This window comes from Desmodus rotundus, chromosome 5 (assembly GCF_022682495.2).
Source record: "Desmodus rotundus isolate HL8 chromosome 5, HLdesRot8A.1, whole genome shotgun sequence".
NCBI classification, from domain to species: Eukaryota; Metazoa; Chordata; class Mammalia; order Chiroptera; family Phyllostomidae; genus Desmodus; species Desmodus rotundus.
The window spans coordinates 117,867,272-118,155,629 of record NC_071391.1 but is presented as its reverse complement, the minus strand read 5'-3'; the positions used below and the strand labels follow the sequence as shown (position 1 = coordinate 118,155,629).

General features: G+C 41.9%; 5 protein-coding genes, 1 long non-coding RNA gene, 1 other non-coding gene and 2 pseudogenes across 8 annotated transcripts; 2 read left to right on the top strand and 7 right to left on the bottom strand.

Moving 5' to 3' along the window:
- Nucleotides 1-41,695: 41,695 nt before the first annotated feature.
- On the bottom strand, nt 41,696-52,683 carry LOC112303016 (GTPase ERas-like; annotated as a pseudogene).
- A 43,880-nt stretch (nt 52,684-96,563) lies between these two features.
- Nucleotides 96,564-98,182, top strand: ASPRV1 (aspartic peptidase retroviral like 1). Its single transcript, XM_024558477.3, has one exon. The coding sequence runs from the start codon at nt 96,803-96,805 to the stop codon at nt 97,577-97,579; it is 777 nt and encodes a 258-aa protein (XP_024414245.2). The 5' UTR covers nt 96,564-96,802; the 3' UTR covers nt 97,580-98,182.
- A 17,710-nt stretch (nt 98,183-115,892) lies between these two features.
- On the bottom strand, nt 115,893-138,808 carry MXD1 (MAX dimerization protein 1). The gene is made up of 6 exons (XM_024558564.4): nt 138,475-138,808; nt 137,640-137,739; nt 133,155-133,184; nt 120,504-120,618; nt 118,653-118,812; nt 115,893-118,421 (listed from the first exon to the last, which is right to left on the bottom strand). The coding sequence occupies exons 1-6, from the start codon at nt 138,545-138,547 to the stop codon at nt 118,234-118,236; spliced, it is 666 nt and encodes a 221-aa protein (XP_024414332.1). The 5' UTR covers nt 138,548-138,808; the 3' UTR covers nt 115,893-118,233.
- An 11,424-nt stretch (nt 138,809-150,232) lies between these two features.
- SNRNP27 (small nuclear ribonucleoprotein U4/U6.U5 subunit 27) lies at nt 150,233-159,487 on the bottom strand. Its single transcript, XM_053924293.2, has 6 exons — nt 159,352-159,487; nt 158,107-158,225; nt 157,343-157,457; nt 156,711-156,790; nt 152,933-152,997; nt 150,233-150,638 (listed from the first exon to the last, which is right to left on the bottom strand). Exons 1-6 carry the CDS (start codon nt 159,383-159,385, stop codon nt 150,584-150,586), a joined length of 468 nt encoding a protein of 155 aa, XP_053780268.1. The 5' UTR covers nt 159,386-159,487; the 3' UTR covers nt 150,233-150,583.
- Nucleotides 150,651-152,922, bottom strand: LOC112303086 (cytochrome c-like; annotated as a pseudogene).
- Nucleotides 155,064-155,224, bottom strand: LOC112303156 (U1 spliceosomal RNA). Its single transcript, XR_002974635.1, has one exon. It is a non-coding gene; the product is annotated as a U1 spliceosomal RNA (small nuclear RNA).
- Nucleotides 159,488-159,493: 6 nt separating the features above from the next.
- On the top strand, nt 159,494-170,592 carry LOC123479540 (uncharacterized). The gene is made up of 2 exons (XR_006655180.1): nt 159,494-159,554; nt 170,212-170,592. It is a non-coding gene; the product is annotated as an uncharacterized lncRNA (long non-coding RNA).
- On the bottom strand, nt 166,434-220,276 carry GMCL1 (germ cell-less 1, spermatogenesis associated). Of its 2 annotated transcripts, XM_045193813.2 has the most exons (15): nt 219,773-220,267; nt 218,974-219,057; nt 206,829-206,952; nt 204,891-204,987; nt 203,720-203,817; nt 201,527-201,639; nt 200,839-200,904; nt 196,590-196,674; nt 194,550-194,640; nt 186,567-186,704; nt 182,300-182,369; nt 179,898-179,973; nt 175,698-175,843; nt 173,714-173,801; nt 166,434-167,762 (listed from the first exon to the last, which is right to left on the bottom strand). In XM_045193813.2, the coding sequence occupies exons 1-15, from the start codon at nt 220,030-220,032 to the stop codon at nt 167,634-167,636; spliced, it is 1,665 nt and encodes a 554-aa protein (XP_045049748.1). In that variant the 5' UTR covers nt 220,033-220,267; the 3' UTR covers nt 166,434-167,633. The 2 variants fall into 2 exon arrangements, with proteins under 2 accessions (XP_045049748.1, XP_024414271.1); XM_024558503.3 differs by lacking the exon at nt 218,974-219,057 and having other exon boundaries at nt 219,773-220,276.
- A 5,928-nt stretch (nt 220,277-226,204) lies between these two features.
- ANXA4 (annexin A4) lies at nt 226,205-286,836 on the bottom strand. Its single transcript, XM_053924803.2, has 13 exons — nt 286,699-286,836; nt 259,512-259,566; nt 256,766-256,853; nt 252,632-252,726; nt 250,001-250,114; nt 249,135-249,225; nt 247,561-247,640; nt 245,738-245,794; nt 237,617-237,710; nt 234,805-234,900; nt 231,402-231,460; nt 230,304-230,426; nt 226,205-227,225 (listed from the first exon to the last, which is right to left on the bottom strand). Exons 2-13 carry the CDS (start codon nt 259,518-259,520, stop codon nt 227,166-227,168), a joined length of 966 nt encoding a protein of 321 aa, XP_053780778.1. The 5' UTR covers nt 259,521-259,566; nt 286,699-286,836; the 3' UTR covers nt 226,205-227,165.
- Nucleotides 286,837-288,358: the final 1,522 nt, after the last annotated feature.

Sequence of the window (288,358 nt, the reverse complement as noted above, 5' to 3'; positions counted from 1 at the left end):
ATCATTTCTTTGAATAGCAAAGAAAACATGTAAACCAAATATATTGTCTTTTATCCTCAAAGTTGAAAGTTAAGAGCACACTCTCTAGAGATCTGCCATGATCTTTTCCCATCTTTGGTTTACTGAAGAAGGAAAGGCTTTTTTCAGTGTCTTTTCTCACTTGTAGAGCCTCTTTTCTTCTCTGGAAGGAGCCAAGATCCTGGCTGCTTTCTGCTGCTTCAGCTTCTCAACTTTTAAATTGTTCCTCCTGAAATTGCTGTTTTGATATGAGGAGACTCTTCTGCATGCCCCTAGACAAATACCCATACATACCCTGTTGCTGACCCCTTCACATAATACAGCTCTTCTTCCCCTTGCTGTAAACCTGGTTTCTATCATGTTACAGCACTTCACTTGGAATTTTTATAAGAGCATTTGGCTCTTCCTTCAACTTACCCCATACCACTTCCACCTAATTTTGTCTGACTGTCCCTTGGCCCCATTTCCCAGCATTGCAGAGCTGCTTCCAAACCTTCAATACCTTTTTTCCTTTGAAGCTTGTGATAGACAGCAAGGCTGCCTAATCTCTGTCCTTGATGAGCATCTGTACTCATTCTCTCATGTTTGTTTAGGATTTTGGTGTCTGACCTCCCTTCCTGGGGCTCTGGCTAGGCCTGGGAATTGGTGGCCAGGCTTAGCTTGAGGCCAAGGATTCAGGCTAGAACATAGAATTAATGGGACTTAGTGTTAATTTTATAGATATGGGCAAATGGAAAACCAGAAGATTAGAACATCAAGGTCAGTATCAGGATGGGGATGGAAGGAACAGAGAAAACTTAGTATCTGAAGGAAAGGATATCCTTTGCAGGCTCCTTGTTCTCATTTTTAAAAGAAATTTACAGTTATTATTATTATTTTTTAGAATAGTTTGGTTCACATCAAGGTTGAAATCAACACATTGTGGATGTTTTGAATACTCCTGCTCCCACATTTTAATTATTTTTGCATTCCCGAAAGATAACCTGTTAGTGGTTTGCAATGTACCTTCCAGACTTTTTTCTGTATGTTTGCATACATATATATAAGCCCAGAAAAATTTAAAGTATTCTATTTGTTTTTTATTTATTATACAAATGAGGTTACATTTTATGTATTGTTCTGGTATTTCTTTCATTGATTCGGTAATATGCTTTTGACAGTATTCCATGTTGGTATATAAAGGTAATTATTCTTATTGGCTACTGTATAATATTTCATAGAATATGTATACTGTATTTCATTTAGCTTTTTTTCTATCAAAGAACATTAAGTTATCTCTAATTTTTTGTTGTTACGAATGATGCTTATGTTTTAAATGTCAGCATTCTGTTCCTGGGACTTTTCTCCCTTTTCCTCATATTCTCCCTAGGGGATCTCAAACTCTCTGATGGCTTCAGTTAACATCTCTACATGGATGGTGCCCAAAATCTCTTTACAGACCAGCATATCTAACTGCTCATATGGACAACTTCACTAGATTGTTTTGCAGACATGGCAAAATGCAGCCTCTTGCTCTTCCCCACTTGCTCCTCCTCATCCAGTGTCCTGTCATGTGGTAAATAGCACCGTTGACCCACATAGTTGTTAGACCCCAAAGCCTAGTAGTAATTGTAAGTCCTTCCTTCCCTTCCCACAGCCAGCAATCAGCTTATCACTAGGACTTGTCCACGCGCCACCCCCCCCCCCCCCCCCCCCCCGCCCCAGTATTTCTCAAATCCTCCTTTCTGGAATGCTTTCTTTCCTCCTTCATTGCCACTATGTACCTTAGTTTTCTAATTTGTCAAATGAGTATTTGTGAGGTTTACATGAATTAATATATATAAAATGCTTAAGGATGGATTGGCTCCTGCTTTTCCTTCCTTCCCTCCCTCTCCCCTTTTTCTTCCTCCACTCCTCCCCCTCCTTGTTGCCTTAGTTGTTTGTTGTCTTCGTAGTCGTTGTTGTGTTGTTGTTATTCTCCTCCTCCCCTCTATAGTCTGTGTCTTCAGTCTTGATTTTTATCCTCTCCCTCTTTCATTCTCCATATTGCAGCTAGAGTGATCTTTATAAAATGTAAGAATGTGATCTAATCTCCCTGCTTAAAAATCCTTCAGTGATCTTTTTGCTTGTACTATTACCCGCACCTAGAATGCTTTTCCCCTTGATCTTTGAATGGCTGGTTCCTTTTTATTGAGATGCTGCTTTTAAGTGTCATCTCCTCAGAGAAGCCTTGCCCTTACCACCTAATGATTCTAAAGCAGCCATCCACATACTTTCTATAACATCACCTATTTTAATTCTTTGCATAGTACTTAGCAATATGTGACAGCTTCATATGTCTTATGAGGCTCTTCTTGGTCTGTCCAGCATCATCTGCTTCATAGTACACTCTCTACCTTGGCCTCTCCACCACCTCGGCACATCCCGCCTCTTCATATATGGGTTCTTGCTGCATGACCTTTGCATATACTGTTCTTTCTCCCTAGAACACTCTTTCTCAAACGCCCTGCCACTGTCTGGGTATCTCCTATTTATACTTCAAGTTTCAGCTTAGGTATAACTTCACCTTACTTAGCCTTCTTGACCTTACGGTTTTGCAAGTATTGCCTTTAATTATCATATATATTATAATTATTTGTTTGTCTCCTTAACTAGACTGTAAGTTCTGTTGGATAAAGGCCCATGTCTTACCCACCATGTATTCTTAGTCCTAGCTGCTGTGGGTTGGAAGGATCCCTTGAGTTGTGGGTGGTGGGTAGGAGGGATGGAATACTGGAGGTATCATTTGAGGGGAAACAAAGTATGTCTTAAAATGTCAGGGTGAGGTCTAGCCATTTGCCCCTGGCTTATTGGAATTTTCATTATTCCATCATCTTTAGTGATGCCAGTGTTTGCCTGGCTGAACCATCTGACATTCTTGTCTCTCACTGAGACAGTCATAAAATCAAAGTAAGCCTGCCAGGGACCTTGTCCATGAAGGGGGCGTGAATGCTGAGACAAAGGCTGAGGCTCTGGGTAGGCTGATTATTTACTCCTAGTGGCTTATGGCAGAATAACTGAGAGCACAGTGGAATCCTAAGCAAGGAAGGAAGCAAGAGGCTTTAGGGATAGGGTGAGGCAAAGATGAAACAGGAAGCTGAATCATTAGGTCAGAAACGTAGAGAATCAGGATAGTGGGTGGAGTGTAAGAAAAGACAGAGCAGGTAGTTCAGGATCAGGACCATAAATAATCTTGAGGATTACTTAAATTATCTTTTAGCATTCTTAGGTCTTTAGTGTGGAATCAGCTTTTGGATTATAAGAAGCATTAGGTAGTTGACATACAAGGGTTTCATGTAGATTGCATATTACTTTATTTGTATTTTATGTGCTATTTACAGTCAAATCCTGCCTTAATTTCCTCCAGAATTTCTACCTTACCTTTTGCCCCTACTTCAGTTTCTGCTCCCAACAGCGCTCCTTCACTCCTTTCAAATACACTGGGTTCAACTAACTTATCTTTGAAAAAAGATTACAGAAGCCTACAGCAATCCTGCTGCTCCTTTCAGGTAGAGTGAACACTCCTTCAGGTGACTTCCTCTCAGCAAACTAGGCATAGAAGCTGGCCTCTGCAGGCTCAGGAGTTCAGAACTCTCTGCTCAGCCTAAATCTGTGGACTTTCTCTGAATTTTGGGGAAGGACACAGGAGTGTAGAATATAGAATGGTACTCTTATTGGTGAAGCATAGTAAGGAGAAGTGGAAAACTGGCTGGATGTGCATAGATGGTAGGATCTGAAGGTGTATAGGCAGTAGACTTCAAAGTTTCTGACCTGGAATGGTCCTTGAGTTTATGGCAGCATTAGGGGGTCTCTGATGTGCCAAGTAGAGTAGTGCTAGTCATTAGCCCTTAGAGGTGTCCTTATGTTTTTCTGTGTAGCCTGGAGTTCTTCTGCAGACTAACTAGTAGCTGGCATAATGGTGGGTGCTGAGGGAGAATCATAGGGATAGAAGCAGTACTTACTGAGGAGGGGTGTGGTCATTTTTGAAGGTTAGATGGACTGATTATATGTACATACTGGGTGGTCTCAGGCCCAGTCGCCTGGTGTATGTGAGGCAAGGCATCTGTATCCCCATCTTAGGGCTTTGCTAGGAAAACCAACCTAAGAGGGCTAGAAATCATGGCCTTTGTTAGATATTTCTCCAAGAGTGTGAGTGCTCCTGAATTTGACTCCTCTGTTCCCTAAGCCCCATGCTCTGATGTCCTGCTTTCTATTTTCTGCTTTGTGGACTTCAAATTTCATTAATCCATTCTGACTCCTCTGTCTATATTACTCCATGCCCAGCTTGACTCTTGGCTCTACGTAGTCCCTAATTTTGACATTGCCAGCCAGCTTTAAGTGAGGTCCTCCATTAGCCTTCCTCCTAGAGCTATGATTATGAAGCTTTAATGCGTCAGAATTACCCATGGGGCAAGGGTTGGGGAGGGGAGAACTGGGATACTTACTTAAAATGCAGATTCTTGGTTTCTTCTCGTAGCTATTCTGATTTAGTAGGTTGGGTTGGTAATCAGGAATCTGCATTTTGACTGGCTTCCCTGGTGACTCTGACACCGGTCATCATCTGCAGACCATATTCAGAGAAACTCTGTCTTAATGCACTCTGCTGACCACCCCCCCACCCCTAAAGGGGAAGGAAAGGGATTTGAACCCTTTACTTGGATGCTAAGGTCCTAGGAACCTTAGTCATTCAGTGGAAACAATGGATAACTCTCTGAGTACCAGCACCTCCTCTTTTCATTGACATAGTAGGTACAGAGCCCTACTATGAGGAAGAGGGTGTTAATGACTCCTCCATGGCAGGTCAGTATCTCTGGGATTTGCAGGGGACTTTGATTTTGGATTCAGCAGGCAGGCTAGAACACAGATCTTGAAGGCTACCAGTTGCACTTTAGATTTGTGTCTGGAATGCCTCTCTTTCCTGGGCACATAGAACCTGCCCTAGTGTAGGCTGGTCTCCCAGCTATCCTCACTTCCCACTGCGGCCATCCTTTATGTAGCTTCCACTGTTCTATTAAATAACCCAACCTGTCTTTCTCTTTTTCAAATCCTCTATTGCATTTCTATTATCTATACAGTCAAGTCCAAATGTAGCAGTGTGGAATAAACAGTCTTGCACAATTTTGTCCAAATTGTGGACTACAAGGCTCAGAAAAACTGTTTCTCAGGGCTTATTCCAAGTCCTTCTCTTCCTTGTCTCCATCTCCTGCAGGCATCCTCAAAGTTCCCTGACCTCTTCTTCAGTTCTCTGGCTTCAGCGTCTTTGCAGGGTTGTGGCCCCCACCCCTCACCCCAGAGCACTCTTTACCGTGCCCTTCACCTCATTAACTATCCCTTGCCTTTAAGTTTCAATTAAGCATTATCTCATTTTAGAGGTCTTTTATGGCCACTCCATACAAAGCAACATCATGTTACTCACACACATATTATTTAGCACCCGGTTTGCTTCCATTAGCTTACTTATCACTTTTCTTCTTATTAGATTATAAGCTCTGCAAGGGCAGGGACCTTCTTGTTCATGGTTGCATCTTAGTGCCTAGTGCATAGAGATACACAAGTACTTGTTGACTAAATTACCTTTCAGCTTCTTGTTGGTATCTGTGTTGGTGCTTTGTGGCTCTGCCCAGCTCTCACCCTTTGCATGTGTTGTTGCCTCTGACAGAAGCCCTTTCTCTCATCAATTGGTCAGGTTCCTTGTTCTTCTTTACCACTTCTCTAAGCAGTTCCTACACTTGCCAGGCAGTGCTCATTCAACAGGACAAGACTTTGGTCCTCCCGAATGGACTTTTGCCCTGCATGGCAATTTCACATATGTAGGAGATAGGTAGTACTGCCCTTGGTTTACAGATGACAAGTCAGAGGCTCTGAGAGGGGATAATTTTGAAATAGCAGAACTGAGATTTGAACCTTGATATGTCTATAGAGCCCTCACTCATTTTACCTTACTATGCTCTCTCTAAAAGAAACCAGATAGCAAGCTCAGAGACACTGAAGTGAAAGAGGTACTTTTAAAAAAATTGCTTAAGTAATTTATATATATATATATATATATATATATATATATAAATATATATATTTTAAACATTTCCTCAGAGTTAAACACAGTAAAAGGTATACTATTGACAAGCCATTTATAAGGATGATGGAGTAAAGGGTGACCGTAATATTCAGAGGATGATGTGCATTTTCTGTGTTTCTTTGTTCCTGTCTTGCCTTTGGGACTTCTTGTGATAATGACAAAGTCAATATACAAGGGGGGACTCTGCATGAAAACAGAACTTATTTATAAAAAATAGTGTATTTTTACATGTTTAAACTTCAGTCACCTTCAAAGTACTCTCCATTTAATGCAGTACACCTATTAAAACATTTTTTCCACTGCTCAAAACAGTTTTTAAACTTACTGATTTTGATGCCTTTTAGTGCTTCTGCTGTTTTTTTGTTTCACCTCCTCCGTGTCGGCAGAACGTTTCCCTTTGAAGACGTTTTTCATCCAGGGAAACCAAAAAAAAGTCGCTTGGGAAGAAATTGGGTGAATACGGAGGGTGGGGTGTGGGGGTCATGCTGTTTTTGGTCAAAAACTGCTGAATATTCAGCACGGTGTGGGCGGGTACACTTGTAAATCATCCATCATGAAATGGGCAAATGCATTGGAAGAGTCTTAAAAAAAAATTCACTGAAGCTGAATGCAGTCTCTTACAATAACACCAGTTAGTTCACTGATACAAATGGGTTCCTAGAACACTCATGTATCAGGGGAAGCCTGTTTGACAAGGGGCTGCTTCCAGAAGATAATTCCAGTTTTTTTTTGCCCTACCCCCTTGTATAGCCTAGTGGAAATGAGCCAAGGTGAAACTCTATTAAATTTAAATCAAAGCAAGAACCAGTCATCATTCATAGTTGCTTGGAGCATAAAGAGTGAAATCTGAACATTTTTACTGAGAGGAAAAATATGCAGAATTCGTGTACAAAGCCTTTACATTTTGCTTAAAAATACATCACTTGTTGATAAGATACTAATTGAGTAAATTATGTTAGATATTACCATGTCGTGCAGCTATGAAAAAGAATTAGATACATACACAGAACAATCTCCAAGACTTATCATTAAGGGAAAACTAGGGAGAATAAATGGTAATGAAAAAATATATAATAAAAAATGAATTATTTAAAAATAAAGAGAAAACTAAAGGTGCAGAAGTGTGTTTGTGGCATGCTAGCTTTAGTATTTGTGTGCATGAAGGGGAGGACTCTGTACTTTATACCCGGACTACTTCTGGAAGGTTTTTTTTTTTAATGTGTATCTTTTTGTGTTGCAGAAGTTTTTTGTTTTTTTTTTTTAAACCTATGTGTGCATTGCCTTTTAAAAAACCTGTAGTAAAAAACACATAACAAAATTTACCATCTTAACCACTTGTGTACCATTAAGTAGTATAGTGTACAGTATATGCACATTGTTTGTGCAACAGATTGCCAGAACTTTTTTATCTTGCAAAACTGAACCTGTTATACTATACTCATTTAACAATTCCTCATTTCCCCTCCCTCTAGCACCTGGTAACTACCATTCTACTTTCCCTTTCTATGACTTTGACTACTTTAAATACCTTATAAAAGTGGAATCATACAGTATTTGTCTTCTTGTGACTAGCTTATTTCACTTAGCAGAATGTCCTTGAGCTTCATCCATATACCATGACAGGATTTCCTTCAGGGCTGAACAATACTCCATGTTAGGTATATACCACATTTTGTTTATCTATTCACCTGTCAACATAATGTTTTTAGAGAGGGGGAGAAAGGGGTAAAGAGAGGGAGAGAAACACCGATGTGGGAGAGATATTCACACGCTCCCTGACTGGGGATTGAACCCACAACTTAGGCATGTGCCCTGACTGGGAATCGAACTGGTGATGTTTTGCTTTGTGGCATGCCACCCAACCAACTGAGCCACATTTACATTGGTCAGGGTATCTATTATAAACTTATAAAAAGCAATTTGCTTCACCCTATAAACATGATCCTACAAAGTTGAATATAAACATTGTGTGTGTGGCAACAGGGACAGGGGTTGTGAGGTTATCAGATTGTATCTATCTAAACTTTACAGCAAAGAGAAACATCCCTTTTGTCTAGTGAATGATCCCCAACTTTATGTCTTGGACTTTTGTATTTGATTTTTTTTTAAGTGAATACATCTTTTACTAAGAATGAAACAAAAAAGAGAGATTGTGTTTGAAATTGAAGATATCTGTATACATCAGGATACCCCACCATTTGTCTTACTTTGTCCTACTTTGCCCTTTGTCCTACTGGCATCTCTGTGCTTCCTCTTCCATGCACTAGAAATCTTGTCGCCCTCTTTTCATAACATGTTTCCTGTGTGTTGATTTTGTCTTTCCAGATGGAATAAATTCTTGAAGGCAGAAGACATGTCTTATGTTATATCCTCTAGGGATGAGCATAATAGAAGTTGCTCAAAAACTACATGTTTAGGGAAGACTAGAGAGAGGTGGAGAGGGCTAGAAAAGAGGTTCCTCTTCTGAAGAGATGATTGCTTTTGGTTTTTCTCTGATTCATCTTGTACTCTCACTAGTGAATAATTTCTTTTACTTGCAGACTTAAGTGTGTTGGAGTGTGTGTGTGTGTGTGTGTGTGTGTGTGAGAGAGAGAGAGAGAGAGAGAGAGAGAGAGAGAGAGAGAGAGATGTTCCCTGCTGAAAGCTCAGGAAAGAGCAGAAGCTGGTATGGGGTCTTTAAGGCTGTGGACTGATAGTATGTAGTGGGAATTCTATGTTGCGACCCTCAGAAGGATCTCAGATTTTTATCCTCTTCCTAATTTCAAGCCTGGGTATGCACTTGTCAGCAGGACATCTGGATCTGTTTGTGCCTTAGGCTTTTTATTTTTTTATTTTTAAAGATTTTATTTATTTACTTTTTAGAGAAAGGGGAAGGGAATGAGAAAGAGAGGGAGAGAAACATCAATGTGTGGTTGCCTCTCCAGGTCTCCCTACTGGGGACGTGGCCTGCAACCCAGGCATGTACCCTGACTGAGAATTGAACTGGTGACCCTTTGGTTCTCAGGTGCACACTCAATCCACTGAGCTATACCAGCCAAGGCCTGTGCCTTAGGCTTTTAAAATTTTGTAGCACTTTGTAGGGATGTTTGATAAAAGTGAGTTTTCATTTTGGTGGTAGTATATGACAGCACTTAACACCGGACCTGGCATATTGTAGGTAGCCAAGAGGTGAGAGAGAGTGTGTGAGAAATATTTTCAAACACTTAAATCTTTCTCTAGGTCTCCTGCCTCTCAAGTGCCTCCACTCCTACTCTCAGGCTAAAGAGATAGGGAATAGCCCTGGCTGGTGTAGCTCAGTTGGAGCGTCATCCTGTATATCAAAAGTTCAGGGGTTTAATTCCCATCAGGGCACATCCTAGGTTGCAGGTTTGATCTCCGGTCAGGGTACGTATGGGAGGCAACCAATTGATGTTTCTTTCTCACATAGATGTTTCTCTCTTTCTCCCTTCCTCTTGCTCTAAAATGAATAAACATTTTAAAATGAGAGAGAGAGATAGGGGATAGCAACATGGATTCCATCTTTGGGAAGCTTCCAGTTCCTTGTTTGTGGCTTTATGTTCAGGCAAGAAGTATAATACGTTCCTACATATCTGAGAGCAGATATATCTGGATCCTGTCTACTAGGTTACTTAGAACCTTACCCCAGACAGATGTTCCAAACAAACTAGCACGTCTTGCCACCTTGGGCAGCTTAGTAGGAACCTAGTGTTGAGAATCTTAATGGAGAAGTGTGTGAAACTCTAGGGTAGTTGTGGCAAGGTGGTGGTGGGTATGTGGGGTTGGACATGAGTTTACCTTAGCCAGGAGAGTTTGTTAGGTGCAGGCATGGACGAAGGGATAAAGTGGGGGGAAAAGGGCTTAGCTCTGTGTCATTTTCTGCTCATAGGGAGATACAGGTACTCGTTCCAGGTGCAGAGCCCTGGTCTACTGTGCCTGTTACCTCCCTGTGAATGTTACCTGCTGGTTGCTCTGCAAGGCTTTTGGGGATACATAGGAGATGCAATAAGGACTCAATCAGATAGCCTTTTTTTAAGTTTTACAGATATGCAGGGTAGAAGTGTGCCTCTCAGTATCTGTTTCCCATGTGCCGAAATTAGAGGAATCCCACCCAGATCTAGGAGGGTTTCCCTCCATCCTTCTTATGCCCCCTCAGCTTGCCTTAAACTTTCATCCTTTTCATTCTGTCACTGGCCTGGCTTCTGGGAAGAGGTGGGAAAAGGATGAGGAAGATGGGGAGAGTTAAAGAACTGGTGGGGGTATGTGGATTTGCTGTCCTTAGATCCTTTCTGGAACAAAGTGTAGGCGAAGGGAGGAGGATGAGTGAGTGGCTGGGAGAACAACAAATGCCGCCCGTATCACTTGTCTGGCACTCGTTCCAGACCCTTTGTTGGCATTATCAATCTTCTGTTTTTCTTTTCTCCCATTTAAGGTATTAGCATATACGTACATGTAATTTTATATTAATGGAATCATACATTAATACTGTTTTTTAAAAAAGTTTTTTATTGTTGTTCAATTATTGTTGTCCCCGTTTTTCCCGTTGCTCTCCTGTGCCCTGCCAAACCTCCTCCCTGTTTTTTACTTTAATATTGTTTTGTAATCCTTTTTTTTATCTTTTCCTCCAGTTTTATTGAGATATAATTGATATACAACAATGTGTAAGTTCAAGGTGTACAGTGTGATGATTTTATATATATATATAGTGTTAAATGATTACTACATTCATCACCACACATAGTTACCAATTTTTTGTGTTTGTATGGTGAAAATCTTTTGATTGTGTGTTATAGACATCTTTTCATGTTAACCAATACAGAGTAAGTTGTTGAGTTATATTTCAATGTGTGGCTATACCATAATGCATTTTATTCTCTAATATTTAATGTTTATCTCATTTGTTATCTATTAGGCTTTTCCTGACTCCCCTACTTAAAATTGTAACAAACCTTTCTTTCCTATCTCCCTTCTCTCTTTTATTTTTCTCTATAGCATTTACCACCACTTGATACACATTTTTTAAAAAGATTTTATTTATTTATTTTTAGAGAGAGGGGAAGGGAGGGAGAAAGAGAGGGAGAGAAATATCAATGTGTAGTTAGTTGCCTCTCATATGTCCCCCACTGGGGACCTGGCCCACAACCCAGGCATGTACCCTGACTGGGAATCGAACCAGTGACCCTTTGGTCCACAGCCCGCGCTCAATCCATTGAGCTATACCAGCCAGGGCTTGATACGCATATAAAAAATTTATTTGTTCATTGTCTAACATGCTCCATTAGAATTTAAGCTCAATAAAGACAGGGATTTTTTTTTCTTTTTTACCCACTTATACTTGGTACTTACAACAGTTCCTGGTCACAATTGGTGCTCAATAAATACTTGTTGAATGAATGAATTTGTTGGACTTTTTGTGTACCTGTTGGGCTTTTTATTTGCAATATTTTTGTTATTATATACATTTTGTGATAAATACTCTGATAAATGTTATGATCTTTGCATACTCATCTACTTATTCCTTAGGATAAATTTCAAGAAATGCAATGGCTGAGTTAACGATATGCACATTTAAAATGTTGACTCATTTTAACAACCTTTAAGAATGTTAACTTCTACCAACAGTTATAAGATTGCCAATTGGTCCATATTATGAGTAACACTGGGTTGTGTGTTTTTTGTATTCCCCATCTGACAGGTGAGACATGGTCTTGTCACTGTAATAGTAGTTGAGAATGTAACTCTGGAGCCAGCCTGCTGGGTCCTGAATTCTGACTCAGCCACTTACCATGTGACCTTGGGTAAGTCATTTAACCTCTCTTCCCTCAGTTTCATCTTTGATAATAAGTGGGGATAATGACAATAGTACCTATTTTGTGGGGGAATAAATCAATTAATTCAAGTAAAATGAATTCAAATAGTAACTGGGATGTAGCATGCAATAAGTATGATTTAATTTACATTTCTTTGAATATTAAAATAAAGATTGAGCATCTTTTCAAATATTTTTTGGACATTTATATTTTTTTCTTTGGATCACTTAATGTCCTTTGCACATTTTTCCAATAATTTGTAAGAGTTAAAGTGTTGATTCTTATATATGGTACAGAATTGTTCCCAGTTTGTCATTTTGCTTTTGTCTTTGTTTATGCAGGGTTTTTTTCTGCCTAGAAGTTTTATGTTTTTAGGTAGTCAAAATAATTTTTTCCTTTGTAGTTTTCTCTCCTACTAGGCCTGTGCTTAGAGAAGGTATGCTTTAACAGAGACCACTTTCAGAGGGGAAGGGGACTTGGAGGGCTGGGTGAACTAGGTGAAGGGATTAAGCAAAAAAACATATAAAACAAAAACAAAAAACCCCTCATAGACACAGACAACAGGGTGGTGACTACTAGAGGGAAAGGGGGTGGGGGCAGGTAGGAGAGGGTAAAGGGGGGATAAATGGTGACCAAAGATGACCAGACTTCGGAGGAAGAAACACAATACAATTACAGATAATTTATTACAGAATTGTACACTTGAAACCTATATAATTTTATTAACCAATGCCATCCCAATAATTTAATTAAAGTATATAAATTAAAAAAAGAAAAGGCATGTTTTATTACCTCAAAATTATAAAAATAGTTACCCATTCTCTTTGAGAACTTTGTGTGTATATGTAATTTAAAATCTTTAAATTTAAGTCTTTATTTGGAACTCATTTTGATATGAAGACAGCAGTTGTGATCTATCTGTATTTTTTTTTAAGATTTTATTTATTTATTTTTAGAGAGAGGGAAGGGAAAGAAAAAGAGAGAGAGAAACATTGATATGTCAGAGAAACATCGATTGGTTGCCTCCCTCATGCCCCCAACCAGGGACCTGGCCCACAACCCAGGCATGTGCCCTGACTGGGAATCAAACTGGAAATCTTTTGGTTTGCATGATGACACCCAACCCACTGGGCCACACCACTCAGGGCTGGCTCTGTTTCTTTTTAGTTGGGTAGTTTCCCAAACCCATATATTGAACAAGAAGGAGCAAGAGCAGGAGCAAGAATCAGGAAGAATTCTCCTTCTAGAGACTTGGTTCTCCCCTCCTCTAATTTGAAAGTACGATATCCTAGAGATAGCAGATCTCCACCTCAAACTCAGTCGGTAGTCAATAATCTTTCTGTTCCTAAGCTGTGGGATGAATATGCTGTATAAAGCAGTTTGGGATCAGAACTCACAATTTGACTCTAAGTGATGAGATTGGTACGCTCATTGGTACAATTCTCTACTGGCTCTGGAGGCTCCTTCTAAGTGGATCCTAATTTGGGGGCTCTTTTGAAGAGGCCATTGTGAGTTTGGAATGTTAAGTTCTTTGTTCAAGAAACAAATGAAGTGACAATAGCAGATATTTCCTCACTCCAGCTTGAGGGTATGGTTAGGGTATTGATAGGAGGTACTGAATAGTAATAAACTCATCAGCTCATTTTGAAACTCTAGTCCCATCTTGCCTCTGATGACTGAAGATAGAGGGTGGATGATTTTGGTAAAGTAGAGCATCCACATATCCTATGGCAGCTACTGTCTGCCAGAGATGAAAGGAAGGGCAGCTCACTCTTACAAGGTATATATTATGTACCAGGAACTGTTCTAAGCACCTTACATATGTATATATACCCTTCCTGAAGCAGATCCTCTACACTGGGTTGAACAGTGCCCCCACCCCTAATTTATGTCCACCCAGAACCCATGTATGTGATTTTGTTTGGAAATAGGGTCTTTATAGATATAATCAAGTTAAGATGAAGTCATACTAGTTTAGGATTGGTCCTAATCCAATGACTGGTGTTCTTATGAGAAGAGGGGGACATACACAGAGGGGAGATGGCCAGGTGAAGATGGAAGCAGAGATTTAAGTTACGCTGCTACAAACCATGAATGGCAAAGATAACTGACAGCCATCAGAAGCTGAAAGAGGCAGGTAAGGATTCTTCCCTAGAGCCTTCAGAAGGAGCATGGCCCTGTTAACAAATTAATTTTGTATTTCTAGCCTCCAGAACTGTGAAAGAATAAATTTCTGTTGTTTAAAGCCACCCAGTTTTTAATATTTGTTACAGCAACCCTAGGAAACCAGTGCACACTCTTATTATCTTCATTTTTCAGGTAAGGAAATGGAAGCCCAAAATGGGCAAATATTTGGAGATATCTCTAGGCCACTGCTCTGCTGGCTGGGCAATTACTCTGAAGCTCCTGCCATTGCTAGCTCTCCAGCTTCACCACGGCTATCAATTTCTGGTAGTGCTGGGGCTGAGCTGTTGGAATGGCTCCTTTCTCTAACAAGGCAGGCGCAGTCTTTCCCCATCCTTGCCCACTTCATATCCTAAAGTAGAAACCCTTCTCATGAGGTTTCTGGCTGTAGACTAATCATTTCACTAGGTCTCTTCCTGGCCCCAACCCTTCAGGTGGAATCAGGCTTTTATATTTCATTTCCATGCATTGTCAGAGAAAAGTGGGTGGCATTTGGGGGAATGGGCACACAACTTTTTCTAGCAATTGAATTATGCTTCTCATTTCTGGCCTGCTATGCTTCTTGAATTTGTCAGTAGACAACTCAAGTCTTATTTTTCTTTGTCACTTTGGGGATCTCACACACAGCTCACAAAGCACATATTACAGTTCATGGCTGTGAGCAGAGAAGGAGTTGTTTCATGGTAGCACTGGCTGTGACTGCCCTGGTTACCTGTTCTTGATGAACACAAGCCACCACAGTGGATCTCTCCCCCGTGGGTGTAGGGGATAAAGACATCTGACCCAGCTCATCTCTCTGAATAGCTCCTTGTCTGCCCATGGTCTCTTCTGCTGGAATGCCTGAAGAGGTTTCCTCCCTCCACATCCTGTTGCTGGCTGTGTAATCTTGTCTTTTTTCCACTACAGACCTTTTCCTTTGGATCTTGCTATTATTGTCAGCTCCTCTCACTAGACTGAGTTTTGGGGACTCAGGAGCCATATATTTTGTTTGCCGCTGTATCCAGGACTGAGCAAATACCTGGCACTTACTTGCTAGCCCCTCAGGAAATGTTTATTCAATGAAGAAATGAGTATCGACTTTGAAGCTTTGGAATCCCAGTTTTCCTTGCTTCTTGTTAAAACCAAACATCAGATTGAGAACTTTAGAGGGCCTATGCAATAGAATGATTATTATGTCCCTCATACTTCAGCCCCCATATATATTTCAAGAACAGTATTAAAACAAGTATAAGGAAACCTAGCAAAGTGTAAGGAAAATCCAGCAAAATTCTGGTTTTTACCATGGTGACTACTTGGATAAATAGTAAATAATTTAAAACACTTGTTATTGTGTCTTCTTTGCTAGTTCCCTAAGCACATGCTGTTGGATAATCCTGCCTGGACCAGCTCCTCCCTCACCTTGGACTTCACTTTCCTCTTTACTCCATCTACTGAAGCTACCATATATCCTATTTCACCCCCAAGGGATGTCTGGCTCCTGAGACCCCAGCCTGGGCTAGTGCCTTGGGCTCCCTGGGGACTTGCCAAGAAAATCAAGTAGAACATGAACATTGCTAAGGAGAACTCCCATGCTGAATTGTGATTTATAGTCAGCATAGCATATTATGCTACTTAGGCCATTTTAATTGTAATAATCTGCTTTCTGATCCTGTGTGTGGAAAGCCCAGAAATTTCCCTGTAGTCTTCCTTCCTGGATTACTGAGAGAGAACTCAAGACACAGGTTTATTCTGCCTTCTGTATTAATCTGGGCCTTGCTGGGACCATTCAGAGAAGTATTGTGCAATTCCGGAAGTGGAGCCCAGGCTTCCTACAGGCTGTTCGAAGGCCATGACCATATTCAAATCCTGTTGGTGCTTGATTCCAAAGAGTTTAAAATAGTGTTGGAAATCTCCTAGGAAAAAAAGCACCACCGTAACTTCTTGGCTAAGGAAGTGGTGCTTGCTGGCCAGAGCAGGAGGAGTAGCCAAGGCTCCCAAGTTCTATTCTGGACCTGTTGACTCAAAGTGTGATATTCAGCAATCCGAGATGATGTCCTGTAGCTCTGATGGTTTCTCATCTCAGCATAGTGATAGGGGCTGTCTTGCAGGGAAAGAGACCAATATACTGGTCCCGTCCTCTAGGAGAGCCTTGCCATTGGTTGACCTTCCTTTCATTTGAATTTCTAGGCTCCATTTTTAAGTGCAGAACCTTCCCCTGTCCCCCATACACATGGTTAATTTAGGAATCCAGCAACATTATCCACATTTTACTTGAATTAAATGTCATCAGAATTGCTTTCCTTTTATCAGCATGATTAGATCAGGTCTTCCAAAGAACTTTGATAGGGTGTAGGAAAGAAAGGAAGGGTTTGTGTGAGGCACGTATCTTGGCCTTGTATAGCCAGAGAGAAACATGAAGGCACCAGGTGTATGATGTGTTAGATGAGGAAGAACAAACTCACATCCCTGAAGAGCCAGGCATGTAACTAGATGCTTTTCATGTATTTTCTTATCATAAGGCAAACCAATATTTACCTCAATTTTTGCACATGGGCAAGCTGAAAGAGAAGTTACGTAACTTGCCCAGGGTCAAACACTGAATAAAAGGCTGAACTAGGATTGATTTCTACTCAGGTCTGCAATTCCAAGGCCCATGCTGTTTTCATAGAACTCTTCTATCTCTGACAAGATTTAGCAAAGGGGTGTGGGCAGAAAGGGATGGGAAGACGCCATCTTTCTCTACTTCAGTTTTGCTTGTTGAGACCTGTTTAGCCAGAGCATCCTGTTTATAGGATACTAGGTTCTATATATAGAGCTGCTACAACAACATATGTGGGAAAAATACCAAATGGCTGTAGGGGAAGGTTTAAAAAAGTCTTTGTTCTTTAACTCTAGGTCGTCATTGCAGTGTAACCCACAAGTGTCAAAACACCACTGGTAACTCTGGTTTAATGCTTAAGAGGCCCTGTCCTATCATTCAAATAAAATCTGTTGCTGTATCCCAAGGAGTAAGCCGTGATGGGGGCAGAGGCGAGGGTGTGGTGTGCCCTGACTGCATCTGCTGGAGCTGGTGGCACCTGTTATATGACTATTGCAGTGAATTATTACTGAGTAAACAAGGTGTCTCTCTTTTGCCTTTCTAAGGGAGACCAGATGGCAGTGGGTTTGGCCCAGATCCAGGGGAGCCTGGCCTCTGGGCTGGCAGAGTAGACAGCTTGAGAGTGTCATGTGATGGAATAAGAAGAGACAGGGCTGGTCTGTCAACTGGTGTAATCTTAGGGGCACCAAGAATGTGTCCTCCCCCTCAAAGACTTGCCTCAGCTATTTGCCATTTGTTGGAGTTATACAGTGAGATTTCTTTCCCTAGATTTAAGTCTTTGAGACCCTACTAAAAATGAAGAGACTCCAGGAGGGGGTTTGAGTATGAAGGATGTCGATCATGTAAGTGGAAGTGTGATTCAGTTTATGAGATTAATGTCTGAGAACTAGACTAAGGCAAGGGACAGAGAGGAGAGGACACTGTGCCCCCAGTCATAGGGGCAGGAGGGAGACACCACTGAGTTGGAGATAAAGGCTCTGAAAAGAGAATTTTGGTCTCTAAAGAGACATTTTGTTTCCTTCACAGTTTTGTCTGGAAAAAAAACCAACTAGCAGCTGAGGGTGGGTGGGGATAGATGTTCCTGACCCCAAGAGGGTTTTGGAGCAGAGATTTCCCACCAGCGTGCTGGGTGTGCAGGCACAGTATTATCTGGAGAGCAGCAGACAGGCAGAATGTGACAAGGACTTTTGGGTCTGTGGTTTGCTGTGACTGTCCTTAGACAAGACCATCAGAACTTAGGAAGTGTGAGGGAGCTTCCCAGAAATGATGTCAAATGGTGGCGCAAAAGAGGCTGCTGATGACAACATGGGCAGGGCACTTCCTTAGTGGCCACTGGTCACATACAACTTCTGGTCTTGATTTCCCAATGAGCTGTGCAGAGACAGGGCTTTACCGGAAAGCAAAATAAGCCACGTCAAAAACAGTGACAAAGCACTTGGGGGTGTCCATGCAAAGATGCAGTTTCCCCTTGTTCACTAACTTTGTAGAGCCAAAATAGCCACTCCAGAGGCTGCCAGCATAGCACCTGTGATTCAGATCTACAACTTTTTGGCCTCGATTCCTCCAAACTGAGAGGGAGCCTGCCTTAGTTGACTTCATCTCATTTGCCAGGCTTCTCAAACTGCCTGTGTGATCTAAATTTTCACATCTTTTCTTCCTCCAGGGGGTCTTTGACAGAGGCAACTCAAATCTCTGCCTTTCCCAGCTCCTCACAGTTGGGTTCATGGAGGTCTTTCATTCTCAAGTTTCAACTTCTACTCTGTCCACATTTATACCCTAAGTCTAGTGCATTTTCCTTTGATCAGACTTTTGGCTTCATTCAGGCCTCTGTGGTTCTTACTCATTTCTTCTGGCATATTTTCCTAGAGGGCTGTCTTAGGAATGGTCTCTACCTCTCACCTCCTAAAGTTTTATAGGGTTTGGATCTCCTTACTGGAATCAGCACAGCTCTCGTGAGGTTTCTGGAGGTACCACACTCCATCCTTTTTCCCTAACCACTGTAGCCCCATACACAAGATCTAGTGATGTAGCTGGATCTGCTGGTCACTAAGATTTTGGAGCCAGTACCCCCAGCAGGGAGGGACTTCTGGGCATGTGTACTGTGCCCTGCGTGACAGTCTGTGTCTCCCTTCCATAACACCTGTAATTTGACTTTTTCCTAAGAGAATCAAGCTTTGTCCAATTGCCCTGTCTGAACCTTCCAGCCCTGTTCAAGACTACAGCCCTGTTGTCAGTCCCTTACCAGGGGCTGTGGCCTTTGCTTTCCAGCCTCTCTTAGGCCAGGTCCCTTCTCTGATCCTAGAGCCTTTTCTTGAATTTAGGCTTTGGTAGGTAGAGTCCTGCTCATGCACAGATCTCCCAGTGTTGACCACCCTGCATTCTGCCTGCTACTTTTTGTCTAATTGAATGTCATGCTGGTCTGTCCAGCTACCCTTGTGGAGCAAGATTCTTAGCTTAGGCCCCTATCCTGAATTTTGTGCTAGCTCTACAACTGCCTCTGCCTCAATAAGAGCTTTAAATATGCATTTATAAAGCTCCAAAAGGGAGGTAGAGAATATAATATTTTCCCAACTTATTTAATTAGAAAACCATTTTATTTTCTAAAGGAATATGTATTAAAATCTAACAGAACATGGAGTTTGGTAGAGCACAGTTTTAGAAAGTATGAGTCTATCCCAAACGAACAGACAGCAAATGGAGTAATTGTAGGTGAAGGTAATGTGACTGTCCATGAAAAAAATTATTTGGGGTAGGAAATTTTTCCATGTGCTCTTCATTGAACAAAAACCCACTGAACCACCTACTGTTTACCAGTCTCTGCTGGAGTCATACCACATGTTTGACTGCTTACTGTGTGTCTGCATAAGGCCTGATGTGACCTGGTATGGAGCCCTAAGGTAAGGAGGAAATATATAGATATTCTACATTTTTTCTCCCACATTTGGATCCTTTTCCCCTTTCCTCCAATTTCTGGATCCAAGGAAGGAGGGCTTCTCTGAGGCTTCTTTCCCCGCGTTTGACCTCTTCCAGGATTTCTCTAGCACTTCTGAGCATGCCTTTCCTCCTATCCTGGAACTGTTTACCTCAGTGTCAGGCCTCACTGCTAGTTCAGGATTTTGACTTTACAATGGGGATCAGTGTCAAGTAGAATGGAGCACATTCACATGGGATAGGTATGACATTGTGTATTTTCTGCTTTCCCTATGAAATCCCTCTTCTCTTGCTCATGGGAAGTCCAGACTATAATAATTTTTTTCAACCTTTGAGTGGAGGTAAACCCATGCTTTGTGGGTAGGGTGATCTTGCAGGTGGAGAGCCATTTAAATCTGGTAGGGTGGGTGACCAAGTGCCAAAGAGCTCTGGCTGGCATAGGTGATAACCAAAGAGGAAACCAGTCACTTTTCTCTGTGTGCCATTCCCAACCAAGACAGACAGGAAAAGACTACTTGAAGCAGATAGAAATCTCTAAGACTCTCACCCTGACTGGTGTGGCTCAGTGGATTGACTGCCAGCCTGCAAACCAAAGGGTCACTGGTTCAATTCCCAGTCAGGGCACATGCCTGGGTTGTGGGTCAGGTCCCTAGCAGGGGGCACATGAGAGGCAACCACACATTGATGTTCCTCTCCCTCTCTTTCTCCTTCCCTTTCCCACTCTCTAAAAATAAATTTAAAAAATTTAAAAAGAAATCTCTAAGACACTTGATTAAGAAATTACTAGTATTCTTTGAGACCCTTATGTATATATCTTTACTGTCATGAGTGATAAGTTTGGTTGGCCAATCTTAATTCAGTTGGCTGAGATAATCATGAAACAAACTGGATGGAAAGGCTCAGCTTTTAGGTACACTATTAAGTATGATGTTCTTTGAACATTCAACAAGTAGCATCCTCTACCCACAAACCCCACCCTAGGGATCTTGTCCTATGGCAACTTGTCCATTTCTGCCACTTCCTCTGAAAGACCATGGTTTTAACTCTGAAGATCAGGGAGTGAGGTAACTTACGGAAGGTGGAAAGAGGGCTTGAAATGAGCATTTAGAGATCTTAAATAGAGCCAGTCAGTTATTTATCTGTCTGCATTATAAGTATTATTTGGCCTATAACTGCAGAAGGCTTGTTTTCTTCAATTAGTTTTTCTGTAACAGGCTTCCTCAATAAAGATATTTCCTAAGATTCTGTTCTTAGCTCTCTTCTCTCCTCCCCTTACTATCTCTGGGTGATGCCATTTATGCTTACGGTTTTAGCTCTACTACTGATATGTAAGAAACTCTCAAATCTCTGTCTCCAACCTAAATTTCTCTTCTGAGTTCCTGACTCACAGGGGCCAAACACTATTGATGTTACAACCTGGATGGCTCTTCAGCATTTTAAACTCAAGATATTCCAAGCCAAATTATATTCTTTTTCAACCCATCATCTTCTCCATATTCCTCTATTCCTTCCTATTCCTATTCCTCCTCCTCTGTTCCTTAGGAGCATCACCATCCAGGGTCATTAGTAAAGTTGTTTCTGTATCACTGTTTTATACTATTCCCCCACCAGAAATTTGGTAGGCTCTTGAGTGTGATGTAAGTAGTTTAGGGTGTGGGTGGGTGGTTTCCTTCTTGTCTCCCTCCCTCCTTCCCTTTTTTCCTTCTTTCTTTTTAGGTTGTGGTTCCTGTCTGTAAGGCACCTGTACTTTAATTCAGCAGTGAAGTTAACAGAAAAAACATAAAGAACAATAAAAGGTTAAATTGAGATTCAGCTACTAAGTAAAACAGAAGTTCTGAAAGGGAAGCATCTGAGGGCTAAAACCTTGGGAGAAAGCATCATGTAAGAGGTAAGAGTTTATAAGAACACCCTAGGTAGGGTAGAGATCAGAAGACCCCTTGGAAGCATGCAGCGTGGAGAAGGGATGGGGCATATAATCCTCAGTTTGTTTCTTAGGCAAGCAGAGTAATTTTCACCTTCTCTACTGGCTGCTTTTGTAAGACACTACTGAACCTCATGCAGGTTGGTTCCTTTTAGAAAGTCCCAAAGATTGAGTATCCTAGTGTAACTCATAAGTAGTTAGCCAGAACTATAGTTTTCCTTAAAAGTTTGTCCCAATGTGTCATTCTACAACTTGTAGAAAGTCTTATTCCTTCACCTAGATTTCTCCAAATTCCTGGAATCTTATGTGTTTATTTATGGTCACTCTAATTTTGAGCTCTAAATTACTTCACATTATAAATGGTCTTGCTGTCGCAAGCATGCTGTACCTGTTTCCATCCACACTGACCCAGATGTAGAACTCACATATCTATCTCCAAGCTAGCCTTTATGTGTGTAGCAGACTTTATTAAAAGTTTGGGGTGATGGAGAGTATTTTACATTGTAGCAAAGCAAGCAACTTGAATTCAAATACTGGCTATTCCTGTCCCTTAAAATACTTTTGCCTACCTAGCCATTAGGGATTTACCACTATTCATATCACCCAGGTATATGGCCTTAATTTCTTATAATCTTACCTTTCCTCTGCAAACCTCCATTACTGTATTGTCACTAAGCACTCCAAATACTTTTACTCTATTATGCAAAGTTCAGTGAACTCTTAACTTTTCTTCCCTAACTCACTTCTGTGTGTCCAAAGCCCACCAAAGGGCTCTGCTGAATAAAACGCTCATCCACTTCTTTAGCTACACAAAGAATTTGGGGAAACTCTGATGTGTTCTTTTACGTTATCTTCCCTCTTTTGAAAGCATTTCTTGTTTTAGGTATCATTTACTTCTTATCTCAGGAATGGTTTTGCTTTGAAGGATCTGTGGTGGGGAGGTAAGAGGATGTTTCAGGCAAAGGCAACAATGTGAATATGGGCAGCAACTTACATAGAACCTATTGTGGACAATGGAAAAACTAGTCCAATAGGAAAGAATAATTCTTGTTGGGGAGCTGGGCTCAGAATAGATAAGAAAGCCCAGAAACAGACCCAGATTTCAGTGGGAAAGGATAGTGTTTAGGACAAATGTCTAACCATTTAAAAAAATATTCATCTTCTAGCAAAATAAATTCTAGATGGATTAAATATTTTTACATGAAATATAAAGTAATATGTATAGTAGAAAATAATTTCTTAGTAGGGCACCAAGGGCAGAAACTATAAAGGAAAAAGTGTGATAGATTATCTTAAAAAATTACAACAAACACCATAAACAAAATAAAAAAGCAGGTGCCATCTGGTTACAAAGAGTTTTCAACATGTCTGTAAGGCGCATAAGCCTCTTACAAATCAATTGGAAAAAAGCAAAAACACACACACAAAAATGGGCCAAAGTCATAGAATAATGAAAAAGGCTGTTTCACTTATAATCCAGAAAACACAAACAGAAATGAGATATCATAGTTCAGCTGTTAGATTAACACATATTAAACAGGAAATATTTATTGCTATGGAGGGCTTGAGGAAACAGGAACTCATACTATGTTGCTGGGGATGTAAATTAACATAGTCTCTCTGAAGTGCAGTTTGGCAATATGTATCAGGTATGTATCATGTGCACATACTCTTGGCCCTAATCAGATCACTCAGTTGATTAGTTTTATTCCTATATGCAAGGTTGGGGGTTCAGTCCCTAGTCAGGGCACATAAAAGAAGCAACCAATGAATACATAAATAAGTGGAACAACAAATCAGTGTTTCTTCTTTTCCCCCCTCTTTTTCTCCCTTCCTCTCTCTTTCTCTAAAATCAGAGAAAGTTAAGAAATAATAAAGTACGTACCCTTTTAAACCAGTGATTTAACTTCTAGGTATTTATCCCAAGGGCTAGTGTACAGAGAGAGAGATGTGTATGCAGATATTTGTTACTACAGAGTTTCTAAAGCAATCAAAATGGCTGTTGATAGGGTCAAATAAAAAAAATTGTGGTATGTCTATACAGTGATAAATGAAATAGATCTATAATTACTGACACAGATGGCTATAATATATACATGAAAAATATATATGAATCTTTCAGTTGAAATATTTATTTATTTAAAAATTTATGCAACACATTGTTAAGAGAAATTATCTTTTCTGATTTGGAAAAAAGAAGGCCACTTAAAAAAATAGGAAATAGGTGACCTGACCAGCATGGCTCAGTGGGTTGGGTGTTGTCCCACAAACCAAAGGGTCATTGGTTCGATTCCTGGTCAGGGCACATGCCTGGGTTGCAGGCCAGGGCCCTGGCTGAGGGTGTTCAAGAGGCAAACCGATTGATGTTTCTCTCATACATCGATGTTTCTCTCCCACTCTTACCTGCTCTCTAAAAATAAATAAATGAAATCTTTAAAAAATAGGGAATAGATTCTGACTTGCGGGTGATTGATGGGTTAAAATCAGGTAGTTATGTTACCTTGGTGGACTAGGTAATGAATAGTGGTGATAAAAGCAGTGTTCAGTGTTCAGGGAAGGTTTTATGGTATGAATGAATGAAATGAAGTGAAAAAAGCAGGTAGAGAAATCAGTAAGTGATAGCGGTAGTCCAGGCCTGTAATAATGAGGCATAAACTAGGGTAGACAGTGGGATTCTAAGGACAAGGGCTAATCTGAAGGACATTCCATGGAAGGAAACACTGATTTGATAGCCTGTTTGTCAGGAAGAGCATAAAGAAGAAAGAGTAGCAAGTCACTGATAATGCCAAAGTTTCTGCCTACCCTGTGAAGTTGGAAAATTACTTTTCATGACAGAAATGGGGTAAGTAGAAAGGAGAACCACTCTTCTAGGAAAGGTAGGAGTGGGCAGTAATCACAAAAAAAATAACAGCCACTCTATCATTTATAAAGTCCAGCATATACAGCGACTTAACTAACACAATCCTGTATGCTTTGTGTTACTATTTTTCTTCTTTTATATAGACACTGAGACTCAGAGAGTGGAATGTAATCTCTTAAGTCAGGTATTCAGGCCTCAGATTCCATTTCCAGTTCCTCACTCTCCATCTCTTAGAGATGAATTTTCCAAGGAGGGAAAGACTAGAGCAAAAACTGCAGCCTGGAGTTAGGAGTACCCACAGTTTCCATATTTTGCCATGTATAACGCGCACCATGGTTTTGTGCATATTGTATATGACAGAGTATGGTAAGTGATGGGAGGAAGAAGAGGGCCAGGGAAGAAAACATGTCACTCATAGTCACTTCCTTGTGCCCTGGCCCTTGTAGGCCCTGACATTCCTCTAAAGTAGAAAATGTATTTCTGTTGAATTCAGGGGGGAAAAAAGTCCTCCTCTGTCCATAAATAGTTTGAGGTGTTTTGGAAGTAAGGTTGGCCAATTTGGTTACAGCAGAGTTAATGTGGTGGCTTAATGGTTTATCAAACTCTGGCTTCATTCTTTTGAAAGTAATACAGTAAAAGCATATTGACTTTGATCCAGGAGGGAAGAGCTTGTTTGAATTAGTTACATGAGAAAAATTTTTTATGAAGTCATTAGGTTTGTTTACTTTTGGGATCACATGGTAACTCACTTGTATATGTGCCATCTGGTAGAGATCCTAAGAGGACCCAGTTTAATGAGTAAAGTATCAGAAGTCTTTTAAGTTCCTTCAGTTTTCCAAATGACAGACATATTTATGGGTTTAAATTATTTGCTAACCCTTTCTGATAGCATAAACGCACACACACACACACACACACAGTTATTTCCTGTCAGAAGTTCTGAATTAACGGTCTATTTTAAAGAGGTTCTCAGGCAATTGCTAGCCCAATGTCCGCTCAGAGCCCTGCAAGCCATCCTTGCAGCCCAGTGCTTGGAGCAGAGTGTGCAGTTAGGAAGCTGTGGTTGAGTGAGTGAGTGAGTGAGTGAGTGAGTGAGTGAGTGAAGGAGTCTTTCTCCCTGAGGCATATTGAGCTGTGTGGAACAGTCTTCCCACAGCCTCACACCACACCTCCTTTGGAAGGGAGGAAATAGAGGTACCATGGGAAGTTTCTGCTCTGTGAGCTAGTGACTCCACAGAGAAGGGACATTTCCAAAACCAGTAAGCTGGTGTCAGTTGAATCCCTGTCTTATGATCTTTCCTTCTAATAAGATGAGGCTGCTGAGAAAGTCTCTGGAGCAAGTAAGGAGGCCTCTAGAGGTATAAGATTTCCTATTGGCAACCTGTATCTTACCCAGAGATACTTTCTAAGTCCTCTGGAAGAGGCTCTCCATGACTGTTCCTCCTCACTGCTTAGATTCTAAATTAGGAGCCTCTCTGGCTCATGGCTAGCTCTTCCTTACCCAGCCTGGTCCTGCCCTTTGGCTCTGTGCCATTGGCGATTTTTAGCCTGATGGAAATTACACCCTCTGCGAGGGTAAAGCAAACGGGAAGGTTCTGGATCTGGCCTCAGAGGGACTGGGGCCATTACCCAGCCCTGCTCTGTGTTTCCTGGCATACATTTCCTGCTACCTTTTTACTCAGCACAGTCCTCCAAGCCCATAATTCTGCCTGGGTAAGGATTGAAGACTGACTTCTTCAGGGGGACTACTGGAGCAGGAATGTCAGTGCTTTGGAAGAAGCTCCTGACACCAGTCTCCATGTCCTGCTTGAGGAGAATTATTGGTCTTATATAGATGCTCAGCAGTAATATTGGGGATTATAGGGGGACATGGACCTTCTTCATATCACACCATTGGAGTTGCCATTGGGTTTATTTAAGCATTGAACCTGCTTCTCAAGATAAAATGTTACTTTTTGTGCTGCAAGTAATGTTCAATTAGTCACATCAGAAAAAACAACTTTTGAGACTTTCTAGGCAAACTTCCTTGTTTTAGAAAAGAGTAAACTTCTAGAGAGTCCAGCAAGGACAAAGACATGCTTATATTGAGTAGCTGACACTCAGATTATGTGAAAGGAATTGAAGCAGAGGGGAGCAGACACTGCACGAGAGGAAGTCTCAGTGCCTCCTGGAGGAGTATTTCTTGGGGTATTTTTCAGGTGAGGGAGGGGAGAAATGCATTACTTTCCCCCAATGCCCTGTTCATATCCCTTAAATTACCCAATCCCTTAGACTGGGTAATTCTGCCTCGCTGACTGTTACAATAACTTAGTCTGTTCAGATTGAATCCCAAATGACATGGTAATATCTCAGTATTTCAGACTTTGCAAGGCACATTTAAATGGGTGAAACCCTAAGTTACAGAATGTTAATGACTTAATGCAACTTTATTCAATGTGTACAAAAAGACTAATATTAAGTTAGCAAAATGTCAGTGGAGGGTTTTCAGGAGGCCTGATTTAACTAGTCCATTAGACTGATTAGTAATTAGAATTATCTGACTTATAATTCTAATAATAGGTGCTTGTAAAGTTCATACATTTATCTATCAAATATTTACTAACTGCAGAGAGTTCTATAATAATTTGAGATAAAGTGATCAAGTATGACAGGTATAGACTAACTGTGGGAACTCAGAGAGAGGAGAGAGTGTATTATGCTTTTGGATCTAGAGAATCAGGGAATCTGTCTAAAATAGCTTTCTTTGTTTTAAAGAACACGTTAAACAATATTGCTTATACTGTAGTCAGAGGTGGTGTTGATACAAAGGAAATCTATTCTCATTCCTGTTATTAAAAACTATTCTTATTAAAACCCTGAATTAATAGCAACACAATGTATTTCCTTTCACTATGCTTCTTTGTTAATTTCTAAAGCAATTTTTCAAAGAGCAGACCTTTGGTAAATAAGACCAGTCCAAGACTTCCGGCCAAGATGGAGGCGTAGGTAGATGCAGTGTGCCTCCTCGCACAACCAAAAGGAGGACAACAACAATTTAAAAACAAAAAACAACCAGAACTGACAGAAAATCGAACTGTATGGAAGTCTGATAACCAAGGAGTTAAAGAAGACACATTCATCCAGACCGGTAGGAGGGGTGGAGACGCACAGCTGGGTGGAGAGGACTCGTGGCAAAACGGTGGTCCCACATTCTCATGCAGATAAACAGGGAGGAACAAAGGAGGAGTGAAACAGACCGCATAATCCCAGGGCTCCAGTGTGGGAAAATAAAGCCTCAAACCACTGGTTGAAAACCCCTTGGGGGTTGAGGTGGCAGTGGAAGAAACTCCCAGCCTCATGGGAGAGTTTGTTGGAGAGACCCACAGGGTCCCAGAACATACACAAACCCACCCACCTGGGAATCAGCACCAGAAGGGCCCACTTTGCTTGTGGGTAGCAGGGGAAGTGACTGAAAGCCGGTAGAGAGCAGAGCAAGTGCCATTGTTTACTCTCGGACACCTTCCCCACATACAAGGTCAAAGCGCAGTGCCATGGGTTGCCCTGCCCAGGTGAATACCTAAGGCTCCGCCCCTTTACTATGTGACAAGTGCGCTGGGACAAAAAAAAATGGCTGAAATGAAAGAACAGATCAAAGCTCCAGAAAAAATACAACTAAGTGATGAAGAGATAGCCAACCTATCAGATGCACAGTTCAAAACACTGGTAATCAGGAAACTCACAGAATTGGTTGAATTTGGTCACAAATTAGATGAAAAAATGAAGGCTATGCTAAAAGAAACAAAGGAAAATGTACAAAGAACCAATAGTGATGGGAAGGAAACTGGAACTTAAATCAACAGTGTGGACCAGAAGGAAGAAAGAAACATGAAACCAGAACTGAATGAAGAAACAAGAATTCAAAAAAATGAGGAGGGGCTTAGGAACCTCCAGGACATCTTTAAACACTCCAACATCCGAATTATAGGGGTACCAGAAGGAGAAGAGGAAGAACAAGAAATTGAAATTTTATTTCAAAAAATAAGGAGAACGTCCCCAGTCTGGCAAAGGAAATAGACTTCCAGGAAGTCCAGGAAGCCCAGAGCGTCCAAAAGAAGTTGGACCCAAGGAGGAACACACCAAGGCACATCATAATTACATTACCCAAGATTAAAGATAAGGAGAGAATCTTAGAAGCAGCAAGAGAAAAGGACACAGTTACCTACAAAGGACTTCCCATGAGGCTGTCAGCTGATTTCTCAAAAGAGACCTAACAGGCAAGAAGGGGCTGGAAAGAAGTATTCCAAGTCATGAAAGGCAAGGACCTACATCCAAGATTGCTCTGTCCAGCAAAGCTTTCATTCAGAATGGAAGGGCAGATAAAGTGCTTCTCAGATAAGGTCAAGTTAAAGGAGTTCATCATCACCAAGCCCGTATTATATGAAATGTTAAAGGGACTTACCTAAGAAAAAAGATAAAAAAATATGAACAGTAAAATGACAGCAAACTCACAACTATCAACAAATGAACCTAAAAGAAAAGAAAAGCAATGAAAACAAAAACTAAGCAAACGACCAGAACAGAATCAGAGAAATGGACATCACACAGAGGGAGTTCAGTGGGGAGGGGGAAGGGAAGAAAAGGGGGGGAAAGGTACAGAGAAGAAGAAGCATAATTAGTAGGCATAAAATAGTCGGGGAAGAGATACAAATGGTACAGGAAACAGAGGACTCAAAGAACTTACATGTACAACCCATGGACATGAACTAAGAGGGGTGGATGCTGGAGGGTTGCGGGGGCAGGCAGAGGGGGGATAAAGGGGGAAAAATTGGGAAAATTTTAATAGCATAATCAGTAAAAAATACTTAAAAAATAAAAAATAACACCAGTTCACTCTCTTCTAAGAGACAGTATGTTTGCAGCTAGCAAATTTAGGGAGAGTGTGGACCCAGTCAGGAAGATTAGTCACTCTTTCAGGAAACTTTTCTGTGAAATGAGGAGAGTTAGTGAAGGGAGGGGTGCACGTCACAGGATCTGTGGAGGGTTATTTACTTTTTTGAGGCCTGATCATATCTCTGTGCTGTGGAGAAAGAGGTAGTAGAGAGGGAGAAGTTGGAGAATGAAAGAGAAATAAAAATTTTTGAGCAAGGCACCTGGGGAGAAGGGGCTACTGTATCCTGAGCACCGGTGCAGAGATTAAACTTGAACTGAACAAAGAACTAGGGTACCACTGAGGTAAATTCCATCACTACCACCACTACCATTGGTAATTGCTTTTTTACCTTTTGCTACCATTTGATAGGGGCAAAGGATATGATGGGAAAGAGGAGTTTGCTAAGATTTGGGGGTGACAGAAAGTTGGAGTTTCCTTCTGTTGGATTTTGTTTTCTCTAGACAGAAGAAATTGAGGTCATTTGCTAGGAGCAGGTGAGATATTGGGGACAGTGGCATGGTTTTTAAAAACTTGTGCCAATGGCAGTAATCTGGACATGTAGGAGGATGGCTGAACAGTGCTGAAGACCTAACTAATGTGGAAGATGATAAATTTCTAGAGGAAGCAGCCCTCACAATAGTGCTTGCTTTAGTATCACTCAGCAACTGAGGGGTTAAAAGCAGAGGACATTCTGTTCAAATAGGAGCTGTGTTTTGTGGGGGCAAATGGTAGACTTGGAATAAAGGGAGTCTAAGATATTGGTAGCAGAATTGTTGTCATGTAGTTAACTAGAGAGAGAAGTGAGTCCAGGAGAGGACTGATAGGCAGCAATACAATGGGGGGCTGGTATAAAGGGACTGGAAATCTCATTGCTATTGAATAACAGAAGCTGTAGAAATAAAGACAAGGAGGGGGCAGAAATATAGGAAGTCACAACCAGACAAAGGGTCTGACTTAGAGTGGAAAGGCAGACTCTGATCAAGAGGCCAAAGTCGTTGATGGACCAGGAGGTCAGTAGTTGACCGTAGTGAGAAGTGTAGTTATTTGGTACAAGCCTCAGCAAAAGAAGGATTTTATTTTGGGTAAGATTGTAGGAATAATGTTTTTGCAGCAGCACTGAGACAGATTGTTTTTCCTCTTGGTACCACTGGGTGCTGATGAATGATTCTATGGCAGCATCTTCATTGCCTGGAAACCAAGTTCCTCAAGGAGTGTCAGGATTTAGCTAGGTGGATGGAGGCCAGAACCATCTTTTAGGTCTGCATTCTGCACTGCCTACCTAAATACCATGGAGTTTTACTGGTTGGGGAAGGAAAAGAAGGGAGTTCTGGCCAAGTACTTTGAGGACCTCCATAAACTACTGGGCCTTTAGGCAGAGTTTGTAGAAAGAGGGACTAAGTTTACTCTTGTAGGCAAAATTTCATTTGGCCACTAGGGTTTTTTGAATTGTTCAGGATCAGGTTGGGCCAGTGCTAATCTTCTGTGAGAGGCTGGAAAGAAACTTTGTAAAGGTTTCTTGTTTAAAACTAGGAGTCAGTGGATACTTGAGCCTTTCTATTCCTGTGGAGTCTGAAATTTATGTCTTCCTCCACCCATGCTAGCAGCAAATAAAGCCCTAAAGCCCACATAGTTTGAAAGAGTCTGGAAGTGCTCAGATTATTGTTTATGAAGATGTTTTTGGATTTTCAGTGGTTCAGGATTCCTTTGACATTGTTAGTACATGACTCTAAACATTTAAGAAAGGAGATTCCAAATAGCTGAAAACAAACAAAGTCTTCAGAACTCTTTTTGCTCATTCATGATCCATTTATATCATTACCCTGGCTATAAAACCAGATGTGAACAGCTCAGAAATGATTGCCTAATGAGCCATTCCCCACAGGAATCTAAGCAAGGTTGTGTGGCCCCCAGCAGAAGAAGCTGTGTGGTTCAGACTTTGGGGTACACTGTTCCCATGGCAGTGTTTTCTAAACTGTGACTGGTCTTGCCTCATGAAAATGACTTTAAATGACAAAAACTTCTATCTGGCTAAAGTCATCATAAACAAAGTTGGAAGGCAACCAACAGGCTAGGAGAAAATTTTTGCAATTATGTAAATGACAATGGATTAACATCTATAATTTATAAAGGGTTCCTATAAATCAGTAAGGAAATGACAACAAGCCCAATCGAAAATGAGCAAAGAATACAAACAGGCAGCGCAAATTAGAATTTCATCTAAAATGCTTATCCTTGAGCAGAGTTCTCTGAATAAGAACATTCATTGCATTGGTAAATATCCATGAGTAGGGGGACTGAAACGCTATGTGGCCATGAAAACATTAAAGTAGATTTCTATATCAGAAAAAAAATCAAGTGCAGAGCAATTATGAATAGAATGTTCTCATTTTTAAAAACGCATTCCTATTTACTTGATTGGCAATGTATTCATCCTGTTATAAATTTTATTAGAGGGTTCATTTAGGTCAAAAATATTTAAGACTGTGTTCTAATTATGATATTAATGAATGAAAAGTCAACTTATGCTTTTGTTTATGTAAGATAAAATATTTATTTCTCATCCTTACCTTCTTACTCTCTTTATTTGTTTAATCAGGTATTAAAAATCTTAACCTGTGAGAAGACTTTAGGGACCTCTCACTAAATGCCCTCCCTAGGAACTAAAGGACTTGTGAGGCAGGCTACTGGGCCATGGTGCCTGTTGTTGCACTTGTTGGTGTGATGAACAAAGGAATTCAGAGCTCAGAATTCTTCTTTCCTAGGATTTGCTCCTTTTTATTTTTATTTACAACCTTGCGGAGCCTGTCTGCCTCCTGCCTTTGATGCAGTGGGAGGAGCTGGGCCCTCCTCTGCTTGGGAGGTGTTGCTTGCTCTTTCCCCTTAGAAAATTTTTACTTGAAGTGAATTTTTACTTGAGTAGCCCAGGAAGGGAAGGCCCAGGCCTTGGGAGGAAGCGAGCTCCCCGCATTTGTCTTTCCCTTTCCTTTGGAGAAGCCTCTCAATCGCTTTAAACTTAGTTTCAGGCCCCTACCAACCTAGATGAAAGAAGTCCTTAGAGCTAACACCTTAGTTTTGCCTATTTCACTGGGATTTGAGTCTCTAGAGTTTCAGCCTGGAAGCAACAGGAATTTCATCACAGGGTAGTACATATGCCCCTTTGTTTTTGACAGACAGGTAATAACTTTGGAACCAAAACACTGCTTTCCTTAATCACATTCTCAATGTCAGTGGACCCCAGTATGGGAGTACATGAATTGTTTTGGACTTGTAATACAGGCTTTTCCCTGAGCCAGAGAGTTTACATTTAGTGGTCGTGTTGTCTTGTGCTTCACTTTGTTGCGCTTTGCAGATAATTTCGTTTTCATCAACATGGAGATAAGACTTCTTACCAACAAAAATATTATAACTCATTGAAGGTTCAGGTGATGGTTAGCATTTTTAGCAATAAAGTCTTTTTTAATTAAGGTATGTGCATTGTTTATTTTTTATTGAGGCATAACTGACATAACATTTCAGGTGGACAAAATAATGATTCAATATTTGTATATATTGCAAAATTATCACCACGATAAGCATAGTTAACATTTTTCACTGTACATAGTTATAAATTTTTTTTATAATAAGAACTTTTAAGACCTACAATCTTGCCGACTTTCAAACATGTGATACCGTATTATCAACTATAGTCACTATGTTGTACATCACATCCTCATGACTGATTTATTTTATAATAATTGGAAGTTTGTATCTCTTGATCATCTTTACCCATTTTGCCTACTCCCTACCCCTGCTTCTGGCAACCAATCTATTTTTTGCATCTCTGAGATTGTTTTTTGTTTTGTTTTTAGATTCCACATATAAGTGAAGTCATGCATACAGCATTTGTCTTTCTCTGTCCTACTTATATCACTTAGCATAATGCTTTCAAGACCTATCCGGACTTCCAGTCAAGATGGCATCATAGGTAAACACAGCTTGCCTCCTTGCACAACCACATCAAAATTACAACAAAACTATAGAACAGCCTTTACTTAGAACTGTCAGAAATCAAGTTGAATAGAAGTCTGACAACTATGGAATTAAAGAAACCACATCCATCCATACTGGTAGGAGTGGTGGAGAAGCAGAACAGCCTGATCCCATATCCATGTGTGGTACATAAAAACTCAGGAGGGATATCTTGGGAATGAGGAGTTCAAGCCCTGCACCAGGCCACACAGGCCAGGGTTCCAGTGCCATGAGGATAAGTCCCTGTAACTTCTGGCTACAAAAACCAGCAGGGATTGAATCAGTGGAAGAAACTTTGTGGAGTCCCAAGCAGTCCTCTTAAAGAAAACCCACACATGAACTTACTCAGACTCACTCCCTCTGAGCCCCAGCACCAGGGTAGCATCTTGAAAGGTACCAGCAGCATACAGGAAGGAATTGAAGTGTCTGGCATCAAGGCAAGAGCTGGGGGACAGATTTCTCCTAGACAGAAAGTCAGGCAGAGGCTATTGTCCCTTTTTTGAACCTTCCCCCACAGAGCCATAGAGCTGGCAGGCAGGTGCCATAACTGAGACTCCATCAACCTGGCTAACACTGCTTGCCCTGCTGTGGAGATTCCCTGAGACACTGTCCTACCCAGCTGACAGGCCCACCCAAGCTATTCACAGTGACTTTTGCATATGAGTGGCTGGTCTTGGCTCATGCTTTACAGCTTCCTCTCAAACAAGCAGCAGCCAGGTTCAGAGACCTCCAAACCCCCATAACTCTTGTTAAATGGCCCCAGGCACTGCACTACCAGCAGCCAGCCTAGATTCACAACTTGACTTCACCTGAGAATCTCCAAGCCCAGCGTGACTAGCAGCCATCTCAGATTGCTTTATAGCTCATGAAAGGTGGCCCTGAGCAGAACACAGGGTAGAATGACCTTGGCCTGCACCACCCAGGAAACCCCATGGCCAATTCACCCAGTGGTCAACTACAGACTACATAGTGGAGCACCACCACACTGCCCCTGCACAGCTGATCCTCCGTGGAGGGTAGAGGTTGGTGGTCAGTGGTCACAGCCAGTCCTGGCCTGGGTAAATCCCTCCCACTGACTCTCAGTAGCAGTCAAGGATCAACTACAAGAGGAGGGTATGCTCAGCCCACAGGGAGGGCACACCTTGAGTGCCCAGCTTGGGTAATAATAGAGGCTGTGCCACTGGACCCTACAGGACACCTACTACATTAGGCCATGCTACCAAGACAGGGAGTCATAGCAGCTCTCCCTAATACACAGAAATAAACACAAGGAGACTGCCAAAATGATGAGACAAAGAAATATGGCCCAAATGAAAGAACAGATCAAATCTCCAGAAAAAGAGCTAAACAATGTGGAGATAAGCAATCTATCAGATGCAGAGTTCAAAACAGTGTTTATAAGGATGCTCAAGGAACTTAGTGAGGACTTGGCAGCATAAAAAAGGTCTAGTAGAAACAAAGGATACACTAATTGAACTAAAGAACAATTTACAGGGAAACAACAGTAAAGTGGAATGAAGCTGAGAATCAAATTAATGATTTGGAATGTAAGGAAGCAAAAAACCATGCAGAACAATAAGAAGAAAAAGAATCCAAAAAAAAATTAGGATAGTATAAATAGTCTCTGGGACAACTTCAAGCATTCCAACATTTACATCATAGGGGCGCCAGAAGGAAAAGAGAAAGAGCAAGAAATTGAAAATGTACCTGAAAAAATAGTGAAAGAAAACTTCCCTAATTTAGTGAAGGAAATAGACATGGAAGGCAGGAAACACAGAGATTCCCAAACAAGCTAGATGCAAAGAGGCCCACTCCAAGACACATCGTAATTAAAATGCTAAAGGTTAAAAATAGAGAATCTTAAAAGCAGCAAGAGAAAAGCAGTCAGTTACCTATAGGGGAGTTCCCATACAAATGTCAGCTGATTTCTCAAAAGAAACTTTGCAACCTACGCAGGATTGGCAAGAAATATTGAGTCATGAAAAGCAGGGCCCTACCACCAAGATTCCTCTACCTAGCTAACAAAGATATCATTTAGAATCGAAGGGAGCCTGGCTGGTGTGACTCAATGGATTGAGCACTGGACTGCGCACTGAAGGGTCGCCAGTTCAATTCCCAGTCAGGGCATATGACTGGGTTGCAGGCCAGGTCCCCAGTAGGGTGTGTGCAAGAGGCAACCATATATTGATGTTTCTCTTCCTCTCTTTCTCCCTTCCTTCCCCTCTCTAAAAATAAGTAAATAAAATCTTAAAAATGAAAAAAGAATTGAAGGGGAGATTAATAGCTTCCCAGACAAGAAAAAACTAAGGTAGTTCATCATCACCAAACCATTATTGTATGAAATGTTAAAGGGACTTATTTAAGAAGAGATTGAAATTATGAACAATAAAATGGCAATAAATACATATCTATCATCAGTTGAATCTAAAAAACTAAGCTAACAAGAACAGAGATGAAATCATGGATACAGAGAACGTTTTGATGGTTGCTAGATGGGAGAGGATTGTGGGGGAATGGGTGAAGAGGTGAGGGGATTAAAAAGTTCAAATAGGTAGTTACAGAAAAGCCATGGGGATGTAAACTACAGTATAGGAAGTGGAGTAGCCAAAGAACTTACAAGCATGACTCATGGACATCAACAATAGTGTGGGGATGGCCTGAAGGAGTTGAGGGTGCTGGGGAGGTGGCAAAGGGGGAAAATTGGGACAACTGTAATAGCATAATAAAATATCTAAAAAATCCATGTGTTGTCACAATGGCAAGATTTCCTTTTTTTATGGCTCAATAATAAATCATCATATATATCATGTTTTGTTTATCTACTTATCTATTGATGGACACTTAGGATGCTTCTGTATCATGGCTGTTGTAAATAATGCTTCAGTAAACAAGGGGGTGCAGATCTCTTTTCACGTTAGTATTTGTGCTTCTTTGGGATAAATACCCAGAAGTGGAATTGCTGGATTCATTTATTCATTTTTTTCTTTTATTTTTAAATTTTTCAATTACAGTTTGCATTCAGCATTATTTTTTATTAGTTTCAGGTGTACAGCATAGTGGTTAGGCAATCATATACTTTACAAAGTGGTCCTTAGATATTTCAAATACACACCTGGCACTATACATAGTTATTACAATATTGTTGACTACATACATTGTTTTTTAGACATAATTCTATTGCACACTTAGTAGACTACAGTATAGTGTAAATATAACTTTTATATGTATTACAAAACCCAAAAATTTGTGTCTTACTTTATTGTGATACTTGTTTATTGTGGTGGTCTAGAACTGAACCTGTGATATCTCTGAGGTATGCCTGTAGAAACTTACTTAAAATAAAAACTAGCCCTGGCTGGTGTGGCTCAGTAGATTGAGTGCCAGCCTGTGAACCAAAGAGTTGCCAGTTCAATTCCCAGTCAGGGCACATGCCTGGGTTGCAGGCCAGGTCCCCAGTAGGGGGCGCTCAAGAGGCAACCACAAATTGATGTTTCTCTCCCTCTGTTTCTCCTTCCTTTGTTCTCTCTAAAAATTATTTAAAAAAAAAATCACAAAACTGGCTGCAGCTAAGTCTGTTATAAAGAGAGATGGTATTCATATTTGTATGGGAAAGAATCATTCCATTTGCTTCATCACTACAGAATGGTGGTAGTGAGAGAGTGGAAGTTCACATTTCTTTTGTGCTAGTCAGGGGTGGAATCTGGAGTGGATGGCTCAAAATGGGGCTGACTGCAGCTATGATGGGTCATTGGATGTCAGAGGAAGCAGGTGGAGAGTTAAGTTATTCTGAATAATATAAGGAGAGCTTAGTTTCCTGAGGGAAGAAGAGACCCCTCCCAAACGTGAGAAGCACCTGGAAGGGTGAAGGTACCCAGCAGCAAGGAATATAAAAGCTGCCTGTGTAACTTCAGGGATGTCTGATGAACACACAATGGTTTTAGTGAGTTTGTATATATGTTTTGTTTTTTGTTTTTTGTTTTTGGTAAAGCATGGGAAAAGGGAGCTAAGTCCCACATCTGGGACAGGTCAGAGCAGAAGGAAGAGACCAGCCTTAGAAGGTGAAGTGTGAGTGAGATCACAAGTCCAGAAGGATCTGGAGTCAGTGCCAAAAGGGATTGTTAAGAGCGTTAGCTGCTGGGAATTTGTAGAAATTTTGGGAGGGTCTTTGGACTTCTCATAGAATTTGGGACGGCAGATCCAGGCAGCTTCTAGCACATGCCCATGGACAGGGTGGTTGCAATTGACATCTGATTGCTATAGTGCTATTGTGTACCTCACAGAATGTTTAAGTAACTCCCCTAACCCCTCTCTTTAAAATCCTCCTTGTGGAGGTCTGTTTGCTCGGTGCTTCAGGAACTATCCTGATACTCCTCTCTCTGCCCGACAGCCATTTTCAGTTCAGACTCCAAAAGAGAAGCAAAACTTTCCAACAAAGGGCTTGTCATTCCCTTCCCTACCTATAATTTACATAGACCCTGAGGATGCTTGTCACAGGGCCAGAGAACTGCAGCCTCTCTAGCCAGCGCTGAGTAGGGCACATCATTTGGAGTGAAGGAAGGTGGGAAAAAGTCTTCCACAGAGTCTTAGGACATGAAGAGTGGTCAGAGCAAGCACATAAGCAAATATTAAGACTCCAATGTGTTCTCTGAAGCAAGAAGCCAAGGTGCCTGAGCAGCTGGAATGGGACTGCGGCAAATACAGCCTGTGCCACACTGTACAAGCACTCTCCTTCATTCCTCAGGGAGGAAGAAACTATAGAATAGTCTTAACATCCACTGTAATTCCGAAGTTTGAGGACAGCAGAGATCAAGTGGGCTTCAGCTGCACAGCATGCATTCTTCCTTCGTAGGTCTGAATACCTTGGTTTTCCTTTAGGGGACCACTTCCTTCCCCATTCTCAGACTGGATTCAAGTGTATCCTGTGGCTCTAGATGGAGGAGACATGATGATGCTAATCAGAGAACAGCAATTGGCATGGGTATGGTCTCAAATCCAGGCCAGTCAGGACTCTGGACTTTTGTTAGAACTATTAGGAAGTAGATTCTCATTTCTTTTAAAACTGGGTTGCCAGGCCTATAGTTTGTACATAACTCTGAGGCTCCTGGTGACCATCTTGCCACCCCAACAAGAGTGCTGAAGCCAACATACGAAAGCTGGGCTGTGAGATGGAGACTGGATGACATCTTTTGAGCGCTTGGGTGTAAACTTTAGTCTAACTCAGGGCATTTCATTTTACATGGGTCCGAGCTTTCCTTTTCTCTCTCTCTCCCTCTCGAAATGTGATTTCAATTTTTGTGATCTGCAGCCAGTAGAGTCTTAATTTATGCTATGAATTGTATATAGTTCTCTTTATAAATTGTGGTTTGGCCTTTTTCAACAGATCCTTTTGTCTTAAAGTGCTGAATTGTCAGTTTGCTATACGAGTCAAATGAGACCATACATATAAAGAACCTAGCATTATCTCCTGTACATAGAAGAAAACCCCAGTAAATTTTAACTACGGGCAGCAAGGAAAGAGGGAGGGTAGGGAAGTGAAAGAAGACAGTGCTGAATTAAAAGAATCCTGAAGCCTCTAGGGTAATCTAGGAACCCTCAGACCCTATCAGGGCCCCTGTTCTACATGTCCCTAGTGCCCTATGTTTTTTCCCTTCTTAACCCTTCATCATGGTTTATAATGATATGTTTATGTAATATTTTGATCATCTCCCTCACTGACCTGGCACTTCCACTAGGGCAGTGATTTTGCTCACTGTTATATTCCCGGCAACTCATCCAGTGTGTGGCATTTAGCAAACATTTATTGAATGAATCATCACATACAGTTACCTAAATTGGACTCAACCTCCTTGGTTATTGGGGTTAGGATTGCAGCAGAATTGGCAAAATCAGGGAAAGCCCTTTCTGTCTCCTGTACTACCCACACCTCCAATACACATAGAATTTTGTCTTAATGACGTAATTTTGATTTGGTTCTGAAATGCTTTATCAAACCTATAGTCCTTATATTTTTATTGGAACATTTTATTGAAGAATTAAATAGTGTGGTGCGTGGCCTAATATGTGGAATGCCTTGTAGAGGAGTGAGTCGGGTCTCTGTGATAAACAAGCAGTCTTCCTTGCTCCACTGTCTTTAGAAATTATCTTTTTAACCGTGATAGTTCCCTTTTGCTCAGACTTGTTCAGAAATGTGTTGGAGCTGTAGGAATGCCTGGGAAATTGATGAGGGAAAGGCCCTGGATGCTGGAGACTACTGTTAAACAAGAAATAAAAGCAGTAAAAGGTGGCCTCTGGGAGGGGGTGGTCACCTGAAGCTCACTCCATTAGTCTTTGAGTCTGGGTGCAGAGAAGACTCCCAGTGCACCATTCCACCCCCTGCCTTGCCATACAAAGCCTATACCCAACTGGCTGCAGGCTGCAGTTTATCCCTTCCCCCAGCCGGCTTTCCCTGAGGTGGGGAGAGAGTTTCCCAGGGTCCATGTGACTTCCACTGGCAAGTGACGATCACAGACGGTTTACCCATCAGTAGAACTGCCAAAGGCTTTGTGCTGTAATAATCCTTTTCCTGTTTAAAACTCTGGGGATTTTCTACTGTTGCCAATAGTTTTTCAAGTCAGCAATTACGGTATAGATTATGTAATAGCTGGGTATTAAAAATAGAAAAGACCAGAGTTTGCATCTATTTTAACCAAATCAAAACAGAGCAAAAGGAGGGGAAAGAAGGAGAGGGAGAGACCAGAGGAGGAGGGAAAAAGATTACATGACTAGAAGCAGTGAGATTGCATCATGTGACTGGACAGTTCAGCCCATAATTTACCCTGCCCTTTTCTTGCCATTCTTGGCCCCAGGGGCTGCACTCCGTTCTTCCAGGAAGGGGACCCAGAGGAGAATTCTGAGGACTCAAGATCCCTTGGATATTCCTCAGCTCAGCCTGGAGGTGTTTGCCTGCCTCTCACAAGCAAAATGACTAAGAGTGGAGGGGATTGGATTTGAACCACTCCCCAACCCCTTTCAGTTCAGGACTCCTGTGTCTTCATTTCCATGGGCTTGGCGCTCAGCTTGTTTTTTTCTCTTTGTGGCAGTGGTAGAGTCAAGGCCCGGTTTATGGGGGAGTCTGTAGCATCCCAGATCGCTATCAGTCCCTTGTCAAAGCCATCTCAAGTAAATATTCAGTGTAATTAAAAACTATGTGTTCACTAAGAAAATAGAACTTTAATATAGATCCTTCCGACCCTTCTACTTTTTCACCCCAGCCCTCTTCCCACTGGATTGTCACCTCTAAGCTCCTCATGTAGGAATTCCAGGGCTACCACTGGTTTGTTCTTGTGTGACTTCCCACTAATCCCCGGCCCCTACCCTGAGTTGAAAATTATCTTTGTTTTATTAATTATTTGTGTATTTTTATCCTCACCCAAAGACATGCTTATTGATTTTAGAGATTTTAAAGGGAGGGAGAGATAAAAGGAGAGAAACATTGATGTGAGAGAGGAACACCGAATTGTATGTGTCCCAGCCAGGATTGAATGGGACTGAACCTGAAACCTAGGCATGTGCCCTGACTGGGAATCAAACCCTGCCACCTTTCAGTTTACGGACAGCACTCCAACCAAAGGAGCCACAATGGCCAGGGCAGTCTTTATGTTATTTTAGAGACCAAATGAGTAATTTTAAGGACTCTCTAATGATAAAATTTTGGGTGTCAGGTAGGTCTGGAATAGGGGTGATGTTTTCGGAAGGAGGATTTCTAAGGGCTTGACAGATCACATCAAAATAAACCAGGTTTCCTACTATGTTACCCCACTCTCCCCCTTTCCTGGATACAGAGGCACCCACAGAAGGAGGTTTTGAATTAATCACATAGCCCTAAGTCTACATAGAACCCATGCTGAAAGCACCCTACTTCACAGCTCTCCGGTGGCAGGGAGTGGTGAGTACTGCAAAGAAACTCACTGTTTTCAAAGATTGAACCCAAATAAGTTCAGTGGCGTCAGGAAGAGAGACCTGAAAGGCCTAGATTGTCAATACAATCAGTTCCTGGCAGTATTACAAACTTGTCTCCTCATTATTACTTCCATCCAGTCCTGCACCTACTCCATCACACTTCATCCTCAGAGGCTTCATCTGTACTAGGGTAAAAAAGAGTGAGAACAGCTCAGAATAATATTGGTCCTAGCTCTATCTAGCTTCACCCTGCACTACCCAAACTAGTGGAAGTTCAGTTAAAGGAGGAAGAGAGCCCTAATTCTGGAATTTTAGGCATCATTTCACTAGGTAGGGGGAATCTGGGGACCTTCCTTAGGGCCTTTCAAATTATACTATCAGCCTGGACTGAGAAGTGACTATGACGTGGCACATATTTCTTACTCTTGGAGGTTTTTAGTTCTCTAATGCTGGATTCTTATCCACATTCTCACTAGAGGTTGACTTTGGTAAGGACTACCAAACATCTGTTATGGGTCAGATTTTTAATTCTTCCAACCCACTGTGTCCATTAATGCACTTGACAAGCGTCCTGGCCTCAGGTGTGGTCATTGTCATTGCAGCATCAGTTTTTTGTTATCTGGACAGGCTGGCCACTTCAGACCAGGTAGTCATCAAAAGTTGGAGGTCATGGTAAGTATCTGCCCTGCACATCTCATTCCTTCCCTGGGACTTTGGGCAAGTTAAGGAGTCCCCTGAAGTATCTGTCTAGGGGCTGCCAGGGCCTATAGTCAATCTGGGACTAAAATCATTAGCAAGGTCCACAAAGGATTCATTTCTCTCTGTGGCCACCTTCCCACTCTTACCTTCCACCTCTGTGGATAAAACCGTAAGGAGACATCACAACTTGACCACAGTAATGTTGGGTATACTAGTTATCCCCATCCTTCTGAAGGTCACTCTATCATTAAAACAAATTTATGGCTAAAAAAAAAAGATTTTGTTTATTTATTTATTTTTAGAGAGAGGGAAAGGGAGGAAGAAAGAGAGGGAGATAAACATCAATGTGTGGTTGCCTCTCACGCTCCCCCTACTAGGGATGTGGCCCACAACCCAGGCATGTGCCCTGACTGGGAATTGAACCAGTGAGTGACCTTTTGGTTTGCAGGCCAGCATTCAGTCCACTGAGCCACACGAGCCAGGGCAAAAAAAATGTATGGATTTTAACTTTCAACACACGCACATGCGTGCATGCACACACATCTTTTAGTGGTGTTGCTTCTAGTGTCTTTTGCTTGAGATAATACTAGTAGTCACAGGCTGGATTGGACACATTTAGATAGATTTTTTTTTTTTGAAACCTGAGAACATTTGTTTTGCACAAAATCTCTCAACCTGACAACATAACCAACAGTATGTTCCACATTAACAAAAAGCCCATCACCGAATGAAAACCTCCCCAGAAGAGGGGTCCATCTATCCCAAGTACACCCAGTGTCTCACAGCTAGTTGCTTAGTGTTCTTATATCAAGGAAGCATCATCCTGGCCCGGGGGATGGTCCACTTTTCTTGACCAAGACCTTCAGGCCACAGAGCAGCCACAGTGGCACATGGTCTTATGGTCCCGGGACTTGGCGCCACCTGACGCTGCCTCAGCCTCCTGGACCCTTTGGATCTCATGGATGAGCAGGGTAAAGGCCTCCTCCACACCTTGCCATGTTTTAGCTGAGGTCTCCACAAAAGGGGCCCCCCAGGTCTTTGCGAGGGCTATAGCAGCAGCATGAGCATCTCCTTTGGTGGTCACAAGGTCGCGCTTGTTGCCTACAAGGATGAGGGGCCGGGTATAGTGAGGGCCCCAGGTCGTCCGCATCCGCTGCAGCTGGGTTAGAGATGAGGGGTCATCGAGGGCAAAGACACCCAGCACACCATCCCCAGCAGCCAAACACTGGTCACGAAGGGCCTTATGAATGGTCTGCCCAGCTGTATCCAGCACATTCAGAATGCAGCCCCCTTGGCCCAGGGTCACTTCCTTATAGTAGGAATCCTAGATCGTGGGATCATGGTCTTCCACAAAGCACTCATGGTTCAGCTGGATGGTCAGTGCACTCTTGCCCACACCACTTGCACCCACAACCACCACCTTGTACTCTGGCAGGTGCTTGCCAACAGCCCTGGAAGGTGCCTGAGCACTGTGGCTCTCCTGTTGGGCACTTGCATTTCATGAACCCAGGCCCAGATCAAACACATTAGACTTTTTTTGGTGGTGCCATGCTCAGGGAAGAGATGTGGACAGCAGGCCCTCGGTCCGGGAGAGGAGGTTGCGCTGAGACCCGAACTCACTGCAGCTCTAGATAGATTTATTTTTTATTCATTCAACTGCATTGACAAGTTTGAGACACATTGTTTATATATATATGGGACATTCATTTGGACCACAGACAGTGCAAGGTATAAATGATAGATCTCATATGTTAACCCCAGTACCAGAGCACAGAGCTAGACAACTATCTCCCTTTACTGCACATACTACTACACCCCTCTGACCTCTTTCCTGTCACATTCTGACAGGAGACTCAGAAACGAGTTTGGGGCATGGGCCAAGATAGGCTGAATGGTCAGACCTCAGGACTCCATCTATTTGCTGCAACCCCTCTGGCTAAAGTGCCAGGCGGTGGGAGTGGGGAGAGGGTGGAATGTGGGGAGAGAGTGTGTGGCACCTGGTATGGCTCCAGTGACACCTGGACCTACTCTTTGTTTTCTAATAGAATATGATGGAGAGGAGGCAGGGAGAGGGAAGAAGGAGGAAAGGAGGTAAGGGAGGAGGGGGTTGTAGGCGGAGCCTTGGTGCTGGGCAGAGGTGGTTGACAGGGGTGTCTGTCTGCATCTGGGACTGATAGACCAGGCCGAATCTTATGTTTGAGTCCAAGTCTCAGGGAAGCAAGTAGGGGTTGTTTTGACACCCCATACATCCTTGGGGTAATCTGATTTCAGGTCGCCAGCATTGCTGTAAGGAGTTGCAGTGCTACCTCCTCCCCTGTGCTTATAGCATGCTCTTTTTTCCCAACCAGACAGACAGCCCTAGGCCCGGAAGACCCATCTCTTTTGTCACAAAAGGCAACTGAGAAATGAATTCACTAGCACTTTGTATGCAAATGAACTCACTGAGCAGTTTGTACTTTAAGAGGAGACCCCAAAATATTACTTCTACTACAACTATAAGTATTATTAAAACTATTACTTCTGTAGTCAATTTTGGTAATTTTAAATTTTTCTCAGAAATGTTAAAAAGTAAAAAAAGGTTTAAAAATTATTGGCATCAAATTTTATAATCTTTTATCTTTATAGTATTTTATTTATTTATAGTATATCTTTACAGTATTTTATTTATATCCCCTCTTTCATTCCCAGTATTGCTTATTTAATGCTTCACCCCTTTTTTCATGATTACTTTTGTTAGATAGAGGTCCATTTTCTTTTCTAAGAATCAGCTTTTGTGTATTTATCTCTAGTGTTTTTTCGTATTCTATTTTATTAACTTTTAATCATTTTTAAACTAGTTTTGTAACTGAAAAGTAATGCAAAAGGTCACTTTCTCTTACAAACTATTATAAAAGAATCAGTTACCCAAAAGGATGGACAAAGGATTAAAAAATGAAATCTGTGTGGCTTATAAACATAAGCAAATACTTTACTTGCAAGCAAGGACCTCTAGGCTTGAGTGGGGAAGAGAGGCATTTTAACACAAGTACCCAGTGGAGGGACCCCTGGATTACAACCCCAGGCTGCTGATCCAAAACTGTTTGTTTTTTATTGTTGTTCAAGTACATTTGTCTTCATTTTCACTCCCCCACCCTCCCCCACCCCCCATCCCCGCCTCCCACCTTCGAAACACCCCCTTTGGCTTTGTCCATGTGTCCCTCATACATGTTCCTCGATGCCCCCCCCCTTTATCCCCTATTATCTCTCTCCCTCCTCCTTTCTGATTACTGTCAGATTGTTCTTTATTTCATTGTCTCTGGTTGTATTTTGCTTGCTTGTTTGTTTTGTTGATTAGGTTCCACTTATAGATGAGATCATATGGTGTTTCTCTTTCACTACTTGTCTTGTTTCACTTAGCATAATGCTCTCCAGATCCATCCATGCTGTTGCAAAGGGTAGGCTCCGCCTTTCTTTCTGCTACATGGTATTCCATTGTGTAAATGTACCACAGTGTTTTGATCCACTCATTTACTGATGAGCACTTAGATTGCTTCCAACACTTGGCTATTGTGAATTGTGCTGCTATGAACACTGGGGTGCATAGGTTCTTTTGAATTGGTGTTTCAGGATCTTTAGGGTACAATCCCAACAGTGGTATTACTGGGTCAAAAGGCAGTTCCATTTTTAGTTTTCTGAGGAAATTCCATACTGTTTTCCACAGTGGCTGCACCAGTCTGCATTCCCACCAACAGTGCGCTAGGGTTCCCATTTCTCCACAACCTCTCCAACACTTGTTTGTTGTTTATGATGGCCATTCTCACCGTTGTGAAGTGGTATCTCATTGTGGTTTTAATTTGCATCTGTCTGATGGCTAGTGATGCTGACCATCTTTTCATATGTCTCTGGGTCCTCTGTATGTCCTCCTTGGAGAAGTGTCTGTTCAAGTCCTTTAACCATTTTTTAGTAGGGTTGGTTGTCTTCCTGGAGTGTAGTCATGTGAGTTCTTTATATATTTTGGAGATCAGACCTTTGTCCAAGGTATCATCTGCAAATATGTTTTCCTATACAGTTGGTTCTCTTTTGATTTTAATGCTGTTTTCTTTAGCTGTGCAGAAGCTTATTATTTTGATGAGATCCCATTTGTTTATTCTTCCCTTTATGTCCTTGCTCTAGGGGACATATTGGTGAAAATATTGCTGCGTGGAATATCTGAGATTTTCCTGCCTATGTTCTCCTCTAGGATGTTTATGGTGTCATGACTTATATTTAAGTCTTTTATCCACCTTAAATTTATTTTCGTGTATGGTGTAAGTTGGTACCCCAATCTGTTTTTTAATAGTTTATTTTTTATTGTATTTTTGAATTTTTGCCATTACCACTTATGTCCCTTACGTCCTCTCTCACCTCCACCCACCCGCAATCTGATTTTTACTGGTATTAGGCAAGACACACACCTGTTTCCTGCTCTGTAAATTGTGGCTAATAGAAAATGGCTCCACCTGCCTTACTTTATTGGCTGTTGTTTCAAATTAGATATGGAACGTGAAGAAGACAAGACACCCGAACCCCCAATCTACCCCCAATCTTTCTTCTCCCACAGATGGCAGTAGAGGGGATTGTGGATGAAACCAGCCTTGCCTGGCAGGGCTGCTTACTGGGCCTTAGTCTTTAAATTAGGAACATTATTTTGAAGGGAAGAAAAGGTCTTATTCTCTCTTTAGTTCTCTGTGTCTGCTCTCTTATCTCTTTTTTTAGCTAAGTTTTAAAAAATTTTGTTTTTAGGTTATATAATTTTGTATCTGAAAATGCTAGTGTGAGGGGTAGGTGTGCTGGAAACAAGCCCCAAGACCTGGGAGACAGGAATAGGTAGTTTGTATCAACAGTTGTCTAATGTTTCAGTTGGGGCCCTTTTATACTCTTAAAAATTATTGAGGACTTCAGAAAACTTCTTTTTAAAGATTTTTTAAAAAAGATTTTATTGATTTATTAGAGAAAGGGAAGGAGAAAGGGAAGGGGAAAGGGAAAGAAACATCAGTGTGTGGTTGCCTCTTGTGTGCCCTCAACCGGGGACTTGGACCATATCCCAGGCATGTGCCCTGACTGGGAATCGAACTGGCAACTTTCTGGTTCGCAGGCTGGCACTCAGTCCACTGAGCCACACCAGCCAGGACAGAAAACTTTTATGTATGTGGCCTGAAGCTATAGGTATTTACCGTATTATACATAGGGAAATAAATATTAAAAAGAGACTTTAAAAGGTATTATTTTAAAATTACAGTAATATATTCTTTACATGTTAACATAATTTTTATAAAAATGTGTTCTATAAAATAAAAAACTTACAGTTGTATTGTTTTACAGTTTTGAAAATCTCTTTAATGACTAACTTAAGAGAAGACTGCTGGAGTCTCATACCTGCTTCTGCATTTAGTCTGTTATAATACGTTGCTTTGGTTGGAGTAGATCAACAAAACCAGCTTCATACAGATTTGTGGTTGGGAAAGTAGGAGTATTTTAATAGCCTTTCAGGTAATTGTGGCTGTCTTTGAAGGTCACCAAAATTGGACAAAGTCAGTTTCTGAAAGATTAATTGCAGTGTGGGATCTGAAACCACATCAATGAACTTCTCATTCTCAGCCATTTTAAACTCCATCGGTCTGTCTTACACCTTCAGTAAGGTGTATTTTATTCATGCCTGATTTTGTAACATCATGCATTGGTTATTTGGAAAGTAATGGCTCAGTGAGTTATGTAGATCTTCCAAATGTGGTCACATTTCAGTCCACAATATCAGGTGTGTTAATATTACTGATTTAATCAGCAAACATCTTTAGGTATTGGGAAGTTGTCAAGGTCATGATGTAGATACAAGTTTTTTAATTCTAATTTTGACAACTCAAAGTTTATCATTGGCTCAATTCATTCATTTTCAAGAAAATATCTGCCAAATACCCAACTTTGAATAATCAGTTTGTCGATTGTTCTTTCCAATAAAAATGATATTCTACAATAAAAAAAGGTAGTTCAGTTCTCAAAGCATCCATTACTTCAGTATGCAGCAGAAGTGCTTTATGCACAGATTATTAATAAGATGTATGCTGAAGGGTCATGTTTTAATAAAATTAATAATTATTACTCCATATGGATATTCTTATGTGAAGCGAGACTTTTTGTTAAACCATGAGTGCATGGGGGGTGAAGATATGACTGCTGATTTGTGTTAAGGTCCCAGTAGTTTTACCCACTGTTGCTTTTGTATTATCAGTGCAAATGTCAACACAGTGCATACTGTAAAAAAATCTTGGTAATATTATAAAAATGTTCTTCACTTCTTGAATACCTTGGAAAAGGTTTTGGGGACCCCCAGGAGTCCAGTGATCATAATTTGAGAGCCACTGATCACTGTGACTATAAGCAATATCAGCTTGTGGTCTTGAACACCTCAGTTAGCATCCCTGGGCCTTGGTTTTCTCAATTTTAAGGAGTCTGGGTGGGCTTTTAGTTTCTCTACACTATTGAAGCCACTTCTCCTCTAGCAGCTATGATACTGGTCTCCTTTCTCCCTCCCTCTCTTATTTCTCTTTGTCCCTCCATAGCTTCCTCTCAGCCCACCTCTTACAACAAGGGTGTCCTCCTTGTTGTTTTACCTCTTCCTTCACTTCCTTGGGGATCTTATCCCCTGGTCTTTAACCATGACCTATAGGATGACAGCTCCCCAATCTCTACCTTTAGACCGGATGTCTCTCCTGGCTCCAATTCTATGAATTGAGCAGCTCCTCGGACTTCCACACATATGTGCCCTACAGGCATGTCAAAGTCAACATGTCTAAACTGATTTAGTCATCTTCCCCCACATCTTGCCTCCTCTTCCAGAGTAGCCAGTTGTGGTTAATCCATCATCCGCCCAACTGCTTAAGCCAAAAGCCCAGAAGCCCTCTTCTTATCTAGGCCCACTACTTCACTTAGCTAATCACACAGGCCTATCAATTTAGCCTCCTAAACATTTTCCCAATCTCTCCCCGCTTTCCAGCTCTACCACCACTGCCTCAGATCAGGCCCTCATCACTTCTTATCCAAGTGATTACAAGAGGTTCTATCTTGGTCTCCTTTCCCTTTTCCAACCTATATTCTATAGCTCAGGCTGGAAACTACAAGAATTATCTTCTTACAGGTTTTTAAAAAATTAAATAAATAGACATAGAATGTTTATCATATCAGGCACTGTGCAGGGTGCTGGGGATACAACATAGAACACAATAGACAGCCCCCCTAGTCTCTAGCACTCACTATCTACAAAGGGAGAGAAAAAGTACAGGGCACAGGTAATCAAGACAGTGTAATAGGGGTGCTTGAGAACCCCTAGCAGCCTTAGCTAAAAGTAGCTGAATCTGAGGGGTGGTCAGGGAACACTTCCTGGAGGAAGCAACACTGAAACTGCTCACTGGGTGGGAGTTAGGTAGGAGTGGCAGGAGTACAGTGGTGAAAAGCTTTCCTGGTAATTTGATTATCTCATTTCCCGGCTTAAAGTCCTCTTCTGAGCTTCACTACTGCCTGTAGGATGAAGTCCAATTCCACACCACTGAAACACCACCTTTGTGGCCTCATCTACCACTCCCCTGTATTCAGCCTGAACTTCTTTCATTTCCCCCAAACCCTGCTCACTCCCTCATAGCTCCAGGCCTTTGTATACATGGTTCCTCATGCCCTCCATCCTTCCCACCCACGAAATTACCAGGCAGCTGACTCAGTAGACCTTTCCTGACCCTCCCATGTAGACTTTGTGGCTCCCTGGTCTTGTGCTCCCCACCTGTGCATACACCTGGACTCCTGTGTACTTTTCACATCATTAGAACTCATTCACATGTGTCTCTGACTTTGGCTCCTACTTGCCAGTGCAAGTCCTGCCTAGTTCCCACACCCTCACTCCATGAGCATTTTGGGCGTCCTCAGGGTGTGTGTCTCCCATGTGCTAGTGGATAAGGTTAGACAGTTACCACCCCCCTAACCCCCAGCTATCTTTTTCCCTTCTCCACTCTGCAACCTCCCTTTGCCCCTGCCACACCCTATGGAACTATCAGTTTTGCTGGACATTGCTACACCCATCAAGCATCCCACACCTACCAGAACCACTGACAGTCCTGTTGGCATGAGATCAGCCAGCTCCACTGTAGGAGCAGGGCTGTAGGGCTGCTGGTACCCTCATTGTCCTAGAGAGCCATGGGGTCTGGCCCCACATATATGTCTAAATCACAAATACCACTCTAGCTCAGAATTAATTACCTTTCCATGGAGCAAAGCTTTGTCTCTGGGTTAGCTCATGGTACCTATCTCTTTCCCTTAGAAAGAGTTCTTTCCCAACAGGCCTCTTATCCCCTTATGCAAATACCCTTCCCAAGATTCTGCCTACCAGAGGGGTGACCTGCATCAGTTTCCATCTTTATCCTGGAGGCAAAAAATGTATGGGTATTTATTTAAAATAGTAAATCTATATAAAAATATTGAATATAGCTTCATCATTAGAAAGTTCAAGCAGTTTAAAAATACATAGAATATAAAGGTAAAGCTCCCCTCTCACCCCTACCCCTATACTAAAACTTATCCTGCTGGTAGACACTGTTACTTATTTGGTGTAAATGTTCAGACTTTTTGCTCTGCATTTACATATATATGTATGGCTGGCATAATATTTGAGAAATTAATCTCTTTCGCCCCTAGATTTCTCCCCTTTTCCACTCTCACCATCATGGACCTCATTTCCTCCTGAGCTAGCTCCCAGATTAGAAAATGGAATCCTTCAGGTGTCTCTGGCCTAGTGTGCCAAAAGCTTATGCACTAAGGGGAACTTCTGGATTTGCAGAATAGCTCATCAGAGAAAAATATTCTCTTGCATAGACTGAATGTCTTGACTAGAAACAAGATGAAGAAGGATTTCACCTGGAGTGGAAAGACCCTCCAACTCTTTGAAGCCCTTCCTTCTCAGACTGGAAGAAAGGGCCAGGAGAGAAATACCTGTGATCTCCACACTGCCTTCTATCAGCACACCTGGACAGGCAGGAGTAAGATCCCAGAGAGTGGTGGCCACATGGGTGGGGGGCAGCAAGCTGTGGGGAGTCAGGTAGCCTGGTCCAAGATTTCTGGCTGCCCACAAGTGGCACAGAGAAGCAGAGGCTACTAGACTTGGCCTCAGTCAACTTCACAGCCATTTCCTCTATCCCATGCCTGGCACTTCACAGTGTTCTGGAGAACTCAGACACACCTAGAATTAAGTGTCCCGTTGGCAGGATGGAAGCTTACCATAAACATTGAGATGAGTTATAGAAACTAATGTTAGTTTCTTGCATACCTGAATTTGTGAACTGAGATTCTTTCCTGTGGCTTGTACTATTCAAGTTCTGCCACTTTTGAAAAAACAATTAATAGTATATTTAAAAATGTTTCTACAGCTGTAGATACAGATTTATGTTATTCTTTAAAATTTTTTAAAAAATACATCCTCATAGTAGAAAATTCTAATAGTACTAAAGGAGAAAGCAAAAGTTCTCCAGTCTTCCATTCCCACTTGTTATTGCTAACAGCTTCTTGAGAGCTCTAGAAATATTTTATGCAGATAAAGACATGTGTCTATTCTGTATAGCTTTTTATATACAAATGATCTCAAACTGTATATACTTACCTGCAACTCATTTGCTTCTTTCTTTAACAATTTGACCTTAGTGTTAAATAAATTGTATTATTTAAGTAGATAAAGTTCTACTGTGTTTCTTTCAGTGATGCCCAGTATTCTATAGAATGAGTATGCCACATGTTTAACAAGTGATTGGCATAACTTTCCAGATTTTTGGCTATTATTAATTAAGGACACAATGAACATAATAATAGCTAGCATTTATTGGCAGCAGTCACCTTCCTTTGCATATAGTAAGTCACATAACCCTTGTAACAGCACAGCGAGTTAGGCCTTATTATTTCCCCTGTCTCACAAGTGAAGGAACTAAGTCACAAAGAGGTGAATAACTTTCCCATGATCATGCATCTGGTAGATGGTAGATCTGGGGTTTGAACCAGGCAGTCAGGTCCCAAAGCCTGCTTTCTGGGTTACTATACCCCAGCTGTGCACCTGTGCTAATGTAACTGTAGGATATATTTGTAGCAGTATATTTGCTGGGTCAAAATAAGTATGTGTTAAATTTTAATAATGTTAAATGGTCAGAAGATTATTTTTAATGAAAAGAGCAGTATATTTCTTTTTACAATAAAAAATTTACAATTACAAACAAATGCAGAGCCCACTTGTTTCCTGAGAAGAGAGGGGCTGCTGCTCCTGTGCCCAGAGGCCTCATTAGTAGTGGCCTTCTCTCTCTGCCTTGGCCAGGGCTTCATCTCTGAATCCTGTCTGGCCTTCTCCCTTCTTGGCTGGAATGGGATCCCAGGAGTCTTAGTAAGCCCTACTCATGCTCTAGATCCAAGGCCACAGCCTCAGGCTCCTAGAGAATTCAGCCTTAGCTTCCTTTTCTCTCTGTACTCTCTTGATCTCTCAAGGGTAAGGGCTACCTCCCAACTAGAAGTCTGCCTAGGCCCCAGCTTCCTATTCCATCTGCAAGAAGAGAAAATGGGAGCCACTTTGAGAAACAGAATTGGCTGCTCTTCATTTCCCTACCTGCAGCTCCTACATCTAACCACAGGGGGCCCCAGTGTGGGACTTCCAGGCCTAGATCCACACCAGACCTGCAGAGGTAGGAGGTCAGAGTGTGTGGCATGGCTTCTCCATAGGCCTATATCAGTGATCCTCAAATGGGGACAATTTTGTACCCCTCCCTTGTGCCCCAAGCTAGGAACATTTAGCAATATTTGGAGATGTCTTTGGTTGTTACATGACTTCATGGGAGTTATGGAGGGTTTGCTGCTGGCATCTAATGGGTAGAGAGAGGCCAGGGATACTGCTAAACATCCTGTATTGCACAGAACAGCTGCTCATAACAGAGTTATCCAGCCCCAAATGCCAGCAGTGTTGAGGTTGAGAAAACCTGGGCTACAGCAGGGCAGACTTCCCAGCAAGTGGCTGTCACTGTGACTCCCTCTGTTTTTGTTAACACTGGCAAACATCTTGCTCACCTATAGTTTGCCACTGTTCTAAGTGCTTTACATCCATTAATTCATTTAATCCTCACAGGTCTATAAGACAAGTTCCACTGCTATTCCATTTTACAGATGGGGAAGCTGAGGCACAGAGCTGTCAAGTACCAGTCCAAGGTTCCTGTGGTGGTACTCTAGGCTTGGCCTCCATACAGCCTCTCACATGTGCTCACAGCAAGCACTTCAGGACTTCTCTCTCTGCTTCCTCTAGGAAGCACCAAGGATTCTTTATGTGTGTACAAGGAGAGAAAACAAAAAGTAGTTGATTGGTCTTCTCTCCCTGATTGACGACTTCATTTCTTATAGCTTATGTATTTTCCCCCCTAAGGGTTTAACTGAACTAAGTACTGATTGCAGAGATTATTGACAACCACGAAAATTTACTTGTTAAATTTGCATGAAAAAATTTTCTGTCACGCTTACAGTGGTCTCTTAGGGCCCTTTCAATCTCTGGGCCTACAGGCTGAAATGATTTTGAATAGTTAGATTTGCTTAGACATGAAAGCAAACTATCATCCAGGAGGAGAAGGAGGAGTTGGTGAGTCAGGCTTGGGACCAAACACACAGGGCTCTCTGCCCACAGTTGGGATGAAGGGAGGTGCGTATCCAAAGGAGGCTTTCAACAGCCAAGATGGAAAGTCGTAAATGGGGTGAGTGTGGTGGAAGAATTGGGAAGGGATCTGTTGGATCAAAGCCAACTTTGCACCAGAGGAAATACTTACTGGCTTATTAATTATAGGATGCCATGAGATTGGCTTTGCCTCTGGGTGTGGGGACAGTAACCTATGCTTTAAACAAACAGTCCCATCACTCAATAATAATTAGTAGCAATAATGGGCATTTTAACAGGACCAGATTGACAGGTGGCCCACAACATATAGCATCAAGCCTGACCTGAAACTGGGCTTGGATGCCATACCTGTGTAGCCAACCAGCCCATGCTTGGGCAGCTCACAGGGGCACAGGCACAGAAGTGACACATTCTTTCTTGGACCATTTGCTGAGAACTCGCTATGTACTAGACACTGAGAGGAACACAAAAGAGATGTAAGATACAGACCATAGCCACAGTCTAGAGAAATTAAGAGACAAGGTTAAATTTGAAGGGTTAAAGAGCAACAAATAAATACCATATACATCACATATAGGGGAAGTAGATGCCCATAGCAAATAGGAGACAGGGACTCCCTGCCAGGTGGATAGTGGTGGTGGAGTTCTGCATCACACCTCCATGTTTCTTGTAAAAGAAGTAGGAAATCCAAAGAAACAAAGAATAAAATTAATACCCTACTAACACTTTGGAGAGATACCTATTGTTACCATTTTGGTTACATCCTTTAAGATCTTTTTTCCTGTGCATACATATAGATATATACACAGATAAACATTTCATTACGTAAATGGATTCATATTGTACCAGTTGTTCTGTGACTTGTGTTTTTATACTTAGTATTAAGTTGTGAACAGTTTTCCTTCTCAATAAATAAACTTCCTGTGGACCTCGTATATCATTGTGTACCTACCATGATTTAACTAATTCCTTATTATTAACCCTTTAGGTTACTAAGAGTTATTGCCTATACAGTAGTTTATAATACTGACTCTGCACATCTTTTTTCTCTACATTCTTATCCCCAGGGCATACTCTTTAAGTAGAATTGCTAGATCAAAAAATATGCATGCTTTGAATTACTTTGATACATATTGCCCCATTGCCTTCCAGAAAGGATATATCAACTGAAGCTCTCAACGCCTGTCCTAGAAGAGTATCTTTTTCACCTCATCCTTCCCAACTCTAGGTATTAATTATTCTTTTTAAAAATTGCAAATTTGATAAGCAAAAATAGTATTTCATTGTTGCTATTTCATTTTGCTTTTCTTTTTATTGTTATTACTTAGACTTTTTTATTAGTCATTGTTGATCCCTTTTTAAAAAATAAACATTTATTTATTTTTTAAATTACATTTTATTGTTTATGCTATTACAGTTGTCCTGATTTTGCTCCTCCCCTTAGCCCCCTCCACCCAGTGCCTCCTACTCCCTCAGGCAATCTCGCCACCATTGTTCACATCCATGGGTTGTGTGTATAAGTTCTTTGGCTACTCCATTTCCTATGCTGTACTTTACATCCCCATGGCTATTCTGTAACTACCTATTTGTACTTCTTAATCCCCTCACCTCTTCATGCATTCTCCCCTTCCCCCCTCTCATCTGGCAACCTTCTGGTAACTAACTTCTTATCTCTTGCTTTTAAGAGTGTCTCTTTATATTTAACCTTTGGCCTTTAATAATGATTTGTCTTGGAAGGGACCTCTTTGCATCCATCATAATTGGGACTCTCTGCACTTCCTGGAGTTGCATGTCTATTTCCTTCACCGAATTAGGGAAGTTTTCTTTCACTGTTTTTTCAGGTAGATTTCCAGTTTCTTACTCTTTCTCTTCTCTTTCTGGTACCCCTATGAGGTGAATATTGGACCTCTTAAAATTGTCCCAAAGGCTGCTTATATAATCCTCATTTTTTTGGATTCTTTTTTCTTGTTGTTCTGCATGGGGTTTTTTTTTTTTTTGCTTTCTTATGTTCCAAATCATTGATTTGATTCTTAGCTTCATCCATTCTACTGTTGTTTCCGTGTAAATTGTACTTTATTTCAATTAGTGTATCCTTCATTTCTGACTGGGTCTTTTTTATGCTGCTGAGGTCCTCACTAAGTTCTTTGAGCATCCTTATAACCAATATTTTGAATTCTGCATCTGATAGATTTCTTATCTCCATTTTGTTTAGCTCTTTTTCTGGAGTTTTAATCTGTTTTTTCATTTGGGCCATGTTTCTTTGTCTCCTCGTTTTGGTAGCCTTCCTATGTTTGTTTCTATGTATTAGGTAGAGTGTCTTTGACTCTGTGTCTTGGTAGCATGGCCTAATGTAGTAGGTTTCCTGTAGGGGTCCAGTGGCCCAGCCTCCCCTATCATCCAAGTTGGGTACTCAAGTTGCACCCTTCGTGTGGGCTGAGTACACCCTTCTGATATAGTTGAGCGTTGGTTGCTGTTGGCAGTCAGTGGGAGGGATTTATCTAGGCCAGTCAGTTGCAAGGACTGGCTGTGACCACTGACTATCATCCTCTGCCCTCCATGGAGAATCAGCTGTGCAGGGGCAGGGTGGTGGTGCTCAGACCTGGCCTGCAGCTATCCACTGGGTTCAGTGGCCCTAGGGTTTCCTGGGTGGTGCAGGCCAAGGTCAGCCCCCACATGTGTTTCGCCCCAGACACTCTACCTGAGCTGTAAAGCAATCTGAGATGGCTGCTAGTCATGCTGGGCTTGGAGATTCCCAGGTGCAGCCAAGCTGTGACTCTAACCTGGCATCTACTAGGGCTCACTGAAGCCAACTGTCGCTTGTTCGATAGGATTTAGGAGCCAAGACAAACCATTCTTTTGGAAAAGCAGGTTGGGTGGGCCTGTAAGTTGGGTGGGGTAGAGCCTCCAAGGTGGGTCACACAGTGTTAGCTTAGTGGATGGAGTCTCAGTTATGGCACCAGCCTACCTGCTGTGTTGGGGGACAGCTCAGCAAAGGGTCAATGGCCTCTGCTCACCCTGATGCCAGACACTTCAGTCTCTTCCTGTATACGACTGGTGCCCTTCAAGCTGCCACCCTGGTGCTGGGGCTCAGAGTGAGAGAATCAGAGTAGGTAAGTCCATGTGTGGGTTCCCCAAGAGGAAGTAGTTAGGGCTGCAGCATCCTCCTCCACTGACTCAATCTCCGCTGGTTTTTGCAGCCAGAAGTTGTGGAGACTTATCTTCTTGGCACTAGAACCCTGGGTTGGGGGGCCTGGTATGGATCTGGGACTCCTCGTTCTCAAGATATCCCTCCCAAATTTTATCCATGTGGGTGTGGGGCCAGCCTGGTCTGCATCTGCTCCCCTCCTACCAGTCAGGATGGATGTGGTTTCTTCAATTCCGTAGACTTCTATTCAGTTGAATTTCTGACATTCCTGAGTGATGGTTGTTCTATATTTTAGTTATAAGTTAGATGTGGTTGTGCGAAGAGGTGAGCCATGTCTGCCTACGTCACCGTCCTGGCCAGAAACACCGGTGTCCTCTTTAGACAAATTGTTTGCCTATGTGCTTTATCTAGTTTTCTATTAGAAAGGAAGTATATTACTTTTTTCATTTCATTTGTACAGTATTTTATTATTTAGTGTGGTTTATTCTTTTTGTCTTGATTTATAAGAGTACTTGATATAAATTCAGGTTATTAAACTCTTTTTCTTATATTACAAATGTTTTAGCCTACATTGTCATTTGCCATTTAGTTTTGTTTACTATTTAAGCATTCATAAATCTAAAATGTCCACGTAGTCAAGGTAGTCTGTATAGGCTTTTCTTTTTTTTTTTTGTTTTTGTTTTATTTACTAATTCTGAAGAGAGAGGAAAGGAGAGAGAGAGAGAGAACTACAGCAATTTGTTGTTCCACACACTGATGCATTCCCTGGTTGATTCTTTTTTTTTTTTTTTTTTTTTAATATATTTATTGATTATGCTATTACAGTTGTCCCATTTCCCCCCCCACTCCACTCCATCCTGCCCACCCCCCTCCCTCCCACATTCCCCCCCATAGTTCATGTCCATGGGTCATACTTATAAGTTCTTTGGCTTCTACATTTCCTACACTATTTTTACCCTCCCCCTGTCTATTTTCCACCTATCATCTATGCTACTTATTCTCTGTACCTTTACCCCCCTCTCCCCCTCCCACTCCCTTATTGACAACCCTCATGTTCTAGTTGTTTGCCTAGTTTGCTCTCGTTTTTGTTTTATGTGTGGTCGTTAATAACTGTGAGTTTGGTGTCATTTTTACTGTTCCTATTTTTGATCTTTTTCTTAGGTAACTCCCTTTAACATTTCATATAATAAGGGCTTGGTGATGATGAGCCTCTTCAACTTGACCTTATCTGAGAAGCACTTTATCCTCCTTTCCATTCTAAATGATAGCTTTGCTGGATATAGTAATCTTGGACGTAGGTCCTTGCGTTTAATCTTGGGTAATGTAATTATGATGTGTCTTGTTGTGTTCCTCCTTGGGTCCAGCTTCTTTGGGACTCTCTGAGCTTCCTGGACTTCCCGGAAGTCTATTTCCTTTGCCAGATCGGGGAAGTTCTCCATTATTTGTTCAAATAAGTTTTCAATTTTTTGTTCTTCCTCTTCTCCTTCTGGCACCCCTATAATTCGGATGTTGGAACGTTTCAAGGTGTCCTGGAGGTTCCTAAGCCTCTCCTCATTTTTCCAAGTTCTTGTTTCTTCATTCTTTTCTGGGTGAATGTTTGTTTCTTCCTTCTGGTCCATACCATTGATTTGAGTCCCAGTTTCCTTCTCATCACTATTGGTTCCCTGTACATTTTCCTTTGTTTCTCTTAGCATAGGCTTCATTTTTTCATCTGTTTTCCGAATAGATTCAACCAAGTCTGTGAGCATATTGATAACCAGTGCTTTGAACTGTGCATCCGATAGGTTGGCTATCTCTTCGTCACTTAGTTGTATTTTTTCTGGAGCTTTGAAGTGTTCTGTCATTTGGGCCATTTTTTTTGTTTGTTTGTCTTGGCGCGTCTGTTACTTTAAGGGGCGGAGCCTTAGGTGTTCACCGGGGCGGGGTAATGCTGGTCGCTGCGCTGTGATGCTGTACGTGGGGGCGGGGCCGAGAGGGAGCAATGGCGCCCGCTTCACTCTCCTCCGGATTTCAGTCTTTCACTCCGCTACCCACAATCAAACTGGGCCCCTCTGGTGCTGGTTCCCGAGTAAGTGGGCCTGTGCACACTCTAGGCCCCTGTGGGTCTCTCCAACAACCTCTCCTGTGAGGCTGGGAGTCTCTCCTGCCGCCCCAACCCCCAGGGGCGCTTTCAATCAGAGGTTTGAGGCTTTATTTCCCCGAGCTGGAGCCCTGGGTTGCGCAGCGGTCTGCTTCTCTGCCCGCCGTTCGTCCGGTTTATCTGTGGGCGAATGTGGTGCCGCAATGTGCTATCCGCCACTCTGCCTGCCCCACTCTCCGCCACTCTGAGTCCGGCCCTCTGGGTTTATCTGTGCAAATGTGGGACCGCAGGGTCTGCTAGTGCTCGGACTGCCTGCGCCATTTGTCCCACACTCCGCCAGTCTCAGTCCCGCCACAGCCTCGCGAGTCCTCTCCACCCCAGTGCCGTCTCCGCCCCTCCTACCAGTCTGGATGAATGATTATTTTCTGTTTCCTTGGTGTTGGTCCCCCTTGCTGTTCGATTCTCTGTCAGTTCTGGTTGTGCGAGGAGGCGCAGTGTGTCTACCTACGCCGCCATCTTGGTTCTCCCTGTATAGGCTTTTCAAACCACTGGGCTGGAAGTGGCTGTGACTGGAATCAGGAAGACCCATGGGCGGCCCCTGCACTGCCACAGTAGTGGCAGGACGAGGCCTGCAGTCGTGGTCAGTCTGGAGAGGGTCCAGCTGGGCAGACTTGAGCCGAGTGGGGAGGTGACCAAGATGTGGTGACTTGGGTAGGCGTGTGAGGAAGGAGGGGGAGTCTGGGATGACTCACAGGTTGCTGACCTGGACCACAGAGTGAGCAGGTGGATGATAAGGCAGAATCAGGAATATAGGCAGTGGGGCAGGGGAGCAGGGCAGAGATTGTTATGTCCACTTTGGGACTGTTGATGGAGGCTCCTGGTGGAGAGGACTTGGTATTTGGGTCTCTAGGCCTGGCCTGGTTTCTGTCTTTGTGTCAGACTCAGAAAGGTTTTTTCTGCGACAGAATTATGTATTCACACAAATTCTCTCACAATTCTTTAAAGCTTTTGGTTTTTGTTGTTTTACATTTAACTTCTAATCTAGATGGAATTTATGGTATTTTGGTGAATTGTGACAGTTAAGGATTTAACTTCTTTTTTCTGAAGTCACCAATAACTAAAATATCTATCTTTGCCCGCCTGATCTGTAAAAGTATCTGCATCTTACAATATGTTTCCATGTATATCTGGGTCTGTTCTGGGTCTCTCTGGTCTGTTCCAGTTAATTGTCTTTTCCATCAGGTTTTGATCACATTTACTTTTAATACATCTTAGTAGGTTCTTGGATAAGGTAGATACTTCATCACACTTTTTTTTCTCATAATTTTCTTTGTTCTTTTAGAATGGACTACAATATCATTATGCCAAGCCCTGCTCTGCACAGTGGGAGCTGGAAACAGATGATTCTAGTTGAACTTTTTATATTCTTAAGTACCAAACATAGCAGCAGCTGGATTTGGTGGGGCTCCACTTTCTTCTTGGTATAGACATCACATGGCCTGTTAGAAAGAAGCCCCTCCCTGCCATTGACCTGCATTGCGGCATGCCCCAGACTCTGGCCCAGACAGTCCTGTGGGCCCCCAGAGCCCCTGTGTCCATACTGCTATGGCTGCTATAGCATCAGACAGATGCTCCCCACTGTAGCCAAATCAGGCTATACTGAGATATTCCTGTCCATTTTGCAGGAGACCCTGCCTCCAGCCAGTGTTTTCTCTAAGCCTGTTCTCCTCTAAGGATTTCCTTGGTTAGTTCTGGAGATTTTTTCTTACTCTGTTCTTAAATGTGTTATTCCAGGAAGAATTCTTCATAATTACCAGCCTTGTGAGGGCTTTTTCCTAGTTGCTTTTGTGCATGCATGTTTTCCCTATGTCACATTTGTTAGGTTCTTTCTTATTTAAGTGACTTTTTCTGGATCTTTTTTATTGAGGATTAGCCAAACATACAGTGAAGTCACAAACCCTAAGTATCCATCTCAGTGAATTTTTACCTATGTGTACACTATATAACTACCACCTAAGATATTTCTTTTAGAGTTAAGAAGCTGTTGGTGGGAGATTGCGTGGAGAAAGAAATCGTGAGTATGTCCCCAAGCTGCCGTCTTTTTCTAGAACTGTCTCTAAAGGGCATTAAGGAGGGAGCCAAATGTCAAGTCTATACAGTGGTGTGGGGAACAGAATGGTTAAGGGAGGCAGGTCATGTTCCAATCCTCCCTCTTACTGGCCATGGGACTTCTGTGCCTCGGTTTTAACAACTGTAAAATGGGAGTAGAAAGATGATAGTTCCTACTTCACAGGGTTGTCATGAAGATTACTTAAGGAGTACGTGTAAGTGCACAACAAATGTTAATTGTTGTTTTTGTTGTTGTTAATAATGAGGAGGAGGAGGCCGTGACTCTTAATGAAGGGTGTGCATCAGAATCACCTGAGGCACTTTTGCAAAATATACATGCTCAACCTGGCCAGATGTACTAAGTCAGAATCTAGATTTCAAACTCCTCTGTGGGTCATTCTGTTGCTTATTCGTGGTTAAGAATCACTAGGCTGTAGATGGCTGTGACTGGCCCCTATAGTGGTTAGGGCTAGAGAGGATGGAGCAGCGTAGATTCAAGGCAGAGTGGAGAGGTGGCCAAGATGTGGTAACTTTGAGTGGGGGAGCAAGGAAGTGAGGGGAAGAGTTTGGGTGACTCACAGGGTGCTGACCCGGACAATAGAGCAAGCAGGTGGAGGATGAGCCAGAATGGGAGGAGCAGCAGGCCAGAGATTCTCTTTGGGATTGTTGAGTGGAGGCTGCTGGTAGAAATAAGTTTAGTATTTCAATAAGTATTATTTAGTAAATACTAATAAATTAGTATTTAAATAAGTTAGTTAGGATCTCTAGGCCTAGGCCTGTGGTGTTGTTCAGGGAGTTACTGGTATGAAGGAGATGGATCATTCATTGGGCCTGGTTATTGAGTGAATGTAGAGGACAGAAGAGGGCCAAGTTCACAAGCGTCCATCTTACGAACCTTCCTTCATTTTGTATTCCCTCTGTAGAAATAGAAAAATGCTTGTTTCTCCTGTAATAACCCCCTTACTGAGGACCATTGGGGAATGAACTCGGTCTTCTTACTTGGAGATGAATGCTACAGTGGGTCATTTCCTTTCCTCATAGGACTCACAGTTTTCTGCATCTTCTGATGGAGGAGCTTAACCCTTATCCATCAGTATCCTCTGATGGGACATTCTTAGGGGCAGTTTCTTATTTTCTGACGCCCCTTCACCCCCCCGCACTCCACATGCTGTTATACATACTCAGCCTCTGGTGGATGGCTTCTTAGACTCTGACTCTCTTCAGTAAGAATTTAAGCCATTTCAGTATCTCTTCTAGAAACATTTGCGCTTAGAACAACAGATGTAATGGGAATGATGGAAGATGTTGGCTCCCTGAGGGAAGGTGAACCTGGAATGAATTATTCATTTGCTCATTCTAGGACATCCCTGTCCAGTAAACCTTTCTGCACTGATAGAAATGTTTTTCTGTGCTATCCAATACAACAGCCACTAGCCACAATGTAGCTATTGAGTATTTGAAATGTGGCTAGTATAATTGAGGAACTAGATTTTTTATTTTAATTAAAAGTTAAACTTAAATTGACAAAAGAAAAGCAGACCCTATTAGGTTGCATTCACTGAATCAATGAGAGATAGGGACCTTAGGCCTGATACCCCATTCAACTGCCCTGCTACTAAGTACCCGCAAAGGTAACTTTGAAAATGGGTCTTTTAAATCAAATGGGCTTTCCTTCTCTCACCTGTCTAGCTGTGGCCCCTCCTTGTTTGCTTTCCCAGAGAAGGGTGTCAACAGGGGTCCCTCACAGGTTTCTCCTGGCCTTATTTGTCCCACTCCTTCTTCCACAGGAAAAGAGAGTGCTCGTGCCTTTCCTTCTGCCTTGCCACCCCGCTCCTTATTTCTGCTCACGTCACAGCAAACCCCACTTCCTCCAAGAAGGCTTCCCTGACTCCTGTACCTTCCAGGTGAGGCAGTTTTAGGGCCCTGAACAGACTGCTTTTGGCTTCCCAGTCAGTGATGGAAGTGGCAAGGATAGATTTCAGGAAAATATTGCTGCAGGAGGGATGGGTCACTACATTTCACTACAGCTCACTACATTTCAGACTTCCCTGCCAACCACTCCCAGGGAGAAATACATCTTATGTCCCAACCACCACATACACCTGCACACCAATGCATAAAACCGAAGCAAATGTTTGTATAAACAGTACTTACCCTCACTATGAGTGATGCACATGGATATTTTCTGTTCTTTTTTTTTTTTTTTTTTTTTTAAGAAAAATGCTGGTTGTGACCCACTAAACTGATTTCATTACTCGGTAATGGATCACAGCGCACAGGGTGAAAAATGCAGAGCGAGATCATTGCTGTTCAGAACAACTTCAAACATAGGCCAATGGCCCTGTCCAGACATTGCCCTCTGAGTCCCTTGAAAAGCTGGCGGATGGTGGTTCTGCCAGCCGTGTGCTCCTGGTGGCAGTCTACCTGGTGATGCTCTATTCTCTCCATGGAGTCTCCTTTCAGGGACCTGGTTGGTTGTGCCATAAAGTGGCCATGGTCACAGATGCTGTCTTGTGCTGTGAAAGGAGATTAAAAGTTTCTAAAGTATTCCAGACACCTGAGAGAAATATGTCAGGTCCATTTCAGGTGCCACAGGGCAGAGTATCTCAGCCCTCTCTATGAAGCTCCCAGGCCTAGCAGGGCTCACCAGCTGGGCTCCCCTGTGGGGCTATGAATAACAGAGAAAGGAAGAATAAGACATGGAGCTCCTGCATGTAGCATCACAAGAGAGGCATCTTATCAGCCAGAGGATGGATGATAAATATTGTGCATGCACGGAGCATTCCAGGAGGGAGTAAGTCTCGGATCCCTGTTTTCCCTTTGGACTTTAGTCCTGAACTGGGACTTACTGAAAACAGAATCTGCAGAAATAGGTACAGTCAAATCCCTGCATCTAAACCCGGTATTTTACTCCTCCGAGGGCCTCCAACTCTCTTGTCATTTATTAGCATACTATTCTAATGAGAGTGGCACTCTGATTTCCCAACACACTGCAGAAGAAAAGAAATGGCCTGGGAAGGTGGTGGTGGTGGTAGTTAGTTTTTAGAGATGGATGCACAGATAACAGGAACCTGAAGGCCATGGGGAAGCACAGAAACAATAAGAAGGAAACACTGTCAGGTTATTTTCTAGTCCCTTAGGGAATGTCAACTAAAAAAACAAAACAAAACAAAACAATGACCACTTCAGTGGAAAAGGATTTTTTTTTTTAAGTATTAGGGAACCGTGGGACACATTGTAGCAAGATTTCCCTTTAAAGTGGTTCAAACACCTAGATGGTATAGCTCAGTGGATTGAGCGCAGGCCTGCAAACGGAAAGGTTGCAGGTTCAATTCCCAGTCAGGGCATGTGCCTGGGTTGTGGATCAGGTCCCTGGTGGGGGAATCATGAGAGGCAACCCCACATTGATGTTTCTCTCCCTTTCTTTCCCTCTCCCTTCCCCTCTCTCTAAAAAGAAATAAAATCTAAAAAAAAAAAAAAATGGTTGAAACAGTGTTTCGGCAATTGAAGTTTCACTTTTCACTAGTTCTTGGGAACCTCAGTGATTCTAGATAAATTTGATGCTGTTGAACTGCCCCTGATTAGGACTAGTCATACCCTCATGGACTTGAGGCATGCTGTGATCACAGATAATGGGCAAGGTCTCCCACTCCCACCCCACATGTCCTAGTCTGCCTCACAGCCTAAAACCCCTCTGTTATAGATGGAGTCCTGGTTCACCACTGTGAATTTGTGAATCAATCCTTTCCAATCTGAAAGCTTGCTGATAGTGGCTCCCTAATGCACTGAAGATAGGTGTAGAGAGGGGAATCTGAGCTGGACACACCCTGGGGTCGCATGCCTGGGTGGGGTGGTCTAAATGACCAGAGGGCAGGACAAAGCCACTGAGTGTTTGGACTGGGGTGGGTTTTTAGGGAGCAGTGGGGGGGCGGGGCTGGGCTGAGAGGACGAACTCCACCCTCCTCACTGCTTTGCCTGAGGTGGCCCACTCACTGAGGCAGGGACAGGTGTCCCTTTCTTCAGTAGTCTGTCCTGTCCTGGCTTACTGGACACTGGATCTACACATTTGCTTCTGTGAGTCACCTCAGGTGACAGCAGGGGTGTTCCATTCAGTGAGGGGAGCTTAAAGAAAAGCCAGGTGTTTCTGAGACAAGAATTTATTCCACACCATCTGAGAAAGGGAGTGTTAAGTTGGAGGCAGTGGGGCCAGAGATGTGTCACAGCAGGAGGTTTCTGTCTTATCAAGAGGTTATTATATAGTAGTCATGAATAATACCTTACATATCCTATTGTTGGTATTTGCAAGTGCTGTTTTGATTACAAAATGATGAAACCATTTCTCCTAATGGGCCAAAATAAGAATCTTAAACTAAGGTGCATTATCAGAGATCTGTGAAAAGATTTCAGAGGTTTGCAAAGCCATTCCCCCAAGGCCAGAAATGGAGCAGGGCTTGGTCAAGTGGTGGTTCTAAGAAGCTGCCTAACAGAATTATTTTCTTCAGTAGGAATGTAATAATGTGAGGGGTAGAGAAAAACCATCCAACCTTAAGCATTCTAACTTAGTGGAAGTTAGATTCTGTTGAAGAAGCCACAAATGATTTTAATGGGGGGGGGGTTGTCAAAAGAAGAAGACAGACGGGCTTAGATTTTCAATAATCCTACTGTTTTTTCACATGCATGTGACACCTAGTGTGCAAAACACACATGTCAGAACGTCCAGAAGGATGGGAGTCTAGAATTAGCAGTGATTGTAAAGGAAGCCTGGCCAGTATAGAGGCTGTTTGTCTGCTTCTTTATTGAAGTCTCTTTAAAGCAAAAGGGTGAACAGGGCAAAGATGCCCTGTGCTAGGGGGAGGAGGCGTGGTATGTTAATGTCAGAGAGAAAGAAAAGCTCCCAATTCCCAATTTTTTCCAACTTCACCTCCTTTGAGTATAGTCCTCAAACTGGGGGAGAAAGTAACAAAGATCATATGGGGTAAAATTAAGCTCCCAATAATAGAGGAGATGTTAGTGGAACCCTCTTAACTTCTTCCCAAGGTACAGTCACCTTTCACGTTCCCCACCTGTCACATTCATCACCCTGTCACCCTGAATCAGCACTTCTGGGGAGAGGGTGGTATAACCAGAGACAGATCCATTTATTAGTCCTAGATTTAAACACTCATGAGGAAACTGAAACCTGTCCTGTTCAGGAATTAAAAAAAAAAGATAATAAATACCCTACAGGGAGGCTTCTCTAGTCTGCAGATGGCACGGCCCTGGGAGGGACTAGTGAAATGGCTTTGGGGTGACAAAGTTAGGGTTCAAACTAGTCTTGTTAGGGTGGGAAAAAAGGAAGGAATTTTACAAGGGAAAATGTAACATTTCATTTTTAGATTCAAGATAACTAATCCAGGTACATAGAGATGGGTTTGTGGAGGGACCATAGCGGACCAGTTTTCCACAGACCAGACTGTGGACCAGGAATGTTGGCTTAGAGGAGCCCAGAAACACACAGGAGGCATGGGCCTGGGATGAGGAGGGGATGCAGCCCGTGTGCACTCCCTGCCCCCAGGCCACAGGCATGTCCAGTATGGGGCACAGGGTCATGAAGACTAACCAAGTAGGATACTTTCAGGGTGGGCCACCAGGAGAGAGAGGGTCTGGGGACAGAGGACTGGGTGATGAGGCAGAGATTGTCAGCCAGGGGCAAAGAGGTGAGTCAGATACCTAAAGAGCCACCTGAGGGTAAAGGAGGGAACAATTCTGTATTTCCAGAGGGTGGGCCATGTGAGAGGGAAGCAGGCCCAGATTCCCTCTCAGAAAGGTGCCCTGGGTCTTCCCCATCAATGGAAGATTTGCCCAGTCTTGGTGTGGTCTCCCTGCCAGGACATCTCAGAGCACATGGCAGAGCCTGCCTAAGAAAGTGCCTGCGGATTCTAAAGTCCCTTGTCTAGAGGTCCCTTCACCACGAGTAGTCAGCACTTTGGAGTAGAAGTAAAAGAAAGGGCTGACTGAGGCACCAGGGTTCAAGTCCTGCTTCTGTCACTCTCAGTGTGACCTTTGGCAGGCTACTCTCTGCACCTCAGTCCCTTCATTAAAAATAAGGATCATGCCAGTAGTCCACCTGCTAGGACCCATGCCTGTGCTAAGGGCTCTGTGCCAGGTAGCTTCTGTATTTTCACCATCCCCATCATTGTCTTTATCACCACCACCTCTGATTTACCTCAGAGTTACTGATCTTTGTGTGCTGGGAAAGTAGAGATGAGTAGGTTGAATCCCTGCCTTCAAGAAGTCACAGCCCAGTATGGAAGGTGGAGAACAGTCACATGTGGAGTTGGGGTTTGGGGAAGGCTCCTGGGGGGTGGTGGGCCAGAGCCTCCTTCCTCAGAGACCAGCTCCTGAAACCATGATGTGGCTCCAAAGTATTTTCAGGCATCTCAGGGCTGCTATCTTGTCAGTCTAGGGCTATCCTGGCTATTTGCTATGGGGACGGGTGTGCATGAGGTGTCCCTACCCCAAGAAAATGCTGGGACTGGCTCGTGCAGCTGGGCAGGTCTGAGGGTACAGGGGCCCACAGCCCCCATTCCTTAGCTTTAGGGTCCGAACACTAAAGCTTCCTGTGCACACACCCCTGTGCCTGGCACTGTGCTGGGCATCCTCAGGTGGTGTCATGCCCATTGTATCTTGGGAGGTGTCAGGTCATCCCCACTTTACAGCTAGGTAAACAGGCTTCGACATTAAGTGTCATATAAAGGGCAGGGCCAGGACTTGAAGCCAAGGTTTCCAAGGCCAAAATTGAGTGCTGTTTCCATACCCCACCCTGGGCAAGACCAGAGGTGACTCAGCCGAGAACTCTGCCCTCGGGAGGAGTTGGAGCCAGAGATCTGATACCTGACCACCCTAGCCTAGGGGAAGGGCCGACGGCCTCTGAAGGCCCTACCCTTCCAGGCTGGTCTCCTGCTCCTCCGACCCCTGCCCACGGACCCTCACAAAGCTAATGCCTGCCTGAGAGTACTCAAGGGATCCCTCCTGCAGAGTGGTTCCCTGCCTGCTCGCTCTTTACGGAAACATCTCTGAACCAGTGGTCATTTTGGAGAAGGAAGGCAGTGGTTTAGGAAAAAAAACATTTTTAAGAAGCTGTGGCCCACTTTTTTTCTCCTAAAGAGTATTTTTGTTAGAACAGTTTTAGGCTCAAAGAAAAATTAAGAGGAAGGTACAGAGATTTCCCATATACCCCTGCCCCAACACATGCACGGCCTTACCATCATCAACATCTTCTACCAGATCGACCCCTTTGTTATAATTGCTAAAGATATGTGGTGGCCTTTTTTTCCCAAACAAAATTGTATCTGAACATGCTTAAAATTGAAGATAGTAACAAGAGAAAGTATTCTGTGAGGACCGTGTAGGAGAACCTGTGTGTGACCTTTCCCTGACTGCCTCCTACCATCCCACCCAGATTCTGCACAACCCAACAGATGTGGGTTATGACCCCTGCTCTGAGGTGGGGAGGGCGAACCCTACTCTTTGTTAATGAGCTCTCTTCTCCTGGTCTGTGCCTCTAGAGCATAAGGTCCAAGTAGCAGGGTTTTAATTTTTTAAAAAAGGTAAAATATACATAACATAAAATTTATGATTGTAACCATTTTTAAGTGTATAATTCAGTGGCATTAAATACATTCACATTGTTCTGCACTCATCACCACCATCTATTTCCAGAACTTTTTTGTCATCCCAAACAGAATCTCTATACCCATTAAACAATAACTCCCTAGCCTCCCTCCCCCCCGGGTCCTGGCAACCACCATTCTACTCTGTTTCTGAATTTGCCTGTATCAGGAACCTCCTGTAAGTGGAATGATACAATATTTAGCTTTTTATGTCCAGCTTATTTCTCTTAGCATGATGTCCTCAAAGTTCGTCTATGTGGTAGCACATGCCAGAATTTCCTTCCTTTGTGAGGTTGAATAATATTCCATTGTTTGTATATACCACTTGTGTTTATCCATTCATCTGTTGACAGACATTTGGATTGCTTCCACCCTTTGGCTATTGTGAACAATGTTGCTATGAATATAGTTGTACAATATCTGTCCTAGTCTTTTGGGTATATATCCTTTTCATATGTGTCCCCAACTGGGATCGAACCTGCAACCTGGGCATGTGCACTGACCAGGAATTGAAACCACGACCTTTTGGTCTACAGGATGACGCTGTAACCAAATGAGCCATAATGGAGATGAGAAGCTGGAGAACAAGAAAGGGGGCAGCCTGCTGTGGGGAGGGTGGGGTAGGGAGTGGGGAGAAGGCACACAGCCAGAGGGGCATCATTTAAATATTTAGAAAACAAATCCATGTCAGTATGTGAGCTGGGCTCTGGGGAATTAGGGTGAGTGGATCCGAGCTCTCACCTTGAGAAGCAGATCCCTCCAGTGTGGAGACTGAGTAGGAAATAGAAGACATACAGTTACAGCAAATGGTGTGACAGAAAATTACAGGGTTTGGGGGAGAGGGTGAAAGGGGTACCTGCTTTAGACCAGGACAGCAGGCTTCTGTGAGAAAATGATGTTTTAAGTTGGACCTTGCTGGCCAAGAACCTTTGCAGTGGAGGAGGCAGCACAGGCAAAGGCCAGGAGGTGTGGAAGACCCCGAAGAAGCCAGTGGCTGCTGCAAGAGGGAGGCTGCTGTGGCTGAGACGGCCTGCAGAGGGGCCAGCCTAGAGTAAGGATTTCGGCTTTTCTTCCACAGGCAGTGAGGCATTGTTGGAGAATTTAAGCAGGTATAGGGCTGTGTGTGTAATGGGTTTTTTTCCATGAAAGGAAGAAGTACATCTAGAGCCAAGATAAGAGTCAGGAGTCCCAGAGGAATGGGAAGGAAGGGACATTGTAAAGAGCCGTGAAAACCTACCTTGTTTTCTGTGGATCCTGGAGCTTGACTGTCTAACCTATGGGGAGAGGGGGCAGGTAGCAGAAGAGATAGCAGATGCCTGGAGGATGTGACACTTGGGGGAACATTGGTGTGTTCTTCCTCTGGTGCTGCAGGGAAGGCTGGAAGAATGGGGGGTGGAGAATATCTTTTATTCTCCAGGACTCCTTTTCCCTGTGTCTTCTTACTTAGGCTGAACTTCAGATCAGATACCCTGCTCCTACCTCAGCACCGTTCAGGCTGCTCCCTCACCCTGGAACACCATTGTGCTCCTTTCCCTTTCTTCCTAACCCAAGGTGGCTCATCCTTCAAGGCCGAAAGGTGGGCCCACAATGTAGGCAGGGCTTTCCTCACCATTCTAATGCCCCTTAGAATGGTGAGCCCTAGCCCTGTGCCATCTGCACTGGCAGGGGTGGGAAGAATGGTGTTACACAGCTTGTGTTGTGGTACTGTCCAGATGGGGCCCTCTCTTTAGCTCCAGCTTGGAGCAGGATGAGAATCTTTCCTGCTGAGTGACTTCACCATTTTCTCTTACTCTCCTGGCTTCTTGTGAGAGGCACACATGCCCTGGCCCCAATCAGTGGTCCCAGTCAGCATGAGACCAGCAGTGAGGACCCCAGAAGAGAGTTCTGATGTCCCCCATTGTCTAGTCAAATGCTTCCCAAGCCCTGAGTGAGGAGGTGCTGGAGACTGATGTCAGAGCCTCTACTACCTCCTCTGGTTGCTGTATGGGCAAAGTCTAGGAAACTGTCATTCCACTTCCAAGTGTGGTTCCCTCCCTTGGAACACAGCTGGTCTGGGAACATATGGGCCTGAGTTAAAGAATCTTTTAGGTGTCCCTGTAAAGACTTGTAGATTTGGGAGGCCTTCTGCTAGCCCAGGGGGCAGCCACCAGTGAACAGATTCTGTCCTTGGCACACTAGTTCCTGCCTGGGCAGAGCGGGGTATGCCCCCTGTTCCCTTCTCACCTTCTGGGTAGCTGTGCTGCTCAGGAGGATAGTCACCACTGGTGGCTAAACTGCCCCCATGACCACTCATCCCAGCCACATGTAGAGTTGCTCATGTGGGAGGCAGCCCAGCTGGGACTGCCACCTGCAGGGCAGAGCTTTCTGTGCTGAATCTTGATTGAGATTCATACTAGACACTCTGTTTGTATTCTCAAGTGAAGGCATCTGCATATGGGGACCTCTGTGTCCCATTTAACACTTAGGCCTCCAGCCAGGCCTGCCTGGCCCCCGTGTCCACAGGTCTAGTCTAGGATGACTGCTTCTTTCTCTGGTGTGCCCCTGGGCTGCTCACATTTAATTTATTACATGCCATAAGGTTTGCACTTTAAGTCTAGCCATTCCACACTTCCCCTCCAAATCTGATGAAAATCCTACCCCTCGTTATTGTGTAGGTTTGAGGCATACAGCGGAAATAATTGTACGTATAGATTTATATCTCTTCCTAGTTTCTGGATTAATGTTAGTATCTGAGCCATGCCCAGGACTGGGTTCTGTGTCCACCTGACTTTCTTGCACCTCCCCTACCACAGCCTTGTGACACGGGTCTAACTGTTTAGTTGTCTTCTCCCCCACCGGGCTTTAGCTCTCAGAGGACATGAGCTGTTACATTCATCTTTTTATCTTTGAACCTGGCACATGAAGTCAGTGCACCATAAATATTTGCTGAGTGGACAGATATATGAATTTTAAACTTTCTAAGGGTGAAGCTGGGTCTTTCCCTTTCTTACCCAGCCCAGAGCTGAGCTCACAGCATGGCTGATGAGTTGGCCAATTGAGGGGAGTGCTGGAGAGTCACCTGGAAAAATTTACCAGGTCAAACTGGATTTTGATCCTTGAGAAAACAAAAAAACTCAAGGTTTGACTCTCCCAAATATCTGAATGCTAGTCAGTGAGAGGCCCGACCCTATCATAGGTGAGTCATTATATGATCCTGAGCAGTGGGAAGAATAATAAAATAATAACTTGGATAGTAAAGGCGGGGGCTTTGCATGGACCAGTGGTGATCAAGTGCCATGCACTGAAGAATTTGGTTAATCAGTTCTCTGTCCAAGGGTTCAAATCCAAAAGAAAGAGACAGGAACAGAAGGAAGAGAAGGAAGGAAGGAAGGAAGGAAGGAAGGAAAGGAAGGAAGGAAGGCAGGCAGGCAGGCTAGACTTGGAAGCTAGATCAAACTGGACCTGAATTCCCTTTCCATCTTCTTTAATTGTGGAACTCTAGACATAGTATTCATCTCTGAGTAGTCCTAGTTTCTGTGTCTGTGGAATAAGAGTGAGATTAATGTATGTGGTGGGCCCCACACTGTTCTTGGTACATGGTAGACACTCAGTAAATAATGGGAATTATTGGTACCATGGCATCATGCTTTGCATGCTTAATCGGTTTGGCTGTAGCTAACATCTACCCCCCCCCCAAAAAAAAAAGATTAGAAGAATCCTTGTCTAGGAAGGCCAGGAAAGTTGGTTTTCAGGAACAGGAAGGCTGCCTTTGGGCAGAGGTAGTGCCAGCCTCTTTGTGTGATCTCCAGATAGAATTTCACGGGCTGATTTGGATTCTGTGCTGAGAGTCCCACTGGGAATTTAGGAAGATGGAGTTCTCCCTCAGATGTCATCTGAAGCCCCTTCCCAAGCAATCTTTCAATGAACTTTCATTCATTAGCATGCAAACAATCACATCCAGGGGTGGAGACTTAACTTTAAAATGAGACGTTTGGCCAGGCATGTTCCAGGCATGTTTGAGAACTGCACATGCTCCTTTGGAGGTCTGAGAACTCTCCACCCTTTCCTCGAAGATCTCTGCCCCTGAACCCACCTAACTCATCCCAAACTGAGACTTTCCTAACTGCCCAGAATCCGGGAGAAGGGATCTATAGAGCACAAGTTCCATTCCTTGGCCAAAGGAAGTTTCTGCTTTACTGAACACAGTTTAATTCTATGGGTGTGGGTGACATTGGACAGAATGACCACAATTTCAGGCGCTTGACCCACAGGGGTCAGTGACATTGCTAGGACCAGTGTCCATTCTGAGAGGTACCTTTCCTTTCTCTTTGCTCTTATGAAGACTTCAATCAATTAATTCCCACACAGGTAGTAAATTTAAAATTCCAGGAAACTTGTATTTAATAGGGGAGAGTTAATGGGACAGGGTGTCTATTTCAAATGGTAACTCTAAAGATTAGCTCTTGCCCTGGCTGGTGTGGCTCAGTGGACTGAGTGCCAGCCTGCAGACGGAAGGGTCGCCAGTTCGATTCCCAGTCAGGGCACATGCCTGGATTGCAAGCCAGGTCCCCAGTTGGAGGCATTCAAGGGGCAACTGATTGATGTATCTCTCAGACATCAATGCTTCTCTCCTTCTCCTCCCTTCCCTCTCTCTAAAAATAAGTAAAATCTTTAAAAAATAAATAAATAAAGATTAGCTCTTCACCATGGGCCCCCCTGGTCAATTTAGCTCTGGTACGAGAGGGAGAAAAGGGAGGAAGAAAGAAAGGAACAAACGAATGAACTGGTGAGAAAGGAAGATCTCAGGATTCCATCCACCATATAAACAGATGGCCACGTGTTCTGCCTACAGGGGCTGGACTTGGGGGCAGCTGGCTTCTACCCACCTGAGCACAATTTTTTTAAAAAGAAAATTATGAGAAGCAGTGAAATGTGTGGCATTTGGGTAGGGGAATTTTTTTCTTTCTCTTTTCTGTGTTTGAAATAATAATAACCCACAAACCACAAAATTCACCCTTTAAAGTGTACAATTCAGTGATTTTTAGTATATTCACAAGGTTGCGTAACCATCAAGACTATCTAATTCCAGAATGTTTTCATCACCCCAGAAAGAAACTCTGGACCATTCATTAGCAGTCACCCCCTAACCTCCAGATCCTGGCAGCCACTAATCTATTTCCTGTTTCTATGTACTTGCTTATTCTGGACATTTCATATGAATAGAATCATACAATAAGTGGCCTTTTGTGTCTGGTGTCTTTCATTTAACATAAAGTTTTCAAGGGTCATCCATGCTTAAGCATGTATCAGTACTTCATTCCTGTTTATACCTGAGTAATATTCCATTGTATGGGGATACTATATTTTGTTTATCCTGATGGACGTCAATTATTCCTACTTTTTGGGTATGATAAATAATATTGGCATGAACATTCACATATAAGTTTTCTTTTGTGTACATATGTTTTCAATTCTCTTGAGTATATACCTAGTAGTGGAATTGCCAGGTCATATGGTAATTCTGTGTTTAAATTTTTGAGGGACTACCATGGGTTGGGGATTTTTGATACCTTCCCCCCCCGATTATTAATAACATGTTCATTGTAGAAAATTTATAGTATATATAAATGTATTCAGGAAAAAATAAAATTCACTTTATATGATCCATTAATAAATACCTTTAATATATCGGTATATTTCCTTCTTGCTTAGGTACATCATTTAAAAGTTGTATTGAGTTTAAAATATATATAGTTTTGTGTCCTAATTTTTTCACTTTACTATTTATTGTAAACATTTTCCACGTCAATAAATATTATAATGTGATTCTTCTGACCACATTCTATCATCATTGGGTACATTGTAATTTATTTGGTCAACCTGATATTCTTAGACATGTAGATAATTTCTATTTTGTGCTTATCCTAAGTTGTGCAATATCCTTGTACATAAGTGTCCATCTACATCTCTGATAAGTTTTGAGAAAATTCTTAGAAGTGAAATTCGGGGTAAAAGAATGTGAACATTTTCAAAATTAAACCTTTTCTCTTGAAATAATTTTAGATTTACAGAGATAGTACAGAGAGATCCCATGTACCCCTCACCCAGCTAGTATCTTACCTAACCAGAGTATAGTTGTCAAAACTAGTAAGTTAACATTGGTATGCTACCACTAACTAAACTCCAAGCTTTATTTGGCTTTCAACAGTTTTTTTACTAATGTCCCTTTTCCAATCCAGGATCCAATCCAAGATACCATGTTATATTTAGGCTGTGAATACTTCTAAGTGTGTGTTGTGTATAGAGTTGTTTTAATTTATATTCCCACCAATACTCTAGGGAAAAAAGACTTTGCCAACCTAATAGGCATAACAGCAACAACAATAACATAAATTTAGTGGGCATTTCTTAATTGCTAGTGGGTTTACCAACTTTTTCATTTGTTTCTTGGCCAGTTGTACTTTTTATTTGTTTTGATTTCCCAGTCAGCTCTTGGGGTTTTGTCAGTGTCTAGGCCTTTGGCTTCCATTCAAGCTGACATGCAGCATCAGGTGAGCACACAGAAAGCTGTTACTGTGTCCTGCAGTCACCACAGCAGGTCAGCCCCCCAGCCCCAGCCCCTGGGTGGGGTGGGCGGGCCTGCCCAGATGCGCCCTTGGGCCTTGTTTCTGCCTTGGAGGCCTGTCCTTTGGGGTAGCCTGGGTGAGAGTGAGTGATGCTCTCCAAAAAAGTGGGCTCAGCTGGCGGCCGGACAGAGTGGGCAGTGATGTGCTGTAAAAATCACTGTCTAGGAGTCAGGAGATTGGGAGTTTCATGCTAGTTCTCATTACCTATGTGAACTTGAGCAAGTTGGTCCATTTTCTGAGTTCTAGTTTTTTTGTCCGGTTAACAGGCAGAATCCTAGGGACCAAATGGATGATTGGTAAGACACTTTGTATAGCACCGTACACATGGGTAATATGGTCCTAGGGAACGATGTCGCAGAGGGGACAGAGAAGTGCCTTATGTGGACAGTATGAATCACAATCCACCTTCCCAAGAGGGCAAGAAACATTCTTGAGCTCAACTCAGTTCCAATCCTGAACTCCCATCTTGCCTACTTGGGAGGAAATTCCATTGTCATTATAGGCCCCCTCTTGGTAAGGGTCACCCAGAACCCAGGAGTCTGATGGGGCTGCGCAAGAAAGGGGCACTTCTGTGGGTGGTACACTCTCATGGGCCCAGGTGCCCTGCAAAGCTCAGACTCTGCCCCCAGCCTACGCTTGCGGTCTTTGTGCCCAGGGCCCTGCGCCACTCCCCCCACCTCCGAGGCCTACCCTTTCCTGGAGGCACAGAACCCAGGTCTCCATTCTTTTCCTGTACCCCTGTTCCCCTGGTCCCTCTCCCTGACATTTCTTTCCTCCCAAAGCACCTTCAAGACATTCCCTCGAGTCTATAAGGAGTCCAGGCTCAGGAAAATAGGCTGAGGAGAGAAGGGCCTGGGGGTGGCTTCTGTCTGGTCCTGATACTCAAAGAGGAGAGATCCAAGACCTTGGAATGGTGAAGGAAAGGAAAAGCACAACCATCTAAACACAAATTAACATCTGAGAAAATAATGGCCACACCAAGAAGAAATTGGAAGATATGTCCTCTTGTCCCAGTATTGTCACAAACCTGCAGTGTGGCCTCAGGCATAGTCTCTCAGCCTGTTTCCTCAGCTGTGTGAGGACCAGGTGGGTTCCATAACCTCTAAAGCAGTTGTGGGCACTCACAGTCGTAGGATCAGCCACTTCCTGGGGGGGGGTCATGGCTTGCTTTTATTTTGGAGTTCCTCGCCTTTTCTAGGCATGTGACCTGAGCAGGAAGACAGATTTTTACTGAGGGCTGTTGTTGGTCTAATCTGTGAGAATTTGCTTTGTATTTCTGTGTAATCATCATAGTAAAAGTAAGCTAGCTCTTGACTTGGCCTAAATGCTTTCCCTGCATTATCTCATTTAATCTGCGTAACTGCCTGCTGGGTTGGCCCTAATGTTTTCATTTTTTGAAAGAAGACACAGATGTCATGTAGCTTCCCCACAGCCACAAGGTTGGTGAGGGGCAGAGCTGGCCTGACTCTGAAGCTGAGCTTTTTAGCCCTTTGAGCTGTGTCCCCTTGGGGGGGTCAGGAGGACTCAGAAGGCAAATATCCTAGGACAAGTATGTGACTATCCTCAGAATCAAGTCTGGGAAAACCTTTCCGGAAGGGTGTCCCAGATTCTCCAGTCTCCCGAGTCCTGAAGAGGTGAGGAGGGAGTGTTGGGGCCATGAGAGCCCTGTGGGGGTGAGGTTCTCCAGGGGTGAGAGCAAGCATTTCCCAGAGCTCTGGGGTTGCTGCCTGGATGCAGGGCCCAGGCCCTTCCTGCGTGCCTGACCTGCAGAGGGCTGTCCTCCCGTCTCCGATGGCGGGACAAACCCACGCCAGTTGTGTTCATGCAGAGGTGGTCCGAGAGCACCTCAGCCTGCTCCCTGCGGGGCAGCAGTGTCTGGGTTTGCATTCGGTCTCTGGGTGGACACATGCCACTGTCATCACACACCACCCAAGGGCAGATACAAGACAGCCTGGGATGGTTCAGCTCACAGTGACACAACAAGCCTCCCCCTCAGTGATTCTGTCACATCTGTCCCTCCACTGCCATCTTAGTTACTCCTGTTTCTCATTTCCATCTTTCTCCCCTTCACCCCAAGGGCTAAAAATTGGCTTGGAGAAAGAAAATTTGGAGACTTATGACCCTAAATATGCATTTTACCCAAATTTCCTGATGGACTTGTTGGGAAATGGTAGTTATTTCACCAAATCTTAAGCCAGATTTGGGCTTATACTAACAAAAAGCATGCTAGGCCCTTTCTTTCCATTTGTACTCATTAAGCCTTTCCTGGGTGGTACCGGGTCAGGCTATTTGCACCGTGGAAATCTAAGAAGTTCTACAGGCCATCCTTCATTTTACAGAAGGAAACAACAGCCCAGCAATGCTAAGGAGCTCACCCCAGCTCACACAGCTACTCGGGGGCCATTGTGGGTTTGGAACTTGAGGTTCCTGCCTCTCAACCCTGTGCTCTTTCGACAGCATCTTACACAACTTACAGTATGGTCGGCGGGCAGGAAAGACACCTCTACAGCAATTACAGAACTCGCTGAGGGGAGCACAGTTCCCCTTGCTGGTGATTTCCCACCCACAGTGGGCTTGCTGCCAGTGTCTTTATGTTATTTACTTATACTTGCTTGTCTGGAAGTTGTAATTTTCTTTTGAGACAATGGAAAATCCCATAATTAACAAAAAAATGATTAGGTGAAATTGAATTCTTACATTTTTGCCCAGTTTGTGTTTCTTCAGTATGTGTGTATGTATGTATGCGTGTGTGATACTCTGACCCTGGAGAGAGATGGGGATCTGCCATGGTTGTCCACTGCTGAGGTGGGGTCTCTGGATGAAACCAAAGAGGCTGGTAAAGGGCTTTCTTAACCCAGAAGTACAGGTTTTGAAAGCTCCTGACTTGCTGTCAATGTCATTCATTCATTTGCTCAAATAATTCTGGAGAGCAGTCAACAAATAATGATCTAAAAATCACCTCTGGGCAAGGGGTATCAGGTTCCCAGAAGGCTGTGTTTCATACTCAGGAACATGTCTTTGTTATATTCTCTCCTGAATAGGAGAGTCTCGGGGGGATTCCATGGCTTGCCCAAGAGCTTCCACTCAACATCAGGGCTCTGCAGTGGACTCCTGGCTGGTTCCAGACCCCTAGGATTGGGTGGGGGTAAAGGCTTCCCAGCCACATTGCTGTCTGTCTCACTAAGATCAGATTGGAGTGAGTGGGGTGCTGTAGAGTTGGGCCTGGCTGCCAAGGGAAAGCGCCACTGCAGCTCCTCTGGGAAGCCAGTGGCTGTGAGCAGGGGCTACAAAATCATGGGTTTCCACTCCTCCCTGACTTATACCCAACTTTTCATCAGAGATGAAACAGCTGGGCCACTACCCAGAAATGAAACCAGGTTTAGATCTCACAAGAGATCAGAATAGTGTCAAAATGGCAGCTTAGAGACCTTGGCCCAGCAGGACACAGGTCTCAGAAGTCTCCCATCCTGGGTCAGGGCCTCCCCAGGCCACAGAGTGGGAGAGAGGGACTGACTGGGCAGAGCTGCAGCTGGGTCACATTTCTAACTCTTGTTTTTTTGGAGCTGTGAGTTGGACAGATTTTATCTTGCCTATTTTGACCCTCCATGAAGCAACAGCTGGCATGTGGGGGAGAGAAGAGAGCAGCAAGCATACTGGTTCTTCTTTTGGCCCATTTAGCAATTTCCCGTAACTTTTGAGTAAGGACAGGTATTTCCCCTTGTGCCCTGAGGCGTGCAGTCTCCAACATATGCTTGTGGCCCCGAGGATGTCTAGAAAGGAACCCTGGCTCAGCCCAAAAGCAAATTCATTGAAGATGGGGAATGGGTAGGGGGACATCAAATAGGCAGTCGCGGCCATTCTTTCATGTTCATGTGACCCATAATTCAGTAAATAATTTGGGGTACCTGCTTTGTGCCTGGCACAATGAGGGGCATTCTGGCTCATGTCTCCTTCACTTTCCACTCCTTTCCCCTTTATCGCTTAGCAAAGTCCACATTTTACCAATGAAAATGTGAAATCACAGGGAGAAAACCATGGTCTTGGTTTCTGTCTCTAATCTGGTAACAAAGTCTCTTGGCAAATTCAAAGGTATCTTCTACAAACAGTCTTTTCCTCAAGTAATTTTGGGTGTTTTCCAAATTTACCAATTCGTTAAAGGATGGGGGAGTTGCCAGGCACATGACACAGAGCCTACTCTGTGCTTGAGGACCAGGCTTGTCCCCAGGAGCTCTGGGGGCTGTCAGACACTGGGGAGCAGGACAGCTGGTTGACAGGGGATGTGACAGGAGTGTAAACACACCATCAACCCATGACCCCAATTCCTGGGACAGCCTGGCCTCACGGCTCCATGCCCTCCTCAGCCACCTGATGTTGTCATTCCCCAGAATGGTTCTCCCTTTGCTCTAAATCAATTCCAGGATCTCCACTTTCTGATCCCAGTATTTTTTCCCCCAGAGTTTTCATCCACAACTTCCACCACCCCTGCACTTGACCTGAAGGTTCCCCAGCACCCTCCCCTCCAGCCTGTCCTCACATCCCTCTCCTGAAGGCCCCTTTTTCTCACATCAGACACGTCTTCCCAAAACCTACCAATCCATCTGTCTTCTGTCCTTCCACTGTCCCTGACCAGGCTAGGACATCCCAGCTCTGGGTCAGATCAACCTCCTGCCACCCTCATCTCCCCAGCAGGGGCATTGGAGCTGCTACAAACTAGGCCTCCAATCACAACTAATCCTTGGCCAGCCAGCATCAGCCTTTCCCCTTTCTCTTGAATTCTTCTTCCAAGCCTCTTTTGTGGTCATCTACTCCATAACTTCTCCAGCACACTTCAGGCAAACATCTCAAATCCCACTTCTCTGAGGAATCAGAGGTTACCAGATGGGGAGCACCCTGCTGTGGCAGTCATTGAGGGGTGCTGCTCAGTCTTCCTTGCCAGAGGGAAGCTGGGAGGTTGGGGGAGCATGGTCAGCTGGCAGCTCTCAGCTGCAGCCAGCAGTGAGCATGGCAGGGGTGTGAGGGCTTGGTCACTTCTACCCCAAGTCTGAGGCTCTGCCTGCCAGTCCTCCAGCCTGCTCTCCATGCAAAAGCCTTCTCTGCCTCCTCCGGCTCCCTCTCCCTCTCTTTCACAGGTGTCACCGCCCCACTAAATCTCTTACACTTCCAACTCCATTTGGCATCTGCCTCCCAGAGAATCTATACTGACACCCACCTTCCTGGCTTGTCACTCTGAATATTCCCTGCCTGGGTTCTACCCTTGCGTCCTGGCACATCTCTGTAAAGGCAGTTCTTCCCCCAGCCCAAGGCTGATATTTCAGCTGGGCTGTGGGTTGGTTCCCTTGTTTGTCCCCATCAGGCTCCCATGCCCCTGGTAGCCATCATCCCAGCTCTCAGCCTCCTCCTTCCCTTTGCTGCCCTGTGCTTTTGCTTGCCAGCCACTCTTCCTTCACCCAGTGTTACCAGGACCACCAGTGACCCCCAAATTTCTAAAATTCTCGGGTACTTCTCAATCTTTGCCACACTTGATCTGTGCTAAGCATCCTCTCCTCCCTGAACCACTAACCTCTCTCTTCTTTTGGGACCCTGGTCTGCTCTCTGCCTCCTTTGCCTCCCACTGCTTGTCTCCTCACCCACAGCTAGCAACTTATATACCGGTGTTCCACAGGCTTCTGTGCGACCCTCCCCTCCTCTCAGTCAACTCTCGCCCTCCATGAGGGAGATGATTCCCACATACTGACTTGCTGATGACTTCCAAAGTCCATCTTTCAGCCAGGAATTTTTCCTGAAGTCTGAATTCCAATGGGTGAGGAGATTTTTTCCATGGGTACCTTAAAACCAGCATGTCCCCAGATGAACTCATGGTCACCCACAAAGCCACACCTCAGGGTTTCCACTCCAGAGAGTACTACCATCATCCTCCAAGTCACTCAGGCCAGAAGCTGGGGCTGCCCCTTCCCTTCCAGATGGTTACCAGGTACTACTAATTCCACACCTACACTTGTTCCCAAACCATGTGCTCCTTCCCTCAGGACTACCACTGAAGGTGGCCCGTAGCATTTCTTAACTGCGCTGCCCCATCCCATCTCTCAGCCCAGCGTGTTGCTTCTCATCCTGTATATCTCTCCATTATGTATCTCATATTGAGCTATCTGAAAGGCCCGTGATTGTGGAGCAGGAAGATTTCTGTTGCTCCCATTGGCTTCACCACTGCCAGTATCACCATTTTGGCTTTTTCCAAATTTAATTGGTTTTTGCCAATTAAAACCCTGTGGATCTGGTCTTGCATTCCTCTTGACCCTCAAGGACTAGCCAAACCAAACCACCCATAGCTCCCAACATGGCACTCTCATGCCTCAGGGCCTTTGCACCTGCTCCTCTCTGCCTGGAGCATTCTCCCCATCCCTTACCTGGCTAACTTCTACCCACCCATTAAAGATCAGATCAAGGGCTACAAGCCCAAGTAAGGGTGTCCCCCTTCTGCTTTTCTCCAGCACCTCTACAGAGCTCTGTCTACCAGGGGGCTGATCGCCCTTGCTTTGTTCCCCATTAGATTGAGAGCTGTCTCAGAGCCAGGCTCATTTCTGCATCCCTAGCATCTAGCACAGGCCCCGGCACACAGTTGGCACTAAACAAATATTAGTAATGAAGTAATGTATGAATGAGCAAATGAATGAAGTCTGCCTGGGGCTGGGGTGCTCACAGGGTGCTAACACTTGATGTGAGTCCAAAGAAGCACTAAGAATTTGTGAAACAGAAATTTGAGTGGAGAAGGGCATTCCAGGGACAGGCATGCACAAGGGATGGAGGTCTGGGAGAGTGGGATGTGTTAGGGAAACTGTAGCTAGTTCTGCAGCTGGAGCAGAGGTTGAGTGTGCAGGACATGCCGCAGATGACTCTGGAGATGGTACAGTGACTGCTGGGCTCTGAGAAGCCTGGCTTTGCCCAGTTTACAGCTGGTTAGGACATAATGAGTGCTTTAGATGCCATGAGGAAGGCAGGCAGTGCCAGGCTATGGGGGGCCCGGGGAGGAGGTGATGGGGGTGTGATCCTGAGCAAGCCAGGGGACAGAGAGCAGGAACAAAGTTAAGAGAAAGTGACTTGGTGTTAGAGGAGGTGTGAAGGTGGCAAGGTGGTGACTCTGTGTGGTCCGGCTTGGGTTGCTGAGTCAATGGGGAAGTCCTTCATTCACCAAGATGGCAGCCTGGAGAGGAGCAGGTTTGAGAGCAAGAACATGAGTTCAGTTTTGCTTTTAAGATAAGACCTGAAAAATGTCCTTTGGAAGGGTCGATCAGGTTTGGTGAGCTTTTTGAGGTCCCCATTCAAAGCAGAGCTGGGAGCCGGGTGTCAGATCCAAGTGTGCTCAGATCAGACCAGCTCCTAAGAGCTGATTGTTAAATTTGAAGAGTTTCATTCTGCAGTAGTTAAACATAGCCATTATTTAAAATTAAATTATATAAAATTACAATTAGGTAAATTATATTAAAACCAAAGATAAATCCTCAAAACGTATCACTTCCTAAGAATTTCACAATATTTTATTATTTATTCTTTTAAGATTATTTTCATCTATTGTGTCTGTGGAAATACTATGCCATTTGTTACTGTGCTTTTCTTCCCAACTCTGCATTCAGTGACATCATATTAAATTGGCCATGGTGGAAATATTTACACCATGGAAGTTGGCAAACCCCACAAATCAGGGCTTAATTTATTACTCGTTGACTGTCTAGACTTATGAAAGTCATAGAGAAAATGTTAATAATGTACATTAAACTTAAACGTATGTTGTGCCTTTAGCCATTACATTGTGAATGGCACAGAAAAATGAGCAAAAGTTCTCCCAGTGTCCAGAAACTATGATTTCATTCAGTGAAGAAGTTGCTCACATCATTGACAAATGAGTGAAGTTCCACCATGTATCTTCATTGTGTCACTTTTTTTCTTACTAGTTGGCACAAGCAAAAATTTCAACCAGCGTTCACATAGGAACTACACTCATGTGTCAATTATAATATAGGTTGGTTATGAATTCAGCAGGTCGCTAAAAATCAATGAAAGCCTTTGTAAAACTCAATTTGCTTTATGCAGGTTACAATAAAGAGTATTGTATATTTTATTATTTGTAAGTTGCAAAACATCCTTTATGTTAATAAAATTTATAACACATTCATATGTGCACCATTTTCTCTGCTATGTAGGATGCCAGCCATCTTCTGCGAGTGAGAGGCAGCGAAGAAGTGAGCTGCTGAGGTGGGTGAGGGGCAAAGAGAAGGGACCTGTGAAGACAAGGCTGACTCCGAAAGACGGAAGATGGCAACAGCACTGTAACCACGAGAGCTAGAAGGTAGGGTGTCAATGAGGTTCTGGCCCTGGGCCAAGCAAGCCCTGCAGAACGATTTGCTCTGTTAATCTCCTGAGACAATCCTAGGAGGAAACAGAGGCTTGGAGAGGTTAAGTCCTTTATCCCCAGTGCACAGCCAGTTAGTGGCTCAGTTAGGATTCGAACTCAGACAGTCCGGCTCTGTTGGCAGGGCAGGAGCCTGCACAGCACCCCCTTTGTCTTCAGCAAAGCTCCTCAGACTGTGGACACTGGAATGCTCTAGGACAGAGATTGGACGGACAGGACAGGTGTGACCACATATCAAGGACTTGAGGGCATCCGAAGGGCTGTGAAAGCCACCTTACACCTCTGGCCTCTATCTGGTGTCCACCTCTCAGCTCGTTCCTGCCATTGCTCCACAGTGTCTACTGAAGCTAATGTATGAATCGGGGCTTGCATTTAAAAATATATCGTTGTTATTTTATTTTATAATAATTCGTTCTTATTGTACTTTTAAAAAGTAAAATATATGACAGATTGGAAATTTACAAAATTGGTGCTTTCCCTTGAAACCACTGTCCAAGGGAAAGCACTGTCGAACCCACCCTCCTATCACATTGCTCCCCTGCTGGAAGCCCTGAGTGATCCCCATGGGCTATAGTGGAGGCTTCAAGTAGTGGGTGGGGACCAGTTTGTGGGCTGGGAGTTTAATTCAGTGTGTCATTACCAGTATTAAATAAAGAAGTGGAGTGAAACAGAAAATCTCAGAGTATATTGCATGTAGTAAATACATTTTGTTCCAGCTATATATATATGTACTTATATGTTAAATATATAATATATAATTAATATCAAATATATGATTTAATTATATATTAGTATTAAATATACAGAAATATATTATACCATATATTGAAAAATATACTTTTACAGATTTGTAGATAGATTTATATCTAGTACATTATAATGCATATGTGTACTGGAACATGATGAGAAATGTCTTTCTTACTATGGTCACAGTAAAAAAAAAAAATAATTGCTACTAGTCTACCCAATAATGACAGCACTGCCAAGCTTGCCATTCAGAGCCATCTGGGAAAGAGTGATTGCTGAGGAAGAGCAGGCAGTGCTTCCTGGGAAAAGCATGAAATGAGCTGGGCTTGGAGGACTTCAGGTTATAGATGAGCAGAGGGAATAACATAAGCTAAGAGGCAGAAAGACCACAGCTTTCAGCCCTAGATTATGCTGGTGCTCCAACTCAGGATGGGTCTGGACCTAGCCTCCGGGAGCTTGCAGGTAGCATGAGGATTGCAGTCTCTGTGATGACAGCTTAGAGGAGAAATCAAGGGAGACTTCCTGGAGGTGGTGACACCTTAGCTAACATCTGAGGGAAGGGTTGAGTTTCGCCATAAGAACAGGGGTGTAGGGAAGGCTTGCCTGGCCAAGTGAGTGGCTTGTGAAAAGGCAAAGGAAAGCTCATCATGTTTGGGGAAATATGAGCCATTTAGTATAGGTGGAGCATGAACTAGGGAGGAGGCCTCAAGTGCCATCTTGGGAGTCAGGATTTTATTTTGGGGTGAGGAGCCATGGAGATATGTTGGCCAGAAGAATGGCATGAGTAGACTTACATCTCAGGACTCTGGCTGCCCTGAGGAGAGTGGATTAATGGGGAGGGGACAGGCGGCAGGGAGAGCTGCAGGATGAGGTTGCAATAGTTGGGCCTGAACTAGGGCAGTGGGGATGCAGAGGCAGGGCTACAGGGAGAGAGACTCGGTGGGAGGAGCCAACAGAACATGGCCATCCATCACTCATTGGGTGGGGCAGTGAGAAGAGTTCAGAGCAACTCCAGTGGTGCTGACTGGGGGACTAGCTGGATGGTGGTGCCTTTTGCCCAGATCAAGAACATGGGAGGCAGAGTGGGTCTGGGGAGAAGACAGTGTCTTCAGTGTTGAAAGTGGCACTTGTAGGTGGATGTGGCAGTACGCAGCTGGAGCAGAGGAGCGAGGTTAGGCCAGGGAGAGTATAGAATGAGAGAAGGGGCTGTCAAGGGAAGCCCATGAAAGACTGAGGGGAGTGGTCTTTTCATTTTTTAAAAAATTGTTATTTTTTTAATTAGAGTTTACATTGAATATTATTTTGTGTTTTTTTTAATAAAACTTTTTGTTTCGAGATAGGATCACATGCAGTTGTAAGAAATAATACAGAGAGATCCCAGGTACTCTTTACCCCGTATCTCCCAATGGTAAGAGCTTGCAAAACTGTAGTGCACTATCACAACCCAGGTATTAATGTCAGTACAATAAAGATATATATAGAACATTGCCATCTGTACAAGGACCCCTCATACTGCCTTTTATAGTCACATCCACTTCTTGCCCATCCCAACCCCCTCTGCAACCCCTGGCAATCACTAATCTGTTCTCCATTTCTATAATTCTGTCATTTCAAGAATGTTATCTGAATAAAATCATAACCTTTGGGATTAGGTTTTTTCTTTTTTATTTATGTATTTATACATACATATTTATTTTTATTGTTGTTCAATTACAGTTGTCCTCATTTTCCTACCTCCACTTTACCCCATCCTACCCTCAATCGTATCCCCCTTTGTCTTTGTCCATGGGTCCTTTATACATGTTCTTTGATGACCCGTCCCCTTATTTCCCCCATTATCCTCCTCCCCTTCCCCTCTGGTTACTGTCAGTTTGTTCTTTATTTCAGTGTCTCTACTTATATTTTGCTTGCTTGCTTGTTTTGTTGATTAGATTCCTCTTACAGGTGAGATCATACGGTATTTGTCTTTCACTGCTTGGCTTATTTCACTTAGCGTAATGCTCTCCAGTTCCATCCATGCTGTTTCGAAGGGTAGGAGCTCCTTTCTTTCTTTCTGCTGTATGGTATTCTATTGTGTAAATGTACCATAGTTTTTTGATCCACTCATTTACTGATGGGCACCTAGGTTTCTTCCAGCGCTTGGCTATTGTAAATTGTGTTGCTATGATCATTAAGTTCTTTTGAATTGGTGTTTCAGGGTTATTTTTTTAAATGTATTTTATTGATTATGCTATTACAGTTGTCCCATTTTTTCTCCCCTTTATTCCCCTCCGCCCTACATCCCTCTGCCTACCAACATTCCCCGCCCCCCCTTAGTTCATGTCCATGGGTCATACATACAAGTTCTTTATTTCTTTAAGAACTATTTAAAAGTTCTACATTTATTTAAATGTAGAATGGCTTCTACATTTCCTATACTATTCTTAATCTCCTCCTGTCTATTTTGTACCTACCATTTATGCTTCTTATTCCCTGCACCTTTTCCCCCATTCTCCTTTCTTCCCCTCCCCCCCGATAACCCTCCATGTGATCCCCATTTCTGTGATTCTGTTCCTGTTCTGGTTGTTTGCTTAGTTTGTTTTTGTTTTTGTTTTTTTAGGTTCAGTTGTTGATAGTTGTGAGTTTTTTGTCATTTTACTGTTTTGATCATCTTCTTTTTCTTAGATAAGTCCCTTTAACATTTCATATAATAGGGCTTGGTGACCTATTAACTCCTTTAACTTGACCTTATCTGGGAAGCACTTTATCTGTCCTTCCATTCTAAATGATAGCTTTACTGGATAGAGTAATCTTGTATGTAGGTCCTTGCCTTTATGACTTTAAATACTTCTTTCCAGCCCTTTCTTGCCTGCAAGATTTCTTTTGAGAAATCAGCTGATAGTCTTATGGAAACTCCTCTGTAGATAACTGTCTCCTTTTCTCTTGTTACTTTTAAGATTCTCTTATCTTTAATCTCAGCTAATATAATTATGGTGTGCCTTGGTGTGTGCTTCCTTGGGTCCCACTTCTTTGGGACTCTCTGAGCTTCCTGGACTTCCTGAAAGTCTATTTCCTTTGCCAGATTGGGGAAGTTCTCCATTATGTTTTCAAATAAGTTTTCAATTTCTTGCTCTTCCTCTTTTCCTTCTGGCACCTCTATGATTCAGATGTTGGAATATTTAAAGTTGTCCCAGAGGTTCCTAAACCTCTCCTCATTTTTTTTGAATCCTTGTTTCTTCATTCTGTTCTGGTTGAATGTGTATTTCTGCCTTATGGTCCAAATTGTTGATTTGCATTCCAATTTCCTTCCCTTCACTGTTGGTTCCCTGTATATTTTTATTTATTTCACTTTGCATAGCCTTCTCTTTTTCCTCTACTTTGCTACCATACTCAACCATTTCTGTGAGCATCCTGATTACCAGTGTTTTGAACTCTGCATCTGATAGGTTGGCTATCTCTTCATTGCTTAGTTCTATTTTTGGAGCTTTGATCTGTTCTTTCATTTGGGCCATATTTTTTTGTCTCTGCACATCTGTTATGTTGTAAGAGGCAGAGCCTTAGGTATTGGTCAAGACGGGGCATCCCATGTTGCTACGTTGTGGCGCCATATATGGGTGGGGGTTCGAGAGGGAACAATGCCACTTGCTCAGCTCTCTGCCAGCTTTTAATCACTTCCTCACTGCCCACAAGCAAATTGGGCCCCTCTGGTGCTGATTCCTTGGTGGGTGGGCTTGTGTACATTCCAGGACCCTGCGGGTGTCTCCAACAAACTCTCTTGTGAGGCTCGGAGTTTCTCCCACTGCCACAATTCCCATAGGTTTTTATAGCCAGAGGTTTGGAGCCTTTCTTTTCCTGTGCTGGAACCCTGGGTTGTGCATCCTGTCTCACTCTCCAGTTGTTCCTTCCAGTTTATCTGCACACAAATGTGGGACCGCCTCGTCCCCAAGCTGCTGCCTTGCCACACATCCTCTGTCTTGGCTGCCTGTCTCCGCCCCTCCTACTGGTCTGGATGAGTGTTTCTTCTCTAACTCATTGGTTGTTGGACTTTCATACAGTTTGATTTTATGGCAGTTGTGGTTATTTTTTGTTTTTAAATTTGTTGTTGTCCTTCTTTTGGTTGTGTGAGGAAGCAAAGTGTCCATCTTGGCTGGAAGTCCTCAATATTATTCTGTATTGTTCAGTAATTTCAGGTGTACAGCATAGTGGTTAGACAATCATCTACTTTACAAAGTGATCCCCCCGATAATTCCAGGACTCACCTGACACCGTACATATTTATTATAATATTGACTATATTCCCTATGCTGTACTTTACTTCCCCATAACTATAATTTATAACTCTTAATTTCTTGAGAAGATCCAGTAACTTGGGTCACAGGAACCAAGAGGGCAGAAAAGACCTAAGAGGAAAAGCAGTGAGGCAAATGCCTCAGAAAATCAAATTCTTGAAGGGGCCATGGGATGTGGCTGTTGGGAGGCCCCAGGTGCCCTTGATGAGGGTACAGTAAAGGGTGGTGTGGCAAGAACCAGGGATTTCGGGAGTGCGTGGAGGTGACACACTGGGAGGAGAGGAAGCAGGGCTGCATCTAGACCATATGGTATCTTTGCGTGCATTAGAAAGGGATGCCCCTTCCTCCTGGCATATCAAACCCTCATCCCAGCACTTGGGCTTGGTGAAAGGACGATGGACTTCAGCCCCCACATGGCCCACAGTGAGGTATCTGCATGCTGTGGCCCTGCAAATATAGAGCAGCCGTTCTAGAAAACTGACCATGGGGGATGCTGGACTATGCAACAGGTTACGGTTTTCAGCTGTAAGAGATTAGTGAATGCTGACTCAGATGAGAGAGGGGAACCACAAAGAAAAAGAGAATGCAGGACAGGGAGCCCTGCAATGAGAAGCTGGGTGGTAGCCCAGGCAGGAAGGGGCATGCTGCCATGGCTGTTGGGAGGGGGCATGGACTGAGGGGGAGCAGCGTTGTGTGCCCTTCTGGAGCCTAGGGTCCAGTGTGCAGGCTGGTGTTGCAGGTGAGTTTGCTGAGAATCTCTGTGATGGGGCAAAGGACATGGAGACAAGGCTGAGACGGCCTGGACCAGATGACCAGCAGCTCTGGTGCCCCAGACTGGTGACATGAATGAAGACTGCTTGGGCAGCAGGCCTACAACTGGGCAGGCCAGGCCAGCGAGGGTCTTGGCACAGGTCTTATTATTTTACTTTTTTTTTGTGGAAAATTTTCAAACACACCCGAAAGTTGTGGGAAATGCAAATGAAAATTCCTCTTATACCTATCATTTGGCTTCAACGATTATTGCTGTTGTGAATGTTATTTAATGTCCCCCCCTTAAGTACCTTTTTAAAAACTTCAAAAAAATTTTAATAGACTTTGTTTTTTCAATCAGTTTTAGGTTTAGAGCAAAATTGAGCAGAAGATACAGAGATTTCCTATAAACCCCTGGTCTAAAACTTTTTATTTGGAAATAACTTTAAGCTTACGTAAAATTGTAAGAACAAGTTTCTTTATTTTTAAATAATGTTTTTCTTATTAAAGAATCTGTTCTCAGAATGTACATAGAAGAAAATTGAGAGCATTCATGATTCTGCCATCCATAAATCAAAACTGCCATTGGTTTGCTGTATTTTGTTCCAGTTTTTTTAACTGACTCTTTTATCCCTCCAGAGCCCTCCTGTCTGGTGTGTCTGCACAAGTGGCTCCGGCCCATGGCCTTCACCCCCGCGTCCCTCCTCAGAGAGTCTGCTCTGTGAGCAACAACTGATCCAAGCTTGTGGGTTTTGGGTGCCCTCTTTCCCCAGTTTTAGTGCTAATGCAGGTTTTCCCTTTATCATTTTTTTCATTTTTGTTTTTCTTGGGTAGTATTGGCTGACATCTGGTAGGACGAGTTGCCCAATGCTCCTTGGGCCACCATCTTGCCCACGTCCCACACTTATCTCTCTGTGTCTGAGTCTGTCTCCCCCACTCACCTGAGCACTCTGTGAGGGTAGGGCTCAGGGCTGACTCACCACTCAGTGTGAGGCAGAGTTGGCCTGAAGAAATATGCATGGTATTGGACCAACCCACTTATTTGGCATTGCTCATCCCCATCTATGCTACAGACTCTCGGAGTGCCTTCTGCTAATTTACAGCCACTAGCATGGTGTCTAGCACACAGTAGGTGCTCAATAAATATTTATTACTGCTACTACCAATAACCTGGAGATTTCCACGCATGGTAGCTCATTTTTCCTCTGCATTGTCCTGCTCCGCCACCCCCCCCTTCTCCTGGTTGGTAATGGAGAGACGCCACTTTGACATGCCAGTGGGAAGGTGCCCCACTTTGTCCCCCATCTTCTGTAAATTAGGAGCAAAGCTAAGTTGGCAGTGGATTCAATAGAAGCAGTTCTCTGTGCTGAGGCTATTTTATATGTTTGCATTGCTCACAATACAAGTTGTCATTAGCAGCAATTAAAACTATTTCAGGATCAGTTCAAAGCTGCCTTTGAGGTATTTTAAATTGGACAAAAGTTCTCCATGTGTCTAGCTCTGAGCCAAGTTCCCTGGTGTCATTAGAAGCCCACTTGTGTTTAGAGAATACCCAGTCTGTATATTTTGATTGCCTGAACATTTTATAAATTTCAGGAGTGTTTGTCAGAAGTGGGTTAATGTCTCCAGATCTGTTTGGACTATCTTACAAGTCCCACTTCCAACCTTGATTAAGTGGAGGGGACCACAAAATGGGAGAGAAGGAAGGGGCTCCACAGAGGGTCTTCCCTTAGAACCAGTCTCTCTGGCCAGGCAGAAACCCTGGTCCTCTGTGGCCCTGAGGGAAGCTGGCAGAAACCAGAGGAGAAAGGGATGAGGCTTGGTCTATGGTGGGGGTGTCAGGAATTGGGAAGAAGGCAGGAACCCGATTTGTAGGGCTGGGCTGTGAGGAGAGGAGTGGGGAGGCTTTCAGAACACCTTAAGTAATCTTCAGATTTGATTGAAAGATAAAAACAGGGAACGAACCAGTTTTGGCATATGGAACGGCTAGGAAGTTAGTCAACAACTTGTTCTGACCACCTCTTGGCTGGCCCTGGCCCTGGCCCTGGCCCTGACTCTGAGCCTAGAGGCCTGGAATGGCAGTAGCCTGGGATCACTGTTCCCTAAACACTTCCAGGATCCTCCAGGGCCACCATGGGCACCAAGTGTCTCACTGCCTGCTGACGGAGGGGCTCAGCTGGGGGGCTGAGTGGGGTGGCTCTGGGTGGGAGTTCTGAACTGGGTGGTAAAGGAGAGTAGAGGGCAACTCAAATGGGAGGAAGAGCTTCTGGAACAGTGGAGAAATGGGGAAAGGCCCATCAGCAGGACTGGCTTGTGTCAGTGCAGACTGTGGCAGGGACCGAGAAGGGGGACCAGTTAAGGCAAAGCTGTCTTGTCCAAGTGTCTTTGGTGTGACTGATGTGACTGCTGGGTCGTTTCTGCTCAGGAACAGCAGAGCTCGTTGTCTGAGGGTTTGTGGTCGGGAAACAAGGAACCTGCCCTCACTTTGGGTTTCCCCACATGTCTTGCTTTGGTCAGAGCCCACCCAGACTCCACTGGGCTCTGATCTGCATCCCTAAGATTTTTGTGCAGAATTTATCTTTTCTCCTCTTCTCAGCTTAAGCACCTGATGCCATAACCTGCTGAAGCAGAATGCTGGAAGCAGCCCTCCCTACATACCCTTCCACTCTCACCCACCCTGGGACTGGGGCTTTGGGCTGAGCCGGGGAGGGAGTTGTGTAGGCAAGTGGGACCTTGCTCATGGCAGCAAGTGTCCAGAGGTGGCAACAGTGGAGAGCATCATGTCCTTGGCCCCACAACATGGAGTGGGGGGACAGAAGGCAGGATGACCCACTTTCAAAGTGGAGTGGTTGTGACTGGGGCTGCTTCAAGTGGTCTTAAATGCTTCAAAACCAGGCAGTTAAACATCTGTATCCTGTTTTCATTGGCTTGTAAGCCATGGTGATGGGGACCTGCCTAGTTTTCTGAGCCAGCAAGTGTGCCCAGAGGCTAATAAATAACAGGTGTCTCCAGTAAATAAGACTTTAGTACTCAATGTAAATGTGTGTGTAAATAAATATATAAAATGAAATGTGGGGGCTAAATTCCATATGCAAGTTATACAATTTCTTAGCTGTTTTGAACTGCAAACTATAGTGTAACTGTGTATGGTGTGTGCATAGTGTGTTTTTATAGACAGTATATATGTGTGGTGTGTGGTAATGTATGTTTGTGTGTATATGGTGTGTGTGTGTGTGTGTGTGTGTGTGTGAAGGAATGTCCCCATTAGGTTGGCTGGAGCCTAAACCAGCTGTATAATTTACAGGGCCTGGTGCAAAACGTCAGTGAGGGGCCACTTATTCAGAATTATTGGGAATTTCAAGACAGCAACTGCAGAACATCAAACCAAACTTGGGCCTTTCTGAGTGAGAGCCCCATGTGACTTCACCTTGGGAGTGTGGGGAACTATGAACCTGGAGAGGAGCTGCAGCAGCTGACCTGTACATTGTGGGGCTTGTCTGCACCTTTCCTGACCCTACCTCATGCGGGCACCCAAATCCATAAGGTGTCTCTGGGCTTTTGCTCAAAACAATCTCCTGAGAATGTCCAGGTCCTCTCCCAGCCCACCCTGTATCACGGGGCCCTGCCCTCCACCCTCAGGATTTGAAGTTTCAGGCTTCTCTCCAGTGCCCAGTGCCCTCTGTGCTTCCCAAAATCATTAGGCAGCTGAAACAGTACAGGGGAGGAGCCCGAAAGGTTTCCAGTTGTGCCCTCACTGCCCCAAAAGCGCTTCAATTCTCAGGGGCCCTAGTGGTCCCTGTCCTTGGGGGAAGAAGCAGCAAAGAGGAGCTGGGAGGCTGGGGCTGCATTGGGCGGGCAGAGTTTACAGCCCCGAAATCTCAGTGAGGGGGTGTGGAGGGTGGGGCCTCCCTCACTCCTTCCTGTTTACTGTCCTGATTTGCCTCCTCTCAGGTCAAGTGCCATGTGCTCCCTTCACAACCCACTCAGGAGATGCTAATGGGTAATAATGAGGGTGTTCCCACCCCAGTACCTATACTTGTCAATAATTAGCCACAATTTCCAAGGTTCTGGGAGGAGACACCTGGTCTGCCCCAGCTGGTTTAGCTCATCAGTGTACCAATAGTATAGTAATCTCGAGGTCCCTGAGTGGTCTCGGGGTGTTCCACATGTGGGCATCTCCCAAGGGCTAAGGGAACTGGAGAACTTCCTTCACCACTGTTCCTGATCCTAGTCAGAGGCTGGACCCTAAACGCAACCTGCTCCAGCTCTTCTAGTAACCACCAGACCCCTGTGTGCTTCTGTCATAGGGATCCCAGATAGGACTGTGTGAACAGCCTGCCTGGAGGGCCTCCCTGAAGGGGGCTGCCTGCCCCAGGCCAAGGGACCCAGACGTGCAAAGGTTGTGGGGAGTGTGGGACAAGCTAGGTTAGAGGGGGCATTTGGGACAGGTAGGCAAGCAGGAATGGAGGTTGCTATAAATCTCCAGTGTCCATGTTAGCCACTGGCCATGGGCTTTGTCTGCCAGAGAGAGAGCGGGAGAGAGAGCTGGAGAGGGACAGGGAAAGGGACAGGGAGAGGGAGGGGTAGAAGGAGGGGGGAGGGAGAGGGAAAAGAGTTCCCCATGCAGGGGTAGGATGATAAATGGGATTTCCAGAGAGGGGGAAATCCTGATTTGAATTTGCCAAGTCCCACAAAGCTACCAGTTGGTTTAACAACTGGCTCACAAAATTCTTGAATATGCAACAATCAGCTCTTGCTCACTGCTCATTAGATCACTGTCCCCATCAGAGGCTATCAACAACCACAAGCCCCCAGACCCTAGCTGCGCACCTCCCTGAGCCCAGCACTCCCACTTCCCTGATTTCATTTACAAAATGCCCTTCCTCATGCACTGGACAGCTAGGGGCCTGAAGGAACCATCCAGCTGTCCAAGCTCCTTGTACTTCAGATCCCAGAGTGGGGTGGGCTGGTCATGACGCTCACTGAGGTTATGGATATGAAATGACTTTGCTAAAGCGAACACCAAATCCAATCAAGTGAAGTGCCATGACCCAAGTTCCAGTGACCGCCTACTTCTAGTCCTGAGTGATGGGGAGATGTGACGTCAGTGTCTACCTCAGTGGTTTGAAGAGCCACAGTTTGGGGCTTCTAGCAGTCCTAATTCACCAACTGACAAGCCACCCTGCCTCTTCCTTCCCTTAGTCCCTTGCTGGCCTCCTCACGCATTCTCACTTCCGTAGGACCAGGTATGTGGGGAGATGACATACCAGGGAGCCAGGAGGCCACTAGGTCAGGTCTCTGGGCCACAGAACAGTACCTATCGCAGGAGCTGGGAGTCCATCCACAGAAGTCCACCTGCAGAAAGGGTTTCCTGGTCTTGTGGGTGGTGGGGACATTGCTCTGGGTATAGATTGTTTTTACAAAGTGATCTCAGAGACTCACCTACCATTGACCTTCCCAGTGACTTCATTTCCCCCTCTTCTGGGCTCTTGGAATGGCACAGTGGCCCCACCTTAGCCTGGCAGCTGTGATGAGAGGTGTTGACCTAGCTGCCTCTCTGCTGGCTCACTGTGTCAGGTGGAGGGGGTTGAGATGGTAGCAGGGACCAATGGTCTTCTGGTATGGTTGAGAACCCTGGGACTGTCCAGAAGCTGGATTGGGGTCAGGGTCCCCTGGGATTCAGCCAGATACTAGGTGATGAGTGGTACAGGGAGCCAGTGAGGGGCAGGCAATAGGCCAGGAAAAATAGCCCAGAGCCACTGGTTCTTGCCCCTCTCCTGTCTTAATCTGTCTCGTTTGGTGAGAGCGCTCAGCCAGGCCTGGAGCCCAGCAGAGAGCACCTCCTGAGCACAAAGTTTCTATGGGAGCTGGAGACAGTCACACAGGCCTGATATGTGTGAGCCTGGTTCATTGCAGGAGGCAGACTGGTGAACAAACCACATAGCACAGTGCAACACACACTCAGCTGGGAGTGGGCACATGTGCGAGGGGGAGGGGAGAATGCTCCATGGAGGGGGTGTTATTTGAATGGGGTCATGAGAGTAGTCTGCTCCAACAGCCCCAATCTCCCCACACAGGCCCAAGTCAGGCTCCAGCCCTAGGACTCACACACCCACCTTCTAGGCTTCCATGGGGTGGCCTGGGGTGGCCCTGTGTCCTGCAGCAGGAGGTCCCAGAGCCAACCTCCTCCAGCCAAAGCCTTCCGGAATCTCACCTCTGGCTTCACCAACATGGCAGACATCCCTCCCTCTCAGAACAAAGGGGATGAAATTCCCTGTCTGCTCTTTTTATAAATGATCAGGGGTGTGTGTGTGTAGTGGGGTGGTGGCTACAGTCCTGGGGAAGAGGCTCTTGGGAGGTTCCTGGAAGGTGAGAGGGGCCGTCAGGAGGAGACAACACATGGGGGTGCCCAGAGCTGGAGCTGGAGCTGGTGCTAGAGCTGGATCCCAGCTTCTGGCTTCTGGCGCTCACTCCCACAGTTCAAGATCTGTACCAGCCCGCTCCAGGGACTTAATGAGGGCACAAGGGCTGAGGCTTAGCCTGGAAAAGGGCTGACTCTGAATTAGGTGTGATCAATGAGGGAAAACTACTGTAGCGATTGAGCTCATGGAAAATGCCGTGTGTGTGTGTGTGTGTGTGTCTTGTTATTTAATAACTATTTCTGTGCATCTTGATTCTGGGATCCTTCTCTATGTCCCTCTCTGGGGAATCTTATGGGATTCTACACTTAGTTCAGAAGGTATGCGAAGCACCTATCCCATGCCTCACATGTAGTAGGAGTGCAATAAATGTAAGCTCCTTTCCTTTAACTGCTCAAAGTGGTCACTTGGGGCTGAGGGAAAAGGGCTTCCTGAGTGTAGAGATTGATGGGCCTCTGGTCCCTGCCTCCCCCTTCCTTCCCCAGCTGATGACAAACACCTGGATGTCATAACATCCTCTGTGTCCTCCTGTGTTATTCTGGGCATAGTCTGGGAGGGTACCTCAGTAGCCCCCCCAACTGAGGCTGGCCCTTCTTGCCACGTGGGCTGGCCTGTGCCAGTCTCATGGATGGATTCAGAAGGGTGAGGCACTGATCATGCTCGTTGGGCAGGATGCTGGCAAGAGGGCAGGACGAGCAGGGGTGGAGCTTCCAGAACAAAGAATGGGGAGCCCTGGGGGCCCAGGCTAGGCATCAAAAAGGCTCTGCAGAGTGAGCAGGCCACAGCAGTTGCCTCTGCGCCCAGCAGTCCGTCAGAGCCCAGCAGTCCGTCAGACAACCCTCACCTGGTCCCTTCTGCTTGCCCCAGGCCGGGCACTTAAGCGACACTCTGTTTAGAGAGGCCTTGTTCTCCAGCGTGATTGCGCCAGGGCTGCTCTGTGGTTTTCTCTACTTGGCGTGGGCCGCTGCTGCAGTTCCACCGGAGAGCAGAGGGATGGCTGGGAGCCGAGTCAGGAGCCAGGAGGGCCACCGGGAGCGCGCCTTCATCCCGGAGCCTTTTGATGGAACCAGTGTAGCCCCCCACCTCTGGCTGCACCGCTTTGAGGTCATTAGTGACCTCAACCATTGGGACCAAGTCACCCAGCTAAGGTTCCTGAAAGAGTCCCTCAAGGGAGATGCCCTGAAGGTCTACGATGGACTCAGTCCCAAGGACCAGGGGGACTATAGTGTGGTGAAAGAGATCCTGCTGAAGACCTTCGGGGGGCCCGGAGCTGCCCACAGCCACCTGCCCAAGGAGATCTTCTTTGCCAACAGCATGGGTAAGGGCTATTACCTCAAGGGAAAAATTGGCAAAGTGCCTGTGAGGTTCCTGGTGGACTCTGGGGCCCAGGTGTCCGTGGTCCACCCCAGCCTGTGGGAGGAGGTCACTGATGGTGACTTGGACACCCTTCGGCCCTTTGAGAATGTGGTAAAAGTGGCCAATGGGGCAGAAATGAAGATCCTGGGCGTCTGGGATACCGCGGTGTCGCTGGGCAAAATGAAGCTCAAGGCACAGTTCCTAGTGGCCAACGCCAGTGCTGAGGAAGCCATCATTGGCACCGATGTGCTCCAGGACCACAACGCCGTCCTGGACTTTGAGCATCGCACGTGCACCCTGAAAGGGAAGAAGTTCCGCCTTCTGCCTGTTGGAGGGTCCCTGGAAGATGAGTTTGACCTGGAGCTCATAGAGGAGGAACCCTCAGAGGAGGGGCGGCAGCAGCTCTCTAGTTAAAAAGCCCCCATTTCCTTGCCCCCCAACACTGGTGGAAGACCCACCATGGTGGAGGGGAAGGGCAGGTCCTAGGGGGTCACGGGGCTTGGCGAACCCAAACCAACTCTTTCCCTCCTCCACTCCTCCTCCTCCTCCTTTTCCTCCCTCTGCAGGGGCCTTAGTCTGACCCTGGTGGCGGGGGGGTGGGGGGAGTTCATTTGAAAAGGCACAGGTGAGGGAGAGCAGGCTGGCTGTCTCAGAGGGAGAGAGGGTCCTTGTGCTCACCAGGCTGCTATTGGTGGCAAAGACTCAAAGGCTGGAAGAAGGGTCCATGAAGGCTAGAAATGATTGCTTTTGAGAGAGGACTAGGGGACGTTTCAGATGCCCTGAGACGTGGTGAATCACCATGGTATCTGTGAAGCCCGAACCGGCTAGGCTGGCTGCTGGCTGCAGGCTCCTCACAGGTGTCTCTAGTGAGAGTCACAGCCGCTCGGATATTCTTCCCTGTTGGGTCTTCCCACCTGTGCAATGTATATTTCCTTCTGTCATTTGCTTTGAAACCCATGGAGCCTTGTGTCAATAATTCATTACTTCCAAAGCCAATAAAGATTGACTCATGGAAAACCATGTAGTGTGTTGATTGGGGATGAATGGGATGGATGTGAGAGGGTGAGAAAAACAAGGTGTAAATGTCAAAGAGAAGGAAGATTCCAGTATTTACTGAGTGCCTGTCCTGGTTATAGGAGAATATATAGACAGGGACTATGTATCTTGGATTTTATGACAGCCTCAATTTCAAATATTTTGACTTATTTCCTCCATAATTCTTGCCATCATTTCTAATCGAGTCATAATTTCTCTAATCATTTCAAACTATAATATTATAGCATCTAAATTGCCCCCTTGTACCCAAAAGTGACCCTAAAGTTATTTGTGAGGTATCTTGATTGGGGATTGGAAAATTATGGTTCTTGTAAACAGATGAGGAAGTATCTGCCTGGCAAGTAGGTTCTGACAGCCGCCTGGGAACCAGGGCTCAGAGGCAGAACTCAGAGTCGGGGGACATGTGTTGACCTGCATGGTCCTGCTCAAGGGAGTTCTGCAGGACAGAGGATGCAGAGACAGCAGGGGGCTCTGGTGCTGGGAGGACAGCTTCTTCCTGGAGGGACCTGGAATGAGCCTGGAATTGGAGAGGTGGGATGGAGTGGGGGGCATTCCCAGATCTGGGAATGTGGTGTCCATCTCTTTTAGGGTCTGCCTTATAATCTGTTTGCAAATGCCTGCCTCTCTCTCTGGAACTGAGCAGGGCCAGGAATCTGAAAACTCCCGGCCAAAACGGGAGACCAAGGGCGCAAAGCTTTGAGAGCTTTCAACGGGAGGTGGGGAGGGCCATCTTCCCCTCATCAGGGATCAATGAGCCTCTCATGGAGGTTTCCACCTGGACATACTGGAGGGAGCGACAAGCTGCCTGCCTGCAGAGGCGAGCCTGTGGACTTCTTGATTGAGCGGAGAGCCACTGCTCCTCCCTCGAACTCCAGCTGTCATTCTCCTGGAAACTGAGACACCTGCTCAGCCACTGAAGCCAGGCCCTGGGCAGCCAAACATCCTCACGGGAATTAGCTCGTCAGCCCCAGGGAATGTGGGATGATGGGAGGGGCCGAATCAGGAGGAAGTCTTTTCCCAGGAAAGTGGGGCCTGGAGAGGGGGTGGGTCCAGTGAATGACCTCCGAATGGGGATAGAACCAGAGGAGGAGAGAGGAGAACTGGGGAAGGAGGTGACCTCCTGTCCTCCATGTCCTATGTCCCCCTTCTCAAATTTGGTTTTCAACTTCTAACAAAAGCTGCTTCTCTTCTAGACCAAACCCTCCCTTCAGGGGACAACCCAAGTGGCACCTCCCTGTGACCTATTTTCTCTAGGTCCTTCAGCTCCTAGCTACATGCTGGGCTGAGGTAGGGAGGATGCAGAGTGGGTGGGGAAGCAGGTAGGGGCACGGGCATGAGGAATTGGGTGTCAGGCCACATTTCCAGGGCAGCACCCAAGTTGTGTTCTCCTTGGCCTTCCCCATGCACAGCAGGCTGGTGAACAAGAATGGGTGACCTGTGTCCCGCCTGCAGGGCCCTTTCCTCCCCTGTTCTGAGGGAGAAGAGTCTATCTGAGCTGCCAGGCTCTCTCTCCTGGAGGAAAGTGAGCACCCAGGCTGGGCCTCAGGAGAGGAAGAGGCCCCCATGGAGGCAGGAACTAAGTGGTGGTTCTTACCTGGAAAACCTTAAGTCTCAAACCTTAAGACAGGTGCTGTGTGTGTGTGAGCTGGTTACTAGTGCAAATGTGCAAAGGTGGAAGCTGGGCTGCAGGGTAGTGACTGCCAATCCCCTAGGAGCGGAGTGTCAAGGGGGATCCCTGGAGATCAGCCAGCGAGTGGGGCAGCCACATCGCAGAGGGCTTGACTGATGCCTAGGTGAGGAGTTCGAGCTTGACCTGCATGGTGGAGGACCAGTAAGGTTTATCTGGCTTCTAGGTGTAGGCTGGAGTAAAGTAGCAGCAAAGAATCCAGCTGGAAAGCAGGGCAGCAGTCAGACTCAGGATCTGAGTTTGAGATGATGGAAAGGAGACAGGCAGGCAGCAACGTAAAGGTCTAATCTGGCTACACTTTAGAATTGCCTGGGAAGAGCAATTAAAGCTGGTTCCTCAGGTGCCCCTAATGATCAGCCAAGCTCGAGAAGCCCTGGTCTATACCCCAGGGGTATCTGCCCCATTGTGACCCCGGACCAGCAGGAAGGCAGCGTGAGCATCAGCTGTGAGCTGGTTAGAAACACAGCATCTCACCCTCACCCAGACCTGCGCTTTCATTGAGCCAGAGGTCCCGGTGATGCACATGCACACAAATGTTTGAAAAGCCCTGGCCTAGAACATTCTGATCCCTCTAGTTAACTAAGGAGCAACTCAGGGGCCCTGCAGGCCCCTCTTCTCTGATAATGACCACGCACTGAATGCTGACCCAACGGTGTGAGGTGGTTTCTCATGTGTTTATCCAGCAAACATTTATTCTTATACTTTCATTTTTGAAAAATCTCACTTATAGAAAAGTTGCAAGAGTAATACAAAGTATTTCCATATAAGTTTTACCTATTTTCCCCCAATATTAACATTTTACCAATTATTATCATTCAACCTCATTCTTTCTCTGTATCTATATGTATACGAACTGTGTGAAAATTGTAAATATGATATACATTTACTCCTCAACACTTCAGTGTTTACTTCCTAAAAACTAAGGAATCCCCTTACGTAACCACAATACAGCGATCAAAACCAGGAAATTAACATTGGTATAGTAGTGTTACTATCTAATCTGCAGAGTTTATTTCATTTTTCCAATTATCCCATCAATGACCTTTGTAACAAAAGAAACCAATTGTTTTCTGGTCCAGGATCCAATCCAGTCACATAGAGCATTTGGTGGTTATGTCTCTTTGGTTTCCTTTAATCTGAACAAATCCTAAATCTGTCTTTGTCTTTCCTGACCTTACCATTCTTGGAGAGCCCTGGCCGCTGCTTTTGTAGAACATGAATCTACATTTGGGTGACTGACGCCTTCTCACGATCAGAGTCAGGCTATGCATTTCTGGCAGGGACACCCAGAAGGGCCTGCCCGTCCCAGTGCGAGCTGTCAGGAGGCATGGGGTGCCTCTTTATTCCGTTACTGGGGATTTCCCTTACATTGGTCAAAGTGGTGTCAGCCAGGTTTCTTCACTGTAAACCACTTTTTCCTGTGTAATTAATGTCTCCTGGGTTGATACTATGAGAAATGCAGTATATAGTATATATATAATATATAAATAGCTTGTTTCTCCTCAGACTGTCACCCACTAGACCCATGGGTGACCCTTGCCTGCAATGCTGATATTTAGCTCTGCCCTCCACATTTATTAGCTGGTACTCAACTCTAGGGAGAAGCTTTCCCTTCCTGTTTCTTTCTTTATTATTTATTTATATCACTGTAGACTCACAGACTCTTATTTTTTTCCATCAGTTATACTCTGTTACTAGTGTTGTTTATTTTGATGCTCAAATTGTTTTAGATTTAGCCTCAGGAATCTCTTCAAACTGGCTCCCGTCTTCTTGGGACATGTCCTCATCATAATCTGTGCCCTTATTTTCTGTCACAAGATGTTCCAGGTTCATCTTGTATCTTCCTTGCACCAGCGCTGGCTCTCTTTGATAGAGTCTGCTATGCAGAAAACGGGATCTGGGTGTTAGGTGTGCTCATTGCTCCTGGGGCGTCAGAGCTTCTAGGTCCTCATGGTGGTCAGAGCGCTAAGATGAAAACACATACCGCCTCTGTATATATGTCTACATCACCCTCTGTAATAACATTTTGAGTTCATACCGATACCTTCAATTCCAACCCACCGCCACAGGGTTTATTCTAACCTTCCCCTCTTCTATATTTGTAACTTCTCCCCCCAGCAATGAGAAACCTGGCTGCAGGGTACTTACTGTTCAATTCTAGAATACCCAGAAAGTAGTTTGAGAATTACTAACCCACATGCTCATGAAAAACACAACCCAGTTATTAATTGCCTACTCAGCACTAGGTGTAGGTGGTCCTTGGCAGCAGGTGAGGTAGATTATGATATCAGACTGCAGTCATCTAAAGAAGAGTGAAGGCTCGCAGGTGTGCAAGGCTCTCAGCGTCAGTCTGCAGGTAATACTTTATCTTGAGGACAAAATGTTCCTGTCAGGAGGCCAGCTGGAGTCAGAGACCAAAGGCCACAAGTGATCCAGTGGCAATGCTGAGGGAGTGGCCAGTCTCCAGGCCCCAGAGAGGTGACCTGGCCTGCCTACCTGGTCCTCAGCCACTGAGAGCACATTGAGGCAGCTGTCTAGCTGATGCCACCACACATTCCAGTCCCATCAGTCACTGGCTTATCTAGTTGCCAAGCAACCCAGGGTAATAAATGCAGCTTCCCTGGCTATGTGGCAGGGAAGGCAAATTCTGGTCAGGCTACTCTGACCATCAGTTCTACCTAGCTGTTCCGTTCCTCATTGTGGGTTCATAAACTGCTTCTTCAGTATTGACTGCTCAGGTATTGTGGGCCAGTCTTCCCCAAGCCTGGACTGGGATGAATTCTTTAAGGTGCATGTTGTCTGTTGGGCTTGCCTGGGGCCAGCCTTGTCCTGCTCTGCCTCTCTGAGCTCCTATTAGAGAATCTTTCCCCCTAGGAAGTATGTGAGGTGGGTCCTGACCTCTAGGGATTTACAGCCTGAAGAGGGAGACAGCCAGGCCTGGTGCTGTGTCCCCTCCCATCTGTGCAGGGGCACAGGGAGGATCACGTGGAGGGTCACATGGAGGGGGTCAGAAAGGGCGCCATGGAGGAGATCTTTAACCTGAGTCTTGAAAGACAAGTGGCCATTTCCTAAGAATACGTGGGGGAGAGGGAGGAAGTTAGGAAAGGGAGGAAGGACCAGTGGGCTGGGGCAGACTTGGGGGGTAACTTGGGACAGGGGGAGAGGGCCAAGTGTAGAGGATCCTGAGTGACCTTTGAGAAAATTCCAGAAGGCCAGGGATAGCCAATGCTGCATTTCTTCAGCTCTAAGATGCACACAATTAAAAAGTGCATTATAAATTTAATAATATTTCTGGAGGGAAAAAATAACCCCTGTAACATAAATATATACACCAATGGTGCATGCCAATTTAAGCAGCAGTAAAACATGTGTGGGCATGGTAGTGGTGGATGTGGGTCCTAAAATGGAGAAAACACTTGACTTCAGCTCAGGTTCCAAGTCAGATCCATGCAGCTGCCTGGTGGGTGGTGCTGTAAAGGATTCTGGGACTGTGTTCAGACATAGCCAGAAAGATGCCATGATTGATTTGTGATGTCTGTCCTGGGAGCAAGCACAGAGAATGTGCCCCTGCTTCCTCTGCTGTGGGTAATTGGGGCTCCATCCCTAGGCAATACAGGTGCTGTGGAAGGGTTGTAGTCAGGGAAGTGACAAGTTGATATCTGCATTTGTAATGCCTCTGAGCCTCAGTTTATAACCTCATTGAGGTGTGAGGAATGCCATTTTAAAATGATTTTCCAGAATTAAAGCTAATTATGTCCAACTCTGAGTCTCCATTCAGCCAGCCTTTTGAGACAGTCACTCTCAGTCTTTCCAGGGTTGCTCCCTGCTCTGGATTGGGGAAAGGTCCAGAATCTTAAGCAGCACTGAGGCACGGGGCAGGGTGGGGGTTGCAAGTCACAGATGCCCAGGTGCACTCTTACCATGGAGAGGCCACACTCCTGTCCACGTGATCCTTAGGCAGTGTCTCTGTGCTGCTTCTGGTGGGGAGAGCATCGGAAGCCCAGATCTCAGGTCCTGCCTTCCTGGGGTCACCAGGAAGCCCCCGCCCTATGATGTACCTCCACTTCCTTGGGCTGAGGCCGCAGGATGGTGTGTAGGTGCCTGTTCTCTCCAGAACTGACCACTGTGCAGCCCCATCTGTCCTCCTCACCTCCTCTTACACACCTAAAGGCCACCCTCCCAGTCCAGGGCCTTCAAACAGATTCTTATCCTTGGGTTTAGGCAGAGACAAAAGATGGGAAGAAAAGTATTATACCTTACAGGCTCAGTGACATCAGAGAGCCCCAAGAGGCTGGGCTACTTACCGAGATGGAGGAATTGGGAGCAAAAGCATATATTAATGTTGTCAGGTCCCACAGCCTGGGGAGGGACCACGGGGAATAAAACTGGGTGGAGGGAGGTCGTCTGGTGAGGATTCTGTGCTGGCCCAGGGGCAGGCTGAAGAGGCTCCATGAGGAAGGGGGACCGATTCTGGAGGTAACGGGAGGAGGAACCAACAGGACCTGGGGACATCAGTTACGGGATGTGAGAGAGGGACAAGTCTAAGGCAGTGGTTCTCATGGGGGACGGTTTTGCCCCAAGAACACTTTTAGCAATGTCTGGGGACATTTTTTGTTGTCACAACTTGGTGGAGCAGTGCTGTTGGCATCTAGTGGGTAAAGGCCAGGGATGCTGCTGATCTGCCCACAGTGCCCAGGGTGCCGCCCCCACCACAGAATTCTCCAGCCCCAAATGTCAACAGTGCACAGGCTGTGAAGTTGGCCTGAGGTGACACACAGGTTCCCGATTTGACAGTTTCTTAAGTCTCACAAAACTCCTGCAATGTCCGTTTTATACCCATTTAACAGATGGGGGAACTGAAACCAGGGGAGGTTAGTCTGCCCAGCGGTCAGTAGCTCAAATGGTCAATGCTGAGCTGAGGTTGGAGTTTAAGCCGACCTGACTTAAAATGTTTGATTTAGTCTGCTGGAGCAGTCTGGACAAAGATTCGGTCAAAATGAATTTAGGTTGTTTTCATCTATTATAAATAGAGCAAGGCATGACAAAGTGGGTGGAAAGGCATTTGAAAGGCTGAAGTATTTAACAAATAGGTCTTGTTTAACTAAACAGTGTGTAAGGTATTTATAAAACTCACAAACATGGAAACATTCATTGTTATTTGATCAATTTATGAAAATAAAAAGTTCATACAAATCATCTACCAAGTAGAGGAGACATAATTTTTAAGGAGAAGAAACCCCTAAAACCTCCGCAGAATTCTGGATCCTTTTCTTTGATTGTTACCTTGTTAATTTTTCATTATTTAAATTCCTTTTAGTGTTTTGTTTGTTTGTTTGTTTTGTTCTTTTTTCTACAAAAACAATGAATGCTCATTATGGGAAAACCAGAAAATGAGGTCAATCCAATTATATATATAAATAAACTTCATGAAGAACCATGCACCCACTCACACTCCTTAGGTTAAACATGGCATATTTTTCTAGACTTTTCTCTTTAAACAGTCATATGGATGTATTTCCTTCTTTCTTTCTCTTTCACTCTCTCATTCTCATTTTTTCTTTATTCCCTCTTAGCAAAAGTAGCCTATGAAGTACTTTCTGTTTTGTGAACACCCATACTTGATACTTGATTGAAACAATTCCCCATCTTTGGATACGCAGCCGGTTCCACCACTTTGCTGTTAGAAAGCTCACCGTACAGGAATGGAAGGGAAGGACTGAAGCTGCGTGCAGCACACACAGATCTCACAGCCGTGCAGAGGGAGAGAGGCTGGACACAGACCTGTACAGCAGGATCCCATTCATAGAATTAAGCAAATAGGCATAACTAAGCCACAGTGCATAGAAGTTCAGGCTCAGGAGGCCAAATTGTAAAGACAAGAAAGGGTGTGATTCCGCAGAAGCAGGGCAGCTGAGATGCTGAGTCAGAAAGGGCATTTGGGGACACCTGGGGGTCAGTAGCTTCTTCATTCTTGACTGGGTCAAGTTCGCTTGGTGTTTATAATAATGCACTAAGCAGCACATTTATGTTCTCTGCACTTTTATCTGCATGCATGCATGACATTTCACAGTACATTTTAAGAAATGAACATAATTCAAATAGTTGGCTGAAATATTGACTGGAAACTTAAAGCAGAGGGTAAAACAAATTTAAGCAAGTTGCTTAAAAAAGGCACAAAAGGATGCACTCCAGCTCTGTGCTGCATCAAAATCCCAATTTTTAAAAATAATGTGGAGAGTATACTTTTAGACCAAATGATCTAGAATTGTTTTTCCCCCAATGTTTTCTCAATCAGATCGTTTTCTATCAGATCGCTTTTGCTTTTGACCAAGTCATCTGGATTATACTAAAGCTGAGGCATTTTCCAGGGCCCTCACGGTGGTGCTTCCCCACAACCCTGATGGTGATAAAGCCTCTCTCAGTTTTGTTCTACCATCTTCTCTTGGTGCATGTGACATTGGAGACTATTGTTCTACCTCAGCTCTAAGCCTGAAGTGTGTCTCTGCCTCTCACCCACCCATCCATGCTCCCATCCACAAAAGCATATTGCTGAGCCCACACTCTGTGCCAGGCACTGTTGTAGGTGCTAGGACAGCCACAGTGGCGAGTTCAGCCTCTGCTCTGGCAGAGCCCCATTTTTACATCAAACAGACAAAATTATAATATGTCATGTGGTAATAAGAAGAAATGAATCAGGGCAAGGGGGCCAGTTGGTAGAAAGTGATGAGGGATGTGCAATGTTATACAAAGGGACTTGAGGGCGCCTCATGGACAAGGTGACATTTGCACAGACACCTGAGTGAAGTGGGGGAACAGGCCATAAAGGTGTCAGGGGGGGGCATTTCAGGTGGAAGGAGTAGCAAGTGCAAAGGCCCTGGGTGTTCTGGGAACAGCCCTCAGGCCAAGGCGGGTAGGGCGGTGGGTGTGAGGGGGAGGGTGATAGGACACTGAGTCAGAGATGGTAGGGCCCGATCAGGTGGAGACTTGCCACTGAAGAGACTTAGATGTGCTGCTGAGCAGGATGGAGCTCCACAGGAAGGTTTTGTGTCACGGAAGGCTTCGATCTGAGGTCTGTTTTAAAAGGACTTTGTGGGGCTTGGGAGAGCCTGGGGAGGGGTGGGGGAACAGAGCCAGGGAGGAAGCCAGGAGACCAGCTTGGGCTTTGCTGAGGCCTGGGGCTGCCCTGAGCTCATCTGGTGGCCTCTCTTTTCTCTCTGGGCTGCTCTCTAGCCTTTTCAAGTGACACAGAAGGGCTTTTTTCTGCAGTGGTTCCTTCACCGGAGATTTAGCATTCAACCCTTTCTTTCTTTGACATGCTGGCTATAAACAGGGCTTCCCTCAATCTATTCATGGCCAAGTTCAGGAGCCTGTTCTTATCTCTGTCCGAGATGCTCCCTCACTTCAGCCCACTGATCACATTTTGGGGTCCTGATTCTGTCAGGCTACTCGGGTACCACCTTGCTACCTTGGGGTCACCCTAGATGTGGGGAATGTGTCATCCACACCTGACTCCAAATTATTGTATTCATGTCAAGTGGGACAGGGTTGGGGACAGTGTTCCAGTCATGCTACCGGACACCTTCTTGCAGATTAACCTGCATCCAGTAATTTAATTTTGGTGAGGCCACGAGTAATTTGTGAACAAAATGCTGAAATATGAAGTTATTTTCTTTTTAGAAATATGCAACAGAGCAGATTCCAAGCTCGTAGTGTAAAACGTTATTCTCATTCATTTGCAATCCAGTGCACTTTCTTGAGTTGGGAAGACAGGGTGGTGTTCCTTTCCCTTCTGACAGGTGACTCAGACCTAGGTCAGTTCTGCTGCTGACTCTAGCCTCTGTGGAAAACCCCAGAGAGCTCTGGTTCTTGGAGACAGTGGAGTCAGAATTACCTTCAGCCCTGAGGCAGCTCCCTTTTATTCTTTGGCAAGTTTGTCTCCAGTACTTAAAAAAAACCCAAACAACCCCACACTTACCTTTCCTCTCCACACTCTCAACTCCAATACACTCAGTCTTTCTTGCTTAGTCAACCTCACTTCCCTCTGCTTGCAAAAGAACAGACCAGAGAGTTTTCTTATACACAGGCAGTGCTCTTATACAACCATGTCTTCCTCGTCTCTAAAATGTGGGTTTGAGAGGACTTCTGGCCAAGATGGAGGCGTAGGTAGACACACTGTGCCTCCTCACACAACCAAAAGAAGGACAACAATTTAAAAACAAAAAACAACCAGAACCGACAGAAAATCGAACTGTATGGAAGTCCAACAACCAAGGAGATAAAGAAGAAACATTCATCCAGACCAGCAGGAGGGGCGGGGACAGGCAGCTGGGGCGGAGAGGACTCGCGGCAAGGCGGCTGGTGGACCCAGCGAGGTGGCGGATTGTGGAGTGGGGTGGGCAAAGCTGCAGCTGGCCGGCGAGGCAGCAGCTGGTGGGCTGGGTGACAGACTGCGCACCCCAGAGTTCCAGCGTGGGGAAATAAAGCCTCAAACCACTGATTGAAAACAGCCGTGGGGGTTGAGGTGGCAGCAGGAGAGACTCCCAGCCTCACAGGAGAATTCGTTGGAGAGACCCACAGGGGCCTAGAGCATGCACAAGCCCAGCCACTCGGGAAGCAGCACCAGAGGGGCCCAGTTTGATTGTGGGTAGAGGAGGGAGTGACTGAAATCTGGCAGAGAGTGGAGCAGGCACTGTTGCTCCCTCTCGGCCCCTCCCCTACATACAGCATCACAGCACAGCCACTAGCATTACCCTGCCCTGGTAAACACCTAAGGCTCTGCCCCTTTACGTAACAGGTGCACCCAGAAAAAAAAATGGCCCAAATGAAAGAACAGATAAAAGCTCCAGGAAAAATACAACTAAGCAACGAAGAGATAGCCAACCTATCAGATGCCCAGTTCAGAACACTGGTAATCAGGAAGGAAGCTCACAGAATTGGTTGAATTTGGTCACAAATGAGATTAAAAAAAAGAAAGCTATGCCAAGAGAAACAAAGGAAAATGTACAGGGAACCAATAGTGATGGGAGGGAAACTGGAACTCAAATCAATGGTTTGGACCAGAAGGAAGAAAGAAACATCCAACCAGAAAAGAATGAAGAAGCAAGAATTCAAAAAAATGAGGAGAGGCTTAGGAACCTCCAGGACATCTTTAAATGTTCCAACATCCAAATCATAGGGGTGCCAGAAGGAGAAGAGGAAGAGCAAAAAATTGAAAACTTATTTGAACAAATAATGAAGGAGAACTTCTCCAATCTGGAAAGGAAATAGACTTCCAGGAAGTCCAGGAAGCCCAGAGTCCCAAAGAAGCTGGGCCCAATGAGGAACACACCAAGGCACATCATAATTACATTACCCAAGATTAAAGATAAGGAGAGAATCTTAAAAGCAGCAAGAGAAAAGGACACAGTTACCTACAAAGGAGTTCCCATAAGACTGTCAGCTGATTTCTCCAAAGAGACCTTACAGGCAAGAAGGGGCTGGAAAGAAGTATTCAAAGTTATGAAAGGCAAGGACCTACATCCAAGATTACTCTATCCAGAGAAGCTTTCATTCAGAATGGAAGGGCAGAAAAGTGCTTCTCAGATAAGGTCAAGTTAAAGGAGTTCATCATCACCAAGCCCTTATTATATGAAATGTTAAAGGGATTTATCTAAGAAAAAGAAGATAAAAAATATAAACAGTAAAATGACAGCAAACTCACAGTTATTAACAACCACACCTAAAACAAAAACAAAAGCAAACTAAGCAAACAACTAGAACAGGAACAGAATCACAGAAATGGAGATCACATGGAGGATTATCAACAGGGGAGTGGGAGGGGGAGACAGGGGGGAAAAGTACAGAGAATAAGTAGCATAAATGGTAGGTAGAAAATAGGGGGAGGGTAAGAATAGTGTAGGAAATGTAGAAGCCAAAGAACTTATATGTATGACCCATGGACATGAACTATAGTGTGGGAATGTGGGAAGGAGGGGGTGTGCAGGATTGGGTGGAGTGAAGGAGGGGAAATGGGACAACTGTAATAGCATAATCAATAAAATATATTAAAAAAATAAAATGTGGGTTTGAAATCATTTCCACAATTACATATATTAAAGTAGAAAAAAATTAAATAAAAAGCAAGGTCAGAGAAAAAAGGCTAGAGGGAATTTAGGACACAAATACACAAATCACCGGGTTGCACGTAATTACTGAAGGTAAGGTGTGAATTTGGCCCTGCACCTCCCAGCAGCCAAAGCAAGAAGAGAAAGATGATCCATTTAATGATTCACTGTTTCCCTGAGGAAACACATACCCATTCTTCATGGAAAGCAGTAGGATTTCTGGACTGAGTTCTGGAAAGTTGTTTTTCCCAACATTGAAGGATCTCAGTGTGATGAAGAGCAAGCAGTGCCCCTCACCTCCCCCTGCCCCCACCTCCCACCACTTCCCACCATGGGCCCTGTCCTGATGTCTGTTTCCACTGATGCCTCTTCTGGGCCCCATGTCGTTCCATGCCCCATGCTGGTCTGCACTTGACTGGCAGCTGCTTTGACCAAAGCTTTTAACTGCAAAGGTGCAGAGGTTTGTCACAACCTCTGCAGTTACCCAGAGTTTATACCTGAAGTGTGGTGTCTTCGTTGATTGGCTAGAGCTCTCGCTACAACTTTTTCCTTTTTGTTGGAAAGATACATGGAAATGCTAGGACTTCAGGCAGCTTCCACAGTTCTGATGAAATACTTGCAAAATGTAGGCTTTAGGCAAGTGACTCTCTCTGAGCCACCCTGGCACTGCCTGGTTCCTCTTTGAGAGTCTCTGAGCTGCCCTGCAGGGCTGGAGGGATTTTAGGGCTTGGCTTTCTGAACAGCACCTAGATGAGGTACCACCTGAAAAATGCCCCCTTCCCCACTGTTGGCCGCATTCTGTCCCTGAGTCACCCTCTTCTCTGCTCCCCCTTTCAGTTTAACCACTTCCTGCCCACTATTTGTTGTCTGAATAGCACAGTCAGAATGACATGTTTGAACACTCCCCTACCATCTAATGTCATTTTCCCCAGGCCGATTACTTTGCTGAGTGTCAGAATTTGGTCTTACAGTGCTCCAACCTTTCTCCTCCTCAGTAAAATCATCATCATCTCTTGTAAGTGTTGGATGCTTCCTGAACATCAGGCACTGGGCTGGGCTCTTTTTAATCCCTTACCTCAATCCTCCCAAAGTCCTGGGAAGTAAGTACAGTTAGCTCTCTCTGTGCACAGGTTTTACATCTGTGAATTGAATCAACCAATATACAAATATTCTTTAAAAAAAATCCCCAGAAAGTTCTAAAAAGCAAAACGTGAATTTGCCACGTGCTGAGCCCTACACTGAATCCCTGTGGATGCAGCGGTGTGCAGGCACCCCCTGCTATACCCCCTGCTATAGCCAACATGCTGGTGTCGGTTATGTGCAAATACTCTGCCATTTTACATAAGGGACTTGAACACCCTTGGATTTTGGTATCCGAGGGGGAGAGTGCCCTGGAACCAACTCCCCTTGGATCCTGAGGAACGACTGTACTATCCTCACTTTACAGACAGGTCACCCAGAGTGGAAAGGGTGGAGTTGGCATTGGGCCTTGGATCCATCTGACTAGAGAGTCTGTGTGATTGGCCATCACCCGGAACCCCCTTCCCATATAACTAAAGGGCATGGCAACCACGGCACCCCCTCCCCCCAGAGTCCCTCATTCCACTTGGCCAGCTCACTTATCTCCGTTGGTCATAATTAGCTCCAGTGCTTTATGATAACAGCATCTTCCTTTGGGGGGATGGGAATATCAGCAAGGCAAGGCAAGGGTTTGTCAGACATTCTGTTTTTAACCAAATGAACTTTCTTAGCAGATGGCCATTGGGTCTTCCATCCCCACTGGTCACTCTGCAGGGCTGGGGACAGCCCCAAGGTGTTACCCAGCCTGGCTCTCTGGGTGGACAACACGATTGGTGGGCTGGTGTGTTTCTCCCTTTCCTCTCTCCCATAGGCCCTCCCGGCTCATGGATTCCTTGAAGGTAGACATATACTGACCCAGAGGTTTCTATCTTGACTCTCATTACACACCTCTGCTCTCAGGTGTGGCCAAGAGCATCCTATAAAAGGCTCTTCCCTCTTCTTCCAGGGCCTCAGTGAACCCATTCAGCCCCTAGTCCCCCAGCTGTGTCTTGTCCTTGGGGCTAAAACCTTTGCTTCTGTGCTAAGTCTTGCCTCAGTTGCCCCACTAAGTCCTGAGCCTGCCTTCATGCCTCCCCTCTCTCTGCCTGCTTCGTCAACTGTGATCTGAGGCACTCCCCTCCCCTCAGGGCTAATGTCAGGGGGCAGCCAGCAGAGCCCTTGTGCCTAGCGAGCACTCAGTACATGTGAATTGACCATTATTGTGACATGGACACATATTCCACAATGAAGGACACTTCATCAAGCTACTGTGGACAAACCAAGTCAGGAAAAACTTGGAACAAGATTTGTCAACTTGTGGGGAGGCTGTCTTTCTGTGAGAGCTGGTGTCTTAATTATCTGTGGTTCAAAACTTCCTCTACTCAGCCATAGTCAACAGGGATCCTGACACCGTGGTAGAACAGAGCTTTCTTTGATGTTGCTGACAATTCACTCTTTGGTAGGTTCGGTTTGGCGCCTGTTCAGAAGTGCGTCCCAGAATCACATCCTAGACAGGCCAGCACATGGCCTCTTCTTTTTTGGAGAAAGTGGAAGAGCTAGTCCACTTTCCCCAAGTAGCAGTACCAGAAAGATCCTTTTTCACAAGACCCGCAGGCTGCATGCCACATAGGTAACTTTGAGGATGCCATAAAATCTTTTCAAAAATTTTAGCAGTGTTTAGAATAAGTTGTTGCCGGTCAAGAAGGAGAAAGACACCTTTTTTCTTCCTCTCGACTCTAAGCAAGTGCTCTCTTGGGGGAGCAAGAGGAGTCAGGTCAGGGTGGTGCGCTCAGCCCAGCAAACTTGCGAGGCCGAGGACAGGAGCTCTAATAAGCTCCAGTGTCAGTCAGTTACACTGGAAAGACAGCTCCGGGGGGCAAGGTTTTATGTTTCGTTCATTGATTTGTCTTCAGCTGTATGACCAAGCCTGGTACAGAGCAGGTGTTCAATCACTGCTCTGTTAACTGAATTAATAAATTTAAATTAACTCAAGGGGTTAATATGTACAAGAACTAACCTGAACTGGGTGCCTTTCCTTCTCTTGATGGGCTGTGCAATACATGAGGTCTTTCCCAGCATGGTGTCCTCTCCACACAGGTCCCATTGCCCACTACATGCTCCCAGTCTCCAGGCCACACCCAAGCCTCAGGGAGCTATTCCCTTCCCCGAACACTTGCCTCATTGCGCTGAATGTCTTCTTTCTCTGCAAGCCTCCTCTCCTAGCAAATACCCACTCTTTCTCCAGGGCCCGACTCAAATGCCACCACCTATGTGATTTCTCATAGCATGTCTTTATTCTGCAACTAACTATATTGGTGTCATCTTTCCCATTAGACCATGGGCTGCTGGAAAGAAAAGGAAGTCCTGTTTGTCTTGCAGCCCCAGCATGCTGCCTGCATTGGAGGGGTCACAATGAAGAAGGAGCCAAGAGTGAGTGCAAGAGCAGGGGACACTGACAGTAAGTGGATGTGGCCTGTACTGTTACTAGTTCTGATCGACAAATAGGCTCAACCAAAGCCACACAACTGAAATTTTTATCACAGGATCCAAGGGCCAGTGAATTTTCCATGAAATTAAAAGAAAAAAGGAATCTGATTAATTCAGTTTTGTAAGTAAAAAGCATGAGAGGTTAAACTAGGGTACAAAACATCAGGAGGACCAAGATTTCTTTAATAATGAAATAATTTATTATTTGTTAACAGTTGAACAATACAGACGTTTACATATACACAGCAAAGATTCTCTAAAACACGTAGTCGTTCTAAAAATGCATGTGCTAACTGTAGTAAAAAGCACCATTCTCTATGTCTTGACACAGGATTTACATTGGCGTTGTATTTACATAAAGAAACATCTGGAAAACAGAACTGCATACTCTCCTCTGCTGCTCCCTGTTTAGGCTGTGTTTACCATTAGGAAGAGGGCCCCCAACACTGGTGGTTAACAGCGACATTCCCAGAGCACCAATTCCAGGGACAAGGGGTAAAGGCAAGTTTGGTTCTCAGGTAAAATGAAGAATGTCCCCTCAACCCCCCCCCCGCCCCCCCTAGAGAGAATAGGACATCAAAATAAAAAGTCTGGATAAATGTTAGAATTGGGTGTCTTACTGATTCTCATTGTATGATTTTTGAGAGGAGACAAAGACACTTGATTTCTTCAGCCATTCAATAGCTGACTGGCAGTAACAGGCAATTATTTCTTCTTTCAGAAGACTATAAGAGGATCACCCATGTAATATTAATGGAAAAAACATGATAAATCACATATTACACCCCTTCCCCCAGCTCCCAGGTATCTTCAAAAACAAGAGAGATCTGATCGTGTAGAATAAATACCACCTCATCTAAAAGGGCCTTTGGGTTGTCTTCTGTCAGAAAGGATGTTGAAAATCATGAATAGCCAGCTACCTAAACATACTGCATCTAAGAGTTAAGACATAGAAAAATAATATATAGATCACCATGCAGGAAATTGCCTTGCAGCCTTTGACTTCCTGGTGCTCAACACACAGGGCAGGTAAAGGGGAAGACAAAGAAACTTGGGGAAACAAGTGAAGACCAAGATTTGGGGGAATAAATAGTTTATAAAGCACAATGAAAGTGATATTCTTGCCAATACAGTATGGTATAAAACCCTAAATAATAGTATATATGTATATACTTTGCAAAAATAAGTTTTCTCTCTACAGGATGAAGGCAAGAAGAAGAAAAAAGCCCCAAATCAATTAGCAAGCCCCAAGATATTGCTAGACAGTCATTTTGAACATCACAATCCTACGCAATTTATACTTTGTTTTCCCCACCCCCTAGGATTTGCTCTTGGCCACTTCAGGGATGAAGTAGAGAGGCCCATTGGGAGCCTAGGTAAGGTCCTTTTGTTTCGTAGATGTTAAAGGAAAATGCCCATCTTAAAAAAACCAAAACCACTCAAGTGGCCAACTGCAGGGTCAGGGCCTACTTAGTGATCAATTCTGAATGGACACGAATTATTTTAGTCTTGGGTTGACAGGGAGAGGAATGTAGGTCCTGCTAAAAAAATGTGATGCTCTTTGAATCGCTGCCTAGCATTAGGCCTGTGACGAGAGAAAGGTGCCAGCAGTTGCTATCAGCACCTTGAAAAATTCAGGATCTCTGCTTAGGAATAGGAAACGTAAACAAAAATGCCCTGGGTGCTCGGGCCATCATTCGAAGCCACCAGGCATGGACAGTTATGTTTTCTGGGATGTTAACAGAAGCACACATATCTATTTTCTCACTGCATAAAATTAAATTGGACTACATACGCTTATTTCCCCATTTGCATTGCAATGGTATCAATAAGAATGTAGATTGCTTTTAGTTTAAAATCAGTTTTCACATAAAAATATGCACATGCCTATATTTATACACACCTCTATTACATACAGTTGTCAAAATCTTAAAGGCTGGGGTTTATATCTTTGCCCATCCCCTCCCCCCAACAACCCTAATAGAAAGGTTTTTCATTTTGCTGGAAAAAAACCCAAAACAACCAAAAAGACTGTAGAGCTCTTAACAGTCAAGCTGGTGGATCAGTGAATGGGAGGACAGATTGGTGAATCAAGGCTGTCCATCAGCCGTGGAGGGAAGGGGATTAGCTGCCTTGGGCTGAGTTTGCTGGTCCTGAAGGCTATAGTTTTGGTCAGAGAGAGTGGCCCGTCTAGCATGCTGATTCAGTCTACCCCGAGTTTTGAAAGTAATGTCTAACCCTAGTGTCGGTCTATCACAAGTGCATTAAAAATATAGCGATCTATCAAGTTCCACATTGCTATACAGTCAAATTGAAAAGGACCAGACAAACAGTGCAAAGGTCAAATAATTACTGTTTTATATTGGGACAGTACATTTCATATTTCAACCAAAAGACAAAAATGCAGTTTTAACTCAAAGGCACAACAATTAAAACACAGAAAATAATGGCATGTCTCGGATGCCTTATTTCTAAATTAAACAAATACACAAATTTTTTCCCCTTCCCTCCCCCAATGCAAGCCCACAAGCTTTTCCAGAAGTCTTGAGTTTTTGATGCCATCCAGCATCATTATTGTGGACTCGTGAGGCGCTTGAACGTAGCAATTAAACAAAATGCTTGTGAGGTCTGGCAAATGGCATTCGAAAGGGACCTCAAAGTGCAGATACATCTTTTTCAAACATACTACAGGCTGAGCTGGCTCTTTGAACACTATCGCTCTGCTTAAATTCAGGAAGCAGGCTTTAAAAATGCAAAGGCATACAAGTTGTATTTCAGTGCAAATCTTCAGCTGGTAATTGGAAAAGGTTCCAACAATGAAAAAAAATCCTTCGTGTCTCCTGCCCCCGCCCCCCCCCAAAGCCCAAATGAAGGAAAACCCAGAAAAACAGAAGAGTTACACATGACTTTGGGATCATTTAGCAATCCACTACTTCCAATTTAAATTTTTTTAATATATTGAATTATTAAAAAGAGAAAACACAAAAGTAATCTTGCTTTGTTTACATTGCTCTTCATGTCTAGAATGAGCTTCTGTATAGAGTGTGTTTGAACGTTTAGTTGTGTGGAAGATGGAGGTGATGGAGGAGGTGTGAGGCTGTGGCATGCTAGAGACCGCAGGCCAGTGGGGGCACAGGGTGGCCACCCACTACTGGTTCAGCCCTTGAGCCCTTAGGTTGCAGTGCGTCTGTGGATTTTAGGAATGTTCTCATCACTTTGTGACATACACTCTGTTTCAGCATCACAGATTTTATACAAATGGTTTAAATTCAATGAAAAAGATTAGCCAGAGGCTGAAAACATCAAGACCTCAAAAATATGAATGCAAAAATATTAAGGGGAATGAACCAATTTGGTAGATACCTACATACAAAGTTTCTAGAACATCTATAAAAGCACAAAGTCATAAGAATTTATTTTCCATTACATTAGTTTATATAAAATGAATAAATAGTATTTATAGATTTAATGTGTCTTATGTACATATACATGTGCTCTGTTTTAGCTTAAATAAAAATGCTACAAAGTGGGAGACCACTTAAGGGAGAAATCATAACCAAAAAGAAAAATCAGCCTTTTAAACTACCAACCCAAAGACCTCCATAAAGAAGTTTCTGGGTGCATCCAAAAATAATGAGAGGAATTCTAGTAACACTGTACCAGCCCCTCCTGTTCACCTGCAACACAGAGTAGAAATGTGGACTTTTCCTTTCACTGATGATGGCTACTAGCTCAACTAGTGCCAAAGCTCAGTTATTGCTGAAAGTTAAATAGGAAAATAGATTAGAATTGGACCAAATGTCACTTATTTGGGGAGAAAAAGAGGCATAATCACTGTGTTAAGTGGGAAATGGAGATCTCCTTTATCTCTGAGGTAGGAAAAAAAAAATGTTCCAGAGACAAGTAGCATAACAAACTTTGAGAAGAAATGAGCCTTGGGGATAGCAGTACACAGCGTGGTCCCAAAAGCATCGCACAAAAATACATTGTACCACTTTGTTTGTGAGAACAAACAATATTGGAACTTTTATAAGCTGTGCAACCCCAAAGCCACGCTCTCCAGGTGTCCATTTTAGAGTGAGAAATACTGCTCCCATCCACACGCGAGTCTGGGGAATGAACACAGGGGTGTGTGAAGGGTGTTTTCTGGAGGTATTCCTGACTCCTCAATCCTGTGAGGTCCATGGTTAAGTGCTCTTAAATGCCCCTTTCAAAGCTTACTTTGGAGTTCTGAGATCAGGATCTCAACTTTAGAAGCTTGTTTCCTTTAGCTTCCTAAGCACAAGACACATTCGTACTTTTCTGCTAGGCAAATAACACAGTAAGCCAGAAAACTTTTAAAAGGTCTGGTAGGCTACATGGGGACAGTAAACAAGAGGGAGAAATTGCTGAGATGTGAAAGTTGCTTATTCGCTCTAAGATTTTTTGGGTGCTTCAAATTGACTGGAATGTACAGTCTCTCAGAGACGAATTTTTACGGAGAGAAAGAGAAGCTAGCGGATGAAATCAGAAACCCACAATCCTAAGCACTTCTTGAAAATGTTTACAAAACTGATTTTGGTAAGGGTGGGGCACTGAAGTTTGCGTGCAAGGGGATTGTGGGCTGGTCCAATACACTACCTACTCAGATCCAACAGGGAGAGCCATCTGGGGGCAGCCGAAGTGACCACTCTCTCTTATAGGCTAAGACGCGTCTTGCGATTGTCCTGGAGCTTTATTCTCTTGACGCTGGCGCTGGAGTAGCCCTCATCACTGCCGAGGCTCTGCATGCTTCCCCGCTCATCAGAATCACTCACGCTGCTGCTGCTCCAGTCCAACTCACCCGTGAGATAGTCTGTGCTTTCAACATCCACATCGATTTCTTCTGTAGGAGGACAAAAGAGAGAGACCGTGGTGAAGGCACTCTTCAGAAAACTCGGGCTGAAAATCAAAGCGACCGCAGTCAAGCCCTTCTTTGGATACTGGTGTCTAACTGCTGAAAGGAAAGAGGCAGTAGTTACAGAAGGCCACACTACTCAGCCTCTCTAAACCACAAGCAGGTTCTTAGCTCCTTCTCTGTTCTGCCACTGGCAGGTGGGAGAGGGAGAGGGCTCACCCCTGTCGGAGTCCGAGCGCTCTGAGGAGACCGGGGAGCCCATGCTGTCCATACGTATCCTCTCAATGCCCAGTTTCTCCAGCTGCCTCTTCAGGTGTCGCTGCTCTCGCTGAAGCTGGTCTATTTGGTGAATGGCTTTTCTGTCACAATCTTCAAGTTTCTGCAAGTCAAAGGGGTAGCTGTTGGAGCTCACAGGCAGATTTCAAAATTAGCAATGACCCTGCACCTTCCTCTCCAGCAGTGCAATCTGCCAGTTTTCTCAGAAGCCATTTAGTGTGTCACTTGTCCAGCTTCTCACAGAGACAGGAAGTTGACTGGCTAGTGAGTGACTCCGTCTTCACTAACGTCTTCAGCATGGACAGTGCTGTACCTGTGCTGTCACAGGGATTCTAGGGATGAGCTCTGACACTCCCACATCTTGGTACCCCTCTATTTTGATACTGAAAAGACTGCAGGCAGGAACCCCCAACCTGGTCTCCCTTGTCTGCAGTGATACCCTGAACATCTCATCTCCGAACCAGAGCACTGCACGTGATGGGAGCTTAAGAAACAGACTTCCCCTTAAATGCGTGTTTATTCAAGTACATGTCCCTGTTACAGAAGCACTTTCTTTGTGTCACGCCAAATCTCAATTAACTTCTGTTTGTTAGCAGGAAATAATAGTCCCTTTTGAAGTCCTGATACCAAATTATCCAACATAAGAGCTTAGAAAATACATTTCCACAGACCACTTGTTTTTACAAATCTGTCCTCTAGCTTCTCATATTCTTCAGATAATTAAGAAGATTGTTTAATTGTGATTGTTTTGCTATACACAGAGATTCTTTTCCCCCCCGAACTGTCATGCATGTAGGCTACTAACCACATTTAAAGTGATACTTATCCAATCTTGACTATAAAAACAAGCTACAGAGTGATTCAGGCTGTGCTTCCCAAAAGCCTGAATACAGTTCACTCGCCCTTTGCTATTTCAGCTATGTGCTAAAGTCACCTCTGTGCCAGACCCTCTGGGAAGTGCTGCGGACACAAGGTGAACACAAAGAACTGGGCCCCTCCCTACGGAGTCTACAGTCTCAGGACGGAGACAAACCAAACAGTCATGTAAACCACCATTGGATGCCAGCTGTGACAAGTGCTGAGAGACACCCAGTACTGGACCACCGGTCACAAGAAGAAGGTAACCAGATCAGGGAAGGTTTCCCTGCATTAGTGATACCTGTGCTGGGATATGAAGGATGATAAGAAGTTAACTGGGGAAAGAAAGGAGGGGAAAGACCCTGTGGTCAGAGAACATGACGCGTGCTAGGGACTGGAAGAAGGGCTGGAGCAGAGGGGTAGTGTAACAGCACAGGAGGCTGCTGCACCCAGGCGTGGGCCAGGTCAGGCACAGCAGGGGCAGAGTGTGTCCTGACCACAGAACTGTAAACAGAGTGACACACTGACTTGAGCTCAGGGAGGACTGTTCTTGGGAAGCATGGAGATAAGCTCAGAGGGAAGCCTTGAGGGGTTTACCGCAGCAGCTGATGATGGGGTGAAAAGGGAATGAGACAAGGCTGTCCTGGAGACAACTTAGATATACGTCTAGAAGCAAGAGCTGACAAGGATGACCTTCAATTTCTGGCTTGTATAATCAGGCAGTTGGATGGACCACTTAACTTCCGGTGCCTGGGGTAAGAAATACTCAGATGGGTCTGGACATGTTGAGTTTGGGGTGCTTGTGATTCATCCAAGAGGTAGGATGGAGGAGCTCAGAGGAGAAGATTGTCCTGCAGATATACATTTGTTGGCCTTGTAACAAAAAAACCCTACTAGACAGGTAAAGATAAAAAGGCATCTCAAGGATACACTTACCTTTATGTGCAATTTGGCTTTTGTTAATAAACTCAATGTAGTATGTCGATTTGATTCAGGCCCAAGTGGCACTAGACCCTTCAACTTCTCCAGGCACAAGCGAAGATGGGCCCGTCTATGAAAACAAGATCACAGTAGCATTTGAGAATTTCAGGGTGGGCCAGAAGGTACCCCTAAAAAACAAATTCTAAAAGAGTATGGAGTTGCCCAGGCCCAGTGATGGCAAATGCCCCCAGTGACCCCTTACCAAATATATCTCTTTAAAAACCAGACAACTGTAGTGAAAACCAGGGAGAAGAAAAATCCATGGTTTTCCACAGTTAAGTCTATTTTTAATACATGTGTCAGGATAGGGACTAATATCTGCTATTATTAGGCATGTTATTAGGAGATAACCAGGTTATCTTCAGGTTTCTGGATAATGATGTGACCCATAAAGAATATCCAAATTCAGAAAACAGTGACATTCCAGGGTGAGAATCCTTTGAAGCCATACTTCTCTTTTCCCAGTCAGGACCACTGAGTCACTATAACCGTATCATTGCTGTACACATGTGAATGTGGTTATTCATGACAGCTTTATGTGGAACAGCAAAGCCTGAAACAACCCAAAAGTCCATCAGTAGGGAACTGATTAAATAAATTATTGTACATCTATACAGTGGAGTACTATGCAGCCATGAAAAGAGAGTAAGCATGTGCTCTATGTGCTATTAGGAAAGAACTCTCAGATATATTAAGAAAAGCAAACTGTGCATATAACACAGAGGAAAAATTATATGTGCTTTCCTGTATTGGACACAAAATCTAGAATGATAGATTCTAGAAACTAGTAATAATAGTAGCTGGGCAGGGAGAAGTCAGCAAATAGTTTGGGATGAGGAAAGGGGGGTAATGTTACTGAATAATATATTATACTTTTTGGTTTTTCAACCATGTAAACTACTGCTATTCAAAAGTTAAATATATTTTTCAAAAATAACGAGAAAGTCCATCCTTGGTGTTGCTGCAGTCACACGCATGCTGAGCAGCTGGAGATAACCAGGTGTATCTTGGAGAGTGGCAGAGCAGAGCCATGGGACAGTGTGAGAGGGAGAAAGGCTGCGTGAAACAGAAGCTACGGTCACAACACACTAAAGAGAGAGCCTTCAGTCACAGACTGACCAGAAGTATAAAAGTTTCTACATTTTTGGAAATCAACACTTCACTGAAATCTTGGTTTGGGCGTTATCCTAAAACCTGGCAGATTATATGAATGTGAGAAATGGCCAAGATTCAGAGTTTTTTCTTCAGCCCACTACCTCCTTAGAGCCTTCACAGGCCATTCCAACCCAAGCAAATTCCTGTTTCTTTAAGAAGAAAAAAAAATTTTTTTAAATTGGTCAGAGAGACATCAATGTGTTGTTCCACTTATTTATGCATTCATTGGCTGATTCTTGTGTGTGCCCTGACTGGGGATCAAACCCACAACCTTGGTGTATTGGGGACGATGCTCCAACCAACTGAGCTACCCAGGCAGGGAGTGATTCCATTTTCTGAGTACTTACTTGTTCCTATTATTCATTGGGAAGTTCACTTTTCTGCCTGAATTGTTTGGCATTGTTACTTAACCATTCTTGCAAACTCCTTAGAAAGTTGGCACTGCAGCTTAATCGTTGATGTTCTACCATAGTTCCTCCTCCTCCCACATGCTTAATGTTTGCTGAATGGATTATGCCGTTTGGTCAACTAGACTTTAAGCTTCTCGAGGACAGAGTCCCTCTCTACATCTTTGTACCTTCAGCAGTGCTCAGAATCCTGGGGTCTTAAGACACATGGCCACTGCCCACACACAATGACCTGAGCAGAGCTCCTAGAAGCCTGGGAGGCTACCCTCAGCTGAACTTGAAGAAAACCTTAAAAATTCGTTTTTCCTTTTTTTCTTCTTAAAAATGTTACTGTATTAACGGAAGTTGGGCATGCAGACCAAAAGAAGAAAACCGCTTCAGAAAGCTCTACAACAGGTCAATGTGCATGGCACTGACCGAGGAAGTCAACTCACACCTTTCAGATCAAGACTTCAGATGCTTCCCCCCAGGGCAGATCTAACAAGTCCCACATTAGACATCCTTTGAGCCCTTGCCTCATCTGCTTTGGAGCCTTCTTCCTCTGGATCTTGAGGGAGCTGTCCTAGATATTCCAAGGGCCCCCCTAAGTCTTGACAAGCTCAAGAAGAACAGCATTCATTCCTGAACCAGGAAGATTTAATGGGATAAATGCCTTACTACAGTATAAGACTTCCACTTGCTCTGAAAACCTATCCATGTGCCTTGGTCACAAGCAAAGACTCACAGTAGGTGTTTGTTCCTTCCACTACTGCACTGGTTGTGGGGTAAGGGGTGGGTGGGGAAAAGCAGAACCTATGTATAAAATGTACTTGCTCACCGTGGATAATAATATTCTTCAAAAAGAGCAGTGAAAATAGACCGTTACTAGAAACACCATTGGAAACTATAATCAGTCACTTACACAGTTATCCAACTTATTCCTTACTACTTAATACAAAGTTTACAGACTAATTGTTGAGTTAGGAAAAAAGCTCAAAAACTAAAATTTGGACATTTTTAGTCTGCTTGTTATTTGCAAAGACTGCATGATTCAGAACAGTGTCATAATTAGTCTTATGATGTGGGTTTATCTCCAGATATGAGTATGTAAATTTTTAAGGAAGTTTGTCTACTGATAAAAGTAAAATAAAGTCATCTGTCCATGCATCGTCATTTCTAGTTACACAGGGAACCTAGCCCAGAAAGTATGATTTTCACTACCTAAATGTGGGTTTCTGAGGAACACTCCCAGTTGTGAAACTAGAAATAAGCAATTTGACTAATTAGAGCTGAGGACAATACATGTCATTCAGTGTTTTTTGGCCTTGTTTTACGCAAATAGGACCAAAATGCTTTCTGGATTTTGTAGAGATCCAGAGCCAGCTTCTGGCTGTGGCAGTGCCTGCCTTCGCCTTTTCCAGCACCTCAGTCCTGCAGCCCGATGGCTGCCTTGCCCACCTGCCTGCAGACACAGCCCCAGTTGGTGCCTGGGCCACACACAGGGCAGGAATGAGGTTTGTGAAGCAAGCTCAGTTCCATCACATTGTAGTGAAATTCAGTTCTTGAACCAGATAAAAAAGCAAACAGGCATCTCTGTAACAGCTCCCACTGAGGAGCCTCAACCCTGAGACACAGACACAGACAGACAGACACACACACACACACACACACACACACACACACACACACACTCACTCACACTCATTCCACCCTGGGAACTGGACTCCTTGAGCCAGCCCTGAGCATCCACGGAGCTCCCAGATCCAAAGCAAATTGGACAAGCACTTGTCTCAGCTCTTCCTCCTCAGTCCTGACTAGTCTCCTGCCCAGAGCTCTGGTCTTGTAGGAGGGGCCTACTGTCCCATTTTGAACCAGGTCTGACTTTGTTTTGGGGAGCAGGCAGGGGTTTTGCCACACATCCTCCATAGGAAGCCACCAGATACCTTGATCTGAGGCCTCCTTGGATCTCCTCCCATCATATCTTCTTCAGCCAGGCGGCCTTCTGTCACCAAGAGCTGCCTCCCAGCTCCCTCCCCCAGCAGAAAAGAGTTTTGCCAAATCCCAGCTCCCAGCTCCCTCCTGTCTCCAACTGCCTCTTCTTGTTGCCGTGATCCAAATATTTTGTCCCTAGGTCATGAACTTTGACCAACTTCACCTGCTGACTCTTCAGGAATATTGCTTTAATTATTCTGAATGGGCTGCTATACCTTTGGTTTACAGTGGCATGAGAAAACCCATCTTTGTTCTGAGCTACAATTAGTAACAAAGTGTGGCCTATAACTAAATTAGATACACACTACAACTTCTCTTCAGTAAGATTTTTAGTATCTAAAATTTTATTTTATTTTTGTTTTTAATTATTTTTCATTCTGAATCTGTCAATCTCTATATAACCAAATGTTATACAGTGACCAAGAGTAAAGGTGTGGGATCCTTGACCCCTGTGTGACCTTCAGCAAATTTCTTTACTCCATGTAGCATCCGTTTCCTCAGCAGGAGGAGGAGGAGGACAATGCCCACACGAGAGGGCTGTTGTATTAACGAGACGAGGCAGGGAGGCCCCTCAGACAGAGTCTGACATGGGGTGCTCCATATATAGTAGCAGTTACGCTTTCAATCCTAGCTTCCTATGTAGAAGGACAATTACTGGGAGCAAATACAGGCCATTATAGCACTATAGTATTTCTTTTAAAATTGGTAGGGAACTCCAAGTGTCTCACTAGGTAAATAGAGGTTATCTGGTAAAATCCAATCACTAAACTCTCAAAGAAAATAGACATCTTTTGTTATTGAAAGATTTCATGGAAATTCTAATCCTTTTTCTATGGAAACAAGGTCTTGCTTATGCTAGAGGTACTTTTTGCTTTTTACATTGAAAAATTAACGAGTTTGTAAAGCTATTGCATGCAAAAGGAAAGACTCCTTCATGGGCACCCACATCATATAGAGGCAGGGGAAGGAGGGACTTGGACACTGGGCAGGAAGCATCCAGAATGCCCCAGGCCTTCCTCTTATGTCTCTGCTGTGATGGCCCAAAGGCAACAAAAATAGGGGCAAAAAGTTTTGATCTTGGAAATCCAAGCACATCTCTAGATGTGTATCCATATCCAGAGACCCTAAAATATCTCATATTCAATAGCAAGAAGAAAGGATAGTATATTTAAGAACAAACTCAAAACAGTTTGGGAAGGATCCCTGGGAAGAACACTATAAAACTTTGCTGAGACACATAGAAAATTTGAGTAAATGGAAAAAAATCACACATTCCTAGATATGAATGCTCAAAGTAAAAATGTCAATCTTACCAAGTCTGTACAAATTTAACATAACTCCAAAAACAAAAAATCCCAACAGTATTCTTTTTAATACTGGGGAAATTAGTATAAACTTCATGTAGAAGAAGAAATTTATGAGTGACCGCTAAAATTTTTGAGAAAGAATGAGGAGAAATGTGCTATACTAGATATTAAATTGTATTACAAAGCTTCAATAATTAAAAATATTGTATAATAATACAGGACTAGACAGACAAATCAAGTGAACAGAATAAAAAATTCCCAGGAAGAAACCTAGGAATAGATATGAATTTAGCATATAACGGAGATAATTCTGCAAATCCTTGCAGAAAAAATGGATTAGTCAGAAAATGGCAGGGGAGTGGTGAAATTAATATCAAAATAAACTCCAAATACATTAAAGATTTCAATATAAAATGTATTTCGATGCCACACAATTGTGTTGTTAGTTTTCCTTAACTTTTGTCAGCCGTGAATCATATAAAACCAAGCAAGTGAAGGAAATCATTATTAAAGCGGCTCTGGGCTGTGTGAGGCGGACCTCCCAGCAGAGCTCTGGCAGTGACAGAGGCACCTGGGCTAATGAGCGTGCTCAGACAGTCCTCAACGCTGCTCTTTCTACTTCTGCCTCCAGACTCAAGCTTCCTTGATTCTACCCATGTCTGTCTCTCAGGCCAGCAGATCTGGTAAGCTGGGGAACAAATGCAACAGAAAGAGTAAGACTACAGGGAGACTGTGCTGTTTCTGCAGGTAGGGCTCCTGAATTTCCTGTGTTAACCCTAAAGTTCTTCCTGACGCGGATACAGTCAAGACTGGGAATGATATCAAATCAGGTGTATGCATGTGTGTGTGTGTGTGTGTACTGTGAGGGAGGTATTGTCTCCCTCAGATTTTCATAGTAAAGCGGAAAAAGGTAAAAAGAATTACAAGGTCAGGGCAGAGCAAACAGGATGGAAGCCTGTGCGTGAAGAGGGTAGATTATTAGGTTCACAGGTGGAAATCTTGAAACATACACTGGACTGTTTCATTCACTTATTCCACCAGCACTTCTCAAAGGATTACTATACGCTGCAACCTTCCTAGGTGCAGGTGATAAAATGTTGAGTAAGATCAAGTGCCTGCATTGGAGGTACTTAAAATCACTTGGAGTGATCAAACATGGAGCAAACAATTATTGCAGAATTATTTATCTGAGCAACCTTCAGACCATGACAAATACCACCTCTCACTGAAAGTTCTAGAATGGACTCCCCTTTGCCCTCTATTTTTTCATTTGCTTCAACTACATCTTGTTTGACTTAACTTCTCCATAAAGGTTTTCAAGCTGTCATAGCCTATAATAAGTTTTTTTGTCCTTTCCAAATAGGTCACATTCATTTATTCACATGCTGCAGACCTCCTATGTGTCTGTTGTTTCTTTTGTTACCAAATAATGGAAGAGACCAAGTCTTCCATTTTGTATTAAATAATAGAAATAATAATGTATCTGCAGATGTTGACCTAAGAGTAGAATCTTGTATCTTTAGTAATTCACATTCCTTCTCTTTGAGGAAAGCCTTACTTAAGGTATATGATACACTGGACCTCACTGAGTTCTAGTTTTTATTAAAATTGGGCCTAAGTTTATTAACCATAGGAGAAAAAAAGCTACATAAACAATAGCCTATTTAATGCTAAGGTTTCTCCATTTTATCTCCTACTTTTGTGTGGACACAGAATTAGCCAATGAAATAGCTTTATAAATCTTACAGGATAACTGGGGGTGAATAAAAATAGTATCAGATATTGGTATATAATGACAAAAATAAGTTATTTAGTATAAAATAAGACGAAATAAATCTTAAGGGATCAAAAATGACTCCCTCGAAGTGATAAAGGTTCTGACCTTACCCAGATTTGGGGTTTAGAACAAAGCCTTAATGGGTTAAACAAAAAATCCTGATAAAGGCTACAAATTATGTTCTGAGAAAAAACAGTACTCTTCCTTTTTCTAAAATGATCCATTTATAGAAAATTGCCAAATGTGTAATTATTACTAACTTAATTAAAACTCTGGAAAGCTTTGAAGATTTTTCAGAATTCTGATAGTAACCTTGGTAAAAAATACAAAGGTCGTTGTGTGTGCTGGCTGTGTGGGAACATCCACTCAGTGAGCAGTTCATGGCGGCGACATGTAAGTTGTAAGACCGCTTCTCTATTAAAAGTACGAAATACATAAGTATGCCTCATTAGTAGTTCTTTTCTAGAGCCCGATTAAAAAATACAAAATACGTGTGACAATTAGTACTAGCTAGCTCCATCTCACCCTTTGACTATTAATGTCTATAACAGGAAGTCAGGGAATGCCCCCCAATATTCCAGGTAGGGGACTGAATAACCAGTGTGTACCTCTTCTCCGAGTTCTTCCCGGGACAGATGCCATCTACCCAAGAGGACAGATGGGTTCTGGTGAGACAGACCTGAGTACTCCACCACGCCATCAGCGTAGACACCTATGTTTTTCCCTTGTAACAGCCAGGCCTTGCCCTCAGCCTAATGTGGCAACAAGGCCATGTGGATTGTTGCAACATCCTAGAGTGAAATATGAATGTGCTTAAGGTGTTCAGAAGCAGTAAGAATGGTGCAATGTATACCACAGTTCAGGCTCCCTATTCCTCTGAGTGAAGGAGCTTAGCTATTTGAAAAGCCAAACCCCAAAAGAAACAAGTACAGGGAACTGCAATGAACTAGAATATCCTGCCAGAAGAGACCTGACTGAAATGGTTTCACATGGCAGGCCAGATGCCACTGAAATACTGTTTGACCAAATGAAAATAACAGCTTACGTCAGGCTTCTAAGTCCTCCCCATAGAACACACACACAATCTTGTCATGGGGTTCAGAATACTCCAGCAGAGGTAATCTCTGTAGACCAACTGCCTAATTCCAGCAAGGCCAGCACGTGTACCATTCCAGAAAAACGAGTGTCTACTATTAAGGGAGGTGCTAGAGCCTTCTTTTGAAAAAAGTCCATTCTACCACCTGACCCCTGAACTACTGGCTGCAGCTTAAATGCATTCACTCAGTCTCCACTTGCTAACTGCTTATTGAAAGGCATTCAAACCCAGAAGGGTTCCCAGTGAAGAGAAGGAAATGGGAATTATCCATAAAGGGCATATAACAACAATGAAAGATTAAAAAATTTCTTTTTTTCCAATAATCAATTAGTTATTACAATGGGAAACCAATAGTAATTTAAAAATATTCAAATCCAGGAATACCTTTTACAAGAAATGTGCAAGATCGACATGCAAACACTACAAAATTTAGAGACAGAAAAGAGATCTGAATAAATGAAGACACACACCAAATCCTGGATGGAAAGATCTAATATGTAAATACTAACTTTTTAAGGCTAATTTATACTGGAATTATTTGATTTTGAAAATCCTAAAACAATTTGGGGGATGAGGAATTGATGAACTGATTATAAAAATTACCAGGAAAAACAAACTGAAGAAAATAGCTAAGAATATAGCTATTATATTCTGGTAAAATAAAAAACAAAGGGAGGAAGTATGGAGATTTGCTGTACCAGACCCTGAAGTGCAGGATACAACCTCAGTGACTGGAACAATGTACGCTGGCACAGGAAGAGCAGATGGATCAGAGGAACAGAAGTCTAGAAACAGACTTAGCCTCAAACAAAAATTTATTATACAATAGAGGCACTGACTTCAAACAGAGAAGAGTGATTCCATAAAGGTAAATAACAAACTGGACAATTATAAGATAGACAAAGGAGCAAACTCTTCAGATATATCCTTTATATTATAAAACCTTTTCAAAATAAAGGAAAAGATAAACTCAGCAGAATATTGGGCAAACGTTTAACAGGCAATTCTCTCCCTCTCCGTCCGTCCCTCCCTCCCTCCCTCCCTCACACACACACACACACACACACACACAGAAAGATGTCAAAATTGTTAAATTGTGCTAGTAATATAAGAAATGCAAATTTAAACAAGTTGTGTGTTTTTGTTTTTTACTTATAAAAATTATAAAAGTCTTAAAATTACAAACTTGTGAAGGTATAAGGAAAAGAAAGCCTATAACCCGCTTGGTGGGCAATCCAGCAGTCAACATCAAACCCCAGTAATTCCACAACTATAAATTTATCCTAAGGAAATAATTATGATGTTGGACAGAGGTTTATCTACAAGGTAGATTAAGGAAGCATTGCTTCCATTAGCAAAATACTTGGAAGAACCTAAAGTAGGAAATTGGTTATATGAGTTATGGCACATCCATATGGTGCAATACTGGGCATTCACTAAAAGTAGTGTTAAAGATTAAATGACATTGGAAAACATTCACGGTGTAGCTTAAAAAGATAAAAAAATTGTGATCTCATATTGATTTTAAAAAGTATGCACAAATGTCTAGATAAATAGAGAACTGAACAGGAATGTTAGCAGTTGTCACTGTTGCAAGGTCTATTACAGGTGATTTTTTTTATATTTGTGCTTTTCTGAACTTTCCAATTTTCGATACTAAACTATATTTTTTAAGTTCTTTTCCAAAACCAATTGGAAAGATACATTTCAAAGGTTCCTTGGTTTCCTCTGGCTGCTAGATTCATGGATGATTTAATTTTTTAGTATGATTTTAAGTATTTCTCAGAAATTTCTACAAGATTGGTTTTTTAAAAAAGAAACACCATGTACTCACAAAAGGTGTTTCCTTAGGAGGGCAGACCCACAAAATTAGTTAAAATGCAGAGAAGCCCAGGTCAAGTACCAAGAGTGATTGGTGATACACTAACCCTTTCACTGTAGCGGCCAGGTCTTTATTGGGCTCTGGATTCCCAGCACCTGCTTCATGGCACCTTTGGTGGCCGTGGATACCTGATCTAGGGACTGGAAAATACCGCTGCCGCCGCCGCCACCAACTCCCACCTCCACCGTTCTGGAAGTCTTTTCTCTTCTCACCAATGCCAAGATTATTTCAGTAGTATTGTTTGTGAAGTATAGTATCCTCAGAGTGGAGTCCTGATGAATACCAATTACTCAGAATCTCTAAAGTGCCACAGAAAAGATTCCTTTGTCAAAAAAACAAAACCGTAACCCAAGTATAATCGACTATGCTATATCAAAGAGAAAAAAAATCCCACTGTTAGTTTTTTCCCCTAAATTGCTACTTTTTTTTTTTTTTGAGCCATGCCAATCTTTTTATGTGATGTTAAGGTAAAAAATAGCTCACATGTAGTAGCATTTAGCAAAGTAGTGCTCTTTTATGGTATTCAGCTACGAAAACCAGGGAGACAATAAGAGCAGCTCTTCCACTGACCTCAAAACCCTAACACCTTAAGCAAGCACATTAATAAGGGAGAAGTGCCTGACAACTTGAATCTCCTCCCCTGGACTGCAGCAACCAATGCCTGGTTAAATTAAGTAAATTTGAGTCCTTCCTTCTTTCTCTTCTGTTCGCAGGCTCTAGGCTAGAGGAAGAATTATCCGGACCTTAAAGACCAAATTCCAAAAAAGAAAGGACAATAAGGAAACTAGATAAGTAGCCCGTCAATGAGAAGTTGACTAGTCATGCAGAAGCAGTCTGAATTATAAGCAGCTTGCCCAGTGGTGACTTCAAGTCCAGTTTTCTAGACCTTTTGCCTCCAAAGCCACCTGTAGATACCTTAATCTTAGAACTCAGTATATTAACCGAAACTCTGCGTCTTTCTCATTGACAAACTACATTTCTCAAACATGGGGACCGTGCTGATTTAATACTCCCATATGAACTCTCTGAATGCCTAAAGCTAAGCGTAACTTTTTAGCCCACTGTAGGCAGAAAACAAACATCTTTGAACTGCTATAATAAATGATAAAATTGACATTCTGAGGCATTCCTGCAGAGTTGAAAGGTACAAAGCAAAAGGTAAGCCTAAGAGCCCTTATGTGAGGGGATGAAATTTTAATAATTAAAATAAATGCCTACCTAAGTAAAATGTTAGAAGGGAGAAGGAGAAATAGAAGAATTTTCAGTAGAAAAACTTCTAGTTTACCTAGTTCACTTCAAAGGCAGGAAGATGGAAGAGAATATAAAGGTGAAAAAGAGTAGCCACATCTCACTCCCTTTCCACCTTAAGAGATACTTGGGAGTTTCCAGTGCATGATATATAAATCCTCAAAGAATAAAGGAAGCTCTGACCTCAAACATGGCCAGTCACAATCACAGAGAAATTAAAAGGGAAGAAGGGATGGGGAGAAGCACGTGTGCAGCGAGACACACTCACTATCCCTCACTCTCTCTCACACACACAAAATTACACAGTGGAATAATATTAACGTTTGCCCTGTTCCAAGATCTGCCTTCCTAGTAAGGGTCTGGTCTGCCCTTTTATTGAGAAACATGCCATTCAGATCCCGAGTTTCAGAGGCAGGCTTCCCGTCAGAGGGTATGCGTGCTACAACCGCATGTATTTACACAGCCATGTTGCACGTCGCCGTCTCGTTCACGCGGGGCACCCAGAGAGTCAGTCACTCGGAATAGGTCACCCGCATTTAAGTGGAAGAGAGCTCCGAGATCTGAGTGAGGCTTGTTAGTGATTCTCAGCCCTGGAAGGACATGACAATCACCTGCGGAGCTTTAAAAAGACCCAAACTGGTGTACCGTCCCGACCCAAGCCAATTAAATCAGAATTGCTAGGGGTGAGGCCTGGGTATTTGTTTTTTTTCCCCTTTTAAAGCTCCACAAAGAATTATCATGAATTTTTTTCAGTATAGTAAAAGCAAGTGGTTATGTATTTTGTAAAAAGTCTACTAGTTTTGCATTAAAGTATCCCATGAGAAAGGGTGGTTTTAATTATACAAGACTGGCAAAATGTTGATAATTGTTGAAGCTGGGTGATGGATACATAGGAGTTGATTACATTACTCATTCTATTTTTGTATGTCTGAAAAATTCTGTAATAAAAAGTTACTTTATAAAATTAGCAGAAATAAAAATTTGTTCTCTTCCTCCCAAATGTGTCAGTGTGTATGTATAATGTATTGAACATTAAAAAGAACTTCTGAAAATGACAATAAAAGCTTTACAAGTGATTCTAATGTACAAACAGAGTTGAGAACCACCAGGCTACATCATTGAGGAGGGGCAAACTTAATTTGGAAAACAAAGATTTAAACAAGCTGTTATTATATCTTTGGCTTGTTAAAAAAAATTTTTTTTAAATAAGCAGCAAGAGGCAATCCAGGTGAGAGAGGTTAACAAGGCTTGTGGCACCATGGAGCCCAGTGAGGGCACAGGGCTCCTCTACTGGGTTGTTATCTCCAGTTTCCGCTATGCATTTGCCTGAATTTTGAGAATCTTTATTCACAACTAAATTGTAACTACACACATACATGTGTGTGCTATGTATACATGTATGTATGCACGCACACACACGATTTGAGGCAGCCCTGCCAATTATATTCAGTGGCATGTCATTTTTAAAAGACACCATGTGCAGAAACTGCCTAGGGCCTAAAATACTCTCGCTTGTGAACAGCCACACAGAAGGCATTCCTCAGGAGGCCGCAGTGGTGAGGGTAGGGGTGTGGTCTTTAGAACTGGCAAGCCCTTCATGCACCTAAGTGATTTCTGGGCAATGCTGCTTAGAGGGCCTGGAGTGAACTCTTTAATCAGGTGCTACCTGGGAGAGGAATCAAGAGGAGCACACAATTCTCAATTTAATTAATAGAAAATGCATGGAAACTCCCCCGATTCCACCCTCCAAATCCCCAACTCACCGATTCTTCTCCATTTCGTTGTGAGTTGATCTGAAAGAGGGAACAATAAGAAAAGAGTAAGATTGTTTTTGTCTTAAAGGAATACTTCGATACCAACAGAATTATTTTAATTTCTTTCTCTCTAGAGTTGGTAGGAGAGAAGACAGAGAAAGGGAGAAAAACTCAGTGGGCTCTACTGAAGAAATTAGTCCCTTTGGGGAGTTAGATAAATGTAAATATCTAAAATAGAGTTCAAGGAGAAGTGACAAACTAAGAGGCGTGCATTCCCTAGTGGAAAAGCAATCCATTTTAAGAAGGGAAATAAAAGGAGTCTATTTATACAAAAACAGCTGCACAATGTTATGTGAATTGGGGTTATATAATTCCACAAAACTTTCTTTAGGCTGAGAGTACAACGGGGGAAGTGGTACCCCCACCTCAGCCCTGCAGTTTTCTTTAGGTGTAGTATATACCAAGTTTTTATGCTAAGTTAGTTGTTTGATTACAGGATACAGTTTTTAATGGGTAAAAATAGCCCATCAATCTTCCCTATTCCCTGAAGTAACTATTTTATCATGTACAACCTCCTGAAAGAGGCTCCTATTGAACAGCTACAAAATGATTTCAGGAAGGGGCTTCCAAAACTCATTTCAATATAAAGATAATAAATAGCCTGGTTAAAGCAGCAGTAAGGGTGAAATTTGAAGTCCAGCTTTGCCACTGACAGGTACTGTGGAAGACATAAAATTTTTTGCCATCTGGTCCTCGGTTAATCCCTCTGTAAAATGGGATAAGACTTATTGCCGATTATCTTCTGAACAAGCGTGGGCCATTGAGGTAGCAACTGTAACAGCGATTAGAGAGCCTTGGATGAAAGCTGCGGTGGATGTGAAATCATATTCTTAGTGTATTTATAGCTGACCTTGGATACAAAGTCTGGTCTAAGAATTTACAGACTGGTTTCCACAAAGGTCACAGGTCAGGCAATGTGGGCACTTCGGTATCCTGCTCACACAATTCCTTTCTGACTAGTTACAAATAAACTTGAGGAACTCCTCAGTGTTACAAAGACACTGAATCCTGACCTTTCTTACAGAAATTCTCTTATGGATATACTCCTGACCAGTTCAGGAGAATATGCCCTGGCTCAGGCCATGAATTCTGTGGGGCCATAATCAGGAACTTACTGGGCCTAAGAGGTAAATGCTCATAGTAACAGGGAGGACCACTGCTCCCATGAATGCTCAGCCACTCATTTACATCAGAGGGGCACCACCAAATTTGTTCACGCTAGTGACTGTGTGTGTGTGTGTGTGTGTGTGTGTGTAGTTTTGAAATGGGACATTTCCAGTCTGGCACTAGAAGTTCTCTTCCATGTGGGGATACAAAATTTTTACTTACAAGAAAATAATTACAGTACTTTCAGTTTTAGAATATGTTTTCTAGATAAAGGATATGTAACTTTAGAACTGGTTAACTTAAAAGCTTTTAATTGATTCACCTGATTATTCCTCAGTGTTCCTCAGTTACATTTTTCTGAAGGTTTACTCCTGCAATGGCCAGCAGGATATCTTAGTTAACAAGAATCTGGCCTGCAATGCAAACCTTGGGCTTAAAAGCACATGGCATGTTAGTTTTAATAGGGAATAACAAGTTCAAAGTCTGACAGATTTTTTAAATGATTGAAAATATATCAACTGGTCAAGATTTCCTTGTTTAATTGTAGACAAGGGCCACCCTCCAGTACCGTCCTCGGAAGGTGGTAGAAGAGGGGAGTGGATATTTGAAAAGGACATGGTCTCTGAATAGAGAAAATAACAGCACACAGGGCACTCTTACCAAAAATTTCTGGATTCTTTGAAGAAACCTATTAAAAAATTCTGAGTCCTCAAAATAAAACTTTTTAATAGATTCTGTAGGAGGCACAACTCCTTCCAAATTTGAGCAGAATTTGGGAAACTACAGCTCTTATTTGATTACTTAAGGGTATTGAACACATTGTAATTTTTACAAGGGGACTTATACCTAATGGCTAGGGTATTACTGCAGTGCATTTGGTGCACTGAAACTTTGCTTTAATAAAAAAGCAGACTTTTAAAAAAATACTCAGTTCAGAAACTGCCTGCCAACTCTACTGATAGGTCAACATTCATATTTTTAATTACAGCACTGTAAGATATATAGATACTTTGTATCAAAATCATTTTCCATGTGATTACTGAAAATATTTGATAACTCCAGATTCAATGATGAAGGTCAAATGTCACCATTTAAAAATATATTCTAACAAAAAGATAACTAAGTCAAACTACAGGGTATTTGAGGATGAGAGAAGTCCTTGGTTCAGAAAGATTTCCCATGTCAGGTCAGCTAGATAGCACTGTCTCATACAGGAACTGGGTGCAAGTCCTGAACTTCCTCTCTCAGATGAGGACCAGACCCTGCTTTGCCAACTTAACATACTTTTAAAAACCCTAGATTCAATTCTAAATAATTAGTAACTGATTTCAAAAAGGAAAAGAAGAAAAAAAAGGTTCCACCTCCCTGTATCCCAGTAGTTCTCTGAATGATTCTAAAGCAATCAATATTCACGATTCATTTTTGTTTTTTTAAACAAGCAATTAGAGATACTCAAGACCTTATTTTTAGTTTCCAAGAAGTCTGATATGTGGCTAAATTTTATTTTTTATCGTCCAAGGAAAAGGACCCCCAGGCCCCCGACTCTACAAGCATTTCCACCTGAATTAACAAGAATAAACTGTTATCCAATGGTTATGTAAACCAGCAGCAAGCTCTCCATAGTCCTTACTTCAGTTCAAAATCCTGAGGATACAAAGCCTTGGATATAAGTCTAATTGAAATCAAGGGATCAAAGTGCCTTCTCTGGGGAGATGTCTGATTGTTCAGGGAAGGGTCATTCCACATAGGTCGTGAAGGAAATGATCACATTTAAACACGACATCCTGCTTCTGCTTCATATGATTGCTTGGTGCCTTCTCCAGGTTTAATCGTGGTCTCTCGGAGAGGCTTGCATCACTGAAGATATTGCACTAATTCATTATTAAGCCAAGAATATGGACAACTGTCATAGCCGCCTGTCTCTGACCATGCAAAGAAAACCAAACCCATTGACAGAAGAGAGCTTTTCCAAAAATCAGGAGTTGCAGCCATTTTTCAGAAATAATGTTTCATCATAAAGAGAAAAGAAAGACTGTTGTCTTGAAATTCTCAACTATCATTATTTTTCTTTCCTAATCATCTTGTGGGACCAAGCCACTTCTCTTTATCAATATCCTCTTCAGTTCCTCTCCCTACCACTGAACATTTCCTGACAACTTTCCTGTGAAACTTAGGAAAAAATAAAGTGTTAAGGATTAAGCCTTGACTATTAATGAAGACAATTCCTCTCAAATCATGAATAGGCAAGAATGAAAACAATAAATGAACTACACTTTTCCAGAAAAATAAACCAAAAGGGTTCAAACTTCTTTCTTCCAAACAAAACTTGAAAAATTAATACCGTAACAAAATGCAACATAGCTAAATTGTTTTACATCATTGTATAATCCAAGTCAGTATCATTCTTCAAGGCCCACAGTATCCATGCACAGACCTACTGGCTACCACTTTCAGGTAATGCTGCAGATGGGAGGGAAGGGGAAAACCCCCCACCAGGTAATTAATTACCAGGCTCATCCTTCAGGTGCCTTCCTATTCAAGAGCTCAGCACATGTGTGCCGCTCACATCCTGTGGTTCTACCAACACTAAGGACAATGGGGTGAATCGAGGACAGAAGAGGCAGGAAGAACAAGTTAGTTAGGTTTAAATAGGAAGCTTCTGGTTTTTAGTGGTCTGTATTATGCCATAGGGGCTAACCAAATACAGTTACTTGCAGGATGGGAAAGGGACAAGGATTCTAAATCAGTGATGACAATATCAATGAGGGGAAAAAGGGCAATAGCGTTAATACTGTACTCTTACGTACCGGGAACTATGTTCAGGGCTTTAATACGTGCTCTCCCTGGCCATTGACCAAATACTTCCTTGTGAAATACACAGATTTTTAAGAACTGTAAGGCTAAGGTAAAAGCATTGTGGCATATTAACATTTTAATATTATATGTTTCTCATTACCAAAAAGACAGATTTTAATCTCACTCATTCCTCTTTGCCATTATAAATAGATGTGACATACTAGTTTTTCAGGCAAACCACATATCAAATATGAAATCCTACTACCCATGCCAAGCCAGATACTTTACCATGTTTATAAATTTTTCACTATGAAAAGTAAAAGAAAAGGATAATTTCCCCTTCTTTTTTCAATTCCTTCAACCCAAACAGAAGGGTTCCTTCCTCCTGTGGCTTCAGACCATGAGTGCATTACTGAATCGAGACTGCCACTTAATTTACTGGGTTCTGATCACAATAGGTAACTTCCATTCTGCAGTTTATGTCATCTGCAGTATAGTCTAAAAGGGAAAGAGAAATATTTAATAAATTACCTGCTATTGCTGTTATTCTTCTTGGATTTGTTCCTCCGTTTTAAGGCATCTCTGTCCTTGTTATTGTATGGTAACATGGAGGCATAACCATGCTCAGCTTCTAGAAAACCGGAGGATCCAGTTAATGAATGAGCCTAGAACATTCAATACTCTCTCCTCTCCACAGTATTTCCTTTTTAAAATTGACTCATTTTTTTTAATGGAAAGAATATTGGAGGAAAAATTAAACGGAGCAAGATGGAATTCTTAGAACAATGATTGCTTTTTAAATTGTGTGAATACCTCAGTTCAGGGCAGGTGTAGGGAGAATTCCAGCTGCTCATTGTTGAGAAAGACCCAGCAAGTCGCTAAGCGCATGGAGCCCGGGTTTCCCATTGGCAACATCCAGCAGGTGTGTTAAGCGAGCCCAGCCGCAGGCGAAGGTGCGGGGCAAACACCCGGAGCGGGGGTTGGGGGGACAGGGGAGGCGCTGCTTCTCCGGCTGAGAGACGGGGCGCCAGGTCCACATGGGGGTCAGCTGGGAAGAGCCCCGGTGAGGTAAACCACGGGCCTGGCTGAGGGGGCCCCCGGTTCCTCACTCGCGACGGACTGGGGAGAGGGTGACACTGGACCCCGGGGTGCAGCAGCCCCCTTTCCACCCCCATTCACTGCCTTTGGGGTAGCGGGCGGCCTCCCTTCAGACCGCGCGTGGGGAAAGCTGGAGGGGTTGGGAGCGCTCGCGGTCGCGCTCTCCGCGCCTCCAACTACCCCCGGAGCGGCTGGGCGCCCGCACTCGCAGCGCGGCCCCTCGGAGCCCCCGGCCCGTTTGGGCCGGACCCCTCCCGTCCCCGTGCACCTCTCTCCCGCCGCTCTAGGTAGTCAGCCGCTTCCAGCAGCATCTGGATGTTCATCCGAACCGCCGTCGCCATTCTGCACCGGGGGCCGGAGCCACGGGACCAACCCCCACAGCCCACGGGCTCGCCGCCGCCGCCGGACACCCGCTCCCGGCTTTGGAGTCGGCAGAGCAGGGTTGAGAAAGCCTCTCTGGCGACCACGCTGGCCGGAAGGGGGAGGGGGCTGGTGAGCTGGATACCGCCGACACCGTGACAGAACCCGAAGACAAGCAGCAGCCGCCCCCGCCGCGGAGTGTTTATCCCCGACTCACCGTCTCCCCGCCCCCAGTCCCTTCTCTTGACAGGCCCGCTCTGGCTGCTTTTCTCATTGGGCACTCCAAAGACTGCCCCGCCCCTGGCTTTGTCCGATTGGGGGAGGGCCTTACGACCCTCTTTCCAATTGGTAACAGGATTCGCAACTCCGCCTCGTGCTCCTTTCCTGTTTTCTATTGGTTCTATACCGACAACCGGGCCCCCTTTTGCTTTGTTAGTATTGGCCAAGAGCTACAGAAAGCAGCCACTTCGCCTGTCTCCCGTTGGCGAAGCCTTCCGAAACCTCCCAGCTACGATGACGTCACCCTCCCCCAAGCCGGGCGATCCATGAGTGGCTGGTGGTTAGGGGCCCCCGCTTCTCCTCCCCAGATCCAGGGTGGGCTGGGAGGGCGACCGGGGCGTCGGGCGGCGCTGATTCACCCGCTGTTGCGGATCTTGGCTCCACCCGGTCCCTCCCGGTCTCCCCTGGGACCTGTTGCCAGGACCTGTCCCAGGGGAAAAGTTCCCGGGACCTGCCGGACGTCCCTTAAGTGTGAGGCTGGAACCGCGCCTCGCCTGGGCTATCAGCCCCGATTGGGTTCGGGGTCGGAGCCCTAAGTCTGGAGGCTGCGGCTCCGGATGTTCCAAGGCTTCTCGGGATCCCGGCAGCTGAGGGCCCCCCGCAGCGAATCCCTTGGAGTGGAGAGCGACGAAGGCAGCCCGGCAAGTGGCCGGAGAGCTCCGGACTCCGGCAGGCGCCACATAGTTGTGGGGTTTGAATGAAAAAACCTGGCCTTTAGTTAGGTTAAATGCTGATCTCCCAGCGTTTTTCCTGCTCTCAGAAAGCGCTCGAACCGGGCGGGTGTATTCAGTACGGAGCTCCTCTCCGAAGGCACTCCCCACCACCCAAAGAGCTGGAATTAATCAGTCCCTCACAGGAGTGGGGTTTAAAAGCTTAGAAACTTCCTGTACCTACAGAATGACGTTGAATCCCGAGATACATGGATCTTTCCTTCTTTTTTGATTCTAGATGAAATTGTTAAAATTATTTTCAAGAAGGCTATAAATGGCTTGTTTGTGTGTAGGGGTGGTACCAATATTAATGTGTAGAACTAAAAAGTTTATTGAAGATTGTTCCATAAGCCTGTCAAGATTTCTGAGATGAAGAGTTATTTCGAGACCCAAGTACTGTTAATATACTGGCATCTCTATTTTAATAAGTAGAAATACAACTTGGTAAGTTGAGAGTCCTGAATATAGAGATGAGTTTTAAAAGTTTTTAATTGTTGCCAGTATATGAAAATAGCTTACTTTGTGTCAGGTAGTTCACATACATTATCTAATCCTCAACCACCAGGTAGGTTAATTATCTACATTTTGCAAATGAGAAAACTGAGGCCCACAGAAGCTAAGACCTTCCTAGTCTCCCACCAGAGGGGAACTGAACATTGATCTGTTTCACCGGAGCCCGTCCACCGATGCTCCCATTGGTAGTCTATTCTAAAGACAATACAATTAAGAAATAAATTTCTAGACCAAGTCACAAAACACTGACTCTCAGACACTGGGGAAAAAGAAAGAAAAGCATTTAAAGGTAATTATGATGGGAAGTTTTAAAAGGGTCATTTTTTTATGTTTGACAGATCCATTAAAATTACATAAACTTCACAGAATACGTAAAATAAACGTAGTAAACTATGCCTACCCTATAGGAAACACTTTCTGGTTTTAATGGTTAATTGGATCTAAAAGCTGATTCTTTATAAAAACACTAGTAAATACACACACTAAAGGTAAGGTTTGCAAAAAATTGGAAATGAAAATGGGGATATAACAATTTTAAAGACTTTTTAAGACTTTTTGAAATTTCAAGTTATTTGTAAAATAAATATGAAAACTCATAATACAATTCTACTAAAGTACCAAAACTGACAATAGTAAAAATGCTTTCATTTCATTACCTTAATTTTGGATATTGTATACTTTTGTATTTTCCCTTTGCTTTTATTATGATCATTCAGAATATCGTTATTCTTTCTCTTGCCCTCAACTCTTTTAACCTAGTCTTATTTCAGTATCACAATCCTTCCCCTAGAATCACTGATTGAAAATCACACTTACAAAAAATTAAAAAAGGAGACAAGGTTGAAATCTGAGTCAACAAAAGCGAATTTGAACCCTAACAGGCCTATTTTGCACTCTACACAGAAATACTGTTGTGTAACAATCAGAATTAGATGAAAGAATGGAGCATTACTATTCCCTGGTGGTGGTGGAAGAAATGACCAAGTAGCCAACTAGGAATTCTTATCACTTAAGAACTTTAAAGGGTATTTGGTGCCATCTACTGGAAACCAAGCAGTAAGTATAAAACAAAGGTTTGATTTTGTTTTTCTAGAAATTTTTTTTACAGAGATCTATACAGTTACCAGTTAGATAAAATAATCGGAAGATACAGGTTTTGAAAAAACCTGAAAATCCTAAAACAAAGTAGAAGTGGTGACCCCCAGCACCTAGAACCTCAAAGGCATTGTATAACCATCGACTGACAGGCACAACCCCCAAAATAAAAATAAGTAATTCCAGAATGTTTGAACCTAAATTTTATGACCAGAATTTTAAATAAAGTTATGTGTAATAGCATATATATGGGATGACAATAGTTTACCGTATATATCTTTGAGCAGGTATTAAAATCAGCTAAGCCCTGACTGGTGTGGCTCAGTGCCTTGGGCGTGATCCCGCAAACTAAAAGGTCAGCTGGTTGGAATCCTGGTCAGGGCACATGCCTGGGTTGCAGGCTGGGCCCCAGGGGTGAGTGAGAGGCAACGAATTGATGTTTTTCTTGTACATCGATATTTCTCTCCCTCTCTTTCTCCCTCCCTTCCCCTTTCTCTGAAAATAAATAAAATCTTTTAAAAAGTGATCAACTATAGAATTGGGAAGTAAAAGAAAATGTTGAAAATGGGAAACACAAAGACATATGGCCCGTCAGATAATCTTCACTGCATCTTTTAGAAAGTGAAGACTCATTCTCCTACTTTTGAGAGGCTTATGTACTCCAGGTGTGCACAGGATAGTAAATGCTGACGAGGCAGCAGGTTCATTAAATGCAATGGGAGTTCTGACAGCTAATTTTTTTGTTGTTTTAAAAATATATTTCATTGATTATGCTATTACAGTTGTCCCATTTATCCACCCTCTTTCCTTGCTTTATTCCCCTCCACCCTGCACCTCTCCTCCCACCTGCATTCCCCCACTTAGTTCATGTCCATGGGTCGAACATATAAGTTCTTTGGCTTCTCCATTTCCCATACTATTCTTAACCTCCCCCTGTCTATTTTGTACCTACTATTTAATGCTTCTTACTCCCTGTGCCTTTTCTCCCATTCACACTCCTCCCTGCTAATAACCATCCATGTGATCTCCATCTGTGATTCTGTTCCTGTTCTAGTTGTTTGCTTAGTTTGTTTTTGTTTTTTTAGGTTCGGTTGTTGATAGTTTGTTGTCATTTTACTGTTCGTAGGTTTTGATCCTCTTCTTTTTCTTAGATAAGTTCCTTTAACATTTCATGTAATAAGGGCTTGGTGATGATGAACTCCTTTAACTTGACCCTATCTGGGAAGCACTATATCTGCCTTTCCATTCTAAACGATAGCTTTGCTGGATGCAATAATCTTGGATGTAGGTCCTTGCCTTTCATGACTTTGAATACTTCTTTGCAGTCCTTGCCAGCATGGAAGGTTTCTTTTGAGAAATCAGCTGACAGTCTTATGGGAACTCCTTTGTAGGTAACTATCTCCTTTTCTCTTGCTGCTTTTAGGATTCTCTCCTTATCTTTAATCTTGGGTAATGTAATGATGATGTGCCTTGGTGTGTGCTTCCTTGGGTCCCAATTTTTTGGGACTCTCTTGAGCTTCTTGGACTTCCTAGAAGTCTATTTCCTTTGCCAGATTGGGGAAGTTCTCCTTCATTATGTTTTCAAATAAGTTTTCAATTTCTTGCTCTTCCTCTTCTCCTTCTGGCACCCCTATGATTCAGATGTTGGAACATTTAAAGTTGTCCCAAAGATTCCTAAGCCTCTCCTCATTTTTTTTGAATTCTTGTTTCTTCATTCTGCTCTGGTTGAATGTTTCTTTCTTCCTTCTGCTCCAAATTGTTGATTTAAGTCCCAGTTTCCTTCCTTTCACCATTTGTTCCCTGTACATTTTTCCCTTATCTCACTTTGCATAGCTGTCACTCTTTCCTCTATTTTGTGATCATGCTCAAGCATTTCTGTGAGCATCCTGATTACCAGTGTTTTAAACTCTGCATCTGATAGGTTGGCTAGCTCCTCATTGCTTAGTTGAGTTTTTTCTGGAGCTTTGATCTGTTCTTTCATTTGGGCCATTCTTTGTCTCCGCAGGCCTGTTATGTAGTAAGTGGCAGAGCCTTAGGTATTCACCAGGATGGGGCAACCCATGTCTCACTGCGTTGTGGTGCTGTATGTGGGGGAGGGGTCCAAGAGGGAATAATGCCCCTTGCTCGGGTTTTGGCTGGCTTTCTGCCACTTCCTCCACTACCCACAAGCAAGTTAGGCCCTTCTGGTGCTGATTCCCGGGGTGGGGAGGTTGTGTACGTTCTAGGACCCTTTGGGTCTCTCCAACGAACTTTCCTGGGAGGCTGGGAATTTCTCCTGCCACCTCAACCCCCACAGATTTTTTCAGTCAGAGGTTTAGAGGGTTCCCCACTATGGGACCCTGGGTTGTGCAGTCTGTCCCGCTCCCCAGTTGTTCTGGTTTATCTGCATGCATATGCGGGATCGCCTGCTCTGCCAGCCGCTGCCTCACCCACCCCGATCCTCCAGCTGCCACCTTGCCACAAGTCCTCTCCACCCCAGCTGCCCATCTCTGCCCCTCCTACCAGTTTGGATGAATTTTCTTCTTTAACTCCTTGGCTGGTGGATCTCCGTACAAGTTCGATTTTGTCAGTTCTGGTCATGTTTTGTTTTTAAATTTGTTGTCCTTCTTTTGGTTGTGCGAGGAGACAACATGTATCTACCTACGCCTCCATCTTGGCTGGAAGTCCAGAGAGCTAATTCTTCAGTCAGTACCTCACAGAGTGGCAGGGAAAAGAAAACTGGTATATTATAACCCTTAAATGTCTAAAAAGTTCCAAAACTGGAAGCAAAATACTTTACTTGTAACTGAGTTGGACATTTCCTAAGCACTATGACATTAAAGTAAAATTTTTTAAATCAAAATTTTGAGGAAATAATTTTGTTCTTCAAAGTGTAAAAAAAAAATCAGGACTGGAATTTCCTGCTTCAATAACATCAATCTGCTTCTTTGTGGCTACTTTGGACACTCCAATATTATGACATCTAATATCATGATATTAATTTAAAAAACCTTTAAAAACAATACTTTGCTAAAATTAGTTACTCCACAAATATTTGTCATTTTAAAAACAGAGCAATGGCTAAACAAACAGTAGCATATGAGGTCTGTCTGGGAAAAGTCCAGCCACCGTTAATATAATGAGAACAGTTTGCATGAAATTGATGTAACCTGGCAGCCACGGAGAGTGGACTGGAATGTGCATGTGTGAACAATGATGACTTCACTGTACTAGTCAGTGGAGGTGGTAGACACTGTTGAGTGAGCATGTGTACTGTGTGGCTGTCTCATTCAAAGTGACTAAGTGAGTAGAGCAACAGATCTGCAATAAATTGTGCAATAAGCTTGAACATCCCTCTGCAGAAACTACTGGAATGATTCAGAAAGCTGCAGCTATGGGCAACTCGTGATTGGCAGCCTTATCACACCATCACATCTGCTCATACATAGTATCTCCTAGGGTTTTTTGGTGAAACATCCAATCACCTAGGTGATTTCAAGTCCCCTACAGCCCAGATTTGGTGCCCTGTGACTTCTGGCTTTTCCTAAAACTAAAATTATCTTTGAAAGGGAAGAGATTTCAGACTGTCAGTGAGATTCAGGTAAATAGGACGGGGCAGATGATGACGGCTGGAGAACTGTGTGAGGTCCCAAGGTGCTACTTTGAAGGGGACTAAGGCGTCATTGTCCTGTGTACAACGTTTCTTGTATCTTGTGTCTTCAATACATGTCTCTATTTTTATACTACATGGCAGGATGCCTTTTGGATAGACTGAGTATATACTACACAAAACCCTATGTAGCAGCTAAAAAAAAAAAGGCAGAGGTACATAAGCTGGCATGGAAAGATCTCCAAAGCAGTATTGAATTAGTTGTGAAATAAGCCCTACAGCTTATTACTAATGTTTTAAAAATCCCAAACAATGTATTTTCCTCATCTCCAACTCTAACTCTGTTACTTACATACACGCATAGACAAATGTCTGGAAAGGTACAGTGCAAAGAAGGGGCAATAGGACCAGGAATGAGGGGCACAGTTCAAAGGGATTTAGCTTTGTGATGTTTTAAAATTTTTACAGGGAAAATGTGTCCATTTATTACTTTGGTAACTGAAGGTTAATGTAAAAATCAAGGGAGGTGGCCAAGTGAAGAAAGGTCACTGCACCATATTTGCCAATTTGGCAGATATCTACTGACGGCCTCCCTCCGTGTCAGGCGTCGTGTGGCGCTGGGGCTGTAGCAGCAAACAAGGCAGAAGCCCCCATTACTTCTTGTCTAGTGGAAGAACCAGAAAGTAATAAACGGATATAGAGAGTGTCAGGCAAAGAAAACTGTGACAGGGCAGATGATTTCCTTAGTTATAAGGAAAGCAAACTTTGCTGAACATGTGGAAAAATTGGAACCCTCATACATTCCTGGGGGGAATGCAGAACAGCGCAGCTGTGCCAGTTTTACAGAACCTCAGAAAGTCAAACACAGAATGATTATATTTTCTGTGTTCAACTGCACTGCAGTTGCACTCCTAGTTATATACCCAAGGGAATTAAACAAAAACTGGTGTACGGATGATCGCAGCAGTATTATTTGTAATAGCCAAAATGTGGAACAACCCAAATGCCAATCGCCTGATAAACTATAAGGAAAAATGTATGTAATAGAACAGAATATTATTCCGCCACAGAAAGTAATAAAGTACTGGTACATGTTACAGCATGGACACCTTGAAAATATTATGCTAAGTGAAACAAGTCAGACACAAAAGACAAAATTACTGTATGATTCCATTTATAGGAAATATCCATTTGTATAAAAATGTCCAGATTAAACACATCTCTAGAGACAGAAAGTACATCAGTGGTTTCTGTGGTGGGAGGGATGAGGCATGACTGCTAATGGGTACAATTTCTTTTTGGGGTGAGGAAAATGTTTTGGAATTAGTGTTGATGGATGCATAGCTCTATGAATATACTAAAAACCACTGAAATGGTATACTTTAAAAGGGTGAATCGTATCTCAACTTCTTAAACATAAAAAAAAAAAAAGGGTAAAGTAGAATTAAGGGAGGAAAGGGGGATTTGATATTTTGGATAAAATGTTCAGGAACAACCTTATTTTGAGCAGAGACCTGAACGACATGAAGAAGCCATCTATGCGAAACTGGAGTGCGAGTGTTGGCGGGGGAGGAACGCTTTTGGGAGGAAGAAGTCTCCAGGCAGATGCAGACCTGTTCTCAAGGAACAGCAAGGAGGTGAGCAGCATGACTGAGTGCAGTAGCAAGGGGGTGAGGCTGTGAGATGCCAGGGTCCAGACTGTTCAGGCTTCTGGACCACAGTAAGGACTGGACTTCATTCTAAGTGACAGAAAAATACCAGAGGCAGCAGCAATGTGATCTGATGCACATTTAAAAAGGTTCACCACTGCTGCAATAAACTGAGGCTGCAAGAGAAGGAAGGAGAGCTACTAGGAGGAGCTACAGTAGTCGTGGCAGAGCAATGGCTTCAGTTAGTATAGGTGGTGAACAGTTTCAACACATCAAATCACTACAACGTATACTTGAAATATTTTACAATTTTATGTCAAGTATACTTCAATGGATCTGAAAAAAGTGCATCCAAAATATACTCTGAGTAAAAAAAGTCTGCATAGGAGAAAGGAGTCAAGGATGACCCTAAGGATTTGGTCTGAACAAAGAAGTGAGTGGAGGAACGAGCCATTTACTGAGATGAGGAAGCCTCCAAGAGCGCTGGGCAGGGAAATGGGAGAAATTTGAGGTGTCTAATAATCCAGGTGCATATACAAGCATGGAAATCGGTAAAATGGTCAGGCTGGAGTTATAAATTTGAGAACCAAGACAGATGTTTGAAGTCACGCAAATAGATGACTTACTAGGGCAGAGATTGGAAAATCCAGGGACACAACCCTGGAACACTCCTAACATTTAGATACTTAGAAATAGAAGATTTGGCATAATTTATGCCTGCTTAGAGGCAGCAGCTTGTTAGAAAACAAGGATATCCTTCCATCTTTGTTATTCCTATAGAATCAGACAATCTGATGGATAAAAGATCCTTCAAACCAAGACTTCTCAGGATCAGAGATGTCTTATCTCTAAATTTTCATACTTCCTCCTTCTCTGTTTTGTTGATGTTGGCTGATGGTGTACAAATCTATTGAGCTTCCAGATATTCTCAGATTATTTCCTTACGAAATGTGCTGCCTTGAGGATCTCAAGTCAAATCTTTACTAACACCATACTAAGATGACAATTCAAAGACCTGTAATTTAGTCTGGGGTATATATTTTATTCCAGAAGTTTTGGCTTTCCTATTAAAATAATTGGGTCTGATTTCCTTGGGTGTGCACATATGTGGTTAGAAACAGTCCATGTCATGGATGGTATACACATACACAAGCTTTTGAAGAGTAGGGATATGGGATTCTATTTAGCTCAGTTGGCAAAAAGTCCAACAAAATAATCCAGCTGTCTGAGGTAGTGACACTTGTGCAATGGGTGTAGCACATTCAAATATTTAAGCACTGAAGGCACAGTTATTGGCATAAACACCAATGATTTCTGCCTTTATGGTCTGAAAAGCCTCAGCTTCTTCATCTGGGAAATGGAGATAATACCTGCTATATTTCATAGGGATTAAATGAACCAAGGTTCTGTACACTGTATTATGCAATGCAGTCATACTATTCTTTGTAGGGAATAACATGCCAGAAGAGTTTTAAAGAACTATAATAGATGGTCAAATTTCAAATGCAATGAAGGATTTAAAAATCCAGCTAAAGACACTTACAAAATCATATACTTATAGTGACTACAGAATTTTTAAAAAATAGTAAAAGATTAGAAAAAACTTGAATGCCCTTCAATGGGGCATTATTTAAAGCAAATTATAGTCTGTTCTACAGTAGACTCTAATTGCTGCCCTTAAAAAAAAAAGAGGCAGAAGGTAGAGTAGGGAAATGCTGTGCTCACCTCCTCCTAGGACCACATCAAAATTACAACTAAACTACACAACAACCAACCGTCTGAAGACCAGCTGAAGAGAGTCCTGTAACAGGATATACAGAAGAAGCCACGTGGATACCATGAATTGCATTACTGCTCTCTAAATTTCTGGAATAAACCCTACTTGGTGATAAAAAGAAAAAAGTGGCAATATTACATGTACTGATAAGAAACAATCTTAAGATGTACAAGTGAAAAAAGGCTAGGTGCAAAATAGTGTGTAAAGTTGGCTTACATGTGATTAATAAAATAAGATATATCTTTATGTACATAAGGAATATTTCTGAAAAAAATACACAATGCCCTTTATGCCAGGGGTGTCAAACTCATTTTCACCGGGGGCCACATCAGCCTCGCAGTTGCCTTCAAAGGGCCGAAATAATTTTAGGACTGTATACATGTAACTACTCCTTAACTGTTAAGGAGTTGAAATTACATTTGGCCCTTTGAAGGCAACTGCAAGGCTGATGTGGCCCCCGGTGAAAATGAGTTTGACCCCCCTGCTTTATGCTGTCTGAGTTGTGTTTGTATTACTTAAAAAAAGAAAAAAAACCCTCAAATTTAAAATTTAACCACAGTGTCAAGTATCAGTGAAATGTGAAATAGAATGGGTAATGATTATTATCTTCAATATAAAAAGAGCTTTCTGCAAATAAGAAAAAGCTTGCTAAAACACAAATGGATCCAAGATTTGGAATTAGCATTTCACAAAAGAAATATACATGGCTAACATGTTTTTAAAATGTTCTTTCTCCCTAGAAATTAAGTATATTGAAACCAAACACCAGTATTTTACTCATCGGATTGGAAACTTTAAAAAAATTATTACACCTAACATTAGTGCACATGTGGGAATGCTCACACTTCGCTGGTGAGAGTTGATTGTTACCTTTCTAGCCATATACATCAAAAGCCTTGAAATATGCACGGTGCGTGCGCACACACACACACACACACACACCTTTAGTTCTTTTGTAAGAACTAAACCTGGAACAGAACAGGGATACTACTCACAGCAAATCATGGGAGGGAAGCCAATGTTCATCAAAGAATTAGTTAATAATAAATTATGATACAACCAAGTACCTACTAAAAGCTAAGTTTCCAAAGAATATGTAAGAATATTAAGAAACTGCTCTGGTTGGTGTGGCTCAGTGGATTGAGCCTGGCCTGTGAACTGAAAGGTTGCTATCGATTCCTGGGTAGGGAACATGCCTGGGTTGCAGGCCGGGTCCCCAGGTGGGGGTGTGCAAGAGGCCAAGTGATCAACGTACCATATTTTGTTGTTTGTAACGTATACTTTTTACCCAAATTTTTGAGGGAAAAATAAGGATGTGTATCATACATAGGTAGTGCCTGAAATACTTTGTTATCTGTTTTTGTGTTTTGTAGTTGTTTGTTACATAAAATTTCTTATACCATAATATGTTCAAAAATAAATGTTAAAATTCCTTTATAATACAAAAACCAAGTTATCTAAATATTAATTAATTAAAAAACTGAAATGAAAGGTTTTTTTCCCTAAAAGTTCAGGCCTAAAACGTGGGTGTGCATTATACACAGGAGTGCATTACACACTGCAAAATACAGTATCTTTCGCACACTGATGTTTCTCTCCCTGTCTTTCTCCCTCCCTCCCCCTCTCTCTGAAAGTAAATAAAATCTTTAAAAAATATTCACAATACATGGGAGAAAAAGGATTAGCAAAGAAAGCAGCATATACATCCTGATCTCATGGATACGAGTGAGAAATATACACCCACAGGCACCTGGAAAGACATATACCGAAACATTAACATTATTTCTGGGGGTAGACTATAGGTGATTTTAGCTTTTCTTTTACTGTTTGGTTTCTCCCATTTTTTAATAAGCATGTATTGCTTTTAAAATAGGGGGAAAGTAATAAATGGTATTGAAGAAAAAACCCTCAAAAGATAAAAAATCCAGTTGTACATTTTCATTCTTCTACTTTTGAAACTTCTAAGAATCATATCTAAATCTATGTATGAAAAAAGAAAATGTGTAGGAAAATACTTTTATATAGTAATTAAATAGTTATCAAATACAAAGGGGTAGAAATATTGCTTTATTTGAGTAACTTACATTGAAATTACTTTGTGTTTAAAAAAGTCCTAATGAGCATCCAAAACGAAAACATATATAGCTTCCACAGGAGTAAGAACAACAACAAAAAAAAATGGGGTTAATGACTGCCCCAAATGATATTTCCTAAAAGAAAAAAGTATAATTATTTAACCTTTCTTCTGAGGCAGGATAAGTGAACTGCACACATCATAAATAAAATTTTCTTACTTTACAAGGAGGAAAGACTGTGATCCTGCTTTGATGAATATGAAATATAAAATATAATGTCCACTCTTCTGATCACAATGAGGGAAAAACCATTCTTCAACATTTCAATTCTCATGCAATGAAATCTAAAGGTCTGTTGAATCCACCTTTTCGATTCATGTATTGCCTATGACAAGAAGAAAAAATTTCAATGTTTATTTAAAAAAATTCTGGACTCCTCTTATAAGAAGTAATCACATGCTTCAGAGAGTAAACCTATAATTCACCTTTAAGGTGGCAAAGTTTAGGGTAAGAAGGATTCAAGATTACTTAATGTACATTAAGAACAGACTACTTCACTTTCAAAATAAGCCAAAGTATTTTAGATTTCCATAAAATCCAAAAAGAAATATGGAAATATACTTTCAAAACTATTTGGGAAGATCCCACAGACTTTTAAAAAATGAACTGAAAATCCTTATTTATTTCAGGTGACACTAAACACCTAGTTTAAGGAAATAGAGCAGAGTTCCAAAATGGGTACCCATGGAGCAAATCCAACTGCATACTGTACTAGTGTTCTCCATAAAACTTAATTTTTTTAATCTGCCACTTTACTTTTAATCATATTAAGCCTTATGACCACATAATCACAATTTTGTGTTGATGATCTATTCTCCTCTACTTTAGTCCTTCTATTGAGTTGGCAAAAGTGCCATTACCAGTCACACATACACAGTAACTCCACAGTTGTTTTGAATAGCTGTTCAAGACAATCCTGAATTATAACTTTGACTTAAAGAATTCACAAAGTTTGCTACTCCACTTTGTCACACTGAATTTTAAAAGCATCTGACCTTATAGATCATCTATAAAATGTGAGAAGTGTTAAATATTCTTTATTTGATATTACACACAAACCACACTAAAATGCTTTTCATTCAGTAAAAGGCAACAGCTTAGATACAGGAAATTTAAATTAAACTGGCATAGTTAGGACCAAAAAGATAAAACGGACACTGACAGCTTATCTTCAGCTCTTGCCTTTCAACAGGCTAATGAACACAATTTGAAACACAAGTGAGTCTTGCTGGTTTAAGAAACAGTGAAGGGATTTCCTCAGTATTTAAACACGTTAGTACAGCCAGTTACAGAAATCTAAATACGAAACCAATCTCCTACAGGTCTTGAGATGGCATTCACCGTCTCTGTGAAAAGCTGAACACAGAATCAAGTCCAACCACCTTTTTAGAAGGTGAAAATAGTGATAGAACTTAATGAACCAAAATTACCATCAAAGTTCAAAAAGCTGATCATACTCATTTAACTACAAGCCCATTTTACTTACATCAGAAGTGCCCCAAAGAAATGTCCTCTCAGCCCCTCATGCACTACATGCTGATGCATGAGGCCATGGAAATATGGTGCACATAAGAAAGTCCTGAGACATTCGTAATAAGTAAGGCAGTGGCCAACTGTCACTCATTAGTTGCTTTTTTTAAGATAAGCTATCAAGTCTTCCTTTTCTGTACTTTTCTTAATGCCAATGAAGATAATTTTTATTCCAGGGATATACTTGATGGGATTCTCCAAATACTCCATCAGTGCAGCCTCTCCCCAGGCTATGCCTTTGTTCTTGTTGGCATCCATGTAAGAACATCCAGGGGCCTGACCTGTCTTTCGCCTAAACAGACCATGGAGATTTGGCCCAGTCTTGTGCTTCCTTCCCTTTTCCCACAGTACAGCACTGGGCAAACTTAGGAACAAAAATCTTCTTGCCCTTCTCAACACCACCCATTTTTAAACCACTCATTGTTGCACACAACACAGAGGTTCCCACTCACAAGCTTGACATCCTGTTCTATGCCTAAAATTTTATTTGAAGGCAACTTTACAAAGGATTATCAATGATGATTCTGGTTCTTTAACTCACAGCATTCTCAAAACACAGTATTCATATTCTAAATTAACTGGAATGTTAAGTCTCTTATCAGTGGTAAAGGTAGAGGAAATGTTTGAAGATGTATTGACTTTTCCATTCATCAGGATTTCACTCTGATTTCAACTATGAATTGGTTTGTCCTGTGGTATTAGTAAAATCTCTATACTTAACAGAAGAATGTATTTACAGTTGAAATCCTTATATAACCAATGTAAGTAAGTAATTCAGGAGGGATGTATTTTAAATCTATAATTATAATGAAATTAAAGCTTAAAGCCTTTTTTAAAAATGGTGTTTTAAAGAAAGAACTATCTATAGAGTCCTAAAACATTAAGCCAACTACCCTTCTCTATAATAATTATTAGTTCACATGTAAATTGGAAATTAACACACCAGACTATAAGCAAGGAAGATTCAAACAAGGGACTATATGGAAAACTGCTACATTTCCTACAAACACAATTATCCCATAATAAATTCTTTCCCAAGCACATAATTTATATCATCAGTTCAAACTTAATAATGGGTGTTATGCATACCTGTACTTCCTCTTCTGAGACACATTTATGGCATAAGCATTTACAGAGCCATCCACCTTTTTTCCCTGGAGAAAAGCAATAAACAAATATAAAAAACAGAAGGATATATTAAATGCCTTAATGAAAAGAGCTGGACCCCACAGACATACTTAAATGACAAGATGCATCTAAAAATGAGGTAGTCCAATGAGAGAAAGAATTTTCAGATCCTGATGATATCCCATGAGCTCCCAAGTATTACAATTCTGTTCACCTTTTTAGAGTCACATGTAAGCAAACACATTATTCAAACCCACAAACATTCAAGGTTTGTGTATGCAGGGAAATAGAGTAGCAAATCCTAACCTTTTTTAGTCAAAGAATTTTTTGAAACCACATACAAATTACAGACAGTTTATCTAGAAAAATTCTTGTTGTCAAATCACAGCTGGATCAGTCACCATTTACCTAGATCCCATGCACAGGCCTTGTAATTTGGATTTTTAAATAAAAAATTAGAATGCAGAAAACCAGATATAATGTTGAGTGTCACTTGTATATTGGCCTTTTCTCATGTGGCATCTATACTTTTTCATTAATTCTTTTTTGAGTCTTTTGATTCAGCCAAGTTAACTCACTAACTCAAAACTTTCTGTTCATCATGCCTGAATCACCACCCCACCTCCCACCCAATCTTCAAGTATCTGGTTCTTATACATAGTTCAAGGCCCAATTCAAACGATCCAGCTGGCAGGAAGGGCTCTCTTGTCTAGCTCCCACAGAATGTTAACTGGGCTTTCCTCACAGTACCTTCCACGTTCCAACCTGCATCATCACGATGTATAGTATATACTTCATGTTGTTTCTCCCATGAGACTGAAAGTTTCGTGATGGAGGGATATGACTGTGAGTCACCTTTGCATTCTCACATCTTAGGCCACAGAACTGGCAAGTGCTCAGAAAATGATTTTCAGTGTGTGAGCATCATTGGTTGCCCTCTTTCTCTCTCTCACACATACACACGCACATGACCCTCAACCTGCCCCTTCCCCTACTGTTACTCATGGGAATGTACCCTATCTGTGTAGCACACTTATTAGACATCTGTGTTAGGGCAAAAAAAGGATTCTTATTCACTGGCCTACAGGCATGTACAAATGAGGTACATATTTGAAGTTGAGCTAAAATAAATACATTTGTTTTTAATTTTCTATTCTTGTTTTCACTACATTTTGGGGAAGGGGAGAATACTGGATATATCACTTGAGGTGTATGATTTTGACCTCTAAAGAACAGGAGGTAGGCATGAGTTGGAAAGACTGGCTTGGAAAAAAAGTAAATGCTGCTAACCTTTTACTAACTTCAATTGCTAAAGTCTTAATGATTTTTGAAAAACTATTTGTGGAGTTGTATATTAATAGCCCTATTTTCTTTTACATGATGTGATAAAAAATTATCCATTAATAAATATAACCGCACTTTGAATTTTTCTAAAATGTTAAAATGGAAGGGAAAATAAGTGACTACACCGGCATACGAAAAGGTCCCACTATAGATCTATGACAAAATATAACAGGATACGCATTACTGAAAAACACAAACAAGCTTATAACTGGTAGTCATGTGAAGCCCACTGTATATAAACTAGATTAGCATCCTTGTAGATGTCATTAAAAAACAACTGATATCATCTGTTCTGATAGTACTCAATAATTTTTATGGGATCCACAAATTTTCACCTAATTTCTCCTTTATACACAAACATCGTCAGTACAGACCACATTTCAAAGCAAGTCAGACTTCATCTTTACATCCGATTCTCAGGAATCTCAAACACTAGGCAACAGTAACCCCACCCCCCAAAAAAGAAAATAATTCTGATAAGTTCCCTCTCTATTGTTCTAAGAACAATAAAATTAGTGTTGCTTTACTTCAGAGATGTTATTATGCATCATATATATACATTAGTAAATAGTTTCACTTATAAAATACTCTTTGGAAAACAAATACTCAAGGGAAAGAAAGCTGACACATGAATTGCATTAAATTCCAAAATGGGGTTCACATAACCATTTGTGAGAATAAGAGCTCATTCTTAATTTTCTCACTTCAAAACAGTCATGCCTTAGTTATACACTGTCTTTTTTTGCCTGGGGAGAATGCAAAAGCAGTCTCCTATTCCCACAAAGTATGCAGCTGGTTTCCCACATTTGGGGAAATCGCAGGGGTCAGTACGTCCAGAATGCAATGGATGAGGCTCACCCTGAGAAAACTACCTTCACGATCATAGTATCTCCCCTGCTAGGTAAGTAGGGAGGGAGAAAGAGAGGGAAAGAAACATCAATGCCAACTGGAGACCTGGCCTGCAACCCAGCCATGTGCCCTGACTGGAATCGAACCAGAGACCTTTTGGTTCACAGGCTGGTGTTCAATCCACTGAGCCACACCAGCCAGGGCTACACTGTCGTTTAGAAAAAAACATGTGCACCCTACACAATCACATTGGTTAGAAACTCTTACAGCATGTGAAATTACACCACTCCATTCACAACTCAATGGACTACAAAATTAGGGCAAGGGGATTATTTTTCTCTAAAATCTCAATTTCCATTTATAAAACTAAAGACTTAAAATTCTAAAAAAAAAAAGTTTTAAAAATCTATCTTCTCTTCACACACACTCTCCCTTTTTTGTATCCTTACTAGCCCCCTCCTTCCTCCTTCCCTTTCCACTTCCTCTCTCCAATTCCCCTCTCCCCTATATCTCTCTTACCCGCATCTCCCGGTCTCTACTCTCTCCTCTTCCTCTGTATGACTATAACTGACCTTATGTCGTTTCACAATCCCTCCTGTTTTCCTTCCCCATTTCCTTATTCTTTCCAGTGTTATGATGAAGGCTGGACAGCATTCAATCTCCAATCCACGCTCTTCTGAGCTGTGAGATAAATGTGCAGCTACCCAATGTCATCTTTACCCGGCAGCTGAATTTCCCTCTTCTGTTTCCTAGCACTTCCCCTTCCCATAACCCTTTCTTGGTTAACGCTACCACCATATCCTTCAGCCTGTCACACCTTAGAGTCATCACCGACTGCTCACTCCCACTCCCACCACCACGAACTCTGGCTCCTGAATGGTTCTCAACATTCCAGCCCCTCCTGTCAGCTCAGGCCTTCATTATCTTTCACCTGCACAACTCAGCAGTTCTCCCTGAATCTCCAATCTAACCTGCCTCCCATCTGTGCTCCAGTGCTGCCCTGGGTCATCTTTCTAAAACACACATATAATCCTATCTCACCTTTTCTTAAAAATCACTGCTTTTTCTCAACACCTAAAGAATCAATTCTAAATTCCTTAACATGGCTAAGAGTAGAAAAAGCCCTCTGCGATTTGCTTCCTACTTCTATTTCCAGTCTCACTGTAGCCACTGGCCCATCGGCATCCTTTTACCAGTCACTGAATCTGAAATTCCCACAATATGCCATGCTCCTTCATGCCTACGTGGCATTTTCATGAGCTCTTCCTTTTGCTTCAAATGATCTGCCTCCTTTTTTTCACACTGACCCTTTAAGACCTAACTCAACATCATCTCAGGCAAACACTTCCTGGATTCCAACAGCACCTCACTGCTTCCTCTCTATGCTTTCAAAGCCCTTCATACAGATAGTTATTGTCTTTTAACTGAACAAATTCCTATCAGTGGAAGAAATTACACTAGTGATAGTAAAGAATATGGAAAAATGGGACAGTCATAATGACTTAATTCAACTCAGAATGCTTAATGGGCTGCATATTTTACTTACTTTTGTGGAGTCAAAGGAGGCAAATCCCATTAACTTCATCATTTCTATTTCTTCCTCTGTTTTGCCCTCCAAGTCTTCCTCTGCAAAAGTAAGTTATAATTTTTGAAACTCTTACCATTTTATATATAAGAGGAAAAGTGGTAATAGATTAATAGTCATTCTACCTTCCCAACAGAGAATATATAAAACAATTAGCTAAACACTTGAGTCTAACAAGAAAAATTCCTCTTCAATTTGGGCAGAATGTAACTTAAGGAGCAACGAAGGAATGTGCTCCCTACCTTCCACAGAAGAAACTGCTTAAAAGGACTTGCCTGAAGCCTTTAGGCAGGACAACTTTTAATGTCAGACATGACACTTATTTTGAAGGTACTTCCATAATAGAATATGCTCACATTTTTTACTTTCCTTCCTATGTCACGGGCATGACAGATAACCAGGAACTCACTAAAGTACAATTAAAAATCTCAAAACCATATGCAATGAACACTATAAAAAACTTAACATATTTCAATGTTAAAAAATTATACAATTATCAAAAAACAAAAAAAAAATCATACAATTATCAAAATGACTGAAGTTACCTGAACAAGGCTGTACTCTTCCTACAGTTATTTATCTAATAACATTACCAGTAATCTGACGTTCTTTGCTCTTTGTTTCTTTCGCTTCTTTCTTTTCCTCATCTCTCCTTTCTTTCAGCCGAGAAGGGGAAGGAGATGTAGATCTATGTCGCCTTGGGGACCTAATATTTTAATAAGTGAAGAAGTCAGAAACAGACATACCTGGCCACTTGTGTCAATTAGCAGAGACACACATGAGTGCCAGAAAGGTGAAGGCTGGACAAAAGCCAGGTTCCAGAGAACCAGGGGTCCGGTTCTTATGGAAGAATAAGTTAGAAGGTTCTGCCTAGGCCCTGATTGTTAGCTAGGGCTAAAATTCTTTTTGTGAGGCAGGAAAATGTAACTAAACAGTTCTAACAATTCCACATAAACACACAAAAAGTTGACTTAAACAGCAATTGATACTTATTAAGAATCAAGATCCATTGTAAGGTTCTTCCAAGATCTCATATTCTTGGTTATATACTTGAATAAACCATTATCACAAAAAGTTAATATAAAACAAAGCTAACCCTTATTTCTTATTCTTGCCAAGGATCATGTTAAGTGCTTTTCCCACATCATTTCTCTTTACTCCTAAAGGCAACTGGAGGAGTAGAGACTTACTAACCCATTTATCAATGGGAATGTTCGGTCTAGAATGAAGTGGGCTTACGTTCCCCTCATTTCATGACACTTAAACCGCCTTATAAGTGCTAAAAACAAAGTTAGAGGCAACAACTAGTTTCTCTGGGATTTGTGGTAAAACCTCTGGTTATTTTCTGCACTTATCTGGAGCGTCTTCTGTGCGGGGATCGAGAGCGGCTCCTTCTGCGATCTCTCTCCCGGGACCGGGACCTTTCCCGGCGCCGGCGTTCTCTGTCCCGGGAGGTGGACCGGGACCGCCTGCGCTCTAACACAAACACAAGATTGCAGAGCCAAAATTACCTCAAATACTTGGAGCTGTGCTGTCCAATACAAATACAATGCGAGCCATTTCTAGTTAGCCACATTAAAAAAAAAAAAAAAAAGGTGAAATTAATTTTAACAGAATGTTATTTGACTAAACATATGTTTCCAAACTATTACTTCGACATATAATCAATATAAAAATTGTTGAGATTTTTAGTTTCCTTTTGTAGTAAATTCAGGAAATTTGGCTCTATGGTTACACAGCACTTCATAATTCTGGTTGACATCTTAAGGTAGGGCTGTCAAACTCATTTTCGCGGCCGGGGGGCGGGGCACATCAGCCAGGCAGTTGCCTTCATGGGGCTGACATAATTTGTATAAATGTAACTACTCCTTAACTGTTAAGGAGTTGAAATTACATTCAGCCCTATTGAGACTTAAGGGCTCAACAGCCATATGTGGATGATTGTCTCATTTAACTTTTAAGAATATCAAGTCTTGACCAATTGCAGGTCGTAGAAACTGACCAGGGGGCAGAGCCAAGAGTCTAAGCCAGATCTGCTCCGAGCCCCGCGTCCCTTCCACCGCTCTGCTTCACTTCCGGCCCTGGGGCCCAGAGGACCTTACGACGTGAGCTCCCTGGATGCAATATTCTAAACATCAATTTCCCTACTATAATAAACTAGAGCAACCCAAAATGGAGCATTTGAGATCCAGGCTGTACCGCATGCTGAGTGTTATGGAATGTAACATTAATTTTCCCATCAGTTTTTGAAGCGAGGTAATAGTACCTACAGTGTCTAATTATGGGAATTCGGTCTCAAAAAGGTTGGATGACCTGCACACATTCACTGAGAAATTAAACGGGGAACCGTAGTCTGACTCTCAATTAGCCAGTCACGAGAACAACGAAAGTTACTGTAGAAGGTTGTCCAAGAGTCAGCGAAACCCCAATTTATTAAAGGAAACAAACTGCTTTAAATCCGGAGGACGAGGTAGTCGTTCCCCCAGCCCCCCCATCGCTCTTGTCAGGAATACAGGGCCTGTCTCTCCGCGGCCCTAGTACGGAAAAAAGGGGGTGCACCTCCAACACAGCCCCAGACCCTCCGTATTGCTTCTGGACTCACCCCTCCGCGGAGAGCGGCTGCGGCTGCGACCCATTCCGAGATCTCCTCCACCTCACACCGCCCCGGAAACGACTGTGCGAAAACTTCCGAGGGGGCCGGAACTGCGCTTTCGCTGCCGACTGGAAAACGTTCAAACGATTCGCAAGGGTTCCGGCTTCTAAAGAAGTGGGATTGAGCTAAACCATCTGAGGTCAGAGATGCTGGTGAGGACCAAGTTCTTATCTCTGCTCTTCCAGCCCCATATTCGCGGTGGCTTTTGTGTTCACGGTGGGCATTAAAGTATGCTAATTGATGTTTTTATAGAAATCTGGAAAAAACCCATATCGCCCCCTCTCATTTTCCTTTCTAGTTCTTGTCTACAGGCACAAAAGATTTCTTTCAAAGCAATTCTAAACATAGCATTCGCAGTTTAAGTCCACAGGGGGGAGCACCAGGGTGGATCAGGAGGCAGAGGGAGCGAAGGGAAAGCATGGATAAGAGACTTTATTGTGGTTTTTGCAGGAAGGAATGGGCGAAGCAGGGTAAGCAAGTTTATGATTGGAGAGTCTGAATAGTTTTAGGGGATTTGGGGACGTAGGGGCTTTCCGGAGTTGTTTGGTACCTGGCCCTGGGGTTGTTAGGGCAGAAGAATATTGTCTGGCTTGTAAGAGTTTGGTAAAGAAGGTAGTTGGAGAATATAGGTTGCCAGTTCAAAGGCAGGCTTCCAACTTCAAAACATCAGAAAACTAAAGGAAAGAAAAAGGCATGATTAATGCAATTATTCACACAAACATTCACTGCACACCTGTGTACCAGAGGCTTAACCAGTGAAAATGATATGCCTGCTTTTTAAAAAATATATATTTATTGATTGTTATTACAATTGTCCCTTCACTCCACTCCATCCTGCCCACTCCCTCCCTCCCACATTCCCCCCCTATAGTTCATGTCCATGGGTCATACATATAAGTTCTTTGGCTTCTACATTTCCCATACTATTCTTACTCTCCCCCTGTCTATTCCTACCTATCATTTATGCTACTTGTTCTCTGTACCTTCCCCCCTCTCTCCCCCTCCCACTCCCCTGTTGATAACACTCCATGTGATCTCCATTTCTGTGGTTCTATTCCTGTTCTAGTTGTTTGCTTAGTTTGCTTTTGTTTTTGTTTTAGATGTGGTTGTTAATAACTGTGAGTTTGCTGTCATTTTACTGTTTATATTTTTTATCTTCTTTTTCTTAGATAAATCCCTTTAACATTTCATATAATAAGGGCTTGGTGATGATGAACTCCTTTAACTTGACCTTATCTGAGAAGCACTTTTTCTGCCCTTCCATTCTAAATGATAGCTTTGCTGGATAGAGTAATCTTGGATGTAGGTCCTTGCCTTTCATGACTTTAAATACTTCTTTCAAGCCCCTTCTTGCCTGTAAGGTCTCTTTGGAGAAATCAGCTGACAGTCTTATGGGAACTCCTTTGTAGGTAACTGTGTCCTTATCCCTTGCTGCTTCTAAGATTCTCTCCTTCTGTTTAATCTTAGGTAATGTAATTATGATGTGCCTTGGTGTGTTCCTCCTAGGGTCCAGCTTCTTTGGGACTCTCTGAGCTTCCTGGACTTCCTGGAAGTCTATTTCCTTTGCCAGATGAGGGAAGTTCTCCTTAATTATTTGTTCAAATAAGATTTCAATTTTTTGTTCTTCCTCTTCTCCTTCTGGTACCCCTATAATTCGGATGTTAGAATGTTTAAAGATGTCCTGGAGGTCCCTAAGCCTCTCCTCATTTTTCTGAATTCTTGTTGCTTCATTCTTTTCTGGTTGGATGTTTCTTCCTTCCTTCTGGTCCACACCTTTGATTTGAGTTCCAGTTTCCCTCCCATCACTATTGGTTCCCTGTACATTTTCCTTTGTTTCTCTTAGCATAGGCTTCATTTTTTCATCTAGTTTGCAACCAAATTCAACCAATTCTGTGAGCATCCTAATTACCAGTGTTTTGAACTGTGCATCTGATAGGTTGGCTATCTGTTCCCTGCTTAGTTCTGGGGCTTCGATCTGTTCTTTCATTTGGGCTTTTTTTTTTTTTTTTTTTTTGGTCTCCGTGCGCCTGTTCTGTAAATGGGCGGAGCCTTAGGTGTTCACCAGGGCGGGGTAACACTGGTCGCTGCACTGTGATGCTGTATGTGGGGGAGGGGCCGAGAGGGAGCAATGGCGTCTGCTCCACCTGCCAGATTTCAGTCACTCCCTCCGATACCCACAAGCAAATTGGGCCTCTCTAGTGCTGATTCCTGAGTGGGTGGACTTGTGCATGCTCTAGGCCCCTGTGGGTCTCTCCAACGACCTCTCCTGTGAGGCTGGGAGTTTCTCCTGCTGTCACCTCAACCCCCACGGATGTTTTCAATCAGAGGTTTGAGGCTTTATTTCCCACACTGGAGCCCTGGGTTGTGTGGTCTGCTTCACTCCCCTGCCATTCCTCCCGGTTTATCTATGCGTGATTGTGGGGCCGCGAGGTCTGCTACCCACTGCACTGCCTGCCCCGTTTGTACCACAATCCGCCATGTCTCTGGGTCTGGCCGCGTTGCTACAAGTCCTGTCCGCCCCAGCTGCCCATTTCCGCCCCTCCTATTGGTCTGGATGAATATTTCTTCTTTGTCTCCTTGGTTGTCGGTCTTCCATGCGGTTCGATTTTCTGTTAGTTCTGGTTGTTTTTTGTTTTTAAATTGTCGTTGTCCTTCTTTTGGTTGTGCGAGGAGGCGCAGTGTGTCTACCTACACCTCCATCTTGAATTCTCTCCCAAGGTATGCCTGCTCTTGACTAGACTGCTGGCCTCTGAGGGATGAAAACAAGTAACCAGTGTGAATGTACATTGATGGAACATTATGAGGGCACATAAGACCGGTACCTAACTGGTTTTGAGGGGAAGGTTGTCAAGAAGTTTCCGGAAGGAAATGATGTCCAAACAAGACCTTAAAGATGAGTAGAAATTAGCCAGGTGAAATGGGGTGACATCTGTGGTAGGGGGAAGTGGAAGAGATTGTCAGGCAGAGCAGGCTGCACATGCGAAGGTAAGGATGGGTTATGCAGAGAACTGTAAGTATGGCAGCCACTTATGGAACAAGGAGTGGAAATGTAAAGACGAGACTAGAATAGACTTGTAAACTATGACAGTTATCTTGAGACAAAGGCAGTCGGGAGCCTTTGAAGGTTTTAAGAATGGCAGGGAATCAGATTTGAATTTATTAAGAGAACACTGAGTAATGTAGAGACTTGACTGGGGGAATATAATAATAGGAGGCTGATACAATAATCTAGATAGGAAATTACACTGGCATGTACTAAAATGGTATAAGTAGGTATGGTGGAAAGTGCTTAAATTTGAGAAGTAGTTGGTGAACCTAGAAAAACTTGGTGATTTTTGGATGCAGAGGATGAGGGAATTAGAAAACTTAAGAACAACATTCAGGTTTCTGGTTTGTGAAACTAGGTAGATGATAGCATTGCTTGATAAAGTATGTAAGATAAATTCTGGGTAAGAATATACATTCAGATTGTTAGGTAGGATAGATAGCAAACAGGGCAGGGAGGAGGAGGGAGGCACTCAGACACCCACTAACTCAGCAGTCCTGAGCCTGGTCCAATAATATTGCCAGGTGTTCCTACATCACAAGAAACAACATGCTAGCACTGGAGGAGGGGAGCCCTTGAAACTTTCTGTGTATTATTTCCTTTATCTGGGAAAGCCTTTGAAACTGTGCTCATCCCAAGGCCTGGAAGGTGGGAGAGGGTTCACAGCACTCAAAGCAGCAGCCCATAAAACAAGTTTGGTTAATTGCCTGCCTCTGGTCTCAGAGTCCCTAATGGTTACAAAAAGAGCCCATAAATAACTTTGGGTAACTGCCTCAACTTTAATTAACTACCTCCTGTCACCTGTTTTACAACAGGATGACCAAACTGTGGTCTGGAACAAGGGTTCCGGCTAACATAACAGACCTCCACACATACCTACATTTGGGTAGTCATGTACCCCTGGGGGAGGCTGGCACCACCTTTTCCCGCCAATCAATATGTAACTTCACCCCCATCCTGCCAACTATATAAGTCCTCAGAACAAAGGATCTGATGCTTTTGCCGCTGCTGCTTTTTGCTGCCCTTACCTTGCCCTCCTCTGAACCTATGCCTTTCAATCCCCACCTTGGCAAGGCCCATTCTTTTTCAGAAGAACGTATCACTAAGAAACCCTCCTTACATACTAAGAGACTTGCCAATCTGTAATTCTTTACTGCATCGGCAAGAACTGAGTTTCTCCCATAACAAGATCAGGACATGCTAATTTCAGGTGCCATTCTGAACACCCAAGAGATGCCAACTAGATGTGTATCTGGAAACTCAGAAGAGAGATTTAGGTTGGAACTACAAAAAAGTGATCATTGGAATACAGATGTTCATTTGAAGCCCTAAGAGTGCATGAAATCACTCACCTGGTGCAAGCTCAGGAAAGAAAATGGCCTAGAGATAGCCAGAGGAAGAACCCCACAGAAGACTAAGGAATGGCCAGAAAAACGGAAGGAAAACTGGGGGAGTGTGACATCAGAGAAGTTTAAGAGAAGGCTGCTTTTTTAAAGGAGAATGAAGTGGTTAATTTTAAATGTTCATTAAAAGGAGTGAAAAAAATTCCCAAACACATGAAATCTATAGGATTTAGCAACTGTTTGTTGACTAGGAAAGTTTTAGTGAAGTTGAGTTGTGAATGGCTTTTGAAGTGAAGACAATTTAAAGAACCCTTTGAAGTGTGATGAGGCAGGGAAAAAATGTGGTAGTGGGTAGAGGTGAAGGTGATGGTTTTTCAAAGATGGAAGAAACTTAATCCCATTTAAATATTGGAGTGAATGAGTGAGTATAGTGGGGAGAAAAAATAGTAAAGAGAAAGGGAAGGATTAAGTTCCATAAAGGGACATCCTGAGATCAACCTTTGCCAGGAAAAGAAATGGTGTCTCTACAAGTGGCTCTTCCCCTTTAAGATATGGGGTAGAAATTGGGTTGTGCTAGAGCTTTCCTTATTTACTGATCAAGTTGCCCTCTCTCAGGATGTAGATTATCCAGCAGTGTATGTCTTCAGCATTGTATCTGGAAGAAAGCCCTCTATGTTTCCAATACATGGCTTGAAGTTCTCTCATTCTAGAGGCTATTTAGATAGAATTTGAGTGGGGAGGGTGGGGTTAGGTCAATACCTGTGATCATATGTGCATATAAATTTTTTCCAACTTTTTTTTTTTCATTAAAGGCAAACTGTATTTAACCATCTGTGATTCTCTGCAAATCTACTATCTCTAGCCTCAGTTATACTTGGTTTTACATTTCTAGTCCTGTTTCATATAAAATCACCAGCCTTCACAAAATATCCTACTTCATCATTACATATGGATACCTACTGTTGAGTCAGTAGTATTCCCCCTAATTAAATGTAGTCTGATCACTTGTTAACAGCGATTGCTGATGTTTGAGATTTTGCTTTTATATCCCTGTACCTCGGACCTTGGGAAGAGTTTCAGACTCTCTGGTTGGGGAAGGACCTGTACTACATGCCTCTTGTTTTTTAATGCAGTCAAACAATTAGATCCATATTGCTTGAAATTATGACTCAATATATCATTTTAGGTGTTTGACAAGTTATCATTTGCACCCCTGGTTCTGTTAACTTTTCTGTTCTTTACATGGGTTCATCTCTAGGCGAATAATGCTTTTGACATAGTTTCAATTTTGACAGTCAATATTCTAGATCAAATCTACTTGACAGAGCTTTCTGCAATGATGGAAACATTCTATATCTGCACTGTCCAGTATGATGGCCACTAGTCACATGTGATTAAGCACGTCAATGTGCCTACTGCAACTGAGGAAGTACATTTTAAATTTTATTTCATTTTAATTACCTTAAATTTAGATAGCCACGACTTTTGGGAGCCCTATTTTTGCATGTGATGTTGAAAATTATTCATTAACAATGGTAATCCTATTCAAAGACTTCAAATTTGATAAAATATGGGCTGCTAAACACTTGGTAAAAAAATAGCTAGTGACTACCGCTGTTCATTTAATTTTGGCTTGCTAAGTTTCAAGCCAAATATATATATACATACACATACACACACATACATATATATATATTTTAAAGGTGAGGTACACTCATATCCCTCTTTAATTATTTAGCATTAGACTCTCGAACATTTTCTCTTAAGGAGGACCTCTTCTTCACTGACAGTCAAGCTAAAATAATTATTACTTGGTGTTGTTTTCTAGCGCTACCAGCTTAAGAAAAAGACTTGGCCAAGGTTATAAGACAAAAGCTTTCATATACAATAGTTTATATGGTATGTCAGTTGACACTATTAATGCTTTATTATAAATATTCTTATTGAAAAGAGTAAAAAGTATGCAAACATTAAAGTACTTGGTAAGAAAACAAAAGCAGATCTTTGCTATCAATGTGAAGTACTAATTACCAAATTCTCAAATAAGAACACAACGTACTTGTTACTAAAGAAATTATTGTCTGTGGATGACACAAGCAATGAACCAATGGACAAGAACCATACATAATTCCAATTTGATCAGTTTATATAAGTGAAATTAAATAGTTATTCATTATACTCAAAACTACTTATCTTTCCTCCCAAGATTGGAAAAAATTCAATTAGTAAAATACTTCAAGATTGGTATTTACATGTTTTAGTATATACAGGGTAAGGAACCTCTGATGCAGCAAGTAGAAAAATACCAAAAGCATCTCATGAGATATAATTATAGCCAAATATAAAAATAAGAAATGTAGCCTCTTGATGCAGCCAAACTACTGTATTAGAAACACTTAAAACTGCAGTTCTGGGGGACAGGGAAGGGGGAGGCATTTAAATTTTTCCTTTAAATTAACCAGGAGGATGAATTTTGAAAGGACAAAAGCAATTTATAAATCTATAGACATATTACTGGGAAGAAAAGCTATCAATAAATTCCAAAAGTTAAATCTAATTGGAAAATATCTAACTTCAAAGAAAAAAGTTCTGGTTTCAGCTAAGGTTTTTTTTTTTGGTCCATTTCATAAAAAGGTTATTTATTCTTTTTCCAAATGCGTATTTATTATATGTACAGATACATAAAAATGATTGCCATTTTTAAAAACATACTAAAAATATACATTAACCACAAAAAAGTATTCACTTTGACTGGAAAGACAGGAGCATGGCTATTTCCAAAATAACAGTAAACACAAGAAGCCAACATATATAAATCATGACAAGCATACATCTAATTTTTGACAAAAATAAGTTCTAGTTTTACATTAATGCTTTATTACCAGCTTCTATGACATTCTCCGACTTTATTTACAATTACTATAAAACTTCTATTAGCATGTATAACTCAAAGGCACTCAATTCAGAGGTTATAAAGTCCTGAGCTTAAGTAGGAAATAGGATTCCCAACCAAAATTTGAACATAAATAATTCTAAAGATCAGACTATGAAATGTTTAAAGTGTAATGTTCGGTACATAAATAATCTTACGACCTAATAATAAAGTTGTACAGCATGTCAAAGACAAGACCATGTAGGGCAAAGCAATACACTCAGAGTCACACTGATTTCTCCCGTTCCAGTTCATGTGAAAGTCCGAAGCTGATTTATTGTTGTTGTTAAAAGCCTAAGAAAGCTAAATTAAAATAGCATACAAATGGGTAAGTTAAATAAAAAGTTTCCTCAGCTTAGTCTCCAAAGCCATGAAAAAAGTATTTAATGACTAAAACAACTACATATTGGAAGGATATTAGGAGGAATCATAAAGAGCAATTGAAAAAATTTAACTGACAGCCTTAAACACATCAGCCAGAAGATCATTAATAATTGGCCTTTCAAATTATTTCTTTAGTATTCTTTCAGACAAATAAAAATAAATTTACAGATGGATAACTGAGGTACATTAACATTAGGTAGGATCAAAGTTTAAGCTAAAAATTAACTCTATACTTGGTTGCAGAGAAATATGAATTATACCTATAGTGATTTTCTACTGATGCTAAATTAAAAGCATGAGCTGACATCTTTATAGCAGAAATGGATTGACAGATATCTTCCTGGATTTAATTTTTTTTTAATGTATGTGTAGAAATGTAATGAAGAATAGTCTTCCGTATTACCTGTACAGTTCATAAGGCCTTTGTCATTGTTAGTCACCTTAGATGTGAACATCATAGGGCCATTAAGTTAAAGCTGGCTGAAAAAAGTGTTCAAAGTGCTACTGTTTCCAATTGATAAGATCCTCAGTTTTCTGGATTTTCTGGATGACGGTTATTTTCAGTTCTTTTTTCTGGTGATATATACAGGAAATTACAGCAGATATATAGAGGGAAGATCAGAAGCCTGCTGTCCAAATTCATCACTACTTGTTCCTATAAAACAAATTTGTTGCTTTAATGACAAGCAGAGATAATATTAAAAACCAACAAACCAACAAACAGAGTACCAAGTTGCTGAACTGAATGAACGGAAGGAAAGAGTATGGTAGATAAGGGCTTGCATCTGTAGTCTGAGAGCCACTGCTCACATCTCAAAACTCCCACCTATAAGCCGTGTGACCTGGGGCAAGTCACCAGCCTGTCAAATGCAGCTTCCTCGCTGTTACATGAGGACAGTAAGAGTACGCAATTCATAGGATTACATGAGACCATGACACAGAGGGCTCAGCAAAGCCAGCTGTATACGAAGTACTCAATAATAGTAGCTATTTTCATCATTGAAAAATTTCCATCAAGTACCTACATATTTTATGAACAGAGTCCAGAAATATGTAGACTTCTCATTTGGCTTCAATTTGAGGGCCCTTAGGTATATAGCAAACAATTAGGATAAAGGTGGGGAGTCATTACCAACAATCCTGGTTCCCATTCTTATCTAAGATTTCTCACCATTTCTAATGCAGATATGTTATCTGTCTCTTGGAATATAAAGTACCATGTAAAATCAATCAGAGAGTGCCTGGAAATTCCAAAGAGAAAGGAGCTGATAATACACCCGAGAGCCAGAACTGCAACCAGTACTCATGCTACAAATCTCTGTTTGGAACCCTTTATAGCACTTGGTGAACAAAATAAATCACCAGAGTAGAAGCAGCAGGACTGAAACGATAACTTGTACTTTTTAAATATCTGGATACATTCTCTGCAATAATATGAATCAGTTTCACCTTATTACATATATTTTGGAGAATATGTCACTAAACCCTGTTTAAATCTAGAGTTTTACATTTTTTACTGAAGTAGGTGCTTCTGGAATGTATTCCTGGAATAAAGAGGGACTGAAACTGGAATATTTGCATTACTTAATGTAGTCTCACTGGGACATGGTTTCTGTGTCGGGGGAGCAGCAAGATGTATTTGGACAAAGGAGGTGGACAATACAAAATGTCTCCCCTGCATCCCCCCAAACAAGTGTGATTTCTCTGTATTTTCAAAAACAGGGAAAGTGAGTAAGATGGGTAAGATGGGTCAGGGGAGGCAATCTCCTGGGCTGACGGTACTAGGGGACAGCAGAGAGGAATGATGTCAAACTGCAGCTGGCCTTTTGCTGCCCAAGTCACCGTGGCATAGTCAGAGTTTGCAGCAATAACCCAAGTGAAGGCATATTTAAAAACGGACTCCCCATCTGACCTCTTGACTGTCTTACCAGGTTACTTTTTTTGCCCACCCACCCCTTAAATACCAGTGTTCCTGAGGTTTCCAACCGGTCACATTCTCTACACACTTTCTGTAGGTTATCTCACCCAATCATTATTTCTAGCCCAGGCGTTGCCTGAAAACTCTAGATCCAATGACCCACCCACCTATCAAATTTTCACCTTAATGTGTCCCCTTTTTAAATAAGATTTTATTTATTTTTAGAGAGAGGGGAAGGGAGGGAGAAACAGAGGGAGAGAATCATCAATGTGTGGCTGCCTTTTGTGTGCCCCCAACTGGGGACCTAGCCCACAACCCAGGCATGTGCCCTGACTGGGAATTGAACTGACAACCCTTTGGTTCACAGGCCGGCACTCAATCCACTGAGCCACACCAGCCAGGACAATGTCCTTAAACTAAATATACCTAAACTGAATTCATCATCTCTTCATCCTCACTTTAAGCTACATTCATTTTCATTCCCATAATTCAAATCTCAGGAAACACTACTACTATAAATCAAGTTGCCCAAGTCAGAAAACCAGGATTACTTTTGACTACTTCCTTTCTTACCCTCACACACAATTAGGAACCATATTCTTTCAACAGCGCTGCTCTGTTTCTAGAACCCTTCAACACTTCTTCATCGCCATGGCCACCTTCCATGAGTTAAGGTTCTCATCATTTACCTGGATTATAGCAATAGCTGCTAAACTGTCCTCCTGCCATTATCATGTCTCTACTCCTTCTTACACAGGCTGAGAGATCCTTCTTAATGCAGATCTAGTGAGCATAGTCTTGTAAGATGGATAGTTATAAAATATGCAAAAAATCACTAGCTTTCCTACATGTCATCAAAAACTATTAGAAAAAAAGATTCATTTCATATTAGCAATTAAAATATACAATACTTAGCATTATACTTCCAGGAAATATACAGGGATAATATGGGGGGACAAATGATAAATTTTAGAGACATAAGAGAAGACTAAATAAATGTAGGGAAAAAACCATATTCTAGAAAGGAAGATACCAATTTCCCACAAATTGCTGCATATATTTAACAAATATAAATCTCAGTCCTCATGTAACAGTGGAAAATTGTAACGGTGGGAAATTGTAACCCACCCACCATTCTTTTGACATCGTTTGTGTAAGTGTTAACTCTAATATGTGGCTTATACAGGAACAGCATGTTTGTATATGAATCCTAGGAACTAACTTCAAAAGATACAGACTCCAAACTTTAAGCATCTCAGCTCCAGAAAATCTGCTGACCTTCAACCATGAAGCCAGGACGACTACACCAGGATGATGCACGCTACACCATCACTTGCCTTATTGGAATGGGCTGTGCTTGTAAGCACGTAGAGAACTTTGCAACCCCCTACCTTCATCTCTTTGTTCTGTTCCCCTCTCTGTCCTTATAAAAAAACTCTGCCTCCAATGAGAGGTGGAAATGGGCTTTGTGACATAAGCCCCCCATCTTCCACAAAATGGGCTTTGAGACATGAGTCCATTTGCCAAATGGTCAGCATCTGCAAATAAACCACTTTCTTTCACATCAGCACCTGCCTCTCGAGTACTGGCTTTCGTATCAACAGGCAGCCAGACCTACGTTCAGTTACACTCAGGAATTTTTGAAAGGAAACTTGACAAAATGATTCTATACCCCAAACAGAATAATCGTGCACAAAGAACCCAGAGATTTTTGAAAAGAGAAGAATGGAAGTGGGTGTCATTACTAGGTATTAAAATTAATTTTAAAGTTAGTCTAAAAACAATGTGTTGCTGTCTCCACAACAAGGAAATCGATAAAACATAACAGAGTTCAGAAATGAAGCCAAGTACATAAGGGTGCAGTACCTGATAAAAATGGCATTTCAAATACATTGATACATCTGATCCACTGTAGATATATCATAAAATACTCAAATGTGAAAAATAAAAGGAGTAGAAAAAGTACAGATGACTATTTACATAATCCTAATTATTAGGACTAAGCATCACACCAAATGAAGAAATCATTAGATAAATAGATTGATAGATTATTTCAAGAACTTTGAGAGATAAATGACAATATGGGAAAACTATAGCATATCTCAGATGTTATTAACTCTTAAAATATCAAAGTTGTTAAAAATAAGAAAACACCTTAATAAAAATATAAACAATATAAATAGTTAATTTATACAATATGTCCAATAAGCACACAAAAATACCAACTATACCAGTAACCACGGAAATGAAAATTAAATATAATTTGTTTCCACTTTTTATACTGGGGACAGACTAGAAAGGATGACAACACACTACTGCTGGGTGAACTCTCCTGCTGGAGGGGATGCAGTCCGGACAGTGGTATTGGAAAGCCATTTGGTTATTAGGAAATATATACACTATCTGACAAGAATTCTACTTCTTGGAATTTCTCATTTAAAAAATCAGAAAAATGTAGAAAGACATACCCCAAAACCCAAAAAGCAAGGATTATTTAAATTATGGTATATCCAAAACAACATTATGTAGTAAGAAAAATGATGTATGGATATACATTTATTGACAAGAAAAGCAATGCACGACAAAGTGGAAAAAAAGCAGGTTACAAAATAATTAACAATAAGACCTAATTTTGGTGTCATCTCTAAATGGAGTTTGTATGATTTTTATTTTCACCTACATTTTCCAATTTTCCATAGCAACCATTTATAACCTGTGTGAAACACATATATTAAATTCCCCAAATAAAGCCCTTCCATATAACTCTCTACAGAGCTCAGGAAAAAGTTCAAACTCCACCCACAGCCCATCATGCCCTGGCTCTAGTCCTACTGAACTCTCCAAACCTCTTTCAGTGCCTTGTCTCATCATCTGACTCATCATTTGAGTCTTTATTCAGGTATCCATTCACTTGCCAATTTCCCCAGGAGAGGAGGTTTTCCCTGAGCTCTCTTCCCTTCTCCTATGCCCCTAATAACCACCACTACCCCCCAACCTCATAGGAAGGGTTAGAGACTACTCCCTCAATGTTACACACTAATCTGAGCTCATCTCTACCATGCTACTTGGACCAAGGTATATAATATAAACTCCTCTCTATTTCCTCTATTCCTAGCATAGAAACTAGCACGTGGTAGAGACACAGACGTTTGCCGAATGAACAAATCAAGAATGCGTGGAATACAACTACTACCTTGATCTAGTCTTGCTTTTTAAGTCTCTGGCTGCTTTGAGCCATGACAATACTTTTTAAAAAGATTTTATTTATTTATTTTTAGAGAGAGGGGAAGGGAAGGAGAAAGAGAGGGATAGAAACATCAATGTGTGGTTGCCTCTCACCTGCCCACCTCCCCCCCACCCCCCGCCCCGCACTGGGGACTGGCCCCCAACCCAGGCATGTGCCCTAGACTGGGAATTGAACAGGCAACCCTTTGGTTCGCAGGCCCGTACTCAATCCACTTAGTTACACCAGCCAGGGCTGACAATATTTTTTAATGAAGTTCCAGGTACAAGGTAAAGATAGTCATTTTCTATGCTCCTCCAGAGGGCACAGTAGAGAATTCCAATAGAGGCACGTTTGAACTTTATTATATAGCTACTTCTCAAACACTTTCCACCACCTGAGAGTCAACTCCGTCACCAGAGCTCCTACAATGGTTGGAGGACCCTCTGTCAGAATGCTGTCACAGAGCATGTAAAGCTGCTAGAACGATCGCTTCCAGTGTTCCTTGTAATGCTAAATTCTGATATTCCATGAGAGTCTCTTCAGTTTGAGGAAATTGCTAACTTCTAATAATTTATGTGAACTACAGGCTCTGAATCCTTTAATAAAAGAGCATGTTTTTTGGAATGGTGGTCAGTTTTAATAGCAAACTTCAGCAATATTTTAATGGCTTTCATCTTACTTTTAGAAAATGGTTTACTTTGTCATCATGACATTTCGAAACTTTGACATGCATGTGAAAAATGAAGAAACAAATGGCTTTAGAGAATTTGGGAACATTACAGATGTCTGTTATTTTAGAAACCTATTGTGCTAGCCCTGGCTCGTGTGGCTCAATGGACTGAACACCGGCCTGTGAACCAAATAGTCACTGGTTTGATTCCCAGGCACATGCCCGGGTTGTGGGCCAGGTCGCCAGCTGGGGGCATGTGAGAGCAAGAGGCAACCAATCAATGTATCCTCTCATACATTGATGTTTTTCTCCTTCTCTTTCTCCCTCCCTTCCCTTCTCTCTAAAATAAATAAATAAAAAAAAAGAAACCTATTGTGCTAGAGGATAATGTTCTCTTAATATTCAGGAACTATATAGAAACCTACTGAATTGTCTTCAAGGTATCTGCTATCAATGTATAAATAAATGCACTTATGAACACAATAGATGAAGCAATTAAGATTTATAACTTTTTGAAGATAATATTTAGGATAAACAATTATTGCCCTATTAAAGCTTTTCCATGCCCCTCAAAATCAAATTCCATGGGGGCTTTTTTGGTCTTAGTTGTACTTCTAGCAGAATGTGGTAAACTATGCAGAAGTAAACATGGTACGTCCATATTTACCTTCAAAAAATCTTTCAAACCAACCTTAAATCAAATGTTAATTCTACTTAATAATTTTAATTCTAATTAAGAGGTTTCAAAAGACAAATGCTATAATCAAACAACAGACGAGCAATCAAACATACCTGATCCTTTTCAAGTGTAAGTATTTGATAGCCGGTTGTTCTACTACATATTAGTTTTCCACTACTATCAAAAGAGGCCAAACGTAATCTAGGATTTAAAAAAAAACCACAAATACAAAATAAACAGACAAATTTTTAAGCCACTGATTAATTTAAATAAGTCTTCCCTCACTTTAATATTTAATTTTGTCTTCCATATGCTCTAAGTCTTTTATGTTTGATAAGACATTTTTTTTGATAAGACTTTTAAAGTCTTTTCAAACTATAAACTGATTCCATTTAGATTTACAAGCTTGTGCTATTACATATATCTTAGATATAAAAATAATTTATAGGTACCTTTTTATTGTTGTAGTATATACATAAAATTTACCACTTTAACCACCTTTAAGTGTACAGTTGGCATTAAATAATTACCATTTGTGCAACCATCACCACTATCCATCTCCCGAACTTTCTCATTTGTCCCACCAGAAATTCTGTACCTGGTGAACACGAATCCCCACTTCCCCTTACCTCAGCCCCTGACAACCACTATCCTACTTTCTGTCTCTATAAACTTGTCTACTCTAGACCTCTTGTGTGAGTGGAATCCTAAGTATTTATTCTTTTGTGACTGGCTTATTTCACTTAGCAGAATGTCCTCAAGGTAGCACGTGTCGGATTTCCTTCCATTTTAAGGCTGAATAATATTCCATTGGATGGACATGCCACATTTCATCTGTTCATCTGTCAGTGGACACTGGGTTGCTTCTACCTTTTGGCTATTGTGAGCAATGCTATAATGAGTATACAAATATCTGTTCAAGTCCCTGCTTTTAATTATTTTGTGTAAATACCCAGAAGAAGAATTGCTGGATCTCATGGTAATTCTGTTTAATTTTTGAGGAAATGCCATGCCATTTTCTAAAAAAGATGCACCATTTTACACTCCCAGCAGCAATGGGTAAGGGTCCAGTTTCTCTACGTCCTCACCAACACTGCTTTGTTTTCGACAACAGCCATCCTAATGGGTGTGAGGTGGTACCTCACTGTGGTTTTGATTTGCATTTCTCTGATTAGTGGTGCTGAGCATCTTTTCATATGCTTTTTGACCATTTGTCTGTCTCCTATGGAGAAATGTTCATTTTAGTAATAACATTTGCCCATTTTTGAATCTGGTTGTTTGTTTACTTTTTTTGTTGTGAAATTTTAGGACTTTTTAATATATTTTGGATATTAACTCCTTATCAGATGTATGGTTAGCAAATATATTTTCTCATTCTGTGGGCTGTCTTTTCACTCTCTTAATAATGCCCTTTGGTGCAGTTTTTAATTCTGATGAAGTCCAATCAACCTTTTTCTCTTGCTGCCTGTGATCTGATATCGTATTGTAGAAATCACTGCCAAATCCAATGTCAATGAGTTTTTCCCCAATATTTTCTTCCAAGTTATTTTATAGTTTTAGCTCTCATATTTAGGTCTTTGCTCCATTTTGAGTTAATTTTTGTATATGGTATATGGTAAGTATAAACATGGGACTTTAAAAAATGTGTTCATTAAGCTATTGTTCCATTTGTCAGCAACCTCTCCAGAAAAATATCGCCAGCTCAACTATCAGGTAAAGTTGGACATACTAAATCTTACAGAATGTGAAGGATAGTACCAGCCATGCTTCTGTAGAAAAATACCTTGCTGTATTTCCAGTTTGGACCTTTCATTTGATAGGAATAGCGGCAAGGCAGCAGCTTCAGCTTCAAGCCATGTATCAATCCTTTATCATTCACATTGTAGCCTATTCTTTCTCCCTGACACACCAGATCTAGATCTTATGATTTTGATTATTAATACATTATAGGAATGGGGCCTTATCATTCCCTTGCATGTTCATATATATTGTAGTTTATCAAAGTTCTGCCGTTATTGGTGTAAATTATCAAGGTTTTATTTCATTTTTTAATATTTCTTTGGGAATGAGGAACAGGGTGGGGAAATCTCAACCTACCTAAAGGCTATGCTCCTGCGAGGTTGTAAACTGACAGATCCACTACATGGCTGATTCAGTGTATTGCGTTTGAAAATGATGTATCGATTGGTGTAAGTTACAAGCAGGTCAAAGCCGAAGTTAAAACCTGTCCACCGCCAGCAGTACTAAGAAATACAAAAGAGAAAGAGTTACTTCAGTTTATCATGCTATCAATTTGAAGTTAAAAATGTTTTTTCTTTCTCTAACTCATTCCAAATATTTCTGTCTCGTGGGTCCATAATTTTGTCAGTGCCTTTCCCTTAAGGCTTCCCACACAGAATATATCTGTAAATGTATACAGAAGGTTACCATACAGGTATAGTAAATATCAAAGGCAAAAAAGCAGCCTTTATGATCATTGTTCCTTAAAGTACTTTCCTAGTATCACCTCTTCATGATCTATTTAATTATATCCCCATGTTGTAATTCTACTATAAGTAATATGGCTTTTCACTGTAACTCTAAGTAGGTACAGTTTAGGGGATTAGGAGTCTAGATGGAATAGTAAGAATCCATTAAAATCTTCCTTGCTTTAAAATACTCTAAAATACCTTAAGTAGCCAACAGATACACAACTGAGTGATTTTAAATACCATCATGAGGTTCGTATGGATGTTTATTCTAATGTTTAATAATGAAAGACTACTAAGTAAGATGGCGTGGTACAGTGAAGTAAAGTTAGGGCTTCAAGTATCTGGTTGACAATCCAAGTATCTGAATTACAACACTAATTCAACAGTTCACTGATTTGTAGAGCACATATTATGTGCCAGGTTCTGCTCTAGGTATTAAAGAAACAGCAGTAAATTAGGTTTCTGTCCTAGTAGAATGCTTATTTTAATATGTTTATATGTTTGTGTGGAAGGAGTAGGTAAATAATACACACAGAATGAAATGGAATAGAAGAGAAGGGAACAGAACAGAATGTCAGGACAGAGAACTGGGCAGAGGAGTGGGCTTGCAGCTGGGGAGCCTGCTGGTTCAGACAGGCGGTAGGGAAAGTCTAAGGAGATGCTAGGTGAGTGGAGTCCTAAGAAGTGAATTAGGTAGCTATCTGGGGAAAGAGTGACTTAAATAGAACAGCAAGTACAAAGCTGTGGAGGAAAAAACATGCTTGGCATAACTGAGGAGTAACAGCAATGGCTATGTGGCTAGGGCAATAGCTGAGGGGGACAGAAGCTGGAGATGAGTTCAAAAAAGCTGTCAGGGGCCAGAAAATGTAGTGCCTAGTAGTCCATGATAAGGATAAGTTTGGATTTCTCCTAAGAGTGGTATGAGGCTAAAGGAAAGTTTGAGGGAAGGAACTGACATGATCTAACTTGCATTTTAAAAAGACGACTTTGGCTGTTGTGTGGAAAATGGAATGTAGAGGAACAAAAGTGAAAACAGGGAGCGCAGTTATGAGGCTACCACAACAGCCCAGGCAAGAGAAAATGCTGGCTTGGGTGGAAGTGGTAGACATGTGAGGGATGCATTGTGAAGGCAGAGCCCAGAGGAATTGCTTATGGACACTGGGTGTAGTACCAAAGAAAGAAGAATACAAAATGTGGGGCTTATGCAATATGGGTTAGAGGATGTTTGGGGAGGGAGAAGTTTAGGGATAAAATCAAAGAGTTCAGCTTGGGGCTTTGGGGATATTTGAGATGCTATTAGGATTCTAAGAAAGATGTTAAGTGAGTAGCTGGATATATGAATCTGGAGTTAGAAGTTGTCAGTATTAAGTCACGGAACAAGGTGAGATCACTCATTGGTGAACACAGATAGAGAAGAAGTCCAAGTACTGAGACTTTAGTCACATCAACATTTGTTCAGAAAGAGAAGAAGAATCTAACAAAGACTCAGAAGGAGCAGCCAGTGAAGTAGGAAGAAAATCAGTGAAGTATGCAGTCCTGGAAGTCCAAAGGAGAATATCTCCAAGAAGTGAGATGTGTCGTATTGCTTTCTGAAGACTATAAACTAACTACCTGATTTGGCAATGTGGAATCACTGGTGACCATGGCACAGCAGCTTCACTGGAGTTTACTGGAGTAAATAACTTGGAATGGATTCAAGAGAGCGTCACAAAACAGGAAGTAGCCCTGGCTGGTGTGGCTCAGTGGACTAAGTGCCAACCTGTTAACCAAAGGGTCACTGGTTCCATACCCAGTCTAGGGCACATGCCTGGGTTGCGGGCCAGATCCCCAGCGGGGGGATGTGTGAGGGAAAACCACACATTGGCGTTTCTCTCCCTCTCTAAAAATAAATAGATAAAGTCTTAAAAAAAGAAAGAAAGAAAAGAAAACAGGAAGTAGAGACAACAAACACATTCAACTTTCTCTCCAAGAGTTTTGCTTCAAAGGGGTACAGAGAAATGGAGTGGTAGCTAGAGGAGAATGTGGGATCAGCATATGGTTTAAGATGGGTGATGCTGTGGCATGTTATATGCTAAATGAGAATGATCCAATAGAAGAGAAAAATTGAGGCAGGAGAGGGAGCTGGTAACTGTAGGAACAAAGCTTTTGAACAGGTGAGAAGGGATGAAGTCCAGGATAGAAGCAGAGGGTTCATCTATTCTAATAAGAGGAAAAGCATGGCACATGGCTTTTCTACAGAAGCAGCTAGAGTGGTAGAATTGTTGGTAGGAGGATGTAGATTCTCTTCCTCTTGATTTTATTTTCCAAATGAAGAAGTAAGGTCATCGATAAGAATGGGGGTAGTAGCACTGCCCTTTTGAGAAAGTATGAGAGTTACTGAAAGCCTGGGAGGATAAATTCACTAGAGAAATTCAGAAGGATCACCATGCAACACTAAAGACCTGCTTAAAATTTATAAGCACCTGCTGGGGAATGGCGTTTCTCTTTAGTCACATTGATCTGTTTGGAAGCAGGTGCATGGAGTGCATGGAATGTTGGAATTTTAACAAGAATTGGGGTTTAGCCAAGTGATTTTGACAGAGGGACACTAACAGTACAAGCCAAGGGATCAATTTTAAGATGGAACATAGACTGTAAGTAAAGAAAGATGTAGGGATGTGGTGAGAGGGTGATGGGGAAAGGGTAGTAAGAACAATGTATTGTACATCTCAGTGGAGTTAAAAAGCTATTGGAGTTAGGTTCTAGAGGGAGAAGGCTAAAAAGATAATAGGAGGTAAAGTCGGAAAATGGTACGCTTGATGGAGATTTTGTAGAGGGTGGAGATTTTAAAAATGTAGTTCCTGCCCCATCCGTGGATTGTAAAATCAATTTAATGAATCACAATCAGCTTTAAAAACATGTTTTTTAATCTTCACCTGAGGACATGTTTTCATTGCTTTTAGAGAAACACTAATGGGAAAGAGAAACATCATTTGGTTGCCTCCCATATGCACCTAGACTGAGGATCTCATATGCCCAGACCGGGGATCAAACCTGGAACCTCGGTTTGTGCCCTTACTAGGAATTGAACCTGCAACTTTGTGGTTACAGGATGACACTCCAACCAACTGAGCCATACCAACCAAGGCACAATCAGCTTTTTAAGGGTTTTATATATTTATTTTTTTAGAGAGAGGGAAAGGGAGGGAGAAAGAGAAGGAGAGAAACATCGATCTCTCGCACGCCCCCAACTGGAGACCTGGCCTGCAGCCCAGACCTGTGCCCTAACTGGGAATCCAAACAGCAACCTTTTGGTTTGCAGGCTAATGCTCAACCCACTGAACCACACCAGCCAGGGTAATCAGCTTTTTAAAAATTTAAATAGAAAATAGGATCTTTGGACACAGTAGCAGTATTGATTCACAACACTTTTGTTTCACTTATATACATTTATATTACTTGGTAATGAAAAATATAATTCTTAATGTGGGTAGCAATTAAAGGGTTTGAATACCTTTGATTTAGGGTAATTGTAAAATAGAATCACTTTTAACACTATGTAACATTTCCCATATAATTGCTTATTTATCTTAATTTCTGTATTGCTGAGGGATCCTCTTCTCTTCTCTTTTATCGGGACCCATAAAGTTCAACACTCTGATGTAAGGCTGAATAATCAATCACCACTGAATGTATAACTTCTTGTCCAGGAGATCATGCTACAGAAACTGTATCAAAAAACTCTTCTGGGGTATGACAGGTGTCATGATTATAATTGAAAGTGTATTTTGCACTAATAGTAGAGCAATTTTTATGAGAATTATTAAGAATCACAACCCATACTTACTTCACCATCTTTGGCAAGCTTTCTACCACACCTCATGCTATTTGCCTCTAGTTCTTCTTTATTGATTTCTTGAGGCCTAGAAATATACATAAAACATGAAATCTCATAGGAAATAGGCAACTAATAACTGCAAAAGAATTGCAAGTTAAAAAGAACAGAAAAACTTGCTAGATTGAAAACACAAACATTTTGTGGTGTAGATAAAATTAAGAATGCATTGATTAAATCTAGTCCTCACTTCAGTAGCCCTTCAGGAGTGAGCAGATGTTCAATGTCGTGGACAGAGCGCTTCATGAGGGACAGTATACTTAATTATATACTTCTAGGACAAAAAACCCACCTATTCTAGTTCAGTCCCTTAGGTGAGACTCCATATTAAACTCAGTAAGGATACAGACGAGAAAAACCTTTAAAAAATGAAGAACGTTCAACATTTAAAAACTGAATACACAAAAGAGGAATGATTTATAAAGAATTTTATCTATTACAAAATGCTTCAAATCTGAATGTGATGAGTTAACTTTCATTTTTTAGATTTTGATTTGTTATTTCTGTTTCAACAATCTTATGTTTGTGTAAGATAAGTATACTGTGAATCTATTTGGCAAAAGATGGGATATAAATTCAATAAAGTGGGACTAGCCAAAGAACATATATGCATAGCCACAGACACAGACAACAGTGTGGTGATGGCCTGAGGGAAGGGGAGTAAAGGCTAGGGGGAGGTAAGCAAAGGGGGAGAGGGGAATGGGGAGACCTATAGTAGTGTAAACAATAAAAATAAAGTTGAAAAAAATAGATAGAACTAAAAACCCTGGACAATCTCATAATCATTATCATGAGTTCACACAACATTTTCGTACACTCACTGTTTGGATATGAACATAACTAGGTCTTTATTTTAGGAAGTTCTTTGGTATATAAAAGGGGCTAAAGGGGATCAAGGGCAAAAAATATTCAACTTCTTAAGACCTATTCTATATACCACATTTGCATTGTTTCTTCACCCTTTCCATACCAAGGAGCTAGTATTAAGATCAAATAATAAATGTGGAAGTGCTTCTGTAAATTGCAAAGCACTATGAATTGAAAGAGATAATTTTCTTTTCCATAAATATTTTATAGGGGGTCATATGCTTTTGGGTAAAGCATCTGTAACCAGATAATGTTAATTGATTTTAGACTCAAATGTCCTAAAAAAAAACTATTAATCAGAATCTGGCAACACTACTACAAATAAGAAAATTAGTTTTACCTATACATAATATGAAAATCACGCTCTATGAAAGTATTATTCCAAGTAATATTTCAGTATGTTGAAAGAAAATCATAATATAACACTAGGTGAAACAAAGTATATGAATTACTCAATTTCAGTAATATAGCAAATGACAATTCAAACATTTCATTTTATTAAATGACCAAAGAAATATTTACAAGATTAATAATGTTATAGAAATATAAGAATTAAAGCTGATTACTGTATTTTGCCGTATATAATGCATCCCTTTTTGCCCAAATTTTTGAGGGAAAAATAAGGACACACATTACATATGGGTAAACATACCATGGGTATAATAATAGGCATAATATTCCATGTATATAGGGAACCGTTTCGTGTGGTGTGGGGAATGCAGCCCAGCCCCTGATTTGGAAAACCAATGGGAAGCGAGGTTGGCACACAGGACCCACACCCACAGATAGGTTTTCCCGTGGGGAATCAGGCCTGCATTATACCTAGGCTGCTATGAGGCTTGCTTTTGCTAAAATTCCCTCACCCTGGATTGAGGCAGCAAATGTTTACTGCATATGTCTAAAATAACTTCCAAAAATTTGTGCTAAACCTCCCAAGAATGGAGTGTAACCCGTTCAACCACTTTTCCCCTTCATCTGCAACATCCTCCTCTTGGAAGTAATTAGCAACATTCTTTCCTTTGTTATCTGTAAAAGGTAATCACCTACAGTGAACCTGTGCATAGTAAATGAGGGCCATCCTAGATGTAATATACCCAGAAAGGCAATAAAAGCCTGTCCAGGCAGGGGTCGGGCCTTCTCGGGGGCTCTCTCTGGCCCTCACACCCTCTCTCACTCAGAGAGTGGCCATGCCGTCCTTTTCTCCACAGGATTTCTGTAGTCCGTGTGAATTTGTTCCCGCAGCCACAACACACGGACCCCGAGGGCCGGAGTCCGCATCACGTGTATAATGTGCACAAAAACGTGGGTGCACGTTATACATGGGAGTGGCATTATACATAGCAAAATACGTGTATAATGCTCTACTTTACTTTAATAGCACTTGATTTTTCAATATTGTTACTGATCTTTCAATACAATGAATGTCTCAAAAATTTAGAGCTGAAGTTTTTTTTCTGATGAGCAATGATATGACATAACATACTTACCCCACCTCATTGTCTTGTTCTGCCCGGAGCATGGCAAGCCACTGCTGTTTATACACAGAAGACAGCCATCCTAAAATGTGAAAATAAATACATATAATAATAAGAATAATAAGAAACATGGAAGAATATAAAGGAGATAAAAATTTTAAGAAGTTTATGAACTGGTTAGTATTTCTAAATTCAAGCTTAGCATAGCAATAAATAAGGCTGGTAGTTTGTATTTTATACATATGCTGTGACAATATGGCTTAACAGTTTCCAAAGTGGTAAGTGCTATTTTGCTTTGCCTTAGCATAGTTTCTACTTAGATTATATACATTTAAATTAGAATTTAAGTCCTCAGTTAAAAGTATATTGCTGCATTTAATAGTTTCCTTTTCATAACTCATAATAATTTTTTATGACAATGTCTTTGGTTCACAGGCCAGAGCTCAATCCATTGAGCCCCACCAGCCAGGGCTTATGACAATGTCTTAAATGAGGGAGTGTTGGCAGGCAAGGGAAGGAAATAATTTCGAGAAGTATCTATGAAAAATATCTACAGGACCAGTGAATGGATGTGGAGAAAGTGCTTAGGAAAAATACAGGATGACTTCCAGGATTCTGACTTTTTTGTGAGGCTGGGTTATTAATGATGTTAATTACTGATACAGGGAACACAGGAAGAAAAAAAAAAAGGCAGGGATTGGGGCTGTAAGGGAAAGATAAGTACTGTTTTGAACAGATGAACTGAAGCAATTAGTAGCCAGCAGTTGGATATCCAAGTATGAAACTCAGGGGAGAGGTCAGAACTGGAACCTTAATAGGAATGAAGGAGACCACTCTGGGACACTGTATAGAATGAAAAGATCAATGGGCCAAAAGCTCTCTCAGGAAATTAGGAGATGGGCAGACTAAAGGAAGCTCAAAAATGAACAAGAGAAAGAACAGAGAGAGAGGAAAAGGATCAGGAGAGTATAGCATTTCTAAACTAAGGTAGTACAATAGAGAATTTAAAGAAAAAACTAACAACCCATGATAAAAATGCTAAAGAAGTTAAAATATGGCCACTAGATTTTGCAGAAAGGACAATCTTAACTTTTGCTAGTTAACTTAGTAGTGAAATAGTGAGGGAAAGACAAACCAGTGAGTTGAGAAATGACTGAAAGTAAGGAGATAGAGACAGCATCTGTAGGTCACTCGGAAGGTGTCTTAGAAAGGAAAGAACAGTTGCTGTAAGGGGAGACTCAAGAATCAAAGGAAGATATTTTGTTTTGTTTTTTAATAAAAGAGATCTGACCATACTGCATAGGCTGAGGGAAATTAGGCGGGGAAAAGTTTCAAGACAGAGATTATATGATAAAGCAAAATTCCAGAACAAATAGGATGTAACAGGATTATGAACAAGGTTGAAGGCTGGCTTGAAACAGGAAGGAGCACCTCAACTTCTGGGACAGGAGGGGAAGAATGGACTGGCGGGAAGACTAGGACGTAAAACAAATTATTGTCTGATTACCTCAAATTTATATAAGAAGCAGGAGAGCTTCTATGCTGACAGTGAGGTGATTAGATAGGAAGCTTGAACAGAGTGGCAGAGGTTTGATATAATTGCTAAAAAGAATGAAAAAGAAGACTGATCAAGTAAAAGTAGTATAAGGAGTCCCCAAGATCCAGGCTTAGTGTTGCAATGTCAATTTGCAGTAGCACCAATAGAAAAGCTGTAGAATGCTCTGCAGTGGTAGTTAGCACAGAATAGAGGGTATAGGAACAAAGAAGGTTTAATTTAGTTTTAGGGTTTGCCAAATAAAGAACAAGGAGTTGAAGGCAATTGTGAGAGAGTGGCTGACATGATTTATCATGACATCCAGGGCTGAAACCAGCAAGTGAGGTTTGAAAGACTGGTTGAAATGGAGGGCTTAAAGTGGATTGGAAATCAAACAACAGTGCAAAGGGAATGAGGCTGTGAACATGCTAGGTTATATATAGCCTAAAAACTACCAGAGTTCTGACATTAAGAAATTCTGGGTAACAAGGTTCATGGTGTTTCTATGGGTAGTGAGGGCCTAACGTTCAGCAAACATGAATGTTACTGGAGTTGGGGTCGAATTACTAGGAAGCTACAGTATTCAGTGGAATGATCATATAAACTCATTATGTGACTGTACAGGAATGGAGAGGCAGACAGTAAATCAAGTGTCCAAGTCATAAATGAATGTGGAGAAGCTAAGAGAGAAAGGGTAGAGGCTGGCTTGGATTGTATGCAATAATGTTTGGAAAGGGCATAGAGGGACTAGGACTATCTGGCCCCCTACCCCTATACTGGGGCAGGGTGTCTCAATGGAAATAAAGTCCCCTATAGAGAGAAAATAGTATCCTCTGGGAGAACTAAATATATGAAGGGAAGAGATGGAAGACGTGGGAGTTAGTTGATTCTAGTCCCAGAGCACACAACAGAAAGGTTTGGGAGGAATGATAAGACAGGTCAGGGGTACTGAGAGAGGGGGAAGTATGACAAGAATATGGAACAAAACAGATTTAATGACCTGATGTAAGATAGATCTAATTCCTTTAAATAATGGAGTTCAACTGTGCTCGACACAGTTAAATCCTAATACAGAATATTTCTATACAAAATCCTGACTTAACTTGGAATTAGACATATCTAAGATTTTTGACCTAAAGGTGGTCAAAATGGAGGTAGTAAAATTCCCCAGAATACATACCTTTGAATAATGTTACCATGTGTTTGGTACTATTTCTGAAAAATAATGAATTTCAGCTAGGTATTCAAAATTATTTCAATTTATTTCAAATCTAGGATCTACTACTATTGAAAGCACACACCAACTATCTAGATAATTTGTGTTATGTGGCCACTTTGTAGCCCTTCACAAACAGCATAGGATAAAATTTTAATTTATATTCTGCTTTTGAAACTATAATTTTTATTGGGATATAGGAAAACCTATTTATCTATTTATAACTGTAAGATGGGGTACACTAACATGAAAAAAGCTCTACTATAATTTTAAGTCAAAAAAATGGCTGAAGTCTAGCCAGAAATATAGGGTCTAAATTCTTTTCAATTTTACACTGAATAAAATACTTCAGACTAAAAATACTGATACCCACCTTGCATCCCAAAATACAAAGCTTATCTACTTGCATCACAGACATGCCTAAATTAAATTACTTTATAATAGACTTTCTTTTTTTAACCTCTTCCAAAATTTATTTCTAAAGAGCCTTAAAAGAAGTATGATTAGAGTGTAAGTGGCCTTGGAATCCCACATCACACCATTGTAGGACCTGGTGTATAACACATGCTAAAACTACCATATAACTGCTGTACTACAGGGAATATAATCTTCAGAGAAATTGTCTTTAAAACCCCCCCACAACCATGCAAATATAATGCATACCCTCTCATCTTGGCTCTCTAAAATTAATACTATAAAAATAATTTTTGTAAAATTAATAGAAAAAACAATATTTATAAGCCTATTTAAGAGTAATTTTATAAAAATGCATTCTTTTCAAATATAGCTGAAGTAGGTCACTGGTTCATTTGTAGGTTTGCTTTACATTAAATACCTTTCTAAAGAAGTATACAAAATATACAGATTACAAGAACAATTTATATACACACAGCTATATTAAAAATTAAAGTATCAGATAATTACAGTTTTTCAGATAAACCTATTACTAATGTTAACAAATTTACAAATAAATCTTCACACAGAAATTCTATTTTATACTTCTTATATGCATATATAGTACTACACTAAATCTTATATAAGCACTAGAGATTTAACTTAGAATATTAAATCATTGTCTCAAAAAATTTAAATTAAAATTAGCAAAGATATAACATTTGCTTTGACATGAGGTTTAAGACTAGAATAATAAAAAGAAAACAAGAAAACTTAAGGAGTATTAATAGAAAAAGTAGTTATAACCTTTACATAACTCTACAAAAACCATTTTTAAAAGTATGGTCCAAAATAGTGTACTAGTTATTCAAATTAAAGAACACCCACACAACAGAAAACCATATAGCTACTTAAATATTATGGAGAGTATTTAACAATACGGGAAAATACCCAAGATATATAAGGTGAACACAGAAAATTACCTCCTAGTATGATTCATTCAGCTTTCAGTATAAAAATCTGTACCTTCTTCGGATTAAGGATAATTTCTATTAATTATTCTTTTCTATGATATATATTACTATTATAATCAGGTAGATATTACTTAAAATCGTAACTTCATCATATTCTCTTACCTGAAGGTACTAGGGAATCTTGTTCAATGATCCTCGCAGAGGCCAAATCACTGATAATGTACTGCAGCCTCAAATGTCTGAATACTGACACGAACGGTTTTCCTTGCTCAGTTTCAAGAAAGGTCGTACCTTCAAAATCTATAAAAACGTTTAAATTAAATAGTCATTCTTTTCAAATATACTAATTTATTTTTTCTTAAATGGTTTTATGGGTTCAGGAACACACACACGCACACATGTCTACTGGAATACAAATCAGCCAATTTCAAAGTTTTCAAGGATTTTATAAACCTCAGGTATGTGGATAAAAACTTGGGAAGATTTAGAAAAAAGCCCCAGAAAATTAACTTTGGTCCTAAGCAGACCCTCACAATTCAGTTGTACACCTTTCTGTGGTTTGGAGCTTACAGTGCAACAAGGCACAAAAAGAATGCTTGAGAATGACACTTAGGATTGCGGTATCTCTTCAGGACACCCTTTCCAAGGCACTGAAAACTCCAGTGGAGCCCTGGCTGGTGTGGCTCAGTGGACTGAGTGCTGGCCTGCAAACCAAAGGGACGCCGGTTCAATTTCCAATCAGCACGCATGCCTAGGTTGTAGGCAAGGTCTCCGCTGGGGTTGGGGTCGCATGAGAGGCAACCATACATTGGTTTCTCTCCCTCTCTTTCTCCCTCCTTTCCCCTCTCTCTCAAAATAAATAAATAAAAACATTAAAAAAAAAAGTCCAGTAGAACTCTAGAGCCCAAATGCCTCGCTCAAAGGTCTTCAAAAGATATACAGGTCATTAAATGTCTCTTGGGATTCTTCTAACTTATGCTTTAGCTACATGTGATGAACACTAGTTAATTTATTAATTCTCTATTCAACTACAAAATAAGATACATAGACATTGGAGCCATTGATTTGTGATATGTGGGTGGTATTTATTGTTAAAGTAATTCATATTTAAGAAATATATGGCTTAACCAGTCAAGATGGTGGAGTAGGTAGATGCAGTACTCGAATCCTCCCACAACCACATCAAAATTACAACTAAACTACAGAAAAACTATTATTCAGAACCACCTGAAATCTAACTGAACAGAAGTCCTACAGCTAAAGATGTAAAAAAGAAGCCACAAAGAGACTGGTAGGAGGGGAGGAGACATGGAATGGGGTGGTCTTATATCCACGAGTGGCAGATAAAAAATCAGGAGGGATATCTCGGATGCAGAGGTGCTCCCTAAGGAGTGAGGGGTCCCAGCCCCATAGCAGGCCCCTCAGCCCAGGATTCCAGTGCCAGGAAGAGAAGTCTCCATAACTGCTAGCTGTAAAAACCAGCTTGGGGGATTGTGGCTGAGTGAGACAGAAGGCTTCTGATATCCCAGGTGTTCCTCTTAAAGGGACAGTGCACAGACTTACTCAGTCTCACTTGCTCTTAATTCCAGCACTGGGGGACCAGGGATATACGGAGAAGAATTGAGTGGTCTGGCATCATGGTGAGAGCTAAAGGAGTGGCTTTCTCCTAGACAGAAGTGCTGGCAGAGGCCATTGTTCCTTTTTTTGGGCCATCCTCCCACAGAGCTGGCAGGTGAGAGCCCTATCTGAGTCTTCATCAATCTGGCGAATAACTTAAAGACCCCACCACCCCTAACTTGCAGGCCCATCCAAGCCATTTCCAGTGGCTTTTCCATACAAGTAGCCTATCTAGGTTCATGCTTTGGGCTTTCCTAAAATCTCTCAAACAAGCGGCATCTGGCCTTGGCATGCCACGTACCTCTCACTAAATGGCCCCAGGCCTGACACTAGCAGCAGCCAGCCTTAGTTGCTGCTTGGCCTCTCCTGGTCACCTCCAAGCCCAGCATATGTAGCAGCCATCTGCAGATAACTTTGTTGTTCATGGTGGGTGGCACCAGGCAGGGCACAGGCGGCAGGTGACCTTGGCCTGAAACTCCCAGGAGGCCCCAGAGCCAGCACAGCTTCAGACTATGTCAGGGTACCACCCAACCACCTCTACAAGTGACACATTCAGGGGGCAGACTCAGTGGGCACCTGGACGCTGCTGCTCTGCGCAGTCAGCCCCTGCACAGCTGATCCTTCATGGTTGTTGCAGCCAGTCCTTGCTGGTTGGCCTGGGGGTAAATCCCTCCTCTTGAGATGCCAATAGCAATCAAGGCTCAACTACAACCAGAGGTATACACACCCACATGGGGTACATACATGGAGTGCCCAACTCTGGTAATCAGAGAGGGTGTGCCACCGGACCCTATAAGACACCTACTACCTTAGGCCACTCTACCAAGCCTGAGAGATGTAGCAGCTCTACCTAATACACAGAACCAAACACAGGGAGGCAGCCAAAATGAGGAGACAAAGAAACATGTCCCAAATGAAAGAGCTGAACGCACTCCAGAAAAAGAACTCAACAAAATGGAGACAATCTACTGAATGTCTAGTTCAAAACACTGGTTCTAAGGCCAATCAATGAGCTTAGGGGAAGAGTAAATGAATTTAATAAGAACATCAATAAAGAGCTAGGAAACATAAAAACAGAGATAGAAAACATAAAAAAGAACCAGTCAGAAATGAAGAATACACGAAATGAAATGAAGAATACATTACAGGGAATCGACTGTGGAGTAGATGAAATAGTAGATCAAATCAGAGATTTAGAAGATGAGGAAGCAGAAAACACCCAATTAGAACAGCGAAAAGAAAAAAGAATCCCCCCAAATGAGGATAGTGTAATCAGCCTCTGGGACAACTTTAAGTACACCAACATTTACATCATGGTGGTGGCAGAAGGAGAAGGGTGAGAGCAAGGAATTGAAAACCTTTATGAAAAAATAATGATGGAAAACTTCCCTGACCTGGTGAAAGAAATAGACATACAAGTCCAGGAAGCACAGAGTTCCACACAAGATGAACCCAAAGAGTCCCACACCAAGACACATCATAATTAAAATGCAAGAGGTTAAAATACAAAGAGAGCCTCTTAAAAGCAACAAGAGAAAAGCAATTATCTACAGGGGAGCTCCCATGAGACTGTCAGCTGATTTCTCAACTGAAACTTTGAAGGCCAGAAGCACTGGCAAGAAATATTCAATTGAAAACCAAGGACCTACAACAAAGACTACCCTACCCAGCAAAGCTATCATTCAAAATCAAAGGAAAGATGAAAAGGTTCCCAGACAAGAAAAAGCTAAAGGAGTTCATCACCCCCAAACCAGTATTACAAGAAATGTTAAATGCTCTTCTTTAAGATAAAAAGATAAAAAATATGAATAAAATGGCAATAAATACCTATCCATCAATAATTACTTTAAATGCAATGGATTAAATGGTCCAATTAAGAGACATGGAGGTTAAATGAATAACAAAACAAGACCTTACATAGGCTATCTACAAGAAACTCACTTCAGATCAAAAGACATACACACACACTGAAAGTAAAGGCATGAAAAAAGGTATTTCAAGAAAATGGAAACAAACAAACAAAAGCTGGGGCAGCAATATTTACACCAGACAAAATAGCTCTAAAAGACAAAATAAATGAACAAGCAGAACAGAAACAGAATCATAGATACAGAGAACATTCTGACAGTTGCTAGATGGGAGAGGGATTGAGGGGGTAGGTAAAAAAAGGTGAGGGGTTACAAATTGGTAGTTATAAAATAGTCAAGGGGAAGTAAAGTATAGCATAGGGAATCCAGTCAATAATGTTGTAATAACTATATATGGTGTTAGACGGGTACTAAGTAAGTTATATAATGTCTAATCACTGGGTTGTACTCATAAAACTAATATAAGATGGTATGTCAACTGTAATTGAAAAATAAAAATTATTTAAAGTCTAAAAAGTATTAATTTTTTTTCTTTTGGGGAGAATTTAAAATTACTTCTAAAAATAGTTACTCTCAGTTGCATTCCAATGTGCTTTCATGAGTGGGAAGGAAAGGTCTAGAGTTACTGCTATCACACTTGGGCAAAAGCCCTAGGCTGTTTTCTATTAAACAAGGTCTCCCATGGGAACACACTCAGTCCTACTGCTATTAAGTATAGGGAAAGAAGTTGAGAGCTGCTATTGTAGACTATTATGCCTCAAACTATGCTTCACGTGGAATACTGGTTTACTGTGAAGGAGGTGCTGCCCATTAAAATATTTTTTTTCCCTTTAAGTTGCAAAAAGATAGTCAAGTTAATGAAAAGAATTTTCACAATTTTCAAGTTTTTATCCCATTTTTTTTTGTATTCCTTTGGTAACTACCTAGTGTCAAGTAAAACAAACAAGAAAGCAGTTAAGCTCATTAAAAAAATTAGTAGTTAACTTTGCTTACTTATGCAACAGCCATGTAACTGGGGATCTACATGTCTTATCTTTTTAGTTAGTTCTAGTTCTTATGTTGCATTATATGTGCCAATTTCATGAGGTGTACTAAAAATACCACTATAGCCCAGGCTGGGTGGCTCACTTGGTTGGAGCATTGTCCCATCACCAAAAGGTCACAGGTTCCATCCCCAATCAGATCACATAGCTAAGGTTGAGGGCTCAATCCCCCAGTCAGGGTGCATATGGGAGGCAGCTCATCAATGTTTCTCTCTTTCCTCCTTCCGTTCTCTCTAAAATCAATGAACATATTCTTGCCCTGGCTGGTGTAGCTCAGTGAATTGAGTGCAGTCTGTGAACCAAAGGGTCGCTGGTTCGATTCCCAGTCAGGTCCCATGCCTGGGTTGTGAGCCAGGTCCCCAGTAGGGGGTGCTCAAGAGGCAACCACACATGGATGTTTCTCTCCCTCTCTTTATCCTTTCATTCCCCTCTGTCTAAAAATAAAATAAATAAAACCTTAAAAAAATTTTAAAAATAAACATATTCTTGGGTGAGGATTTTTAAAATATATAAATAAATAAAAATACCATTATGTTCTTATGGATGCTCCATCACATGAACAAGTTATAAAAATCTAATTCTAGACTGTCTCACAGACACCTGGAAATTATCCCATGAAGCCTTTTATTCAGGGCACAGAAGAGATTGCCTCATTTACTTTTGTGAGAATTCATGGAATTAAAAAAATGTTTTAAAGATTCTATCTTTTCAAACTATGGCTATACTAAGTACACCCGCCAAAGTAAATAGCAATCTATACATATAATTGTCTAAACAAAGGCCTGAATTTCTATTGTTTGTAGTCCTGATCCATATGTATCTGAAAGTCATATAATTACAAAAACCTAAGAGAAATGTACCAAAATATAGTGGTTGAGGGGACAAGTGATTTTTGTTTTATTTCCTCAGTATTCATCACTTTTATAATTTTAAAACGGTATTAAATCACCTCAAAATCCTCACTGAAAAGCAAGAGCATTAGAGATATATATTTTTTTGCTTTATGCAATAAATGTCCCCCTGAAAAGTTATCTTAAACTGTACATTTTTACACTATGAAAGCTGGGTTGGAGACCTCAGGGTGAGAAAACCAGAAGTGGACCACAGCTTCTTATTCTGGTTTCTGCCACTTCGGCTACAGAATAATTTCTCTCATGATGGACTGCTATGGTTAATCCATCTGGAGCTAAAATGAGTTAAAGTTTATGTTAATATTTACCTAACATCTGTTTCTGCAGAGTCCCCTTGTCTTTTTAGCTTCTCCACACTCCTCATCTCTTTCAATTTTTATCTCTCTCCCTCTGTTTAAATTTTCTCCTTGTAAATGGTCCTTTAGACATGTTTGGTTCATGAGCATGATAGAAAAATAATTTATCTGGCTCTAAGCTAGGAAATCTCACTACATAAAATAATTCTACAACATTTATTTAAACAAGGCACAAAGAGCACTACATTTTAAAATTAAGAACTTTTTTTAATTAGCCATGGCTGGTGTAGCTCAATGGATTGAGCTCGGGCTGTGAACCAAAAGGTCGCCAGTTTGATTCCCAGTCAGGACACATGCCTGGGTTGTGGGCCAGGTCCCCAGTGGGGGCCATGTGAGAGGCAACCACACATTGATGTTTCTCTCCCTTTCTTCCTCCCTCCCTTCCCTCTCTCCAAAAATAAATAAATAAAATATTTAAAAAAATAAAATATTATGGTATTTGTCCCTCACCGCCTGGCTTATTTCACTTACCATAATGCTCTCCAGTTCCATCCATGCTGTTGCAAAGGGTGTAAGGTCCTTCTTTCTCTCTGCTGCGTAATTCTATGTAATTCTACGTAATTCTATGTAATTCTACATAATTCTATGTAATTCTATGTAATTCTACGCAGCAGAAAGAAGGAGCTTATACCCTTCGCGACAGCATGGATGGAACTGGAGAGCATTATGCTAAGTTAAATAAGCCAGGCAGTGAGAGACAAATACCATATGATCTCACTTTAACTGGTACATAATCAACAGAAGAAAAAAGCAAACAAAATATAACCAGAGACATTGAAGTTAAGAACAATCTAACAATAGCCAGAGGGGAGGGGGGAGAGGATAGTCGGGAGAGGAGTTTTCAGGAACTACTATAAAGGACACATGGACAAAACCAAGGGGGAGGGTGAAGGCAGGGGAGGGAGGTGGGTTTGGCTGGGGTGGGGTGGAGGGGTGGGGAGAAAATGCAGACAACTGTAATTGAACAACAATAAAGAAATATTAAAAAAAGAACTTACTTTAATTAAAAAACACCTTTAAGAAAGTAAAACGATAACCTATAAACTCTATAGAAGATAAGTGTGACACATATTTATGACAAAGAATTGATTTCAAAAATATATAAAGAATGCTTACAATTCATTAAGAAAAGAAATACAATATTAACATAGGAAAATAAATAAATAAATAAATAAAATAAAAATAAAATAGGAAAACAACCTAGATAGATATTTCACAGAACAGGAAACATATGGCCAATAAACGCATAAAGACCTGGTCGATCTCTTTGTTTTAAGGAAATAAAAATCAAGTGAAGTCCACAATATGAAATAGTTCAGTGACAGATATATTTCTTTCCAACTCCACATGCAGTGATGTCATGTTGGTAGCTTGAAATCAGGCATGTTGGGAAAATTTGTAAAATGGAAATTTAAAAAGTGCTAGGAATCAGGAATTACTTTTTTCAGAGAGCCAGTTTACCAGCACACTACTATATTATGTTAATACATACATACATGCAGTAACACTTTTTTAAACAAGGGAATAAAACACTCAAAATTCAAGACAGTAGTTGGAGAAAGCCAGAAGGACACAACAAACAACAAACACATGAACAGACTGCAGTTATTAATACTTAGTACTTGAGGATTAATTACTGGAGGTTTGATAAAGTATTAAAAATAAACAAAAAAGCTAGCCATAAATGGACCAAAAATGACAGTGAAGTAAGAAAATCATGAACTAAGGATTATGAGTTATTTATTTCTTATACCTGAAGGCCATTACATTTTTTTCCTGTATCTTTTTTATCAAAGTAAAAAATAAATATATTGCATGCTCTACCTCTGTCCAGGTAAGAAAGACTTTATGGCAGTTGATCTTAACCAATTTTAGATCAGCCTCCCGGGGGAATCTGATAAAAGGTATGGAAAATCTACCCCCCCACCCCCAATGCCTGCCAAATGCGACACACACAGACATAAAATTTTGCATCCACTTTCAGTGTCCACACACAGAAGCCTGTCCATGGGCCCCCATGTTAAGAATTATTGCCTGATACACAGGATTTCATTTGTTAGGGAAAATTCAATGTGGTCAAACAAAAGATAAATTTAATTAGCAACATCTGTTGGGGATAAAATGAGAAAAGCAATAATTTGGGGGAATTAAAACATGGGTCAAGAAGTAATAATTCAGTTAATTGAGGCATTTTTCTTCTTCAGCCTCAATTTCCTCAGTGGAAATGAGGGCTTGAATCAGATAATTGCTAAGGTCCTCTCCAGCACTAAAATTCTCTAGGTCTATAATGATTTTAATAACTTTCAATTAAAAAAAAACAAATAAGTTCTCAATAAAAATTCAGGTATACCTTTTCTCCTCTTAGAAAACCAGACATCTGTTTCAGTCAAAAGTTGTTTTAAAGATCCATTCCAAGAAGGCACAAGTTGAAGGAACATCCACTAGGTTAAAAAAGTAAACGAGAAAACAATGGCAAGATTTCATCATACTATGATTTTATATTTTCAATCTGCTTCCACCTTAAAATATAATACCTAAAAATTTTAATTTTCATTACAAGCAGTTGAAAGACATAGAACTATTACATGAGATGCTTGCAAGCTTTAAATTAATGATGGCATTAAGCACTGTCTAATAATAAAAACTCGTGAGTGTGTGATAAAGAATAAACTAATCCTTTAAAGTATTTATGCTCTCAAATATACTGTACACTATTAAAAAGGTAAAAGTTTAATATTACATTACCAAATTTATATTAATTTTTAAACTAATTTATTCTACTCACCAATTAACTCAATTCACTACTTAGTATGTGAGATTTAAAATGTAAGAAACTAAAGGGAAAAAGGACTTTCTTACTCTTAGTGTTTCTTATTGTCTTATGGCTACTGCGATAATATGCTTATCTATAAGTGGCAAAGATAGTGGCAAAGACCTTGGACTTTTAAATCCTGACCCTACTACTTAATAGCTGGGCAAATTACCTAATTTCTCTGGGCCTCAATTTCTTCATTTGTTTAATGAGCATGATAACATGTCTACCTCACAGGACATTAAAAGAATTAATATGTGTAACATACGTTGACTAGTGCTCGGCACACAGTAAGCATTTCTCATTTCTGGCGTAACAGCAGTTACATCAGTAAGAAAGTATGAATGCTACCAATGGTTCAGAGAGAAATGAGCTGTCTACCACTCCTTTAATGATTAGACAACCCCATCACTAAACTTCCTTGAAGAAAAATAGTAAAAGAATCTCATCCTACCGTAAAAACAACCACAATGATATAACTAGAAGGTGTCTCATTCCGAGATTTCACAACTGTGTTAAATGCAGACTCCATGCTGGTAACAGAAGGCTGAAGGCAAAATTATGCAGTGGGAAAAGCAACGCATTCGGCTCCTAATACCTGGGTTCTGACTCAGGTTTGCCACTTAGTAATTGTTAAGAATTCTAAGTCTTAGTATCTACAGAACAAGAATAATGATAATGATAATAACAATTTAAAAAGTAAAAAAATTACAAAAAACAAGAGCCAATTTGTCTTTTCAGAGAGATGTAAAAGTAAAATTACATTTAAAATGTTGAAAACTTTCGAAAGGGTGAGAAAACATATGCCTGAAGTGCAAATAAAGTCTGTAAGACAAGAATTTCAACATTTTCTAGAAAAAGTATGTGTGAAAATTTCATCGTATTCATTAATGCAAATAAAGCTCAACTCTGAAAACATTTCTGAAAACCATGTATAGTTGACCCTTGAACAACACAGGTTTGAACGGTGCGAGTCCACTTATTTATGGATTTTTTTCAATAAATACTGTAAATGTATTTTCTCTTCCTTATGATTATTTTCTTCATAATATATTTTTTCTTTAGCTTACTTTACTGTAAAAATACAGAATAAATGACATACAAAATATGTGTTAACTGTTTATGTTATTGGTAAGGCTTCTTTTTGGTCAACAGTAGGCTATTAGTAGTTATGAGTAGCTAAGTTTTAGGGGAGTCGAATTTTTACTGCAGGGTTGGGGGATGTCGGTTTCAATGCCCTTAACCCCCGAGTTGTTCAAGAGTCAACTGCAAAACATTTAACATTTCTAACTATGTAAATAACATAACAGTAACATATCTGTTGTTGAAAAAACCTGCAAAAAACAAAAATGGAATCTAGGACAGAAGAGTATGAAGAGTGAAATTAAAAACACTCATCATAACAGCAAGTCCCTAAATATAAAGACTTTTTTTTTTTTTAAACATTTTGGCGTATTTCCTTTTACTTTTCTTACATTTATAACCATTCCCTATCACTGGACATTAGCTGTTTCCAGTTTTTTACTATTATAGTTAATGCTGAGATGACATCCTAAACACATCGTATTACATCAATACCTTTTTAAGGGCTGTGTATACATCCATCTCCACTTGCATCACAAATAAGTTAGATGAACCAATGAGCTGTTTCATGACATTTATACTAGAAAAGATAAAATAGAGGTAGTAAGTTTATATTCATAAACAGGCTAAAAGAAAATGTGGTATTTAAAATTAAATTAGTCTTTTTGCCCAAGACAAAGTATCTTAGAAAACAATTTATCTGAACACAGGGATAATTTAGATAGTATGCTGTGAAAAGACTTGGTTTTTGCACTGTTAGAAAAACAAAAAGTGTTCTCATCTGCTAGTTAATCCAGTTAAAGCAAGGTCTCAATAAGATAACTTTCGGTATACTCTGATATAGTGATAGCCTTCCTCTTTTTCCTCTTCTCCCCATTCAATGTTTATAAACAGACACTTGTCAAAATACACTGAAAACAATAGATCTTCAAAGTAACCTTTACACTCTAGGCTTAAGAGAATTGCTTAGTCATAAAACATGTTTGTATTGTCGTAACAAGGAGTAAGGTTAGGAATACATGCTAGTTTAAATTCAGAGTGAAAATAATATCACCAGTTGTTTTCCCTTTTTTCTGTCCTTTAAGTCAGAAGAAGAGAGAACATCTGGGTCTCCTTGTTGTTGTTGTTCAAGTACAGTTGTCTCCATTTCCCTCCTACCCTCGATACTACCTCTTTTTGGCTTTGCGCATGTGTTTTTTATATATGCTCCTTGACAACCCTTTCACTTCTTTCCCCCCATTACCCGCCTCCCCCATCCCCTCTGGTTACTGTAGTTTGTTCTTTATTTCAATGTCTCTAGTTATATTTTACTTGCTTATTTGTTCTGTTTCTTAGGTTCCACTTATAGGTGAGATCAAATGGTATTTGTCCTTCACCACCTAGCTTATTTCACTTAGCATAATCTCTCCAGTTCCATCCATGCTGTCGTGAAGGGTAGGAGCTCCTTCTTTCTTTCTGCTGTGTTGTATGCCATTGGGTAAATGTACCATAGTTTTTTGATGCACTCATTTACTAATGGGCACTTAGGTTGCTTCCAACAGTTGGCTATTATAAATTGTATTGCTATGAACATCAGGGTGGATAGGTTCTTTTGGTGTTCCAGGATTCTTAGGGTATAATCCCAGCAGTGGAACTGCTGGGTCAAAATGCAGTTCCACTTTTAGTTTTCTGAGTTTTTAAGATGACCATTGTGATTCATCTTTCTTTTGAAAAAGCTCAATGAGAAATTATAAAAGAAAAATATTAGTGTTTCCAATGATATTTTCTCTTTTTCACAATATAATGCCTTTTACTTTTTATTGTTTTAGTATATTTTATCGATTATGCTATTACAGTTGTCCCATTTTTTTCTCTCCTTTATCCCCTTCTACCCTGTACCCCCTCCCTCCAGAATCCCCCCACCCTTAGCTTATGCCCATGTCTTGTACATGTAAGTTCTTTGGCTTCTCCATTTCCTATACCATTCTTAACCTCTTCCTGTCCATTTTGTACCTAGCAATTATGCTTTTTATTCCTTGTTTCTTTCCCTCCATTCTCCCCTCTCCCCACTGGTAACTCTCCATATGATCTCCATTTCTGTGATTCTGTTCCTGTTCTAGTCGTTAGCTTAGTTTTTATTTTTTAGGTTCAGTTGTTGATAGTTGTGAGTTTGTTGTCATTTTCTGCTTTATGGTTTTTGATCTTTTTCTTAGATGAGTCCCTTTAATATTTCATATAATAAGGGCTTGGTGATGATGAACCTCTTTAACTTGACCTTATCTGAGAAGCACTTTATCTGCCCTTCCATTCCAAATGATAGCTTGGCTGGATAGAGTCTTCTTGGATGTAGGTCCTTGCCTTTCATGATTTTGAATACTTCTTTTAGCCCCTTCTTCCTTGTAAGGTTTCTTTTGAGAAATCAGCTGTTAGTCTTATGGGAACTCCTTTTTAGGTAACTGTCTTCCTTTCTCTTGCTGCTTTTAGGATTCTCTCCTTATCTTTAATTTTGGGTAATGTAATTATGATGTGCCTTGGTGTGTGCTTCCTTGGGTCCCACTTCTTTGGCACTCTCTGAGCTTCCTGGACTTGCATGTGTATTTCCTTCACCAGATTGGGGAAGTTTTCCTTCATTATTTTTTCAAATAAGCTTTCAGTTTCTTGCTCTTCCTATTCTCCTGCTGGTACCCCTATGATTCGGATGTTGGAACGCTTAAAGTTGCCCCAAGATTCCAAAGCCTCTCTTCATTTTTGGGGGGTTCTTGCTTCTCCCTTCTGTTCCAAATCATTGATTTGAGTCCCAGTTTCCTTCCCTTCACTGTTGGTTCCCTGTATGTTTTTCTTTATTTTACTTTGTATAGCCTTCACTTCTTTCTTCCTTTATCTTGCAGCCATACTCATCCATTTCTGTAAGCATCCTGATTACCAGTGTTTTGAACTGTGCATCTGATAGGTTGGCTATCTCTTCATCGCTTAGCTCTTTTTCTGGAGTTTTGATCTATTCTTTCATTTGGGCCATATTTCTTCATCTTGGCACACCTATTACGTTGTAAGGGAGGGGAGCCTTAGGTACTTACCTGGGTGGGGCACCCCCCTTCACTGACTTGTGGTGCTGTATATGGGGGAGGGGCCAGAGAGGGAATAATGCCATTTGTTCAGCTCTTGCCACTTTCAGTCACTTCCCCAGCTACCCACAAGCAAATTTGGCCCTTCTGGTGCCAATTCCCAAGAGGCTGGGCTTGTGTACATTCTAGGATCCCATGGGTCCCTCCAATGGACTCTCCTGGGAGAGAGTTTTCTCTTGCTGCCACAATACCCATAGGTTTTTACAGTCAGAGGTTTTGAGGCTTTATTTCCCCATACTGAAACTCTGGGATGCACAGTCTGTCTCACTCCCCAGTTGTTCCTCCTGCTTTATTGGCACTCAAATGTGGCCCTGCCTGGGCCACCAGCTGCCATCTTTCCCGCCCAGTTCACCAGCCTCCCTGGCTCACCATCTCTGTCCCTTCTACCAGTCTGTATGAATGTTTCTTCTTTAACTCCTTTGTCGGATTTCCATACAGTTCAATTTTCTGGCAGTTCTGGTTGTATTTTTTTGTTTTTGAATTCATTGTTATCTTTCTTTTGGTTGTGTGAGGAAGCAAAGCATATCTACCTACACCTCCTTCTTGACCGTAAGTCTGTTTCTAATAAGTTTCAAACCAAATATACTGCAGAGCTTTATTTATGCCATGACATCATTAGGGAACTTTTTTTTTTGGTTTTGGTAGAATAATACTTCTCAAACTTTTCTACCAAAATACCTCTTAAGGGCAAAGAAAAGGAAGGAACACAGGAATCCAGAAGGTGGTCTATCCATAAAAATAATATTTCTATTAATTCTTGTATTTTATCTTGAAAGTTTAAAGAAATTTGAATTCTCTCTTTGCCATAATGTATTTAAACATAAAAGTGTTTAATTATCTCCTATGTCTCTCCATGCTTCCCCCTTCACCCCACCTTTACTCAGTAAAACTGACATCCCAGGAAGTTAAGTCATTGGTTTTATATATTTCCATGGGCATGTCATATAATACTTAGCAACATTTGTACCCTTGTCTCAGAAGCACCACTGTAAAGGAAATGCAAGCCTGAAAACGACTATAAAGCCTACTGGCCTCTGAAAGATCATTCCCACCCAGAATTTCTCAGATTCCCCCATTACTACAAATAATCTTCTTGAGGGCAGAGACCATGATATAATTAGCTCTGTATTGTTCAGAGCCCTAACAGAGTACCTTCATACACAGTGGACATTCTGGAAGTATTAATATTTGTAGATGGAAGGAAGAAAGGAATAGTAAGCAGACTTAATTCAAAAGGCCAGCCTAATAGTGAATTTAATTTCATTAGGCTTATCAAAAAGTTACAATTTCCTTAAATTTAATTTCTCAATGGTAAAGATAGTTTTTTAAATAAACTTTTAGGTTCTCTAAGAGCCCAGCAAAAGTGAGGTGACACTTGAAAATTTTCTATAATTTTATAGCAGCAATGAATTTTTCTATTAAAATTAGTAAAAACAGTTGACATAGTATACATTACATCATTTACAACACAGAAATTTGTGTAGCATTTCATTATTTCGTGGAGGTAGTCAAGATATCGTTCATTAAATTGTTCAGTTTTTCATAGTAATATTGTTTTGTTTTATACAAAAATGTCTTACATACTTTGGAAAATGAAAAACAATATTTTTAAATGATTAAAAAGTTATTTAAAATTCAAATACCTGAGTTCTTTAAAAAGTTCAACATTCTGATGAGTCATCAAATTGTTTAGAAGCCATTCAAGGCACCTGAAATTAAAACATAGAATTATTACATTATAGTTCACATATTTATGACTTATTAAGTACAACTTTCAGTTAAAAACAGAATATTAGTAGTTTTGCTAGGACATGCTCAAAATTTCTAATTTAACAATTGAAAATTTAGTATTATTTTTGTCAGCAGTTATTAAGGGAATATTCCCTTTATATTAATAAAAGCATTGCTAATTAAGAAAAACCTCATTTCAAGTTTGTGTTAAATGGTGTATGAAAGGGTTTACATACTTCCATTACCTTCTTTATAATTTAAAAACGGATACTACAATCCTCAAAAGTTAAAAACATTGTCAGTAATTGCACTGGTACGATGCCTAGTATGCCTACAACTTGAGAGATCTGATAGACAAGTCTACTGTACAGAGTGGCCATAGTTTCTATAAGCATGTATCATCCACTCACAGTCACTTACAAAAGCAACACTTTTGAGAAATTTCTTAATTTGTCCAAATGTAAAAAGGAGCTTTTTATAGCAAAATTCTATTCCCCTATCTTTTTTTTTTCTTTCTTATTACTACACATTCTTTTAGAAAACCAAAGCAGCCAAACTCCCAAAAGTGAGATGGAAGGAAAAGCAAAAAGGGTAACTCACTTTTTCTTTACAGAATCTAATCCATAGGTCCCTGCTGATGTGTAATAGCCACATACAGTTTTCACATTAATTGTTTCCTTCATTGTCTCACCACACTGCTGTATTAAACCATCCTGTAAACATAAATAAGCACTGGAAAGGCCCATTTCACATGGGAAAAATTAGCTCTGAACATGTGCTTTTAAATATTACAAAGTATTAAAAAAGGAAGAAACAAAGAAAGAAAACTCATTAAGTGCAGCAAGCCTAAGTTTTTCATAAGTCCAGTAAAAGTACTGAAAAAAATCCAGCAAGTATTCAACTAAATACTTGGAACTGAAAATGGAAGGGAGGGGATAAAAGTAGTAAGGTAGAAATGAATATTGTTAATCTCTCTCTTTTCTATTCTTCCCTTTCCTGGGACCTTTGCTAATTTAAGCAACACTTGGTCTGTTTTGCTAGATCTTTTTCAATTAAGACCTCACTACATAACCATGTGATGGGCTAGGCAAGTAAACTATGAATCATCAGAAAGTGTTTGCTGAAGTTTAAAACATTTATCAATATCTGATGCACCTAAATTGAATATATCATTGTTTTAAACTTACATTGAAATTTTAATCTGAAATGTTTACACAGAAGATTTAAAACAAACTTTATTCAATATATGGAAAGAATACTGTCACTTTCTACTCAAGTTTCTGAAATATATTCATGCAAGTGTATTATTAGGTTAAATAATTAAGTCATAAAGATAACGCAGAAAGTGGATTTAGAACAAAACCGAAAAAGGACTAAAGTTAGAAAATAAAGTATACTTAATGGAAATAAGAATTGTAAGGATCAAAACATTTTAAAAATCAAATATCCTCAACTAAGTACATTTAGCAAGCTATTAACTAACTTCAAATAAATTAGTATACAAATGCCACATAAAAGGAAACTTGTTTAACTTTTGTTAAAGATCAAAATAAGTCGTTGAGTCCATTAGGATTTTAAACTTACCTGAAATTCACTAGACTCTCCTCCCCTTTCCTCTTAACATCTTCTTTGTCACCAAGCCCAGTGGTATTCCCAGTGGAGAGCCCAGTGGCTCTCTGGTATTCAGTTTTTCTTCTCCATTCTTAATTTTACGACCCTAATTTAGACCCTCTTTGGATTATTACAATAGGTTTTATACTCATCTTCCCTTCAATCCATCCTTCACATTGTCTCTGAAGCTTTCTTTCCAAAACACAGCTTTGTCTTTCTCTCAATTACAATCTTCCAAAAGTACTTAAACCTAAAGTCTAAACTTTTTAAAAGGTACAGAGGACTTTCATGATCTGGCCTCTGCCTCCCTCTCTCCAAACTTTCTTATGCTCTATGCTAGAGCCACATTCCACTCAGATTCTCTAATTCTCCAGTTTCACATCACTAGGTCTTAGTTTAGTATCTGAAATGCTCTCCTTCCCCTCTCTTTTACTTTGCAAAAGAAACATATTTTTTGGTTTTCAAGACTCGACCTCAGACACGACTTCTTTCTTTGATACCATCAGGCTGAAATGACCATTTTGTGCATCCACAAAATTCTGTAAGATATTTATTATTGTTCCTATAATATCGGACAGCTCTTACATTACCTTTGGGTCTGCATATCAAGCCTTTCTCTCCCACTTGACACATTATATTGTGAGCTTTTTAAGGGTGGGGACAACATCTTAATTTACCTTTGCATCTTTTTACCTGATTTGGCACATTGCTAAATACACTTCTGTTGAATAAACAAATCTGTCCTTCTACCAATAGGTCATGTACATTTACACAGTTATTTCATAATTAGGAAAAAGTTTACATTGTAATCACTTGATGTTTTTTGAACCTCTGAACTAAATGAATTAGTAATTATAAGCCATCTGCTTCATAACAGTCAAAATAAGTCATTAATAAATAGAAATCTATAAATAGACTTAGAAAAGTAAATTTTTTCCACATTATAGTCATTCTGAGATGTCTATATAGAAATAGCTTGCATTCATCTTATAGACATCATGACCTCTTCAGTTGTAATCAATTGCTTTTGGTCAAGCATTTTAGATAGTGTCACAAATGGCATATTTATATAATTCATTTTTATTTTAAAAATTGTAAAAAGCTAAATTTTTGTTTTTGGAATAGATACTTTGAAACAAAGGTACAACTGTGATACTTCCTTCGCATAATGTGCATACTTACCAACTGTAGCATACAAGCTGCTGCCAAAATGGCAACAACTCGACTGGGCTTTATTAAGACGTCATCCCGATACAGTGACCCAAACGCAACCTGTAGTGCTGAAGGCAAAAGGACACGTGTAGAACGAAATAAGAATTATATCCTTATAAGAGTATTACAAAAATAACAATGACTATCTTCATACACTAAGACATATGTCTAAATCTAGTATGTACTTAAAGGATAAGAGAAGTATCACTAATTAAAATGCTAATAATGGTTTACTGACTAATGGTGCTAATTTAATACTAATGTTATAAATTTCCACTTATTTTACCATGTCAAGTTGGATTCTTCCAGATCTAAACTTGACATTAATTAGTGGTCAGAATTCAGGCACGTTTGGAAAAAGTTTTATAAAGACACCCCTAGGGAGACCAATTTTTAAGTACAGACACAATGATTATCTTAACCCTGATGCTTTCGGTGCTTCACCACCGGCAAGTGTGGAATAGCCCGTGGTCTCATCCATGCCGCACTCTCACCCAGCCACCAAAGCTCTCTAAGCCTGTCCATCCTGCTCTCCACCACACTCGAATCTACGTCCCGCATCGTTTGCTTTATAAATATTCTTTTCTCTTTGTCTGTGGTGAGTACTGGGTACTTCAGCTTGGGCTATCAAAGAGGGGAACAGAAAGAGCACTGGAATAGCAATTAGGAGTACTGTCATCTAATCTAGGCTCATTAAACTGCTCTGAAACATAAAATAAGCCCCTTAAATCCTCTGGACCTCAGCTTCCTCATCTAAGAACCTTTATAGCGCTAAATCAATATTGATTATATAATTCCTATTCCATTGTTCCCAGAAAAGGCCTTCTTATATAGGGAATAATCCATGAATATTTTTCCAGCTTTTCTACGTAATTAAAATAAATGGTCATACTTTTCCTTCCTACACCCTACATTCTCCACATACCAGGCAGATATATTTACAAACATAAGTAAAAATATTGACATGGCCCACATGACTAAAAAGATTAGAGAGAAGTAGAATAGAACTGATAAACTATGGATTAAATGGAGCTTTTTTCTAGCTTACAAAGTTAGAAGAAAATATTTAGTTTCTACCAAAAGAATAAAAAGATTTTGTTTTCATTATTTTGCATAAAGTAATAGTTACGGTGGTAGTTACCTTCTACATCAATATTCTGGTCAGGAATCTCCAATTCAATAGTATTCATGCCAGATTCTTTCCAAGAACCACTGAACATACTAGAAAAGTAGCCAGACTTAAAAAAAAAAAAATCAATGATTATGCATTACTTTCTGTGTCTTCCAAGTTATTTCCCCATTTTTAATGTTAAGCCTACCATTCTATAAAAACTAATCTATCATAATATTTCAAGAGAAAAAGAATTGCCAAATATGTCTATAGGAAAACAGAATTTGAGATGAGGACACTTTAGGTATTTCAAAATATTTTCAGTTTAGTACTAATTTAATGAAAACTAAACCAAATTCTCATATCACTATCTGAACTGAATTCCTATACAGTAATATATTTGAATTTCATTAGCTTTTTACTTAGTTAGAAACAGTTTCTGAGTATATTTCATGTATATGTTTCCTTATCAATGACATTCTAAATTCAAACTTAGAAATTATGTATCTATTTAAGTATCTCTTATAAACATATGACAACACACAAGGTGGACAAATTAAAATGTGCCAAGCAAGAGAACAGACTAAAAGCCCTCAAACTGTTAAATCCTATTGTACTTCAGTGGCTGTAACAAGGGTCCAGACCAGTCCCAAATCAATACTAACAGGATGATTCCCAAGAAACTAGGGAAAATCCAAACTTCAGTTTTATTCAATCAGAAAATTCCAGAATGAACCTGAATTCTTGGAAAGGCTCCAGAATGGATGCAGTCTTCAGTTACTTACTGGATAGTACCTCTCACAGAATTACTTTGGAATGGATCAAATATGAACTAATTTATTGAAAATTTTTTTCTGAGTACTTAGTATAGACAAGGCACTATGAACATAGCAGTAAATAAAACACACAGTTTCTGTCCTCAGGGGGCTTATAGTTTAGCATGTGGCTTGCACTACAATCAATCCAGTTTCTCTTGAGAGGGAAAGAGGCATTTCATCTTTAAATTCACAAAACTGCTTTTGAGAGATTAAAAAGAAAGATATGGACTATTTCCTCAAGTTCAAACCAATATTCTGATATATTCTCTAGGCTCTATACTTTAAGGCAAAATAAAACTGTTCAAAAAATTAAATAAAAAAACTGTAATTAAAATGTTAGAGGAAATTTTCTTTCAACTATTTTTACTAAAAAAATCTTAAACTATACTGTCTTACCAGTAATTATTGTCAAATGGTGAAAAAGAGAGGGAAAAATATTAAGCTCCACAGGATAAGAACTGAATTGTTCACTGCTCTATTCCCAGTGCCTAGAACAATGATTTGAAGAAAAGACAGATTTGATGAAGAAATAAAATATTTGAGCTATTAGAGTAATATTTTTTTTATTTTGAAAGTTTTGAATCTTTAAAATGGGGTGGCAGATAGTAATGTTATCAGCACAGAAATCAAATAGGTATATCAGCTAAATAACTTAAGTCTATATACTTTTTAAAAATGTTTTTAATTTAACTGCATTCCCCAGGATAGAAGGAAGACTAAGTGTCAAGAACTTTCAACTTTAACTACAAAGCAACATTGCATCTGAATTCACCCAATTAAATAATCATTTACATATTAAACAAATTCAGCAACCTTAACTTTAATGTTAAACATTTTTTCCCATAATTTTTTTCCTTTTGTCAACAGAAGGCACCAAAATCATCACCTAACTGAAGTAATGACAAAAAGGTATTGATTGTTATGTTAGTATGACAATGAAAATTCAAAATCTATTTTCCTAGAGCAAACTAAGTTTTCATTAACAATGTTTGCCATATTTCTAATAAAACAAAACCTTTTACAGATGCTAGGGTTTAACCACTGCTCATATAAGAGATTATTGTAAAGTGCAAATATAAAGAACACGACTTAAAAGAGTTTGAGTTTTTTTAAATGACTACCTTGGTTATTCAAACAGAAAAATACTTACTTGACATAAATATATTTTGTGTAAGCTCCATTCTTCTCCTAGAGCACAAATCTTAATGTCACTATTTTCACCATTCAAAAATAATGTTTGATAAATATATTTGGATGTACTCTTTAATTTTTTCCTGTTAAAAGAAATGCAGCTGTTACATATGTGTAAAACTGAACTTTTTACTGATTTTGCATATAACTCAAAATATTCCTTTTGTTCAATTTCTATTAAGTAGAGCCAACTTGTGTAAGAGGACAGAGGGATATTATACATTTAAATTTATGCATACAGAAGAATGAATTTAAAAACAAATAGTAGTGGTTATTTCTGAGGTAATCCATTCCCAAAAGGGGTAATAGAGGATAGATGGAGGAAGCATGAGAGGGAGACCTTTCACATCTTTTTAAAATTCTCAGTTTTTGAACTAAGTCAATTACCAATTCAATAAATTAAGACAAGACAGAGTGATTTTTACTTATTTCCTTTTACAAATCTGCACTGTGAAGGGTTTCAATGCAACTACAATAATACTCTATACAATTACAGAATAAAGAACATGAGTAAAAATTTCACCTGTCCAAGTAATTTAAAAAATAACTTACATTTAATCTTAGTTTGGTACCAAACTATTCTAAAAATGAGTTAAAAGGTCCTCCCCTCCTCCCTGCCCCCCAACTGACAATTGGTTTGCAGCCTTAAACCAACAAAGGTTCTCAAAACTATGCTCAGTGGAAAAGTGGTTACCAGGGAGAGCTGAGAAGTAAATGCTGGGCATCCCACCCAATTTAACCAGAGTAGCATCACATTGTCTACAAACACCTTGGAATTCTGCATAAGGTTTCATTTAAACAAAGAATTTTTAAAAGTTTGATAATCATTGCATAAGGTGGTCCAGTAAATAAGAAAAGCCCTTGATAGAGGATGATCCATATCTTTTATATTCCTGGCCAAGCCGGACAGCTTTCCTAGTAGTTAAAAATTTTCGGTCTTTTAAAAAATGAGATAATTGTTTCAGATGGTGTCTTGAACCAGTGTATTTAACACTGGTTCTTTTACTGCCTCTTCCCAAAAGACAGTAAAAGTAGCACCTGCTTTGGTGGCACACACTGGGGTTTGAGCCCCAGCTTCACCACGGCTCAGTTATCCCAGATGTAAAGAGGGTATCAACAGTACCCACTTCAATGGGTTACTGTGAGAAATAAATGAGATAATAAAGCTTCCAGTACCTCGTAGCACGCTCCCCAACTTACATTAAAAGATTAAAAGTATAGAAAGGAATAAGCCCACAACAGCAAAAAAAGTGAGGGTGGGCTTATCTCCTGCTGAGATAATTCTATGGTTCTGGAAGTTAGAAAATAGATGAATAGAAAAGAGCATTGAAAGCTACATCCAAAATATATCATGAAGGTCTAGGATGGAGACTGAAGCCCATTTGTCCTTCAGAACCTATGGGTGGTTTGTGGGTGTGTGTTGGGAGGATGAGGTCTCAGGGGAAATAAAAGGTAAAAATAGAAAGTGAGGCAGAAAATATGAAACTTGTTCCCTTAAAGGCCTTCTTCACCCTCTATGAACACAGAGTACAGATAACTAAGGGATAAAGATTCCAAGGATCTTCCAGAAAGAAAAAAAACAAATCTATCAAAAAGATCTGACTTTATAGGTGTTGGTGCCTCAGATAAAGCAATCCTCCTTCTGGCATATGAAGAATCTGTAGCCTAGTAGGTCGCAACCTATTCACCCTAAATCATGGTTCCCAAACTGTGTGTCAAAGCACCTAGAGCACCACAGCAAACTCAGGTAGGCGTGTGGAAATTCTAAATTGAAGGAAACACAGCAACATCTTTCGGATATCATACAGTCTATTACTATTAAGTTGGTTGGACCAAACTATGCTATTCCTTTAGGACCCAAGGTGCCATGAAGAAAATTAGTGAGAGAACTTCTGGCCAAGATGGAGGCATAGGAAGACATACTGTGCCTCCTCGTACAATCAAAAGAAGGACAACAACAAATTTAAAAACAAAAACAACCAGAACTTCCAGAAAATCGAACTGTATGGAAGTCCGACAACCAAGGAGTTAAACAAAAAACATTCATCTAGACCAGTAGGAGGGGCGGAAACAGGCAGTTGGTCAAGGCGGCAGCTGGAGGACTGAGGCAGGCAAGGCAGAGGCTGGCGGACCGGCGAGGCAGCAGATTGCAGACTGGGCAGTCCCACATTCGTGCGGATAAACCGGGAGAAACAACTGGGGAGCAAGACAGACCCGTGCAACCCAGAGTTTCAGTGCAGGGAAATAAAGCCTCAAACCTCTGATTGAAAACACCTGTGGGGGTTGAGGTGGCAGTGGGAGAAACTCCCAGCCTCACAAAAGAGTTCATTGGAGAGACCCACAGGGTCCTAGAATGTACACAAACCCACCTACCCAGGAATCAGCACCAGAAGGGCCCAATTTGCTTGTGGATAGCAGGGGAAGTGACTGAAATCCAGCAGAGAGCAGAGCAAGCTCCATTACTTCCTCTCAGACCCCTCCCCCACATACAGCATCACAACGCAGCTAGACGTGGGTTGCCCCACCCTGGGGAATACCTAAGGCTCCACCCCTTTACGTAACTGGCATGCCAAGACAAAAAAAAAATGACCCAATGAAAGAACAGATCAAAGGTCCAGAAAAAATACAACTAAGCAATGAAGAGACAGCCAACTTATCAGATGTACAGTTCAAAACACTGGTTATCAGGATGCTCACAGAATTGGTTGAATTTGGTCACACATTAGATGAAAAAATGAAGGCTATGCTAAGTGAAACAAAGGAAAATGTACAGGGAACCAATAGTGATGGGAAGGAAACTGGGACTCAAATCAATGGTGTGAACCAGAAGGAAGAAAGAAACATCCAATCAGAAAAGAATGAAGAAACAAGAACTCAAAAAATGAGAGGCTTAGGAACCTCCAGGACATCTTTAAACGTTCCAACATCCAAATTATAGGGGTACTAGAAGGAGAAGAGGAAGACCAAGTAATTGAAAACTTACATGAACAGATAATCAAGGAGAACGTCCCCAGTCTGGCAAAGGAAACAGACTCCCAGGAAGTCCAGGAAGCTCAGAGAGTCCCAAAGAAGTTGGACCCAAGGAGGAACACACCAAGGCACATCATAATTACATTACCCAAGATTAAAAATAAGGAGAGAATCTTAGAAGTACTAAGAGAAAAGGACACAGTTACCTACAAAGCAGTTCCCATGAGACTGTCAGCTGATTTCTCAAAAGAAACCTTACAGGCAAGAAGGGACTGGGAAGAAGTGTTCCAAGTCTTGAAAGGCAAGGACCTACATCCAAGATTGCTCTATCCAGCAAAGCTGCCATTTAGAATGGAAGGGAAGATAAAGTGCTTCTCAGATAAGGTCAAGTTAAAGAAGTTCATCATCACCAAGCCCTTATTATATGAAATGTTAAAGGGAGTTACCTAAGAAAAAGAAGATCAAAAATAGGAACAGTAAAAATGACAGCAAACTCACAGTTATTAACAACCACACCTAAAACCAAAACAAAAGAAAACTAAGCAAACAACTAGAACAGAAATAGAACCACAGAAATGGAGATCACATGAAGGGTTACCAATAGGGGAGTGGGAGGGGGAGAGAGAGGGAAAAGGTACAGAGAATAAGTAGCATAAATGGTGGGTAGAAAATAGACAGGAGGAGGGTAAGAATAGTATAGGAAATGTAGAAGCCAAAGAACTTATATGTATGACCCATGGACATGAACTAAAGGGGAGGAATGTGGGTGGGAATGGGTGTGCAGAGCAGAGGGGAATGGGGAGGGGGGAATGGGACAACTGTAATAGCATAATCAATAAAAAAATTAATTAAAAAATATATTAAGACATAGAATTTTGGCACTGATATACTTCCTGAGGTTGTCTGGTGTGCTTTCCCACTTTAACCAACTATTTCTTGAAAAGCTTTGGCTTCCAGGCCCACCTTCCACATCATACCTTTTCTCAACTGCATGTTTTACTTTACATTACCAGGATTATTAAAACTCAGCTCCTCTGCAACTAGATCTTGAGTGTTTCGTCCCTGGATTGCCTCTAATTATTGAAAGCTAGCAACAGTGTTTGTTGTTATAGCTATGTAAATAATGTTCACTGCAGAGTCAAGTAGTGTGCTAGATTATAAATCATACTTGATAGGCCCAGTGCCACAACTCTCACCCCCTGTTTTTCTCTTGGAGAAATTTCCTAACCTCATAGTCAAATGGAATCTCTTTCTAACATTCCATCAAGTGCATTAAGTTGGACCCTGTTTTCATGTGTTATCTTATTGAGAAAAAGCCTTTTTTTATTGCTTTATTTTCCTGGAGTTTCTTTCTTTAAAAAAAAATTATATTTTATTATTGATGCCATTACAGTTGTGCCAATTTTTCTTTCTATGCCCCCTTCTACCCAGTCCCACCCCTACTCCCTCAGGCAATCACCATACCATTGTCCATTTTTCCTGCATATATGTTCTTTGGCTACTATGTTCCCTATGCTGTACTTTACATCCCCACGACTATTCTGTAACTACCATTTTATACTTCTTAATCCCTTCACCTTTTTCACCCATCCCCCTGATCCCCTTCCATCTGCCAATCATCAAAACATTTTCTGTGTCTATGATTCTGTTTCTGGTCTTTTCGTGTATTTTGTTTTTTAGATTAAATTGTTGATATGTATTTATTGCCATTTTATTATTCATATTTTTGACATTCTTCTTCTTAAAGAAGACCCTTTAACATTTCATATAACACTGATTTGGTGTGATGAACTCCTTTAGCTTTTTGTCTGGGAAGCTCTTTATCCTGTCCTTTGATTCTAAATGATAGCTTTGCTGGGTAGAGTAAGCTTGGTTGTAGGTACTTGCTTTTCATCACTTTGAATATTTCTTGCCAATGCCTTCTAGGCTGCAAAGTTTCTTTTGAGAAATCAGCTAATAGTCTTATGGGAATTCCCCTGTAGGTAACTGACTGCTTTTTTCTTGCTGCATTTAAAATTCTTTGTTTTTAACATTTTGCATTTTAATTGTGATGTCTCTTGGAGTGAGCCTCTTTGCATCCATCTTGTTTAGGACTCTCTGTGCTTCCTGAACTTGCCTGTCTTTTTCCTTCACCAAGTTAGGAAAGTTTTCTTTCATTATTTTTTCAAATAGATTTCCAATTTCTTGCTCTATCTTTTCTCCGCCCAGCACTCCTATGATGCAAAAATGTTGGTGTGCTTGAAGTTGTCCCAGAGGCTTCTTACACTATCCTAATTTTTTTGGATTCTTTTTTCTTCTTACTGTTCTGATTGGTTATTTTTTGCTTCCTTATGTTCCAAATATTTGATTTGATTCTTGTTTTCATCCACTCTAGTATTGATTCCTTGTAAATTGTTCTTTATTTCAGTTAGCGTATTGTTTATCTCTGACTGGATCTTTTTTATATTGCTGAGGTCCTCACTAAGTTCCTTGAGCATCGTTATAACCAGTGTTTTGAACTCTGACTCTGATAGATTGCTTATCTCCATTTAGTTTAGTTCTTTTTCTGGAGTTTTGATCTGTTTTATTCATTTGGGTTACATTTCTTTGTCTCCTCACTTTGGCAGCCTCCCTGTGTTTGTTTTTATATATTATGTAGAGCTACTACGTCTCCCAGGCTTGATAGAGCAGCTTAATGTAATAGGTATCCTATCGGGTCCAGCGGCACAGCCTCCCCTGTTACTCAAGCTGGGCACTTGATGTGCGCCCACTGTTGGGCTATGTAAACTCTCCTGTTGTAGTTGAGCCTTGATTGCTGTTGTCATGTCCAGTGTCAGCCATTGCCTATGTTCTGTCCAAGGTTACACAGCATTAGCTATAAAGCAGTCTGCAGATGGCCACTACTTGTGCTGGGCTTGGAGATGCCCAGAGACCAAGCTGTGAACTAAGGCCGGCTTCTGCTAGCACCAAGCCTGGGGCAACTTAGTGAATGGTTTGCTTGTTTGGGAGAACTTAGGAAAATCTGAGCATGGAATGACAAGCCATTCATATGTAAGCCACTGGAAACAGCTTGGGTGAACCTGAAAGTTGGGTGGGGCAGGGCCGCAGGGAATCACCAAGGTAGGTTAACAGTATGAGCCAGGTTAATGGAGTCTCAGATATGACTCTGTGCCTTTGTGGGAGGAGGCTCATAAAAAGAATAGTGGCCTCTGCCACCATTTCTTTCTGGGGGAAAGCTGCCCCCTGGCTCTCACCCTGATGCTGGACAATTCATTTCCTCCCTATATGTCTCTGATGCTTCTCAATCTGCTGCCTCAGTTCTGGAGCTCAGAGGGAATGAGTTCAGGTAAGTCTATGTGAGTCCTTTAAGAGGAACTGCCTGAAACCTTAGCAGTTTGTCTTCCACAGCCTCAATCCCCACTGGTTTTTACAGCCAGAAGTTACAGAGACTTACCTCCCTGGCACTGGGACCCTAGCCTGGGGAACTTGATATGGGGCTGAGACCCCTTGCTCCTGACATATCCCTCCTGATTTTTATTCACTACACATGTGTGTGGGACCAGCCCATTCCTCGTCTCTGCTCCTACCAGTCTCAATGTAGTTTCTTCTTTAATTCCACAGTTGTAGGACTTCCATTCAGCTTAATTTCTGACAGTTCTGGATGATGGTTGTTCTATAGTTTAGTTGTAATTTTGATGTGGTTGTGTGAGGAGGTTGTGTGTTTACCTACACCACCATCTTGACTGGAAGTCCTCTTGCTGGAGTTTCTGTCTCTTTCCTCCTATACCCCTTTTGTTGACAAAAGAATACCATATTTTGCCATGTATAATGCACACCCATGTTTTTGGCCCATACTTTCAGGAAAAAAAATCTTTCTGCTTAATTTTTTAATTCAATTATTTATTTATTTATTTATATTTAGATACTTGTTTTCTGTATTATAAGGGAGTTTTAGCATTTACTTTTGAACATACTATAGTACCAGAAACTTTATGTAACATATAATTACAAAACACAAGAACAGATACAAGGTACAAGAAATTTTATATATAGATATGGAATTAGTACCACCCATGTATAATGTGCATCCTTATTTTTCCCTCAAAAATTTGGGCAAAAAAATGCACATTATACATGGTAAAATACAGTAATATTCCTTTACCATACCTTCAGGTTTTTCTTTCTTTCCAAACACTCCTTCTACTGTAACCCCAAGGCCTCCCTCTTGGGTCCTTCCATCCTCCTTTTCCAATCTGGATCCACTGCTCTCTAGGTCTGCACTTGTCCTAGGACTTACTTTTACTCCATCTCTAGATTGGAGCCACTGTTTCCTGTAGCCTGTATTTTTTTCTTTCTCACTTATTTTAGGGGACTACATGCTCAAATATTTTCTTAAGAATAGGTGTAAAAGGAGGTAATTTGTGCTTATCTGAATGTAAATTTAGTCTTTTGCAAATGTAATCTAAAGTAACTTTTCAAGCCTTTCATTATGTTACTTCATGGTCTTCACATAGTTCACAGTGTTGATGAGAAATTCGATGCTAGTCTAATTTTTTAAAAAATATTTTATTTATTTTTAAAGTGGGGGTAAGGGAGGAAGAAAGAGAAACATTGATGTGTGAGAGAAACGTCACTCAGTTGCTTCTCACATACGCCCCAACCCAGGACCAGGCCCACAACCCAGGCATGTGCTCTGACCAGGAATCAAACCTGTGACCTTTTGCTTTGCAGGATGATGCTCAACCAACTGAGCTACACTCGTCAGGGCTAATTTTATCTTCTGTTTAGGTGACCAATGTTTTTTCTTCTGGAACTTTTGCAATTTTTTTTTCTCTTTTGGGATTTACCTAGAATGTTCTAACTTAATAGTTTTGGTACTGGGCATATCCTTACAATCTTACTTTAGTTAGAAGAAACTGTTTTCAATTAATTTCTTCCATAATTTTCTTTCTTCTGTTATCTTTGTTTTCTTTCTTGGATCCCTTTTTTATTGGATTTTGGATTTCTTCGATTGTACCTCTTTCTCTTTTCTTTTTTGTCTTTCTAGGTCTTTTTTTGCTTTATATTCTGAGAAATTTCCTTAATTTTATTATTCAGCCTTTCTTATGGCTTTTTAATTTCAGCAACCATGTTTTTAGTGTCTAAGAGCTCTTTTCTTGTTCTGAGTAATGCTTTACCATAGCATCCTGTTATTTTACAAAGGTAATATTCTCCATCTCTAGGTGTATTCACTGGAGTGTTTTTGTTTTGTTTTGTTTTTAAGTTTTCTTTTCCCTGAGTTATATTTTCTCCGGTTGGGTGATCCTTGGTGGTTTGCTTATATTTAAGAATAACTGGTGTGCATGTGTGTGTGCGTGTGTGCATGTGTGTGTGAATTGAGTAAATAGACCTGATTCTACAAAGCCTCCCCTTTGAGTAGGAAGACTGACTGCTAAGTTGGATATGGGTGGGGCATGCTTTGTTTTAGAGCAGAGATTCCCAAACTTTGTTTATAGCACCCTTGGTGTCTCAGTAATTTTCTTTATTTTATTTTTTTAAATTGTTTGAACTTTTATTAGGATTTTAAAAGTTTATGCATTACTGTGCAAAATTGGCTTTTTTAACATATTTTATTGATTATGCTATTACAGTTGTCCCATTTTCCCCCTTTATTCCCCTCTGCTCTGCACACCCATTCCCACCCACATTCCTCCCCTTTAGTTCATGTCCATGGGTCATACATATAAGTTCTTTGGCTTCTACATTTCCTATACTATTCTTACCCTCCTCCTGTCTATTTTCTACCCACCATTTATGCTACTTATTCTCTGTACCTTTTCCCTCTCTCTCCCCCTCCCTCTCCCCTATTGGTAACCCTTCATGTGATCTCCATTTCTGTGGTTCTGTTCCTGTTCTAGTTGTTTGCTTAGTTTGTTTTTGTTTTAGGTGTGGTTGTTAATAGCTGTGAGTTTGCCATCATTTTACTGTTCATATTTTTGATCTTCTTTTTCTTAGATGAATCCCTTTAACATTTCATATAATAAGGGCTTGGTGATGATGAACTCCTTTAACCTGACCTTATCTGAGAAGCACTTTATCTTCCCTTCCATTCTAAATGGCAGCTTTGCTGGATAGAGCAATCTTGGATGTAGGTCCTTGCCTTTCAAGACTTGGAACACTTCTTCCCAGTCCCTTCTTGCCTGTAAGGTTTCTTTTGAGAAATCAGCTGACAGTCTCATGGGAACTGCTTTGTAGGTAACTGTGTCCTTTTCTCTTAGTACTTCTAAGATTCTCTCCTTATTTTTAATCTTGGGTAATGTAAATATGATGTGCCTTGGTGTGTTCCTCCTTGGGTCCAACTTCTTTGGGACTCTCTGAGCTTCCTGGACTTCCTGGGAGTCTGTTTCCTTTGCCAGACTGGGGATGTTCTCCTTGATTATCTGTTCATGTAAGTTTTCAATTACTTGGTCTTCCTCTTCTCCTTCTAGTACCCCTATAATTTGGATGTTGGAACGTTTAAAGATGTCCTGGAGGTTCCTAAGCCTCTCATTTTTTGAGTTCTTGTTTCTTCATTCTTTTCTGGTTGGATGTTTCTTTCTTCCTTCTGGTTCACACCATTGATTTGAGTCCCAGTTTCCTTCCCATCACTATTGGTTCCCTGTACATTTTCCTTTGTTTCACTTAGCATAGCCTTCATTTTTTCATCTAATGTGTGACCAAATTCAACCAATTCTGTGAGCATCCTGATAACCAGTGTTTTGAACTGTACATCTGATAAGTTGGCTGTCTCTTCATTGCTTAGTTGTATTTTTTCTGGACCTTTGATCTGTTCTTTCATTGGGTCATTTTTTTTTTGTCTTGGCATGCCAGTTACGTAAAGGGGTGGAGCCTTAGGTATTCCCCAGGGTGGGGCAACCCACGTCTAGCTGCGTTGTGATGCTGTATGTGGGGGAGGGGTCTGAGAGGAAGTAATGGAGCTTGCTCTGCTCTCTGCTGGATTTCAGTCACTTCCCCTGCTACCCACAAGCAAATTGGGCCCTTCTGGTGCTGATTCCTGGGTAGGTGGGTTTGTGTACATTCTAGGACCCTGTGGGTCTCTCCAATGAACTCTTTTGTGAGGCTGGGAGTTTCTCCCACTGCCACCTCAACCCCTACAGGTGTTTTCAATCAGTGGCTTGAGGCTTTATTTCTCCATGCTGGAGCCCTGGGTTTGCGCAGTCTATTGCCAGGTCCACTACCTGCAGCCTTGCCTGCCCCACTCCACAATCTGCCGCCTCCCTGGGTCTGCCAGCTGCCATCTCGCCCGCCCTGGTCCTCCAGCCACTGTCTTGCTGCGAGTCATTTCTGCCTGGCTGTCTGTTTCCGCCCCTCCTACTGGTCTGGATGAATGTGTCTTCTTTATCTCCTTGGTTTTTGGACTTCCACACAGTTTGATTTTTTGTCAGTTCTGGTTGAGTTTTGTTTTTAAATTGTTGTTGTCCTTCTTTTGGTTCTGCAAGGAGGCCCAGTGTGTCTACCTGTCTTGGCCAGAAGTCCTCTAAGTCTTAATATTTTTTTAATTAATGTTTTTAAGTGAGAGAGCAAGAAACATCAATTTGTTGTTCCACTTATTTATGCATTCATTGGCTGCTTCTTGTATGTTCTCTGACTGGAGATCTTGGCATATCAGGACAACACTCTAACCAACTCCGTTTCCCAGCCAGGGCCTTGGTATTTTCTTATACCCTTCATCCACACTGAGCTAAATAAGGCATCTTCCACTGATATACACATACTAAACTCTGATGTGCATTTTCTAATAAAGTTTGCTTTAAAGACTTTGCATTCCAGTCCACTCATGTAGTCCGGGGGCGGGCAAACTTTTTCTGTAAAGGCCTAGATCAGAGGTGTCAAACTCATTTTCTCTGGGGGCCACATCAGCCTGGCAGTTGCCTTCAAAGGGCCAAATGTAATTTCAACTCCTTAATAGTTAAGGATTAGTTACATTTATACAATCCTAAAATTATTTCAGCCCTTTGAAGGTAACCGCGAGGCTGATGTGGCCCCTGATGAAAATGAGTTTGACACCCCTGGCCTAGACAGTATTTTCAGCTTTGTAAGCCAGGTAGCCTCCAAGCCAATTTTGTCAGTATCTTAGTGGGCAGTTTCCTGCTTACCAGCCTCAGCCTACCACATCCCAGCAAACTTCACTATTTCTGGGCTACAAGCACATCTCCTCCAACATCAGAATCTCAGCCTGGATATGGCAGCACTATTCCAAATTTGTTCCTTCCTTGGGTATTCTGTCTCAGATCTAGAAGCAATGAGTGCTCTCTATATTCTCTGTATTTTTTATAAATCTCTTTACCTTAGTAGTTTGCCTTCAGTAATTTCCAGTTACTTGCTGTTAATGGTTATATTAAATTTTCCCCATTCAAATTACTGTGTGATTTCTTTCTTTTAAATGGACCCTAACATATATATTTCAACAAAGACATATTAAATGTTAGTGGCCTAAATACTAATTAGAAGGTAGAGATTATCCTGTTGGATTTAAAAGATTTTAAAAAATAACCAAGAACTAACTATATGCTATCTACAAAATAATACTTTAAATATAAAGACACAGGAAAAAAGGAAAAGGATGGAAAAAGATACACCTTTCAAACAATTATTAAAATAAAGTGATAGTACATTACTACATTATCAGAGATAAAGAGAGGCATTTTGTAATGATATAGAGTCAGTTCATCAAGGAGATAATATTCACTGAGTGCTTCTATACCAGACACTATTCATTGTATGCATTCTAATATTTGTGAAACCTATAAGGCAATTATTAGTATCTCCATTTTACTTATGAGGAAATAAGTCTATTATGTGCAGAATACAAGCTAACCTCAGAATATGAGCTGTTAAAACTATATTATGCTGACTCTCCCAAAAGGTCACAATTTGATGTGGGGTCCATTTTGGGTCATTCTTACACAGAACTGTATAAAAGATTTTATAAACCAAACTAACATAAGTTCTCTATAACATTTTTACGTTACAATACACAACACTTGTATAGCCAAAAAGAATTGAATCATTTTAAAATTTCACTTAAAAAAATTAAATCTATGTGACCACAGTCAACAGGTTGGGTGTCAGCCCACAAACTGAAAGGTCACCCAGGATTCCCGGTGGGCACATGCCTGGGTTGTGGATTCAGTATGACAGCAATTGATCCTGTTTCTCTCTCACATTCTCTTCCTCTTTCTTCCTCTCTACCCCTCTCTCTAAAATAAAAAATAAAAATAATTAAAAAAACAAACAGACCAACCAGACTGTTTAAGTGAAAACACATTCTACTTAGAAACTATATTTTAGTTCACAAGTAAATATCCTGGTAGTTTCAACTCTTCGAAAAAAGGCTGAGCGAGCTGCAGCACATGTCTACAGTGTCTGTTCAAGTACTGGAGACGTTAAAAGACTGTTCCTACTAAGGAACATATGGACACTATTGATAAACTTCACCTTTACAGTTAAGAACTGTAATTACTTCAGCTACACTGAGTGGACGACAATGGGAGTGCCCATCTCAGACTAAATTTACTCGTCTGTACCATTTAAGGCAGCCGGATGCAAAACAACTTATCCTACTGCCACCCACTAAGAGAGGACAAAAATGTATCACGGAAGGCCGGCCAGCCAGTAGTGTCTAAGATTTAATGAGATGCAAGCTTCGGCTTGGCGTTTCGGAGTCTCATCGTGGGGCCATAACATCATCCTGGCAGCGTCTGCGGTTTATAATCCAGAACACCAAGCGTCTCCCAAGGCGCTCCCCATCCGCCCTGCATCGGACCGGCTCCTACACGTACCTTGTCAAGGACACGTCCGCTCTTCACAGGCTGGGAGAGCGCCGCAACCCCCCAAGCACGCCGGATGCCAGTCTAGTCCCCTGGCCAGGCCGCTGAAGCCGCCCAACAGGTGTGGGCGCGTCCCACCACGTACCTTCGAGGGGTGTTGAGGAGCCGCTGCTGCTCGTCCACTTCCTCCTCATCCTCGTCCGTCTCGGAATCGGGGTGACAGTAGCAGAGGGCCCCGCTGCTCCGCTTGCGCTTGCGGCTGCCGGAGCAGTAACAGAAGCCCTGGCCGGCCGCGTCGCCACCAGTCTCCGGCCTCCGGGCCGAGCCCCCAGTCCCGGAACCCGGCTCCTGCTGAGCACGGGCTCGCCCCGGTTGGCGCAGCACTCGGCTGCTCAGCGAGCCCATGGGCTACGACTCCCCGGGGTTTCAGGGAGCGCGCCTCAGGGAACCCGGCGGACCCTGTCTCCCGCCATGCAGTCCCCGCTGCCGCTGCCGTCGGTCTCTAGGTGCCTACACTGCTACTTTTTCACCCGCAACCCCAACCGTTGCCGTGGACGCCACCGCCTCCATCCACTGCCCCACCCGCTGTGTCTTTCCTCGCGGCGTCTCCGGACTACAGGACCTTGCCCCCTCGCTTTCGCAAATAAGCGCGGACTGGATGGCGCATGCGCTCGGCGAGCCTCCGGAAGGGGCGGGGAAAGGTGGGTGTGCGTGGCGGGGGAACCCGGGCAGAACGCGACGAGGGGGAGAGGGGTGATTCGTGGATGCAGGCTGGTGCTGTGGTCTGCCAGTATTTCATACCCGCCTTAATTCGGGGGCCTACGTGGCGTTTAGCATTATTTCACACACCCCGTTTGTTAACTAGACTGGGAATCACAACTCATTCATACTTTCTGCAAAAGTTATTTGAGCTCCAGAGGTCTACTGGGCCTTGTGCTAGGTTAGGGGGGAAAAAAGACGGTATTGCTTGAGCTTTCCTTGGAGGAATCACCACGTGCTGGGGTCGCACCCTGCGGGGCCGGGGTCTGGCTTTCCGAGGGAAGAGGACCTAAAATGTGAGTTTTAGAGTGCTAGGCCGTTGGATTCTTAAATATCAACTCTATGCTTCCTAGATGGATTATGGCAAATGATCCCCGCGCTTTCCTTTCCACCCAGCAGCAGTGGGACGTCTGAATAGGGTCTGAACTGGGGCTGTCAAGGCTTGAAATGTCTTCTGGAGGGCGGAGCAAAATTTACAGGTGTCCGAATAAATATTACAGGTGTCCGCCTACAGTATGCAGCCCTTGCTATGGATTCTGGACTTTCACTCCCTGACTCCCTCCTGCTATTTTTTAAATAAAATATTTATATGAATTAGAGTACTATGATAAATACCCATGGACCCAACAAAACTATAACAAATTTTAACAAAAACATAATTATACTCGCTTTGATTCGTTCTTTTATATAGAATACAGATAGGTGGAAGCTCTCTTTCCATTTCAGTTTGTCTCTCCCTCTCTTATAGTGACCACTATCTTGAGAATGGTGTGTAACATTATTCCCATGCATGTTCTTATACATACACACATTAGCAATATGTTCTTTTGCACATTTAGACATGTCATTAAATGGAATTATACCTATCATTCTATACCTTCCTTTTCTCTCAAAATTATACTTTTGAGACTTATCCAATTGACAAATCTCTAGTTAAAACTATTTTCACTGCTCATTGTGTGACTAACCCGTAGTTTATTTTTTCCCTTACTGAAGGAGTTAGGAGTTTTCCTACTTTATTGCTCTTGTAGAGCAGCAATGTACACCACATACAAGAGATTCACTAAGCAGATCCCCAGAAGTGAATTTGCTGGGAACTTTCAACTTTATTAACTGTAGTTGAATTGCTCTCTGAAATGACTGCTCCAATAATATATGTAGTTTTGGGCCCCCAATTGACTGGTATCTTACCCTGAGAAATCTTAACTGAGAAAGGCTGGCTGGGGCAGCTTAAAGGAGGGGCTAGAGGAGCAGAGAGTGATAGCTGCAAGGGGATCAGCCTGCATGCCCAGAATCTGTCAACACAAAGGATGTGCAAGTGTGAGCCACCATAAGATATACAGCATGGGATCATCTGAGAGCCTGTGCAAGAGGCTTGGGTGGAAGGACAAACTTTCAGCACAGAGAACCTGAAGATATCATCGAACTCCTAAAGGCTGAAAAAGGAGAACTGCATTTGCTTTGCCAAAAGAACCAAAGATGAGTATTTCCCTGGTGAGGGGGTTGATAAAAGAACCTGAGAGAATGTCCACAGAAATCAGCTTTAAACATCTGCCAACATCACACAGCACTGACCATCAATGCCAGAGCAGTCAGGTAAGAACTTTTCTGTTCCCCTTACTGTCCACACTTCTACTATAACCCTGGCTAGGGTGGAGGCTCAGGGAGTGGGGGGTAGGGTATGGAAGGAAGCCTAGGTGGATGGAGAAGCCTACCAAACCCCTTTCCCAACAGCCAGCATTAGGCCAGAGCTGAATGAGGGAAGAAGCCTCAACTATAAATCAAGTTTAATTGTGACTGGACATATTAATTATGGAAATGACACTGTTTTATGACCTTAAGGCATTGCACAGTAGGACTTTTCATAACCTCAGAGTGACCAAAAGAGTTATGACTCTATCCTCTGTCTGAATTTTCATCTAAAGACAGAACAAGAATTAGGCCCAATAAATAAATGTAAATGGGGTATGGGAGAGAAAAATAAAGTTGCTTCACAATTACACAGTGTGGGGCAGAGGTAGGTTTACAGTTGTTCATATGGAAAACAATATAATAATTAATAAAGAATATAAGAATAAAATGTTTTGGATAATCACAACAGTGAACCTACTTTTGCCCCCCCTTTGTATTACATCACCCATGTTCAATATAACAAACCTTTCTTCAGGGAGGCTTTATATTGCCCTCTAGAAAGCTTGCGGTCAACAAATGCAATTTGTTTAAAAATTTTGGCTAAGTCAGCTGATCCTCCATGGAAGGCAATAAGTGATCACAGCTAATTCTTGCAGCTGACTGGCCTGGGTAAATCCCACCCACTGATCTGCCAAGAGCAACCAAGGCTCAACTACAAGAGGAGGGTGTACTCAGCCGACATGAAGGGCACACCTACAGTACACCCTTAGCTTATAGGGGAAGCTGTGCCACTGGACCCTACAGGACACCTACTACATTAGGTCATACTACCAAGACACAGAATCAAAGCAGCTCTATCTAATACATAGAAACAAACACAGGGAGTCTGCCAAAATGAGGAGACAAAAAAACATGGCCCAAATGAAAGAACAGATCAAAACTCCAGACAAAGAGCTAGATGAAATGAGATAAGCAATCTACCAGATACAGAGTTCAAAACACTCTTTATAAGGATGCTCAAGGAGCTTGATGAGGATCTCAGCAGCATAAAAAAGACCCAGTCAGAAACAAAGGATACACTAATTGAAATAAAGAACAATTTACAGGGAAACAACGGTAGAGTGGATGAAGCCGAGAATCAAATCCATGATTTGGAACATAAGGAAGCAAAAAACACAGAAATTTGATTATTGTAGCTGGATTATCAAGTAGGAAAGTAAATCAGTTTGAGGTGAGAAGAATGATCAGGGCAGGTGGACTTTGGTAGTAATCACTTATAAAAGGAAGAAAATTTAAAATCCAGAGAGGCTGTTATTTAACCAGTCCACTTTTGCCTGTTCTTGGGATGAAACTTGCACAAATGGAAATAATAGGTAATGCTCAGGATTCCTACTTTAAAAAGAAATGCATGATACATGCATTAAAACTCCCTTAAAAATGCCCTTCAGCCCTGGCCGGTGTGGCTCAGTGGACTGGGCGTCATCCAACAAACTGAAGAGATTCCAGTTTGTTCCCAGTGGGGGCACGTGCCTGGGTTGCGGGGCCAGGTCTCCTGTTGGGGGCATGCGAGGGGCAACCAAACTATGTTGCTCTCTAGATACATCGATGTTGCTGCCCCTCTCTTTCTCCCTCCCTTCCTCCCTCTCTAAAATAAATAAATAAATAAATAAATAAGTAAACAAATAAATAAAAACTTAAAAAAAATCCCCTTCAGAACTTTTGCTAGAATATGGAACAGATTTGATTTGCTTCTTCTGGGGGGAGGGGGGGAATGCCAGGAAATACAAAAATAGGGACAACTCTGTATCAACACTGGAAACTATGGAGGAGGGCCATTCAAATGCCAAATGGGCAGCAAACCTGGGCCAAGGATGTAGGAGGGCCATCCTGCCCCAGAAAAGAGGCTGAGTTGCCCCCAGCTGGGAACAGGCACAGTGGCTTCATGCAAACAGAAGAAACTAACCAGAGAAGACAGTGCTGAGTCTCAGCTGCCCTCAGTGGACTAGCTACAAGTGCTCCTGCTTGAAATTCATCCAAGTGAAAAGTGAGAGCTCTGCAAAAGATCCACTCATCCCGTTCCGGGGCGGGGAACAGGGATGGAGAGACTGCTCGTCACTTAAAGGTGAAAGAGCTTGAAAATCAACAGCTTCTCACCTCGAACACCATGTGGCCTGTGAACAAACTGAGGCTTGAAGGGAAGCAAACAGGGCCATGCTGTAAGAAAGAGACAGATTTCAGATTGCTTTGGACCCTAATATAAATGAGAGAAAAGTGGATTATAATTAAACAAGAGCTAAGAAAGAAAAATAAATAACAGAGATGAAATGGAGCTGGATCAAGGGCAAGCAGGACTTTTTTAAAAAAAGAAGCTAGATGAGTTGAGATATGTTCTTAGATAGGGACTTCCAGCCAAGATGGAGGCATAAGTAGATACACTTTGCTTCCTCACACAACCAAAAGGAGGATAACAGCCAATCTAAAATTAATAAACAACCAGAAGTGCCAGAAAATCAAACTGCATGGAACTCTCACAACCAAGGAATTAAAGAAAAAATCAATCAGAAAAACTAGACCTGTAAGGTGGCTGACCACGTGGGTCTGTCCATGGAGAAAAACCACTCCAGGCAGCGGACCTTGGGACTGGGGCTGGCTGCAGCAAGATGGCAGGCTGCGTGGGCAGGGCTGACTTAAGGGGTAACTGAGACTCAGAGTTGATACAATGGTTGTTACATAGGGAGAAACTCCCAGTCTCACATGAGAGTCCAACAGAAAGTAAACTAGGGACAAGCAGGCGAGCTGCATTATTCCCTCTCTGATGCCTTCCCAACAGGCAGTGCCACAGTGCAGCAAAGAGGGTTGCCCTGCCTGGGTGAATACCTAAGGCTACACCCCCTTACAACTTATCAGCTGTGCCAAGACAAAGAAATATGGCCCAAATGAAAGAACAGAGCATAACCTCAGAAAGAGAACTAAACAATGAGGGCACAGCCAACCTATCCGATGGATAATTTAAAGCCCTGGTAATCAAAATGCCCATAGATCTGATTGAAGTTGGCAAAAAAATGAAAAAACAAATGAAAGATACCCGAAATGAAATAAAGCAAAATATTCAGGGAACCAACAGTGACAGGAAGGAAACCAGGACTCAAAGCAACGATTTGGAACAAAAGGAAAAAATAAACATCCAACGGGAACAGAATGAAAAAACAAGAATTCAACAAAGTGAAGAGAGTCTTACAATCCTCTGGGACAACCTGAAATGCTCCAATATCTGAATCATAGGGGTGCCAGAAGGAGAAGAACAACAGCAAGAAATTGAAAACTTATTTGAACAAATAATCAAGGAGAATGTCCCCAATCTGGCAAAGGAAACAGACTTCCAGGAAGTCCAGGAAGCTCAGAGAATCCCAAAGAAGTTGGACCCAAAGAGGAACACACCAAGGCACATCATCATTAAGTTACCCAAGATTAAATATAAAGAGAAAATCCTAAAAGCAGCAAGGGGAAAGGAGACAGTTACCTACAAAGGAGTGCCTATTAGATTATCAGCTGACTTCTCATAAGAGACCTTGCAGGCAAGAAGGGGCTGGAAAGAAGTATTTAAAGTCATGAAAGGCAAGGACCTACATCCAGGATTACTCTATCCAGCAAAGCTTTCATTTAGAAGGGAAGGGCAGATAAAGTGCTTCCCAGATAAGGTCAAGTTAAAGGAGTTCATCATCACCAAGCCCGTATTATATGAAATGTTAAAGGGACTTACCTAAGAAAAAAGATAAAAAATATGGACAGTAAAATGATAACTCACAACTATCAACAAATGAACCTAAAAGAAAAGAAAAATAATGAAAACAAAAACTAAGCAAACAACTGGAACAGGAACAGAATCAGAGAAATGGACATCACATGGAGGGATTTCAGTGGGGAATGGGAAAGGGGGAATAGTGGGGGAAAGGTATAGAGAAGAAGAAGCATAATTAGTAGATATAAAATAGACGGGGAGAGATAAAAAATGGTATAGGAAACAGAGGACTCAAAGAACTTACATGTACAACCCATGGACGTGAACTAAGGGGTGGAATGCTGGAGGGTTGGGGGGCCAGGGTGGAGGGGGGATAAAGGGAGAAAAAATTCGGAAAACTGTAATAGCATAATCAATAAAAATACCTTAAAAATCAGACAAAGAATATGCCTCATTTTAAAGATACCATGTTTTATTAAAATTATTTTTCCATGATGTATACAAACTGAATTTTTGAATTAAACCCAAATACACTTCAGAATAATTCTAAAGTTGAAAGGCACAGTGCAAATGTAAAGTACTACAAATCAACAAAATACAATATGACTTAAAATTATTTTTAGCACAAAGAAATTTAAGTTAAAATTGAGAGCATTATATTCATATTCAAACTGGATCAAGATATTAACCATGACATTGTGGAATGTTCAGCATTTATTTGTGGTAACCAGACATATGATTTGTATAACCACAGTCAGAATTTAATTTGTTCAGACAACTTGGTGATTTTGGTATACTTCAACTTGGAGAGAGTAAGCGATCTTAGCATAAGCTATGATGGAAGAAGTATCTCACATCAAACTCAGCAAAGATCACCTAACGCTATCAACACAACCTAAACAAAGGACATTTGTGGATGCTTTCAAACTATGACTATGTGAAATAGCAAGTTAGACAGATTGCCTTACTAACTAGAGGCTCACCATCTCAAATCAAGAAATTGCTAGCCACTCTAAAAATAAAATTAGGGAAGAAAATTGATTTTAGAACAGTCTTCCACTCCTCCATTTTAACAGATTTTCACCAAGAAGAAAATATGAAATCATTTAATATATTCCAATTTCTGTGAAACACAAGTAGAGATCTATTAAAAACATGGAGTATATTATTATTTCTAATTTTAAATCTCCTTTTAGATTTTATAAGCTTTGAAATGCAAGTACAGCTTTAAAGCATCATGAGTTATAATTACAGGTGAATAATAAGGCAGTCTATATCCTAGGAGGCATCTGTAGGCATTTTAATTTGGAAACAAGCATCTTAGATAATGCTAATAGCAGTGTAAAAAAAAGTGAAGTTAAAAAACATCAAGGTTTTGGGAATCCTCTTATCTTTCCAGGACTTTGTTTTAATCATCTCCCCCACAGAGAATAAGCAGGACCTTCCTGTAGTCTCCCGATGTGTCACCCTGAGGACAAGGAAGCAAAGTTACAGTCAGATAAATGGGCTTTAAAATAGAATACACAGCTCAAAGTCATCTAGGTTAACTTTGTAAAGCTTGTCTGGATTTTTCTCAGGGTTTCTAAAAATAACATTCTTTTTTATTACAAAACTAATACTTGTTCAGTGGAGAAAATAAAGAAGTAAAAGAAGAACATAAAAATCATCCATAATTTGCCCAGGCTAGTGTGGTTCAGTGGATTGAGCACCAGACTGTGAAGCAAAGGGTCACTGGTTTGACTGCCAGGCAGGGCAGGTGCCTGGGCTGTGGGCCAGGTCCCCAGTAGGTGGGACGTGAGAGGCAACCACACATTTTTCCCTCCCTCTCTTTCTCCCCCCTCCCCTCTCTCCAAAAATAAATAAATAAGATCTTAAAAAAAAATCATCCATAATTCTACCATCTAGAGATGACTATTCTTAACATTTTGGTTTGTGCATATCCTTCCAGACGTTTTCCTATGCATGTAGCTTCCTATGGTTGGGGACTGTAGTATTCTGTATTCTGATTTTCACTTAATGTAGCCTGAATCCTTCTCTATTTTAATTTATTAAATATCCTTCTACAACATCATTCTTCAATGATTACCGAGTATTCCACTGTACATAGGTAAAATAATTTATTTGATCACCCCCCATTGTTGGATATTTATAGTTTCCAATTTTGCACTATTATAAATAGTACAATAAGCATGTTATAGTTACATTTTTATGAATTATTTTGATGTTCTACTCAAAATTAATTTTCATAACATGGGAATTACTGGGTTCATGATCATGTATTTTCTTAAGGATTTTGATATGGGTTGCAAAATAGCCTTCCAGAGGTGGTATAACTTCTACATAGAAATTTTATGGTCTAATTAATAGATCAATTTTTGTTAGTGCTTCATGGGCACTACAAAAGATGGAATCTGTGTTTATAGGGTTCGAAGTTTAATTTACATGTATTAAAATAAATTTAATATATTCTTGTTTATATTTTGCCTCATTAATCTGCCAAAAAATAAGGATATGTTAGGGTCTCCCTTGCATAGTATTTTCATTAATGTCTTCGTTTGGAGCCTCGAATTTCTTATTCATATATTTGAATGCAATATATTTGCACCTTCAGGCGCACCTATTTGGCACCTGAAGTTTCACGAGAATTTAATCTTTGTTGTGAATCACTGCCTGTATCAGCATAAAGTGACCCACTTTCTCCTAGCCAGTGCTTTTTCTTCTTACATTTTTTTTACATATAGTATAATCCTTACTTTCTTTTTTGTAATTGTCAGATGTTCTTTTCCCTGACCTTTTCATATGCTTCTTACATGTCACTGTATTATAGTTGTTCCTTATAAACAGCATGGAGTTGGATTATATATTTTTATTTTATCCAAGAATTCACTTATTTTTATTGTAATTTACATTTTTATTTCTCTCATGTTTTCTATTATTTACATATTTTATATTTCTATTGTGCTCTTTGAATGGACAATATATTCCTTATTTTTAATCTTTTCCAGAGTGGTGTATGTGTATACACACATATATTTTTATATATACAGACATATAATATAAATGGATTTATAATGATGTTTCCCCAGGCCAATCAATACAGGACAGGGCGAAAGTAGGTTTACAGTTGTTCATGTGGAAAGTAATACAATAATTTATAAATAATAATATAAGAATAAACTCTGTGTTTTGTGTACTCACCACTGTAAACCTACTTTCGCCCCCCCCTGTATTTTTGTTCTGCATCATTTTAGTGTCTGCATAATATTACATTGTATGGATTTTCCGTAATTTATTTAAGTCATCCCTCATGAGTTAATAAAAATAAAAAATATATAATAACTTATATACTATAAAGTATGCCATACTATCTATTCAAATATAAATGATATAAGTAACATAAATAATGCTACAATGAAAATATAATACTTAGTGTAAATTCAGTTATTGCCAAGGTAAGACCAGTTTACAGTCGTTCCATAAGAGATGGTAACTTTTCCCCAAGCTCTTCCAATGCTGGTTAGGAACTCTTTAAATTTTGTGAAGGTTATTAGGTAAAAAATTATTTTTTTATTTGCAACTCATTGAATATTAGTGAGATTAAACATTTTAAATAAATTGGCCATTCCATCTTTCACGAAGCATATGTTTAATATCCCTTCCCAGTTTTGTTTTTGGGGTTTTCTTTTTTTTCCTTTAGTGATTTGTAGAAGCTCTTAATACAGGGATACTAACTGTATATTATATGTCACAAATATATTTTTCCATAACTTCATTTATGGTCATCTATTACCCCTTAAATGATTTTATTTACAGCTAGCTATATTTCAGCTCTGCAAAATGAAGTCACCTGATAGGCTGTACAGACAATGCTACCCTGAAAATCTGCAACCTAATCACCTAATAGTTGTACCTCTCCAAGCTCTCAGAGAGATTCAGAATATTCAATTCACAGATCATATCCTGGTTTGAAATTTGCTGTGCAGGCAAAACCAGCCTCTAGGGAAAGGGGTCTAGGCTTCATATTCATGGTCTCATAATCCTCAAAAAGCAAAATCCAAGAAATGAGGTATTTTTAGGGATGTGACTCATTTCTCATCACTACCTTGCCATGTTAGCCTGCCCAGAAGCCTGGTGCCAGGTAAAGAACAGCAATCCAGGATAACAAACATGCCTTCCCATATTTTCAGTAGTCCTCAGCTGGCCCTGGATAGGATTCTGGAGGACTGATTCGGGTTCTCATCTTTCCTTGTAAGCAGTTAGACAGAGAAATTCTGCCCTTGAAAGTATTCATAAAATAAAATTTTTCTGTGTTTGGGGTCAGCATGAAATAACTCGTATACTGACAATCCGCACATTTCTAGCTTCGAACCTGGCACAGATGTAAACATCTGTGTGAAAGGGGAGACACTGGAAATACCTGAGTGACAGTACCATCTTTAAAGGGAATGATACCTGCCAAGGAGAGGATAAGAAGTGTCTAAATACCTAGGCCAGAACCCCATCCTCTCTTCAGAGCTTTCCCCTGGGCCAGGGCAAGACTCCCTACCTTGATGAAGGAGTACAGAGACTTTCCATAGAGCCTCTTGAAGTTTGCCCGAATGTCCAACATGTCAATCTCTGCTCGAGAAACCATCACCCTGATGAGGGTGTCATCGTCGGTGCCCAAGCCCTAGGGAAGAAAACAAGATCCCAGCATATCAAAGTCCAGTGGTTTCCAGATAGTGCTCTTCTTCCATCTGTCAAGGCAAGACTACACACGACTCTTCTGATGATGTTCTTTGTGCCACACACAACCTTAGAGGTATGTGGAATGTTGCTCCTCACCGTGGTGTTCAAGGCTTTCACCAGCTTAGCTTTCCAATACTCTGTGTTCTGGAAAGAGAACTCTCTGCCACCCTGGAGACACACCTGTGTTTTCCAGCCTGCAAACCTCACTTGCAATGATTCCCCCCCTCACCTCATGTCATCCTTTCCTCCCCTTTAAAGCCCTCCCATGGAAAACTTCCTTTAAGGTCCTGCTCAAACATTAACAACTTCTTTATATAGTCTTTTCTGATCTACACCTCCTAAACAAGCAAATGTTTGAAAAAAAAATTCCCTATCCTCTGTATTCCTATAATATATGGATCCTTCACTACTGTCTTGCGTTCTGTTTTGTTCTTACTGGTGGTTTGTACATACCTGCCTTCCCCTCAAGGCTAGAAAGTTCTTTGAGAGCAAAGACTACACTTTGATCTTTCCTGCACTGCCCATGGTTTCCAGTAAGGGTACTGGCACAGAGTACAGTGATGGGTAGGATCTCGAGCTCTGAAGCCAGATTGCCAGCGTTTGCTTCCCTGCTCTGTGACTTCTTCACTGAGGACCCTGGGCAAATTGCACATCCTCTCCATGCCTCAGTTTTCTCATCTGTAAAATGGAGGTTGATAAAAGTACATGCTCCATAAGGCTATTGTGGGGATAAAACTAATCTATAGGTATAGGATTACGGAAAATGATCACACATCGGTAATCAATATTGCCTACTATTATTAGCAGGCACTCAGTAAAGTGGTTAATGAATTGAACTGAATATGTCAGACTGATTTTGTCTAATATGGACACAAGACATGTCAGAGTCATTCAAATGCTAGAAGAAACCTTTTACCTTCATAGATTTGTAAAGCCTTTCAGCAAAATATGCAGATTTGTTCCTCATGCACTTTACTGTCAAGAAATAAAAAAAGAAATGAAAAGATTACAGATAAAATCTATGAGAAAAATATGACAGCTGTTCCCTCTGTTTCTACAAAATATGAAGTAGTATCTCTTTGTCAGAAAAATTTTAGCCAGCAAGGTTTTATGAACACAGGCTATGCTGAAAGCACTTTCACAGATGGGAAGTACTCTTAATTTATGGTCAAGTTCCCGGAGAAGTAATTAATAAAGGCCATTAAAGAAATGGGCAGCACCTAGTTTAAAAATAATAACCATCTCTACCATATGAAGTTATTTGTTCTAACGATTCCCAGACCTATAAGATGCAGCTAGTATAGGGTTATCTTCTGAATCCTGAAATATAAAGGCACAAAGCAAATAAAATATATAAAGACACATGGTACAATAACAACCGGGTAGTATAGAATTTTTCTTGTTTAAAATTCTGGCTCACAACTTCCGGTCAAGGTGGCGGCAGAGGTAAACACGGCTTGTCTCCTTACACAACCACATCAAAATTACAACTAAAATATAGAACAGCCATCACACAGAACCATCAGAAATGAAATTAAATGGAAGTCTGACAAGTACTGAATTAAAGAAAACACATCCATCCAGACTGACAGGAGGGGTAAAGATGTGGAATGGGCTAGTCCCTCATCTACGTGTGGTGGATAAAAATTTGGGAGGGGTATCTTGGGAATGAGAAGTCCAGCCCCACACCAGGCCCCCCGGCCCAGGGTTCCAGTGCCAGTAAGATAAGTCTGCATCACTTCTGGCTGCAAAAACCAGTGGGGATTCAGTCACTGGAAGAAACTGCTGGAATCCCAAGCAGTTCCACATGAGTTTAATCAGACTCACTCCTTCTGAGCTCCAGGACTGGGGTGGCAGCTTGAAAGGCAACAGTAACATACAGGAAGAAATTGAAGTCTCTGATATCAAGATAAGAGCTGGGGGACAGCCTTCTCCCAGACAGAAAGGTGGTCAGGGGCTGTTGTCCCTTTTCTGAACCCTCCACCCACAGAGCCACAGAGCTATATCTGAGACTCTATCAACCTGGCTAACACTGTTTGCACCGCCTTGGAGATCCCCGGAGACTCCATCCCACCCAGCATACAGGCCCACCCAACCCACTTTTCCATATGAATTGCTGGTCTTGGCTGATACTTCACAACTTCTGAATCCTCTCAAACAAGCAACAGCCGATCTCAGTAAGCCCCCAGCCTCCGTACCTCTTGCTAAGTGGCCCCAGGCCTGGCACTAGCAGCGACGAGCCTAGATTCACAGCTTGGCTTGGAATGGGAATCTCTAAACCCAGCACAAGTAGCAGCCATCTCAGGTTGATTTATAGCTCAGGCAGGGTGGCCCAAGGCAAAACACAGGGGGGCGCTGACCTTGGCCTGCACCACCCAGTTGACAGCTACAGACCATGTCGGAGCACCACCGCTCTGCCCTCTCACAGCTGATCCTCTACAGAGGGTGGAGGATGGTGGTCAGTGGTCACAGTCAATTCTTGCAGTTGACTGGCCTGGGTAAATCCCTCCCATTGATCTACCAATAGCAATCAAGGCTCAACTAAAAGAGGAGGGTGTACTCAGCCAACATAAGGGCATACCTCGAATACCCAGCTTGGGTGATAGGGGAGGCTAAGCCACTGGACCCTATAGGACATACTACATTAGGCCATACTACCTATTATTAGGGAGTCACAGCAGCTCTACCTAATACATAGAAACAAACACAGGGAGGCTGCCAAAATGAAGAGACAAAGAAACATGGACCAAATGAAAGGACAGATAAAAACTCCGGAAAAAGAGCTAAACAAAATGGAAATAAGCAATCTATTAGACACAGAGTTCAAAACACTGGTTATAAGGATGCTCAAGGAACTTAGTGAGGACCTCAACAGCATAAAAAAGACCCAGTCAGAAACGAAGGATACACTAATTGAAAGGGAAACAACAGTACAGTGGATGAAGCCGAGAATAAAATCAATGATTTGAAATGTAAAGAAGCAAAAACAACCAATCAGAACAAGAGGAAAAAAGAATCCAAAAAAATGAGGGTAGCATAAGCAACCTCTGGGACAACTTCAAGCAGTCCAAAAATTCACATGATAGGGGTGCCAGAAGGAGAAGAGAAAAAGCAAGAAATTGGAAATCTACTTGAAAAAATAATGAAAGAAAACTTCCCTAATTTTGTGAAGGAAATAGACATGCAAGTCCAGGAAGTACAGAGTCCCAAACAAGATGGATACAAAGAGGCCTACTTCAAGACACATCATAATTAAATTGCTAAAGGTTAAAGAGAGAATCTTTTTCTTTTAAAGATTATTTATTTATTTTTAGAGAGAGAGTAAGGGAGGGAGAAGAAAAGGGAGAGAAACATTGATGTGTGAGAGTAACATCCATTGGTTACCTCTTGCACACCCCCAACTAACGACCTGGTCTGCAACCCAGGCATGTGCCCTGACTGGGAATCAAACCAGCCACCTTTTGGTTTGCAGGCTGGTGCTCAACCCACTGAGGCACACGAGCCAGTACAAGAGAAAATCTTAAAAACAGCAAGAGAAAAGCAGGTAGTTACCTACAGGGGGATTGCTATAAGACTGTCAGCTGATTTCTCAAAAAAAATTTTGCAGGCTAGAAGGGTTGGCAAGAAATATTCAAAGTCATGAAAGGCAGGGACTTACAGCCAAGATTGCTCTACCCAGTAAAGCTGTCATTTACAATCAAAGGGCAGATAAAGAGCTTCCCAGACAAGAAAAACCTAAAGGAGTTGATCACCACCAAACCATCATTATATGAAATGCTAAAAGGACTTATTTAAGAAAAAGAAGCTAAAAACTATGAACAATAAAATGGCAATGAATACATATCTATCAACAATTGAATCTAAAAAACAAGCTAAGCAAACAAGAACAGAAACAGAATTATGGATATGGAGAGCATTTTGATGCTTACCAGATGGGAGGGAGGTGTTGTGGAATGGGTGAAGAGGTGAGGGGATTAAGTACAAATAGGTAGTTACAGAATAGCCATGGGGATGTAAAGTACAGTACAGGACATGGAGTAGCCAAAGAACCTAAGCATGACCCATGGACATGAATAATGGTGGGGGGGATGGCCTGAGGGAGCTGGGGGTTCTGGGTAGAGGGCAGCAAACCGGGAAAAATTAGGACAACTATAATAGCATAATCAATAAAATATAATCCAAAAATAAAATTCTGGATCACATCATGAGTGATTTAAACAAATTTTTTTATTCCGAAAAACAAAAATTCTACGTCCCATGACTACAAACCTGTAACAAGGAGGGAAGTCTACAAACACAGACAGCCCCTACCAGCTTACCTATGGCCAGCAGGGCGTCTTCAAAGCTACCAGATGTTTCGGATTTAATACTCTGTTCAATATCCTTCTGTGATATCCTTTTGTATTCATCAAACACTACAAACAATAACAAAATGGAATTATAAATAATAAAAAAATAGAGGAAACTAAAATTTATGAAGACAACAAGCATCTTTTAACTAGATCACACTATTCTTTGGCATATTTCAAGAGGAAATTAATCAGCAGTGTGGGTGAAAACCCAGGAAGCATTTAAGTGCAAAGGGCCTGAGGAGAGGAGGAAATCAGGCAAGTCCTTTCCTGTATCTGAGACCCTGTTTTCTCACATGTGGAATGGATGTAACTGTTGGAGAGATTTGCTTTCTTTTCCTTAATAAGCTGAAGGTGTCTTTTTGTAATTTTGGTCTTGGCAATCATTTGTATATTCATCTTCCTTTTGTCTAATCAAAACTAGAACAATTTAACCTCTTTAAAATGGAGTCACATTTGATAACAGCTGGTTGCATCTTTTAATAGACTTTGACATAATTACATTTTTTTACTTTTTTGCCAAGTATTTTTCCTTTTTTTGAATTTATTGGGGTGACATTGGTTAGCAAAATTATACAATTTGCAGGGGCACAATTCCATAACACATCATCTGCACAATGTATTGTGTGTTCACCACCCCAAGTCAGGTCTCCTTGCATCACCATTTATCCCCCTGTACCCTCATCCACCCCTCCCCACTCTCCACTCCCACCCTCACAATCACATTTTTCTCTTTTTCCTCAATCCCTACACCCCCACAACCCAGCCCCTCAACCTCCTCCACACCTATCAGCCTGCTCTCTATCTATGAGTCAGTCTGTCTCTATTTTTCTTTAGTTAATTTTGCTCATTAGATTCTACATATGAGTAAAATCATATTTGCCAAGTATTTTTGAATGTGATGAACTTCCACTTCTGTTGTCCTCTTAGTTAGATATTTGTTTTATCTTCTTAACATTGCCTTCTTTGGGAGGCTGCGCCCACAACAGTGCGATTCTCACAGGCTGTCAACCCGAGGACACCCCTGTCCCCCAACATACACCTTAGCTCTACCAAAGGAGTAAGCAGTTCACCCAACAGGGACCGATCAGTCTTACCCTCTGGGAATTTTTTAATTGAGCAGATAGATCATGGGAATAACCTAAAGCACGGAGTCATCTTTACCTTCAGAGAACATAAGAATTACCCAGGGAACCCCTTAAATTTCCTGGGTGTCACTCTTACAGGTTTCTCTAAGTTGGCCAGTCTGAAGCAGGGGCTCAAGAATCAGCATTTTTCATGAGATCAGACTTTGGGAAACTACCTTAGAAATAAAATCCACGACCCCTTCTACTGAGATCCCCAGAACTGCCTTGATTTCCATTCTTCTTGGAGTCTTAGTTCTCCCTTCCATCTGATGAGCCACCGATAGTTTCCATTTTCCCTCTTGTCCCATTCCACATTATTTCCCTTATAAAAATTAAGGTGGAGCCAGTGTATATTGCTTTGAATACAAAAATCTAACTGACACATTTTCTAAGCCTCAGTCTTTTCCACTGTAATACAGGGAAAATGATGGCAGCTCCATTGGGATGCTGCAACAAACAAGGCTTATAACATGCTTGGCACTACACTGGGAAGAAAGAGAATTAACAAAACCTTAGTTATTATGAATTCTCACTATTTTTGTTGTTTGGAAAGAAACTTATAAAGTTTTCTTTATCTAAATAGTGCTCAAAAGAATTTTCTTCCAGTGGCTTACTAGCAGATTATTTTGTAACTACTCGACTATTGACTTGTGCCTGGAAGTGAAATTGGTTACAAATGTATTTGCATGAAATCGACTTCCGAGGACCTGCAGTTCTTAAAAGGCACCACCAGGGGGAGATTTGTGTTATTAGTAATCAGGCAAAGGAAGGCAAAGAAAGAGGAAGTCAGAAGGTGGTGCATTTGATGGTATATAGCCCAAGACGTTTATTAACAGGAGTAATCACCTGTTTCTTCCCACTGTGGAATATCTGAAATAATTGCAACTTCCCAATGGGTTGTAATTTTCAATTACTCTGTTTTCAATTTAGCAAACTCATTCTCAAATTTCCCACAAGTTTTGTAAATTGTGATTATAAGGGCACTGTGGGTTTACAAAATTATGACATAGTATAAAGACCTAAAGAGCTTATTAAAAAAACGAAATATCTTATTAAACCCTTATTCCTGCTTACAAGAAGAAAATAAACTTGACAACAAATATTGTACAATTGTTTGGTATATATTTTCCCAAAGAAGTTAAAAGGACCTTATATGGACTAGCATTATCAGAAGCAAATTAGAAACATTACACATAGGAAATAAAATTTAAATTATCAACTATTTATCTGATGCAACATACCCCCTAACGAGATCACCTCTCTTAGTTTTATAACTTGGGTGTTAAATAGGAATAAATGTCAACCAACATTTCTATTTTCTTGCTCACTGATGTACTGAAGATTTTTTTCTTACGTAACTCAATTTAAATAGAGCTGCTTTAGAAGACAGATCAACTATGAAGATCAGTTTCCCATGAACAGGAATGCCAAACTTCTGTGAATATATCTGCTAATTGTTCATAATCGATCTTTCAGAAACTGGCCCTCGTGCACATCACTGCATTCACACACATCCAAGGTAAAACATTTAAGATGGTTCAGGTCAATCAGTTTTTGTACCAAGCAAAGGGGGAAATGGTATCAATTAATTATGGGCAATACAGTTTTCGCTATCTTTCCAACAGTTTCTTGGGAAGATGAAGCCAGTGCCTTACCATGCAACAAGTGGTTTCGATTCCGGGAACAGAGGACAGTGAGGAATTTCACCTCATCTGTCCCCCATTTCTTCTCTCCAGCCTCATACAGGTCCTGAAGCCAAGCAAAGCACAAGTTTAAAACACTACAGAGAAGGTGCCGGCACGTGTCCACCTATTTCCAGAACTTGAAAGACCCGAACTGGCTTAGTTTTCTTTTGCTGGTGATGGGAGTGGAAGTGGTATCAGCAGTGAGTGATAATGGCTCAGGGTTTTTCCTTAGGTGTACAACTAATGGGGCCCCGTGGAATCCTGAGGGGCAGGGCAAAGCACCAGCAGTTTCCTACATGCAGACTGCGTGGTTCTACCTCAAGAGCTAAAAGAAATGCCCTAGATTTGAGCTGTCCCATACAGTAGCCACTAACCACATGTGCCTATTTAAATTTTCATTGATTAAAATTAAGTGAAAAATAAATTTCAACTTCTCAGCATCCTAGCTACATTTCAAGTGCTCAGTGGCCACATGTGGCTAGTGGCTAGCGGCTACCCATAACAGACAGTGCAGATGCGCAGCGTTCCCTACATTGTGGAAAGTCCTACTGTGCAGCACGGCTCTAAAATGAGCTGTGATTTGTTTGGGGCTACGAAGTTCCCACAGCAGAACCAGGGCCCATCAGTAATCGCTTATATTCCAACCAGGTAGGAATATAAGAAATTGATTCTAGTCAGCTTAACTATACTATTGATAACTCAAAACTACTGTTCATATCGCCTCACACCCATTAGGATGGCTGCTATTAAAAAATAAATAACAAGTATTGACAAGGTTGTGGAGAAATTTGAATCCTTGTGCATCGTTGGTGGGAATGTAAAATGATGCAGCCTCTATAGAGAACGTTATGGCTGTTCCTCAAAACATTAAAGATAGAATTACCAGCAATACTATTTCTGGATATATGTCCAAACGAATTCAAAGCAGAATCTTAAGATATCTGTACACCCATGTTCACAGCAGCATTATTCACAATAGCCACAAGGTGGAAGCAACCCAAATGTCCACCAACACATGAATGGACAAGCAGGATGTGGTACATGCATACAACGGAGTGCTATGTAGCCTTATAAAGAAGAGAAGTTCTGACACGTGCTACAACGCAGATGAACCTTGAGGACATGATGCTAAGTGAAATAAGCCAGTCACAAAAAGACAAATATATGATTTCACTTATACAAAGTGTCTAGAGTAGTCAAACTCATAGAAATACAAAGTATTTGGCTGGGGAGTTAGGAAAACGAGGAGCTGTTTAGTGGGTAGAGAGTTTTAGTTTTGCAAATTTGAAAAGTTCTGGAGATTGGTTGTACAGCAGGCATATAGTTCACACTACTGAGCTGTACACTTAAAAATGCTCAACGTGATAAATTCTGTTACGCGTTATTTTTTTAATCCTTGCTCAAGGATATGTTCATTGATTTTAGAGAAAGAGGAAGGGAGAGAGAGAGAGAAACATCTATTGGTTGACACCCCTATGTGCCCTGATGGGGATCAAACCTGCACTCTAGGTCTGTGCCCCGACGGGGATCAAACCCGCAATCTCTTGATACACAGGACAATGCTCCAACCAGCTGAGCCCCTGGCCAGGGCTATGTTATGTGTATTTTATTTTTAAAAAGTTTTAAAACTCTGTGATTCATTTACAATCAGAAGCTGGCTTGTTAAATTTCTCAAAATGCCCTTTAAGTTACACATTTTGCACTCATTGGGCTTGCCTCCATCCACTCCGTTTCTTCACTTCTTTCTCTGATTCCCTCATTGTTTTAGTATCAATTCACAGAATCATGAAATTTTAAAGATGGGAAGGCATGAAGCGTTCATCTAATTCAGTGTTTTTCAAATTTGAATCTCAGCAGGCTTTGTCTACTTCACTCAACAAAAGTATGGTGGAAGCAACACTGATTTCTGAGGCTAGGTGCCGACAGGTCAGGCAGCTTTGGTTCTCTTGGAATGCTGGCTTTTGAGCTGCTCTCTCTTGAAACCTAGCTGACAGGCTTCGGGAGGCCTGAGCCACCTGGAGAGGCCGCATTTGACAGTCCCAGACGAGTGATCTCAGCTCAGACCACACAAATACAGAGTGATGGATGGAGCCTCCAACCCCCAGCCATTTGAGTCACCTCCAGCTGTTCAAGTCCTCCCAGCTAAGACCTCAGGTGGGATAGCCAGCTCTGAGGGGTTCATCTGAATTTCTGACCCACAGAATCTGACTCACAGCATAATAAAATGGTGGTTGTTTTATATCACGAAGTTTGAGGTGTTTTGTCAAGCAGCAATAGTAACTAGAACATTCAGAAAAAGAACCAATTTACAATCTCTTACAGAATGGTACTTTAGTAAAATACCATAAAAATGACTTTGAAGAGAGTAACCTTTTAAATAATAGGTGGAAATTGTACATTTTGCGTTAATTTAAAAATAACTGGTGAGGTTGGACATTTTTTGTGTATTTGCCATTTCTATTTTTCTTGAGTTGCCTGTTAAAGTCCTTGTGCCTACACTTAAGCCTATATAATTTTATTAACTAATGTCACTGCAATAAATTCAATAAAATAGTATATTGTCCATTTTTTAAAAGTAGAGCATTCTTATTAATAGCGTCAAAACAGTAGTTTTGATTTATCAATAAGATAACTATATTGTTTATTTACATATAAAACTTCTTTATATATTAAGCTTATTATACGTAAGGCAAAACTTTTCCCCATTCTATCACTGACCTTGAATTTTCTTGTGGCATTATCTGAAAAACAATTTGTATGGTTTTTGTTTGTTTTTATGTAGCCAAACTACCAATCATTTTCCTGTATGTTTCTGCTTTTGTGTCAGGCATACAAAATCCTTTCCCAGTTGCAGATTTAAAAACATATTTAACATTTTATTACAGTATCTTTCTGACTTCATTTATTAACATTAAAACTTCAATCTACTTGAAATTCATTATGATGTGAGGGAAAGTTGGGATCTAACTTTTTTCTTTCCAAATGGTTAGCCGGTTGTCCCAACTCCATGGAGTAAGCACTGTTTTCCTCACTGTTGTAAAATGCTGTCTGTTCTCACACAGGCTGCTTCTGCTCTCACAGCTCCTAGACATTCCACTGGGTTCTCTCAACCCTTACACCAGGACCATGTGCCTTAATTTATGTTTACCTTCATTATACCTTAAGTATATGCCACTGCAAAGTTTTCCATATCCTTTTTGTCACGATTCTAATCTCCATCGTTTTCCTCTATATTCCTTCTTTTCTCTGCTGCCTTTGTCCTTTTCTTCTGAATTCTGGAGAGTTTTCCAGCACAGCTCTCCACAACAGTGATTCTGTTTTCAGCAATGTGATTTTTGATCATTCCTGCCTCTAATGAACTGAAAATGCTGGTTTTCCCTGTTTTATCTAAGAACATTTCTTTCTTTTTTTTTAAGTATATTTTTATTGATTATGCTATTACAGTTGTCCCATTTTTTTCTCCCCTTTATTCTCCTCCACACTGCAACCCACCTCCCACCAGCATTCCCCCACCTTAGTTCACTCACGTCCATGGGTTGTACATGTAAGTCCTTTGGCTTCTCCATTTCCTAAGCTATTCTTAACCTCCCCCTGTCTATTTTGTACCTACCATTTATGCTTCTTATTCCCTGCACCTTTCCCCCCATTCTTCCTTCTCCCTCTCCCCACTGATAACCCTCCATGTGATCTCCATTTCTATGATTCTATTCCTGTTCTAGTTGTTTGCTTAGTTTGTTTTTGTTTTAAGTTCTGTTGTTGATAGTTGTGAGTTTGTTGTCATTTTACTGTCCATATTTTTGATCATTTTCTTTTTCTTAGGTAAGTCCCTTTAACATTTCATATAATAAGGGCTTGGTGATGATGAAATCCTTTAACTTGACCTTATCTGGGAAGCACTTTATCTGCCCTTCCATTATGAATGATAGCTTTGCAGGATACAGTAATCTAGGACGTAGGTCCTTGCCTTTCGTGACTTTAAATACTTCTTTCAAGCCCCTTCTTGTATGTACGGTTTCCTTTGAGAAATCACCTGATAGCCTTATGGGAACTCCTTTGTAGGTAACTCTCTCCCTTCTTCTTGCTGCTTTTAAGATCTCTCCTTATCTTTAATTTTGGGTAATGTAATGATGATATGCCTTGGTGTGTGCTTCCTTGGGTCCAACTTCTTTGGGACTCTCTGAGCTTCCTGGACTTCCTGGAAGTCTATTTCCTTCACCAGATTGGGGAAGTTCTCCTTCATTATTTTTTCAAATAAGTTTTTAATCTCTTGCTCTTCCCCTTCTCCTTCTGTCACCAGTATGATTCAGATGTTGGAACATTTAAAGTTGTCCCAGAGGTTCCTAAGGCTCTCCTCTTTTGAATTATTGTTTCTTCATTCTGTCTGGTTGAATGCTGATTTCTTCCTTTTGCTCCAAATTGTTGATTTGAGTCCCAGTTTCCTTCCCTTCATTGTTGGTTCCCTGTATGTTTTTCTTTATTTAACTTTTCATAGCCTTCACTTTTTCGTCTACTCTGTGACCATACTCTACCATTTCTGTGAGCAACCTGATTACCATTGCTTTGAACTCTGCATCTGATAGGTTGGCTATCTCTTCATCACTTAGTTCTGTTTTTGGAGTTTTGATCTGTTCTTTCATTTGTGCCATATTTCTTTGTCTCTATGCACCTTTTATGTTGTAAGGGGTGGAACCTTAGGTGTTCACCAGGTCCGGGCAACACATAGTTGCTGCATTGTGGTGCTGTATGTGGGGAAGTGGTCCAAGAGGGAACAATGCCGCTTGCTGGCTTGGTTCTTAACGGGCTTTTAGTCACTTCCCCCATTACCCTCAAGCAAATTGGGCCCTTCTGGTGCTGATTCCGGGGGGGGGGGTGCGGCGGGGCTTGTGTATGTTCTAGGACCCTGTGGGTCTCTCCAACAAATTGTCCTATGAGGCTGGGAATTTCTCCCACCGCTGCAACCTCACAGGTTTTTACAGCCAGAGGTTTGGAGGCTTTCTCTTCCCTCACTGGAACCCTGGGTTGTGTGGTCTGTCTCGCTCCCCAGTTGTTCCTCCCAATTTATCTGCACGCAAATATGAGACCACCAGCCACTGCCCTGCCGTGCATCATCTCTGCCCTGGCTGCCCATCTCCGCCCCTCCTACCAGTCTGGATGAATGTTTCCTCTTTAACTCCTTGGTTGTCAGACTTCCATACAGTTCAATTTTCTGGCAGTGCTGGTTGTTGTTTGTTTTAATTTTTTTGTTGTCCTTCTTTTGGTTGTGTGAGGAAGCAAAGTGTATCTACCTACGCCTCCATCTTGGCTGGAAGTCCCTATCTAAGAACATATCTCAACTCATCTAGCTTCCTTTTTTAAAAAAGTCCTGCTTGCCCTTCATCCAGCTCCATTTCATCTCTGTTATTTATTTTTCTTTCTTAGCTCTTGTTTAATTATAATCCACTTTTCTCTCATTTATATTAGGGTCCAAAGCAATCTGAAATCTGTCTCTTTCTTACAGCATGGCCCTGTTTGCTTCCCTTCAAGCCTCAGTTTGTTCACAGGCCACATGGTGTTCGAGGTGAGAAGCTGTTGATTTTCAAGCTCTTTCACCTTTAAGTGATGAGCAGTCTCTCCATCCCTGTTCCCCGCCCCGGAACGGGATGAGTGGATCTTTTGCAGAGCTCTCACTTTTCACTTGGATGAATTTCAAGCAGGAGCACTTGTAGCTAGTCCACTGAGGGCAGCTGAGACTCAGCACTGTCTTCTCTGGTTAGTTTCTTCTGTTTGCATGAAGCCACTGTGCCTGTTCCCAGCTGGGGGCAACTCAGCCTCTTTTCTGGGGCAGGATGGCCCTCCTACATCCTTGGCCCAGCTTTGCTGCCCATTTGGCATTTGAATGGCCCTCCTCCATAGTTTCCAGTGTTGATACAGAGTTGTCCCTATTTTTGTATTTCCTGGCTTTTTCCCCCCCCAGAAGAAGCAAATCAAATCTGTTCCATATTCTAGCAAAAGTTCTGAAGGGAATTTTTTAAAAAGTTTTTATTTATTTATTTATTTATTTTAGAGAGGGAGGAAGGGAGGGAGAAAGAGAGGGGCAGCAACATCGATGTATCTAGAGAGCAACATAGTTTGGTTGCCCCTCGCATGCCCCCAACAGGAGACCTGGCCCCGCAACCCAGGCACGTGCCCCCACTGGGAACAAACTGAAAACTCTTCAGTTTGTTGGATGACGCCCAGTCCACTGAGCCACACCAGCCAGGGCTGAAGGGCATTTTTAAGGGAGTTTTAATATATCATGCATTTCTTTTTAAAGTAGGAATCCTGAGCATTACCTAGTATTTCCATTTGTGCAAGTTTCATCCCAAGAACAGGCAAAAGTGGACTGGTTAAATAACAGCCTCTCTGGATTTTAAATTTTCTTCCTTTTATAAGTGATTACTACCAAAGTCCACCTGCCCTGATCATTCTTCTCACCTCAAACTGATTTACTTTCCTACATGAAAACCCAGCTATAATACCCAAAAAGTCTGCCAATGATCCCCTTGCTGCTGATGCAAGTTAAAGAGCAAAGGTTCACAGAGTTTTCTACTGGCTCATTCTGGAAGAGCTAAAGCCTTGGCTGGAGTTGTTTTCAAATTCTTTGCCTTTTTTTAAGATATGGAAGATCCAGAAAAACTCCATTCTAAGTACTACTCCCTCTGTGCAACTTCCCCAGCCCAAACTTGTTTAGAAGTGCCTTTCCACCTGGTCACCTCCAAGGAGAACTGTGCTCCTTGCAGAGCCCAAAAATATTTGTTGAATTGCATGGTTTTCGAAAATCAGACAGCTCTGGATTGAAAGAGCCCAATTTTACCAACTTTCTGATCTTGGACTAGTTATTTAAATCTCTACATCAGTTTCCCAATCTCTAAAACAGAAGTAGTAATATCTACTGCCCAGATTTGTTCAGGGAAAAATGTAAAGTAGTCAAAACAATGCCTGGCATTTAGCACCCCCCCCCCCAAAATCGATAATGAATATAATGTTTCAGGAATAAACTGCTTACTAACTCTTCATTTAATTTAGGGTTCATCAGGGCTATGGAGAGTCCTTCCACCATGTCCAAAAATGCTCTCCTTGAGATAGCTGAAGTTCACATAAGCATTCAAGAGTTGCAATGTTTTCAATACCCTCTCCCTCCTCAAAGCTTCTGGACTGAAGGCAATTTCTTATGTCTCCTGCAAGGCATGAGCCTCCCTGAGTCCTCAGAACTCTTATGACACACATGTCCCTCTCCCTTCTAGTGAAAGCAACAGGTTCCTGTCTGCAGAATCCATAGTGGCTCATACCTCCACACACTGAATGGGACCAGTCCTTCTCTATGGTTGTGTATGGGTTAAGAGTACAGGGTCTAGATCCAAATTGCCTAGTTTCAAATCCCAGTTCTGCCATTTATTACCTGTATGAACTGAGCAACGAACTTGACTTCTCTGAGCCTCAGTTTCCTCGTATACAGAATGGGGATAACAATACTATTTCATAGGGTTACTACAGGGATACACCGTATCAGGAGCTAGAACAGTGTTTGGTATGTGATAAAAGACCTGCTTTTTATTAGCTATGATTATCAGTGTTATCTGGCCACAGTCAATCCCCCAGGAGGTGGTGCCAGGGCAGCCATGAGTGGCCTGGGTACGAAGGAAACAACTGCCTCTTCGGGTTTTGTATTAATTTTACCCAACAGGTTAATTAATACCACTGTGCCAAGCTGTTTCATACAGGTCCTATCAAAGTTCTCTTTGGGGAAGTAAAAATGCAAGTTAAACAAAACAAAGGCAGGCCCCTTCACCTCTAAGTGATGCAGAAAACACTCCACGGTTCTCTGGGGTGGCGACACCATGGTCCCAATGTCAAGAAATCCAGAATCCAGGGGTGCTGATATAATGATGCCTCATACTACCCGCAAACCTCAAGTATTTTTGAAAGAAACTTCTGCTATTAAAGGTTATCTGTGAGGATCTTTTTTTATAACATATCCCAGTCAGACCAATATACACTGAAATAGGAGGGGGTCCACCAACTAAGGACTGTCTTACTGGCAAAAGAGAAGAAAGAAGCTGCCGTTCTGCTCACCTGGGCATCCTGTCTCGTGAGAGCATCATCCAGGTAATTGGTTTCATCCCTGCCACCCTGAGGATGAGAAAAACAAACCAAAGAGAATGAGAGAGTAGCCATGAAGACATGGGTAAGACAGAATGTCTGGGAACCCAACCACACGTTAATAAGACAGAATGCCACAAGGGGTCACACTTCCAGCCTACTGAGAGAGGAGCGATGTCCTTTGAGTGCGCCTGCAACTTTCCCATGGCTCTGATTAGAGCCTAGGAACACTTACCAGAGGGAAAGCCCCTGCTGCACCATCTCTGCAACATTAGAAAGGGAACAAATGCTGCTTGTGGACTGCTCCCCACCCCCCCACCCCCGCCTCTTCCCGGCTGATTCATGCCCTTGGAACTGGCAAGTCTACATCGATTGATTCTGCCAAACAGGGGCTGGGAACAGAGGAGAATCGGGAGTGTCTGGGACCAGCACTGGGGCTTAAGGAACACATGGCAACACCCCCAATCCCTCACCAACACCAGCTCACAGGGAGGGCAAGGTTGATGCCTCGGTGGAATGCTGAACAGCAGCAAATGGGCTACTTTCCTCTGGTTTGTTAAACTATTTTTGTTGCTCTGCTGTCTCAATATTCTACAGTCTAGGTATGGCGCAGCAGATCGGTAAATCCAGGAGGAAAGGTAAGAATGGGCAAGAAATAAGAAAATCCGGCTGCGTTATTAAGTAAATATCAGAGGCAGAGCAAAGTGGGCGATGGTTTACAGGGTTTTGTTTTGAACAGCACCAATATTAACAGAAAAAGACAAGTCAGGAGGAAGAGCTGGTCTGCAGTTCAGGTTTGGTGTAGGAGGGCTGACTCGAGGCGATGGCGGACTATGTGAGTGAACACCTAAAAAGCAGTGAGAAATGAGTCTCACACTCCGTAAGGAGGTCAGGGGTAAAGATGTAGTGGCGAGGTCATGGGAAATATCTTGTGTGTTCCCCTTCTCTTTTCTGGCACCCAGTCCCACACTAGCCCTGTCCTGCTTTATTTCTCCTATAGAATACGGAGGCAACTTTCTATCTGCTTTCCCAGCCTCCATTTCCTTGCCATTAAAATTAATCTTACACATGACTGTTATATTACTCCTCTAAAAATGCGGTTCTAATCATATCACTCTACTGCTCCCAAGCCTTCAGTGGCTCCCTACTGTGCCCAAAGAAATGCTAACTCCTCCCAATGTAGAATCCCTGCTCATCCTTCCACCTTGCTGCTGTAATTACCAGCCTGACTGCTTAGCCCCTTGATCGCAGATCACACCCCTTGTTTCCTGCCTTCTTCCTGCCTAGCAATGCACCCGCCCACACCTCTGCTGCTTGAACTTCTAGCAACCTCCAAGTCCTTTCTGAACCTGCGCCTCTGCCATGAAGCCTTTTCTTTGTTTCTGCAACCGAAATTCTCCTCGAACCTTCATTTTACTGTGTCTCTCCTTAGATATTTATGTTTCAAGCCTTTATTATTATAGCAATTGTGTACCTGACATATTCCCTTAAGACGAAATAAACTCCAAAAGCCCAGGAACTGCCTCTTACTCATCCTCATAACTCTCAATGCACTAAGTAATAAGACCAGGCAGATGTTCGGTATTCGTATATATAATTTAGAACAAATGGGTGTACACGACTAGCCAGGGTTTCTAAAGAAGAGAAGATAAAACATCAGAGAGGCCCAAGAAATCACCTGAGAAATACTCACATTTGAGAGGTTAGAAGGACGAGAAAGCCCAGAAAAGAGGGTAGGTAGAGAATGAGCATATCAGTAAACCCAACCCCAATCAGAAGCAGAGGGCGCCACTCACAGCGGACAGAGACACCAGGACCCTCTGGAACATGAAGGACGTGTCCGAGCGAATGTCATCTTCAAGGCTTCGCCCGTATTCTAGCAAGAAAGTAAAATTAGCCACATCAGAGTGAGAGTCCGCTCAACACGGGGCCACACTCCAGAGCCTCGGTGCCCTCCGTGACCAGCCTGGGTGGCGAAGCAGCTCCTCATGAGCTTTTCACCTCACACACGGTTTTTCAAAAGCAACTCCAGTAAAATAGTCAAGATAAGTTTATCTTGTCATTATAGTGAAAACAAGATGTTCTTGTTCCTTGAAATGGGAGGTGGAGAAAGCTAGGGACAAAATCCTCACTGTTCCTCCTGTTCTAAATGTAGTTTTCAGTGACACAGAGAACGGTAACACCGGAAAGCAAATACAGTGGAGTTCCAGAAGTGTGTTTTGGAACAAACTGGGGGCTGTCGAGCCCAAATTCTAGCACGTGCCTCGTCTGCCACGTCATTCGCCTGAGAGCTTCCCCAAGGGAAGCTCCAACCCTTCACAGCCCTCTAGATGTGCTTCCCGGGGGAGAGACCTGCGCTCAGCAGAAGTGGGGATCAGTGCCAGAACCCAGCCCCTACGGTTTAGCATAGACTTCTCTAACACTTAGCCAAACACCACAGTAGTACATGTTTACTGTAGAAAACTTAGGGGAAAATAACTAAAATGCAGAGGTGGGTGGGGCAATAAAAAAATCCTCACTATAATCTAATCACCAGATACAGTAATTATTGATAATATCTTGGTGAATACCCTGCCTCATTTTGCCCCCCACACCCATATTATTTTTCGTTCTTTAAAACAATGGAATCATGGCATGCTATTTGATTTGTCTTTCTCACTTATCCATATAGCATACTATTTACTGTTACTTAATAATATCCTTCCATATACCTTTGATGACTCCATAACAGTCTGCTGCAAAGGTGCACCATATTTTGTTTAGCTACTACGCTAAACTATTGGACATTTTTAGCTAGTATAACAAGTATAACACCGAATAAATACTGTGAGATGGAAACCTCTGTGCATTTTTTATTATATTCCTAGGGCAAAGACGCATGTATCTTTTAAAGGCTTTTCATATGTATCAGCCTCTGGAGATTCTCAAGAGAGGAACAATAGCTATCGTTCTGAGATGGCTGGAGGACATACAGTCTAGTCTGAATGAAGGTAAGCAGTTGGGTGAGATAGCCCCTCTGGGTCATTCCCCGGAAAGCTAAGGTTCACGGTTCTATCACTTTTGAACAAGCACCTTCAGTCCTCTCATTGTAAGGACTAACTTTCCAGCTTTCAGGGTAAATGATAGGTACCAGATACCTTAGGCACTGGGAAAGTCAGGTGGAGTAGCATGTTCACCTGAGAAGTCTTGGGAAACCAACAATCTGCCTGGACAGGGATCTGCCTTAAAGCAGAGCTTAGAACTGAGGATCCCTCACAGTTAGCGTTTCTCTCTGTGAAGGAAGTCTGATCAGTGGGTAACCCTCCGTCGCTAGTCTAGTTCTCAGATCACAGTGAAACCTCAGCCAAGGCTACTTGAGGATGCTACATACGCAGCTGGTAGGTCTGGTTTATGCGCCGGATCTCCTCAGGTGTCCGGGAGGCCAGGATCTCAATCAGGCAGCCCTCATCTGTGCCAGCTCCCTAAATGGGAAACCCAGAGGAGAAGGCTTCGTGAGTTAGTTCACAAAGTTGGGTCCCAGACAGAGAAGGAATACAACCAGAGATCTGCAGAGAATCGAGACAACCCACGGGGTTCTGGCTACAGGATTGGCTCATTTTTAATTGTCCCAAGTTCCAGTGTATTTACTATAATCATTATTAGTAATTACAAACATTTATGGGCTGTTTCTAAGTGTTGGTTATTGTGCCAGGATAGGCATAGTTTCTGCCCCCTGGGAGCTTAATCTTCCCTTGACCTCCCCTGTACTTTTCCTTGAAGGGCAGAATCTTCTGGCAAAGGCTCCAAACCATCCACAAGACTGAGTATTTACTGACATGATTGAGGAGAGTAATGCATCTGGCGTCTAGGGAGGCAGAGAACCCTTTTTTTGCTACTTCGGAGCCTAGAGCAGCCCCAGAGGCTCCAAGGTGTCAGCTGTAGAGTTTCATATCTCAAAAGTAGCTGACATGGCAAGAAAGTTTCTGAAGCTGCAATGAAAGCCCCGTAATCACTCCCTACAGAGCCATAGGAAAGAGAACGATTCTGTACCTTTTTGGAAAACAATTTTTATATCACAAGTGCTATGATGTAATGCCATGTCTTCAAGTTGTCATCAACGAAGGAAAATCTTCCTCCTACCCCTCATGCTCCCCACATGCTCCCCACTCTCAGAGGGCCTTTGTCGTGGTTTCTTGCCAAAGCTGGTCAGCGTCTGCCCTGCCAGCGCGGAGAGCATGAGAGGGGAAAAGCACAGACCTTCATGGCCCTTCGCAGCTCCTCCACGTCGTACAGCACGGTGGGCGTCATCATCCCCACGATCACACGCTCAAAGTTGCCACTCAGCTCCGACTTCAAGTCATCTATCAGGTCCTGCAACCCAAGAGAGCAGCGTGCTTAACTGCTGCAGTATCTTAAACCAGCCGCTCTCAAAGTGCGGTCCCTGGCGCCTTCACGACCCTTTCAGGAGACCTGCGAGGTCATAATGAAGATGTAACTGTCTTCCTTACAACACTAAGACATTATTTGCCTCTTCACTCTCATTCTCTCACAATCGTACAGTTAAGTTTGCCAAAGAATAGTTGATATATCTACAAATTTACAATTATGTTGAAAGGCTATTAAAATACTCCTCCCTTTTCCTAGAATATATTTGTACAAGACCAGGTTTTCTTCATATACCTCAACAAAAGCCACACGTGGCAAACAAACGATGAAGAGGCAGATAGAGAATTCAGCTGCCAAGCCAGACAACACAGAAATTTGAAGAATATAAAACAATGCCAATCTTCTCACTGAAATTTTTTTGTTTTGAAATATGTAGCTATTTTTCATTAAATTATTATTTGTATTAACATGCGATGGGTTTATTTCCTTAATAAACTAACAGATATATAAATTAAAATTTCCTAAATTTTAATTTCTAGTATGGTAAATATCAATAGATATAATCCACAAAAACAAAAAATCCTCAATAATTTCAGAGTGCAAAGGGGTCCCGAGACCAAAAAGTTTATAGACATTGACTTAAATGTGTACACACACTTAACAATATCTCTTGAATATATTTCCAAGTCAATATTCACTTATGACATTTTTCCAAGTACAGTTTACATTCAAATACTGTTCTGTATTAGGTTCAGATGTGTAGCATAGTGGTCAGACAGTCCTGTACTTCACAGAGTGGTCCCCTGACATTTCCAGCACCTACTTGGCCCCATTCACAGTTATTAGGATATTATTGACTCTATTCCCTATGCTGTAATTACGTCTCTGACTATTCTGTAACCACTAATTTGTATGGAATCCCTTCACCTTTTTCATCAGTCCCCCAACCTCCACCCCTCTGTCAACTGTCATTCCGCTCTCTGTGTCTGAGTCTTCACTCTGACACTGTTAATAGCTGCAGAAACTTACATATGTAGATGCAATACGATTCCTTTAACCAGTTCCCTGTTTGTCTTTCTAATGCTGTATACACAGGCATTTAGTTGCATCTCTTTGGTCACTTATAATTATTTCTTAAGGCTCAATTCCTAAAAAGAAATGCAATTATTTGGACAAAGTAATAAATTCTAGAGACATTTATTCACATTTCTAGGTCAGAGGGTTTAACAACCAGCTTAAGAGCAACCAACCAATAAGGAGCTAAGTTGCTATTCGTGTCCAGATCTCTGATCCTCACAAACCTAATTCCATAACACAGTATTTCAATATATTGTGAATATTTTGATGTTACATCCACTTATGAAATGAATAGATGAATGGATGAATGAATGAATGAATGAATTAGTACTTGATCCACTAAGATTGGTCATCTTAACAAACCGTCATTAGATTAGCTTAGTTCTGAAGTTTGGAATAATCGATCCCGAATGTGTGTGGCAGCATGCGTTAGGCGTCTAGTTCCCACATCACATGCACATTCATGCCTGTTTGTGCTCATTAAATTTCTTTGGGAATGGAGAAGAGTTTAATGCTCAGAAGGTAGTCTGAGCTATGGATAATCCCATTCCCTATGGGGTGCCCAGCAAGGTCTGCGTGCAGATGCTAGATGGCTGAGCCAGCCCTGTCCCTGTCCCTGTCCCACCCTGCACTTTAATGGCTGTCTTTGAGTAGCAGCCACAGTCTGACTGGTTATAAAATATCTCAAGAATAGAAATACTATCAGAGTTCCTATACTCTGAGACATGGAGAACTCATTGGTGTTTCCTCAATGAAAAGATTCTTGCTGATCACACAGATACGTGTTCAGTGATATGGGAAGACAGGGTGTAATGAGGCTGGTAAGTGAGTCATTGAAAATGGAGACTGAGAGAGGGCTCCTGAGGGGTGTGGGATTCGAACAGAAGGGCAAAACATAGTAAGTGGACAACCGCTGAACGCATGCGTTAATAAATTACATACTCACACACACACATACACAAACACATCAGCCCCGTCCTAGAATCTGAGGGCTATTCCTCAACTGAGAATCATCAAAGGAATGCATATATGCAAATGGGTTTATGTGAAGAGGCGGAATAGACCCTAAGTCCTAGGAGAGCCTGTTAAAAACAAGCTGAACTTAAATATTTTAGTCAGTGTGGAGTGGCCTAAAAGGAGCCTAAGGAAGCAACACTGGAAGCTCAGCCTTGCCCAGTGCTCAAAGGGTGCTGGGTAAGTCCATGCAACAACCAGGTCCCCGAGAGGACTTGGGTGGGAGGAGGCCAAGCTGGGCCCTGAGCTCTGTGAATCAACAGCTCCTTGAAATCACTTCTTGCTAAGGACAGGTGAGGAAGCATGTTGAAACCACTGTATTTCAAGAATATCTTTAAATAAGGCAAAGCATCCACCTTTCAAAAACACAGGGCGACCTCAGGAATCTAGAGCAGAGAGACTGTGACCTACCCTGCCGATGGTGGTTTTGTAGGCCGTCCTGATCTCCTGGCGCTGGGCCGTGTTGCGGTAGGCGAGGACGTTGATAATGGCGTCCTCATCGGTGCCTGGCAACGTAGGGAAGACAGTGAGGAATGAAAAATGGGTTCCTTGCGGGAAGTGAAGCCACCCGAACACACGCAGAGAGCTTTCTAAGAAAAGAGGTTTGTTCAGGGGTTCAGGGGGTTTGTCCACTTTGGGGGGAAACAGACACTAGGTTTGAGTCTCAGCCTCTCCTTTAATTACCTACATACCACCAAACAAAATAGTTAACTTCTCAGAGTATTTGTTTCTTTATCTATAAATGTGAGTGATTATTAGGCTGCTCCAAGTGTTAAATAGGACAATTAAGTGAATTACTTAGCACAGAGGTTTTCAACAGGTGTGCTGCAAGAATTTTTAAAACATGCAGTACCTGACTATTTAGCCAGGGGCACTGACCTTTCTTTCCCCTCAGATGGTCAAATTAAAAAATGACAACAGCCAACACAACAATAGCTGTTGGATATGAATGCCCTGTATTGAACCAATTAATACAGTGGTATCTTATTGGTCACGTTGCATAAGGTTGTGTCTGATTGGTTAATTCTTGGTACCAGAAATCTTTACATACAATTATAGGCACCTGATTTTTTAAAAAGTCACTCTGGAGCAAAAAGAGTAGGTAATTACTAGTATTATTTTGTTTGTAAATCAATCAAAATTATGTCTCTTTTTGTCAGATCAGCAAAAAATATAACACATATTTTTGGTGTGCCACAGAATTTTAGTAATTAGTTTATGTGTGCAATGAGATGAAAAAGGCAGAAAATTGCTGATGTAGCACAATGCCCAGCACGTACTAGGCAATGAGCATTGGCTGGGAGCATGCTTTCCCTTTCCTCAGGAATTCTCCTGTCTTTTCGATCTCATGTATCTATTTCTGTGTGCTAACTTTTTCTCTTCTTGTTTTTAATCTTTTTATAATTTTCTCTGAGTTCTGAAGCAATTCAAATTTGTCTTTCAATATACTGATTTGGCACTTTGCAGGGTCTAAATTAGCTGCTCACAGCATCTACTGAGTTTTAATATCAGTAATTGTGTTTTTCATTTCCAAGCTGTCTTTCCTGATCTCAGATGGCTCCTTTTTTTATAATTGCCCATAAATTTGCATGATGCAATATACTACCAAAACTACAATATGAATTACAAATTAGAAATGTTCTAAGTTGTGTTTGCCTGTTTTTTGCAGCAGCTTTTTTACAGGGTCATTTATTTTTATTTCTCAAATTGGTCCCGTGTCTTAGTAACAGCTGGATGTTCATATATGTTTTGTGAGTTTTCTGTTTCCTCATTGTGCTGTGTGGGGAGTTGTGATGGATTATAGAAGAGATTCTACTGAAATATTTCAGGGAGAAATGAAAAATATAGATTCTCCAGGGTTATTCTTTGCAAGATCAGAAATCCAGAAAAATGTGAGGTATAGAGAAGCCACAGAACTTTGTTTACATACCTTAGATACCCACTTTCTGCTCTCTCTCTCTCTCTTTTTTGTTTAAAGAGGGTAATAGATACAACCATTCTTTTCCCCTTCAGAAATCTCAGCGGGGGAAAGAAGGCTCATTGCCCTTTGCTTATCCTATTTTCTGCGAGAGACACCACTCTTTTTCCAGTCAGTCAAGTTTAAATCCTCGAAATAGCTTTGATTTTTTTACCCTCTTTCTTCCTCCACATTCAAATTTCCTGCCAAATGTGCAAAATCTAGCCCTGCTATCTTTTTTCATCTGTTCCCTCTTTTGAATTCCTACCACTCCCACTCCCATTCAGGACTTCACGGTGTTTTCTTAAACAACTGCAGACATCTGCTAACTAGTATTTGTACCTTCTAACTGATTTTTCTGAAGACTCAGTTTTGCCAGATTCATTTTCCTATAAAACTCACAGTATCCCTCCCCTGCCCAGGAAGACACAAGGGCTTTATTTGCTGCTTGCTGGCTTTATTATAGGTGCTGCAGTCTGGCATTTGAGACTCCCCACAACACTGCATTCACTACTCAAAAGAAAGATCCATATAAAAGGATATCAGGCAGCCAAATCCAGACCCAACTGTACTGTACTCCATTCTCTTGACCTCCTTCATGACCAGTCTATTGGTTTATGTGTCCCGAACCCCTTCCATTTAGCATCATGGTTCTGGCATTGGTTGTTTCCTGGTCAATGCCTTTGGGCCACCCTGCCCCCATGCCTGTGTTCTATAGCTGGCCTTCTCAGTAGTACTCTTGGACCTCCCTTTGGTACCTGCCTGCTCAGGAAGTTCCCAACCAGCCAACTCCCGCTTTGCAAGTACCTCCTGCTACAAGATCCCTTTCCACGTATTTACCATGACTCCCCTGGGCCTCGGCTAAACTGGAAAATGGGATGATCCAGACACTCACCCCATGTCTTTGCTCATACTGTTCCCTAAACGTGAAATACATTCTCTCTTAGTTCTATTTATTGAAACCCAACTTGTTTCTCAAGGCCTGCCTCAAATTCTACATTCTTCAAGAAGTTTTTCCTGAAGCCCCCAGGTACAATGTGGGGGTTCAGATCTCCTCTCTGAATCCTAATTGGATCTCATTGGTGCCCCTCCTATAGCCTTCATATCATGAACTGGTCCTAGTTATTTCCCTACTTGCCTTGACCACCAGCACCCATGGACTAGTTGAGCCCAAGGACTAGGTGTTACAACCCTTGTCTTCTCCAGCCATCTGCCTTGCATTTGCCCCCACACAGCAGGTCCTAAAAAGCATTGGCTCTGATTCTGAGAATTCTGGATGCCATGTGGTCCACATTCTGAATTATGCTGTTCTTGACATTTACCAAAGAAACAAGATTAGCCTGAAAAAAGAGTGGGCCAAGTACATTTTACAATTTATGTATGAAAAAGGGAAAACGAGGAGATAAATACATAGATTTAGAACATGCTCTGTTCAGAGCTGGGCAGCACGATGGCACAGTGGCTCCAACTCCAGCTCCGAGGGCAGACGACCTGGAATTGCCTAGAGTCCTGACTCTAACACTGACCAGTTCTGAGACCTTGGGCAAGTCAGCACACCTCCCTACGTGTCAACGTTCTCATCAGTAAAATGGCTATTAGGATTAAAACAGGTAATCCCAGAACACACTGTGCCTGACACGTAACAGAGCTTGACACATGTTCACTATTATCGGTATCGTTGCTGTTGCAGTTAGGAGCATTGGGGCTAAGTAAAATGAGCCGTTCTTAGGTAGAAATACATGGTCAATATTTTAATCCACATCTCAAGGAAATTCTAAACAGCCTACAACCAGGAAGCACTTCTCTGGCCAAGAGTCCACCCAGGCAAGGACCTAGGCCAGGGTTGCCTGCAGGGCACCCAGCTTGACTGTGCTCACCTGGCATGAAGCCTGCGCCCTGGGGGAGCTAAACGGAAGGTAGTTTCTTGGGTGATGAGCCCTTCTAGTCATGTACACACAGCCTTCTCACATAAAATCCCATTCGCTGCATGCTGGTACTGCGCAGCTGTGCCAATCACAGCAACAGGCAGAGGACTTCCTGTGCCTGTGGAAGAATGTGGACTTCCAGTGGGCAAGCCCAGGCTCGGCACTGGGCTCTGTTGAGTGTGACTCATGGCTCAGTTCTACTTACTATGTGACTGACTGTGTTACTTCATTTCTCTGGGTCTCGGTTTCACATTTGTAAAATGGGGTGAAAATAACAGTAGCAAGAGCTGCTTTTACTAAATCACAGGGTCACTGTACATAACCATTGAGATAATATTTGTGAAAGTGCCTTGTAAACCTTATGGCACTACACACATCTAGCACTAACTGGAAAATAAATACATTTCTAAATATTCATATATCGATTTCAAAATCTTGTAATCCAAAACAGGTTGAAATAATTGGAAACATAGAGAATGAGAACATTAAATTAAAAATTCTATAGTAAAATGAGTAACTAGGCCCTTCCATCAGATTTTTCCTGGAAAGTCGACTTGTTCCCACTGTGTTTTCTGAGAGTGAGCCCTATTCACAGAGGCCAGTGGCCACAGCACCCTCTGCGAGACTCTGTGGCACATAACACACAAGGGGGCGGACACTTACCAAAGCCTTTCATGGCCTTCCTCAGGGTCTGGGCATCTTCAGTGGCATTGAATACCGACGCAGCTTTGATGGTGCCTCCTTTGGTTTCCTAAACACAGAAAAAGAGGTGACCAAGAGGCAGCATCTTACCAAGACGGAGGCATCTCATTAGGCAAAATTTGCGGAGCACCTACCGTGGGCCAGACACTATTCTAGGTGCTGGGCACACAGTAGAGACCATGAGAGATGAGGCTCTTCCTCCCATAAAGTTGATATTCCAGTTTGGGGGGAAGGGACAAAGGGAAGATAGTAAGCAAGCCAACAAATAAATGTTCCACCAAGTGGCTGGTGGTGAGAGGGGTCCTAGAGGGGCTGCTCTGTGGAGTGACATTTAGGCTGAGATCTGAATGACAGGAAGCAGCTGACTATGCAAAGCTCAGTGCAGGCAAGTGCTACAGGCAGAGGAAGCAGCTAAAGCCAAGGCCCTGAGGCTGGAACTGGCTTTTACGGGAGCAGCTGGACAGAGGCAAGTTGGTGGGGAAAGAGGGAAGAGGCAAAATAGGTTACGCAACAACCTATGCAATAACCTCGTCCCTGCCCTGCCCATCCCCGCAACACACACACACACACACAAGACAAGCCTGAATCCGATCAAGCCTCTAGAGCCAAATACCAACTTACAGTAAATTGAAGAGAGAGGAAAATGTTAACCCACACCACAGGGTTGTAGACAAATAAATTGCAAGGAGAATTAGAAAAGAGAGATGGAGGGAAACTATAGCTAAAAATAGACTAAAAAGGCATATCAATAATCATAATGGGTGAACCTTATTTGGATCCTGAGTCAAAGAGTAAAAAATCATGCATTTATTAGACAATTGGAAATTTCAACACTGACAATACTGATGACATTAAAAATATCAGTGTTAACATTTTTAGGTCTGATGATGGTACTGTATTCTATTTTACTTTTTTTAAAAAAGATTTTATTTATTTATTTTCAGAGAGAGTGGAAGGGAGGGAGAAAGAAAGGGAGAGAAACATCAGTTGGTTGCTCTCACACGCCCTCAACCAGGGACCCGGCCGGCAACCCAGGCTTGTGCCCTGACTGGGAATGGACCCAGTGATCCTTCTCTTTGTGGGACGATGCCCAACCAAGTGAGCCACACTGGTCAGGCAGGAATTTTTTTTTTTTTTAATTTAAGAAGAAAATTAAAACATCCATACTTTCAGCCCTGGCTGGGCAGCTCAGTTGGTTAAAGTGTCATCTCCATACACCAAGGTTGTGGGTTCAATCCTTGGTCAGGGAACATGTGAGAATCAACCAATGAATGAATAAATAAGTGGACAATAGATAGATACGTCTCTCTCTCTAAAATCAATAAATGAAAAAAAAATTTTTTTAAACATCCATACTTTCACCATCTGGAGTAATTTTAATAAGCTACAAAATGTATTATTAACATGTTAGCATAGTGAAGATTAAATACATACTTAACTGTTATTTATGCTTTTATTACTAATATAACATTTAAAAACCATAATACATGTGAGAAGGGTCTAAAATAAAATGAGGGATCACAGTGGGGAATTACAATATTGTGACTACTGTGTGTTTTTCATTTCCTTACAAAATTTCCTCTATCTGTTCAATAAGTAACCGTGGTGGTGGGGAAACAGGTCCTGGGAGAAAGGATGAGAGCTCTGAGGCAATCCTCCCCGAGTGGGAAGCACCTCAGAGGACCACCTGACTACAGTCATCACATGGAGGAAGGCTGTGAGCTTGTTAAGGACAGGAAGAGTGCCCCACGAATTTTGAGTCCCCAGAGCCAAGTACCATGTCTGGCAAAAAGTAAGGGCACTGTAAACATGCCTGAGTAAATGTTCTCCAAGTCCAGGGAAAATCTATCAAGAAGAAATTAATTTTAAATTAAAGTATAAGTGATTTTGAACAGACATGAGTAAGCCTTTGACTATCAGGGATGATGAAGAAAGTTCTAGAATGTCTAACATAAAAAGTAATTTAAGAGTATATTGCTATTTGTTCAGGATAGTTTACACATCTAGCTTCCTAAAGGAAGGCATCTAGATCTAGCGGAATCTCTAGTTTCTCTCCAGGTATAAGATTCTACTTTTATTATTCCCTCCCAGAATGGCAAGGGTCAGAATCACCTGCCTATTCCGAAACCTAATTTGGGTGGGAGAAGAAGAGCAGATGGCCAGCCTTAGGCAGAGCCACGTTTGCAGCTAAGAAGCTCAGTTTCCATCTCAGCATTGAACTTCATGGAATTCTCAAAGGGATCCGATTCCCTGCTTGTCTCAAAGATCAGATAACCAAGCTCGAAGGAGTCCAGTCACAGCCAAAAGCCGGGGCAGATGACAAGCACACATGGCGATATGCACCCTTCCTGATGAGTCTGTAATGATGGGGTCACACCAAAACACGGATGGCACTCCGGTCCTGGCGGTATCTACGGAATTTTCATTTTTTCTCTTTCTTTGCCTAACTTTTTTATAATGAACTACAACTTGATTCTGCATTTCAGGATGTTAAAAGGTTTCTCTTTAAATTAATATTCAGGGTCAAGTTATTCACCACCCCTGAAATAAATTAAAATGGTGCTTAAAAAAAAGGAACTGCTTTTCATTTCCTCCTCCATCCCCTCTGTTGAGCAAACAAGCCTTGTATAGGCCAGCTGTCACTGAGTAAGCATCCTGTACCTGTCTGTGGCTGGCACCAGGTAGGACGAGGCACTCCACAACTTACCATGGCCATGACTCTCTGCCAAGATCAGAGTTCAGTCACCCAAGCAGAAGTTCTTCTGTGATAAAAGCAGAGGGAAAATTACTGATAAGGGGAAATCATTAATCTGGATAGCTTACGATTTGCACGAAGTTAAACCATAGGGAAATAACATCCAGTTTCATCAAAAGGCCAGCTATTAGTCAGTCAGAGATACAAGGGCCAGGCTAATAATTAAAGAGACACTGTGGAAACGGGCAAGTTTATTACACCGGCAGTATACTTCCGCAACCACTCTTCTGTTTGGAGATACACATTACAGAAACGATTCCTATTATTTTGTTACAGGGAAGTACATTACTTGTACTCAAGCAAAACTTAGATTCTGAACTGCACGTTCTGGTGGATCAGAAGAGGTGCCTCCTTGGAGAGAAGAGATAATCTGGCTATTTCAAGGGGAGAGTGTTGCACTCCAGCCTACACCAGCGTGTGTGTGTGTGTGTGTGTGTGTGCACACGCACGTGTGATGACAGGCCAACAGCCCAACCAACATTAGACTCTTTGTTTCCCAATGGCCACCTTCACTGCCACCATCTCAGGACTTAAAGGTGCTTCTCCCTTTAAGCTGCAGCCTAACGCACTCCTTAATTCTCTTCAGCAACCCCTCCTTCACCAAGAAGACTTCGATCGTCACACATTGACTCAGTCATTTGTCATCAAATGTCTTTCTTGTCGTCTAGGACTCTTGGGTGTTCTCAGGATACACACGCAGGCCTCTGGGGGGTCAGGCCCACTGACTCCCTGTTTCCATATCTAAGTCCTATGGAAAAGGCTCCTTTCCTAAGCATTTAGTTAGATTCTTGATGCTCAAAGAATCATCCTAGACTCAGAAGCATGGACATCAATCACCTGGGAGCTTGTTAAAAATGCAAAATCTCAGGCCCTACCCCATACCTAAGGCCAGAATCTGCATTTTAACAAGATTCTTCAAATAGTCGTCTGCACAGTAGTTTGAAAAGCACTAGCCCCAACAAACCTACCAAGCAGCACCTTTCAATTATTTCCCCCCAAATAACTAAATCCTCCTTAAACCACTTTGTTACTGATTAACTCGAGTTTGGCCATATTCACTTTTCGTCTTCTGGCTCTCCTTAGGCTCAGCTCCATCCTTCCTGGCTCCCATCACTCACTGCAGACTTACCACGTATTACACAGGGAAGGCCTGTCTGAGGGGAATGCTAACGGGTACTGGTGCACAGCCTGAGGAAGGTGGCAAGGTGCGGTGGCTTCAGGGACAATGAGGAGATGAGGCCGCTGGAGCAGAGGGCTCACTCCAGGGGAGGCTCAGAAATAAGGCTGGAAAAGCAGGCAGGGAACTGGTTAGTAAGGGTCCATCTGAGAAGTTGGACTTTATACTGTAGGTGATAGGAAAATCGTGAAAAGGTTTTGGTTTTTGCAGAGAAATGATATAGTAAAAGACATACTTTATTTAACAAGGGACTATACTATAGGGTAGCTTGGAGGGAGACAAGGGGTCAAGAAGGCTTGAGATGCTGAGACAAGAGAGTAAGAAGCTAGGAACATTCCTGGGCAAGTGGAATGAGGAAACTGAGATAAGAAAATCAAACAAGGCCAAACAGTTTGAGCAATGTACAGCCATCTGGTGAATCGCAAGACCTTATCTCCCCTAACCAAGGACAATCGAGGGCAAATGGCTTATACCTCTCCCCTCTAACCAGAGAGTACAAAACCTCCCCGGCCAGAAACCACAGACATCTGGGGAAGTGAAGAAGGCTAATGCAAACAGGAGAGAGAACACTGCAGAAGAAGCTGCATGACTCCCCTTTTAGCTCCCCCTCCCAGAAGAAACAGCACGCAGGCGCTCCCCCTGGGGGTTTGCCCCTTCCCAATTCCCGCATCTCCCCCACGTACACTTGCTTCTGAAGGCTCAAGGTCAGGTGGATGTTAGGGTTTTTTTTTTAACCCGCCACCTTCTCAGATTGCTGGCCTCTGATAGTAATAAAAGCACAATTAGAATCCAATCCCTGTCTGCTTCCTAGCTGAGCAGTGGCAGACAGCAGGAGCCCCGGACTTGGTTGCCCTTCAGTTTCACTACTACAGGGACAGACAGGCAGGGCAAAGACCTGTGTAGGTTGCGGTTTCTGGAAGAGGACACATGTGAGAGATGTGGAAGGAAGACTTTGTTGGATTTGGTGGCTCGTGAAACAATATAAATTTATTCATCCAATCACCAAATACTCATAAAGCACCTCCACATTCCAGGCACTGCTCTAGTTGCTAGAGACGATACAGTGAATAAGACAAAGAGCCTGCCTTCCAGGAGCTTACAGTCTGCCAGGAGAGATAGACAACATATAAACAAATGAGTAAATAAGGTAATTTCAGACACCAGTAAGATGGAAATACAACAGGATCGTGACAGGGAGCAGGGAGCAGTTCATGGGCCAAATCCTGTTTTCGTACGGCCTACAAGCTAAGGACAGTTTTTGCATTTTCAGTAGTTGATAAAAAAAATCAAAATAATAGTTCATGGTATGTGAATATTATGTGAATTAATTTCAGTGTTCACAGATAAAGACTTACTGGTGGGGAGGGGTCGAGGGAAAAGGCAGAAAACTGCACTTGAACAACAATTTTTAAAACAGGGGAAGAAAAGACTTACTGGAGCTTAGTCACAGCCATCCGTTTACGCATTGTCTACACCTGCTTTCACGCTGCCACGCGGGACGGGTAGCTGTGACAGACTGTGCTGCTCCCAAAGCTGAAACCATTTCATATCTGGCCCTTCACAGAACAAGTTTGCTGAACGCTGGTTTGGAGGAGGATGTGGTCAGGTTACCGGGAAGGAGCTGGACTGGACAGGGCTATCAAGGAGATAACATCGAGCTAAGACTTACGTGAGAAGGGGTTCAGCACAGTTCTGGAGAACTGCTTCAGGCAGAGGAAGCAGTTAGTGCAAAGGCCCTGAGGCAAGAATAAACTTGCTGTGTTTATTTGAACAAAAACAGCAAGAACTAGGGCCAGAGTGGCATGAGATGGGGGTGGGGGAGAGCCAAGACCACCTGTGGAGGCAGGAAGGATGCCTTTGTCACATCTGCCCAGAACGTGCTAGGGTGAGCCAAGAGCAGAGCTTTTTGAGACTTTCAGGGGCCTTAGCCACACTTTCACCTAGCGGCTCTGTGTCACATCACATAAGTTACCAAAATGCTCCCACATTCATCGTTAATGTAGTTAACATGTGAGCTGGACTGAATTGTTAATTGGTTGATGACCTGGCAGATACAGCTTTTAGGAGCAAGGGTCCTCCCTTTGCTTCCATGTAGTTTTGGACTAAATGACATGAGTGAGGGGCAGGGAAAGGGGACACCTCCCACAAAAGCCAGCCTTCAACGCAAATACTTTCAGTCCTTTTGACCACGTCAAGAAGGGGAAAGACTGCCTCAGCAAAGCTTCCTGGGAATAACTGAAAGTTATTATTCAGTGAGCTAGAAATATTTTACTAAAGGAAAAAAATGTATCATGCTTGAACACGGGGTACTTTTAGCCAGATAATTTATTTTGAAACTTGGACAGCACACAGCATAAGCCCATTTATATAGAGACAGCTGTTACATTTATTATTTACTAGACCAAAGCAGTTTCTAATTAGAGAAATGAATGTAAGAAGTGGTACCCTTTGGTTCATTAGATATCAGATAATCCATGTAAAGTTAATCCACACAAATGCTTACTAGCACAGCACCTGGCACCCAGTAAGGTCTCAGGAACTCTTGGCAAGGATAGGGAGGAGTGGAGAGAGGGGAAGGAACCCCATACATCCCTCCCCTAATACATGATTACAACAGACCTCTTCTTAACTACACAAAATGATCAGCCCCCAAAGGACGAAAGGCCCTTCTCGCGGAGAAGCTCCACTTGTAAGTCCTCCCACGTGCCCCATGGCCCTGCAGCGCCGGGGATTCTTTACAGGATCCTTTTCCCCCAGCCTCCCTGATTCACTCTTTCCCTCTCTCTGAAGGGCAGCCCACAGTTCCACGGCCCAAACGATATGACCGAGTTCACAATGACTCAGACCGCTGTCGGGGTTTGAAAAACTGCTTTGTTGCTCCCAGGTGGAGCAAAATATTCAACCACTGTGGCTCAGCTTTGACACGCATGAAACACAAACACACTCAGGACTGGGTGTGATTCGAGTGACCCTAAAAGCATCAGGACTCTTCAAGGTACACAGACGAAGACTGAAGGGACCATATGTTTGTGACGTCTAAAAAAACCAAAGTGTTAGGCAGTTTGTGGGTGGAAAACTGTCACTTCTCTGCAATATGGAATTCTGCAATGAGGACTCATTGTAGGGTTCCTGAAGATTTTAAGACAAAGTTTTATTTATTTTTTTATTGATTGATTTTGGAAAGAGCGAGAGAACATGAATTTGTTGTTCCACTTATTGACACATTCATGATGTGCTCTGACTGGGGATCAAACCCTCCACCTTGGCAACTGGGGACAATGCTCAACCATCTGAGCCACTCGGCCAGGGCTCAAGACATAGTTTTGGAGCAACTGAAAGAAAGCTAGGAACTAAACATAAGAGACCTATTCCAATAGCAGTTACATGAGGGAATAATACGTTCAACCTACTTCAGGTAAGATTATAAAAATTTGCAGAAATATTTTATGAAGGATTAATAAAGAAAAATTAGGTATGTCGAGCACACATCCATATCATTCTCAGGTTGAATGTCTAGAAGGATAATTATTACACCATCTCAGAAATTGCCCGTTGTATCACTGCCAGAAATGGAAAGCCAGGTGCTGACTCTCTGGTATAAAGTTTCTTAGGCCCTTACGGCAGACTGCAGGAACATGGAACAAGAACCTCTGGTTTCAAGTAATATTGCAGAAACATGGAGACAGCCACATGGTGCATTCCTCCCCACATGCCTAGAATTTGGAAAGCAGGCAAATTAGATTATTTCCTGAGCATAAGACTAGTAAAATCAGCAAATGACCATCAAAACAAAGATATACAAACTCATTTCAATGAGAAAGATCAGCTCCCGAGTTGAAGCCGACTTGCTGAAAGGTATTAGCATAATTTTAAAAATTGTGTCCATGGCCAATGCAAGCTCCACACAAAATCCTCAAAGAGACTTACTCAGAAATTTTATTCAAAGCCTTGTTCTCAGGAAAGAGTGGTCCATGGCCCACTGGTCCAGGGTCAGATATTTCCCCACTGTGAAGATGAATTTTATCCACTTAAAACCCTTTGCTCTACTCGCAGGGATGCCAAGCAACCTCTGGATTAGGGTTCCATGTGCACCTGTCGGCAAAGTACTGGAGCATAAGGATTTTTGTCTAAGTTACCATCATATTTCTCAATGTAAATAAATTAGCAGTGTGTGTGTGTGTGTGTGTGTGTGTGTAGTAAGCCCGTAAATAGAAACCTGTCCTTCACAGTTGAATCCCTTCTTGATATGCCGATGAATCCAGTGTCCCTGGTCCTGCTGGATGTGGCACTATACCAGTATCCTGGTACCAGATACTGTTCTCGAGATCCCAACTTTACTTGGTGACCTGCATTCAGGTTCATAACATTGACCCGCATCCCAGGACAGGCAATCAGAACGCTCATTACGAAGGGATGTGCTGTCCCTGTGGCACACTCTTACTGAATCATCCCTCTCTCTCAGAAGATCACATGTGAGTGAGTCATTCACCATTTTTCCTTGGTGCTTCATCCCATTTTGCATCCCACAGCATGATAAATTTAAACTGCTAGTCCACAGATTTGTGGAGGGTGTGACTGGGCCCCACCCAAGCACTACAGCGTTCAAAACTAATGAAAGCAACGCTTTTTCCTTGGAACTTGAGATCCTTCTAAAAGTAAAGGGAGTAGCAGAGATGGGGTTTGAGTCTAGAGAAAGAAGAAATTGCAAACATTTAATCAAAGGCTAAGTGTGTAAGCTAAATCAATGCAGACAAATTTGGAAACCGGCCTAAGCAATCTCAGGACAGAATCTATTCCAGCTCAGCACCTGGCAAGTAAATTACTGACAAACTTTTGTCCAAATTGTAGCCCCTTATTCACAGCAGTGTGGGGGACAATAGTAATAATAATTTTGATCCGCAAATTGTGTTAAACGTATATTTTACATATAATTAAAAACAGCCTCACTCCTCCAGCATTTCCACGCATACCAGTCTATTAACGTTTTTACTCTGCTCCAGTGATTCCTTTGTCTCAAAGGCAGGGGAAAGGAGGGAAGACACATCTATTAAATAGTCCTCTGCATTATCTTAATTAATCTACTCAATAACTTTTGGAGTCATTAAGATTAGAAAAATAAAAAGCGCTGAGGTGGCCCAAATGGTTGTTGGGAGAGCTGGTTGGGTCCCGCACTCTCTGTTCAATGCCTGCCTTGCTGAAGGTCTTCCTATGTCACCTAATGCCTCAGTTTCCACAGACAAGTTTCCAGGAGGACACGAATCAAAGTATATTCTAATAAATTTTATAAACATATAGCTGACCTACCTGGTTTCTCTCTGTACCGTATTCAACTTACAGAGTTTAGTGTTGAAATTTCCTGAAGTGGTTTTTCTTTTGTTACCTGAGTGACTCCCGGTACCGCCTGTGAAGTGGAGACCTTGGGCATTCTAGTGAGCTGGGTTTTTGTCCGTGTCTGTGTTTTTGAGGTATTCTGCCCTTTAAGTGAAGGCAAACTGGATTCCCCTCCGCTCAGGCCAGTGACCGTAGCAACAAGAAGCTGATGTGCTGATAATGCTGATAATTGCTCACGGTCATGAGACCCATATGACAGCGTCACTGAGGTTTCATGTCCATTCATTCAACAAACAGTATCTGAATGCCTGCCCATGCCTGATACCGGCCTAAGCACTAAAAAGCACACTTCGCTTTCCATCTATGCACCCTTCGTACAAAAAATTATCCTGTATGCCTTTTCTCTATCATTAGAAAAAAAAAAATATATATATATCCTGGAGGCTGTTGGCAGTGAGTCAGCTGAACTGTGTCTTCCCACTGCAAGGCTTTCTACAACCCGTCTGAATGTCCTCTCCCAGCCTTTAGTCATTCTCCCTCTGGTCATGGGGCTCACTCCTCCACGGGGCAGGCCTGGCCCCTGCTAAGTGGCTCCACATCAGGAAAGCCAGCCTTGTATTCTTTGTTCTGTGCTCTGGAGCTAGTGTCTAAGGAGGTTAGAAAGAATAACCCTTTAAAAAAATTGTTAATCCTAAAATGGAGACAACTGTATTTGAACAACAATAGAAAAAATTTTTTAATCCTCACCTGAGGATATGTTCATTGATTTCAGAGAGAGGGGAGGGGAGAGGAAGGAAGGAGGGAAGGAAGGAAGGAGGGAAGGAAGGAAGGAAGGAAGGAAACAAATATTGATGTGAGAGACAAATATCAACAGGTTGCCTCCCATACATACCCCGACTGGGGATCAAACCCGCAGCCTAGGTATGTGCCCCTGACCGGGGATCGAATCTGCAATCTTTTTAGTGTGTGGGACGATGCTCCAACCAACTAAGCCACTTGACCAGGGCAATAACTCTTTTGATTATGTTTATACTAGCTCTAGCGACATCAATATAATAATAATATTATTCAGTACGTACCAGTAGCATGTGAAAGAAGAAATGCCAGATATAGCTCTTCTAACTTTTACTATGAACCAAAAACATTACAGGCTTCCTGTCAAAGCTATGGATTCGGCACCGCTACGACACGTTTTCGCAAGCCCTGGATGGCAGTTGCTTATGCTCTTAGAGGCAATGCCCCTGCAGACTTCAAACACAACTATTCTTTTGATCTCAGAGTTGATAAGATCAAAATGTTAAGCTAAGCACAGGTGAGAGAGCAATTCTGAGACAGATATAAGTACACTGAGAAATCTTATGGTGCAGGAAGGGAACAGACAGACTGGACCTGAATAAAAAAACTAAAGTACAGTCGTCTCCCCTGAGCCGCGGTCTCACTTTCTGTGGTTTCAATTAACCACAGTCCACCACAGTCCAAAAATAGTGGATGGAAAATTCCAGAAATAAACAATTCCTCAGTTTTAAATTTCATGCAGCTCTGAGCAGCACAATGAAATCCCGCACCATCCCATTCCGTCCCACCCGGGATGCGACTCATCCCTTTGTCCAGTGTATCCACGCTGTACGCGCCATGTGCCTTAGTCACTTAGTTGTTACCCCTGTCATGAGAGAGCCAGAGAGGTGGCACATTCACATACATTTTATTACGGTATGTGTTATAATTGTTCTATTTTATTGTTAGTCATTGTTAATCTCTTACTGTGCCTAATTTACAAAGTAAACTTCATCATAGGTGTGCATGTATGTGTGTATATCAGGTTCAGTACTATCCACAGGTACAACCATACCCCTCGTGGATTGGAGGGGGCTACTGGATAGTAGGGAAGGGGTTTGCAGTGAGCCAGTGAGAAAGCCAGGCATGCAGCCGGGCTTCCTGTTGCCCTGCTAGGTCTTATTTGCCTGTAGGTAGGAAAACAGGTATTATGCAGCCCTGTCATTTCCCTACCAAAACAAGCAGTTCAGTTTGCCCTTGAGGGAAGAACACACTTCCCAGATGAACAGGAAAAGCAGAGTTTTCCTTCACAGATTTACGCTGGCTCAGCCTTGGAGATTTGGAAGTGACCTGAGAATAAACACTGCTCTCAAATGTTCCATTTTATTCTGATGCCTCTTATGCCCTGAAAATATTTTAGCTTTGTGGGCAGCTGGCCCTCCCCCTGATTCAGCCACTCCTTCCGTGGGCCAGGGCTGGGCTCCATTTCCAAATCTTTCCAGAATCCAAGTTGACTCTGGCAGAAAGATACAAAAACAGAACTGTTAAAAATCTTCCACAGGGGATTTCTGCTTCATATAAGGAACTTGCTATTTCTGATGCAGCCTCTCCCAATTTTCATTAAAACCCTCATGAAGGCATGGGAAGGCGAAGGAAGGAAGTCATGACAAAACCAAAAAGACTAGGACTGAAATGAGACACTGTCAGAAGCTGAGAGGAACTGAAACTAAGTTAAGGCAGATACAGCCATAGGAGATGGGTTATACCTCTCTCTCCATCAGCTCTGTGTGATGGGGTGTGGAGATCCATACAGAGAACTGCAGCCCTGCCTACCACCTGAGTTGAAGAGTTGTGGGTGGGCACTGTGGTGGTAGAGTAGATGCAGGGAAAGCTGACCAATCTGAAGGACCCTGGCAGAAATGCATGCTGGGAAGTACTATACAGACACACACACACACACACACACACACATATCTAAATTTTTTAAATTATATTTTATTGATTATGCTAAAAATCAGTTGTCCTGATTTTTCCTCCTTTGACCCCCCCCCTCCACCCAGCACCCCCTACTCCTTCAGACAATCCCGCCACTGTTGTTCATGTCCATGGGGCATGTGCGTAAGTTCTTTGGCGTTTCCATCCCCTTTACTGTAGTTTACATCCCCAAGGCTATTCTGTAACTACCTATTTGTACTTCTTAATCCCCTCACCTCTCACCCATTCCCTCACACCCCTCTCCCATCTGGCAACCTTCCAGTAACTAACTTCTTTTCTCTTGCTTTTAAGAGTCTCCCTTTATCTTTAACCTTCGGCCTTCTAATAATGATGTGTCTTGGAGTGGGCCTCTTTGCATCCATAATTGAGACTCTCTGTACTTCCTGGACTTGCACGTCTATTTCCTTCACCAAATTAAGGAAGTTTTCTTTCACTATTTTTTCAGATAGATTTCCAATTTCATGTTCTTTCTCTTCTCCTTCTGGCACCTCTATGAAGCGAATGTTGGACCTCTTAAAGTTGTCCCAAAAGCTGTTTATATTATCCTCATTTTTAAAAATTCTTTATTTTTCTTGTTGTTCTGATTGGTTGTTTTTTGCTTCCTTATGTTCCAAATCATTGATTTGATTCTTGGCTTCATCCACTATACTGTTGTTTCCCTGTGAATTGTTCAATTAGTGTGTCCTTTGTTTCTGACTGGGTCTTTTTATGCTGCTGAGGTCCTCACTAAGTTCCTTGAGCATCCTTATAAAGAGTATTTTGAACTCTGTGTCTGATAGATTGCTACTCACCATTTCATTTAGCTCTTTTTCTGGAGTTTTGGTCTGCTCTTTCATTTGGGCCATGTTTCTTTGTCTGCTCATTTTGGCAGCCTCCCTGTGTTTGTTTCCATGTGTTAGGTAGAGCTGCTATGACTCTGTGTCTTGGTACTGTGGCCTGATGTAATAGGTGTCCTATAGGGTTCAGTGGCACAGCCTCCCCATCACCCAAGCTAGGTACTCAAGTTGCACCCTTTGTGTGCAACCCTTCTCTTGTAGTTGAGCTTTGGTTGCTGTTGGCAGTCAGTCAGAGGGATTTACCCAGGCCAGTCAGCTGCAAGGACTGGCTGTGGCCACTGACCACCAACCTCCACCCTCTGTGGAGGATCAGCTGTGCAGGGGCAGGGTGGTGGTGCTCAGACCTGGTCTGTAGCTGTACACTGGGTGCACTGGCCCTGGCTTTCCTGGGTGGTGCATGCCAAGGTCAGCCCCCACCCCTGTGTTTTGCCTGAGGCACCCTGCCTGAGCTGTAAAGCAATATGAGATGGCTACTACTTTTGTTGGGCTTGGAGATTCCCAGGAGCAGCCAAGCTGTAACTCTAACCTGCCAGCCACTAGGGCTCAATGAAGCCAGCTGTTGCTTGTTTGACAGGATTTAGGAGCCAAGATGAGCCATTCTTATGGAAAAGCAGGCTGGGTGGGCCTGTAAATTGGGTGGGGTAGAGCCTCTGTGGATCTCTAAGGTGGGTCAAACAGTATTAGCCAGGTTGATAGGGTCTCACAGATGGCACCAGCCTACTGGCTCTGGGCGGGGGAGGGCTCAGCAAAGGGACAATGGCCTTTGCTCACCTTGATGCCAGACACTTCAGTTTCTCCCTGTATACCACTGGTGCCCCTCAAGTTGCCACCCAGGCACTGGAGCTCAGAGGGAGTGAGTTTGTGTAGGTGAGTCTGTGTTTGGGTTCCCCAAGAGGAACTGCTTAGGGATGCAGCAGCCTCCTCCACTGACTGAATCCCCACTGGTTTCGCAGCCAGAAGTCGTGGGGACTTATCTTCCTGGCACTGGAACCCTGGGCTGGGGGGCCTGGTGCGGGCCTGGGACTCCTTGCTCCTGATCTATCTCTCCTGAATATTTATCCACGTGGGTGTGGGGCCAGCCTGTTCCACGTCTGCACCTTCCTACCAGTCTGGATGGATGTGGTTTCTCCAGTTCCGTAGTTCTCAGACTTCTATTCAGCTCAATTTCTGACATTCTGAATGATGGCTGTTCTATATTTTAGTTGTAATTTTGATGTGGTTGTGCAAAGAGGCAAGCCATGTCTGCCTATGTCGCCATCTTGACCAGAAACCTTAACATTTTTTTAATTTTTAATTTTTAGCTCAGAGAACCAGGCATTGGGGGTTGGAAAAGATGCTGCCTTGGAAAGGCAGAGAGGAACAAAGAGAAAATCATCTTGAAACTGGGAACTGGACCAGGCACTGTACCAACAACTTTCTCTCCTGCTTAAAGCTGATGTCAACCCAAGAAGGGGCACAGCGCGGGACTGTTTCTCCGCTCACCCTGTCTCTGCACGGACACAGTCTCTATGCCGAACTGCACGGTGCTGCAGCCTCAGACCGCCTGTGGTCACTGAGCGCTTGAAGTGCGTCCAGTGTGACTGAGAGACTGAATGTTTAATTTTAATTAAATTTAATTTTTAAAATGGAAGCAGTATAAAATATTTTTCCATACCACAATTTTAATGTTCTGGTCAGACTACATTTCACTTTAACCATGGACTGCATTGCATAGTGCACGGGTCAGCCACATCGCATTGATTCTGGCGTTAAACCTGATCCATCACCAGTCTAGTTGGTGTCACAGATTTATTCACTAATATATTTTCTTTGCATTAATGCTACTTTTCAATGTGTTTATTTGAATATGCTTTAAAGATGGCACAAGTTATAATGATAAAAATTATAATTTGTAATTAAATTTAAATACTTATTTTAATTATAACAAATTATTTTCTAGTTAAAAAAATAAGTGTGGACACATTTAAAATTGTAAAACCAAGGCACGTGGACTCGAGTGGAGAGGCAGGAGCATCATGACGGGCTCAGTAATGAACAGAGACTGGCATTAAGGGTTAGAGGGTTAATCTGGGCAGGCGCAGTTTGGAAAGTGTTCTGCTTTTGGTTTCAAAGTCAATCAATTCTTCTAAAACAGATAAACCAGTTTTTCCAACAGGGATGCAAATATGAAAGAAAAAGTATGTTTTGGTACTCAATTCAGATATTGGAAAACTTTTAAGTATGTTAAAAAAAATTGGGTAGGTAAATCTACATGAAAACTAAATTTTGTGAAATCTAAACACAGATCAAGTATTTCTGATGAAAATCTAGCATTCAACTTTAGATGTCTGTCAATGTAAAGTACACAACAAACTGTAGAGACTTAGTATAAAAAGGAGACTGTAAAATATCTCATTAATAATATTTTATATGGATAACATATTGAAATAAAACTGAATTTACTGGATAAAAAAATCTTTATTATTAAAGTTAGTTTTACCTATCTCTTACTTTTTAAAATGTTACTACTAGATATTTCAAACTTACATTTGTGGCTCACCTTATATTTCTGTTGCGCAGCACGGCTCCCGACATGTCTCGTTTTGTCTAATAATTATTATTATATCTACTGTTAAGGACTTTTTTTATTATGTGTCAGATACTGTTCTAAACACTCTACATGAGTGATCAGATTATCATTTTAAGTCTCGCAAAAAAACTTTATATTTTTAGTGCCTTCATTTCACCATTTGTTGAATAAAAAGAAAAATACACTATGACAAAATGCTAGAGAATAAGGGGAAGGGTATAAAGCCAGAGAATATTTAAAGGGAAAGACTATTCCTGAAAATAATCCACTTAATTCAGAAGCAACATTCAGGAAACTATTGTGCATCCTCACTATTTTACAGAATAAGGAAACATTCCAAATAGGAGAAGAAAAATGACCATGACAATATCAATAAACCCTCTGAGCCTAAAGATTTTGGTACATATTCTGCACTCAGCACGTCAAGGTCAAGATTGATTTTCTCTGATCGTCCTCTTCCTCCCTCTCTCTATTTAATCAAATGGCAAGAGACTTTAGATTTTAAAACACACGTGTATTTAAGAGAGCTTGCAAAATTATATCTAAACATCATTCTTTTCACTACTGTTTGGTTTCAGCTAAATTTTTTTCCATAAAAATAAAATTCCCCGGCTTGAATCCCTTCTAAAAGAAAGAGAGATTATCTGCAGAAATTATAGGAAATTTAATATAGCACCTCAAGAAATCACAAAAAAAGATGAAACAGAAAATGCTGGCTATCTCTTTAAAAATAACATTTATTTTTAATATTAGGGGTAAAAAATGTACATGGCATGAAATTATTGTCTGGTTTAATTTTTGCTTTAGCGACTTCAGGATTTTATGATGGTAACAATTACATACGGACCCTGGACAGTTCATGCTGATTTTACTCGTTATTATTAACCTCTCCTTCTGTTCAGCTGTTATTATTTAAGTTGCCTGGATGTCTGACAAACTTGTTCCCCAAACCCAGAGGAATGTGGGTAGAGGTAGAACTTTCCATTTCAAGCCTGAAAATTATGGATCTGTCCACTGCCTCCAAATGGAAAAGATGAACTTTCAGTGAATTTTACAGACCATTAGGCCTTTTGTAACCACCTATGTCCTCCTTTTATTTTATTTTGTAAATGATTAAGTCAACCTTAAGCACTGAAAAGGACATTTGAAAACAATGGAAACTTGGATCATCTACTTGCATTTTCTGTTTGTTCTAATCTCATAGCACAGTTGTGATCATAGTATATATATAATTTTATGTTCTACCCTCTCCTCTTAATTTTCCATTTTCCACACAATCGCCATATTTATCACTTTACTAATTTAATACTCCCCCATCACATTGACATGTTATAATTTATTCAACGTCCCACTATTGGGTGTTCAGGGTATACTTCATACCATGACAATAATCTTTATAGTAAATACCTTTGTAGGTATTTTATTTTTTAGACCTAGTCCTTGTGATATGATTACAATGATTATGAAGATTTCCAGTTATCCTCCAAATTTATAGGGTTATCCAAAGCCCAGCCAGCCAGAAACTTGCTTGCTTTGTTTATTTATCCTTAATTTAATGTTTAGGTGTAATAATGAACCCTATTATGGGTTTAATTTGATTTTTTTAAATTAGTAGTAGTAACACTGAATCTTTCTTTTTTTTCTACTTGTATTCAAATTAGCTGTTCTTCATTTTTTGCCCATATTTAAGATCTTGGTGCTTTGTTAACATTTATAGAAATTATACATATATTACAATATTTTATATCTAAAATTTATTAAGAATTTTTCTAATTTAATATTCTCTTTTTAGTACAGTAAAATTTAGTAGAAAAATTTTAAATCATACTTATTCATCTTTTTATCTGTACTCACTCTTATTACTTCAAAAGTTAGAAAAATTCCTTTTTTGGTAAAATGTTCATAATTGTTGAGCTGCGTGATGAATAGGTCCATGGGGGTTTGTTTTTGTTATTCTCTACGTGGATATATGCTGAAAAACATCCATAAAAAAACTTTTTAAAAAAGTATCTCTTTCCCACTGCTAGAATAGTGAATTTTATTTCTACTAGTTTTTCTCCCCCACCTTTCATGTTCCAGTTGAGGGAACTCTTGCCCAGAAGGTTAAAGTAACTCTCTTACTGACTCACTTGTTCCCACCCACCAAACTTGGCCACAGATCTCTTAGGCACTGCAGAAACTCTTGAAGATGAGGCTATTTAGAAAGGGCTAGAATTCAATTAAAGAAAGTTTGATAGAAGATCCCAAGTAGCTCGGGCTTTATTCCTACACAATTGTTCCCACCCTGCCCCACCAATATGACACAGTAAGATGAGGGGTATGCTGATAAATTAACAGCTGGCTCTCCGAGGAGAGAAAACCCTGATTTGTAGCCATTTCTTCAGTGTAAATATTTCCAACATAACTGCTTTTCAATGCGATGTCACTGAACTTGGGGTTGGGAACAGCTAGGCAGTAGTACACCATTATATAGTATTTTCACCACACAGACATAATACACACACACAACCTCAAGAACATATATAATAGAAAAAGGTAGTAAAATAACTAAGTGATGAATTGTTTTAAATATATCATTTATAAATAATTATATTTTAATATAATTTATTTACTCCTAAATACATATGATTTAATTTCAAGTAGTGACTACTATATTTAGCAATCAACTTGCAAACCCCTGAAAATTTAATAATCAGCTCTGATGGGCTGATACAAGAATTGCAGAAGATGCTCCAGCACACCACGAGGAGACAGGACAGCAGTGAAAAAGCTTAAGGACAGAGTCAGCGCCATCTGCTATTGCGGAGCCATTTGAGGAGCAGGCCTGTGACCTTGTTAAACATGACGGCCATCTTACTCTTCTGAGTTTGTCCCCAGGACTGGAAATTACTGGAAGCAAGAACAGAACAAGACTAACCGCTCCCTACAGCCCCAAGCAGAAGATAACGCTGGAACAAACTGCAGCCCCTGTTACAACACCCAACAGCCTAGGGGCCACACAACAGCAACTCCCACACCCGTTTTTAATCCAATTATAATCTAGTAAAAACTCAAAGCCCCCACCCCTCAACGCTGGTGTATCCCTCCACACCAGGCGCCTCTCCTTTCTTGGAGAGTGAATAAAAACTTCTCTTTGTGAGTTCTTTCACAGTCCACATCACTGACCATGCAAACAAAAGGATAATTTGTTTTTAACTGTACTAAAATACATATAACAAAATTTACCATTTTAACCACTTTTAAGTGTTCAATCCAGTGACATTAACTGCATTCACATGTTGTGTGACCATCACCACTATCCAATCCCAGGACTTTTCCATGATCCCCAATGGAGACTCCGTACCCATTAAACACTAATTCCCCCTTTCCCCCTCACCCTAGCCCTAAAACCATCATCCTACTTTCCGTCTCGATGAATTTGACTGTTTTAGGTACTTCATATACATGGAATCATATATTTGTCCTCTTGTGTCGGGATTATTTCACTTAGCATAATGTTTTCAAGGTTCATCCATGTCTGAGCAAGTATGTGAAATTCATTTCTTTTCTAGGTGAAAGCCAGATTTAAAGACCAACATTTAGGGCCACCTTTGGTGCCCAGACAACCATGCTTGGCCTGGAGGGACGGTATGTGGATGTCACTCCACCTACTCACTTCCAATAAGTCTGGCCCAGATTCTGAAGTGCGACGGATGGGAGTCCCATCCACGCAAAGCACAGCCCTGGTGGAGAGGCCCTGGGGCACTTTTAATAAGGAACCTGGAAAGGATAGAATGTACCGTATGCAGATTAAAATCTCATAATGTTTATCTTTTCAATAAGTCCAGGCCGGTATTTCAACCTCCAAAGTTCACACAATTCAGCCGTTAGGAAAGTGGTTCCCTGACCGACAGCATCAGCTGGGAACTTGGTCAAAGTGCAGATTCTCCACCCCAAGCCCAGACCTACAGACTTCAGAACTCTGGGGGTGGGGCCCAGCAATTTGGTTTTTAAGACGAACCTCCAGGTGGTTCTTACGAAGTCTCAAATTTGAGAACTGATGCTATTGTAAAGTTTCTAGATTCCAACTACTGATGCCTAAAAAAGTTCCCAGACCAGTCCATGGGCATTTTGTAAGGGTAGATTCCCATTCGTGATCTTACATAAGCTATAAGAGAACGAGGGAAAAACAAAAACAAACAAAAGACCCCAAGAAGATTGATGTTAATGGGGGGAGAGGAGTCATGTCATTAATATTAAAAATATCTGCATGAATATGACTCAGGAAATGTGTTTGCCAAAGATCATTTAAACAGTGTAGAGTTCTCAAAACCGCCCACTGCAAACGTGCATCACTCCCAGAGGCCTGATCTGTTCTTTCACAATGTCTGCGAAACTCCGAAGTCACTTCTCTTCCCGCACGTGGGTGCTGGCAGACTGTAAAGGAGACTATTCAGCCCTGGGGGAGGCGGGCTGAGAATCCTGCACAAAGGGCAAAATTCCAATCCCTGCCCTGCCCTCCTGTGAGGGCTAGTTTATTCTGGCATAAAGTTGACCCAGGATTCACCATAGAGCCAGATTTCTGCGGGCATTAACAATAATGCCAACCACATTATAGTCTCCTTCCCTATTGAGAGAACCTTCATGACTTGAGCAACTGGGCTTGGAAAGCCGGGAAGCAGGGACTCACCCCAGGAGAAAATGATTGTTCCAAGGCAAACCCCTTCCAACTGCCACCCATGGTTTATGAGTGGCCACGTGGACCACTTCTGGTCCAAATACAGACAACCCTACCAAAAGGCTTCTAGAAAGAATTTCCCTCGAAAGCAGGGTCAGCCTGTGAATCCCCCCCTTTCTGCTGGCCTTGGCTATTGTCAGGACACTCTGTCTGAAGCTATGACCTCAAAGGGCTCCTGATTAATATACACTACACATGCCTCGCATGGGATCTGGGAGAAGTCCTCAGACTTCACTGTGCACGACAACCACTGGGGAGAGTTTAGAAATACCACAGACTTTTGGGATGCTACACTCTAGAGCTTGAGTAAATCTTGGGTTGATTCCAGAGGCCTTATTTAACCAGGTTTCAGCAAAAACACCCGGTTATTCTCCTCACACCATGTTCGACCCTGATTCTCACATAGGGGGTCCCTGCATGGGACCCCAATTCCAAAACTGCAGGTCACTTTGTGTACAGGCACTCAGATTCCTGACTTGAATATTTATCTTGCTCCTATCGGATACTAGACTTTGTGAGAAAAACAAAGAAGGAGCAGGAGACATGATCTTGCTCTCAAGGAGCGTGTAAACTAGTAAAAGAAACAAAACGGCAAAAGCAGCATGTGGTAACTATGGTCAGAGTTGCGGGTGTGGGGGAAACAAGTCGTGCCCTGCCGCCTCCAGAGATTCAAAGAGCTCTCAGTTGACTCAGGCTTAGAAGGACCATTGAGAATTCAAGAGCGAAAGAGTTTTGCAAGCAGAGAGAACAGTAAAAATGAAACATCGGCTAAGATCATGAATGGTGAGACTTAGGTGGAAAAGAGTTCTCACTCTGGAGTTGTGCTGGAGATGGAGGACATTGAGAGAGCAGTAGGAGACAAAGGCTGGAAAAGTGATTTTCAAAAATGGGTCATGTGGGAGCAGGCTGAGCTTGAAGGGTGGACTACATTGTCCATCCATGGGAAATTGTACATTTGTTGAGCACCCCACTGGTAAGCACCGACTACGTGCTAGGCCAGAGGATGGGCGCTTCGTGGTCCCTGCCCTCAGAGGAGCTCAAAGCTGAGTGGAGGACTCAGGGCTGTACTAAGACACAGTAAGGTGTGAACATGCCTGGGATGCAGGCACTGCAGAGAGAGACAGGAGCACACAGGACAGGCCCTTCACCCAGATAAAGTCAATCAGGGAAGGAAACTCTCCAAGCTGAACCTTCAAGAGTTGGCCAGGTAGAGGACAGGGAAGCAAGGAGTCTTGCTTCTCCAAGGTGAACTTGTCCCTTGATTCCTTCCAGGTACCCAGTGGTGCTTTCATTTCATTCAAAAAACAACTGTGCTAAGTTTATTACATAACTGTGCTAAGCACTGGAGCAGATGCAAAATAAAATAGGATTTACAATCCAGGCCTGCAGTTCTCAATATGGGGTCCTTGGACCTTCTAGGACCTGTCCCCCTATATTGATTGGTCCTGTCTTCCATAGGCCCACGGAATGATCTCATTTCCAAGGGCCCTCCTGCTCTGCCCCCAGGGACCAGCGCTGCTCTGATTGACAGGACTTGCTTTCTCATCCCCATGCCCGTGCCTAATAAGCCTTCTTTTCTCATCCCACCCTCAGTGTAAAGGCTTCCCTTCCAGCAAGCCTTCTCAGCCCACCCATGATGAAGTCAGGCACACCTCTAGGGCAGCGTGTGCATAATGCATCAAACCATTTATCGTGCAGTCCTACAATCCTAAAGACCTGTCCCCAAGGGACTGACCGGCCTCTCCTGCCTTTAGATGCTTCCCCAAGTCTTTCCACAGGGATGGGCCACTGGAATCATAAGCACATCATCCTGGTTCAAAGTCTGCTCTCCACTCCTCACCTATCAGCTGGGACCTCCTAGGTACTTAGAATGACCTAGGTCAACATCCAGTTCATTTTGGACAAGTATTGTGGACAGAGATTCTACTCTTACCCTCTCCAGCATTCCAGTCCCATAGTCAGCTTAATCTCCCAGACCTGCCTTTTCTGGTTAATTCCCCACTTTTAATGCATTATACATTTTAACAGAGTGGTACAGGATACAGAATCAGACTGCCAAGTTCAAATCCTAGCTCTCAAGGGGGAAGGGTTTAGAAAGGGAAAATGGCCTCTGTTTGCCCCAATGCCAGACTCCTCGGTCTCCCCCTTCATGCCATTGATGCCTCTCAAGCCACCATCCTGTCACCGGAGCCCAGATGGAGTGAGTCTGAGTAGCCCCTGGCAACCACTAGTCCACTCTTTAATGTGATGCAATTGACTGTTTCAGATGCCTCATACCTCAATCTCTAGGAATCCCAGCTCCAGGAAGTTTGCTGACCTTCAGCCAGGAAACCAGGATGATGTGAAGCCGAGATGACACGAATCAAGATAACTAAACCAGGATGACGCACACCGGACCATCGCTTGACTTATCTGAATGGACTGTGCTCGTCTGCACGTAGAGAACTTTGCAACCCCCTCCCTTGATCTTTGTTCTGTCCCCTCTACCTCATAAAAACCTTTGCCTGCACTGATGGGTGGAGAGGGGCTTTGAGACCTGAGTCCCCCAACTTCCCTGGAGATGGGCTTTGTGACATGAGCTCCCCATCTTCCAGGTGACCGACACCCAAAAATAAACCACTTTCCTTTACATCACTACCTGCCTCATGAGTATTGGCTTTCCTGCATTTGGTTACAGGGGTGTCCACCTTTTCGGTGTCTCTGGGCCACAGTGGAAGAAGAATTCTCTTGGGCCATGCATTAAATATATAAACACTAATGAAAACAAGCAAAAAAAATCTCATAATGTTGTAAGTAAATTTACGACTTTGTGTTGGGCTGCACTCACAGCCATCCTGGACCACATGTGGCCCACGGGCCACAGGTTGGACCCCGCTGGTGTAGTAGTCAGCTATGATAAGCCAAATCCGGACAAATACCCAAACACCCACAGCAAGCTGTGGGCCTTCTCAGGCATTGTATTCCAACTTTCATTCTTAAAAAGTTACAAAGGAGAGGACCCTAGCTGGGTAGTTCAGTTGGTTAGAATGTTGTCCCCATACAGCAAGGTTGTGGGCTCGATCCCGGTTCAGGGCACATATAAGAAGCAACTGAGGAATGCATAAATAAGGGGAATGACAAATTGTTTATTTTCTCTCTCTCTCCCCCCCTTCCTCTCTCTCTCTAAAATCAATAAATAATAATAAAAAAATAAGTTACAAAAGAAAAGAAAAACAAATCCCAGCTCTCCCACTTGCTGGTATGTGACCTCGAGCAACTTACTGAACCCTTTGTGCCTCAGTTTCCTCATCTGTACAACATGGAAGATATAAGCAGTGGCCACTTAAAATAGATGAAAATTTAATAAAATAACACCCCTGGTATTTTGCACGGGGTCAGACTCACAGAAACATTTGGTGAATATTAGTTATGAATACCTGCAGCACGGGGGTTCCAGCATGCAGGAAAGCAAAGCCCTTATAGACTAAGGCTGCGATTTTCAACCAGTGTGCCACAGAATTTTAAAACCTGCAATATCTGACTATTTAGTCGGGGCACTGACCTCTTTTCCCTTCGCTTGTCAGATAAAACAGTGACAATAGCCAATACAACAACAGCTGTCCTTTGTGAATGAATCAAAATTATACCTATTTTTTGTCATATTGGCAAAAAATATATTTTCTGGTGTGCTGCAGAATTTTAGTAATTATTTTATGTGTGCCATGAGATGAAAAAGTTTGAAAATCACTGGACTAAATTATAGTCTGGCTGAAGACAGGAGTCCAGGCTCTGAGTCAAGGCCAACCCCTCAGTGCCCCGGGACCTGGTATCAGTGCTAGGATTTTCTCTACAGAGGGCCCCGCCCTAGCAGGTCTAGCTAGTCTACAGGCTGTGACGTATCCCATCTACCTCCTCTCTCTGCTTCTGCAGCTAAAACACGTAGACTAGACACGTAAACCAATCAGATCATTTAAATACAGAGCTGTGCCTACCATGCAGTTCAAAGCACCTTACATTCTTTTTGGAACCAGCTAAGTATAACCAAATGAATAAATAATCCACCAGAAATGGTGGGTTATGACAAGAATGAGCAATTGCTACTTCACCCCATTGGAAACTGAAGCATAACTGTGTGTTAGCACTTTGTATTCAAATAATAAAGTGTATGGCCATACATTAATTTTGAGGTTGGAAAATTATATATCCTACATCTCTATCTCATTCTTCCTCTTCACAATGTTAAAATGGGCAGGTGATATTGGTAGCTCTCTATTTTTAAAAAAATTGGTAACATGTGCCCTGGCCAGGTGGCTCAGTTGGTTGGAGCGCTGTGCTGTACACTAACAGGCTGTGGGTTCCATTCCTGGTCAGGGCATACACCCAGGCTGCAGGTTCGACCTCGAGTCCGGGCACGTGCAGGAGACAACTGATTGATGTTTCTCTCTCACATCGATATTTATCTCCCCCCTCTTCCTTTCTGTCTGAAATCAATTAAAAAAAAAACTCGAGTGAGGATTAAAATTAGTAATTAATTAAACATTGACAACATGTGATAAAAATATTTAACTAGTGCAAAAAGTTATATAGTGATGTCTGTAAGAACATCGCCCCCCACGCTATGGCAATCGCTGTTATAATTTCCTGTGTATCCTTTCGGAATATTTAATACATTAAGAAGCACATCAGAATATAGATAGCCTCTATCATTCTTATCCAAAGAAATGGTAGCATACCATGCAAACCTGTATTTTTCTTTTTTAAGAAAAAAGTATCTTTGATATCATCCTGTATCTATTCCTATCGATCTGCATTACTTTTTAAGAGCTGCACAATATTCACTGCATGGATATTCTATAATTTAATCTGTCTCCTGCTGATAGATATTTCGGTCCTTTATAACCTTTTGCTCTACAAACAAGGGTGCAATACATACACCCTTGTACACATGTCCAAGTACATCTTTGGAATAAATTCCTAAAACTCAAATTGCTGGAACAAAAGGTAAATGAATTTTTTAAAATTTTGACAAATATTGCCCAGTGTCACAGCGTGTTTTTTTGTTGTTGTTATCAAATGAACTTTAAACTTGATCTTAGCCAAAAGGGATAGCAAATCGTCTTTCATTGAAATATTTTCCTCTGTAGTTCTTAACTAGCCGGGCATTCCGCTGCACCGCTGTTGATCTCATCTGTGATGGCATGAGGGTGGTGGCTGGCCACCACACTGCAGTCCACAGACGACAAATATTCCAGAGCAATTCTTTTTTTTTTTAATCCTCACTTGAGGACATATTTATTGATTTTAGAGGGAGAGGAAGAGAGAAAGAGGAACATCAACGTGAGAGAGAAACAATGATTGGTTGTCTCCCATACGTGCTCCGACCTGGGATCATACCTGCAACCTAGGTATCTGCTCCAACCAGGAATTGAACCCACAACCTTTGGTGTAGGGGACAATGCTCTAACTAACTGAGCCACCTGGCCAGGACTAGGGCAATTCTTAACACTATGTTTACATAGTTGCTGGGTGTCCATGATTGGGTTTTGAAGGGTATCCTTAACCCCCTTGAAACTGTATGAAAAATGTCAAATGTGTGTTTTTCTCGAGACAGGATTCATGGTTTGGAGAGAGGGGAAGGTAAGGGAGAAAGAGAAGAAGAGAAACATCAGTGTGTGGTTGCCTCTCATGTGTGCCCCTTACTGGGGGCCTGGCCCGCAACCCAGGCATGTGCCCTGGCTGGGAATTGAACCAGCGACCCTTTGGTTCTCAGGCCAGCACTCAATCCACTGAGCTGCACCAGCCAGGGCAGGATTCATGGCTTTAATAAGATTCTCAAAGGGGTTTGTGACTCTAACAAGAATAAGAACCACTGAGTCAACAAGTCCTTGCCTTGTTCAGCATCAAAAAGCAAGAGTAGCAGAGGTTGAAGCTAAGCAGGACCCAGAAAACGCCTTCCTGAGCGCTCTGGAGGAGTGAGAGGGAGGATGCTTAGAGCTGATTATGCCTCTGGGCTTGTACCTATAAAGGACCTCCCCCAGGGCCGGTGGTTCAATCACACACAAGTCGGGGACTTTCCTCCCTCTCACCACAGGGCCCCTCTACATTAGTTTCTGATAATAATTTACTGTTACCTCTTGAAAGGGGGGAGGTGAGTGCCCTAAACCAGAATTTCGAATCCACAGTGACTCTGGTCATTCATGGGACCTTCTCTCTGTTACAAGTCAGGCTGCTCATGCTGCATTACGTCTAGGCCTTAAAGGGTTAATAGTGTTGAGGCAGAAAGTTAAAGCTGTTTTCCAGAACTTGATGTTTTATTAAGAAACAAACGGCAATTTTTAATATATATGTTAACTTTATAGGTTTAGTATTAAAATTTGCAAAAGTGGTAAAATAAATAAATAAAGGTCTTTTTCAAAGTAATTTACCGTCTGGCCTTTGCCTGCAATTTATCTCTGCTGCTGATTAGGGATCAAACATTCACTACGACTTTTATATCTAGTGGTCTAGACCACGAAGCATTATGGCCATTTCCTAACCTCAAGTATCTCGAACCTTTAAAAAGAATTCTTCAGAGATGGTGGCTCAGGTTTCCATAGCAAAAGCTCTTGGTCCACGTCAAGCCCAACTGACACCATGTCACTCCCATAAAACCAACAGCAGGCCTTAAATGGAAGTCCTAAATTCCTTGGGAGATTAAACTTTATTTTTATTTGTTTGATTTACATATACTGTGAAATGGTTACCACAATAGGTTCTGCTAATACCCATCATCTAATAGATATAATTTTAAAAAAGGATAAAAGAAAAAATATTTTTCATCTTGTGAAAGGAACTTAGGATTTACTCTTTTAACATCTTTCTTATGTCATACAACAGTGTTCGCTATTGCAATGGTCGCCAAACTTTTTGGCACCAGGCACCGGCTTCAGGGAAGACAATTTTTCCATGGGCGAGGGCAGGAGGATGGTTTAGGGGTGATTCAAGAGTACTACATTCAAGTTCGCCTCCAGCTGTGCGTCCGGGTTCCTAACAGGCCTGGACCTTACCGGTCCTGTGGGGCCCGGAGGCTGGGAAACCCTGAGCTATTGTCATCATACTGTACGTTACATCCCTAGTACTTACTTATCTTTGGGAAATTAGCCTTGAAATAGTAATGCATCTCGTTCAGTTATGTTTTAAAGCAAACAAAAACCCTTGTTGGAGATCCACATTGGTCTAGAGGTATTAAGCACTGTAAAACAATGGGGTATAATGGGTACACTATACCCATAGGTATATTATACCTATGGTAGGTATGGTAAAAAGGTGCATAAAGAGCTTGAGAATGGGGACAGTTTCAGCATCTACCACACTACCTGGAGTTTATAGCGTAATGACAGGCCTATGTTTTTGTTAATGCTTTATTTGTCAAGCACGCACATATTCATGTTTTTAAAGCTTAGTTTGTCAAAGCAAGGTCCAAGAAGGACCTGAATTACAATTCTCCAGGGAGCCTCTTAAATATGCAGATTTCTGGGTCCTACCCTGTCATACTAGATATGAATTTTTAGAAGGGGGGCAAAAATCTGCCTGTTGGGCAAGCTTCCTGGGGGATGTACCTGAAGTTTGGAAACTATGGCTTTAGAAGTCATCTTAATGTAGCCTTGTACCCTTCACAGCTCCATCAGAAAGGGGTGTGGATACTTCTGCCTAAATGCCTCAGGTGAGAGAGCTCTTGCAAACTCCAAGCCCACACAGCCTACGGGTTTCAAGTCACTTCCTTGAATTTAACCAGAAGCTGCCATCCAAAAAACTCCTACCCAGCCCTGCCTAGTGCCACAAGGAGTGAGTAGATTCCCACATCCACGTGCCAACCCCCTCAAGCACTTAGGGTTATTAACAGGTGTCCCCGCATCCACCTCAACCTGCCCTCTCTAGTGGAAACAGCCCCAATTCTTTTAACCACATCTCATATGTCAGCTTGACAAGAATAAAGTTAAAGAGGAAGAGAAAAATATTAGGTCATGATTTAGCTAATAAGCCAGGAGGCCACAAATCCAAACCTCAAATCACTACGAACTAAGCACAGATGGAGCCACAGTAGGGCAGAGAGAGTAAATTTTTTAAAGTGGTCTGACTTTGACCTACGACCACAACTTGGAGCCTTGGGATCCTCATCTGCAAAACCAGGTTTAATAACCCCACCTCAGGTTGAAATAAAGATTAAATGAGAAACACAGGATGACTTTATTCAAAGTCCCTCCGGGAAAGACATCGGAGAGCCTATCAAACTGCTGCCATCAGTAGCCCTAACTGCACTGAAAGCAAACCCTCGAGGGCTAGATTTGGGCCAATCACAGTCCAAAACCCATGCAAAAAAATTTTTGAAGTTTCTTGTTTTATATTAAAAAGGTATCTAAACTTTGAATTCTAGTCCAAAATATATCTGTGATTGTATAAAAAGTGTTTTTTTCCTCAAATATTTCGGTAAAATTGACATCCAAGGACAACTCCCCCCTTATTTATTCTGATGTTTCGGGTACTCCCTGGCATACCACATACCTCCCCGCAGTGCCTGCCACTCACCTCATCTCCCTGGAGAGGGGCAGGCTTAATCTCCAAGCAGATGAGCAGGATGGGGAAGACAACTGAGTGGCGGGACATAAAGCAAAGAAACGGGCCACAAGATATGAGTGTGGGGATGACCAGGAGGCTCAGTCTTCAGATGCTGAGAGCTGGTGTAGTACAATTCGACTGTGCTTAAATTGCTTTTGGGGAAAAATTATCCCCAACAAAGGCAAGAACACATAGGAAGGGAGATCATAGACACCCTTTGTAGTTGTGTGTTCATACATGCTTGTGTCTATGTGTGCACTCCATCCGCAAAGCAACAGAAGTCTAACCTCAGATCAAGACAGGGGGTTGGCTCTGGGAAGTAAGCAGGTCTTGAGCAGCTATGGTTACCCATTTTCTAAATCCCGTCCCCTTCTTCTCCTGCTTGCTCTCCCACCTCTCTGTCATCTGAGAAGTCCCTTGTTTGGCTCTCAGTAGAGTCACTTGCAATGTAAGGAGGAGGTGGAAGGTTCTAGAACTGATGGACAATGGGATGGATCATTTAGAGGAGGGGACCCCATTCATTCTTCCCACAAAAGCTGGACAGATGGTTGAAAAGCAATAATCTTTTTGATCCTAAAGTCTCGAGCAAGTCAAAGCCATGACAAAAGAGACCGGGCCACTGGCAGATTCAAGTCCTGGGCCTCAAATAATTACAGATTAAATAACAATAATCACAGAGTCCCCCGTACCAGGCTTTGTGCTGAGAGCATTAGATACACAGGAAGGATTGAAAGGTTAAGAAAGCAGGAAAAAGAAGTAAGTTTCTTAAAAGGAGCAAGGAAAGAATAAGTAAAACTTGTTGAAATGAGTCAGCTCCAGAAAATACGAACTCAATCTTTTGTTTATGATGCCCAAACCAAGCACAGCGATTGGCACATGCACTCAATAAATAACGGCTGCATTCTCTGATTGGAACAGGGAGCTGTATAAACCGCTCTGGAGGTCTTTCTCAATAAAGGCCGCGTTGGCCTCTCGTCCCCCGGAGCGCGTACCGGCCCGCGCAGCCTCTCGCTCCACCCAGCGCCGCCCGAGCCCGACCGCCCGCAGGCCCGCGACGGGAACCCCCGTCCTGGGCGCGGCGCGCGCCCGGCCGGCCCCGCGAGGCGCCCTATGGCTGCCGCGCCCCACTCCCCGGGTGCAAGACCCCCGGTCCGCACTCCCCTTACCGGTCCTGCCAAGACGTAGTTGCGCCCGTCTTCAGCGGCTACGGAGGTCACACCCTCGTCGGGGCTGGGCAGCCGGTCTTATCCCGGGTGGACCCGCCCCACTTTGGGGTGGAGACTGAGCCCGAGTTCCTGGTTGTCCCTCTACTCTCCAGACCGGAAAACCGTCCTGGGCGAAGGGCACCTGGAGCCGGGACCGGGACCGGGACCGTGACGCCCCCAGGCCGGGGCCGCCCCTGGCACGTGCCTGCTCCCCGGGAGGCGGCCGGTCCCGCTCTCCCGGTGTCTGGTTCGCCCAGCCAGCCCCGCACCTCCCAGCCCCGCTCCTGCCCGGCATTGTCGGAGCCCCTGTACCCTCCGTGTCTCCCCTGGGGGGCACCCCTACAGCCCGAGAGTCCCGGGCCCTTCCCTCACCCCCGCCGCACCCAGCTCTGCGCTGGAGCCCGGAGTCCCACCGAGAGTCAAAGCTTCTTCCTCGAAAAACTGCACTTTCTTTTTCCCTGCAGGGCTCACGCGGAGCCTGTGGCCGGAAAAGTGGAAAGTCGTATCAGCATGGCACATTTAGTTTCCCTCTTACACATTAAAACATTCACTTCAAAAGTTCCCAGGAGTTTCACTTCTCTCTTGAGGAAAAGTGGGTTCTTTCCCTTAGGGAAACTTGGAAATGGAGTTAGCAGCAGCCCAAGATCTTTCTTTCCCTCCTGACCTGTTAAGTTACAAGGGTTTTGTACTGGTCAGCAGCTCCTGGGGTTAGCCTTGGCGCAGCATTCATTCCCCCGCAGGGGTGTCCAACCTTTTGGCTTCTCTGGGCCACACATTAAATACATCGCGACATCTAATCACAAAAAAATCTCATAATGTTTTAAGTAAATTTACGATTTTGTGTTGGGCCTCATTCACAGCCATCCTGAGCTGCATGTGGCCGGTAGGCCACAGGTTGGACACCCTTGGATGTGTTCTTATCTGTTGGACACAAGCCTCTGGAAGGCACTGAGGCTAAGTCATCTTTGCACCTGCTCCTAATACCTGTGTCCCCTTTGCCTCCCCCGCCCCAGTAGGAGCTCAGTGAATGCCTGCAGAATAAATCCGCTAAGTCTACAGGCAAATTCCGATTTTAACAAAGGGTAGGTAGCTTTGGGGAGTGTGTTCTCTATCCAACAAACCAAAATCCAAATGGCTAGTAGTCACTCCTTTTACACACTTAAAAGCAAGGATCAGACTGATATGGATTCTAAACCTGGTTTTGTCCCTTTTCTCAGCTTGTAAACTTAAAGTTTCTGAGTTTCAGTCTATGAACTGAGGAGGAAGCAAAATTAACAAGACAAACAGTAGAAAAAGTAAAATAAGGATAATTCATTTCCTCAGAGAGATCAGAGTCTGTTACATCCCTTTAAAAATAAAAATTAGCCTACCCTGGAAGGAAGGAAGGGAGGAGGGGAGGGAGGAAGGAAGGAGGAAAGAAGGAAGGAAGGAAGGAAGGAAGGAAGGAAGGAAGGAAGGAAGGAAGAGAGAGAAGAAAGAAAGAAAGAAAGAAAGAAAGAAAGAAAGAAAGAAAGAAAGAAAGAAAGAAAGAAAGAAAGAAAGAAAGAGAGAGAGAGAAAGAGAGAAAGAAAGGTGAGGAATGGAGCAAATGCTGTTAGCACCCTGCTGAAATCCTTTTCTA

Excerpts from the sequence above, each read along its gene's own strand:
- ASPRV1 (XM_024558477.3), top strand. The coding sequence starts at position 96,803 with ATGGCTGGGAGCCGAGTCAGGAGCCAGGAGGGCCACCGGGAGCGCGCC.
- MXD1 (XM_024558564.4), bottom strand. The coding sequence starts at position 138,547 with ATGGCGACGGCGGTTCGGATGAACATCCAGATGCTGCTGGAAGCGGCT. Across the intron at positions 137,740-138,474 it reads CCTAGAGCGGCGGGAGAGAG|AAGCTGAGCATGGTTATGCC; the intron begins GTGCACGGGGAC and ends CCGGTTTTCTAG. Across the intron at positions 118,422-118,652 it reads GCGCTCGGACTCCGACAGGG|AAGAAATCGATGTGGATGTT; the intron begins GTGAGCCCTCTC and ends GTCCTCCTACAG.
- SNRNP27 (XM_053924293.2), bottom strand. The coding sequence starts at position 159,385 with ATGGGTCGCAGCCGCAGCCGCTCTCCGCGGAGGG. Across the intron at positions 152,998-156,710 it reads CCTCCTTTGACTCCACAAAA|GGAAAAAAGGTGGATGGCTC; the intron begins GTAAGTAAAATA and ends GCTTTTCTCCAG. Across the intron at positions 150,639-152,932 it reads TCTCAGAAGAGGAAGTACAG|GCAATACATGAATCGAAAAG; the intron begins GTATGCATAACA and ends TTCTTGTCATAG.
- GMCL1 (XM_045193813.2), bottom strand. The coding sequence starts at position 220,032 with ATGGGCTCGCTGAGCAGCCGAGTGCTGCGCCAACCGGGGCGAGCCCGT. Across the intron at positions 203,818-204,890 it reads CCAGAATATTGATGTAGAAG|CACTACAGGTTGCGTTTGGG; the intron begins GTAACTACCACC and ends TTTTGCCTTCAG. Across the intron at positions 173,802-175,697 it reads CGCAGGAGCATAGCCTTTAG|ATTACGTTTGGCCTCTTTTG; the intron begins GTAGGTTGAGAT and ends TTTAAATCCTAG.
- ANXA4 (XM_053924803.2), bottom strand. Across the intron at positions 252,727-256,765 it reads GAAGGCCATGAAAGGCTTTG|GCACCGATGAGGACGCCATT; the intron begins GTAAGTGTCCGC and ends CTACGTTGCCAG. Across the intron at positions 250,115-252,631 it reads ACAAAACCACCATCGGCAGG|GACCTGATAGATGACTTGAA; the intron begins GTAGGTCACAGT and ends CTTGGGTTGCAG.